The sequence below is a fragment of the Gorilla gorilla genome, chromosome 1 (assembly GCF_029281585.2).
Source record: "Gorilla gorilla gorilla isolate KB3781 chromosome 1, NHGRI_mGorGor1-v2.1_pri, whole genome shotgun sequence".
In the NCBI taxonomy this organism is placed as follows: Eukaryota; Metazoa; Chordata; class Mammalia; order Primates; family Hominidae; genus Gorilla; species Gorilla gorilla.
The window spans coordinates 51,717,581-52,005,938 of NC_073224.2; the positions used below are offsets into that span (position 1 = coordinate 51,717,581).

The 288,358-nt window shown below is 47.2% G+C and overlaps 1 protein-coding gene and 1 pseudogene across 36 annotated transcripts; both read right to left on the reverse strand.

The window, feature by feature from the left end:
• Nucleotides 1-19,267: 19,267 nt before the first annotated feature.
• NFASC (neurofascin) lies at nt 19,268-213,338 on the reverse strand. 36 transcript variants are annotated; one of them, XM_019029331.4, is made up of 33 exons: nt 213,204-213,338; nt 121,203-121,311; nt 97,567-97,747; nt 91,383-91,400; nt 89,839-89,944; nt 87,587-87,783; nt 87,020-87,142; nt 84,161-84,331; nt 79,837-79,887; nt 73,642-73,753; nt 73,016-73,200; nt 71,270-71,401; nt 68,602-68,745; nt 67,711-67,822; nt 67,178-67,344; nt 66,587-66,734; nt 65,209-65,333; nt 64,279-64,323; nt 62,926-63,027; nt 62,436-62,633; nt 61,554-61,624; nt 59,975-60,197; nt 57,852-57,967; nt 55,875-56,079; nt 54,451-54,573; nt 53,180-53,353; nt 50,685-50,699; nt 44,574-44,807; nt 40,709-40,825; nt 39,258-39,410; nt 32,409-32,540; nt 29,229-29,298; nt 19,268-25,782 (listed from the first exon to the last, which is right to left on the reverse strand). In XM_019029331.4, the coding sequence occupies exons 1-33, from the start codon at nt 213,308-213,310 to the stop codon at nt 25,551-25,553; spliced, it is 4,398 nt and encodes a 1,465-aa protein (XP_018884876.3). In that variant the 5' UTR covers nt 213,311-213,338; the 3' UTR covers nt 19,268-25,550. The 36 variants fall into 36 exon arrangements, with proteins under 36 accessions (XP_018884876.3, XP_055225186.2, XP_018884896.4 ...); XM_055369211.2 differs by lacking the exon at nt 213,204-213,338 and adding an exon at nt 171,748-171,811; XM_019029351.4 differs by lacking the exon at nt 213,204-213,338 and adding an exon at nt 170,816-171,434.
• LOC129528529 (large ribosomal subunit protein uL13-like) lies at nt 91,407-97,560 on the reverse strand (annotated as a pseudogene).
• Nucleotides 213,339-288,358: the final 75,020 nt, after the last annotated feature.

The following is a 288,358-nucleotide window of genomic DNA, read 5'->3' on the forward strand; positions in this document are numbered from 1 at the left end:
GTCAGGCTGTCACTGTTGTCTCACCCCCCTCTGATCTGCCTGCTGTCCAGCTTGCACAGGCAAGACCGGTGAGCAGTCCAGATGCTGCAACAGCTGGCAGGGCCAGGCCAGCCTCCCAGTTTTAAATGGCTATACCTGTCACGCCTGGATCATGGCTGCATGTCTCCCTGAGTGGAGGAGGTCCTGGGGACCTGGGCCAGAATGAGAGGGTCTGGAAAAGGAGAAGGAGTCGGGGAGGTTCTGCTGCTCAGCCTCCAAGGCTGGAATGTCTGCCCAGGTCCCACATGCGCTCCCCTCCCTTCCTTCTGAGCCCCTCCAAAGGGCTTGCCCAACTTGAGAGATAGTCTTCTTTGTTCCTGATGGGGAGGACTTGGATTTTGCTAATGATGTTTCTTAAATAATGTTGAATGCTGTTATGTAGACAGACACATCAACCCCTTGCCAGGATATCTTTCCCTTCCTTCACCTGCCCACACTGTCCTTGCCTATCTGTATGTCTGAGGGCTGGCACATTGGCTCTGAGCTCCTGAGGTGAACCTTGCTCTTTGGCACCATTCAAGTCAGCCTGGGCTCCAAAGAGAGGCTCTGCAAGTTCTCTCCTAGCAGAAAACGGCAGGAACAAGTCCTTGCCAAGAAAAGGATGCTATGTCTGCTGCAGGGGGCTGACGGGCCAGGAAATAGGCTGGCCCAGGAACCAACAGTCTGGAAATGCTTGCAAGGATTGCTTTAGATGGACACAGCTGTCTTTGTGACTCTATTTTAGGACAGCTGCTGCCCTGTGGTGGGAGCTGGGTCTCTGGGGAGGGTCATTAGCACAGGTGACTTGGGTCTCAAAGACTCTCAGATCTCAATGCAACCAGCATGCTCCATGTGGACTCTGGCAGACACAATAAGTGAAAACAAGAACATTTGCCAAGCCTAGACTTGGATGGGGAGACAGTTCCCAAAGTCTCATCTTCTCACTTGTCTGAAGCTCTCAGTGAAGTCTGGTATGAATGAGTTTGGGGAGATTAGGGGGATCTGCACTCCCAGTCTCTGAGATGCTCCTGTTCCTGAGGAGAGAGTGGGGTGGGCATTTGGGGGTGCAGGCTGAGTTTTGCTTGTGGGGCCCATTAGCTTGTTAATAACAGAAATAATATCTGTTTTGAATGCCTCCCATATGCCGGGAGCTGTGCTAAATGCTTTACCTAAATTACTTGCCCAAGAGGTCCATGTTGTTATTATCCCCACTTTTCAGATGTTGCTCAGTAAGAGTAAGGAACTTGCTCAAAAGAAATAGTAAACAAGTGGAACCCTGGGCAACGTGGCGAAACCCCGTCTCAACAAAAAACACACAAAAATTAGCCAGTGTGGCAGTGCATACCTGTAGTCCCAGCTACCTAGGAGGCTGAGGTAGAAAGATCACCTGAGCCTGGGAGGTTAAGCCTGCAGTGAGCTGTGATTGTGCCACTGCACTCCAGCCTAGATGACAGAGTGAGGCCTGGGATCGGCCTCCAGCATCCTGGCTTAGCCACCGTGCCGTGGACTCCAGCTACCTACTGTCTGTTCTTTTGAGGTGGGCAAAATAGGGGGCAGAACAGTTTCTTCTTCTTTGGTGACAGCCAGAGCCCACAATCTTCAGTGCAGCTGACCATAAGGGCCACCTCTCCTTTCTGTGGCTAATCAATATGACTCCATGTTGTCCAGAGCTGGGACCCCACATCTCAAAGTTGAGTCCCCACAGACTTTCAAACAGGGCAAGAAAGGGCCAGTGAAGATAATCAGGTGGCTAATCAAATGGCTTATAAATTTGTCCGCAAACATATGGTGCTCCCTTGGTGGTGGTGGGTGGGGGTCAGAAAGCATTTTGAGGGCCACCCAACCCTGCCCAGACCATCTGCTTCTTCCTACTGTAGCCACACAAGATTGATAGCAATGGAATCCAGTAGGTCTCTAACCAATCAAGAAGGGACCTCTAGGCCCCATCCCTGGGGATAAGTGGGGAGGAGATGAGACCCTGCCATGGCCCCAGGATGCTGCAGCTTTGCTGTCTCTTTCCTCACCACTCCCCCGCCCCACCTCTCCTCTCCTGGCCTCTCCCGCCACCAGCATCTTTGCCCAGACCCTTTTCCCAGGAGGCCATGTATTTATGGAGCAGCTCCTCTGCCTGGAATGTAGGGATCCAAGAGCCAGGGGATGCGGTCTTCAAAGTGCCAGTGACCTCTTTGGAAGCAGTGTGGCAGTGGTAACAGGACTGTCCATCCACAGCTCTGGGGAAAACTGATATAGCCATAAGGAAAAGCTCTGCAGACAGACCCGTTTGACACCCAGTCCTGCTACTGAGGAGCTGTGAGGCCACGGGCAAGCCACATACCTCTTCACCCAGAATATGGGGATGAAGACACATACCTCACTGAGTTGATGTGAGTGTTGAGTTACACGTGAAGTATCTAGCACAGCAGGTGCTCAATAAATGTCAGTATTTCCCTTTTGGGATTTAGCCTCCCTCATCTGTAAAACAAGGATATGAGGCAGAGCAGTAAGGGCTGCAAGTGGTTGGGGTGGCTCTGGATTTGTAGTCAAGAGAACTGGACTCTGTCCCAGCTCTGTCACTCCTACCTGGATGACTCTGGGCAAGTAACAGAATGACACTTAATTGCCCAGATAATCCATTTCTTCATCAGTAAAATAGGAATGATCCTACTCCTATCTAGGATGGTAGTGAGGATGTGTGAATTAAACATAATGGTTTTTAAAAGCACTTTGAATTGCAAAGTGCCATATCAAATACTGATGGCCATTCCCTCAGCTATGCAGTCCAAAAGGTAGGGATTACCTCATCAGTCCGTATTCTCCCAGTCCCCCACCCTCCTGTTTAGCACAGTGCCTGGTGCATGGTGGAGACTCAATAAATATTTGTTGACTGGGTGAATGAATGAAGGAGAGTAGCTATAGTAACCATTCAGAGGATGAGGAGAGAGGGAGGTAGGATGTGGGTGAAGGTTTCAGTGGGGGTGGGTGGGTGCATCTTGAATTGAGCCTGGATGGACAGAGAGGAGGTGGGGAATGTGTTTCTGGCATGGGGGCATGTGGTGTGGCAGGAGCCAAGATGTGGGGCCTGGGAAGGCCATGATTTGTGTAATGCCTGGAGGAGCCAAGTTGACCTAGCAGGGGTGCTGGAAGGAAGATCTCAATGCCCTGTCTGCATTTGCCTTCCTAATTTCATGTGAGGGCCCAGAGGGGTCTGTGGCCCAGAGGGGCCTAATTATTCTCTTTGCCATTTCAACCCAGGGCTCTTGCAGCTCCTTTTTCAGGCTTATAATAGACGATGCTAATGTCATTATTAATATTTAATAGTAATGATGCTAATAATGCCCTGCATTTATGTGGTCTCTCCAAAGAGCTCAAAGAACCCTGAGTTCTTTTTTTATGAAACAATTTGGCTAGTGTGGAAGGTGGGAGGGCGGGAGGGCAGGACAGTAGAGAGGGATTGAGTCACAAAGAAAGCAAAGCCAGAAAGGTGAAATGATTGGGCCAAGGTCACAGAGCAGTGGGGGTGGAGCTGGGCTAGGACTGGGTGCGTGGGTTCCCTGCCTGGAGCTCTGTCCTTGACTGCCCCAGGTCATCTGGGTTTAAGGAGGACGTTCCTGGTGGGGACATCTTTTGGTCCTGGTAAGAGCCATGCCATCCAGAGGATATGACAGAACAGTCTTGGGGGCAGCTGTGACCCTGGAAGTGGGCTGGGCTGAAGAGTCGATAACCTTTGGCTCTGTCTGCCCTTTACTAAGCCTGCCCGGGGTGGCTAATAGGCAGCCATGGAACATGGGAGTTGGAAGGGGCAGGTGGAGACATTGGAGTCCTTTGCTAGATTCTGCAGGCCTCCCTGAGCCTTAGGCCAGACCCCTGTTTTCCAGGATCTCTGGGTGTCTGATGTACAACCTCTTGGAAGCAGTTTCAATCAGCCCACGTCAGTGTGGAATCTCGGGGCTGCTGTGCAGCATTACACAGGGTGCTCCTTCATGAAGAACAATGTCAATGGTGCCCCCGGGAAGGAGACAGTGCAGAGTGGTTGGAAGGCCTTGGAGTCAGACAGGTCTTGATTCCAATTCCACCCACCTTATTGATTGGCTGTGTGACCATAGGCTTCTTAGACTCAATTTCACCATCTGTAAAGTGGAGGAGAGGCTCTGCTTCAGAGAGCTGCGTGGATCAGCCGAGGTGAGGTACACATACATGTTGGACAGTGGAGGAGGCAGCGGGCATTTCAAGGTTCTGGCATCAGTGGAGGGAGTGTCCAGTGTGGGTGATGCCAGTGGCGGCGTCCTGGCTGGACGTTGCCCAGATGTGACCTCAGCCTGTCTCTGCTGGCTGGCCTGTGTTGGCTCCTGCCCATTTCTCAGTCGACTTCTTTAGTCTTTCCATTGATTCTGTGATCGACTTGATAGCCTTCTGGTGAATTCCATTTCTGTTTACAATGGCCAAAGTCTATTTATGCTGCCTGCAACTGAGAACCTAGACTGATTCAGGACTGAAAGCTTCTAGCACAGTGTTTGGCACAAAAGATGTGTTCAATAAACAATAACCAGAAATGGTTAGAAAATATGGTATTCATTCATCCATTCACCTATACCTACATACATTCATTTAACAAGCAAATGCCAAGTACCTCTTGTATCAGGTATTGCACCAAGTGCTGGGATACAGAGGAGAATAAGGCACGGTGAGTGCTCGTGAGGAGCTCACAGTTTAATGGTGGGAATGATGTGTACAAATAATCAGAATCCAATCCTGCGAATGCTATAACCCAAGTTGGCATGAAGTATCATGGAGGGGCATCTGCCTTTGCCTGGTGAGGCTTGGGAATGAGAAAACATTTTAACTGTGTCTTGAAGGAAGACTCTGAGTTTACCAGCTAGACCAGGTGTTTGTGGTATGAGCTGGAGGAGGCAGGGAAGAGATGGTGCCAGGAAGAAGCAACAGCTTGTGCAAAGGTGACAGCATGGCAGATTTGAAAGGGAGTTGGTTAGCATGCCTGGAGTTGAGGGTGCAAGGAAGGGGTGAGGCTGGAGGCGTAGGCTGTGGCCAGTCCACGATGAGCATTATAAGCCCTTGGGGCCTTTATCAAGGGCAACGGGGGAACAGTTGGAAGTATCTGAGGATGTAAGCAACACCTGCAAGGCTGAGACTTGTGTTTTGAAGAGTCTACTATGGGGCGGCAGGGAGGGTGGAGTGCACAGAACAGACGCCTACCTGGAGGTGGGAAGGCTGACGAGTCAGGCATTGCAGCAGGTCGTAGATGAGGTGACACAGACCTGGAAGGGTCCTTCGACACGGAGCTCAGACCTGTGCTGGCCAGCCACAGGTCTTCACTTGGATGCCCATGGGCCTCTCATGTCACCACAGGATACTCAAACCCCCACCTGTGATGGTCAGTTTTATGGGTCAACATGGCAAGGCTATAGTACACAGTCATTTAATCAAACATGAATCTAGGTATTGCTGTGAAGGCATTTTGTAGACATGGTTAACATCTTCAGTCAGTTGGCTTTAAGTAAGATTATTCTCGATAATGGGGATAGTCTTCATCCAATCAGTTGCAAGGCCTAAGGAGCACAGAGGTTTCCCTGAGACATAAGCAGTTCTGCCCCCAGCCTGCAGCATCAGTTCATGCCTGAGAGTTTCCAGGCTGCTGGCTTGCCCTACAGAAAACCAACTTGCCAACCCCCAAATTGTAAGTCAATTTCTTGAAATAAACTTCATAAACCCAATCATAAAACCTGATTGATACATACTTTCACCCTCTCTATCTGCTTCTCCTCCTGGGTTCCTTGCTGTATTAGTAACTTGGGCTGCTAACAGAATACCACAGACTGGGTGGCTGAAACAATGGAATTGTATTGCTCACAGTTCTGGAGGCTGAAAAGTCCAGGATCAAGGCATCAGCAGACAGTGTCTGGTGAGGGCTCCCTTTCTGGTGTGCAGATGGCCATCTTCTCATTGGATCATCACATGGCAGAGAGCAACAGAGCAAGCTCTCTTGTCTCTTCTTATAAGGGCACTGATCCCATTCATAGGAGCTCCACCCTCATGACCTAATTACCTGCTAAAGGCTGTGCCTCCTAATGGTATCACATTGAGGGTTTAGGTTTTAACATATTATTTTGTGGGAGACACCTGCCTCCATGAATGGCACCCTCCAAACTTTTCCATCTTCTGTGGCTCCTCTCTCTCCTCAATCCCACCCCCAAGTCCTGCCAACCACTCAGGCCTGCTGACTCTGTTGCCCCCAAAAGGCCTCTTCTATGTATCCTCTGCCTTCCCAGCCTTCCTCCCAGTCTTAGCTCTGGCCCTCCCTAGTTTTCACCTGCATTCTTACATCCTCACCAGGCCTTCCAGTCTCACCCCTCCCATTCACTCTCCAGATCTGCAGTCAGAATGAGCTACCAAAAATGCAAATCAGATCCAGTTACTCTCCTGCTAAAAATTCTCCAGCATCTCTTGCCTCCAGGTAAGATTCCAGGCTCCTTTCCACGCCACACAGGGCTCATTGGGATAGTGTAGTCTGATCCTTCCTCAGTCTACCTTCTTCTCTTGCCTTCTCCTGACTTACTTCAGCCTGATTGACCCACTTGCCATTTCTGGAAGGGGTTGGACTCTCTCATTTCGCTCTCTTTGTGCTGTTCCTTGCTTGTAATAGCACTTTTCTCTCTTATGTATACCTGGTTAAATTCCCCTGGCTCTCAAGATGTAGGCCAGCAGTCTCTCTCTCCAGGCCCGCTCTGGGCTCTCCCTGTAGGTGGTAGGTGACCCTCTGCAGTGCCCTTATCCCTTTCTAGGCATCCTGCCTACTAATCTCTATGTGGACGGGGTGTCTCCACCACTGCATCTTGTGTCTTTGTACCCTGAGCATAGTGGCAAAGGCCCAATATATATTTGGGGTTTTTTGGTTTGTTTTTTGAGACAGGGTCTGGCTGTGTTGCCCAGGCTGGAGTGCAGTGGCTTGATCTCAGCTCACTGCAACCTCTGCCTCCTGGGCTCAAGCCATCCTCCTACCTCGGCCTCCCAAGTATCTGGGACTATTGGCATGCACTGCCATACCTGGCTGATTATTTTTGTTTTTTGTAAAGACAGGGTTTCACCATGTTGCCCAGGCTGGTCTCGAACTCCTGTGCTCGAGCGATCCACGCACCTCAGCCTCCCAAAGTGCTGGGATTATAGGCGTGAGCCACTGTACTCCACCCACTAATATATATTTGTTAAATGAATTGATGAGTGGGTCATTCTATTCCTCTCTGGGGGTTCACAATGGGGGTAGACAGGTGTTCAATAAACGATAACCAGAAATTGTTAGAAAATATTATATTCATCCATCCATTCACCTATACCTACATACATCCATTTAACAAGCAAATGCCAAGTACCTCTTGTATCAGGCATTACACCAAGTGCTGGGATACAGCCTCACCCCTTCCTTGCACCCTCAACTCCAGGCATGCTAACCAACTCCCTTTCAAATCTGCCATGCTGCCACCTTTGCACAAGCTGTTGCTTCTTCCTGGCACCATCTCTTCCCTGCCTCCTCCAGCTCATACCACAAACACCTGGTCTAGCTGGTAAACTCAGAGTCTTCCTTCAAGACACAGTTAAAATGTTTTCTCATTCCCAAGCCTCACCAGGCAAATAAACAACCAATTGTGTTGGGGCACAAGTGGCTACTTCTCTCTCCACCCTGGGTGCCCTGGAGGCAGGACCAGTACCAACCTAAGTTGAGCAAATTACCCCAAAAAGCAGACGCAGAATTGCACCAGGGCACACAGCATGGAGAGGGAGCATGAGCCAGGTTTAACTCTTTATTCACTTCCTCAGCCAGGTGTCATCATGCAGGGCCCCTGGGAGAAGCTGTCCACCAGGGTCAGAGGATGAGCCTGAGCTGGCAGAGGCTGTGAGGTGGGTGCAGACCTCTCTGGGAGGTAGACTGAGGTCCAGGGCCACCTTTCTGGATCCCCAGCCTGTGTGTAGAGTCTGTGCTCAGAAGGGCCCCATGCTTGGTTTAATGCTCTTCTGCTGCTGTCTTGGAATTTACAATCACTTTTAAACAAGGGGCCTAGTATTCTCATTTTGCATTGGGCACTGCAAGTTATGTGGCTGGTCCTGCTGAGGTCAGTGGGGTTGCCCCACTAAAAACAGTACCTGGAGTTACTGGGCCAAAGAATGATCTTCCTCCCTGTCCCAGAGGAGCAGGACTTCATTCACAACTTCAAACCCTGCCCTTGGCTTTGTTAATCTCCTAGGAGCCAGTCAACAGGGCCCCAGGTGTTTTGATCCCTCTGAGCTCCTGTAAGCCAGTGGCATACAGTGTGCTAAGAATGCATTTTACATTTTTAAATGGTTGAAAAAATCAGAAGATGTCGCGACACATAAAAATCATATGAAATTCAAATTTCAGTGTTCATAAATAAAGATTAATTGGAACACAGCCACGCTCATTCATTTATATATTGTCTGTGGCTGCTTTTATGCCACATCGGCAGTCGAGTAGTTGCAACAGAGGCTGTATGAAGATATTCATTCAACAAAGCTGAAGATATTTACTATCTGGCTCTCTACAGAAAATGTTTGCTGATCCCTGGTTTAAGCCATGCCTCTGTCACCTGCAGCCTAGGAATCAGAAACCAGGGGATGTCAGTCACTGACACTTAGGTGTTGGGTTTCTTTTCTGCCTTAGCTCAGTGGTTGTCAACTAGGCGGCCATTTGGCAAGGTCTGGCAGCATTTGTAGTTATCACAGTGGGAGTGTGTGTGGGGTAGAAGGTGTGTTGTTGGCATCTAGTGGGTAGAGGTGAGGACGCTGCTAAGCATCCTGCAGTGTACAGGTCAGCCCCCACCACGTAAGAATTTTCCGGCCCGAAGGAGCCCCGTGCTAAAGCTTAGAGCAGGGCCAGGCCAGACTCCCAGTGGGTCTTATGGGCTGGGGAACTAGCCAGAACTTCACTGCTTTGGAATCAATGGAGCATTCCAAAGACTGTATGTACCGAGGGAGGGGGCCCTGGAAAGGACCAAGCATGAGTCTTCTCCCTTCATTGGCAGCTTGTGGCTCCTATACCTGCTAGGGGCCCTGGGCAGGCCTCAAATGGAAAACAGCCACTTTCCCTGCATTTCCCTAAGAAAGAGGATAGGTGCCCATCTGCTTGGCCAGGTGAGCTGGACCCCGAGAGGGGAGATGGCTATCGAGGCTGCCAACCGTGGCCATAGGAAGAGGTGCCAGGGGCCAGGGATGCAGAGAGGGAATTGGAGGTGCCCCCAGGGGACCAGGTGAGCAGGGTGTCCAACTCAGGCGGAAGGAACGTTAGGCTGGGAGAGCCTTGGGGAAAAGCTGGCACGGCTCCCACCCAACCTTCTGGAGAGTGAGAAGAACAGATGCTGTGGCTGTCAGATGAGATGCTCCTGGCACTTTGGGAAATGGCAGAATTAACAAAAGGATGGTTGCTTTCAGGGAACACAAGCAGGGGCGCAGTGTGTACAGCTGGGCTGGCCTCTGAGGACTCCTTTTCCTTGAAGGGCAAGGAGCAGAGGTCCTCTTGCCTGGCCTCTGGGCTGGTTGTAGATTGGGGTGGTGGGGAGGGAGGATGGAGGCTGAGTCGTTGGACCTGGGGACAGAATGGGGTCAAGTTAGAGCCAGAGCCAGGGCCAAGGCTGTACATAGCTTGGAGTCTTGTAAATGGCAAGGCTGTCTGGAGGTCATCTCATCTATCCCTCTGCCTCTGGGTCCAGCCTCAGCAGATGGCATCTTGCCGGTGGAGGACCCAAGCAGAGGGGCCTTCAGCAGGAATGAGAATTCATCAGCTGTTACTTGCAAAGCCCCCAGAAGAAGCAGCCAGTTCTCTTTGGAAGCTGCATGGACAAAGAGGCACATGCCAGAGGGTCTGCAGGGAGCCTGCCTCTTCTCCTAGCAGAGAGTGGGCAATGGGAGTGATGGAGGCCGGGCACGGTGGCTCATGCCTATAATCCCAGCACTTTGGGAGGCCGAGGCGGGAAGATCATGAGGTCAGGAGATCAAGACCATCCTGGCTCACACGGTGAAACCCTGTCTGTAGTAAATAATACAAAAAATTAGCCGGTGTCGTGGCGGGTGCCTGTAGTCCCAGCTACTCGGGACGCTGAGGCAGAAGAATGGCGTGAACCCGGGAGGCGGAGCTTGCAGTGAGCTGAGATCGTGCCACTGCACCGCAGCCTGGGTGACAGAGTGAGACTCCGTCTCACAAAAAAAGCAGAGTGATGGGAGCGGGTGTGACCTCATCCTGGATGCTTACCTGACCTGGTGGAGAGGTGGGACATTGTGATTAGCATTGTTTGGCTAGAGAAACCCAGGAAGATTTGGCATAGACTAGGCTAGCTGGGTCCCACTTAGAGGCAGGAGGATTAGACTCCATGCTCCTAAAATCCATTAAAAGAATAGGAAAAGAGAAGGAGGATACGTGATTGCCCAAGTGTGGATGGTTTTAATTGCAATGCAGAACTCATACAGACCCAAAGAAAACTCTTTCTAATGCGGAGGTGTGGGATGACAGATAAGAGGCCGGGGGTTGTGGCATTTTTCCCAGGACCTGCCTGCCTGGTCTGGTGGCCGCGGGCTGGCTAAAGTTCCCCTGGCCAGGGAGGTTGGGGTCACAGCTTTGTCCTTTCTGGCAGACCCACGGCTTCCTTGCTCCTGGAGCTGCAGCAGCTGAAGTATAGGGTGGGAGATGGGGCGGGGGAGCCAGGACTACCCTGCCCTCTGGAGGCCCTGGACATTAGCCCAGAGAGCCTTCAGCTGAGGAGGCTGCCTGCCCATCTGTGAAGTGCACTGGCCATGGGTTAAGCCCATAACTGGAGGGGTGAGCAAGGCCAGAGGGCAAGGGACAGCAGACGGCTCGGAGGGGTCACAGCCTCATTTGCTGGAGTGTCATCCCTCTCCCTGTCACAGGTCTCTACGGGGCCAGCTGACAGATGCGCCCTGGAGGAGGGCGGGGGGCCTCCTCCCCATGGCCGGCCTCCCCTCTCTCCTTCCCCCTTTCCTGCTGGCTTTCCCCGAAGCCACTGCATTGTTAGCTGCAGGCCTCCGGGGACAGACTTCAGATGGAGGGGAGCGGGTGTGTGTTTTGTTTTGTAGGAGGGAGTCTCTGAACCAAGAACCTATTTGGCTAATGAAGTCGTAATTACTCCCCGGCTCACTAATAGGATGAAAGCTGGGGGCTCACTTAAAAGCCACTGATGGACCTGCGAGAATGGTCTGAGGGCTCTGAGGAGGGGCTGGGGAATGGTAAATGGAAGGAGGTGCACGTCGGGGTTAGGGAGAGGGAAGAAAGGGGGTGTAGAGGCCCTGGTCTGGAGTCTGTCTGCTTCTGGGAACCAAAGTCACACCCACAAATTCTTCAGCTTAGCACGGGATGAGCTGCCTGAGATTTACCGTCTTGCCTGTGCCTGCCTTCAGCTTTCCCAAACTGGCCACAGCCCTAGCTGCCAGCTTTCATAGGAGGATCGTGGGCTGTGGAGGGTCTGGGGCAGCCGAAAATCCCAGATGATTGCTATTTGGCTTTGGAATGAGTCTATTTCTAAGTTTGCGTATTTTTTCCTCCTGGAAAAGCCCTCAGCTCTTTCAGATGAGGTCTGGTGGCCGTCATTTGAAATGTGAGTCTGCTTTCTCTGAGGACGCATTAGCTCATGTGGAAGGTGGGGGGTACATTTGCTGTGCGGTATGGGAGCCAGTTTTGGATTTAGCGCTTGGTGTGTGGAATCTGTAAGACAAGGGGAGTGGACCTGGGCTTACTCCAGCCCTGACATTCCATGGGTCTGAACCACAGGCACATAATTGAGCAGGGACTAGGGGGTCTGCTGGGGTCCTGGGTGGGCCCTGTGCACGTTCCCCGCAGTCAGCCAGCGGCCTCACCCATGCCAGCCACACCAGGGCACGCCCCGCAGAAAACTTGGGAAGGAGGTTGATGCAGTAATTTGGAAGGAAAGATTTTCTGTGTGATTTTTGCTTTTCATGGAGATTGTTGCTGGGACTGGGTAGGGAGAAGGATGGAAGACGTGAGCTCCTCTGGGCCTTAGGGCTGACTGCATTGATGTCGGTCTGCGCCAGACCATCTTTCCCTGAGGAGGGGTGTTGTCAGTGTTGAGAAGGAAGGAACCCCGAATGCCTATGGCCCGGAAGAAGCTCTAAGCTTGGGAGTCAGGCTCCTATATCTTGGTGTAAAATGACCCCAGAGAGGTAACCGCATCCACATCCATGGGGACCAGTGCTGTGGGGCTTGTGGAAAGGACGTTGGCTGAGTCCTGTCCTGGGGTCATTCTCTCTTGGGGCAAACCCGTGCCTTTGGACATCCAGCCTTATCCTCTTCTGCCACATGGGTTGTTGGGTGAGTTGAGGGTCATGCTGTGTCCTAACAGCCAGGCTGGAGCTAGAAGGAGCAGGAGGGAGGGAAGTGAAGGATGGACTGTCCTTTCTGATGAATGACGGTGGGTTGCTGGCCTTTAACGGGAGGCAAGAGCACTTAGGGGACTTGGGGAAAGTTAATTAATGGGGCTGTAGAGTGAACCCCAGCTCTCAACACTCATCACTGGCCCTTACATCCAGCCACTTGGAACCTGGTAAACTTGCTTTTAGGAAGAGAAATATTGCCTGCCCCCTCCTCACCCCTAACCCCAATACACCATGGACTAAACCACTAGCTGGGCAATAAATACAGTAACGCAGACAGCTTGAATACAAATGGGATCTGGTTACCCTGCAGGGACTGCTGGGTCCCAAGGATCAGTCAACATGTATTTATGGACCCCCACACACTATGTGTGAGGCACAGGACTGGGGGCCACAAAGGTACAAGAGGCATAAAGTACTGGCCCTGCCCTCCACAGGTTTGCAGCCTGGCCAGATACAGGAGAAAGTCTCTGCAATGTCAGACAAGTCCCTGCTGGAGGAGCAAGAAGGTTGAGAAAAGCTCTCGAGAGAGACAGCCCTGTGGGCCAAGGGGATTATGAGAAATGGACTTGAGCCTGCTTTGAAGGATTGGGAGGGTTTTTGAAGGAGGGTGTCGAGTCTGGAAGAACATTTGGGTAGACAGCAGAGGGGAAAGTGTAAAGTGATTCATTCGTTTATTTAAATGTAATACATTATTATATAGTGCTTCCTATGCCTCAGACACTTTTCACATTTCAATTGATTTGATCCTTACAACAACCTACAAAGTAGCTACAATGACAACCCTTATTTTGTAGATGAGGAAACTCACGCAAAGAGAGGTTCAGTCAGTTGCCTGAGGTCACACAGCTAGTGCCTGACCTGTCTGCAGAGTCCTGGCTCTTACTTGGTACTTAGGGGACATTTGCAGAAAGCTGAGCACCTGTAATTTGCTGCCCCCTCATCATGTGACCACGAGCTGCATGGCACCCACAACCTTCTCCTGGGGTTTCCTGGGGCATTCAGGAGCCTGCACGTCCTGCTACCCAGAGCGGAGGAGGGGGGCGAACGGTTGCGGGGACATGTTGGAGAGTTGGCAGGGGCTGCTCTGGCATGATGCCTTTGAGGCACAGGCGCCAGGGCTGATTCTTCACAGGGAGGCCCATTCATACCCCCAGCACAGTAGTGAAAGTGGAGGTTTTTTAGTCAGACCAAACTGGCAGCTAGTTCTGGCTTTGTCATTTACCTTGGGCAAATTATTCTGCTATCTGGGCCGGGTGCAGTGGCTCACGCCTGTAATCCCAGCACTTTGGGAGGCTGAGACGGGCAGATCACCTGAGGTCACGAGTTCGAGACCAGCCTGGACAACATGGTGAAACCCCGTCTCTACTAAAAATACAAAAATTAGCCGGGCATGGTGGTGGGCACCTGTAATCCCAGCTACTTGGGAGGCTGAGGCAGGAGAATCGCTGCAAACAGCAAGGCGGAGGTTGGAGTGAGCTGAGATCATGCCACTGAATTCCAGCCTGGGCGACAGAGTGAGACTCTGTCTCAAAAAAAAAAAAAATTATTCTGCTATTTGGAGTCACAATTTCCTCATGCAAAACAGGATGTAAAGCTACCTACGTCAAAGAGCTGGTGTGCGGGCTAAAAGAGAGCATTGGCATGAAATGCACATCACTGTGCCTCACGCAGTTGGTTTCAACAACATTCATTCCCCTTCTCCTCTTAAGTCACTTAAATGTAAATGTGTTGTGACCCAAATACCATCTGGTGCCTTCTTGCCTCTTTGACAGTAATGTATAAACAGCTCAGTCCCCTGCCAATTCCATGGACTGTGAAAGTCCAAGCCCCCCTCACCATTTTTGCTAATTCCTGGGGGTTCATGCTCTGACCCCTCTATTCTTCTGCAGTCTCTGTGCCCTGCATCAATTTGGATGTAAAGTCCAGCAACTTTGCTAGTTTGCATAAAACATCCATTCACAAGAAGCAAATTCACAAATGTAGTAGGCTTGATTGCCAATTCGGGGGACATGAAGAAGGGCCACATCCAGGCATACACAGGTTTTTCAGTGTGTCCCTCTCATCTAGGGGCCTCAAACATGATGCCTGCATCAGCATCACCTGGAGGGTTTGTGCGAACACAAATCCCAGAGTTTCTGATATAGTAGATATAGGGTGAGGCCCAAGAATGTGTTTTTTAGTAGAGACGGGGTTTCACCATGTTGGACAAGCTGGGGTTGAATTCCTGGCCTCAAGTGATCCACCTGCCTCAGCCTCCCAAAGTGCTAGGATTACAGGCGTGAGCCACTGTGCCCAGCCAAGAATGTGAATTGCTGCAAGTTCCCAGGTGGTTCTGATACTGCTAACAAGTTCCCAGGTGGTTCTGATACTGCCGGTCTAGGGACCACCCTTTGAGAACCACTCCTCTAATCTCCTTTCTGCTGTTTCTTGCTCCTCAGTTACTGCCCCCTGGATTGCCCTGTAGGTCCAAAATCTCCCCCTCTCTATTATACCAAAGCTCTCCCCAGATGCTATCTGGCAACCTCTCTACCCAGATCAAGCCTGGACCCTTGGTTTACTAGGATTCAGCCTTTTGAGAGGGTATTTGGGGTTTTAAGCACAGGAGATGTCCTTGTGTGTGTTTGTTTCAGTGTGGAAGAATCCCGTCCTCTAGCTTCTCACCCTCTGCAGTGGTCTCTGCGCGAAGCTGAGCAGTCAGAACTCCTGTTTGGGTTCAGTGTGGGTGAGGTGAGTTTCCAGTGAGCCCCGGCCAGGGCTGAGGGTCTGTGTGCAGACCTTATCAGACTCAACCGAGTCCCAGGTCTACACAAAGCCATGCTTCTTGCTGGTGGTGGTGCGGGGTGGCGGGGCGGGGGGGGGTTGGGGTGTGTGTGTGGCTGGGGCTAATCAGCAGCAAATACTGGGGTGGGAGTAGGAGTGAGGGTTGGGGGCTGGGGGCTGGGCTGTCGGGCCGCAGCTGTGGCTCCAAATTGCTCTGAGGCCCACTGCCTGGTTGGTGCTGCAGCAGGAACTGACATCAAACAAATGGGCTCTGATGCGTTAAGTGGGGAGGGGGATGCTGAAATGGGTCCCCCTCCCCCACCTTTCTCCACCTAAAATAATGTTGGACAGGAGAGCCCTCCTTGATGAGAAAGGCTGTAATGAATTCCCAGATTCCAGCCCTTTGTGGGCAGCTGGGCAAGAGGGGGCAGAGCCTTCACTCTTAATAAAGATGGGAAGATGGCTTGTGCCCTCCCCACTGGGCCTGTTAATCCCACTGCAAGCTGGAGATTAGCATTTCTAATGGGCTGGGAGGTGCAGCCTTCAGGAGACTGAGGGATGACAGATATTCTGGTGGGTCCCTGGGGCTCTGAAGACAGGCAAGCGCTTTGTCTGGCCTCAGTTGCATTGAGGTTGGCTTTCTTCAAACAACACGCTCGCCTCATCTCTCCACTTCTGTTCCGTTGAGTGGAGGTGCCTATTCTAGAAACCGAGCCGGTGGGTTGCCCCCAAATGTCATATCCAAGAATCCAATATCCAAAGAGGATGATATGAAAAGCTCGATCGAATTCACCTGGCCACTGTTTTTCAAAAGAATGTTGTCTCATTCATTTATTCATATTAATTCATTTTGTCCCTTACTTGGCACTTGCTATGTGCCAAGCACTTAATCGTGGATGCAGGTGAAAAACTGGTCTTTTGTACTCAGGATGTTCATTCACAGTTTAGTGAAAGAAAGACAATGAGGCTGGGTGCAGTGACTCCCATCTGTAATCTCAGTGCTTTGGGAGGCTGAGGTGGCAGGATCGCTTGAGGCCAGGTGTTCAAGACCAGCCTGGGCAACATAGTGATACCCCATCTCTATAGAAAATAAAATAAATTAGCTGGGCATAAGTGGCAGTACCTGTAGTTCCAGCTACGTGGGAGGCTGAGATGGAAGGATTGCTTGAGCTGAGGAGTTTGAGGCTGCAGAGAGCTATAATAGCACCACTGCACTCCAGCCCTGGGTGACAGACTGAGACCTTATCTCTTAAAAAAAAAAAAAAGACAATGAATGTTGTATCCCAGACTCCATTAGACATAAAATAGGTGCTCTATGGGCACAGTGAAGGGGTCTAAACCAGACTGCAAATGTGCGTGTGTGCGCGCCCGTGTGCGTGTGTGTGCGTGTGCATGTGTGTGCATGTGTGCGTGTATGTGTGTGCGTGTGTGTGCATTCAGCATGTGTGTGCGTGTTTGCGCATGTGTGCGTGTGCATGTGTGTGTATGTGTGTGCGTGCGTGCGTGCGCGCGCGCGCGTGTGTGTGTGTGTGTGTGCAGGGCTGTTAGGGCAGACTGTGTTCCCTGAGCTGCCTTCAAGGAGTCGCGGAGGAATGGCCTATAAGGAGAAAAGGGGCTAGAGGGGCTTGGAATGGGAAACAGGAAGGAGAAGAAGAGGAGGAGGAACGCAGAAGGATTAGGGGGTGGTGTGGAAGCTCAAGAGAAGAGTGTGTCAGACAGACCCACCTTTGGGCCATAATTTATCCATTGAGCCCATATTTATTGAGCCCTTTGCCCAAGACACTCTAATGTCGCTTTTGTTTACTTGACTTTCTCTCATGACAGTCTGGGCTTTCTACTTATCTTATGCTGTTAATTGGCACAGAGTAGGTTGTTAATACATACTTTTGAATTGAATTGAAAACCCTGGGAAGTGTGAGAATTTTTTTGCTGTCAGGGAAAGCTGGAAATAGTTGGAATGGCTAGAGTTTGGGGTACGTGTGGGGAGTGGTGAAAAATGAGGATGGAGAGGTGAGGGTCGGATCACTAAAGGTCTAACCTGACAAACCATGGAGTTTAGATTTTATCTAATGTAGGGAATGAAGGTTTCAAGTAAAGGAATGACATGATCGGATTTGTATTTTAGAAGCTCCCTCTGGCTACAGTTTCATGAGGGAGTAGGCAACACAGGAGGCAGGAACACTTAATTCAGGCTGCGAGGGCTTGGACTAAGGGTGAGTGCATATGGATGTGAGGGACAAATTTCAAAGACAGCATGTGAACTTGAGAATGATGAGAAAGAATCTTCCTGCCAGGCGCGGTGGTTCAGGCCTGTAGTCCCAGCACTTTAGCAGGCTGAGGCAGGGTGAATCGCTTGAGCCCACGAGTTCGAGACCAGCCTAGGCAACATAGTGAGACCCTGTCTCTAGAAAAAATACCAAAAAAATTAGCTGGGCACGGTGGCGAGCGCCTGTAATCCCAGCTACTCGGGAGGCTGAGGTGGGAGGATAGCTTGAGCCTGGGAGGTCAAGGCTGCAGTGAGCCGTGATTGCACCACTGCACTCCAGCCTGGGTGACAGAGCAAGACCGTGTTTCAAAACAAACAAACGAAACCACTCAGAAACAAAAGAGAGAGAGAGAGAGAAAGGATCTTTCTCATATTCCAAGGAGTAAATAGGGAGGTTCAGAGGTGTGTGACTTCCCCAAGTTACCCAACATTTCAGGAGGAGCCAGGCCTGGAAATAAGGTCCCATTTTAGCCTAATGAAGCAATAATCCCTCAAGTCAATGATCTGTTCTGGGGACCTTTTTTTTTCTTTTTTGCACCCACCCTGTCTGTTCTGAGGACTTCGAAGGGAGAGTAAAGACAGGTGGGTTGGACAGTTACTCGGTGGTTCTTTGTCCAAGAGACTTGGTCTGCATTTTCAGGGGAATTCATTTGCCCTCATTCCCCATTGTAGCCTATGCCTAGAAACTATCCGTTAACTTTCTACAAGAGCAGAACCACCTCTCAGTGCTCACTCCAACCCTCACACCACCCCGAGGAAAGGGAGGGGGGTTACAGTGTCTGGGGGTCCCTCATGTCTTATCCTGCCTGGTTGAGGCTCTTTGGCCACTCCTCAGTGAGAACCAGCACAGCTACAGACATGTTGTGGCAGTATCCAGGGGACATGGTGAAAGCCGCGAGCACTGCCTCTCAACAATCAACACGGCCCCCTCTGTCTCTTTTCCCTTCCCTTTTTTTTTTTTTTTTTTTTTTTTTGAGACGGAATCTTGCTCTGTTGCCCAGGCTGGAGTGTAGTGTCACAATCTCGGCTCACTGCAACCTCCGCCTCTCGGGTTCAAGTGATTCTCCTGCCTCAGCCTCCAGAGTAGCTGGGACTACAGGCATGCACCACATCACCCAGCTAATTTTTTTTTTTTTTTTGTATTTTTAGTAGAGACAGGGTTTCACCATGTTGGTCAGGCTGGTCTCGCACTTCTGAGCTCAAATGATCCACCCACCTCGGCCTCCCAAATTGTTGGGATTACAAGCGTGAGCCACCGTGCCTGGCCCCTATTTGGTTGTTGATCAAGATTCCTTTGAGTCTACTGAGAGGGGTTTTTGGTTTGTAGTAAGCAGTTTTATTTATTCTTTCAACAATATGAAATGTCTACCTTGTGCCAGGCACAATGCTGGGCATACGCTGATGTTTGACCTAAGGGCAAGCGGTGCAGAAAGAGGAGGGGGCTAGGAGACGGGGCACCATGGCAGATTTCTCCCATTCTCCCGACTTCCCTAGCATGGCACTTTTTCAATGGTGGATGTGCACACACATCACGTTGAATCAGAGGGTGTCTCCACGACTGTACACATTACACATTCCTATACCAGTCACACTATGTTTAAAACACAAATTGTGCAAGTGAGTCTTCGAGAATAAGGACAACTTCTAGAGGGGGGATGGTATGGTAGACTTCTGGAAGAGTGTGCTGTCTGGCACCCATGAAAAACCCTTTGATCCACTTTTGCTGTCAGCCCTTTGACACCCCTCTCCTACCCACCAACAAGAACAAATCAAGAAAATGAGCAAATCACATGGCAAGAGTCCATTTTGAACAACTTTTATTATACGTTTAGTGTTCTCTATACAAAAGAAATCAGTTTTTTTACAGTGATTCAAAAAAAATTCAGAATAATTTGGCCTTTTCATTGCTCATGCAGTCAGTTTATAAGTCCATGTATTAGACGGCCCTCCATGGCCCAGAAGTCTTCCCTGCTGAAGGTCGTGTGTGACACCCTCAGATACGCATCTGTCACTGACAAAGTTGGTTAATGCAAAATAACTCGCAAAAAAGGAAAGAACATGATGTGAGAGGGGTTAAAACAAGGTCTGGCATGGAGTTAAATGTTTAACCAATGGAAAAAAGATCAGACCAATATGTGTGTGTGTGGATATGTAGGAAGGGATGGAGACGCTGGGAAAAAAAATTTCCCACGGGAAGGAACAAATTGGAATGGTGGGGGATATGGGTGTGTGGTGGGGGCGGGGCAGGAGGTCCTCCGGGGTCCAGCATGGGTCGGGAGTGGGAGCAGGACAGAAGGTGGCCACGTCACAGGCGACTGATGCTCAGCTCAAGGGGAGTGTGAAGAGGTTGGCAAAGAGCTGGGGAGCCGGGCAGAGGGACAACACTGACTGAGGACATTGCAGTTGGGAATCAGAAAAAAAGGGGCAGCTCAGGGGCATCTGATCCGCCTCATTTTTGAAAAAGAAACAGAGTAATGTACAAAATTCTGGATATCTTCTCCCAGAGTTTTGTGTTTATTGCTTCACCGAAGTCTTTACATCTGTTGAACTCCAGCCCAGCAAATCCCAGGGTGGCAGCTTGCATGGGCCCTGCTGCCTCTCTGCACCCTGTGGCCATGGGCAGAATAGACAGAGATGCCCTCACTTCTGAGGAATACAGCACACTGAAGGCCTGATGTGTTACAAAGCAAGAGACACCATTCTACGGGGTACGGTCTAGGGTTCACAGTAACAAACACCAATCAGCTATCCTATTCCACTGGCCCAGGTCTGCCCTTAATTGCATGACTGGGTGAACCACACACAGGCTGATCACAGACAGACTGATCTTGGTCTCAGAAACAATCCTGTTTGTCTTTCATTTTGGGAGGCATGTGGGGGATGTGGGAGAGGCAGTAAAGAGGTATGAGAGGGTGAACCAGAAGGACAGATCTTAATACCTCTGTTTCAAAGGAGGCAGCTGTGGTGAGATGAAAGAACACTGGACAAGGAGTCAGAAGGCCCAAGTTCAAGCCCTAACCTTACCTTAGTTTACCAGCTATGTGATCTTGATCAAAATTCCCTTCACTTCTGTGGATTTGCATATCCTTGTCTGTACGATAGATCATTTCAATGAGATCAGCTCTGGGATTCCTTCACATGCCGAAATCCGATTCTGTCCTAAGCTAGATGCCTTGTACCTATTTCCATTCTCCTCATTATGGAACACCCATTTAATACTAGTATGCTGATAGGAGGAACAGCAGCTTCAGGTGAGGCTTGAGACACTGTTTGGTGGACGCTTGTGGCTCTCCTGGATGGTTCTCCTTTCTCTCTGATCCTTCTCTGAATGTGTCTCAGAAAGGCCCATTATTAGTAACGAAGGGAAAGAAAGGACACTTCCCTGGGCTTGGGCTGTGCAGGCTGGGGACAGCCACAAAGTCTGGCTTGAACTCACATGGGGTAGCCCCTGTCTAGGTTAAGGAATGCTAGGAGATGGTCAAGGGAGGGCACTGGTCTGACTCTGCCCGGCTTGCCTATGCCTCCCAGGGCCTTGGTCTCCTCTTGACATATCAAGCTCTTTGTTTCATTGTTTTGAGGCCTCTCTATTTTTCCTTTTTAAAATCAGGGCCCTCCTCCATGCTACTCCTTGGCCACTACGCAGAGCTCAAGCAGGATCCTTTGCCAACTAACGGTGTAGATGCAACCGCAACCATGGGCTTTTGTGTGTTTGGCTGGGGCTGGCCGGAGTGGTGACTGGGCAGGAGGTCACTCTGCACCAAGGTGTCATGAGCGGGGAGCGGTGCCTTGTGCCGGCCTCCCAGGAACCTGCTGGCCACTGAGAAGGGATTCTCTGGCACTAGCCCCAGCCGACGGAAAGCCCAAGAGGCTTCCTCTCCTCAGAGAGTTAGCAAAGCAGCCTCACAAAGACAGACAAAAATGTGCTATGTCCCTGCTCCCTCCATCAAATGGGCTGTTTGTGATGCCCTAAGACTTGGCCCTGCTCCAGCACAGGGCGCCAGAAAGGGCCCGCTGCCCGTGCCATTGCTGGGGCAAAGTTTCCCACTCCTTCAGCTCAGATGCTCTCTCTAGGTGCTGCCAACAGGAATTACCTAAACAGGGCCCAACCCTGGTGGCCTTTCCCACTCCTCTAAGGTGCGTTCCTCATCCACACAGAGCCCTTTGCCTCTTATCTCACGCAACTTGGATGTGGACTAACCCTCTCCAAGACAATGTTGGAATCTGGATCACTATCCCTTGGAAGCACTGCTTGGCAACAGGGCTGTGGTCTGCTGTATGTATGCGAGCATGCGTGGGCACTGGGTGTGGCAGGGGAGCTTGTCCGTTAGCTGGGAAACCCACACATCCTCGGGGGTTTCCACCCTCTTCCCAAGGCTGTGGTCAGGGAAACTATGAATGCGCTATGTGGGCTCAGTTGCACCTTGCAGGGCAAGCAATGTTGGCACTGGCTGATTTTCAGACCTGTGGTCACTTCTCCCGACTTCAGGGCTTGCCAGGGGCAGGGGCAATGGGGTGGACCAGATGTCTCCAACCTCTCAGAGCACAAAGGAGGGTGCTGGTTTGGCTTTCCTGTTAGCTTAAATTCAACCATCTCCTCAAAAGCAAGGCAGGAAAAGATGAGTCCCATTCACCATCACCCAGGCAAGGTGGGAGGCAGCTGTCCCCTGACCGATGGCAGTGTACTTCCCAAACCCTGGCCTCGACAATCCTTCAGGGGAGCCCGTGCCTCTCTGTAGAAAGAGGTATTCAAGGAGGAACTGAATGGGAGACAGAGGCATAAAAATACAGACAGGTTAAGGAGCTTGCCCCAAGAGGCAGAGCAAAGAGGCTCAGGAAGCAGGACTGTTTCTCAAGCCACACCGTGGTTCTTGACTGCTCTGTCCTGCCCAGCCTTGGTGACCAGATGGACCAAGCTCTCCCTCAGAATCCCTCTCTTCAAGCTCGCAGCCATCAGTGGCTTAAGCGGTAGAGGGAAGAATGCTCCCAGCTCAATGGCCACTGTGTCCCAGCACTTGATTTTAGGACTGTCAGCCCCATGAGGGCAGGGACCACATCTAACTCACGGGCCATGGTATCCACAGCTCAGGCCTTAGTTCAGACTGGATTTCAGATTATTTGCTGAATGAATGAATGAATGAATGAATGAATGAATGAATGGACAAATGAGAGCACAGGAAACCACAGCTTTTAGGGCTGAGCACACAGGTGGGATTGCAGCCTAGTCAAAGGAACTTCTAGAGTTACTGTAAGATGCCCAGCACTTTCCTCCCAGCCAGACAGACTGGAGCGCCGATGGCATGGTGCTGTCCTGGCTTCACTGTTGGTATGTCTTGGGGTAGTTGCTTGGGAGACCCAGCTGGCAGGCAATACTGGGCAATTCCACTTTCCTGCTGAGCTGGGGTGGACTCTGACATGGGCTCCATGGAAAATGCATCCTCCTCTTCCCCAAAGGGGCTGCCTCCTGAATCCTGCAATCCCCACGCCTCAGCGTTTGATCTCTCTGACCACCTGCCTTCCTTGCTTGGGGAAAACTTAATTCTTCAGCCTCAGATTTGCTTCTGCTCAGAGGGGTGTGATTGCGTGGTGATGGGGGGCAGCTCTCAGCACCCACAGAACAGCAGCCTGAGAGAGGGCTAACAGCATTTTCTTCATACACAAAGGACAGTACAGAGCCTGGCAGGACACTGGAACGAGGTGCAGAGGCAGGCTGCGGGCTTACTTCTCCCCAAGACCCTTATGAGGGAAGCAGCCCTTCCCAGTCACCAGGTGGTGTGGCAGACTTGCTCACCGTCCCTTCCTGCCCTAACAGCCTGCTTTCGGTGCAATGGGTACACTGGCATGTACGGTGCAGTATGGAATGAGTGTCTGAGAAACTGACTACTCTGCTCAGATCCAAAGCGTTTTCTGGAAAGTCCAGTCCTTTAATTCAGCTCACAGGCACACTTCCCTGACATTCCCTTCAGGGACAGTGGGCCTAGTATCCAAGCAGGTGTTGGAGGAAATCCAGGGGAGGGGCCCTCCAAGCTCACACCCCACCCCCTGCTGTTTACCCTGTCCCCTTGCACTGTGATAAGCTGCCCCTCAGGCGTCCAGGCAGCAGCCCTAGCTGAGGCTTGGCCCAAATGACCATCACATACTCTCAGGTTCAAACAACCTTATTGGCTCAGTTCTGGGCTATGGTTTCTTACCAGCAGAGAGTGTGTGTCTATGGGCTTGACCTTCAACTGAATGATTATTAATGATGCAAGCATTGCTAATACCTTTGCGGCTTAAACATGTGGCAAATGTTGCTTTAATAAAGTCACTGAAGGACAGAGCCCTGGTCTGGCCCAGGCCCCCTGGCTAGCAGCTGGAGGCTCAAATCGGAGGCTGTGCCCATGGCAGCTGATCCATTCCTGGGGATCAGCTTCACCCTCCTGAAACTGACCTCAGCTGCAGAAACAGCTAAAGGGTTCCTCTTAGACTCAAGATCTCCCCCTCTCCTTCTCTGTCTCTGAGGCTAGGTACCTTTGGCTTCAAAAATGCATTAGGTGGGGAGGATGAAGGCAGCACCTTCGGTCTGAGAACTGCAGGTCTGCGAGTGTCTCCATTTGGGGTAACTGGTGAGGACGTGTGTTGAGTGGCCGCTTCTGGTCCTGCCGGAACACTTGCATAGGCTGCCCTGCTCTCCTGGAGATAGATGTCGCTGGAGGCTTCAAGGCTTGCAGGGAGGGGCTGGGAACCTGGGAACTCCAGGGACAGATCAGCGCTGCATAAGGCATACAAAGAGCATTGAGTCCTCCCCAGGTGCGGGCATCACAGCACTGAGTACGGTGCCACCTCAGGGTCCCCTGATATGTATACACCCCAATGAAAGGGCAGACCTGCTCAGTCTTGGGGCAAGTCCCCATCCACACACCATGTCAAACAAGAGCCTCAGTGTCCTACAGAATTGGCTGAGAAGATGATATCTGCTAGAGATGGAAGGGGAGCAGTGCCTTATGCCCCAAACATACCAGCAAAGCTTTTGCATCACAGGGTTCCATCTCCTCGAGGGTGGCAGCGTGGGCCCTGGCCACGTGGACAGGTGCCCTCTACTCTGGACAGAGTGGGTGTGGCCCTGTATCTACATCCTAGGTTTCACCAGTGAGGAGGCAGGAAGTCCAAACCCAGCCTTTTTCTTCTCTCTAGAGGTGAGCACAGTGCCCCCAAGACCAGACACCTGATTTTCTTCTGCTGGAGGTACAGAGTCACTGGCGTTGAAGTCCTTTCTATCAGTGCCCACTCCTGCTCCTCAAACGTCTTCAGAGTCAATGCAGCTCACATCTTAGATACTCCAGAGAAAAGGGCAGGGGAGGAATGAGGGGCAAGAGGTAAACACACCTCCCAAACAAACCAGAGAGCAGCAAGGAGGCCTGCACACCTTCTCCCTGCCAAAAATACTGTCATTTTCCAGAAAGGAGCCAAGCCCAGCTCAGCAACTGACAAGGCCGAGGCAGAGGGGTTGGGGGCCAGGGGAGGCATATGGCGAGAAAGGCATCCTTTGGAAATGCATTGGCCCAGAGGTGGTTTGAATATTACAGCCTGTCTACACGTTCTGGTATAGATTCAATCCTTTTTGCCTATCTTTGCGGTCTCCTGGGGGAGAATCCACTTATTCTTTCTTTTCCAGGGACTCTTTTTCAAAAGGAAAAGAAAACAGAGACATTGGGTCTGGAGGGGAAGATGCACAAAGCGAAATTAAGACAATGAGAAGTCCCGTAACCAACAGAAACGGTGAGCGTGTGCCGAGGCCAAGGGCGGACAGTGTGGTGGAACGCTCGGGGTGGCTGCGAGACCGGGCAAGGGGCCAGGCTCCCTCCAGCTGAGCTCAGCCATGGCTCCAGCTCTCCCACACTGGTGGCACCTGGGGCTGAAGGGGGGTCATTGGGAGGGGGCTTGTGGGTGGCTTGGTGGTTACTGGTCCTCACAGCTTGGCAGACCCCCATATCGTACCCTTGTTACTGAAGGTGGTGGTGGCTTTGTGGTAGGTCTGCAGTGGTTTTGTCTCCCCTTCTCCCCTCCTCCCACTTGCAAAGTGGTGGCTGTGCCTGGGTGGGCTCCGTTAGGCCAGAGAGTAGATAGCATTGACAGGTGACGTGGCCTCTGAGCTTTCGTTGCCCTCTGTTTCCTCCTTGTCCTTTTTGACCGTGTACTGGCCGATGAAGGAGCCGTCTTCATTGAACTGGCCCTCGCCACCCTCGCCATAGTCCACCAGGCTGTCGTCACTCTCCTGCTGCTTGATGGTGCCGTCCAGAGATGTCTGACTGCCCTGCAGGGGCTTGTTGTCCTCATCACTGGCCAAAGAAAGACAGAGAATCTCAGGTGGGGTGGGATGGGGCAGCCGGCCTCCTGCCAGCACATGCCCTACACAGCTCAGAGAGGATGGGACCCAGGAGACCACCCAGTCCAGCCCCTGCTTCACCCTCCCCTGTCCAGCCTGCTTTACAGAAGGGAAACGGAGGCCTAGAGAGGACAAGCACCTTCTCTAAGGTGAGGTTGCAAGTCAGGGCAGGGCAAGGAGTGGAGCCCATGCTTTTGGGCTCCTGTTCCGGGTCTTTTCCATGAGATTGGGTCCCTGTCTGTGGTGGAAGTGGACAGAGGATGGCCACCCCATGGTGAGGCAGAGCCACTGCTTGTGAGACCACATGGAATGGTTTTAGTCCCGAGTGTGTCACTGTGTGGTTTTGTGACCTGGGCCTCAGTCTGTCCATCAAGAGGGGCTGGCCCAGCTTTGATCTCCCAGGACCTGTGACTCTGTAGGGAAACACTCTCGCCTTGACAACAAGCAAGGCTTTTAAAGGAACAAACCTCTCCCTGACCTCTCTGCTTGTCTGTCTTGGTGTCTTTCGCTGAGCTATCTGGTTGATCTATAAAAAGATGTTATTGCTTTGGGCCTAGCAAGCACAGGTGCGCAAGAGTGGTGGTGGTGGTCAGGGGGGGCACACAGGTAAGCAGGTGATGCCAGCAAACGTGAGAAGACAGCAAGGCTCAGAGGATCATGCCCAGCCCCTTCTGAGGCCCACAGGCCCTGACCCTAAGCTCCCCTTGTGCAGGGAGAGCTGGGAGGCTGCCGAGTAAAGCTGCACGGGCCGCTGGGAACAGCCACCCAGTCGGGATGTCTGCCGCGCTCCTGAGGAGGCGCGGGGCTACTCTCTGAGCCAGCGTCTGTTCAGGCACCATGTCCCTTCCCTTGGCTGGAAAGGCTCAGAGTGGGGACCAGGTGGTGCTGGCTGCACTTCAGAGGTTAGCCCAGTTCCTGGGCAGGAGGCAGCTCAGGATGAGCAGTGGGAGTCTGGGTCTGAGCAGTGGGACCATAGTGGTGCCAGGCGGTCTGAGCAGACGCACACCACACCCTGCCTTGCCCCCAGCTCCCCACCCACCCCCAGTCCTTCCTGGACGTGGGGAAGACAACCAGCTGAGTTGCCATTATAGTGGGCAGTGCGTTCTCACTTCTAATAGCAGTGTCGGGCAAAGACAGCTGTCAGGTGAGGGCAGCGAGCCAGAGCCGGGGCTGTGTTAGAAGACTGAAAGCTATTAGCCCACTCCCCACAGTGCTGCCCCATGAATACAGCCTAACTGTATTCATGGGACAGCCGTGGGTTGGGAGATGGTGTGAGGGAGGCAGCTCTCTGGGGCTGTGCTGAGTTTGTGCAGGAAGCGGAAGTCACTGTTTGCCAACTGGAGGAGGGAAATCGCCAGGCTCCTCACCCCACTTGCAGGTCTTATTCGCATGCACTCCTTTCCAGGGCCCTCCATCCCATGTGCAGGGGCATGAGGACTGTGCTATGGGATTTGTGGGAATTCGTCCTCTGTTTCCAGGCAGCTAAGCTAAGTGCAGCCACTGGGCAGCAACAGCCCAGCCAGTGGAAGGGGCAGGGGAAGAGATCTGTAGCATGCCAGGCTGTTGAGGGGACGGGGGATCTAGGTCTGAAAAGAACAGACCGAACAGACCTCTCCTAAGGGAAGCTTGAAAGAAACTAGAATGACTAGGGGTGGCCCTGGTCTGGCCACCTGTCAGCCTCACTTCTGAGACATCTTCAAGGTCTAGGTGGATGGACATAGGGGAGAAAAACAGAGGGTGCCCCATGGGAAAGGTGGTCGGCCACTTAGCCACAGACTGGAGTGAGAGAACAACACTCCTCGCCCCTAGGCCTATCCTCTCTAGAAACTTAGTTCTTTCTCTGATGTATTAATTTCAGCCTTTTCCCAGGTTAGGGCTCTTAGACTCATCCAAGGGAGGGCTCTAGGATGGATGCTGCGGACCTTCCAGAGCCAAAGCAGAGGGGTGTGTGCGTGTAGGGGTGCAGGCCGAGGCATGCTCCTGTGCGTGTAGACCCAGCGTCAGTGTCTGCGGGGAGGAGGCAGGGGTTTTTGCCTGACAGCTTTGGTGTCTGGGGCAGGAGAGGTACATAAGGAAGCAACTCCTCGCAGTACAGGCTGCCCAGCCCTGTATTGGAGGAGGTCCAAGCTCCACCTCTCTGGCTGCACCAAGAGTCTGGGGGAGGAGAAGCCCTGTGGCTTTTGGAACAAAAAGCCAGGGAAGTCTCAGCCTACAGGGAAGCTGTGTCAGGGAAGCCCTGCCAGGGGAGATGGGAAGGGGGCTCTTGTGCCTGCCCTTTCAGGATGCTTTTGGGAATGTCGGGACTAGGTGGACAGTCATGGTCCATAAGCCTGCAGACAGGCTCCTGTGTGGGCAGTGGCTCCACCACACATTGATCTGATTGTGCTTGCCAGGCTGATGGGCAGAGTGGCAGAGGCCCAGGACAGGAAAAGGAGACTGTAGCAGAGGACAAGGGGACCTGGGCCCAGGCAGTAACTGGGTGGCATGAGGAGGGAGGGCTCTGATCAGACATTCCCTCCCATAGCACTTGGTCTGGGAATGACACTCCACAGCCCACTCTGCATCATCCTTCAGCTCAGAACACACTCGCCATCTCCATGGACCCACAACAAAGTTGTTAAGCCCACATACAAAGATGCATCCAGGTAGGACAGGAGCACGCGTATAGAAGTATAGAACAGCAGCACCAGCTGGAAATGTGGGACCTGGCCTTTCCAGCTTTGCCACTAACTCACTGGGTGGGGACCTTGGAAGAGTCTTAGACAATTCGCTTCCTGGTCTGGGCCTCAGTCCTCTCATCTGGGGCATAGGGCACTGGACCAGAAGCCTTTCCAAGGCCCCTGGACCAGAAGCCTTTCCAAGGCCCCTGGTCTAGAGCCCAAAGATATCGCCAAGTTCAAGAAGAAACAACCTGGAATCACCCGACCTTCATTCCTTGAGGCTTTAAGACATCACAGCCTCCCAGGGTCATTATCTTCAGGGTTAGGAATGGAGTGTGGGCGGAGAATCAGCATGAGAGCTGAGCTCATCTCACGGCAAGAGGGTCCTGGGGCTCATGTTCAGAGTGAAAAGGTGGAAAGATATAAATAGCAAGCTTGACACATTGGAGTTGTGCAGTTGAATGAATGAAATGCTGTTCGTCAAACTAATGCACGCATGTGTCGGGCAGTGACTCCTGGGGGAGCAGCCTCGTCTGGCACTCTCAGGATGAGAAGCCTCTGAGTAAACTCAGCAGCATGCACTCTCCACCACAGCGCCACCAGAGAGGCAGTGACAGCCCAATGGGCAAGGACAGCTACTCATGGCCTCTCAGCCAAGCGGAGCTACTCTGAGGTGAGGGTGGTGCCTCAGGGACAGGGAGGACAGCCTGCCTGAGAGAGGAGGAGGGAGATCACGCACCTATAGTCAAACGAGCCATCCTCTTCCTTGGGGTCTTCAGGACCAAGGGGAACATCCTTCTTTTCTCGTACTTGGTCAAAAGGAGAAGCAAAGACACAGACACGATGATTAAGTACATGCCCCTGCTCTCTAGGGCTCCACTGAATGCAGGGCCAGAAGGCACCGCCCTGGGCTCACGGACACTCTTTTTTAACAAGGCACCATCCACGCCTCCCTTGTTTTTGCTTCCTGTACTCAATCAGTTGCCAAGTTGACTCTGCCGCCTCCTTCTCAGCCCCAGGGGTCTCTTTACATCTCTACTGACAACTGAAATCTTCTCCTACCAAGCTCCCCCCACCACATCTCCATGAAGTCTCCCCAAAAGACCAAACAGATGTGATCATTTCCTTTGCCAAAGGCAAACACTCCACTGTTTGCACCTTTCTTACTCTGCTCTGTGATGTAACTATTTGTGGACGTTTCTCATGCCTATCACAGAAGGCTAGTTCTTTCCTCAAGGGTGGGGGTCTGCGTGCTTCTTCACAGTTCCTAGCAGAGTGCCCTGAGCAGAGAAGACACGCCGTACACACCTATGGGATGGAAAGTGTCTCTTCTCTGTGACCCCCTTGTTGGCGTGCCCCCTTTCCTCCACTTCCTCTGTGATGTGTGAGCATTCAGCCGAGGCTCTGCCTTGTTCTGTGCTCGTTCTTTCGGTGTCAGCTACGGTGCCCTTGAGGAGAGATCATTTTTCCTCCGGTATCGCTAGTGCACAGCACAGAGGCGGATGCACAGTGGGCACTTACACGAAAACCTCTTTATGTATCTTTTTTTGTTTGTTTTTTTGCAGTGGTGCTATCTTGGCTCACTGCAACCTCTGCCTCCTGGGTTCAAGCGATTCTCATGCCCCAGCCTCCCAAATAGCTGGGATTATAGGCGCCTGCCACCACGCCTGGCTCATTTTTGTATTTTTAGTAGAGACGAGGTTTTACCACATTGGCCAGGCTGGTCTTGAACTCCCGACCTCAGGTGATCCACCCATTCAGCCTCCCAAAGTGCTGGGATTACAGGCGTGAGGCACCGCGCCCGGCCTATGTGTCCTTTTTGAGATACAAGGTGGATAATCATCCCCATTTTAGATGAGGGAAACCGAACCCTTGAGAGGTGAAGAGCATGTCACGTAACTAATTAGTGACTGAATGAAGACTGGAGGGAAGGCTAGCGACCAGGCCTTGTAGCTCCTGGTTCACTCATCTTTTTAAGGGACCAGGGGCTTACTCTGTAGCTGGAGGGCAAGAGGTAAGTTTCGAAGAACTGTTTGGAATGAGATACTTTCTGAAAGGGCAAAGGGCAGCTCAGAGTTGATCTGCTGGGTTCTTCCAGTATTCCACTTCCACCTGGAATGGGCGTGAACTCAGTCCACCCAAGTCTGACTGTCAGACGGAGGAGGCAGCCTTTTCCCTAACTCAGGCTTTCTCTGTTACAGAACCAGACAGGCCCAGCACAGCAGAACAGAGTGAAAGAAAACATCGCTCACCAGTAAGGGACAATCATTTCCTGCCCTCCCTCACTTAAGGCACATCTCTTCAGAGTCCTAGTCTGTAGGTACTTGGGCATGGGGAATGAAAAAGAATCCAGTCTCCTCTCCCTTCTATTTCCTTTGTGTTGAGTTTTAGGGGGGGGTCCTGGGGGAGGACCTGTTCTAAGAGATGGGGAGAAGGAAGCATTTGGGGAGCATGGGTTGTGTTTGGTGATGGGGCTTTCTGGAGCAGGGAGAAATTGCATTCTGTGGTCCAGCTAGATCTTTGCTTTCAGGGTCATCCATTATCCTGTCTCCTGTCCCTACCCACCCCATCACAGACAGATGGCTCTCTTGCTCCTGTGTAAAAAACAATCAATATTTCCAGAAACAAGAATGCCAGAGGTCCTTGTCCTTGACCTTGGTATGTCTGGGCTGCAGGATCTTTTTTTTTTTTTTCCTTTTTTGAGACGGAGTCTTGCTCTGTCGCCCAGGCTGGAGTGCAGTGGCACGATTTCGGCTCACTGCAACCTCTGTCTCCCAGGTTCAAGTGATTCTCCTGCCTCAGCCTCCTGAGTAGCTGGGATTATAGGCACGTGCCAAAACACCCAGCTAATTTTTTGTATTTTTGGTAGAGATGGGGTTTCACCATGTTGGCCAGGCTGGTCTCGAACTCCTGACCTCAAGTGATCTGCCTGCCTCGGCCTCGCAAAGTGCTGGGATTACAGGTGTGAGCCACTGCGCCCGGCCTGGAGGATCTTTTAAAAAATTTTATTTATTTATTTGAGACAGGGTCTCTGTCACCCAGGCTGGAGTGCAGTGGCACAATCACGCCTCATGGCAGCCTTGACCTCTCTAGGCTCAGGTAATCCTCCCACCTCAGCCTCTTGAATAGCTGAGACCTCAGACACCTGCCACCACACCCAGCTAATTTTTGTATATTTAGTAGAGACGGAGTTTCGTCATGTTGGTTGGGCTGGTCTCAAACTCCTGACCTTAAGTGACCTGCTCACCTTGGCCTCCTGAAGTGCTGGGATTACAGGTGTGAGTCATTGTGCCTGGCTAGGGGCTGAAGGATCTTGAGGTATCCTTGGGATTTTAGGGAAGCCCAAAGTGCTTTAGGGCCATGGGGGTCCCTACCAGTGCCACCCATCTTCAGCCTCTCCCTGCTCCTCGCTTCTGACCCTTGCTAGTGGTATCGGCAGTTACACTGTTGTCCTGCTGAGCGCCCACCTCTGGAACTCTCTCATGTGGGTGCTGCTTCTGCCCAGGCCCCTCCTCTCCCCATTCTCTGGGACACGGTTAGGGAAAATGCCTCTCTTCCTTTCTCCTTCCCTGGGACAAAGGATCCTAATGAGATTCAGGCTGAAAAAAAGCCAATTTATAGAGCAGATGGGTGGTGAGTCAAGGGGAGGAAAGGTCATTCTTAATAGGAGCCAGGGTTCCTTCCATCCCCTCTCTGAGGCCGCCTGGACTGTGCCATCCGCCCAACTCAGGCGAACTTAATTAACTCAAGTGCTCGCTGGCAGTCTGAAGATGCACAGGCAAGAGGATTGTATTTCCAAGCTGGGCAAGGGCTGGCTTCACTGAGACAACACATTCCCCGGATCTGGCTGGAGACCTGGAGACTCACGGGAAAGTGGACGTGCCCCGCCCTGCAAGCCCACGCCTCTCGCACGTCTCACCTGGGTACTTGCCGCCGCGACTCCTCTTGATGAAACAGACGATGAGCAGGATCAGCACCAGGAGGGCGATGGCGCACATAAGCCCAATGAACCAGCCCTGGGTGGCGATGTCTGCTTGGTTGTTGGTGTAAGCTGGCGGGGAGGGCCGGAAGCAAACCCGTGAATGATTTCATGGGGGAGATGGTGAGGAGGGAGATGGAGGGAAGAACTTCAGCTATTTCACGTGGATGTTTCTCCTGGAGCCTAACACTACCACCTAGCAGCCCCCTGGCCCAAACTACCCCGCTAAAGGACAAAAAGAAAATAATTAAAGAGCCAAGGTCAAAAGATCAGAAAAGAGGCAAAGGAAAGGGGTACAAGGAGCAAATAAGAAGCAGAAGGTTGAACAGGTCCTTTAGGAAGGGGAAAGTGTCATAGGGACGAAGCACGGCATTCTTGGAAACCAGAGGGCTGGTCACAGCCTAATGGGGACTGAGGGATGGCCACGGATTGGCCATGGAAGTATGATTCCCCATGGATGAGTCCAGGGTGGAGAAATGGGAGCCGGCAAGCTACCCATCAGGGAGTGCAGGCCATGGCCACGTTGCAAAAACCTGCTATGAGAACACCTTCGCAGGCCTGCACAGGCACATGGCAGCATCCCTGCCCACCAGCATGGCTCCGAAGCCATCCAGGCTTCCTGAGGGTGGGGACTGGACCAAGTGGAGGCCCAGGATGCCCTATCTTTTCACATCTCTCTAGTGGATCCTGCGCTTCCTGACAGCAAAGGCAATCCTGGTGTGGGTACCCCTAGCCAGGCCAGCAGCGATGTGGGGCTGGGGCTGTGCCTTCTGCTCACTCCATGCCACTTCCAGGCTAGTCCACACAGGGTGACCCCCCGGTGGTCTGTGACAAGCCGATGTTCCCCCTCCAACCCCTGTGACAGTGAGTCCCTCTCTGTCCATGCCCTGCGTATGTGCAGACCTGTTTCAAAGTGGGCAGATCCCTTTGTGATTTAAAAGGCCTGCAGGACGGCCCGAAGAACAGGTGCTAAGGAGTCATCTGAGGGTGTCCTTGATGGCCCAATGGCTGGGTTTGGGTTTGGGAGGGGGGGTGTGGTCAGTACCAACTCACCCTTCTCCTTTCTACTGGCTGGAGAACAAAAGCGACCCCTCCTGAAATGCAGCCTGTCACAGAACGTGAGACTGTGACAGAAGGGAAGGATCAAAGGAACGGAATACACCCAGAGTAACCCTGGAACCAGCCAGCCCAGAGACACCTGGGGAGAGGCACACAACAGCAGGAGCCCCAAGAACCATGGAGCTGGCGCCAAGGCACTGAGCCTCCTTCCAGGAGCACAGGGAAAAGCATGAGGGCCACAGCACCTGCACCCCCAGGTCTTCAGCACATGCCATTTGTGGGGCAGTTATCTGGGTGCAAGCCCACCCTTTGCTCCTCCTGGGGGCAGAAACTGTTTTTACAGCCTTCCCAGTGCCCAGTCAAGGGCATTGCACCAAGAAAGTTCTCAGTACGGGGTGAAGACTGATGAACAAGTGTCCTCTGCACTCTGGTTGCCCAGGGCGCCCCGGGCTGAAAAGCAGGTGAGGCCTGTGAGAACAAGGCTTGTGAGTACCATGATCTAGGTAGGCTGCAGAGAAAAGTCCCATCCCTGCTTCCACTCCTGCTCCCAGCAGGCCCCCGCCACAGTGTCAGAGTGATCTTTCCAACCCCCCACGTAGGACTGAATCACTTCCTTGCTTTAACCCTCCAAAGCTTCTTATTGTTATTGAAGAAAACTCTTCATTCCTTATCCTGACCTGTCAGGCTCCATCAGAGCAGGCCCTGGCCATCTCTCTAGTCCTACCTCCCACCACCCTGTCCTCATGCTTTATGCTCCGGCCATGCTGGCCGCTCTCATTCCTACTGCAGGGCCTTTGCATCTGCTGCTTTTTCGTCTAATGGCTGCCTTGGCAACTGGCACCTCCTAGAGAGGTCTTCCTGAACCTTCCCAGCTTAAACAAAGCCCCTCTCCCCAACTCCCACCCAGCTGCTATCTCTATTTCATAGCATTTATAACCATTTAATATATACAGATCTATCATTATCTATTTAATCCTTCCTTCCTTCCCTCCCTCCCTCCCTTTTTCTCTTCCCCCCAATCCTCTCCCCTTCTCCTCCCATCCCACTCCCCTCCCCTACTCTCCCTTCCCCTTCCTTCTCTTCTCTTTCTGAGACAGAGTCTCTCTCTGTTGCCCAGGTTGGAGTGCAGTGGTGTTATCATAGCTCACTGCAACCCCAATCTCTTGGGCTTAAGCGATCCTCCTATCTCAGCCTCTCAAGTAGCTGGGACTACGAGTGCATGTCACCATGCCTAGCTAATTTTTTTTTATTTTTAGTAAAGACAGGGTCTTGCTATGTTGTGTAGGCTGGTCTCAAAGTCCTAAGTGTTCTTGTGTCTTAAAAAAAAAACCCTTGAGGAACTTGCCAGACTTTTCAGCTCCAGCTCACATGCTGCCCTCTTATTGGTACGCTCTATGCTCTTCCGCCCCCTCCAGTTCCCACCAACTCTTCTGTACCCCCAGCAAGCTGACTTCAAGCCCCTCTATTCTTAGCGCTTCAGCTGTTACCACTGAGTGGGCCTCTCCCAAGCTGACCTCCACCTCCTTAACTCTCATCAGCACCAGTGACCCTTTATTCATCCCCATCATCCCTCCAGCCACCTCCACAACCGTAAGCCCAGAGCCTCCTCCTACAGCTCTCCTTGGATGCATGCGCTTAAAATTCAACCTGCATCTTCCTGCCCCCTGCCTTGATTCTCCCAGCTCTCCTGCTGCTGCCACAGGCCACACCACTGTGCCCATCTCTAAGAGCTGCCACTTCTTCCAAAACACCTCCCATATTCCTCTCACTGTTCCATTCTATTCCAGGGGTCCCCTCACCTGTGCCTGCCACTTCCTGTGGATACAATGAGACATCCCGTTACCACCTTCCTAGGAGGCTTCCAATGGTGCCACCTTTCATTACTCTCCACTGTGTGGGCTCAGCTTCTGAGCCTGGCCTTCTGGGAGCTCCAGTCTCCTCTCCGTGCATCCTGCCCCTCCTGCCCAAGAAAGCCCAGGCTGTCGCCCTCCTAGCTCACTGCCACCTTTGCACACTCTACCCCTCCTCCCTGAATCTCCCCTTGCTCCAACTCACACCATCTCCAAACTCCGATTTCACCCCCAGCTGCTCCATGCAGTGGAACATTTAATTGTTCTATTTCCTGGGTCCTGGTTTCCAATCATACTATTAAAGTCTTGAGAACGGGGGATCTCTTTTAGCCTCGTAGTACTTGGCACAATGCTGGTCACGTAACAAGTAGTCAGTGACTACTTATTGATTAATAGGTGAATTTAATCTTACTATAATACAGTTAACCTGGCATACCGATTTAGGTTTTTCCCCTGATATCAGCTAGGGGTCATATGGATACTGGCTTGCCCATGTGCTAGAACTGGGCACTGGGATGAAGGAATTACTTCAACATGTGTTTGGATAGTTCTACCCACCTTTTGCAAGGAGATTGGTTTGTGTGTCTGCAACGACCTAGTCAACGGCCTAGTTGCACCACCATCTTCCTGGTGCTTGTTCTGATGCACCCTGACAGCTGTCTCCACAAGACTTCCTTCCTCTTGGGAAAGAAAGTCATCATTCCAGGGGAAAGGGGCCACATGGGCAATTAGGAAGCAAATGTGGCTTTTCATTCCTGACGTACCAGGTGAAGTTCAAATGTTACCTTCCGTCCTTACTGAAAAGGTGAAAGAATTTCCTGTGAAGTTTGGACACAGAAGGCTGTTCAAAACCAAGTGGGATCTGGGGTAAGATGGGCTCAACCACATCCCATCAAAGTGATTTAGTTTCTCAAGGACCAAAAGAAATTTAGGACATAATGATCACACTTATAATGGGACTCCATGACCTGGACTCTGAGAGGAAGGCATTTAGCAAGGCCCCAGAGCAATTATATTTGACTGTCAACACCATACTCAGTGGGTCTGTTAAACTTGTTTCAAGATTCCTAACGGATCCAGTAATATCTGTGTGCAAAGACCAGGGTGCGTTTACACTTGCCACTCTCAGCTGTAACTGACGGGAGCCAGAACAGCATCCTCTCATCCGGCCCCCACGCCTCTTACACTGGACTAGAAGACGTGTTTTGTGTGCCTTCCACACCTCTCCCTGCAACACCCACTCAGAAACGGGCAATACACCTGCAAAGCAGACAGCCCTCATGACTCCTAATTCTAACTGGGAGGAATTGGGTTTGGCCAGGGAAGAAAGGCCAGTCACTCAAAGTCTGCAGAAGAATTATGTTCTAGAAATAGGGATAGATTAACAAATATAACGGGGATGGATTTTCCCCAAATACAATTTGGCTTGGCTGTTCTCACTTAAGCACCATTTGACACCTCTCCACCCCTTGCCCCATCCTGGCCCACCAAAGAGATGCTTCTCCCAAACACAGCAGAAGCTGACTGCATTCAGGGCCCCTGAGGCCCTGCTCCCTGCTCTCCTGAGGTCCGAGGCAGGCTGCTATCTGACTGCTGGCCCACTCTAAGCTTCCACCATCCTCCTGCCTTACCCCATCCTGCCCCCAGCACAGAAGGGCTGATGGGCCTCTTGGAGTCCAGGGTTATGTGTTTGTAGCCCTTCAGGTCTCTTTGGCTTCAGACACTTCAAGGAGGTGATTAACTTCCCATTGGGATTTTTTCTGGTGAGGGTCAGAGAGGCTGTCAGCCTTCCCAGTGGTTTCCTTCAATTTCCTTCCTGAACTGCTATAGCGCATTCAAGTCTGCAGACTAAAGTGACTGCCTGTGGTTGTCTAAATGACCAGTGGTCAGGGCCCAGAGATGCTCATGAGTTCTTGCTTTAATGAAACACAGAGATCTGTGGATTGCATGGACTTGGCTCTGGAGTCCATCCATAGGAAAGAGAATGTGTATTTTTGAAGGATATCGACACACACTCACAGACTTCAGAAAGTGAAAATACTTCCTTTTCCTATGTGGTTTGCAGACAGTAATTTCCAGCCAGCCTGTGAGAGAAGTGGACAATATGTACTCAGAGCTGGGCTCATCAACCTGCCCACTCCAGCTCTCGCTGGGAGGAGTCTGGGAAGACTCGCCAGGGCTGAGTGCTTCATCACTGGAAAGCAAGCTATCAAGATGAGGCTTCCACCAAGAGCAAGAAAAGAGAAATGAGTATTTAGGTTCAGAAGCATACCCAGTATCAATTATTATTCTGTCGTGTGCTTAATATCCCAAATCAGATTAGGACATCCCTGAGGACAGGGCCTGAACCCTCACCCACAGCCCTAGGGCTTAGCACCTGGAGAAGTCAAACTCTGAAAGCAGGCTGCCCTGGTTTTGGCAGACTTCCCTAGGATGGAACTCTATTTTCAAATATCATCTTTGCTTTTTGCTGCTGTGCTGGACTCAAGTATGTAATGAAGCAAAATCAAATGCACATACCAGTGAGCAACAGCTTGGGACCTCATCTGAGCTAGACAGAGTCCAGCCACTTGCTCTGCTCGGTCCACTGTCCAGTTGCCTGGCCTTGCTCCCCTTGTTACAGGACAGGCTGGCCACTCAGACATCCTGCCTGAGTCGGCCTGGCTGGCCTCAATCAGGGAGCCCGACTCTCAGACCCTCTGAGCCTTGATGGCATGCAAATGTGCAGGACAGGCGGAGACACAGGGAGGAAGACAGGATGCTGGACCAGGAAGGACTAGGATAGAAGGGGTGGGGTGAGACGTTTACACAGATGGGCAGGGACTCCCAAGATGCAAGCTACCAGGATCAGCCTCGCCAGGCCAGGTGCAGGAGGAGTAATGAATATTTAAGTCAACAAACATTCAGAAGTTCATATAAATCACTGTGTGTTTTTTCCCCTCTGCTATGCTGTGTATCTAATGACCTGCATCTGATTAGGATATCCCCTGGGGGCAAGGTACTGATCCTTTTCTCTCAATCTCCTTCCCCACCCTTACCCTTAGCCCCAGGGCTTAGCATACCGGCCACTTGGCAGCCTGCTCGGCTGAGTTTAAAGCTACACACACTCAGACCAGCGAGTGCCCTGTAAGTATCCAGACTGCCAGCTACCCCTACCAGCACAGAGATTGCTGAACCTTGTACCCTTTGCTGAGCCCCAGTCGGCCTGTTCATTTGGCACAAGGAAGATGTTTCTTCATCCACAGCTAAAGCCGCTATAGAGCCAGAACCTTTCCGGTTCTGGAGAGCTTCTTCGCCTCTCCCTGCATGACAAAAAGTCACCTACTTTTAGGCCAAGACAAACTTGGGACAAAAACAAAGCCCCAAACAAGTTGTGTCACTCACTTCGAAATTTTTAACAATAGATGATGGTGGCAAGGGAGTAACAAATGCACTGATCTCCTGGAGCGATTTCTAGATCAAGGCCCCCGCCATGGCCCTATCCCCTGATCCTGCATGAAGGGAGCCGGCCCCTGTGCACACAGGCCAGGCTGCACTACTCTCCTGCAGCCCCCAGACCCACAGACAGTGACCAAATGTGCACACACACCAGGCAGAGCAGGGGGCTAAGTGTTCTCTGTTATCAAACATCCTTTGTTTCCTTCTGACCCCCACCGGGCCACAATCACTGTTTCCTCTCCACTACGCATGCACACTGGGCTCCTCTAGGCTTCCTGGGAGCCTTCAGCTGATGCATAATAAGAGCTGAGACACGCCATGCAAGGTGGGAAATGGGGTGGGGATGAGTCTTCTTTCCGAGGAGAGAGGCAAGCAGGAAGCTGAGGATGAGAATGAAATGCCCCATGCTTGCAGGGGATGGCCAGGCCAGGTCCCCTCTCACCTGTACTGGTCATAAAGGTGATGACGGTACTGCTGATGCCCTCGTTGTCCCGGGAATAAACCCGCAACGTGTATGTCATCCCGGGATAGAGGTCTGTCAGCTGTATAGGCTGAGCCTGGGCCTTAACTGGGACAGTTTTTTTCGTATGGTTGCCTGGGGAACAGAAACCTCAATCAGCCTAGAGCCAGGCACCAGGAGCTGGAGAGCCAGTGCTTAGGTCCTGGTCACCTGTCAAAGGTAGAAAGTGTGGGGGAAGGGACCAGGGAACCTCGGGTCCAGTCCACCATACAGACCAGGAGGTTTCCAGGCAGCTTCCCTATGCCTGTCCATGCAATACTAACGCTTTTAAACGACCCTTCAGCTGGGGACACCGTTCCCTCTCCTGAAGTTCTCTTTCCTCACCACAGTCTTCACACTAGACATATTATAACCTACTTCCTTAAACTCTCAGTTTGTCAGCAGATGCTCTGTTGCCCTGGAAGAGATTAACTTTTCACATGGATCTGGCCGGTGAGGGCCAAAAGCCAGTTAGCGTCCCTCATGAAAACTGGAGATGAGCTGGGACTCTGTCTCTTGGCTCTCATTCCTAGTTTCACCTCTCATTTCTCACCATGTGGTGAATTCTCACATCAGAAAAAGTGTGTGCCTGTGCATGTAGGCTGTAGGGTGAATAGGGGTAGTAGGAGCCTGAAAAAGTATGGACCAAACTATGGAGTCCAGGTGCTGTGGATGTGAACTCCTCCTCCAACCAAAGAGAACTAAGTCAGCTTTGCTCTCTCCTGAGAGCGTCTTTGGGTAGGCTATCCCAGGTGGATTTGCTGGCTGGGTTAGTTGGCTTAATTGCTTAGAGCACATACTAAAGATGCCAGGATGGTGGGTTTGACCCTGTAGGAACAGGGTCCTTCACTCAGGGGCCACACTCTGCAGTCCAACGAATCTGTACCCTTGGTCCCAAGCTCCAGCAAAGGGTGAGCAACTCAGCTCAAGCCACCAGCTGGGACAAATCGCTCTGGTCTGTGGCTGTGACTGGGGGCCGCTGGCATTCCTCTGGGAGCAAAGCAGAGTTATAGTCCAAGTCTGTGAACTGGCTCACCCAGTCTAGTGGAGCCTGAGTTAAGGAGATCAATGCAGAGGACAGATTTGGCTCATTTGGGGGCTATTCAGAACCCTCATCCTGGGCAGGAAATGAATGAAGGGCCCCTTTACACAGGTCCTCCACAGACATGCAATCCTAGACTTCCACTAATGGCTTGAGAAGCCCCCTTCCTTTTCCTTGAGCCTGTTCCTCCCACCTCACTGCCGCCTGAGTGCATATCGATTTCATTAAGCCAGGCTAAAAGGCCTCTCTGAGCCTGGGGGAGTTCACAGGATCTCTTTAATGGCATCTACCACTACCCGCCGCTGCTGCCGACGCCGCTGCCGCCACCACCACCCCGCACAGCAATGCTTACTGTCGATGTACTCAACCACAAAGTCAGTTCCGGGCCCGAAATTGTGCTTCCAGGTGATGTTGGCCCATTTACTGTTGGGGAGCACCGTGACGTTCCATATGGACTGCTCATCGGGGGCTGGTGGACGGGTTAGAAGAGGAGTTAGTGATGAGGAGGGAGTGGCACCAGAGACATGGAGACACACACATACACACAAGAGTGTGCATGCATGCACATGCCCACACTCGCGCACGCACACAAATACACACAGTCATCTAGGAAAGGGGAGAGTCAGAAATGGCTGTGCACAGGGCCTGACAGAGCTCCAAGCTGCAGCCTTGGTGGCCAGGCCAGAGGTCGCTGTCCAGGGACAAGCAGGTACAGTCGGGAGGACTTCTGAGGGAGAGCTGGAAACTGACTGTGTCCACATAGGTAGCGTTAGGAATGAAAGAGTTTTTTGTTTTTTTTTTTTCTGAGATGGAGTATTGTTCTGTTGCCCAAGCTGGAGTACAGTGGTGCGATCTCGACTCACTGTAACCTCCACCTCCCAGGTTCAAGCGATTCTCCTGCCTCAGCCTCCCAAGTAGCTGAGATTACAGGCCCCCACCACCATGCCCAGCAAATTTTTGTAGAGAGAGTGGGTTTTGATCTATGCCATTTGAGGCTTTAACCTGGACTTATTCCCTTTTCAGATCCCTTGTCAACAGTGTAAGGAAAGGGGCCAGGAAAAAGGCCGTGTGGCCAGGAGGAGGAGGCCACACAGAGAAGATGTGTGCCAGCCCCTTCCCCTTCAAGCATAGAAGTGCTGCAGGAAGGAGAGGGTTATCTTTAAGAGCTGCGAGTCTTGATGAGATTTGCAGGAAGGATGGACTTTTGAAGCTGGAGGAGAATGGTGATCCAGACAGGTGAGGCTGGTCTAAGGAGCCCCTTGGGTTGTTCTTGGTCAGAGAGAGGCCTGGCTGATATATCTAACAGCTTCAGATTGTCTAAAGCCTAGAATCTCAGGGGCCCAAGTAAAGACAATGTGAAGCCTTCCTCTCCCTCGCGTGGACTAGGTGCGACCAAGAGAAGATAACTCCTTGACAACCAGCCCTCAGTGGTCCAGATACCAGAAGAATCCTGTTCTGTTGGCTTCTCAGCACCACCGAGTTTTTGATGCCTGATCTCTATGCAACACAGAGGACATTAATTATCAAGTTCCTATGAGCTGGGAGCCACTTTATCAAAGCCATGGTGCTGTCTGAAACCATAGCCTGTGTAGAGGAGAATGGCACTAATCTTCAAACGTAATCATTTTGCAAGAGTCCCAGCAGTCTGGTTACCCCATTTTCCAGCAAAGATTTAATAGTGGAGTACTCGCATGAAGCCTTGTATTTCAAATACTTTACAAGTGTGGCTGCTGTATATTTTATTAGCATGCAAGGGGGCACTGTCACCAACTCACTTGTCAAAAATAAATGGATAGTGTGCATTGGCGATGCATTTATTCATTATCTATTTGACATGTGACTGAGCCTGCAGGGCTGGGGAAGTGATAAAAGATCTCCTGGTTTTCACTTCAAAGAGGTGCCTTCTGCACTACAACTTTGTCAGGCGTTGGTTGCCCCAGGTGAATATGATTCATATTAAGTGAGGGGCCAAGAAAGTGATTCCATTGATGGCACCGTGGGGAGGGCAGAAGGTAGGCTTCTTTGCCTGTCTGCCAGACGCTTCAATTGTACTGGCCACTTGAAGCCATCCCAAATTCCAGCTCCTTACAATTTCATGGCTCTTGCTGGCGAGAATGAATTGTGATTAGTCATTATTTGGGGACTTGAGTTTCTTCCTCCTCAGCTCTGAGCCCTGGAAATAGCTAGAGAATTTGTGTTTAAACAGTCTGGCCACCAATATGAAATTGACTCAAATCTGGCTGTTTTAAAGGCAATGAAGATTGGGGTTCTTTTAGAAAAGGCCAGGCAGTGGGAAGCCAAGATGATTTAGAGGTGGGAGCTGGAGGAAGGCATTGCCACAGAGAGATCAGGATGATGACCCGGAAGCACTAAAAAGTTCAAAGAGAAGGACCAAGCATGTGAAATATCAACACCGAGAAACACAAAAAGGGTCAGGGAGGGGAAGCATAGATCGTCTCACTGACTCCTGGAATGTAAGAATTAAGGAACCTCCCTTGAAATCTGAAAAAGACAGGCGAAGGATGAATAAAAAGGCCTATTTCACCCTGAGAAGAGTAAACTTATGAAACATCTTTTCCCAAGATGTAAGGCACGATAAAGGTGAACATTCATTTTTAAAGTCCTAGACAGCCATTCTGCTGAAGTGAGGTGAGGATGGTTGAGGGGTGTTCCCAAGGTCTAGATAAGATCAAGGCCATGTCCAGGTCCTCTGCAGCGTCTCACAGAACTTGAGGAGTGAGACTCTGGAGGGGCTGGTCCTATGTGGCAACAAGGCCTGTGTTTCAGAAGGCAAGTAACTCTTTGCTGGGGAAGCAAGAGCCACTTCCTTTCTTCATTTTTGGTTCATCTTTTCTCTGAACTCAAAGCACTTGTAGGACACAAAGCCCCACTTTAATGAAAAAGATGCCTCACCGTGGCCCCAAAGAACATCAATCACCAACCCGCTGGTGGCAGCTTCTAATACCCCAGCAGGTTCCTCCTCAGCCAACTTTTTCCGAAAGTGCCTGTTAAGTTCTAGATGGCACCTGTGAAGCAAACCAGCATTTTCAGGGTCTCAGGAGCTCACAGCAGCTATGCCTCTCGTCTTCCCTGACAGCTCACTTAACTCTATGTCATTGAACTAAAAACAAAATCCTCTCATGTCTATTAAGCCTCCATCCTCATTCAGGAGGCTGAGAAAAGTGGAGCAGGGTGGGAGAAAGGAGGCCTTGGAAGGTAAAGGGACTTGCCCAGGAGACAAAGGTGGTGCCCACTGGGTCCTACAATTCTACAACTGTGGCAGAAGAGTTCTGGGTGCTTCCTGGCTGCCTCACGCTGACTTTATAGCTGGCCTGTGAGCTCAGGAAGCTACAGACCTTCCCCTTGTTGGTAATAAAAGACTGATGCTCAGTGCTTGGAAGTATCGCTGAATTCCCCTGGGGTCTCCCCGAACTGGAAGAACAGAGCTTCCTGGCCTGGCTGAATGATATAGGAACAGTGCATTCTCGTGGTTCAGCATACCAGCCCTGGGATCGATTCTTACCAGGGGCTCTGAGAATGCCCGTAATTTTCCCTCCATGCCTGCATTTGAGGGCTTGGGGAATGTGCGTGGGCATTAAGGGACTCCTTGGCAATACAGTTTCCTGGAAGCTCTGACTTTGTAAAAGAAAAGTCTGTAAGTGTTCCTCGCGGAAGGAGAGGCAAGGAAGGAACAGGGGTTCTGGGAACAGAGCTGCCTCACACAGCCACTCCCTGCTGCTCAGCCTCTAGGCCGGATGCAGACGTGGCCAGGGCAGGAAACTCCCTCAGGCCAGTTGTACAGTATCTGGTCCTTTTCCCCTCCTCACACTGTCTTCCTTCTGGAGTGCTCGGCTCTGAGCTGACTGCCTGACATGTAGCTGGAGGCGGTCCTAACATCTGGAACCTGGGGGCCCTGCCCAAGGAGCTTGGCCGTCTGTTAAGGAACAGGGATCTGAAGCTAGAATTTGGGGTACTGAGTGGTGGAGGACCACCCAAGGAGTGTGTGTGTGTCAGGGCCAGGCTGGGGAGATCTGGGCCTCCAGGCTACGGGACTGAGCATCTAGTCACGGGTGAGTTTCCAAAGGAAACACAAAGGGAGGTGGTGGTAAACACCACCCCAGACCCCACCTCCTCACTGGGGGAGCCTGTGGGTTCGTCTGGAGGCCGCTGGGGAGGCGGGCCAGGAGGGGATGGGGAGCATGGGCGATGCGCAGTACCGGATTCGTGTATCTTAGTCCCGGAGGTGGTGGTGGGAGGACTCTCCGTGGTGGTGGTGGTGGCAGCAGTGGTTGTAGTAGTTGTGGCGACGGTGGTGGTGGCGATGGTGGTAGGTGCGACAGTTGGGATGATGGGGACTGTTGTGGCTTCGGTGGTGGCAGCAATGGCAGTAGCATCGGTACTGCTCACAGCGCCCGTCGCACCCACGGTAGTCGGGGGCAATGTGGGAGGAGCTGAGAGGGAAATGTAAAACAGCCGACTCTGGTTGGTTTGGCTGTGCCCAGCCTGGACACACGGCCCCCGCGTGCAAGGCAGGCAGCCCGGTGAGGAGACGGGGCTCAGTCATCAGTAGCCTCCCCAAGCATAACGGACTGGGTCAGACAGGTCGCAGCAACAGATGACACAACCATGGGAGAGGAAGAGAATGAAGCCCTGTGTGTGTTTCATTTTCTTCTCATGGTCTGCGTGGCTCGAAACACCCAGCATGCACCCAGCCAAGGATGCGTGAGGATGAGACGGGAAGGGGGCACGGGCTGAATCGCTCAGACCCCAGGGATGGCATGGAGCCCCAGGCCAAACACTGGCCAGATGCCACCCAGACACAGGCCCAAGCAGCACCAGCTGGGTCCAGCCCTGGAGCCCCAGCCTAGAGGTGGGCAGGCGGTGGGGCCCTGTCCAGCAGAGGCCTAGAGTGGCCTGCCATTCCCAACCAATCACTCCAAAATCACCCTTTGTCATGCCTGCGTGAGCCCAAACAGCCACCCAAACCCGATGACAGAGAGGGAACAATCTCCACTCTGCGAGGGCGAGCCTTGCACGGCATTCTGCCTGCCCTCACCCTCCTCCGGTCTTGGCTCTCCTCAGTCATTCCCCTGCCTCTCCTCCCTCTCTTTCCCTTCTCTGCTCAATGGTGGCCCTTCCTGCAACCACCCTAATCCAAAGTCACTTCTTATAACTGCCTTTCTCTCTAGGAACTTTGGGTCCAGGTACCCCAGGTGCTTTCTGTTCACACGAGAACATGGGAAGAGGGAGCTAATGGAATGACCCGCACTCAGCAGCACCACCTTCCCAGCCCACAGCAGACAGGAGTCCCAGGCAGAGTGAGGCGCATGCTGGGCTTCTTTTCTGCATAAATCTTCATGGGGCACAGAATTGTTCAGATCTGGGCTAACCCTCTCATGACACTCATCTCTCACCCAAAGCTACCCTTGGATGTTGGTCAGCTTGGGAGGGCTAAGCTTATGTATGTGACAACTTTTTCGCAGGTCTTCTTTCCTGAAATAGAAGGTCATGGAAAGGGCTGCCCTATCCTTACCCACAGATCTAATATTTGCTAAAGCTGAGAGTATGAGAATGAGGCCAAGCAGAGAGAGACAAAGCCACCTCTCCTCCTTGCACTCAATCTCCTGTGATCTGACAGCACTCCACTTTCTAGTGTTGATGCTAATGGGGCAGTAGGCAGGGACTTTAAAACAAAGGCAGCTAACTCTCACTCCCAAGGAATCCCACCCAGCCTCAAATCTCTCAGGAAAATAATATCCCCGAGAAAGGGGCTAGGGCAGGGAGGGATGCCAGAGAAAGAATTGCCAGAGAGCTTTTTTTAAGGGAGAGTGAAGTGATCCTAAGCCTTCTCAGCCAGAGCCTGCCCAGCAAAAGCCCTTTCATTCCCTTGGGTCTCCAATATTACAAGTCCCTCTTTGGAGAAGGAGGGAATACTCCTGCTTCCCTACTAATAAGATCAGAGGTACTACTGTGCCCCGAGGGTGCTGGCCACCGAAGTCACACTGGGCAGCTGACTATGCCCCATACGTTCCAGAGGTTCCTGGGCAGGCTCAAAGCTCACAATGCTATATTCCCCAAACCCTGGTCAACCCACAGACATCAGGGCGGCCTGCGGAGGGGTGAGCGGTGGGGCAACTTTCCCTCTCAGATTCTTTATTTAGGGCTGTGCTCAGTCCAGGATGGCCTCAGGCCTGGAATATAAGCTCAGCACTAAAAACACTCAACAAGAGGGAATTCACTTATCCCCACCCACCGACACACACACACACACACACACACACACACACACACACACACACACACACACACACACACACACACACAGTGCACACATACATGGGAAAGCCTGAGAGACCCATGGGGCAAAGGTCAGTTCTCTCCCAGGCCTGCTCCCTGCAGCTCTCATGGCCATAGACACACATGGGCTCTTTCTGCTGCTCTGTGCTGCTGGAACAGACCTGGAGAAATTATTTTGTCTACTTGGGCAGGACTGCTCTGATTTTTTTTATTTTAAATGAGACGGGATCTTGCTCTGTAACCCAGGCTGGAGTGTAGTGGTGTGATCATGGCTCACTGTAGCCTCGACCTCCCAGGCTCAAGCAATCCTCCCACCTCAGCCTCCTGAGTAGCTGGGACTATAGGTCCAGCTACAGGTCCACCATGCTTGGCTAATTTGTGTATTTTTTGTAGAGATGGGGTTTTGTCATGGAACCCAGGCTGGTCTTGAACTCCCAGGCTCAAGCAATTCTCTAGCCTCAGCCTCCCAAAGTGTGCACCTGCCGGAGTTCCTTATCAATAGTATATTTTCTAATAATTTCTGACAAATCAAATGCTCACAAGGTAGCCCTTCTCATGACTATCTAAAAGGCATCATTAGAAAACACTCCCTTTGGAGGAGGTTGCAGTGAGCCGAGATCAAGCCACTGCACTCTAGCCTGGGCGACAGAGCAAGACTCTGCCTCAAGTAAACAAAACAAAACAAAAAAGCAAACACTCCCTTTTAACCTGAATCATCACACTGCGTAGTGCAGGAGCTGGGCCTCCCTTCCTACAGGTGCAGTGGCGCTACATTTCCCAGGCCCCAGAATCCAAGTCAGTCTTCCCCAAAGCTTTACACTCTCTCATGTGGCCCTCAGACTGGCAGAGACACACACACACTCATACCCCAACAGGGCCATAGCTGGGGGCACACACTTCCCAGGATGTTCCAGTGAGTAGCTGGGGGACAGAGGTGTCAAGAGAGCCCAGGTGACAGCATTTTCCTCACCAGCCCTGCTGGGCAGAGGCAAGGATGAGAGATGGCTCTGAAGATGTTTCTACACTGCATTGTCCCCTCCCCTGATGGCCATTTCTGCCAAGTGTGGCAGAAACGAAGCATTTTTCTCTGATGATGGCTACCTAGCTGCTTCCTGTCTGGCTCAGGCTTAGTAAGAGGGAGCAAGAGATGAGAGAGAGGAAAGCGGTCACTTTCCGGCAGCCTCCCCGGGGCTCCCACCATTGAAGTTACCATAGAGGATACAACCTCAGCTGGCTAAGGTCACTGCTGGCACATCTCTGACCCACTCATTAGCTGTGTCTATTGTCCCAAGGCAAGACAGGGCCTCCAGAGAGCTAGGGAGGGTGGAGGAAAGAAGAAAAGCCTCCGAGGGAAGGTCCAGAAGAGTCAGGCAGTGAGCTGTCAGGGGGCTAGTACAGGTGGGAACGAGAGGAGGACAAGTGTTCCATGGGGAAAACCTTCCACTGCTCAGGTCCAAGGAGATTCAGATTATTTCATCCCCTGGGGCTGAGGTGGAGGAGAGGATAGAAGAGCAAAGAAGCTGAGAAGTAGGGCTTACCAACAGAGCAGCACCAGGCTGGGCAGACACATGACTGGGCTAGGATGTCATTTCCTGCCGCAATAGGAGCTACAGGTTTGGAAGCAATCCTGGCCAGTGCTCAGTGGAGACCATCAGCCTGGCGACCGAGGAGAGCGGGCAGAGACTCTCTGTTAGCTAAGTGGGGATCCTGAGTGGGCTTCGGCTGGAAGCACAAGGCCCTTCCTAGACGGCAGCGTCAACCTCACAGGTTTGTGACCTAATGCACACTGGAAGGCACCCTGGCCACAGCCAAGGGTTTTCCAGGTGGGTTTCAGGGAGCACCATGCATGAGATGGAGAACACTGAGGAGAGATGACATGTGTCATTCATCTTTCTGTCCCAGAACCTGCCACGGAACAGGGCACCTATCAAGAGCCCACCAAAGATTTGCAGACCTGAGCTGGGTCAAAGAAGAGAACAGCACTTCCTTACATTCCAAGGTGGAAGGTTTAGTCCAAAAATGTCCACATGGCATGTTGACTACCCCGGCCAAATCACAGATTGTCAGACAGATGGGCAGCAATCCTAAGAGACTGTAGATACAGGTGGATGAGAGGGATTATCTTCACTGGGTGAGAGATGAACAGGGCAGTTTGGGGAAATAGTGCCCAGGTTTGGAGAGGACGAGAGGGAAGATAGCAGTGGGCCAGATGCCAGGCCCACGTCAAAAACATGGAACCCGAGTTTTGTTGCTTGGCACCTGCTCATTGTGCAGAAGGTTCTTACGCATTTAAAGCTGAGAACAGCTGATGTTATCAGCACATCTCATTTCCAAAAAAGTGCAATCTGCCTCCACTGCCATGTCACGTGGAAGCTGGAGCCCAGGAAACATTTGATTGAGACCGTGAGCTCATGCTGGATGAGTGTAGATCTTTTCTAAATGGGAAGTAGGAAGTGGGGTGATTGCAAAGATACCTCTCACCCACTCAGTAGAGGGACAGCACAGGCCGGCACAGATGCCCACTGAACAAGACAGACTGCCTGCCACCAGGCCCACCTGCCTTGGGTCCCAGGGTGCCAGAACAGGGGAGGTGGACGGGGAGCTGCTTCCCCATTGAGCTTGCAGCTGATTCGCCTGGTGCCCTCCCTGCATTTCCTCTTCGTCACGGGAGAGACTTATGTAAACTTCAAGCAGGAAGTCAGGGAGGCCCCCAGTGTGGCAAGGATGGCTCTCACCCTGTTCCCCAGGCCTGGGATCACCTCTCTGCCTCACATCTTCACACGGGTGTTCAGACCTTGTGGGGAGGCACTGGGGTGGTGGGTGAATGTTGAGGACTGAGGGAGAGAGGGAAGGATGATGGCAGCTCACCATCCACAGATCTGGCTGCAACACATACACAAACTGAAGGAAGCAGGGTGTGCAACAGAAATAGAATCAACCTAGGATGGGGGTGGGGATGAATAAGCAAAGGCGAGGAGGAAATTAAATTGGGCAAGGTGGCATCCCCTTCATAAGCCAACCCTCAGATTCCTGGCCCGGTCCTCAGCCCTCCCTCCACTGCCTGGCATGTAAGGAGGCTCTGCTGAGCACTTGCTTGTAGCCTTTGCTCTGCCAGGGTGAATCCTGTTCTCATTTCCCATCTGATGTAATTCAGGCTCAGAGGAGGGCCTGGAAAGGAACCCTGGGGTCCCCTGCCTCGTTTCTCCAGCCTGGGGACAGGCCGACTGTGATGAAGAGCCCTTTGATGACCCTCAAACCCATGACATGAGGACTGGAGAGGAGTAACTTGATTAGCAGGTCCTAAGCCCAGAGCTGCCCAGCACCTTAGTCCACTGTAGATCTACCTCCCATACCCCGAGAGTGGAGACTGTTCTTAACGATAAAGACTTGGAAAAGCTGGGTTTCTGAAGGGTGAGGAGATAATCAGCCCACGGTGCCTGCTGAGACTCCAGGAACTGGAGCACCTGGCCCTATCCATGGACATGCTTGCTTGTTCTCACTGAGCAGAGCCCGTGGTGGCTGGCAGAGTCGGTGCTGGGCCCCCATGCAGCATGCGAAGCTGGCATGCACAGCGCGCTCACCCTTTCAGGAGTTGGCAGCCCCACCAGGAGGCAGCTGTCCCTGCTCCTGCTGCAGCGCGACTTCTAGGGCCACAGCTGGGGACACTGCTCTGAGCTGTCAAGCCCAGGCAAGGACTCAGGTGGTTAACGGGAAGTAATCTACTCAGTGTCAGAATCAAACTGCAGCTCCAGAGAGCAGGTCAGGGCCGGTGTGTGTGTGACCCCTGCTGAGCCATTCTCCTACTCAGCAGGGGGCAAATAGTTTGGGAAGGGGGGAAAGTGGGCTTGCTCTCCTCTGGTCCCATCCTCCACACACATCCCTCTTGACAGTCTGGCTTCCCAACCACTGAAAGGGTGAGTCTGGAGCATGCTTTCAGCCTGAGCCTCTCCCTCCTTGTCTGCCCTGGCTGGGCTGGGCTCCGCCTGCGCTGCCCCATGCCATGCCCATTACCTCCGCGGCTGGTACGGTACCTGCGGTTGGAGTAGCTTCAGAACACAGCGCCCAAGATGGCCAGACAGAGGGAGAAAGGATGGAAAAGGGAAGAGAAAACAGAGCACAAGTGAGACCACAGGACAAGCAAAGCAGGGAAGGTTCCAGCCCAAACCTTATGCAGACGGCATGGCCAGGTGCTGGCTGCTGGCCTGAGGATGCCAACTGGCATTCATGGTTCACGGTCAACTCCACCTGAGTCAGGCATGTTCCTACAGAAACCTTTCCACCTGGGCCTTGGAGACCTTTCTAACACACTGTTTCTACCTCGATTCAAGGACTGGACATCTAAAAGGTGGCTGCAGGGACAGTCCACTCAGAGCATTATGTTCCCAGCTCTGTCCTCAGTAGCATGTCCTGCTCTGGCTAGGTTGGCATGACCTTTGAGCAGGCTGGGTGACGTTCCATGATGCCAGGAATTGAGGGGATAAGGAGTAGGTGGTGTGGGAGGACACCAACTCCAGTCAAAAGGATGGTTCCTGTCTTTGGGGGAAGATGCTGAATAGTGGGATGGATAGGAGAGAGGGAGCATGTTCAGCTGCACCCGCTCCACACCATCGCAACCTTGGAAGGCGGGAACTTTGAAGGATGGAGCCTGGAGCCCCTCTCCTGGTATTCCGTCACTCCAATTCTTCCCCTCCAGTTGGACTTTATGAAGTTAGAAACCCAAGTTTGGACTGAGAGCCCTTTCTTTTTTCTTTCTTTCTTTTTCTTTTTTTTTTTTTGGACTGAGAGCCCTAAGTGAAATTCTTGAATTTTCTGCAAAGCCCTAAGTTAAGAAAAAAGCCTCTATTTGTCCTTTTGTCCCCTGGGGCTGCAGAACATTCTCTATGGTGGTTACTGGGGCTGGACAATAGGGCTTTGTTATCTGATGTTCTGTATTGGGGTGCACATAGGGAGGGAAGAAGGGGCTCTCTTTATCTACTTGCAGAATTGAGTAATCAAGAAAGTGCATCATGGCCTGGCCTGGCCTGGCCTTTGGTGACAGACACACATCAGCCACTAACCTAAGTCCCCCTGCCCTAATAAACTTCCCGAGTGCCCAGGGGCTTGGGAGAGTGCAGAAGAGCACAGCAGGAGGGAGAGCTGGTTGTGTGACTCACTCCTGGTTTCTGAGACCAGAGAGGGATGCAGAGCGGGCTGTCAGCCTTTCTCTGCTTCTGCCTGGCCCCTCTTCTCCTGCCTCAGCACTGGTCTACTGGCTAGAGTGGTGGGCTGGGGAAGGATGTGGGCAGCTAGTGAAGCTGCCTGGGATCTCGGGGTGACGCAGCGGGCCTGGTAGCCCCAGAGAAGGCAGCACTGATGCTCTCCTGGAATGCGGGTAGGGGTGGTATTCAGGAGACCCCATCTGGGCCTGGGCCAGGCCACGGGACCTGACCCTTCTGTGGAAAGCACCAGACACGATGACTTGTCAGCTTCCAGAGTGCCCACTCACATCACCTCTTCTCTGGAGTCTTCCCGTGAAGACTGAATCCCCTTCTCTGCCCAGCCACTGCGCCCCCTCATTTAGACATGCAATTAGATATTCTTATAGATGGCTCCCCCTCTAGATGGTGCGAGCTTCTTGTTACCTTTGTATATCCCTTGTGTGTGGCAGTGTCTGGCACCTCACATTGTGGGTACTCAAGAAATGGCTGTTGAATAGACCATTGTATCTCTGGAGACACACGGGGGTCGCCAGCCTTTCCCAGGGGGTGTGCCAGTATTGAGGCTTTTGCAGCCTTGTCTCCTCCAGAGGTCCCAGACTGCACATTCCCCTGATGCCAGTGCGTGTGCGGGTGAGCCTGGAGCCCCCTCTAGTGGAGTCCTCAGGCAGGTGCAGCTCTGGTGGGGCTGAAATGCTGCCAGATGACGCCTGGACCCAGGAGATGAACTCATTTGCTCTTTGTGAAGCTGGCTTGGCAAATGGCTGTTTCCTAACTCCTCCTCCTCTCTGCAGCCTGACAACGCATCCAATTCAGGCTGCAAGGAAGGACCACATTCTCTGCTCTACTCATGATGCCAGTAAGCAGCGTCATCATGACGGTTTCCCCTACTTCCTTGAACCCATGTGCCTTCGAAGAAAGAAGGTTGTCCCCAGAGCCCTCATGGGAGCACTCACAATCATATTCCTGCCTCCCTCAAGAGGTGAACACTCACTGTTCTTTGGAGTTCATTATGATTTCTCTCATTTCTCAACTCATGCTCTCTTCCTTATTCCTCTACAAGGAAAGATGATAGATGTCAAGTGACTGAGCAAGTCAGGGCAAGTGGGGACCCAGGTGTGACCACAGTGGTCCAAGGAGAGCTGAGCTCTAGATACAATGCCAGCACCTACCTCTCACACATAAGATGGGTTCTCACCTTCCGAGGGCTTGAGGATTTGCAAGTCTCATTTCCTCTCCATCCCAGGCAGCCAGCTACAGATCTCAGTGTTTCTCTAGGCCTCTGAATTAGCTGGGACCTTTTACCCCAGGGACTGCTGCCATGCACCTACCTTCATTCGGGGGTGCTGGTGACTCCTCTGTGACGGCTTCCCCAGAGCCCACCTGCGTCCTGGCGCTGAGGGTAAAGCGGTAGCGTGACACGGGGTCCGTTCTTTGCACCGTGAACTTGGTCTGATTGGGAGAGAAGTTTTCCACTATCTGCTTTCCTACTTTGGTCCCGTTAACTGGGGAGAGAGAGGTAAGTGGAATTAAACTTTAGCAACATTTATTGATGGGTTATATAATCTGCAAGCTGGAGGAAGAACACTTTCCTGACTTTGCTGGAAAGGGAAATGATGGCACCTGCCTGGTGATCTTAAAGGCTTGGTTCAAAGGCAGAGCACTCGGCAAGAACTCCCTCCGGGCTCTTTGATTACACCCAGGGTTAATCCTTCTTCACTGATCCTGTTGTCTCGAGCTCACTGCAGAGTTATGTGGCTGATTCAGAAAGATTCCGTTTATATTCTTAAGCCCTTTCAACAAGGACAAAACTCTTCACTTTCTTTCTTCCTTTCAAACAGAACTAGGACAACGCCACCAGGCCTTTTGATTCTTAATGCCTCCTTTGTAAAATGCCTATTCAATGGACCTCAAAGGGTGAAAGGGTCTGGTCCAGAGATCAATTCAGAACAGCATACAAGCACACAGTTGGCTATTAAAATTGCTAACAACACAACATTTGGCTCTTTGAGTTTCCTAACGAGGTATGTTACCTACTTTTGAAGGCCTAAAGTGTTTCAAATGTAATGGCACTCCTGTCCCTGCATGGTGATGCTGAGCTCTTGAGGTGGGGTCTTTCCAACCCAGGCTCCTGATTCGGGTCACCCCACAGTCACCGGGCAGCTCTACATGCAGCTGCCTTATCATAAATGACATCTTGTCAAGGGGTGTCCTGACTGTCTGTGGACTCCTGTGAGTATACTATCTACCCCATCAGGTGGAAGCTCCAGAGCTTGAGGAACTCTCTCTCCTAGACTCTGTATGTGTTGGAGACTACAAAAGATCCCTAAAGGCATGGCTGTCTCCTTCATTAGACTGGAGGTCCCTTTGTCTCATCAGTGAGACTAGAAGCTCCCTGAAGGCAGAACTATGAAAGGAGAGCAGGGATTGAGTCCCACCTGCCTCCCCTAATCCTATTGGGAACTGTTTCGTTGGCCCCTCCATCCCTCCACAATGCCATCTGCACCCACAGGCTTTCTACCTTGAGTCCTTAAGAAAAGTGGTGAGTGTGGGGTTTCTGGTTCCCAGATTTATCTAAGAGAAAGGGAAGAGCAGAACGTACAGGCCACATATTTGAGAGTGTATCCAATCATGATCCCATTTGGATGCTCTGGATGATCCCATTCCAAGTTGATTGTCTCCAGGTTGGGCTGCCGGACTCGGAAACGCCTAGGGGCACTGGGTACTTGGGGAAGGAGGAGAGAGCAGGGGAGATGAGGGGGAGGGGGCAGGGAGGATGAGGAAAACACAAAAAACAAAGCACAAGTATGAAGGCATTGACCTCTGGACAACCCCCATGCTGGACACTGCTAAACTGAAGCCTGGGAGAACCGTGAGACGACCGGAGCCCATTGCCCCATCCAGGATGCTATTTCCTCCAGGTCTGAGGACAAACAGCTCAGACTCTGCTATTTAAGAGAGGAAGAAGTAAATCAGGTTTTCTTCTAGCAACTACTCTGGATTCAGCACATGTTAGGCTCTGATTCTGCAAAGATACCTCTAAATTGGGCAGAGCCATTCCTAGGTAGAGAACCACTTACAGCTGTTTTGTACAGAGGCTGCAGTTCCCTATCCTCAGACAAGGATTCTCATCACTGGGTCCAGGCAGCAGGCCCAGGCTTCTGAGCTGAGAATGTTGGGTTCAGGGGTAAGGAGACAGAAAGCCAGGGTGGAACATCCGGAAGAGGTGGGAGGGTGGGAGTGTTGGGGAGAGGCCAATGATGAAAACCAAACCAAGGGGAGGGAAAGACAGGGATAAAGAGAACAAGAGGGAAGAACAGAGGACAAGAGGAAGAGAAGAGGAAAAGTGGGGAAAATAACAATTAAAGAGGGAGGGAGGAGAAACGGAGGAGGATGAAACAGATGCAAAGCAGATAAAAGAAGACTGGCAAGAACAAGGAGATGAACCAGGAACTTTACAGTCATCTGTTAATTCATGAACTTGAATTTATGTGAAACAAAAAATAGGGGTTTTGACCGCAGGGCCATGTGAAACCATAGGCCTACAGAAGGCAGGGCTATACTTGGGTATCCCTCTGCAGAGCCACCGCACACACAGGCCGACTATTTCAGTGACGGCTTCTTGAGAACGTGGCGGGAGAACAGTGAAGGTGTTGGGTGCTGGCAAACAAATCAGATGGTTCCAGGCAGTCAGGATGGATGTGCTGCCTTCTGCCTCGGAAGGTGGTGGGGCGGCCCAGGTGCTCGCCGTGCCCTCGGGGATCAGTCTGCATAACCCGTCTGGAATTATGTCAGCAGACCTCACAGGTCTTCTCTTGAGATACAACCTCCTTGCAGGGCAGGTCACCTTGGTGATGGTGGTCTGGGAATGGCTGTAGTGGCTCAGCTTGCAGGTCATCCGCTCCTGGAGGCCTCGCAGAAGTTGCCTTGTGCCATCCATGCTGAGCCACGCTGGAGTTTCTCCAGGCCCGAGGTGTGTGCCACCCTTCTCCTGCCCCACCCTGAAGAGCTGCAGGCCAGACCTACCTCCTTCCGGGGTGGTGAACTCCTTGGTCTCACTGCGAGGCCCATCACCTCTCCCATTGACCACAACCATCTCCAGCTTGTAGTTACTGTAGGGGAAGAGGCGGGACACCACGCCACGGAGGCGGTCACCAGGGAAGCTGGCTTGCTGTCTCTTCTGAGACACCCACAGGTTCTTCAGCAAGCTGCTCTCCCTCCAGTAGTAGGCCTTCGGGACAGAGGCAGGCTGGTGAGGGGTCAGGCAGGCAGGGCCGGGTTAGTTGTTAGTGGTGGTGGTAGTGACCGGTCTTTCCTTTGCTTGCTACAGCCTCCAAGTCCCAAATGACCTCATCAGTCCTATCCAGGCTGAGGAAGCAGCCTTTTAATCCCCGCTCATTAGCCACTCCTGAACATGAATTTATATTAAACAAGAAATAAGGGTTTTGGTTCCAATTATTTTCTGATCCATGCCACGTCTTTGGGGAATGAGCAAGTTGGCCAAACTTACATCTGAGCTGCTCCATCATGAGACTGATTTCCAAGGTGGGTACCAGGTTGCTCAGGGAGTCCGTGCCAGAACCAAAAATAGTGAGCCAAGGGTCCAGGCATGGAAAGCTCCACTCTGTGCTCAAAGACCACATCACCTTGAATTGGATTAGTATGGTTTAGATTGACGGCAGGCAGCAGTTGAAAGGTAGCAAGTTACCCCCGGAAGTCTGAATATGAGAAAGGGTTGATTTAATCCTTTGAAGTAAAATGATTTCTTTTCATATTGTTGGAAGACCTTTAGGGATGAGACAGTCACATGTCCAAGTCAGTGGGATGCCAGGCTGCATGGTAGCAGAGCTTGGATGGGAAGGGACAGCTATGGAAGATGGTGGTGTTGGAGGGGACAGTGGAATGAGTTTGGGCAACAAGAAGTCTCTAATTAGCAGTGAGTAAGAAGCCACAGGTCAGTTGGCCACGCCAGTGTCTCCCAGGCTGCCCGTGGCAAGGTAGGAAGGGGTCCAGACTTAGAGGGGGACCCATGGGGAAGCTTCAGCCAGAAAAATCTCTAAGCAAGTAGGTTAAGGGTGCAAGTCATCTGTGGGGAAGAGCTCATTCAAGTGTACACATCACGTTGCCTTCTTTCCCCTACTGGCCAAATTCATTTCCTGGGAAGAGACTAGCCTCTCTTGCTCTGCCTCCAACTGTCCATCAGCCAACTCCTGATGACCTCTGAGGCCACAGAACGTGCATTAATCAGTTACTGCCTCCCTCACTTTCCAGCCAACTTTTAATTAGCGCTACTCAGAAGGGAGCGCCGTGTATACCCTGGGTGCTCTCTCTCTTCTTCCCATCTGAGCTCACCCTTTTGAAGAGGATGGATGATAGAGCAGAAACTGCTCTCAGGCAGGGAGGACCAAGAGAAGCCAAGAGCCTTGATAGTCCATATACTGGGTTATCTGGAGTTGGCTGCGACAACAGGGAGGGCATTTGCATGCTTTCAGTGGCTTTGCCTGTTAGTTGTGGCTTAGGAGATAAGGAGCCCAGTAGGGGTCATTGGGAGAGGGGAGGGGAGGGGAGTAGCTCAGCGGTGCCTCAACACTGCTCTGAAGATACATGTGTGCCCACTCACGCATGTATTCCAAATGCAATGTGCTATGCAACACCAACCCAAACCCACCACCTTTCACGTGATTTTCTGCTGAGCAGAATCTCTCAGCATATCTGCTGGACACATCTGGGTGTATATATATATATATATATATATGCGTATATATATACACACACACACATATATATATACACACACACACACACACACACATATATATATATAATTTTTTTTTCTGGGTATATTTTTGAACATCTAACCCTAGACATTATCTTCTTGAGTCAACCCTGGATTTAATAAACAACCCTAGGGTTTCTTTCAAATATCTTATGCCCCGCATTTGCTACCCCTGGCCCTGGTTAGTGAGCTGGGTAGTTAGGTGAGTCCGGAGCTGGCTTCCTCACTCGGTACTCTCTGAGCTGGCCCTGGACCGTGTCGGAGTAGACGCGGTTCCACTGAAGGCTGATGGCTGTGCTGTTCATGACTCGGACTTTAACTTCAGTGGGCGCAGCCCTGGGATCTGAAATGTGTCGGGACAGAGAGCTGGTTATGCAGGCAGGACTCTACAGTTGCTTCTGACTTGTTCTCTGCTGGCCTGTACCTGCACTCCACTCAACACTGGGCATTCCATGAGGGCAGGGGCCATATCTCCTCCATGAGACAGTACTTGAAAAGGTGGTGGGGAAGGCTCAGGACAAAAGGGTGGCAGTCTAGGTGGAAGAGACTCTGCCTACATGTTCAGAGGGCACTCATTTGCCCCCTCCTGTGCTGGGTAGTTTCCATCTGCCCCTTCATTTTATCCTCCACCCTTCCTCACCTTGCTCCGTGTCCTGGGGGGCTGCCCTCGCTGGACCTTATCAGCGGGGTTCCCTTGTTCCCAGGCTTCCAGATGGGTTTAACCAATAGCAGGTGCCAACAAGAGGCCCCAGGGCAGGAGGAGAGGAAGGGTGGGTATCAATTCCCCTGGGTTCCTCTTTGCTGGGCTACAGGTTGACAGCCATGTACTCTTCTACCTAAGGCCATGGCTCCTGAGGGCGGTCCTTGCTTGCTGTGGACTCATCTATCCCCGTCCATGGAGGCTCAGAGTAGCATAATGGCTTCCTGCTGCTGCCAGCCTTTAAGGTGGATCACATATCTTGCCGTTTTCCCTCCAACTCTCTCCACACGTTATAAATAGTTCCTTTTGAGAGTGCATCTGTTTCCTGGCAGGAAACATTACCCACAGGTTGAAGATGCCCTAATCTAGTTCAGGAAGTGTTTCTGACCCTGCGACTACCTGGAAAGGGAAGGCCCCTCCCTCCCCCATAACTGATTGTTGTCCCTGTTTTCTCCACTCTGCCGCAAAAGCAGCTCTGCCTCATCCCTTCTAATCCATCAGAGCGTGGGCCGCAGGGTAGAAGCATGCAATGGAAACTGTGGGCTGGTCCATAAAATCCATGCCCAGATGCCACTCTTTCTGCGCTTACCATCCAGTAGTCCCATCGGGCTCCTGTCTGAAGTGCCCACCACCATGGAGGTGAGGAGTGGGATGGACAGAGGACCTGCTGACCCTCTCTGCTCATCTCCCTTGTGAGTCCAATCCATAATCACCTCTGGGAAAGTGGGGCCCAGGGCCCAGCCCTCCCTTCCTCCATCTCACTGTTAGGAACGCCACTGGCCCTACTCTTGACTGCTCCTTCTAAGTTCCCCCCACTCAAGACTGTCCCTCCTCCCTTCCTTCTGCCCACTCCATCCACCTACATGATCGCTTCTCCGATCAGACCCAGACCCAACAGGGCGCAAAGGCCCTCAACCAGGAGGGGACTCCCCGACACCCCTGCTTTGTTTAGCAGCCTACAGGATTGATGTGCTGGGGACAGAGAGGCCACCACCGTCTGGGAAGCCAGGCATATATGTCCATGTATATGACCAGAATCTTGTTGTTTTACCAGGGGCCAGCCCCCAAAGACCTTCTCTTTCTGTGCTCAGTTCCCAGGGCTGGGAGCCGCAGCGGGAGCACCAGGAGGGGCTGGTCTGGGGTGCTCCTGTCTCGTTGCTGAGGAGGCCTCCTGATCCCTCAAGGCTTCCCCGGGGGAACCTCTGGCCAGCTGCCCTGCTTCCTACGGAGGTGTCTAATTATAGCTCTTTAGGATGGGTAGTCCGGATGTTTTTTCTTGGTACTAGTATGGCTTAGCAGTAAGGCAGACTGCCAGGGGATCGGAAGACCTGGGCTCTGTTCTCAAGACTGATATTGATGACTATGGAACACTGCCAAGGGTTTTCCCTTTTTGGGCCTCAGTTTTCACATCTGTGAAATGAGAATTCTGGACTGGGTAATGACATTCAGTAATTCCAACTATGTTCGGATGATATTTCCACTCCTGACATTACTGGGTGCCTGTCTGCTCTAGGTCACTACAGGACATTTTTCCTTCCTGGGAACTGGCTGTCCTCCCATACCCACCCCAAGGTTCCTGGCCTGTGAGCGTGGCCTCGTGCGACCTAGCCACAAGGGTCCTGATGGGTGGACAGGGAGGAGACTACTCACAATCTTCTCCGGAGTAACCGATGACGGACTCTGGCTCAGGGCCCTTCCCGAAGTCATTTTCAGCCTGGACTCGGATCTCATAGGGCACGTAGACCGGGGTCTGCCCCACCACGTAGCGAGAGCCCCACACTGTGACGTTGTTCCAGGCCTCTCGAGTCTCTCTCCGCCTCCACTTGACAATGTAGCGCAGGTTGGGGCCAAAGGCTGAGGTGGCATTCATGGGCTGGGCAGAGGGACAGACAGGCTGGGGAGGCTGCCAGAGAGGGGCCCAGATCCACCCACAGCTTGCCCTCTCTTGCTGTGCCAGGCATCCCTTCCAGATGTGCCCAACACTGGCCTGCCCCCTTGCAGGGTAGGGAAGACCACATCCCCCACCCCAGTGAGTCCCCCAAAAGCCCAAGGTCCTGTGAACCTAGCAGCATGCAGATTTTCTGTGACAGAGGCTTCGCCTGAGACCCAGTTACTCTGACTCTGAGAGCCACCCACATTTGCAGGTGCAAAGGTTTTATTTTCAACAAAACTCTTTCCTGTGACAGGAGCAACAATAAAGCAAAATATAGACAAAAGGTAAACTTCTCCAAAGTCAGAAGAAATGAGTTGTGGTTAACCACAGCATGGCTCCTGCTAATGAACTCAAAATTCCAGAATGGACTTTAGTTCTACCGAATTTGTGTGTGTCTGTCCTGTCCTTCCCAAGAGGTCAGAGTTCTTTAAACATGGGTGTGATTCTGCTTTTTATTTTCTAACGGCCTGGCCCAGGAATCAGTCCTCTGGGAGCCTGCTATACAGAGCCACAGACCAGGGTCCTGAATCTGGGCTCAGCCCAGCTGCTATTGCCCTGTTTGGCCAAGGCTGCTGTGGGAGCAGCCTTCAGAAAGACAGGGAAGGTCATGATCCCAAACACTGCATCTTCCAGTTTCCATTACTTGTGGCAGAAGCTCAGAAATGTTAATATTTCAGTGGCTGCATTTGCATTCTCAGACTGGGAAGTGGTTTGGGAAAAAAGTCATTTTGAGACCACATACTCCAGTTTTGGTTTGGAAAATGTAGTCAGTGAGCCAGCATGAAGATGGGATTTTCTAAGACCAGAGGGAGTCTTTGGAATGACCTAGTCCATTCTCGGACCAAAAGAAAGCCTGTACTGGACGCATGTCAGATGTTGGTCTCTCCCCAGCTCCCACAAATCTCCAGTGAAAGGGCCCTAGAACACACCAGAACTTGGTTTGGTGTTGTGCTTAGATCTTTTCTAAAGTCTAACCCCAGTCCCTCCTCATTCAAGAGAAGTCTGCTTGATTTTGCTGCATCCTCTATGCGTTTTGCTAGACTGGCAGTCGGTGGACCCTGGTCCCCTCTGCTCCTGTCTCGTCTCTGAAATATTATGCTTAGACATTTGTCCTGTTTGGTTTCTGGATGCCCAACTCAGAGAGGAGCTTGGTTTCTCAAAGAAGAATGGCCACCAAGACCAGCCAGAGAGTCTGAACCACATCATGGCCTCGTAGTGTCGGGGCATCAAGGGAGAGGGGCTCCCGGTGCATGCGGCAAGGTGAGCTGCTCCACTGGGGCTGGGAGGGCCTCTTACCGTCCACGTGATCTCCATGTTGTTCTTTCTGGTCCCCTCTCCCTTCACATCACCAGGATTGGACTCGGGGGCTGGAACCCAAACAGACACAGGCTCAAGTCCAATTTGTGCCTTTCCAGGGCAAGGTAAGGAACCTTCCCTCTGTCCTACCTGATGGGTCTGTTCTATGCTCTGTCTTTCCTCGGCATCTATGTACACGCTGGGTCTGGCGTGTAAATGAACTTACTCTGTGCATGATGTGCCTTTTGAGCTGAGATTTAAACTCCCAGAGCAGGGCTAATTTCTTCTGAATTTTAATCCTTTACCAGACAGCATTTATCATAAGGCTTTCCACACTGTGGGTGGTCAGTAAGCCAACTCAATGTGGATTAGCTCCTTTGTGGATTATCCACTAAATGTGTTTCATACCAGACTGGCTTATCCCTGGCATTTAACATTTTTTTTGGGCAGCATCTCTACCCTCTATCAGCTGGTGTGATTTCAGAAATCCAAATATTACCCAAGAGTGTTAGGAAAAGAAATCTGATGTAATACCAATTTATATATTTCTCACACTGAATTATGTATTTCTGCTGTACCTCTTTGCCACAGCTCTCCCCTTTAAAGCAGATAATCAAGAATTACTAATAATAAAAATGGAAGTTAGCATTTATCATGTGCTTACTGCATGCCAGGCATCATAGTAAGTACCTGACACACATTCTCAAATGTTCACAACAGCTCTGTGATATAGGTGTTATTATTACTCCCTGCTTCACAGATGAGGCCAGGCCTTGGAGAAGTTAAGTAACCTAAGTTCACATGGCTGGGAATGGGGGGATCTCAGTGTGAGTTTGGGGTGCGGGGTTCCGGAGCCTTCTCTGGCAGCCCTCGGGTACTCACGTGCTCCACTGGTTCGGTAGCGCTCGGACGGGAGGCTGGGGTGGCTGCTCCCAACCTCGTTGATGGCAATGACACGGAATTGGTAGTTGACATACGGGGACAGCCGGAGGACGGCTGAGTTAACGCTGCCGGGGTACTTGGAATGGTCATGCCAGACCCCAGGTTGGAACTGGTCTTCTTCAAACTGGACGACGTAGTCTGAGTGGGCAAGGAAAACAGAGCTGTTTCGGGAGCTCAGTTAGCAGTGGTCTTCTTTAAAAGCACTTCCTTCTTGGCTTCCATTGATCTTTATAATCTCTCTCACACAAAGGCACAGGGAGAATTCTTCCCAAGGCACAGGAAGAGACACCAAGGCCTCTGTACATTCTGAGGTTAGCCCAGGACACACATCAAGCGAGGCAGAAGTGGGGATGGAAACCAGGAAAGGCCTTCGGTTTAAGGGTGTTGCCGTCCCTCTTTTCCAGCTTTGAGGTGCAAAGCCCTGAGCTACCTGTGATGGGGCTGTTGTTAGCATCCCCGGGGATCCAGGTCAGCCGCACGCTCCTCTCGGCCAGGTCGGTCAGCTCCAGGTCCCGGGGCCGGTCTGGCCGTCCTGGTGGCAGAAGACACCACGCAGGGCTCCTGAGTTAGAGCAGGTCCACCCTTGTGACGGCCCTAGCCCTGGACAGCTCTCTGACGGGCTGTCTTCGCTACCAGCTGGATCCAACCCCAGCCTGCCCTGAGGGGTGAGCACAGGGACCACTCCCTTCCCACAGGGGCCCAAGGGAAAACAAAGAGGAGACTCCTGAAATCCCAGCCCCCGCCCCCACCCCCCCCCAAAGAATATCAATGGGTGTGGAACAAGGAAATAAAGGGGCTTATGCAGACAGAACTGGGACCAACGCCATCCCGTCTTGGCGGATCTTCTGAGAGTGCAAGCATTCAGGAATGCCACCCGTCATCAGATCCATGCTCACGACACTTAGGAAGGCTGATGAGGGAGTGTGGGATTCTGTCCCATTTTCTCACATTAATTGTCCTCTACTCTGTGTGCCAAGGCTCTGAGGAGATGGGAGCCCAAAAGAGGGCTTGGCCTGCTGAACATGGCAGATAGGTTAGGGGAGTGGGGGCAACAAAGAGAGGGGATCAGACCAGGGAGGAGATGGAGACTTGGCTTAGGCATTTCATTGATGGACAGCAGGACAGAAGCCTAGCAGGCTTGCAAACAGGGGTGAGGGCAGCACTGTTTTAGGGCATGAATCTCACTGGGACTGCTTTAGTGGGTCTAAGTGCCATCCTGGCCTGGGATAAAGACATCGGCTACTGAGTGGTACGGGTAGGCAAGATTTTCTCTCCATCTTGACTCCCTGAACCAGGTATTTCCATCTTTCAGATGGTCACTAGAAGGACTTGGAAGGTGAGTCCTACAGGCCCACGTTCACGTATGTGTGGCATGTGTGTGTAGATTGTAAATGGATAGAAAGCAATAGATGTAGGGAGGCTGAACAATGAGTTTCCAGGTGATGTGAAGGGAGCAGGCTTTCGCATTCCCTGCAAACAGGACCTGAAGGACTGCTGGGAGGACAGGCCACCCTGAGGGAGCGGTGAGTGTGGATGGAGGCAAGGGATGGGGTAAAACAGCAGCCGAGAACGTCCGAGCTCACCCTGTAAGGAGCAGGAAGCCCAGCAAAGGGCCGTGGGGAGGTGGACGTGGGCAACTGAAAGGAGGTCCCATGTAGCCAGGAGTGCTGCCCACAAACCTACACACTGTCGCCCTTTCCCAAAGTGGCTTCCTTCTCCCAGACTCCACACCCTGGGTGCCAAGAGAGGGCACTGGCAGGGGACTGTGATTAGTGGGAATTACCTTTGGGCAGGGCAGCCAAACGGTTAGTTGGAGTGGCCTGATCAGCTGCAAAGGTAAGACGGGTTATCCAGGTTAGCAGGTTATCCAGCGTTAAAGGTGTTCTAGAAGGATGGGGGTAGGCAGCCGAGGCTTAAACAGCTGCCTCTGGGCTGAGGTGTTCTAGGCAGGGCTGTCCCCGTCCTTCCACGGGGAATCCCCTACCCTTATAGAGGCCATCTGTGTTTCCTCCACAGCTGGGGGTGGCGCCTCTGTTTCCTTCCCATCCCAATGTGACTATCGTGCCTGGGCCCACCCTCTCTGCAACTGTGCCTCTCCACTGCACCAACGCTAGTGGCAGTAGGGCACCCACGGGGAGGCAGAGGTGACAGAGGACCTGCTTCCCTGGAAGGGAGAGGCCTCCTTCCTCTTGGTTTGGGTTAGCTTAGTATTTACAGTCCAGCCTGGGTGCAGGACAGGAAGACACAGCGTCATCTTGCTTAGTGCATAGCACGTGATGAAATGCTACCAAAACCCAGGAATGGAGCGGGAGGGAAAGGAAGGCTGGCAGAGGTCATTGGAAGCACAAACGCAAACTCAGTCTTGCTTTAAGGATGGATTGTTTTAATTGACTTAGTGGTGGAGTTAGCTGTAAGAAAGGTAAAATGATCACAACCAGAAACCCCTCTCCACTTTCTCTATATCACTCAGGCCCCTTTCAGTTGAGATGTGGGGAAGTTAATGACTCCACTCAGGAGGTAACCTGTCCAGCACAGCTTGTTCTGTAACTGGCAGCTCCCTAACCCTGACATCACGAGGCAAGAAGAGATCACCACGCCTGACCTGGCCACTTGACTGCAGGCGCTGCCCTCGGAACTGCCCCGGGCCACTGCTTCCCTGGCTGCTGGGGAGGGGGTGGGGCTGGTCAGTGCCAGGGTGAGCAGCGGCAGTTACCTAGCACGGTGAGGTAGGCCTTGGCCAGGTCTTGGTCTAGCTCGGTGCTGGCGACACACGTGTAACTGCCCTGGTCCCGCTCTGCCACCCCAAAGATGGTCAGGGAGTCGTCTTCCTTCTTCATCCTGCAAAGGTACCGAAGAAGGGTTGGGAGGAGGGGGTAGGGGAGTGCTCAGTGCTGCCCATTGCTTTCTCCCCAGAGGGGGTTCTCGAGTCAGGAGGGCAAGGGAAACTCCTTCTGGGGGATATGAGGCTCCCTCTCAATGCTTTGAGAGAGGCGAGGTCTTCACAGTCACCTGGAGAATTCATCATACTTGATGGAGGGGAACAGAGAGTGGGCAGAGCTCAAGTGGCCGTGAAGCACGTTTGCCACCTTCAAATTCTGTACGTGTGCCTGCCTCTGTGCCTTTACTGTGCTGCGCACCCCTCCCAGATTAGGGCACCATGAGGCCCATGACCCCAAGGTAGGTTGGTATTCCTTCTCCTCTCATACTTGTAGCTTTGTCTGTCTTCAGCCCAGACTTGTCTCCTCTGCACCCATGCTCAGGCCAGCCTGACCCCAGGCTCCTGGGAACTGTCTCCTATAGAGAGGGGAGGCCACAGAGCAGGATGGGGCTGTAGAGCTGTCAGCACTGAGTGCCAGAAGGTTTGCAGAGGGGAACACCCTCTGCCAAAAGTCAAATGATGGCTAGAAACCGCTGGTACCATGTCCAACTGCAGGGCCCTGCACAACTTTGCTCCCTCGAGATGGAAGAAGGTAAAGCAAAGTAAGCCCTGGGGAGGGAGGCTCGGAACAGTGGTTCTCAACCCTGATGCACACTGGAACCCCCAGGGGGACTTTTAAACCCTGCCAGTGTCCTAAGTCCTACCCTACACCAATGAAATCAGGATCTGAGGAGCAGGGCAGGCGTGGGTGTGGTAAAAGCATGCCAGGTTCCGTCAGGGCTGAGAGCTGGCTCAGATCAACCCTGCCCTCTGCTGAAGATTAGGGGTACTGCAAATAGGGCTGAAAGGCTGGAGCCTGGGATGCAGCAGAGGAGGAAAAGAGAAGACAGGGGCAAAAACGAAAGGGAAAAGAGGCGAAGTGAGGGGAGACAGGGAGAGGAGAAGTGAAGAGATTGAGAAGAGGGAGAGAGAGGAGGTGTAGGAGAGAGAAGCAGGGAGCTGGTGGGAGAGAGGGAGGTTGTACAGGGTCGGTGGGGGGGTCTCCCCTGAAGCAGGGGAGTTGCCGAGGCCATCACCCCCTCTGCAGAAGCTCCTTGGTGACATGCATGACACGGGTTCCCTGTCCCTGTGTTCTTGCATGTGTCACCAACAGCAAGGGAAAAGAAAATGCACCTCAAACCAGCACTAGGAAGGGGGAAGGGGGAAAAGAAACCTGTTTCCAATATAGAGCGGCTCGTCATCCTTCAGCCAGGAGACGGTGAGTTTCAGGGAGGGGTCGTGCTTCACCCGACACTCCAGCTGCACCGTGGTGCCCCTTTTGGCCACCTGGTCCTCAGGCATCCGGTAGATCCTGGTGGGGTCTGTGGAGAAGCCCAGAGCACTCGCCACTGGCCTGTTCTCTGCCCAGCATCCCCATGTGGCCACAAAATGGCATATGTCTGCCCTCGAGGCCTTGGGCCAACTATGGAGCGGGGCACAAACAGTATGCTATGGTATGAATGGAGCAGAGTTCTGGGTGGGTAATCCCCAAAGCAGGTAATGCCCCAAATCCACTCCATCTGGCTCAGGAATATATGATGTAATTTCTGGGCTGGTAGTGGGGAGTTGGTGTGAGCAGAAGGTTTCCCTAATTCTCTTTGGACCACACTGATCCTAAAAGGACTCCACAGGTGCACACTGGGCAGCCCACTCCAGGTTAAAGATAGGTGTGGTGCATTTTCAGTGTGAATATTGTATGTGGATAACTGCCAGCATGGCCTCCTTGTCCATCTCCAAACTCCCACTGGCGAACCCTCTCCTTTACCTTTGACCTCCAGGCGGACTTGGTTTTCAGCTTTGCCCAGGATGTTGGTGGCGACACAGGTGTAGATGCCCTGGTCCTCTTTGCGGATCATCTTAATTTCCAGACTGCCATTCTCATAAACATGGTAGTTGCCACCATCCAGGTTGCTTCCTTGCCCATTCTTAAACCTCACAACAGAGCAGCAGAACACACAGCATCCTGAGACAGGACCAGCCCAAGGGCAGGGGCAGCAGCCAATCAAGAGAGACCATGGGGGCTGTGGAAGGAGCCCCATGCTAGGAGGCTGGAGCCCTGAGCCTCGGAGGGTCTGCCTCTAACCACCAGGTGGCCCTGGCAAGCCTCCATCCCTCTCAAGGTCTTGGTTTCCCATTCTGTACAATGAGGAGGTTGATCCAGATGATCTGCTAACTTCCTCCCAGCTTTGACCCTTTAAGATTCCCAGGTCTTGCTGAACACCTACTATGGGCCAGATGGGAAGGAGAAGATGAGACAGGTGACCCCTGCTGTGGAAGGCCTGATCTCCTGGAACTTACCATCGCAGTGTGGGGATGGGAGACCCAAAGAAAGGGCAGTCCAGCCGCGTCCGGTTGTAAAGAATCACTCGAATGAGCTGGTTCCGGGGCGACAGCATCCGAGGCGGCACATCTGAAATTCCCAGAGAAGCAGTCTCGAGTGCCGAGTCTAAACTCTTCCATCTCTTCCCCCTCGGTCTCACCTCTGCATGCCTTCTGCTTACAGCAGCTTCCCAGGCACTGAGACACCTTCCCAGGCACTGAGACACCTTCCCCTATCAACCTTCCCTCCTTCAGGAAGCCCCTAAGGATTAGGTGGGGAAGGAGAAGCTTACTACGTCCTCTGCCCTCAACCTATCCTACATCCAAATCCAGCTTTTGCAAAGGGTCTCCCCAAATTATCCAGCAGGTTCCATAGCTGCCCCACCACAGCCCTAAGGCATTTCCTAGCTACCCCTTTACCACCATCTCCCTGCCCAGCGGGTACAGCAAATATACTCAGAACCATTTCCCACCGTGAGATCCAGCTGCGAACCCAGGGGAAGTCAACATGGATACACCAAGGCGATGGGACAGTCCCACTCTATCTCATCAGGGGAGGGAGAAGACTAAGATTGACTGCTCTGATGGAATTAACTGTCTGCTCATCCAGCTTTGTGAATTTTAAGTCTTCCATCTGTACAATGAGGAGGTTGATCCAGATGATCTGCTAACTTCCTCCCAGCTTTGACCCTTCCATCCCTCTCACAAATTTTTTCCCATCTCCATGTTTCCCCTATCCAACATCCTCTTACCTCACCCAGCTTGGCCAATCCCCGGAGAAGAAAGTGTGCCCCATGACATAACCAAGCCCCAGGGCGACTGTGCAGTAGTGGAGAGGAGGGGGAAACAGGCTGCGAAGGGCACACTCACCCAGCACACTGACAAAGGCGTTGGCCAGCAGGTAGCCATGCTCGTTGGAGGTGTTGCACTGGTACACAGCCCTGCTGCTGATCTGGGTGTCCCGGAAGATGATGGTGTCTCCGGCCACCTCGCGGTTTGGGTTAGGTGGTGCCGCTACAGACAAGAAAGAGATGCTCCTCATGAGAGATGGGGAGGGCAGGGTGAAGGGCACTTGGGGCTCTGGCCAGGGCTCCCAGGAACAAGCGGGGTGCTGTGGGGAGCACCAGATGGGGGGCCAGATGACAGGGCTTCTGGCCTTGCCACTGCTGGGCTGTGTGTGACCTTCAGCCCTTCTCTGAACCTGTGGGGTTTATTTCTAATCTAGCCTAGAGTATGGAATATGAATTCCTGTTCGACCTGCCTACCCATTGGGCAGTTGTGGTTGAGAGCATTAGCTTTGGAAACAGAGAGGAGTTTTGGTTCTAACCACATCACTTCCTACCAGCATCATTCAATCTCTGTGAGCTTCAGTTTCCTTGTCTGCAGAATGGGAATAACAGATCACCTCACGGGGTTTTTGTGAAGATAACCTGAGATTTTATGCATGTACAAAATGATGAACAGAAGGTCTAACACATACTGTTATTATCATTTTAATCGAATGTACATATATTTAAGTGTGTTTTGAAAGGACAAAACAGTATACAATAGACAGAACCTACCACCTTCCCATCCTCCAAAGAGAGCATGCTCCAAACATTCACAAAGTTAAACCCATAAGCCAATGCCTCTTGAAAATGGAATGAGTCCTTATATTTGACAAAGCTCACAGCTCTTCCCCAAAAATGTGTCCTAAACTGAGAGAGGATATTCTTGCCCACAGTTCTAGTACTGCTGGCTTGGGATGCAGAGAGCAGAGGCTGGAGAGGGCTGGGGGTCCACACTTCACTCTGGGATCTGGGGTAAATCAACAAACCTTTCTGGGCCTCATTTCCTTCTTCTGTAAGATGGGGAAGAATCACTTCCACCTTTCCCCTACTCTAAGGAAGGCTAAGATAAGAGAACAATAATGAGCTGTAAAAACAAAAATTTTCTAGAAATGTAAAGAATTGCCACTTTTCTCATCTTTAACCACTAGAAAGTGACTTTCCTTCCTACGATTTCTGGACTAGGAAGCTGATGACTTAGCTTACAGAGTACATGAACGCATTCAAGATCACTCAGACCTACAGGGGAAGTCAGCGGAGGATGCAGGAGTCGCCCTGCAGGCGCCACTCCACAGATAGCCAGCCTGAGCCCAGAACCAGGGAATCAGATAGGAAAGGAAGACAAGGTTAGCACCCTTATCATCCACGTCCGGGTCCCCACTCAGCGAAAAGGGACCAAGGAAGGCAATGCCAGAAACTTGTACACCTCCTTGCCTGGCAAATTCTCATGCAACCAATATTCCCCCTGGTCACTCCCCTCACACGTTCCCTGGGGAGAGTGCCAGGTGACCTTTCCAGGGCTGAGGCTCAGCTGCAAGTCCTGGGCTGCTTTATTGAACAGTGCTGTAAAGTTTAGCGCAATTGCCTAGCTTACCCCCAAAGTCCTATTAAGACGGAGAGAACTGCAGAGGGCAGGCAGTGTCCATATCTCTGCTTGTAGCTGGGGAGTAACATTTACTGGGGATAACTAGGTTCAGTACTAGCTGGTGCAGTCGTATTGCAGACTCACAGCAACCCACAACTTCACCACTTCCTAGCCATGCAATTTTGGGCAACTCATTGCACTGAGGAGAACCTTATTTCCTTACCTTAAATGTTTGAAAGTAAAGCAACAATGGAGTGCAGCATCTAGCACAGAATGTGGCATGCAATAAATGTCTAAATAGGTAAATTCTTACCCTCTCCTCTACCTGTGTCCCCCCCTCTCCACCTGCTTCTACCAGCTGCTGCTCTTGAGTTAGATTGAGTTCTCGCCATCTACTTTTTCCCCATTTGGTTGATACCATTGTTTACATTTCCTCTGATCACTTAGAGAAAGTAAGGACAGGACATTTTGAAAAGTAATGCAACCAGAGAGTCTATGATGTGAAAACTTGACCAAGGCCACTGATTATAAGGGGTCTTGGAGTCATCTACTCCATCCACCTGGGCAGGACTAAATGTCCCCAAAGTCTAAGCATACTCGATAAAGTGCACCTGTACATCTGCTCTTCTGGGGGCAGTTCTTCCTCATATCTAATCATAATATTTCACATTATTGTACAACCCTGCTTCTTCTTTTGCCCTTAGCAGAGAGCGGAACTTGAGTAACTAACAATGGGTTACTGAATTCTCCTCTACCTTCCCAGCCCCAGCCATCACTCAAAGCCCAACCACCCAGAGATGCAGCCACAGTCCCCAGGCCATCAACTGGGCTCTGAAGTTGTTCAGAGGGAGAAAGCAGAGATTTAAAATACCCCAAGGGAGAAGAAATCCCTTAAGCATGGGAATATGACCACAGAGTTCCAGGCCTCCTGTTCTCTCACACAAAGAGAGGGTAGGTTTCCTGCCTCTTGAGATGTCTGAAGAGATGGGAAGCTGAGAAACAGCCACCAGTGGGCTTCTCTCTTCCTGAACTTCTAGTGTGACCAGCACTGGCTACAGTGATGGGGATCTGAAGCCTTTGACAGGAGAGAGATGAGAGTCAGATGGGACAACAGCTCGCTACTTACATTGCAAAGGTTCCCCATTCACCATCCACTGGACAGTGGGTTTGGGGTTTCCATTGGCTCGACACACCAGTCTCCCATCCTCGCCAGGAGCCAGGATAAGGTTCTTGGGTTCGTCCAGCCAGTAGGGAGCAGCTGGAAGACAAGACAGACACAGGCAGGGGAGTTAGATGGCATGGGACAGGCAGAAGAAACCAAGCAGTCTCCCTCTAGTATGGCAGGAGCCCCTGAGTCCCAGCACCACGTGCTCACCACCTGCCCCAGGGCTCATCCTCACAGGGATAACTTGGTCCAGCCTGTTTCTGGCTGGCTTGGCTGCACAGATGCTGATCTGTCTATTTTGAGTTCACAGAACAATAGTTCTAAACTGGGGCTGCTCACTAGAATCCCCTGAAGAGCTTTTTTTAAAAAAAGGGATGTTAGGGCCTGTCTCAGACCTACTAAATCAGAATCCGCACAGGAGGCCTGGGTGGCAGATGCTTTTAGAGGTCACCAGTGTTTGAGATGTGCATCCAATGGCTCCACTGCTAGGGAAGGTGGTAAAGCGGGCACTGAGTTGGTCCCTCTGGATCTCTGTTTTGCAAGATCAGACCATTTAGGAAAAGCCTAATGAACATTTCTTTAGGCACTGAATTTTGGTTAGAGTAGTTCTTTTTTTGAGACGGAGTCTTGCTCTGTCACCAGGCTGGGGCGCAGTGGCGCGATCTTGGCTCACTGCAACTTCCGCCTCCCAGGTTCAAGCAATTCTCCTGCCTCAGCTTCTTGAGTAGCTGAGATTACAGGCATGTCCCACCACACCCAGCTAATTTTTGTATTTTTAGTAGAGATGGGGTTTCATCATTTTGGCCAGGATGGTCTCAATCTTCTGACCTCATGATCTGCCCACCTTGGCCTCCCAAAGTGCTGGGATTACAGGCATGAGCCACCACGCCCAGCTAGAGCAGTTCTCAGCTGGCCACCTTGTTCAGTTGTTTAGACAATTTTGTGAATATGTGGAAATGTGGATTTTTCTGAGAAGTGAGCCTTTCAGATCAGATTATCAACAATTTTGATACTCACCCCCTACCCCTCAAAGTCTAAGAACTCCCCAGTTTGTGTATGGTGCTGAAGCCAAGGTCACAAGATCAACTGACTGCCTGCTAAGAAAGTTTCTATACTCTGGTCTCGAACATCATTATCTCAACCATCCATACAGCCCCAGGCCAAACAGTGACCAGTGCAGTCTGCCACACACGGCTGGGACCCATGACGACATGTGCTCTGGTGCCTGCAGTCACTTGGGTGGGCCCTCTTTGCTTTGGGGGGAAGGAAGTGATTTTAAAAAATAATTTTGGCCATGACCACTCCCCAGTTTTAAAAAGCAGCACAGCATCATGCATAGGTACACAGACAGCACGGGCTTACATGACACATCACAAACGGGAATGCAAAACGAAAGGAAAAAAGGCTCTGGGAATGATCCAAATGGGCCGTGGGAGGAAATTCACCTGCTGAGGGAGCGCTGGCACCAAGGAGAGTTGGATGATGGCCAGGGTGGATCTCCTTAACACCCCCTGCCCCATGCACGGGCATGCACACACCCTCTCATGTCCAGCGAGTGACACCATCCATAGCAGATCGCCATTGCCACTGAGCAGTGGGCTGGAAGTCTCTCCGACTCACTCTGCCCCCAACCACCCTCAGAGGGAAGGGTGGGCATGGTGTTCAGGGTTGGCAACATAATCATAATGATAAATACACACAACGTACCCTTTACTCTCACCGAGATCGTGTGCCGGATGCTGCCCATCTTGTTGGAGGCCAGGCAGAAATACTCCCCGGAGTCTTCCTCAGAGACATTTGTGATACGCAGGGCCTTATTAAAGTTCTCAAACTTGGCCTTATCAGATGGGAGGTCCCCACCTTTCTTGTACCATGCGATGTCTGGTGTTGGGCTAGGAGTGGTGCCAAGCAGGAAACAAAGAAGTTATCACTAAACGTGGCCTTTCTCCTCTTCTATACAGCTGGGGACACCCAGGTGGCCTAAAAGTATACTTGGGCCCAGGAGGATGCATGTCCTCTAAAAGCTGATCTTTCCTGTGCAGAGGAGGATGCTCAGCCACAGAGAGCCTGAAGGCTTAGCTAAGGTCCCACGAGATTCTAACGCATATACGGGATGCCTAATCACCTTCTTTCCTCATTATCCAAAACAGAGATGGCCAGGATAGGATGGAGATGACTATGGTTTGCAACACCCTGCTCACTAGGGGCTGTTTGCTTCTCTTTTTGCTGTGCTACTGGTATGCACTAAACGTGGCATTAACAAGAGCATGAACAAGCTCCCATCCCCATCCTCCTGGAGGGTGGCTAGAAGAGGGGCTGCAAACCGCACATACACCCCGGAGGCGATGCATTCCAGCAGGAGGTCCATGCCACGAAGCACCATCTGGCTGCTCGTGGTGCCCTGGGGATACATGAAGCTTGGTGTTCTTTCTGCAACTCCTCGGGCTGAAACAGGAGAGAACAAACTCCCATGAGCCTCCTTCCAGAAGGCAGACCCCACTAGGCCAACGCTGTCAGGCTAGAGAGAAATGGCATCACCGCCCCTGCCGGATCCTCCCAGCTGAAACCACCCCAAGGACTTGGGCATCATTAAGTGAGGTGTGTTAGGAAGCTCGGGGCTCCTCAGCCCCACCTACATGAGAGAGAGGAGCTCTAGGTTCTGAAAGGATCTGCCTGGAGGAGCCCAGCTTCCCTCAGGTTCAGGGAATCTCCCCTTCCCTGGAACGGGGAGGGGCTGTCTGAGCAGTGCGAGATCTACTCCAGAGCAGCTTGTGTTGGGATCCCAGAGGCCACTGTGTGGCCCCCAGGGCAGGCCATCTCAGCAGCGGTCCTTCTCCCCAGGCAGGGATCTGGAAGCAGAGAAGGCATGTACTGGGTCCACAGGACAGACAACCTGCTCTTTAGGACCCTGAAAACAAGGTGCTGGGATGGAGTCACAAAGCCCGCACAATCAATCAGAAATGCAGGGAGAGTTATTAATGGCTTAGCAAAGACATGGAGAGAGTTAATGAGCAGAGATGACAGGAAATCACTCCGGGGCCAAGACCATTCTGCCTCCTCACTAATGACTCGGGAAGACAGCTGGGGAGGAGAGTAGTAATTACATGTGAGCTGCTCGGGGAGGGGGTGGGAGAAAAGTGGCCGCCAAGTTGGAGGAGGTGATGATCTATAATGCAACTAGGCCGGAACAGTCATGGGTCTGAAATCAATGAGATTCATGCAGGTCTTGAAGGCCAGGTAGCTCAGAGATTGGCATTTTCAGGATGGCTGTTTCCCTGTAGAAGGGTTGTGCCAGCATGGGCCCACCCATGACAGAGTGAATTCCACCTTCCCCGAGCCTCACGTCTTCCCCCAGAGCTCTTTGTATAGCTCTAGGGGAATGGGTAAGATGGAAGGGAAAAGAACAAGAATTTTCCATCCAGAAACCCCAAGGCAAAAGGGAAACTGGAGGAAGTACCCCCTGGCCAAGGTGTACGATCGTACACAAGAGTGGCTAAAAACAAAAATAGAAGCTGAGCCCACCCATGGGTTTAATGGGGTCTTAGACTCAGCAGGACAAGGGAAAGGTGGAGGGGAGGCAGAGCTGCCAGGAGCTGGGAGGCCTCAGAGACACCTGGGGTGAGGATGAAGACACTTATCCAGGGTTTAATCGGTGCTGGTAGCATGAGGAGAGAGTGCGGGGGGACTTTATCCAGATGTAACTGGTGCTTCCTAAAGGAGCTTGCTGGGTTTGCTGGGGCCTGGCTGCACCAGCGGGGCTCCTGTTCTGGGGCACTCAACTCTCTCCCTCGGCACTGGTGGAGTGCAATTCATAGAGTTTGCTTCTATTTTATTTTTTTGTCAAAAGAAGAAAGGATGAAACATATGCAGAGGGTAACGAGGCTGATGATACAATACACGGCATACAGCAAATGCTCAATGAAGGTTTATAAGGTGAATGGATTGGAGTGGAAAAAGAGAACAAAAAATAAGGCAGCAGTTTAACCCATATTATTTCTCTTTCTGTAGATGCCTCATCTGTCCCACCAGCACACACATTACAACAATGACTACTGAAGGGGTTAATCCATTATGTGGTTAATTGGTTATCATCTATATCTATAACTCTTATAGCATCCAATTCTCAGCACCAAGGAAGCCTGACACCAACAGCTTCCTCCCACCCACCATCACGGAATCACCAAAACAACCAAGACACATGGGCACTATGAGGAAAGGAGATTCTAGGGCAGAAGGCTCTGTTGTCAGGTTGGTGAATCCGTCAAGAGCTGGGAACCCTGGGATTATGTGGAAGAGGTCCCAGCTAAGTCGTCATACTCCTTCCACACTGGGACGAAATCTGCAGAAACCAATCTGTGACCCTATGGACATTTAATTTACACCATAACGTGCGACACCACCAGCACACACAACCCAGCAAAGCAATAATGATGGGAAGGAGGAAAATTTAGCACAGAGTCCTGCTGTGGGTGCCTTGACACACTGTAGCTGTGACTATAAAGAGGTTACAGCAATATTGCATTTGTAGGATGTGGGCTAGCAACAACAGAATTATCCTAAAGAAGGAGAAGCTACTGGAAACAAGCCAAAGTTCAAAAAAAGAGAAGAGCATCCTAAAAGTCGGAGGTCATAATCAGGGCCACCATTCAGTGAACGTTTGCTAGGGACCATGCACTGTGCTGACAGCTCCAACCACACCGCCATTTATGCTTAATCCTCACAGCAAACCTGGAGGGTTGTATCCCCATTTTCAGCAGAGGCAACTGAGGCTCAGTGAAGTCAACAGACTTGCCCAAGGTTACAAGCTAGTTATGTTTTGGATTCTGTGCCATTTAGCACCAAAAACTTGTGCTTTCCACCCACTCTACATTGCCTCTCTGTCTAAAGATGGGCATCCCACTTGTTCCTACTTCTGACAGTCAGCTTCAGGAATATCTTTCTTATTCAAACCAAAGAAAATGCAAGGGCAAAAGAGGTAAAGGAGAAAGATATTTCTGTCTTAGTGAGCTGCTCTGGTGAAACTCTTCCACTATGTTTTACTATTCTCACTGTCTCAGCTAAGATCCCATCTCTCCTCAGTGGCTATTAAAAAAAACTCAGGCCCAAGGTGGAGAAAAAGAAGCTGAGGAGGGAATTCAGCAGCTCTAAAGGCACCTCAGTTGGATTTTTAAAGGCATGGAAAACTTGAAGAAGATTTGGGGGACATAATATCATTAAGGAATGAGATGGCTGGCCCTAAAGGAAAGGTTATGAAGAAATGCAGTCAATTGCAGCAGGAGGAACTCATATGAAAATCTAGGAAGGATGATAGAGCTGGTGGCTTTGAGAGCCACTGTTTTCAAAGAGGGTGCCTAATTTCCTTCCCTGGAGAAGTAGAGACAGGAAGACTCTAAGACAACAGTGATTACTAGATGAAACTCTAAATGGTGGCAGATGACTGTCTCATCTTATCATGGGACACCCTCTTTCATCATGGAGGCAGGGATCCCTGGAGAGTATTGGTTATTCGCCCTGATCTTCAGAGTGGGGTCTGACCTAATGCCTGATCAAACTCAGAGTCCATATGCTAAAGCTCATATCTGTGTGGATTCAGGAAGAGCTTCCCTCGCCAGCTCATCTGACTTCTTGCCCAGGGACAGTCAGTCCTCTCCTGCTCTCGTAAGCTGTGGCTCAGAGTGGGTTCATGGGTTTCTGGGGAAATATGGTCAGCTAGCAGACAACAGGAGATGACAATGCCTCAACCATGTTGGCCTTAAAGGTCCAACGATAAATGCCTCTTGATCATCTCTTTTGAGGAAACACCAAGACTGCTGACAACCTTAGTTGCCCCCTCTGTCAAGTGCTATGTGTTAGCAGGACAAGAAAGTTCAATGAATCAGACGTATCTGAGGACCTCTACCAAAAACAGCTTTTAGGGGCATCTGTATCCTACATCCAGACCACTTTGCTGCTTTCGATTCTCAGAATTGAGAACCAGAGACTCATGGGGCCAGATTCTTGGCATCTCATTCACCTCTCTTGCTCTAGGAATGGCTGACCAAACAACCCCAGAAGATAGGAAAAACTCTTTGTCTAGTAATATTTGATACCTTTCAGTACCAGGAAATTTATCCTGTAAGTTTAACCCAAATCTCATATGCAGTAGTTGGAGCTTTTCTTCTTATGCAGTTCTCAGCACAGCTGAGGATTTGAACAGCTTTTGTTTCTCTGGTCTGCCCTACAATTTCTCCCTCTATGGTACTTTCTTCCTGTAACTGCACCTGCTTTTTGCCCCTTGGCTTCTCTTTAAGTTCTCTCTGTCCTTCTTAATTTCAGAAGCATAGAAGAACTATCCAGGATACAGTCAACACTAAACCATTCCCTTTAAAACCAGTAATGGGTAACACTTGTTAAGTATCGAGAATGTGCCCAACACATACTAGGAACCATAAGCACATTCTCCTGTTTAATCTTCACAACAATCCTATGAGACAGGTAATACATCCATTTGGCAGATGAGAACATTAAAGTTCTGAGACACTAAATGACTTACTCAGCATCACTCAATGGTATGTCCCGGACCCTGGATTTAATTCAAGGCAGTCTACCTCAGAGCACACACTCTTAACCACTTGGTCTCCTCACCTGGCTGGATCCTAAGTGGCAAGTTACAATCTCAGACCAGATTCTCCTGCCACTCAGCAGGTCAGGGAGCACCTGGCAGTGTTCAGAGGATACCAATCCACTCTAGAAATCACTAAAACAAAATAGAAGTATGGGGTGGCCCTCCTGCTACAAAAGAGACGTGCCATATTTCAGAGCCAAACAGACAGATGCCCTGGGCACTTTTCATCAAGTCTCTCTGTCCAGATGCCTGCACTCCAGAAAGAAGTCATCCTCCTTCCTTCCATTTCCCTTTGATTTCTTGCTAGAAGCATCAGCCTAGTTGTCTTTTGTTCAAAATGTGTCTCCCTTTGACTTTATATCCTTTCCAGCAGCTTCATACTTGGGTCAGCTCCGTCCTACCCTGGAATGAGGACAAGGGGTCAATCTCCAGGTAAACTCTTGTAAGCTTTGCTTGTTTCATAGTCCTGGATGGATCTCCTAAGTCCCACTCATTCTCTTGCAATAATAGTTTTATCAATGGTCACAAACTGGTTTAAGTGACCGGAATCACTCAAACTTATTCCATTGATAAAACAACTCTATGTGTATGTTCCCCTGCATGGCTTATCTTACATAAAGTGAGGAACTTAGACCAGATGGTCTCTAAGGGACCTTCCGGCTCTGATGCACTCAGGCTTACAGAATACTTCCTATAACAGATTACCTGGAATCTGATTTAGAACAAGGCCCATTCCATACCAGGGCTCTGGGGCTCTTAACACAATAGTAGTTGGCCCCATTATCTTGAAAACAAACAATGCTTAGAATCCAACAAAGGTCCCCTGATTCCTTGGGTAGTAAATCTCTTTGGCAGAATCTCAGTGTGGTTCTAGCTGCTTGGTGCCAAGTTAGAACCTTTGCCTCTCTCCCTGGCTTGCGCTCCCTCATCCCATCCCCTTCTCCAGTCACTCATCATCCTTTATATTAGCACATCACAGTGCAGACACTTCCTATCTGTTTTAGCCCACAGTGAGGTCCCTTGAGGACCTGCAGCCTCAGCTTCTGAGGCATAATTAATGATGGGGGCCAGCTGCCTCACCAGAGCCAGCAAATGATGGTGCCTCTGGCTGCTCAGGGAAAATAAGACATTCTTGAGCCATGGTGAGGGGTAACTCAGGTGTGGAAATAGCCAATTACCCTATTAATCAGACTGAGCAACCAGCTGTGTGATGAGTTAAAACCATGCCTCATTGTAATTGTTCCATGTCTCCCAAGTGTGGACTGGTGGGCATTTGATTTGCATACACTACCAAAGGAGGAGAGAGGCCTAGGTGAGAGGGTACAGTGGATGGTTTTACCTCATTTATACTCATCTTGAAAGAGAACTCAGAGCTGGACTCTTACTCCTATTGCCCAGATGGATTTTAAAGAGACACAGGACCTCACTGTGAAATGGTACTCCCGGTAACTAAGGTGAGATTACAAAGCAGGCAATTCCTATCTAGAGTTAACTGAACATACTAACAAGCTTTCTGTGTTCTTTCAACTACCAATAGGAACCAGACTTCCTGTTTTCTCTTCACTATGGAACTCACCTATTTTAAGATAGTCTCCCTTCATCCATTCTTGATTCCTAAGCTTCTACTTTTTCAGTAAAAGTTCCTGCTTTTCAAGAAGTTCTTTTGAAGTCCTACCCTGGTTTGAACAACTTGTTGAGAATTCAGCAACTTGAGGCATGCCTGTTAGAGGAGACCACACCACCAGGTGAGCCACCTCAAACCCCCACACTGCCTCCTGGCAGGCAGCCTTCTGGAGGTGTCACCTTGGCACCCTGGCTGGGCCAGCTGCCACCCAGCAGGAGTTAATGACGTGGTATCAGTCAAGTTAGGCAAACTGGGGTTAGCACAGGCAAGGTTACTCCCAAGGTTACCGCTGCGACTCACCACTGTACATGTCAGGGTGGTTTCTTAAGGACGAGTCATTATAAGGGTGGTCTGTAATAAACAAAAGAGGGTGAGCAAACAGGAGGCCACGGAGAAGTCACAGAGGCATAAACGGGGAGAGAAAACAAATGCAAAGCCACAAAAACAACCGAGGAGGGCAGCAGTGGTCTTTTGCAAAGGAAACACACGGCATATTTGGAAAGGCAATACGCTCAGTGAAGAACAAGCAACACAAAACAGCCCACAAAAGGAGAAAAAAAGGTTAAATCCTGCAAAAGAAGGCAATAATAAAATAATGGTTTTTTTTAAATTAAAGAAATTAGGTTTGAACTTTAATTATTTGGTCCTGCTATATTTTCAAACAAATGAGAGAAGGATTAGTGGTGTCCTGTAGCCATCTTTTGAACAACTCCCTCTTATCAAAATCCTTAGTTCCCAGGACTCTGGGTCAGGCCAGCTCTTGGAGCAGCTAAAGAGAAAGGAGTGTTAGTGAGCTCCGGGGAAGAGCAAAGTGCTGCCTGGGCAGAAGCTAAGCTGCAGGGGGTTGGTGGTAAATGGGAGGAGGTCATTGACCAAAAGAGTTGGGCCAAGGGGCCCTGGCCACACCCAGCAACATGTGTCACTGGAGTCTGACCAGGTGGGCACCACTATGATCTTGGAGATGTCTCTGTTGGCAGAAAGCCCTCCTTGTGAGGATGCCGGGAGAGGTTCAGTGAGGTGGGGAGAACATCCCTGAGGTTTAGGCTTTAGAATTTAGAATTGGAGCTTGGGACAGGAGAAAGTGCAAGCTGTGAGTTCTACATTTCAGACTAGGAAAGCCCTGCTGAACGTTCTGGAGGTTCAAAGCTCTCTAGACTATGCAGGATTGAAGACATTCCTTATGGAGCAAGATCAGTGGCTTCAGTTCCAATGTTAAGTAATTCAAACTCATGGGCATTTACTCCTTAATGAGAAAGACATTTCAGAAGAGGACACATCATCACGCCAGCGTCCTGAAGGAGCTTTTCCCTCTCTACCTCCGGTCCCTTCCAGCAACTGGGTTCAAATTGTGACAGTACTAAAAGGGGGTGGGGTATACAGCTGACTGGAAGCCAAGCAGATGGCCCTGAGGAGGCAAGAACATGGTCCAACTGCTTGAGGGACGACAGGGGCTCTGCCAAAATATTTGCATATTTGACGACAGATCCAATCCCATTACAACTAGTTGCAAGAGGTATGAGAGTCCTTTTCTGGGACTGGCATTGCATTGCATCCCAAATCTGCTTGCCACCTGGTAGGAAGATTTTCATTATTCAGAACTCTCTCTTAAGATGGGGTTTGTTGTAAAGACCCAGCCTGTTTGGGAAGTCTGCTTGGGTCCATCTGGAGCTAAAGGCAGGAATAAATCCACAATGTAACGAAGAGATGGGGTGGCCAAGGGCAGGTGGGGGCTGCAGCTGGGCTTGGGAGGCAACTCTGTTCCTCTCCTGGGGGTGGATGGTGGCACATACAGATGACAGGGCCCTTCCTTCATGCTCCCATATCACCAGGTGAAATGTAACCTATCTCTCTCCAGAGAAGTAGCCCACGCCCAGAACTGACCTCGTGGTTTGTGAATTCTGGAGCACATGTGAGAAATTCAAGGAAACTTCTTTGACTGCTCCAAGAATGTCACTTAGACACTGGAGGAAGAAGGGGTGTGCCCTGGTGTCTGCCTTAGGGAGGACCCTCCTCGCTTACCACAGTTGCCTCTTATTGCATCAGGAGGCACCCAGCACCTGTTACAGCATAGGCGAAGTGGGACGGGCCCAGCTCTATAGCCCAACTCCACTGCTTATCTTTGACTGCATCCCAGGTTTTAAAAATGATTTCAGATTACCCAGTATTTTGCATTACATACCATTGTCAACTTCCTTCAATGCAGGTAATAAAAATGGGACATGATGAGATTTATTTCTTCCCAAATGGGCAAACTGTGACAGAAGTGCCTGGTGAGAATAGGGCCTTTGAAGCTGCCCCTGCCTGACTGCTTTGCCTCCCACCCCAGACCTGGTTCTGAAGGTACAAGAGAAAGCCTGTGTCCTCTCCAGACAGGAAAGTAGAGAGAGCACCACTGTGCTATTTTAAGCAAGTGTGCCCAATTCTGGGCTGGCTCAGATGCCCAGAACTTGCTCCCAGCCAGAGCTGCCCCTGGGAGAACTCCAGGAAGCTGATGGGACTCTGTTCCAATCACCTAGGGGGTTTCTCGCCATTCGGAGGAAAGAGTTTTCAGTGGAATAGAGGACCTAGAAATGAAGAATTAACAAACATCCCTTACTTCTTCTGGTAGAGAAGAGTGTTTCTGGAAAGTCCAAGTTCTACATGTTGTTTAAATCTCTAACTGCAGAGGAAGTTAGTTAATTCTACAGAGGAAGACTCTTCATCACCTCAGTCTCTTGGCCTCTGCTCTACTCTGTGTGACAGTGATGGGCTCTGCCCAGGATGGCAGAAGGTCAACTGACTCAGTTCCAAAAGCAGCAGGACGATTTATAGCGTCGTCTGGGCAAGGAGAGAGGGGCCCTGGTGGTGATGCTGATGGCTGTCCAGGCTCAGCTCAGCGAGCATGTTATCTTGTTCTTGACATCCCTGCTCCTCCCCCTGCCAATGCTGTTAGTCCTGTCCTGGCTGCTGAGGCCACTCCGAGGTCCTGGGCAGACTACACTGTCCTTCCCAGCCCAGCCAGCTGGCAGGCAGTCACCCTGATGTGGACTGAGGAGACACTGCAGACAAACCAACTTTCTCCTCCAAGGGGTCTCCCTGGGCTTGGGTCAGGAATGAGAAAGTCAGGGACGGGGGAGCAACCGGAGTGAAGCCAGGTCACCCTGCCAGGAACTCGAGGGGCTTGCTGCAGGTGTCAGGCAACCTGCCGGCTACCACCTTCGGCAGCCCAGCACCAACACAGATCAGTGCGTGGGGACACTGCAAGGCAGGAGGCGATGATTAGAGGAGGGCAGAATGGAGTTCCAAGACAGAACAGAGAGATGGAAAAGAAGAAAGAAAAAGAAAGAGGGAGGAGAAATAAGGAAGTGAAAAAGAAAAAGGAAGAAAATGAAAAGGTGAAAGAAAAAAAAAACATGAGAAGGGGAAGAGAAAAGGAAGCTGCTTCCTTTTGGATCCACCTCTGTGCCATGGTGGAAATGGAGCACGGGGCTGTGTTGGCTCTCAGGACCACCTGCCTCTGCCATCAGCAGGGATAGGGAGGAAGGAAGAGAACGATAACGGTCACAACCCCTACCTGTCCTGAATGAGAAGTGATCTCACCTGAACCTCTCCTGACCCACACCCACCCGGGGAGCCATGGTTCACCACCTCTGCAGGGGCTCCAGGAAGCCAGGGTCAGCCTATTTTTTCTGACCTTTGCAAACTGCCAGCACCCGCACGGTGCTCTCTACTGGCCTCCCCAACAATCCTCACTGTCCAGAGCATCGAAAACAACACTCACAGCATGAGTCAGACTAAGGTCTGTTTTTTGGGGGGCTCCTTTATGGAAGGCGTGTTACAAATCCATGGTGTACATCAACATAGACAACTTCCAACGTCCTGAGTGGGCTGAGACTTTGCAGCAAAAGCTCTAGGCTGCCTTGTCCTTGCCAAGAAGAACATTTCTGACTAAGCTTCTCTCTCTCCTCAAGGGAGAGCCACCAACACTATAATGGGTCGGGAAATGCTGATTTGCTTTTGTACCAGCCAAACAGAATCAGGGAATAGAAACGAAAACAAATAAAACTAAAACATAAGCCTGCAACTTACAAACATAGCGATTCCATATGGTTCAGCATATACATATTACAGAATCAAATAAAATTTATTTTGGTGTCTCCACTAATTTTCATATTTTCTGCTATGGGTTTCTTATAGAAAGAAAGATAACCAAGCAATGAGAAGAAATAAAAGAAATAATCAAGCTGTGTCCGGAGAGGGGTTCTAGATGACCACTGGAAGCAGTGGTTCTCAAACTCTGGGGTGCACTTGAATTACCTGGAGGGCTCATAAAGAACAAAGAGGCTCAGGGCTGTTGAGGTGCGATAGGCTGGTTCTCGGTACGCTGCCAGGTTCTAAGGTGATTCTGATTCCCACCAGAATTTGAGGAGGATTGACTTAGAGTACGACCAAGTTTAACTCAAGGTTTCACAATCAAGAGAGATCGTTTAAGAGCCACTGAAGTGGCTCAGGCACCATGAGCTGGAAGGATTTCTAGGTCAGCCTCAAGGACAAGTCTCCTCCTAGACTCAGGTACCTAGGGCTGGGTGGGATCAGTGGGCTTCTTTCTTTGGCCCCCAGCCCCGGGACAGGGGCCTTCACTTACTGGTGAGGACCTTGAGGGTGAAAGGGTTCTTCTGCTGGATGGTGTGGGTGAAGTGGAAGCGGGCGTTGCAACTGTAGTCGGTCTGCATGTCCTGCAGCATCACGTTGGAGAAGTATAGGTCTCCGTTATGGCCCTGAGAGACACGTTTGTCTTGGGTGATGGGCTCCATGGCTATAAGAAAGCAGAGGTACAGCAGCAGGTTAGTAGTAATAACAGTAATCATCACCACCGCAGTCCTGGTGATAGAACACTTTACAGAGGGTCAGGTGGCGACCAGGAGCTTGACATTACTTGGTCTAATCCTCTCAACTCTGAAGTATGGCTTATTCCCATTTTACAGATCAGAAAGCAGAGGATGTAATGTGTCCAGCATTGCAAAGGCAGAGAGGAGAGCAGGATTTTAGATGCAGACCTGCCTGCCCACCATGTCCATGTTCTATGACCACACTTTTCTCTTTCCTGTTCGCGCCACAAAAGATCTCACCGGCTGTGGGACCAGCAGAAGGAACACAAGCCTTCAGGTACTCCCCAAGGTTCAAATTCTCAAGCTAGCAGCGACAGCACTCAGAGGCCAGGGACCATAATCTGTTCATCTTATGCCCCAGCACCTGTCTTAGGACTCGGCATATAGGAGGCACTCAACAGTTTGCTGAATTAAATGAAATTGAACTTGGCTTTGCTGCATTTAATAAAAATGTAATCATCAATTATAATGTATACCTTTGTTTTTTATTCCTAAGAAGAAAGCACTACTGATTATAACTGTAAGATATATACCAATCAATGATGTACATCATCAGTTTTAAGAGATGTTAAATCTGATTTCAATTTTAGAGATGTTAAAATATGAAAATGTCTGATTAATGATATAACTGGAGTGGCTGAAAATGTTGACTATATTTTCTTTTCTTTTTTTTTTTCAAGTGCTATATCTGATGTAAACCCAAAAGACCAGGTTTCCAGGCTGTTAGGTTAGTTAGAATATACCTAAAGCTGACTACTCACAGCTGTCTCCTTCCTATCCCCACAATTGTTTTTTAAGTCACCATTTCTTAAAGCACAAGGTTAATGATGCCAACTTCCCCACAATGGGCTGGTCAGCTCTTCAAACCATTCCTGATTTACTGTAGGCCTACTATGTGCCAGGCACTGTGCTAGGTGCTGGTGAAAGGTGGGCAAGACTGTTACTGCCCTCAAATAACTCCCAGTTTAGTAGAAGAGGCAGCAGATAAATAAACAATTGCAATGCAGCGTGGCGAGCAGAACACACCAGTTAGAAGGGGATTAACTGCAAAAAAGAACCCAGTGCATTCTAGGGGGTCCTAAGCTGAGCCTTGAAGCCTGCATATCTTATACCAGCAGAAAAGACAGGGGAGCTGAGGTTTCTAAGGAGCTGGAAGAGTGTGTGATAAAGGCTAAGAGTACATAGTCCACTCAGTGGTGTAAGGGGATGAGGTGGGACAAGGGCTGGAGAGGCAGAGGGCCAGATCTGGAATGGGACTGGGTGCCAGGGAAAGGGATCTGGACCATTATTTTGAGGTGATGGAGGAGCCAGTGAAGGGCTTTAAGCAGATGAATGAAACTATCAATTAAGTATCACATTTTTAGAAAGACCAGGGAGGCCTGTTATGGATAATGCTTGTAACCCAGGGAAAAACTGATGGTGGCCGGGGCTGGGGAGATGTCAGTGAGGACAGAAAGAAGACAAGGGTCTAAGATCTACTTGGGAGGCAGAGTGAACACAACTTGGTGGTGAATGTGATGTGGGAGAGATGAGAGGGGAGAAGTTGAACTGTGAATTAACAAGTGAGGCCAGCAGCCTTCCCCACAAATGTGCACTGTGATGGGGGAAGAGAGAGACAGTGATTGAGCACAAAGCCATCCTCAACCTGCAAAATAACTTACAATGCTGCCTCATCAACAGGGCAGCCTCTTTTCAAAGTAGGCTGCTAAGAATTCAGGGATGGATAGAAGGATGGATGACTGGCAGGTAGGTAGGTGGAGATATAGGTTGATGGATGGCTGGATAGATGGGAAAGGAGGGATGGAAGGAGGGGGAGAGGAGGCAGACAGGTAGGCGGGAAGGGAGGGAGGACAGGAAGCCAGAAGGACACACAGAGAGATAGCAGTTTTCGATTTACCTCTATTAATGCTTCTCCTTTTATTTAAATCGAAAACATGGGAAGAAACTGAGGTCCGGAGAGGATGAATGAGCCTCAGTCCAAAATTGAGCCAGAACAACTGCTGAATGATGTTACTCTGTCCCTGCTGCAGATACCCTATCTCCCCATCACTCCTTTATGAAAGGTTGCAATTCCCCGTTCACCCTTCCTCCTACCAGAAGAGTGAATCAGAATAAATCCAGACTGGCCAATAATTGAAAGAGGTGGTTTGGTATCAACCACTTTCAATTGGCCAATTGGAAAAACCATTTCTCCTCTTCTCCCCTAATCCCTTCTGTCTTGCTCTTCATTTTCATTATCATGTTACCAAGTGCTTACTGTGTGTCTGGCCCTGTTCTAAGCACTTTGGACGTATTGACTCATTTATTCTTATAATAATCCTATTAGATAAGTACTATGATTAGCTCTGTTTTTTCCAGAAGAGGAAACTGAGGCCCAGAGATGTAAGCAATTTGCTCAAGATCACACTTGCTCAAGATCACACAGCAGCCAGGCTAGAAAATAAGCCCAAGCAGCCTCTCTCTGCAGAGCCTGTGTTCTCAGCCTGGTTGCCACATTGCATCTGCTTCTCACAAATCAAGGTCTTCTAGCTTGGGCAAGCCCCTCCCCACTTAACACACCCACCCCACTCCCTAAGGTTAAGATATAAACACAACACCAGGCCCCCAAGACTCACAGCTGCTCATCCAGAAGATGACCGGGGATGGAAGTCCAGGCGGGGGGTTGCACTGGAGCGTCAAAGGAGCACCCTCTTGGACCACGACAGGGTCTAGGTTTTCCTTGGGCCACAGAGGAGATTCTGGAGAGAAGTGGACAAAGAGGATAAAGTGAGGGTGATGGCTGGGCCCGGGGCAAGGAGCAGGGTCAGAGGCAGGCATGCAAGGAGGAGAAACAGAAGGGGCACCTGGAGAAGGAGGGAGCAAGAGAGAGGGACGGGGCACGTGAGCCTACTCAAGGGGCCGCCCTTGAGAGGCAGGAGAAGGGAGGCATCTTCAAGGCTCCCCTCCTTTCCCCTCTCCTGTGCCCGCAGTGGCCAGTGAAATTGTTGCAGACAACAACTTCAAAAGGAAGCTTTGGGAGCTTCCTTTCCAGGGAATCATTCTGAGTTGGGGAAGATGCATAGAGAACACCAAGGCATCTGCAGGCCAAGGGCAGGGGCAGCCCTTCTGGAATGGCCTTCCACACCCCCCACTCTCCATTTACCCAGGAGCAGGGCATTTCAGCCCTGCCCCACGCTACTCACTAGACACCTGCAGGCGGATCCTATTGGACAGGGCCGTGCCAAATTTGTTGCGGGCGAAGCACTGATATTCCCCCTCATATTCCTCCGGCCGCCCGCCACTGCGGAAGTCAATCACCAGGGTCCCAGACCTCCTCCTCATGGACACCCGGGGGTCCTTGGCGATGTTGAAGAATCTGCTGTTTCGTGTCCAGTGGAAGCTGTGGAGAGTGGGGAGCAGTGGCAACCAAGACGAATGGGGTGGGCTCTGGGCTCCAGGCAGATCTCAGATCCCTAGTCGCTGGCTCAGTACCAAAATTCCCTCTCTCAGTCCCATTGTGGCACCCCTATACCAACAGGTCTCAGCCTGGCTGAGCAGAAGAACCATCTGGAGAGCTCAATAAAATGCAAAGTCCCAGGTCCCACCCAAGTGACTGTCCAGGGCAGGGGCCTGACGTTAGTATTTCTACCCACCTAAGACTGGGACTCGTGGCTCTAAGTATTAGATACTCAAGTAGCTACTCGGGGGTTATGTTAAACACGTTATCGAGGAGAGATTTTCATTTCTAGAATTGAGAATCTGTGGCTTCTTCCACCCCAGGACATTTCCAACCTTCTACTAGGAATGCAAACTTGAATTCATGTTCCACCTAACCTAAATACATCAGGGAGCTGGCTCTGCTCCTCCTGCCGCCTTAATTTTACAATCCATTTTAAAGCCAAAGTGAAACGGCTTAGGTTACTTGTGCCCTGCTCAGTGAGTACAGATTATATAGCAGTGACCACACCCTGTAGCCCAAGAGTGGCAGCTTTTGGCCGGGCGCGGTGGCTCACGCCTGTAATCCCAGTACTTTGGGAGGCTGAGGTGGGTGGATCACGAGGTCAGGAGATCGAGACCATCCTGGCTAACTTGGTGAAACCCCGTCTCCACTAAAAATACGAAAAATTAGCCGGGTGTGGTGGCGGGTGCCTGTAGTCCCAGCTACTTGGGAGGCTGACGCAGGAGAATGGCATGAACCCAGGAAGTGGAGCTTGCAGTGAGCCAAGATTGCACCACTGCACTCCAGTCTGGGGGATAGAGCGAGACTCCATCTCAATTAAAAAAAAAAAAAAAAAGAGTGGCAGCTTTTAAAGAAATGGCAGCCTAGTAGAACTGAGCCACTGGTGAAGAGCACTAGAATGGCCCCCTCTGCTCCTGGGAGCTGCAGCCAAGGCCTCACATCCTCAGATGCCCATGATCTAACTTGTAAAAGAAGCAGGGAAAGCAGGAGCAGCTGGAATAGCAGGGGCTGCTCAGTGCCACAGGATTATTGTCTCTGCAAAGGAACCATGGGGGAAAGACCAAACCTCAGAAGCAAGCGAGGTTACCATTACCCTGACTAACCCTTCAGGGTGACTCCCACGGCCAGTGAGGGAGTCCCTGCTGGTTCCCAGGCTCAGAGCTCTGGGTTCAAGACTGTCTTGTGCGAACCCAGGGGGCCAGAATAAAGCTGCTGCATACCTGGCTGCCTCTGCTTGGCCTCATTTCTCCTGCTGACAGACACACCCTAGATGGGGTCCTGTCACATACGGGTCTGAATCTTGCATGAGGCTCCTGAAAGGCTCAGTCTGTAGATGCTACTTTGAGGATGGGGATGGGGGCAGATAATAATGTCTGCCATGTCTCCGATGCTTATCATTTGGTAGAAATGCATGAGTTTAAAACTGGGTTCTGCCCCTTTCAAGCTGGGTAACCTTGGACCTCTGTACCCGTTTCCCCTCCTCTTCATAAGGACATTGGTCCTTCCCCAGAGCACTGTTAGGTGGTCGAACAAAACGTGAGTAACAGAACCTAACACAGAGCCCGGATACACACAACAGGCTTTTAATTAATGTCTGTTGACATCTTATTTGGTCTTAATGAGCACATAAACAGGTAGAGGCAAGCTCAGAATGAAAGACTCAAGTTGGCTTGGAAGAGGAACTTCCTATAAGCTAAACGTGGGGCAGATGATGGGAACACAGGGTGGAAGAAAGAATGTTATACGGAAAGTCAGAAAACTGAACATCCAGTCCTGGCTTTTGGTGTGAACTTAAGCCACTTGTTTTCTGGTCTCCAGTTTGCTTATCGGCAAAATTTCCTGGTACCTCAATTATGCCTTCCACCTAGTAGGTGCCTAATGGAAATTTTTTGGAATGGATGAGTCTAATTTTCCAGCTGCCTCATTTGCCTTAGTTATCATCAGGCCCAGAGGCAAGCGGGTGGTTTCAATGCACTCTTTTTCCCCTCCACTCACCTGGGGGCAGGGTTCCCTTTTGCTTCACACTCAATCAGGATGTTATCACGGGGGTCCACGATGTGATCCTTCACTGACTGCTTAGTGATGGTTGGTGGCTGCGTCACTGCAACAGTGCACAGGGAGCATGGTCAGGGCTGCAGGGACCTCCCTGGGGTCCAGCTTGGGGAACAGCTGAGATGAAGAGCTTCAGGAGCCACACATGCAAGCAGGCAAGTGGGTGGGGTGTGGGGGGTGGTGAACAGGGCCCCATTCTAGAGACCCAGCTCCTTAAATGGTGCCGCAGGAAAGAAGGTGGGTGTCAAAGATTAAGCATAAGAAGAATCCCTTTAAAAAGATCCCATAGGCAGTCAGGCGTGGTGGCTCACGCTTGTAATCCTAGCACTTTGGGAGGCAGAAGCAGGCGGATCACGAGGTCAGGAGATCGAGACCATCCTGGCTAACACGGTGAAACCCCGTCTCTACTAAAAAATACAAAAAATTAGCCAGGCGTGGTGGAGGGTGCCTGTAGTCCCAGCTACTCGGGAGGCTGAGGCAGGAGAATGACATGAACCCAGGAAGCGGAGCTTGCAGTGAGCCGAGATCGCACCACCGCACTCCAGCCTGGGCGACAGAGCGAGACTCTGTTTCAAAAAAAAAAAAAAAAAAATCCCATAGGCCAGGCACGGTGGCTCACACCTGTAATCCCAGCACTTTGGGAGGCTGAGGCGGATGGATTTTCTGAGGTCAGGAGTTCAAGACCAGCCTGGCCAACATGGTAAAACCCCATCTCTCCTAAAAGTAAAAAAAAAAAAAAAATTAGCCGGGCATGGTGGTGAGCACCTATAACCCCAGCTACTCGGGAGGCTGAGGCAGCAGAATCACTTGAATCCAGGAGGCCGAGGCTGCAGTGAACCCGGATTGTGCCGCTGTACTCCAGCCTGGGCGATAGAGCGAGACTCCATAAAAAAAAAAAAAAAAAAAAAAATTCCCATAGCATCCCGAGGAGAAACTGAAGGCCAGACTTTTAGTTTACTCATCCTTACCTTACAATGCTTAGCACAACATACAGTGCACAATAGTTTTTGATAAATGTCTGTTGAATGAATAAAGGAAGAAAAAGCAGCTAGATTTTCAGAACTTAGGGGTCATGGTGGTTCTGAGCCCTGGAGGCTCAACAAACGGCCAAACTATGGTGAGGCTAGAGCAGAGAGGGCCTTCAGTCCCCAAGAACTTCCCAGATCCTCCCCTTCTAGGTCCCAAGTGCCAGTGTGCTACCCTGGGGTCCTGTGCCAGCCACTGGAGGATGGGGAAACAGCTGTGGTGCACATGAGCTTCGATCCAATGACCCTCTTCTTACCACGTGCCCTTCTGTCTTTCCCAGCAAGAGAATGCTGCAGGCAAGCCTCCTTCCTTCCCCCTCAGTAAGATACCTCACTACAGGGCTCTGGTGTGAAGAGGCCCTAGCAGAAGTCCCAGCAGGCCACTAATCCCCAGGTATCACCTCATGCCTCATTCCTCCCTCCCAACTCCCAGAGGCACAGAGAGGCACACAGGGCACTTACGCTCATTCTGAATGCTTGCTGTTAGTTCCGACGGGTTAGCATTGGAGAGGGAGAAAAGAAGAACATTGTTATGCACACAACCGCCCAGGCATCCTCACGCCCCAGCACACAGGGAGTGGGCAGGGTGTGCCTGGGGAGGGCGCCGAGCACAGGGCTCTCTCCTCCTGGCCGCAGAGCCCAGTGCAAGAACCAGGCAGGGTTGGGGAACGGACCCAGTGAGTGCCTTACGGAGAAGGTGACGCCTCCCCTGGGTGACCAAAACCACAGAGTTGGGCAGAAAGACTGGCTCTGATCAAAGGACAGTGTCACCAGGAAGTCCACATGTCCCAAAGTGACAATGCTGCTTGAAAGAGGCCCTGAAGGTATTTCCCTCCATCTGATGCCACTGAGAGAAGGGGGCTCCTCAGCCAACAGTGAACAGGAGAGGCTGAGGGCAAGACAGGTGCCAGGAAGGGAGTGGACTGGAACCATTGCTGCAGGGCAAAGCTCCAAGGCCTCATTTCTCCCACGACAAGTTCTCTCCTTGGCATCTCCTCCTTTCCCATCCTATGGAAGACTCTAGAGGCAAATGCCCCTTTCATGGTACATTGCTTCTATTCATGGTACATTGCCTTGTAGAAATCATGCTTCTCAATGGGAGGCTCCAGAGATGAAGCAGAGGCTACAGATCCTTTCTGTGCTTTTCACAAAGAAGGTAAGGAGGCAAGTGGCACAAATCTCCCCCAGCTCCTACCTGAAGTGTGCATGTGCTCGTATAGGTGTGCTCCTGTGCAGGTGGATGTATGTATCTGAGGTCTGGGCTTCTCAAATTTTAACATGCATCACCTGGGGGCTGGTTAAAATGCAGGTTCTGATTCAGTTGGGCTGGGGTGGGGCCTGGGACTCTGCCTTTCTGACAAGTGCTGGGGCAATGCCATGCTGGTGGTGTGTGAACCATACTCTGGATAGGAAGGTTTTAGATGGTGTGCTTTTTGTGGGGACAAGGTCTTGGTTAAAATGTGCAGAAAGGGGAACATGTGTTGCTGTGACTTTCAAATGTCTTTTCCTGATGAATATATCAGAAAGTAACATGGCATTCTCATTTCATGCAGGTGCAGACTACTGTACTGTTGTTGCAGGCTGACTTTTTCAGAGTGAGGGCTCCTTGTGGGGAGCTGCGAGCTGCCAGCATCAGGGCAAAGCCATGGTGACTTTGAAGCCTTCCTACTTGACTTGAGTGAGATGTGGCGAGGATTCTGGGGGCTTAGAGAGGGCAGCCTGGAGAAGCCAGAGTTAAGCTCAGAACAAGAGGTGCAGGAAGAGCCACAGCAGGGGAGGGAAGAGAGATCCTAGAGGAGGGGCAGAGTGTGGCAGGACAAGGGCCCTGCTGTACATGCTATGCATGAAGGAAAGTCTTGAGACTAAGACTCATGAAAAGATCCAAAATAATTATTTCGTGTGGCCCCTAGAAGACTGAAGAGACATTTGCTTCGCCATTTGCCCAGGGCTGGCTGGGCAGGAGACAAAGGAATGAAAAGTCCAGGGGGAAAGCAAAAATCTATGGCTTCTGAACACATGCTCCCTGGAGCTCGTCTCCACAGCATCTTCACCCATATGTGATATTCTTGCCAGGGCCCCAAGAAAGGTAACTCCAGAAAGATGAACGCCAGTTGGCTTGGGCTGGGAGAAGAGGCCATTCTTAGGAGAGGCGGGGCTGTCACTGGGACCCGCTCCCCTTGGCCCTTAGCCCAGGCCCTTAGCTTCTTCATTCAGGACATTTTTGGGGTCTCACCCTGCTTAGCAAGAATGACAAGGGACCTCCTTTACCTATTCAAGACTTCAAGCCTCTCTTTTATAGAATCGAAGGCTGACTCAATGGAAAGAGCCCTAGACATTGTCCACGGAATCTCCAGATCCAAGGAAGAAGTCTCTTGGTCAAGATCATACAGGAAGTTTGCTGCAGAGCTAGAAGGAGAACCAGCTCTCCCAGTGCCTGGTCCAGAGTTTTTTGTTTTGTTTTGTTTTGTTTTAACAAATCCATCCTTGGCCAGAGAGGTGAGCGAGCCAGCTGGGGCCTCAGGACTCTGCTCTCCTTGACATTCTGGAGAAGGGTGAGTGAGAGGGGAGACTGTGGGTGCTGGAGACTCTCAGGGCAGCAAGAGTTGGTTGGATGCTGTCCCTAGCCCCCATACTATCAGGCCAGGGGCCTCTGGAGAATCTACTTGACTATAGGGATGGCATCTGCAGCCACCACTGTGCTACTAAGGAATTTCTTACAGGGACAGAACCAACCCAGAAGACAAGCTGCCACAGGGAGAAGACAGTGGGGACAGCTTGTCTAGGGATGAGGGTGACCAAGCTCCCACCCAGTGTCACACCACTCACCTTCTATGGAGCAGTGGAAAGTGAATTCCACAGCTCTTCCAGCCCAGCTCTGCAGGGAGTGATGCAGACGCCTGCTCGGTCTGCGAGGTTTCTTTACTTGTGTGCCTCTTTTCTTTCCCTGGCTCTGATACCTACGACCTCTGGCACGCATCCCTCAGGAGATGGAGCACGTGAGTGTGTGTGATTGAGGTGTGTGAGTGGGAGTGAGTGTGCATACGTGTGAGCACATATGGGTATGTGAGGGCATGTGTGAATGTGCATGAGTGTGAGCATGTGAGGATATGTGAGGGTGTGAGTGTGAGTGGGTGTGAGTGTGCATGAGTGAGCAGGTGTGAGTGTGAGTGTATGTGTGAATGTGCATGTATGTGTGAGAGTGTGCATATGAGTTGAGGTCATCCTGCAGCGTTATTTGTGATGAAGGTGGGAAGGAATTGTTTCTGCCACTTCTGGGAGGAAAATGCTGTCCCCTGATGCAGGGCCAGGGACAAAACGGCCAGCAGACCCACTTTTTGGCAAACTCACTCTGGTTGATGAGGTGACCCTTGGCTTTTTTCAAAGGTCATACTGTTCTCCTTGGGGCTGGATAGGGAGGGAAGGAGGGAGGGAGGGAGGGGATGGGTGGGAGGGGTGCGTGTGACTTCGCTGGCACAGCAGTGGGAGCTGGAGGCTGGGCCTTCAATGAGGGATTGTGCAGCGGTCTGGGGCTCTGCTCCAGGAGGCCTGCGGCGCCCAGCCTCTCCAGAATAGAAGCAGTGCCCCTGCCCTCGAGACACAGATAATGTCCACTGAAGGGGCAAATGAGTAGAAAGAACACCTGGCAGGGCGAGAACGTTAAGAATGCCTGATCTTCCTTCAGCCCAGGGCTGGATGGAGGGTGGGCTCAGCTCAGCACACATGGGAGGTCTGTGGTGCTGGGCCCAGCGAGATGGAGAGACCTGCTGAGGACAGCCTCTTCCCAGGGCAGCCAGGGCCTCTCTGAAGGGCTGGCCTTCTGTCTTGCATTCAGCTTCTTTTTTCTGTTTGTTTGTTTGTTTTTGGGGAATAAACAGTCTTTATGGGCTCAGACCAGAAGCCCATGGGTCTTGAGGACCCCTGTGAACTTGCGATTTTCTTCTCCCTGTTCTTTTGGGCCTGTTTCTGCTGCTGTTTCTTTTGGTGGTGGATCTTGGCCTTTTCCCTCCTCTTTTCCTCCAGGGTGGCTATCACTGCCTGGTACTTCCAGTCAACCTTATGAGACAGGTGCCCCAGGCAAGCAAACTTTCTTGTGGGCTTCAGATGCTCAGCCTTGAGGGCAGCAGGGATCACCATCTGCTTTTTTGTGTCAGGGGCGGTGGGATCCCATCAAACACCATGAGGCGGTCCAGGGCGGCTGGCCTCGCTTGGTCTTGTGGGGTAGCATGCCCCGTAGGGTCTGCCAAAAAAGAAGGCTGGCAGCCTGGGAATGGTGGGGGCCTCGGGAAGGGTTGGTGTTCATCCACTTGCAGAGGAAGGCCAGATACTTTAACTTGTTTCTATAGAAATTGCCAGAAATGCCAATGCCCTCGCAGTGCATGACCACCACCTTCCAGCCCAGCAGTACAGGAGGCCCAGGAGATGGCCTCGGCCATAGAGTGCCAGGACCTGCCCCCTCATCCCCTGTCATCTTCGGTGGCCACTGGGAAAGTGTGTTCAGTTTCTGCAGACTCTTTTTGGACACGTTGCCAGGGCCACTGGACCTGCAGCAACCGGGGAGGTGCCATGTGTGTGGGGCATGCTCCGGGCAGCCTGGGTCTCCTGCCCCGACACAGCCAGAGCGTCTGGAATGGCGGTGCAGAAGGACTTCCCTCTCCATCAGAGAGGTGCTGTGGTCCTATCCCGGCTCTGTCGCTTCCTTGTCTCTAACCCGCAGGCTAAGGATAACACCTATGTTGAGGGTTAGCTGCCAGAACCACGTGCGATGAGGCACACGCAGCACTTAGCTCACTCCCTGGTGCATGACACCTGTGATTCCAGTGGTTTCTTTTTTGATTCCACCACCCATTTGCTGTGTGACTCTAAGCTAGCAAAGGCTTGAGTTTCCGCGAACACAGTGTGGGGTGGGGGTCGTCCCAGGGACACTGGAATGGGGAGATGGTGGGGAGATCAGGGCACTCTCAGCTCTACCCTACAGGTGGGGCTTTGGAGAGCCTGACTGCTTGGGGTGTCTGCTGTGTCTCCGTTTCCTGTAGAGCTTTAGAATTCCAGATTCTTAAGATAGACACCAAAGCCATCTATTTATAGGCTCACCTTGCAGGGACCCCTCACCCACTGGCCCTGGGGATCAAAGCAGCAGGTGAGTGAGAGAGGAGAAGTGGCAGAAGAGAAATGAGCCTTCACCACTTCCCTGATAACCCAATTTCCTCTGCACACCCTCCCTCCGGGGACTTGGCCTTACCAGGCTCCTTATTAGACTGTCTGCCTGGGACTGTTAATGAGAAACTCTCCTCGAGCCAGCCTCGCAGACAGTTACCATGGGAACAGGTCCTTTCACAACTCTCCTCTCCTCCCTCCCTCCCTCCCTGTGTACATGCACACGTGTGTGGGCATGCACACATATGCACACATACATTCAAGTCCATATGCCTGGGGGTATTGGGAGGGCAGCAGGGGCTTTGCCCATCTTACCTCTGGGTCTGACTTACAGTTACTACTGGTGTTCTATCATCCAAAAAGTCCCCTCCTCTGGGGCAGCTATTATGGGTGAAGTAGAGTGCCAGGAGGGCTGAGATACCTCCAACTCTTCTCCAAACTATGCTAACTCCAGGACCAGGGGTCTGGCCTTGGAGAGCTCAGGGAGGACTTTTTAGAGTTTGTATTACTCTCCTGCCCCCCTCCCCAGACATCTGTTAACTGGAGAGAGCCCAAGCCAATGTTGGTGTCGTGTGGGTCCCCTCTGTTCCTTGACACAAGGAACAGGGGTCAGAGATGGCATGCTCACATCCTAGCCTGGGGATGCTAAGACATTTTGCCAGAAGTGTCAGAGTTGTGGTAAAGGTGGCACACACCGAAAGGCAGGGCCGAGGAGCTTGGCTGCCAATACATGGGCCATTGATGAACGCAGCAACAGATATGGTCGGTGGAGACATGGCTGTTAGATTTGCATTTTAAGCCCCTTACTTTATGATTCTGATGGTCAAATAATGCCCCCTCTATGAGAAACAGAATGACAGCGATTTTACTTTTTATCTTTACTGCGGGAAAGTTGAAAACAATGAGAAGGAATCCATGCCTGGTTCTCCCATGCGGCATGATAATGGGGCTCTATTTTAATGTCTCATTTAGCCATGTCTTTTGCAAAGATAATTCTGCTCCCAGCCCTTCCCAGGCCTGTGTCCTCCTGATTACTCCGGCCAAGAGGGCCCGAAGGGTGTGGATTTGACTATATCAGACATTAGAAAGGCAAGTAAGAACTGCTCCACCACACTTGACCCTGGAAACTGCTTTCATGGGCAAGTCAAGACCACAGAGGACCTGGAGAGGTGAGCAGAGGGAAAAACCCAAGTGGCACTCAGAATCCCAAACTCCGCCACCTCTGGTCCCACTCAGCTGGCTCCAGGTGGCCCAAGCATCAGCTCAGCCACAGCCCTGAGAAACTGGCTCTGCAACATACAGTCTCAAACTTCCAAACATGAGCCCGTGTCAATTCTTTGGAGAGAAACCCAGCTCTGAATCTCAGAATCCACTGCGTCCCCTCTCCTCAACCTTCTTTGAATTATCTGAACTTTCCTCTGACCTTTCCTCCCCTCCCACCCCTCTGCCCAAAATCAGGAAAAAAAAGAGAAGAGAATGGGGCAGGACTCACGATCCATAGGAATTTCGATGGCTCCGCCAAGACTGAGGAGGCAGAGGAGGAAGGCTGCATGGACCCAGGGCGGCGGTGGCTGCCTGGCCATCCTCGGCACCTGGCCCCGCTCCCTGCTCCCCAGCACTCGGGGTCTTGTCACCTCGAGCTGCTTTAACTGGGCCTCCCGGACAGAGCTTAGCTGTGGAAAGAAACATAAGAGCAAGTGGGTTTTTCATGAACTTGTGGTTTGCTCTAGCAATCCTACAGGGCTTTGGAGGACCCAAGAGCCCCCTTGATCACAGAGTAATGTTCTAGATAGAGCAGAGTTTCTTAACCTCAACACTACTGACACGTGGGACTGAACAATTCTTGGCCTGGGGAACTGTCCTGGGTATTGTAAGATGTTTAGCAGCATCTCTGACCTCTACCCAATAGAAGCCAGTACAGCCCACCCCCCTTCACCACTACCAATCAGAAATGTCTCCAGACATTGGCAATTGTTCCCTGGAGGGCAAAACTCCCAGCTGAAAACCACTGTTAGAGAAGGAAGGGCAACTCTGCAAAGAACAGTCATGAAAACAAACATTGGCCTATTGGCCTGCAGGCCCAGCAACCAGAAGATGCCATGCACTGATCTGGTAAGAAATGCACCAATCTCACAGCCTCTCTGAACCACATGTGCTGAGTGTGCCTGGGGTTGAGCATATTTGCGGTAGAGGCACAGAGATGAGATCGCACTGATGTCCTTTGATCCCAGGATGAAGGGGGCAGGGTGACGTTGGCAGGACTGGGGATCACGGGTTAGATAAGTGAAGACTTGGCGCACAAAGGACTTTTTGTCATTTTTGTAGAAAAATGAATGATTTCTGCAAGTATTTTGTGCAGCTAAGGTACTGTAGTCCCTGATATTGTCCTTTTATAGATAACAGCAGTGGTGAGACGATGACCAGGAAGAAGTGGGCTTCAGGTGGTTGGTAGAGTAAACAACATGTATGATGATTCAGTGTTCATCCTCAAGCACAAGAAATCATTCCAGGGCTTACAGGGATGGTGTTAAAAATGGTTGTCCAAGGAACCTAGAATGGATCCTTAGAGGCAAACCTTTCTTCTCCTCCTCTAGAAAGAGAAGAGCAAGAATGGCCTACAGCTGAGACTCAAATAGAGTGCTTTAAGATTGCCTGAGGTTCTGAAACATACACTTTAAAAAATTGGTCCAGTTTGTTATTCTACTGTGGTGGCAAGTCAAAGAGGAAGGCAGGAGGTGGCTTCTCCAGAATTCCTCCAGTTTTCCTAGATTCATAGCTACCTATCAGATGGACACATCATTCTCCTGCTCCTATTTTATTCAGCAGCAAATTGAAGCCCACTCTCAATTGTGCACATGCACCATCTCCCATCCACCCTGACTGAGGGTGCAGAAGATAAGAACAGGACTCCAGTGCTTGCTCTCTGAGAGGGCGAGAGATCCTGGGAGACAAGGCCATCCTTCTGGAGACCTGGAGCAAAAAGCAGGTCACTGATTATTGCAATAGGACAAGGGACTTCCCTTGTGCCAGGATATGGGGCAAACTAAAGGATTCTTATTCACATTTTTGCAGTTTCTTTCCTAGAAGCTGGGCCCAGCACCAACCCTCAATTTTGTGTATATTTCTGGACTCCTCCACTTGCCTCCTTTCCCACTGCCACCACCGTGGTTTTGATCACCAACATTTCATGCCAGAGTTACTGCAACAGCTTCCTAAGTGGTCTCTCCAAGTCCACTTTTCTCCCCTGTGGTTTGTTTTTTACTTTATTATTTTTAATCGACACATAATAATTGTACACATTTATGGGATGCAGTGTGATATGCCCCTCTGATTTAGTCTCCACTCATAATCAAAGCTGTTATTTCTAAAGGCAAACAGAAATGTGCTACTCCCCTAGTGTAACTCTCAATAGCTCACTGCTGCTTGGGAGTTAAAGGTAGTGTCCTTGACATGGCTCAGAGGCCCTGCATAATGCATCTCCTCTGCTAGCTCACTGCTCATCTCTCCCTTGCATCCTGTGTTCCAGCCAAGACTGCTCTTCTACCAGCTCCCTCGGTACATCATGCTTGGTCTTGCTTACTGACTTTTGCACCATTAAGCTCTGGTCTAGAACACTCTGTGTCTGCCCTCTCTCGTTAGTATTTGCCAGGTATGACATATGTGTCCTTTATCTGTGCTCCTGCACACACTTTACTTCCCCCATTATGGCACATTTCACTTTGTATTCATTCCAAAAGCCATTTGTCTATCTCCCCTATGAAAATGAAAGCTTTTTTATAAGGGAAGGTACCCTGTCTTGTTTACTGTTCTATTCTTAGAATCAATCATAGTACCTAAAACATAGCAGATCCTCGAAACTGTGAGAGGGATCGATATATGGATGGATGAAAAAATGAACGAATGATTAAATGGATGAAATAAGAAGCCATTTGGACCATCATGTGCTTTTTAAAACCTCACGTTTCCCCCAGAAAACCACCAGGCGGCGCAGGAGAGCACATGCTGTGGACCTGGGTGGCATACTGTGAAGGCTACTCATTAGTGGAACAAAAAAATCCGCCCCTACACAGACGGTGCTCTCTGGAGAGGAAACCAACAAGCCGAAAGAGGGTTAAGAGAGTAGAAAATCTCCCAAGGAGGGACCCTCTGGCTAGAAGGCATCACAGGAGGTCTTTGGTTCACCTTCGCAACTCTCTAAGATGGTCCTTATACTGTCGCAGAAAGAATCCACTAATGCCTCTCCTTGGCTTATACATCTCCAAAGACCAGACTCAGATCAGGCAACTGAACCCTTAGTGCTGAGGGAACCTGCGCTAGAGGAAGGCGCAGCAGGGGCAGCGGGCATGGCTCCCATCCAGGCTCCACGACCACCATGTTTGGCTTAGGAGCTGCCAAGCAGAGGGAAGTGAAGGGAAAGAGACGGATATTTTATTTTGGGACTCTTGATAGAACTAGGAAGCCAGAAGCTATTCATTAAATCAGATACACATTGGCAAGAAAAAAAAGCCCAATTGTATGGGATATTTTAAATTCACTATTTAACAATAGAGTGGAAAAAGAATCTCAAGATAATCACATTTAGCTGTGTAGCAATTCTCTCCCTCTTTCCTCTCTGGAACCCAGTTTTTCCAACAAAATCTTACAAGAGGAAAAGAATTTAAAGAACACTAGTTTCATCCAATCCCCTTTCTTTTCAGATGAAGAAACAAAAGCCGAGAGAAGGGAAGTGACTGGTTTGAGTTTACCCAGCTGGTTAGTGGCAAAGGTAGAAAAAGAACCCAGGTTTCTTGACTCCCAGTCCAGGGATTTTCCACCCATTTTTCTCTTTGTATATACAGGAAAAGTACCAGAGTAAGGTTGCTATTTAAAAAAGAAATGTATAGTTTGGCAGTTCCTCAAAAAGTTAGACATAAAATTACCATATGACTCTGCAATTCTAAGGTATATGTGCGAAAGGATTAAAAACAGGCATCAAACAAGTACATGTACACAAAATGTTCACAGCAGCATCATGCACAACAGCCAAAGGGTGGACACAGCCCACATGTCCTCTAAGGAATGAATGGATAAACAAATTCCAGTATGTATATACCCTGGAATATGACTCAGCCATAGGAAGGAATTCAATACTGACATGCTCCAACGTGGATGAATCCTGAAAACACGCTCGGTGAAAGAACCATGCACAAAAGGTCACAGGGAATGATCCCATAGATATGACATGTCTAGGTCTTATCTGTAGAATAGACACATACATAGAGACAAAACACAGATTGTCTTTGGTGACCAGAGGCAGAGGGGAAGGGAGAAGGAGGGTAACTGGTTAATGGGCATGAGGTTTCCTTTTGAGATGCAAATGTTTTGGAACTGGATAGAGTTGTGGGTGCACACATTGTGAATGGACCAAACGCTACTGAATTGTGCACTTAATTTAATTAATTTATTTTTGAGACGGAATCTCACTCTGTTGCCCAGGCGGGAGTGCAGTGGCATGATCTCGGCTCACTGCAGCCTCCACCTCCTGGGTTGAAGTGATTCTCGTGCCTTAGCCTTCCAAGTAGCTGGGATTACAGGCATGTGCCACCACACCCAGCTAAATTTTGTATTTTTAGTAGAGACAGAGTTTGACCATGTTGCCCAGGCTGGTCTCAAACTCCTGACCTCAGGTGATCCACCCAGCTCGGCCTCCCAAAGTGTTGGGATTATAGGTGTGAGCCATCGCGCCTGGCTTTGAGTTGTGCACTTTAAAACGGTTTATGTTTCACCTCAACAAAAAAGAAAAGTATAATATTGGCCTCCATTATGTGCTCATAAAGATGGGACAGAGGATGAAGAGGACAGATTATTCGATGTGAGCATATAAGGGCCCTCAGCTCCCCAGGCTGGGTTCACTCAGCATGGAAGGCAGGCACATGGTTTGCAACCCTTGCCATCCATTCTGAGGAAATTTCCATCCAAGTCAAAGGAAGGAGTGAATCCACCATCTTTCTGAGTATGAGAGTTCTAGTACTGAGCTCAAAGAACCCAACATAGAGTGATAGCAGAGATGCCCTGCCTGAAGGTACCCCTCCATCAGCAAGGCTTACAGTTCCCCTGTCCTGATGACCAGGAAGAAAGGTGAAAGGGACAGGCTTGCTAGCCTACAGCAATCAAGTCCACATTTCCCATTCAACCTTAGTCATTGCACAGTCTTGCCCTATGGCCCAGTCATGCCACCTCTCGGGTTCCTCTCCCAGCCCTTCCAACCACACCAGAGGTGACTGCTTAGGTGCAGAGAAGTGCAACATCCAGATGTGGGGGTGGTTGGTTCTAGCGGGATCATCCCAGGGAGGACCAGGAAACTCCCACATCCTAGGAGGGAAAGTAGAGGAGAGGGGGTAGGTTGAGCCTGAAGAAGAGGGGCCACAGTGATTGTATTCACATGCTGGGAGAGAGTGTAGAATTTTTCTGTTTAGTTCCACAGGGGCAAAGCTAGGACCAAATAGGAGAATGTTTCAGAAAGGCAGGTGCTTCCTTGAGTCACAGGAAGAATTGTCTGATAAATGCAGCCGTGCCACAATACCATTAGTGAAAAAACATACTCTAAATATGATATGTTTGAAGGATCCTTTTATATATAATAACATAAGAGGCAAGCTGTAAGGATATAAAATACATGAGAGGAGGGCTCATTGCAGGGGGCAGGGGGAGAGTGCAGAAAAGAACAAAAATAAATACAACAAAGAAATAAATCCTATGTGGATGCATGGTATACTAAGTACTGGAGAACATGATTAATTCAGCTCATGTATATCTGAGGTCTCCCAATCCCCCTACACACACACACACACACACACACACACACACACACACACACACACACACATCCATCCATCCATCCAGGAAGAAAAGAGAATAGAACTACCTGAAGGTGACATGTTCTGCCATGTTAAGTACTGTTTCATAAAAACTCCAAATGGCATTGGTTAGGTGTGTTACTGACAACATTCCCACACAGGAGGAAGGCTGGATGCTTTTCAGAGTCACCTGGACACTCTTCAAACATGCAGATTCCCGGGCCCTCAATCTTCTAGGCAGGGGCCAAATCAGGTTGTAGATTGTTTTTAATGCTCTTAGAACCTGTTATCTCATACAGGGATGGGCCACACACATGGGCAACCTGCCTGAACACAAGGCCTTTAAATTTGCAAGGCTTGTGAGTGATTCAGATTCAAAATGTCCAAGATGTCACATGTGAGTTTGCTAATGATCCGCCTGGTAGAAGACCTCTGGACATGGTGGTGTCTTGTCTAGTTCGAGAGCATTGGCTGCATGGTTAGACTGCCTGGTTTGAGGCCACTTCCCACTTAAAAGTATGGGAGCCGGTGGCAGTGTGGGGGGCTTGGGCAAGCACTGAAGCTTGGAAGCTTTGTATTTATCATCTGAAAAATGGGGATAACAATAGCACCAATTCTAGAAGGCTGCTGTGAGGATTTATCACACAATTCCTATGTAAAACACTTGGTAAAGCATGGGGCACAGCGTAAACACTTAAAAAATGTCAGCTGCTGCCCCTGAGTGGGTTTGAGCTCAAAGGGATGAGGGAAGCATTCTGTCCACCTCCACGACATGACCAATATGAGTAGTAAGTGGCTGTAATAATGATACATTCATGGTCACAGGCTGCTTTTCTGTTTTTCCTTTTCTTCTGGGCCCTGGTTTCTTTCCCCACATTGGGGGCCCCTGGTGTTGATTCCACAAGCTGTCCCTGGCAGACGGATGAGATCCCGTGGCTCCCACGAGCTGTCGCCATGGGGAGCTCCTCACATTCCCGCAGCCACGTTCTAGGCAGGCTGTCCTGGTGGTCACAACACATCTGAAGTGACAGGGAGAGAAGACTGGCAGCGTCGAGACATGGCTCAGCTGGCAGCTCTTCGTCTCCTGGAGGGAAAGCCATCTCAGACTTTTGGGCTGCATGCAGTCGGCAGGGATTCATTCACATAGCCGACTGGACGGCAGTGATTATTCTAGAGAACACATGCATGGACAAGAGACAAAGCCCCTCTACTCTCATGGAGTTTCCATCCCAGCAGGGAGGACAGTAAATATATGTTGAACAAAAAATCCAGTAGCAATAAGTGCAACGGAGAAAACACAACCGACCTGCACGTGGATGTTTAACAGCTTTGTTGATAATTTTGCCAAAACCCAGACAGAAGCAACCAGGACGTTCTCCCATCAGCAGATGGAGAAACAGAGGTACACCCAATGGAATATTACTCAGTGCCCAAAAGAAGTGAGCTACCAAGCCATGGAAAGACATGGAGGAAAGGCACACTACTAAGTGAAGGAAGCCAGTCTGAAAAGGCTGCACACTGTGTGGTTACAACTGCATGACATTCTGGAAAAGGCAAAACTATAGAGATAGTAGAAAGATCTGTGATTGCTGGGGGTGCGGGTTGGGGGATGAATAGACAGAGCACAGAGGAGGGTGTTTAGGGCAGTGAAACTTCTCTGTATGATGCCCTAATAGTAGATACTTGTCATTATATAATACATTTGTCCAAACCCATAGAACTCCAAGAGTGAACCCTAACATCAACTGTGGACTGTGGGTGATAATGATGTGTCCATGTAGGTTCATCGACTGTAACGAACATGTTAGTATGGTGAGAAATGTTGATAATGGAGGGGGCTGAGTACGTGTGAAGATGGGGTGCATGGGAACTCTCTGTACCTTGAACCTAAAACTGCTTTAGAAGTATTTTTTTTAAAAGAAAGAAACCACAGTAGTGATTGATGTGATGTGATAAAGTGAAGTGAATGGTCAAGGAAGGCCTCTCTGTGAGAAGTTGACATCTGACCAAGACCTGAATGGTAAGAAGGCACTAACCTTGCAAAGACAGGTCAGAAAAGCATCCCAGGCAAGAAGAGCTGCTTGTGCAAAGGCCCTGTGGCAGGAATCACATTGACCCATGCAAGAAACTGAGAGAAGCCAGCATGGCTGGAGCTTGGAGGGCACAAGGACAAGAATGGAACAAGTCAGTCAGAGAGAGAGTCCAGGGCATGCTCACGGAGAGCTCTGAAGGCCAAAAGAAGGAGCCTGAAGCACATTCTAAGCATGATAGGAAGCGGCTGCAGGGTTTGAAGCCAGAGTGACATGGTGAGATTTGCTTGTAAAGACCACTCTGGCTGCCACATGGAGGGCAGAATGTCAATGGGCCAGGGTGGAAGTGGGGAGGCCAGGTAGGAGGCTCCACAGCCTCTGAGTGAGGCCAGCCCTCAGCCTGCACACCAGACACCCCACACTCTTTCAACAAGACCCCCACCCTGTGCAGCCAGCCTCATGGCCATCTCTGGGGTAAAACATAAAATACCCAGAGGGGTGAGGACAGAGCTAAAGATTTCTAAGAATCTGTTAGTGCTGGACATGGTGGCTCACACCTGTAATCCCAGCACTTTGGGAGGCCGAGGTGGACAGATCACTTGAGGCCAGGAGTTTGAGACCAGCCTTGCCAACATGGTGAAATCCCATCTCTACAAAAATATAAAAAATTAGCCAGGTGTGGGGGTGCACGCCTGTAATCCCAGCTACTCGGGAGGCTGAGGCAGGAGAATCACTTGAACCTGGGAGGTGGAGGTTGCAGTGAGCCAAGATTGTGCCACTGCACTCCAGCATGGGTTACAGAGCAAGACTCCATCTCAAAAAAAAAAAAAAAAAAAAAAAAAGAAAGAGAGAGAGAGAGAATCTGTTAGTGCTAGGTTTTCACACTGGGTCCAGAGGAGCTGGTGGGTTTTCCAAAAATGACTCAGGGGCCTTCTTCAAGGAGGATTGGGCAGGAGGAGAACAGGTGGGACTCAGGACCCCCCTCCCACTCTCCCCAGAGCTGCCAACAGTGACTGTTTTTATACTGGGGTTTCGTATAAGGTTTTATTTGAAGAAAAGACTGTTGAGTGAAGGAAGAACCACAGTAAAGGCAGATTGGGAAAGGAGAGTGACTGACATAAAGATAGTGTGGGAGGAAAGAACTGGAAACCCTGTGCAGCAGCCTGATGTTCCATATTCAAAAACCCTGTGCCCAGTGGCCATGATGCACGGGGGCAATGGCAAGACATGGGTGTGAGGAGGAACACGCCAGGCTAAGGCTGCAGTGCTGGCCTTGGAAAATCCCCCAGCCTTCCCATGCTAGCCTTTGCATTTGTGTTGAGGACTGGGGTGCCCAGTCTCATCTTCCTCTATCCCATTTCGGATCACTCCTACTTATACCCCATGCAGACTGAACAGATCAGACGCTGGCCAGACCCTAGATGACAGTACAGTCCTGACACACAAGCTCTGCAGCACCCAGCCCAGGACAGTCAGCCTTGCTCAGTGCTGTCAGCTCCCCTATTTCTTGCTGCCACTTTCTACTCAGAACTGACCAGGAAAGCTGAATACGTTCCCAAACCAATCACATAAGATGCCCACTTCTAGTTTGCCCATCTCCAGTTTCCCAGACACATCTGGAGCCTTCCTTTCACTCATGACAAAGCTTTCCCACTCCCCTGCCTGCCTCTGAGTCTCTGTCAAATGCAGGTGATGGTGGCTGACTCCCTTGCTGTAGCAAGCTCTGAATAAATAGCTTCCGCTTGTTCTCATGTGGGTGATCTTTGTTTACTTCCACACTGTCTTTACGGCAATCACTCTTCTTTCATAGTCTGCCTTTACTGCTCTCCTTCTTTCTCCTAATTCTTTGCCATCTTCCAGGCTCAGGTCAGGTGCTACCTCCTCTGGGAAGTCTCCCTTGCTTTCCTGGCACCATCCCTTCCCACCAAGGCTGGATTAGGTCCTCATCCTAAGTGCTCTTAGAGCATTTTGGAATATATTCACTATAATGAGTGCTAGATTTCAGTGTCAATTAATTGTCTGTTTCCCCAACTGCACCATGAATTCCTTGAGGCTAAGACAGTGTCTTGTTCAACCTGCACAACGTCCAGCACACAGAGAACTCTAGTGCATATTTACTGGCTGCATAGCCAGCACCCATACTATCCTCCTCCCATCCACAGTGCCCATATTTTTCTTTGGAGAATTCATCTCTATCCCTTTCTCAGAGCAATCCTACACCAATTCCAGGGCTGGGCCCTGATTAGTTTAAGCCAATTACCATCTCCTAGCCTGTCACCACCACGACTGGTTTAGGAATGGGCATCTATTCCAGCAAGCGGCAATGTGATTCATGAAGACTTCTGCTGAGACCTCTGGGAAAGAGGAGTTTCCCCTCTCTTCTGAAAAAGACCCTGTGGTCATCTTCAGTAAGAGGAGAGGCTGGAGCTGTTGGGGGTGGGAAAGGGGGTCTCCATGTCAAATCTGAGGATAACCCGGAAGGCAGAGAGAAGACATAGGAAGACTCAATCCTTCATGTCCTTGTTTGAGTTACTGATTGAACATTTTCTGAAACAAGTCTTACTGTGGGTTTTTAATTACATATACATTTACATTAACAATTCTCTTTAATTTGCAAGCCAATTAGAGTTGAATTTTCTATCACTTGCAACTGGCAGTGCTGTCAGAATCAGAAGTGTCCTTAGAATGCTGGTTGATGCCTACCTATGCTGCCACTTTCTGTATATAAAAAGTGTCCTTCCTCCTGCCCACCTCTACCTGGACCAGCCCCAGCTTCCGCATGGATCTGCCCTTGACCATGAAATGTTGCTCTCCCCAGAACTTCCAAACTCTTCTCAACTGGCTCTCTGCCTCAGCAGAGAAACATCTTCAAGTTTCTCTCATCTGTTTTTTTTTTTTTTTTGAAATGGAGTCTCACTCTGTCGCCTGGGGTGGAGTGCAATAGCGTGATCTCAGCTCATTGCAACCTCCACCTCTTGGGTTCAAGTGATTTTCCTACCTCAGCATCCCGAGGTAGGATGGGATTACAGGCACCTGCCACCACGCCCAGCTAATTTTTCTATTTTTAGTAGAGACAAGGTTTCACCATGTTGGCCAGGCTGGCCTCGAACTCCTGACCATAGATGATCCACCCATGTCGGCCTCCCCAAGTGCTGGGATTACAGGCGTGAGTCACCATGCCCAGCCTCTCTTATCTTATAACAAAAAGATCCTTCTCTGTATCCCACAGCCTCCCTATATATGCATACTAGAATTTTTTTCTCCATCTCTTCTCTTCTGAAAGCTTTTTTTTTTTTTTTTTTGGCTTCTTCCTTTCCCATTCACTCCTTATGCTCCTCTAACTCTCCTCTCCTGACCTCCCACTGGCTGAATCTAGTGTTCTCAGTCTTTATTTTGCCAAACCTCCTGGAGGTATTAAAAATTGTTAACCACTCCATTTATCCTAACATTCTTTCTTCCTTGGCCTCTGAGACATCACTTTGAGGCCTCATCTTGGGTCTGGCATTTATAGCCTCCATGGTGACACTGATCACATGGCCGGATTCTCTTCTTCTGCCTAAAATTCAGTGTCTCCATTGGGGTCATGTGCCCCATCTCCAGTCCCCATCTTTGTTGGTGGTACCCACCCAAGTCATTCAAGCCAGACACCTGGGAATTGCCCTTACAACCCACCCCTTTTCATAGCCCATACCCAGGCATCAAGGCCCTCAGACTGTCTACTTCCCAGTGTTGCTTATTCTCTATCTCCCTCGCATTCTCCCCATCTCACCTTTCACATACCTGTCTCATACTCTACGGCAATAACCTCCTAGTTGGTCTCCTCCATCCAATCCATTCTCCATGCTGCTATTCCAGTGACTTTTCTAAACGCCTGATCTGATCATGTCAGTGCTCCTCTGAAAACCCTTCCATATCATCCCATTAATCTATAAGATCAGACCCATACTTCTGAGTGCAGCACTCAAGGTTTTTGGAGATCAGGCTCCTGCAGGTCTCTCCAACTGCCCCCCCTACCCTCCCACCACCAACCCCAAATGCTTTTTAACTGCATGCTGTAGCACACCATCTGTGCCTCCATACCTTACACATGTGATCCCCTGTGCCTGGAAGGATCTTTCCTCCTTCCATGTGATCAATTCCTACTCAGTCTTCAAGACTCTGCTCAGACATCTGCCGAGTGAAGAATCCTGCACTCCTGCTGTGCCACTCAACCACAAATCTACCTCTCTGGGGCATGTGGCACACTGCGGTAAAACTATGTTTAAACTAAGGGTGGGAAACATCTGTAAACATCCAGATAGTGACTATCTTAGGCTTTGTGAGGCACGCACTTTCTGTCACGACTACTGAACTTTACCTTTGCAGTGTGAAAGCAGCCACAGACAGTGAGTGAACAGGCGTGTCTCAGTTCCAATAAGACTGTATTGACAAAAACAGGCAGATATTGGTCTGGACCTGGCCCAGAGGCTGTAGTTTGCTAACTTCTGACTTAATCTTTCTCTCCACTTTGTGAAATTCTTCTTTTTTTAAAAATGCCTTTTGCAAAAGCTGTCAATCTTTGTGAAATTCTTGAGGCTGACACCGTGTCCTGTTCATTCCTGTGTGCCCAGTGGCCAGCATAGTCCCTGGCAAAGAATATTTATGGAATGGAAGATCCAGGTAAAGGTTTCAATCCTGCCTCTTATCTTTTACAAATTACTTGTTTTCCAAGCCTTTAAAAAATCTCAAAAATGGAAATAAATATTACTGCATTACTGACTTTTTCAGATGGTTGTTATAAGAACTAAATAAAATACTGCACAGGAACATAAAGCTGTTTTTACTTTTTCTTAGTGCATTCCTTCCTGACAAACTCAAGTGAAGTCACTAAAAGCAAGACCTTTATGTTTTCTCTGAATATAGGGTAAACCTGACCCAATGGAGACCTATATTCTGCCTCCCAGGGGCTGGTCTGGGGCTTGGCTGCAGGCCACACTCTGCCTTATAGTATCCCCTTATTCTGGGAGTGAAGCCCAGAGTGAGGTTGCTCAGCCCATGTCTCCTCTCCCACTTCACTTCACTTGCCTTCTTCCAGATTCCACAGGTGGTACTGGTCAGAGTGAGAGAGAAAAGGGGAGATCATGATAGAAGGATGGTTTAATGTTCTCCAAAGCCTGTTGAGGACTGTTTTTGTGTTAGAATAGGATCTGATGACTGACCGGTAGTAGATGCAAGAAGAAGGATGGCATCAAGGTTTCTAGCTTGGGAAACTGGACTAGGATGACTCTAATAATTGACACCAAGAACACAGAAGGGAGAGTGAGTCTGGTAGTCACTGGGATGCAGGGAGATCACAAGCATGGAACAGAATATATTCAGTTTGAAATGTCTAAGAGCCATGAATGAAACAGTTCGTCAGGAATTCCAAGGTTGTGCACATGAATTAGTGCCTAAGGATACACCAACAGATTACTGCTACCAAGGCCACATGCCAGCAATTAGTTCTTAGAACAAACTAATCAAATGACTAGAACAGTACTGCAAGAACCAACTGAGAAATACATTCACACATCACTGCCACAGGAAATTGTTGGGGAACAAAGAGATAATAAAAGCCCAACAGAGCCAATGCAAAACTCAGCCATTCTGCATTGGGATAAAAAAATGTAGCAGGGCTTATTACTACAGCTGCCTGGAAACAACTTGTTCAGGACTGAGAGAGAGGAGCTGAAATAGGAGGAAATAGAAGTATACAAAATTAAGGAGTATGCATGTGGGTACACGGGAGATCTGAAAAGAGCTCAGATTTATCCTTCATTGGGATGGAGGGTTCCATGTGGACAGGCAGCAGCTCCTTTTAGTTGGAACTAATGATCATATGTATTTGTCAAGAAATTTGTTCCTAATACAAAGTAATAATGTTTGCAGAGCAGCTCAGGTTATTAACATTATAATAACTACATTCTCATTCATATTCTTTTTTTTTTCTTCTTCTTCTTAAAGAATAAGGAGCCAGTGTGTGTCCTGCCTGGGCCTAGCCTCTATTACATTTGTCATCCAGGACAACTCCAGGATTTGTCCAGAAAAAGTCATCCAGGAATCTGAGGGATAAAATCTGCCTTCTCAGAGCAGCCCTCAAGCCCTGGTATGACCCAGCTCCTGACCCCTGTGTGGCTTCTCCTCTCCCAGCATCTGCCCTCCTATATCCCCACACCAGCCTCCAGGCCTGTACAGGCCACGTGCTTTCTGCACCTCCTGCCATCTCTGCTCCCACTTTGCTGACGCCAGAAATGCTATTCTCTTCCTTCTCCACAGTGCAAATTCCCTTTTTGCCAAGGCCCTAAGTGGGCCACCCCTCCACAACAGGGTTGCTGCCTTCCCATTGAAAGTAGGTGGCAGTTTCTCTTGTGCTTCCTAGCATGCCCCATGCTCTGTTCCACTGGTCATTTCCTCCTGCCTCATGGGATGAGTTTATTCCCAAATCCATCTCCTGCATCAGACTCTGATGTTAATTAAGCTCAGAGTCCATGTCTTGTCTCTCCTGAGACAGTACAATAAACACGCGTGGGATGAGTGGACAGACATCCTATCAGATACTTCCTATTACTGGGAGATATTTTAATAGCTCATCAATGAATCAGTACAATAAATCCTTGGTTGCTATAACATGGGATAGATCTGTTGTACAGTATAAGCCTGAGTAATAACAACAAAAGCAATAACCTAACAATAACATCTAACCAGCATCCTGTCCCTGTAGCAGAGCCTGCCCCGGCTCTGCAGACATGCTCATCTTTCTTTCTCAAATCTCCTCCTGCTGACTCTCAGAGCTTTCTGTCTGACCTGTCAGGGCCACACTCAATGTCACCCTATTTGCTCCACTCTACAGACTCTCAGAATTGAGGGATTCAGACACCCCAGGCAGCAGCCTCAGAATCGCCAACACCTCCATTCTCAGTCTCTTCCTTTCTCTTTCATCCTGAGGCTCTGGCTTGGCTGCACTGGGTTCTGAAATCTGCCTTCAGCCCAGGGATCGGCTAGGCATGACTGAGGGCCACTGTCCCCCACTTCCCCTCCTGCCCTCTGATCCCCATGGCCACCTCCCTTCCATCTCTCCCATGCCAAGGAAGGAACGATGCAACAGATGGTGACCCAGCCGTGTTCCATTCCTTCCCGCTCACAGGCATCTGAAGGCCAGAACTATGAGTCTCCTAGGAAACTCAAACTGCCCCCTATTGATGCCTAGCCCATCCCAAAGAGACAGAACACCAAGCAAGCGGAGAAAGAGGGATCTCTGGAAGAAAATAAGATTAGAAGGGGAAGAGGCAGGGAGGGACTCCCCAGCTCCCATTCCCCAGGGAGCACCTGCCACAAAATTACATCTCACCATATCTCTTCTTTACCCTGGATGAAATGACCCCATGTCTCAGCAACTTCTAAGAAAGTCAGTCTGCCCACACAATCCTCCCACCTCCCCTTTTAGAAGAGGCAGTAACTATACCAAACTCTCCAGGGCAGGACTTGGCAGCAGAGGAAAGCACTCACCAGCCTGCTTCAGGACCTCGGCCTCCCCCACACTCAGGGAGAGAAACCCAGCTTCCTGGCTGGTGTGGGGTCAACCAGTCATCGTCTTCTAGAATTTTCACTTAGCCCAGGAAACCCTGTATATGGGATTTGACTCCCTGCTTCCCCCTCCTCCCTCCTCAGGGTTGGAGGGGGGTGGTCTCCATCTGCTCGGTGGCTGTGTTTCACGCTTGGCTCCCCTTCATTGTCAGGGGCAGAGATCTGGGAGGAGTGAGGGGCTGTGTGTTTAACCATTGATAGCACTCAGCAAGCCTAGCCTGTCTTTCCCTGCCTTGGCTAAGTTCACATGGGTCAGGGGAATGGGGGAGGGAAATGGTATCAGGTGGTCCTGATTCCCTCCTGGGGAGGGGGTGGAGGGGGACACCTGGTTTTAGGATTAGGGATTTGGCTGAAAAACAGCTGTTTCCTGCTCAACACTCGGAACTAATCTATAGGTTGAAACCTAAACCTCTTGGCTATTATTAAGCTGGGGAAGAGGGAAGGGCTGGGAAAGAAGAAAGGGACTTTTCCCTCTAGGTGACCACCATGAAGATCTAATGAATACCTCGTATTCACACCAGGCTCTCTAGGGCGAAAACTCTTTATGAGGCGCCATGTTATTCATAAGCCACCAGCAGGACCAGAGCCCCACAAAAAGCCTGAACCCGCCAATAAAGTGCAGCCACTTCTAGGGTGGGAGGTGCCTGCATCTCACTGCCACACCACAACTAGCTGGGTTATCAAGCCATAGAGCTTGGACACAGAGACGTCTGTGTTCTTTGTTGTAACTCCATTGTGTGGGACTGCCACAAATCTTTTAACCATCCACTTGTTATGGACCTTTAAATTGTTTTTCTTTATTTTCCCCCCTATTACAACAATGGTACAACTCACGTCATTGTATTTATATCCTTGTATATGGAGAAAACGTGGTTGCTGCTTTATGCTGTCTCTTTGACCCAAGGCCCACTAACTGGAGCTTGGCACATTGCAGCCTGGCACAGCAAGGAAGCCCAAAGTGCATAGGTGTCCCTGGTCTACAGCCCAGCTTTGTCGTTGACACCCACACCACACAGACTGGCAGTCAATGGGTACACTGGGGAGGACATCGCCGACTCTACAATCCAGCCAGCTTTCTATGGGTCTTTGGGGCTGTGGGGTTTTTCCTCATTACTGCTTACTCATTCATGCTCCTAGGGGCAGGACTAGGAAACATGCATGAAATGGAAAAGATGCTCAAATGTAGTCAGTATACCCTCCCGATTAGCTGACCCAACACCCTGTGAAGGGCTGGCTTAAATAAGATTTGTGGATTATCTGTGAGTGGATGTATTCAGGCCCTACTCCCTGGCCCTGCTAGTCACTGACAGCCTGACCAGTCTCCTGCCATACAAAGATTAGCAGGTAAAACAGGATGTAAAGAAAACAAAAGTTAAGGTGTTACCGCTAGGGTGAATTGCCTGCCTCCACCTGCTGAAAAGCAAGAAGCAAACTCCCTCCTCTGGGGAGGAATTCTGATCCCACCACCACGGAGAAGAGCCCCCACCTCTCTACAATTCAAGAACCCAGCTTCTCACTTGCCTTGGCTCCCTGTCTGCTCCCCTCAGGGAGGAAGTTTTCACAGCAATTAGACACACATCCTTCTTCACAGCTGGAGGGAGAGGCTTGTGAAGTTACCCCACCCCCTCCCGGCTCCAAGTGGGTGGAGAAGGCGTGGGGTATCAGGGTGTCAGGCAGCAGCTGTCTCCAGGGGCTCTGTCATTAAAGAAGAGTGGTCAGAGGGAGGGGGATGGTGAGGTGGGGAGTGATAATCTTGTGTGACAGGTCCCTAAGGGTGGGGACCCAAGATTTGGGAAGGATAAGGAGGAGGGACCCAGGTGGTAGAGAGTAAGGAGCTCAAGGTAGAAGTCCAGAAAGGGGCCTTGGAATTAGCATTAAAAGGTCTAGGGATCTTCAAAAGGTCAAACACAGAGCTACAGTATGACCCAGTAATTCCATCAGATGAATAAGCAAAATGCAGTATATCTACACAGAGGAATATCATTCAGCCATAAAAAGAAATGAATTACTGATGTGGGGAACTCTCAAAACATCTTGCTAAGGAAAAGAAGCCAGACACAAAGACCGCATATTGTATGATTCCATTTATATGAAATGTCCAGAATAGGCAAATCTCTAGAAAGTAGATCAGTGGTTGCCTAGGGCTGGGGGTGGAGGTGGGGAAGAGGAGTGACTAACAATGGCATAGATTCTTGCGGGGGCTGGGAGTGGTGATAAAAATGTCCTAAAATCCATTGTGATGATGGCTGCCCAAGTCTATGGGCACTAAATATCACTGAATTGTATCATCCATCTATCTATCTATCTATCATCTATCTATCTATCTATCTATCTATCTATCTATCTATCTATCTATCATCTATCTATTTTTGAGATGGAGTCTCCCTCTGTCGTCCAGGCCAGAGTGCAGTGGCGCCATCTCGGCTCACTGCAACCTCTGCCTCCAGGGTTCAAGCGATTCTCCTGCCTCAGTCTCCCGAGTAGCTGGGAATACAGGCACCTGCTGCCATGCCCAGCTAATTTTTGTATTTTTAGTAGAGACGGGGTTTCACCATGTTGACCGGGCTGGTCTCAAACACCTGACCTCAAGTGATCCACCCGCCTCAGCCTCCCAAAGTACTGGGATTACAGGTGTGAGCCACTGTGCCCAGCCTGAATTCTATAATTTATATAGTAAATATTATAACATGAATTGTATCTCAATAAAGCTGTCATTTAAAAATAGTAATAAGGCAAGGCACTGTGGCTCACGACTGTAATCCCAGCACTTTAGGAGGTGGAGGTGGGTGGATTGTTCTAGTCTAGGAGTTCAAGACCAGCCTGGGCAACATGGCAAAACTTCATCTCTATAAAAAACACAAAAATTAGCTGGGCATGGTGGCGCGCAACTGTGGTCCCAGCTACTCAAGAGGCTGAGGCGGGAGGATCACTTGAGCCCAGGAAGTTGAGGCTGCAGTGGGCTGAGATTGTGCCACTGCACTCCAGCCTGAACAACAGAGTGAGACCCTCTCTCAAAAAAAAAAAAAAAAATATATATATATATAATAAATGAAAAAAGAATTACATCAGGGCTTGGAACGCTTTGTTAGAAAAAAAACTGTGAAACTTTGAAAAGGAAAATGGATAAATTTACACACACAGTTTCAAATGTTCAAAGGAATTAAATTAACTAAGTTTATTAATGAAACCAAACAAGTGATTGCTAAAATCTATAAGATTCATGAAGAAAATTGTAAAATTTGTTGATTGAGGTAAAAAGTTTAAGGAATAATTAGGTTTGGGGATTTGTAATTTTAATACATTGAAGATTGGCTAATGAAAAAAAAAAAGACCTAGGGCTAAGATCTTGTATGTCACCTTGAGCAAGTCACAAACTGTCTGGTCTCTATCTCCACAGTAAATTATAAAATGCTGTACAAAAGGAAGGTGGCTCTAGAATGGCCAGAAACCTCTCCCTCCCTGAGCAGCTTTCCCAAGAGATATCTGTGCGACTCCACTAGCCATCCTTATTTCCAACCCCAGCTTCCTCACCCTGGGCCCTGCCAGGCTCCCTGAGTGGGCTGTCCATTTGAAATCCAGACCATTGTCCATCTGAGGACCCACCATCTGGACACATCTGCTCATGACATCACTCAAATCAAGCTGCTTATTCTGTCCTCTATTGGGTGGATTGCAAGCCTAGTTTCAACAGACCATAGTCCTAAAGCCATTTGAAAACCATAGGCTGAGCTTGAGCAGGGAAAGAAAGAGGGGCAAGACTGTAGCAGAAGAAACTTGGGTTGTGGAAAAGAGAGATGACTTTCAGTCCCTTAGCCAGATTATGAGCTTCTTGAGGGCAAAGGAAGAGCCTTTTACTTTTTCTTTGGCCCTTCACAGAAGTGAGTATTAACTCAAAGCAGAACAGGGCTGGGCTTAATAAACTGGTGAATGACAAACTAGCTAGGAAGCCATGCAGACCAGGGGAAACATACCAGACAAGATGCAGAGATTTAGTCTCACAAGGAAGCGTGTTTAATCCAGCTGGCACATGTGACTTGCAGCCACACACACCTGAGTTTCCCTCCCACCTAGCCATTTACCTGCTACATGGTCTTCCGCGGTTTATTCTCTCTCTCTGAGTCTGTTTTCTTATGTTTAAAAGTGGGATAAATGCACTTATTTATTACAAGGTTGCTGTGACAATTCCTAAATGAATTAATGAGCTAATGTACATGTATAGCATCTAATCCAAGGCCTGGCACATAGTTGGCATTCAAAAACTATTGGTCCTTTCTTCGCCTGTAATCCCAGCACTTTGGGAGGCTGAGGCAGGTGGATCATGAGGTTCAGGAGTTCAAGACCAGCCTGGTCAACACAGTGAAACCCTGTCTCTATTAAAAATACAAAAATTAGCCAGCCATGTGGCGGGCACCTGTAATCCCAGCTACACGCGAGGCTGAGGCCGGAGAATCACTTGAACCTGGGAGGCGAAGACTGCAGTGAGCCCAGATTGCACCACTGCACTCCAGCCTAGGTGACAGAGCAAAACTCCATCTCAAAACAAAACAAAACAAAGCAAACAAAATAAACGATTGGCCCTTTCTCCTCTCCCCCAAGTTACAGCTGGTATACTGATTTGCGATAAGGCTTTGGACAAGATGAGGTTTCACATCTACTTTGTAGATCTACAGTGTAGACGATGCCTGTGCAGACACCATACTCTAGCTCTATACCTAAGGAATTATTGTTTACTCTTAGAGCCAACAGATGGTTATCTGCACAGGCAGTCTACTTTAGACCAGAGAGAAAGGGAGGCTCCTATAAAATCCCAGGCCAGCCAAATCCCCTCTGGGCTCCCCTCTCTCCTGCCTTTGCCATGGTTTCTACAAGCAAAGCACTCTACCCCAGCTTCTTCCACCAATGTCCCACCAGCTCTGACATCAACCAAACAGCTGGAGTCAGCCCCAGAGAGGGAGCTGGGTCTTCTGAATTGACATCAATTCGGCTGCCAATATTGGTTTAGCTGCTGATATTTCAAGGATAGCACATCCCCGGTTGCATTTTTAAAATTCCTGTCTGATGTGATAAGCGGGAGCATAGAGAGGAAAGAACTAAGACAGCAGGAGGGAGCAGCACCTGTTCCTTCTCTCCCTCCCTGCAGCCTTCTGCATTTACATCCCATACAGACATCAGTCTGGATCCAACTGCTATCCTGGCAGGCTTCCACAGGCTGGAGGAGATGTGAAAATACTGGAGGCATGGGGGAGGGGAGGTGGGAGCAAAAAGGGGGAGGCAGCCGACAGAATGAGGATTTTCCTGAGTTATAAGATGCACCATTTGTCTAGAAGTCTGGTTGCAAAGCGCTGGCGGCTACAAGTGCTTATATCAAAGACTCTTAGCTCCAGTGGTGTGGAGGAAACCTTGCTGTCTTATGCCCTAGAAGGGCCTCCCTTTGCTAGAGCATATGGTCCTCTTATTAGAAACTCACAGGTGACATGCTGTTTCAAACAGCCCATCCTCTGGAGGAAAGGTGGGCTTGGCGAGGCAGCAGGAAAGGCTGACAGGGGTCTAGACATGATTGCATCACTGCAGCAGAAAGGAGGTAAACAGCACAAGCTATTAGGGCAGTAGCTTTCACCGTTGACACTCATGTACCCCACACTTACCCTACAGGTCTCAGTGCCCACAGGAAAATGGGGCTAAGCATGGGGGCTGCCTCAGGTGCCTGAAATCGGTTTGGGGGCAGCAGGTGGGGAAGACAGTTCCTAATGAAGCTCCATGGTCCCACCCTCAGTGATCGACAGTTGTGTGTCCTGGGCCCATGCTGTCCAAGGGGGCCTGTGTCAATGTTTCTGGAGAGAGGAGGCCCAGCTTCTCTCTGACAGGCAGAGGGACTTAGGAGTGTGAGTGCAATTAATCAAATAGATCCTTTTGGGAAATTGAAGGCCTGGGGAAGCTCAGTGGTTTCTCTGCCTTGCATCAGAGGGCCAGTGTCTGCTTCCCGTGATGGGAGGTGACAAGGAGCGGATGTACTGGGGATGGCGGGAGGGAAGGGGAGAGACGAAGCCTGAGCGTGGAGGGTGCTGCATGCTGGAGTGGGAGGAGGAGGGAGGGGCGGCTCAGGAGCAGACGCTTGGGGCAGCTCCATATGGCAGTGGCTTCCAACAAAGGGAGAAGACGCAGATAAACGGAAGGCTTCCTCCTTAGGCGGTTTCAGAGCTCACACCTGCAGCCCCAGGGAACACTTGCGCAGAAACAGCTACGCAGTGTTTCCAGTGAATCTTGGAATGAGCCACCCTAAATACACAGCCAGCCCCAAACCCAAATGGTTGCCACACAGGTGCCAGAGTTGGACCACAGGATTTGAATCCAGGCCCTTTCTTAGATGGGGGGCTTTGGGCAAGTTCCTTAACCTCTGTGTACTTTTATTCTGCCATCAGTAAAACATGGGTAATAATGGGCCCTACCTCATGGGGCCACTGTGGGAGGATGGAGCGTGGGGCACAGTGACTGGTGCATGGGGAGTGCTGAGGTGCTGATTATTATAATGATGACGATTATCATCATCTAAAGAAATCTGGGTCAGCTTCCCTTCTCTCAAAACTTACTGTACGCTCAACAGCCGTACGTCCTGCTGGCAAGTAGTCTCTGCAGTCTTATGTCTTTTTTAAGGTTCCTCTGTGTGTCTGAAAGTCCTTTGATAGGTACTCCCCCTTCATGATTTGTCGGTGCCTCAGACTGGAGGAGGCAGTGTGATGTCACAGCGAGAAAAACAGTCTACAATTCAGGGCATCCAAGCCTAGTAGGGGCTCTTTTGCTAATTAGTTTTGCGAAACCTTGGGGGAAATAACTTCTCAGAGAGCCTTAGTTTATTCACCAATCAAATGGGAATGATGACAGCAGCCTTGCTCATACCACTGAATTGTGTTGACAGTCAAATGATACAATTAATGTCAATGGAAACACTATTAAAAGGATTAAGCTCAGAACCGATATTCAATTTTGCTGGTTAGAATGGCGGTGTCCAGAAGTACGAGCCAGAACGAATTTATTCTGGTCAGGCAGGAGGTGGCAGGGCATGACTCCAGGGCAGCCACATCTGCTGTCATCAGAGAAGCCAGCCCCCGGGGTTCCTTAGGTGGGGATCTGGTCAGGTTACCTAGAGTGAATGTTCAGAGAGAGCTGTGGAGGGACAGGGATAGAGAGTGCGGAGGGTGCATGGGAAAGTGCCAAGAGCGGGGACATGGTGACAGAGCCGCATTAACTACCCGATTCTGTCCCCATCCAGTTTCATATATACTTCGTACCCGTTTAAATAAACGGGTACACCGCTTTTGCAATCATACTCCTCCACGTGTAGTAAAAGAATGGCATGCACCCCCTGCCCCCGCCACCCCTGCCAAAACACACACTATCAGTCAGTATGTTCAAGTTCAATGTTTAGTAACAATGACAGGGTGAAAAAGCCCTAAGGTCAGACGCATTTCCCAGGTGGTCTCTGAAACCTGACACTGTTCTGAGATAAGTGGTAGCCCTAAAAGGGCCCACACAAGAAACTACCTTGATAAAAAAAAAAAAGTGTATCTGAATTGCCATTGATATGAGAGATCATAATAACCCTCATTGATTAAATGAGCCAGGCACTCTGCAGGGCTCTTCATCTGTTTATATATTTACTCTTTAATCTTTACCACAAAATGTTGGTTATTATCCCTGTTGTACAAACTAGGAAACTGAGGCCTAGAGGGGTTCAGCGTTCCCAAGGTCACAAAGCAAGTGGATCTGGAATTCCAGCAGATGTGTCTGGATCCCAAGTCCATGTCATCGGCACTCTCAGCTTCCACTTTTCAACCCTCTCCATGCCCCTCCCCCCAGCTCCAACTCTTTCTGGGAGGACAAAAGACAACAAGAGAGGCAGGTGGAGTGAGAAAGACACCTTCGATGAGGTAGAGATGCCCAAACTCAAAGAATAAGGAAATTTTGCCCTGCTCAGGCCTCCAGCCCAGACCCTCTCAGCCCAGCAGCCTCCAGAGGCCAGTCTGTCACTACTGCCCGTTACTGCTCTGTTAAAATTGCAGCCCTCAGTTGTCACATGTCCTCCCTGGCTACCAGGGCCTGAGAGTAAAATAGGAGTTGCTGGGAGTGGCAGCAAAATCTAACCCGGAATGGAACAAGGCAGACCCTGGGTACAGGGCATGGCTAAGTGCTGTGGGCCTCGGCTGCTTACTGCGCCTGGATAACTGTCCATCTGCCAGGGCCCAGTGCCCCGCCCAGGGCAGGGGTTCTCGGACTGTCTCCCATATGCCAGGGCTGTCACTCAGGAGCTCCCAGGTTGTAGAGGCCGAGACTAAGTAGGGTGTGGGTCACAAACAAAGTTGTTTCCCAATTTTTCAATTAGGTGGACATTGGGACAATGCCAGCGCTAATGTTGGCTGACTGTCCCTGCCAGGGAAGGCTTAAACGCTACCCTCACCAGCCTCCTTGCAAGGAGAACCTTGGCATGCAGTTCTGTGGCAACTCAGGGCTTCTATCTCTGGGGAGAAGAAAGGAGATGCCTCTCAGAAGATTCCTGGGGCCAGGCAAACAGGCTTCCCTTATCAAAGAGAAGGGGCAGGAGGCAAGAATGTCCCCTCACTCTCACCCCTCCAATGACACATACCCCAGGCCCAAGTCCTACTTACCTTTTCTGCCTCATTCAGCCTCTTCCTTGCAACACCAGAGGAGGCTCTGTTGCAGGCTGCGGAGGGAAGGTAAACTCCAGCGTCCCAAATTGCACATAAGTCAATCAACCTGTCTCAAGCAAGCACAAAGGAGAACCCCAGGGTTACTCTAAGAAAGGAAGAAAAAAAAAAAAAGCCTTTGTGGTTTGCAGCTTGCTCATTCACTGGGGAAATTACATCTTTGTCCACATCCATTGGTAAAGTTTTGCGTAGCATAACAGCATCTTTGTTCAAAGAAGTTCAAAGCACTCTGGAAGAAAAAAAAAAAAAAAAAAGGACAGATCCTGCAAGGGTGATTGTCTCTCTCATCTGTAAGATCATTTCTTAGTGCCCTGACACCACAGTCTAATTGCTGATTCCCTATTCACCACAAGAAGTTCAGCCGTATCTCGAAGAATCTCTCCTCCACCAGGGGAGAATTTACCCATAATCATCTCATTAATTTTTTAGCTTCCTAGGAGAACTACATTTTTCTTCTCTGTCTACAGATAAACAAACCAAGCTCACCATAAATAAATCCATAACACATTAAAAGGGGATCCAATTTTAGGGTCAGGAGATGCAAATTTTAAATCCTAGCTTGTTATGTCATTTAGAGTAGGACACTTCTCTATGTGTGACTCAATTTCTTAATCTGTAACATGGGGAGAAGGCATGATAGACAGGATCAGATCATTAGTTAGCAGGGTTCAAGTCCAGTTCTGAACAATCATATAACCTTTCTTGGTAGCAATAACATATTCCATTTAGTCATTTGTTATAACATTAGAATGTGTCTGCAGGAGGCTGGGCATGTTGGATCACACCTGTAATCCCAGCACTTTGGGAGGCCAAGGAGGGCGGATCACTTAAGGTCAGGAGTTTGCGATCAGCATGGCCAACATGGTGAAACCCTGTGTCTACTAAAAATACAAAAATTAGCCGGGCACACCTGTAGTCCCAGCTAGTCGGGAGGCTGAGGCAGGAGAATGGCTTGAACCCGGGAGGCGGAGGTTATAGTGAGCCAAGATTGCGCAACTACACTCCAGCCTGGGCAACAGAGCAAGACTCCATCTGCCCCCCAAAAAAAGTGTCTGCAGGAAATGGTATAATCCACTCTTGTAGAGGGGAACGTGGCAATAGCTATCTAAATAAGTATGCATTTACTCTTTGACCCAACAATCCCAATTCCAGGAATCTATTCAAAATATATCCTATATACCTACAATCTCCAAGGTTCTTGTTAAGTGAAAAACACATGATAGAAAATAATGTTTAATATGCTACCATTTATTTAGGAAAGAGAGGAGGAATGCAAAAATATATATGCATTTGCTTGTATTTTTAAAAAAGACAATAAAATGATGAAGCATAAAATACATTTTAAAAGACCTACAGGGGCCAGGCGCGGTGGCTCACACCTGTAATCCTAGCACTTTGGGAGGCTGAGGCATGAAAATCACTTGAATTGGGGAGGCAGAGGTTGCAGTGAACCAAGATCATGCCATTGCACTCCAGCCTGGGTGACAGAGCAAGACTCTGTCTCAAAAACAAACAAACAAAAAACCCTACAAGGAGAGGGAGACAAGAAGTGCAGGGGACAGACAGAAGTTGGACTTTGAACAGACCTTGTTACATGGATTTGCTTTGGACTATGTAAATATTTGACATAATTACAAAACATAATTAAAAAATTTCAAAGAGGGTGGGCACGGTGGCTCATGCCTATAATCCCAGCACTTTGGGAGGCCAAGGTTGGCAGATCACTTGAGATCAGGAGTTCGAGACCAGCCTGACCAACATGGTGAAACCCTGTCTCTACTAAAAATACAAAAATTAGCCGGGCGTCATGGTGGGCACCTGTAATCCCAGCTGCTCGGGAGGCTGAGGCATGAGAATTGCTTGAAACTGGGAGGCGGGGGTTACAGTGAGCTGAGATTGTGCCACTGCACTCCAGCCTGGGTGACAGGGCAAGACCCTATCTCAAAAAAAAAAAAATTTCAAAGAATTATGTAAAAATGAAGATAAAATGAAACAAATGAACCTTTGAGTCCAGTTGGTTGGCATACTACACATAGATTAAAACAATAGTAATTTGACTGTGTATCCTTATCAGGGGTGTCCAATCTTTTGGCTTCCCTGTGCCACACTGGAAGAAGAAGAATTGTCTTGGGCCACACATAGAATACACTAACACTAAAAGGAGGTAAAATAAATTGCAAAAAAATCCACGTTTTGAGAAAGTTTATGAATTTGTGTTGAGCTGCATTTAAAGCCATCCTGGACTGCATGTGGCCTGTGGGCTGGACAAGCTTGCCTTAGATGGATGTACCACAAAGATAAAAAGAACTACCTTATGCCCCACAAGAAGTCCTAAACTGTTTTCAATAATCATATTATTGATGGCACCATAATATTATTATTGTGAGATTTTATATGTTCATTGGGAATGAATCAAATGAGTAATACTGTTGATCTTGCTTGGAAACAAGATTTGCTGCTTGAAAGGAGACACAAAAGTTAAGATTGATGAAATTGGGTAAAAATTCTGTAGTCTTGGCTGTGAACTGGGAGTATCAGTATGTCCTTCTTATGTTTTAGGTTAATCACACACACGTGTGCATGCACATTTCCTAGCTCTGTTCACTGTAAGGCCTAGAAACAATGACCATCCTAGTAGGAATGAGCACCTCTAGCAATCAGATTATGAATTCTAAATACCATTCCCCAAGAAGGAATTGGGCCTCCTTGGAGAAATGACTGACTCCAAATTTGATGCAGCAAACATACAAGATAAGCCTAGAACACACTGTCATACCAAAAAAGCAAACAGAGTGTCAAAGACTAGTAGAGTCGTGTCAAAGACTAGTAGAGTCATGTCAAAAGGACTCAGAAACCAAGAAGAATAAAGTTTCCCTGGTCAAGCTGAGCATCAATAAAGATAATAACTGCAATTGGGAGAAACATAACAAATGTGTTTAAATCTATGAATTCCTAATAATATTTTAAAATAATCCTAAATAAGCCATTAGTCACATCTGAAGGATGTCAGGGAAATGCCTCACTATTTTGAAAACTGTTTAACAAAAGAAAGGGGGAAGTGGGTAGGGGCATAGCTGAAACAAGATTGACCTTATATTGATAATTATTGACAAGGATGATGGTTACATAAGTTTCATTATATTATTCTCTCCTCTTCCATAAAACATTTTCAAAGTAAAAAAATATTTTAAGTGATAGAACAAGTCAAGAAACAGGAAATCATTGGAATATTAATTCTTGAAATTCTTCTGAATGATAGACATTATAGACATTTAATCCTAACAGTAATCCAGTATGACACGATGTAGATATTATTATTATTTTAGAGATGAAGCCTTGCTCTGACACTCTGGCTGGAGTAGAGTGGCACGATCACAGCTCACTGCAGCCTTGACCTCCAGGACTTAAGTGATCCTCCCACTTCAGCCTCCCAAGTAGCTGGGCCCATAGGTATGTGTCACCACGCTTGGCTAATTTTGTTTATTTTTTGTAGAGATGAGGTCTCACTATGTTGCCCAGGTTGGACTTGAACTCCTGAACTCAAGCAATTCTCCCACCTTGGCTCCCAAAGTACTGGGATTATAGGCATGTGCCACAGTGCCCAGCCTGATATAGATATTATTATTCCCATTTTACACCTGAGGAAATAGGTGTAAAGAATCCATGTGATGCTGGACACAGTGACTCACACCTGTAATCCCACCACCTTGGGAGGCTGAGACAGGTGGATGGCTTGAGCCCAGCGGTTCGAGACCAGCCTGGGCAACATGGCAAAACCTTGTCTCTACAAAAAATAAAAATAAAAAAACAAAAAACAAAAAACAAACAAAAAAAAACACGAAAAAGAATCCATGTGAGTCAAACCCACATGTTCTTATCTCAAAGGCCCACTATTCCACACAGTTGACACTCCAATACCCCTCATTGATATATCTGGGTTAATAAATCCTTCCTTACCTATATGAGAGTGTCAGGGGACAGCAATGAGATAACACAGAGGAAAGTACTTGGAAAACAAAATCTTCGTGCAAATATTTTACTGCCATTTAAAAATGAGAGATCAGATCTACCTATAGGATTGCTGTAGAGATCAAATGAGGGCTGTGATTTGAGGATAGATGGACAGATATATAGACAGACAGATAATCCTTAAAGATGAATGAAATCACAATTACCACCAGTGCTTTTATCATCAGTCATATGACTTTAGGGTTAGTTAAAAGTGAAACTTAGAATCCAGGAAATAGACTGTCCCTCTGACTCAGGCATAGGAAGGTTCCAGGAAGGATACCTGATACTCCAGGGAGGACTAGAGACCAACAAGGCACCTGATATCTTGCAATTTGCAAGAAGAGCAGCTCTGGGTCACAGCAAGGAGGAGACCATGGTCAGTTTGCTAGGCACTTGGGTGCTGTCCCTAGATTCCAGAAGGTCAGATGAAGCAGCCACGCTGCAGACACCTCAATCGTTCCTCTGAATGAGGTCTGGGCTGGAAGCAAGGAGAGTAGGTGTGGAAGACACTCCCCAGCAACAAAGGCAGGATGCAGCATGTCGGAATGATGACAGGGAGTGTCTGGGGTTGCTAACCAGCTCCAACACTTCTTTCTTTCAGCATTCATATCTTAATGCCTGTCTGGGGATTCTTTACAGATCATTCCTTAGCAAACGTTTATTCTCAGACTGTCCTTCTCTCTGCCACAAAGTATAAGCTGGTCCCGGGACCTCTTACACTTTCTCATCTTGGAATTCCCTAATTCCATAAGGGCGTATTTCTAAAGAAGCACACAATCAAAATTCTCCTGACTCGTGGTTCATGTGCCTCTACCCCTTGAATATTTAGTCTGTGCTCAGGGCACAAAGATCATTCTGTCTCTGTCTCTCAGGATTCTTACTTAAACATTTAAAAAATTATTTTACTTACTTTTTGAATAGTTAATCCCTTCACATGATATGAAACTCAAATGATACAAAACTATATACAGTATACTTTTGAGATGAGCCTAGAACATCGTCCTCTCAAACCTGTCCCACAGCTTCCCAAGCTCCACTCATCCCCTGTCCCTGGCCAACCAGTTACTAGTTTGTTGTGTACCCTCCCAGAGAGTCTATGTAAACACATATACATATACATGTATTTTTAAAAATTCTAGCATACTATACATATTTTCCCCTACCTTGCTTTTTGCCATTAACAAATATCTTAGATATCTTTCTATATTCATTCATATAAAACTGCCTTGTTATTATTATTTTTATTTTTATTTTTTTGAGACAGAGTCTCGCTCTGTTGTCCAGGCTGGAGTGCAGTGGTGCTATCTTGGCTCACTGCAAGCTCTGCCTCCTGGGTTCACACCCATTCTCCTGCCTCAGCCTCCTGAGTAGCTGGGACTACAGGCACCCACCACCACGCCTGGCTATTTTTTTTGTATTTTTAGTAGAGACGGGGTTTCACCATGTTAGCAAGGATGGTCTCGATCTCCTGACCTCGTGATCCGCCTGCCTCGGCCTCCCAAAGTGCTGGGATTACAGGCAAAAGAGCCACCGCGCCCAGCGTGCCTTGTTATTTTAACAGCTCCATGGTATTCCATTGTATAAACATATCATAATTTATTTACTTAATCCTTTACTGATAGACATTTAGGTTGCTTGTAATCATTTCATATAGAAAATTGCTGCAATACATATCTTTGGGTAAATGTGATTCTTATATTTGCAAGACTATTTTTCAAATAAATTATTGGATAGTAATTTATCCAAAGATAATGCAGCCAAGTTGCTCTCCATGAATGTAGTGACAATTTATACTACCACCAGCAATGTATGAGAGTTCCTGTTTCCCACTCCTTCTCCAGTATGTTGTGTTATTAATCTTTTTGATCTCTGACAATCTGATACACAGAAATTGGCATCTCCTTTGTGGTTCTCTTACTATAAGTAAGATTGAGTATTTTCGTTTTACTGTATTAGTCCATTCTCACACTGCCATAAAGAACTGCCCAAGACTGGGTAATTTCTAAAGGAAAGAGGTTTAGCTGTCTCACAGTTCAGCATGGCTGGGGAGGCCTTGAAAACTTACAATCATGGTGGAAAGGAAGCAAGCAAACATGTCCTTCTTCACATGGCGGCAGGAGAGACAAGAATGAGAGCTGAGTGAAGGGAGAAGCCCCTTATAAAACCATCAGATCTTGTGAGAACTTACCATTATGAGCATAGCATGGAGGAAACTGCCCCCATGATTCAATTACCTCCCACCAGGTCCCTCCCACCACATGTGGGGATTATGGGAACTACAATTCAAGATGAGATTTGGGTGGAGACACTGCCAAACCATATCAATTTCAATATTCCTATTATTTGCCCATTTCTCTACTGGGCAGTTGGTTGATTCTTATCAGTTTGAAGGAACTTTTACTAGGAAACTCCTTCTCTCTAAGAGGGGCTGCAAATCGACCACATCATTATTTTTTTTCCTGACTTTATTTGTGGTGTTTTTATTATGCATGAAATTTTTTTCATAGTTGATTGGATCTTTTCTATTTCACTATGTTTTGTGTCATATTTAGGCCTTCTTTTTTCAAGACTATTTTTATGTTTCCATGTTTTTCATTAACATTTCTGTGGTTTAATTTCTTTTTTCTTTTCTTTTTTTTTTTTTGAGACAGGGTCTTGCTGTGTTGCCCAGGCTGGAGTGCAGTGGCATGATCATGACTCGCTGCAGCCTTGACCTGCCAGTCTCAAGTGATCCTCCCACCTCCCACCTCAACCTCCCAAGTAGCTGGGACCACAAGCACTGGGCCCACAGGTGCATACCTGGCTAATTTTTAAATTTTTTGTAGAGACATGGTGTCACCATGTTACCCAGGCTGGTAATCGTGCTTCAATCTTAATCCATCTAGAACTTACTTTGAAATCATGTGAAGAAGGGATCTAACTGTATATAAGATGGTGAGGATCCTAACCTCATTTATTTAAAAATTTACCTTTTATTCTATGGTTTGAAATGTCATCTTCAATCATACACACTACTAAATTCTCCTATGTGTTTAGGTCTATTTCTGGACTTTATTTTCTACTCATCTGTTTATCCCTTCATGTGCTGGTATCATACCATATTAATTACTGTAGTTTTATAATCGAGTTTATAGTCTTTAAAAAAATTTTTCTGTTTACTCTTGCTTGTCAATTTTTTTACAGATTCCTCTAGAATCAGACTTTTTCTTTCTTAAAGAAAATCAAATGATATTTTTATTGGAGTCATATTAAAATTATAAATTAACTTAGAATTGACATTTATGATGTTGACTCTAAGAATGTGACATGAATTTTAATTTGTTCAAATTTTCTTTGGAATTCTTCAATTTCATTTTAAAATTTTGTTGTACAAATTATGAACATTTTTGTTATGTTTATTACTATGCATTTGATTGTTCATTAAGCTATTTTAAATAATTATTGCATACTAATTTTGAATCCCACCACATTGAAAGTTATTTTTCTATTTTTAAATTTAAAAAAATATTTTTGAGATGGGGTTTTGCTCTGTCATTCAGGTTGGAGTGCAGTAGCATGATCACAACTTACTGCAGCCTCAATCTCCAGGGCTCAAGTGACCCTTCCATCTCAGCTTTCTGAGTAGCTGGGATTATAGGCACGTGCCACCATGCTTAGCTAATTTTTAAATTATTATTTTTTTTTTTTAGAGACAGGATCTCTAGACTATGTTTCATAGGCTGGTCTCAAACTCCTGAGCTCAAGTGATCCTCCTGCCTCAGCCTCTCAAAGTGTTGGGATTACAGGCATGAGCCTTTGTGCCTAGACCACAATTTTTAAAAAATTTTAATTTTAATTTTTAGAGATGGAAGCTTGCTCTGTCATTCAGGCTGGAGTGCAGTGGTGTGAACATAGCTCACTGCTGCATCGAATTCCAGGGCTCAAAAAATCCTCCTGCCTCAGCCTCCTGAGCAGCTGGGACCACAGATGCATGCCACCACATCAACTAATTTATTATTATTTATAGTTTTAGAGATGGGGCGTCTTGCTATGTTGCCCAAGCTGGTCTTGAACTCTTGGCCTCAGGTAATCCGCCTGCCTCAGCCCCCTGAGTAGCTGGGATTACAGGCATGAGCCACAATGCCTGGCTTGAATGTGATTTCTAAATAATCCATAATTCAAAGAGAAAGTTTCAATTGAAATGAAAAAGTACATTGAACTGAATAAAAATGAAAATACAACATATCAAAATCCGAGGGACACAGCTAAAGCACTGCTCAGGGGGAAGTTTATAAATCCACACATTAGAAAACAGGAAACACCTCAAATCAGTCATCTAAGGTCCCACCTCGAGAAACTAGTAAAAGAAGAGCCAGCCTCCCACCCCAAAACCTAAAAGCAAGCAGAAGGAAGGAAATAATAAAGAGCAGAAATCAATAAAATAGAGAACAAACACAATAGGGAAAAAGCAATGAAACAACAAGCTGCTTCTTTGAAAAAATCACTTCAATTGACAGTCCTTTAGCAAAAATGAAAAACACAAAAAAATAGGAATGACTCAATTATCAATCTCAAGAATGAATGAGGGATGCCACTGTAGCCCCTGCAGACTTATAGCCCCTGCAGGGCTATAAGAAACTACCATGAAAACTCTACACACATAACTTTTAAAGCTTAGGTGAAATGAACCAAGTTCTCAAAAAACACAAACTGCCACATTTCCCAATATGTAACAGATAATCTGAATTGTTTTATAATTAAGAAAATGAAATTAATAATTTAAAAACGTTCAAAAAAGGAAACCTTCAGGCCAGATGGTTTCTCTAGAGAATTCTACCAAATTATTAAAGAATTAACACCAATTCAATAAAATTTCTTTTATAGAAGAGGGGAAACACTTTCTAATTAATTTTATGAGGTTAGTGTTACCCTTATACCAAAACCAGACATAGATAGTGCAACATTTAAAAAGAAGATGAAACAAAAGAAAAAGAAAACTATTAACCAATAAATCTCTCACAGGAATAGACACAAAAATCCTTAACAGACCAGGTGAGGTGGTGTCTGCCTGTAGTCACAGCTACTTAGGGGGCTGAGGCACGAGGATTGCTTTAGGCCAGGAGTTCAAGATCAGCCTGGGCAATATCTTGAGACCTCTATTTCTTAAATAAAAAGTTAAAATGTTAACATTCATTTAAAAAAAAGTCCTTAACAAAATATAAGCAAACAGAATTCAGCAATAAATAAAAAGAATTATACACCATGACCAAATGGGGTTCATTCCAGGGATGCAAGGCTGGTTCTATATTTTAAAACCCATCAGTATAATCTACCATACTAACAGGCTAATTAAGAAAAATTACACAATCGTGTCAATCAATGCAGAGAAAGCATCTGACAAAATTAGACACTCATTCATGATTTTTTTAAAACCCAGAAAAAGAGGAATTGAGAGAAATTTCTTCAGTGTGATTTTTTAAAAAACGTTTAGAAAATAGACAGATAACATTATACTTCACGGGGAAAGACCAAATGCTTTCTTTCTAAGATTAACAACAAGGCAAGGACATCTGCTTTCACTACACTTATTCAACACAGTGCTGAAAGTTCTAGCCAATAGAATAAGGCAAGAAAAGGAAATAAAATGCACATAGGCCAGAAAGGAAGAAATAAAATTGTCCCTATATGCAGATACTATGATGGTCTACATAGAAAATCCCAAGAACTGATTTTAAAAAAAATCTCTTGGAACTAATATATGAGGCCAGGCAAAGTGGCTCACACCTATAATCCCAGCACTTTGGGAGGCCGGAGGTAGGAGGATAACTTGAGGTCAGGTGTTCAAGACCAGCCTGGATAACATAGCAAGATCTTCTCTCTACAAAAAAAATTTAAAAAGATTTTAAAGTAGCTAGAACTGCAGGTGCAACTCAGCACATCCAGATGCAAGCCTGGATGTGGTGTCTTGCACCTGAAATTCTAGCTGCTCAGGAGTCTGGGGTGGAAGGATCCCTTGAGCCCAGGAGTTGAAGGCTGCAGTGAGCTAAGAAGATGCCAAAGAAGGTGCCGCTGCATTCCTGCCTGGACAGCAGAAAAAGCTCTTGCTTCTCAAATTAAAAAAAAATTAAACCTAATAAATGAATACACCAAAGTTGCAGGATACAAGACAAACATGAAAATTAATCAACTATCTCTATATGCACATAATAAAAATATGGAAACAGAAATTTTAAATAAATTACAATCTATAAAAATAGGCATAGAATGAACAAAACATGCATAGGACATGTATGCTAAAACTACACAAAACTGATTAAAGAAATCAAATATCTACATAAATGGAGAGGCCTACTTTGTTCATAAACTGGAATACTCCACACAGTAAAGATGCAAATTATCTCCATATTTATATACTGGTTTAATGCAATCCCAACAAAATTTTTAACAGCTAGACAAATTATTTTAAAATTTATATGGAAATAAAAAGGAAGAAGAATAGCTGAAACAAATTTGACAAAGAAGAAAAACATAGGAGGATCAGTCTACCCAATTTAAAGACTCATTATATAACTACAGTAACCAAACCTACATGGTGAAGGAAGAGACACATAGATCAATGGAACATAATTTAAAAAAAACCCAAAATAGAAACACACATATACTTAACTGATTTTTGATAAAGATGCAAAAGCAAGTCAATGGAGAAAAGACAGTCTTTTCGACAAATGATGCTGAAATAATTGGATATCCTTAGGCAAAAAGAAAGAAAGAAAGAAAAAAGGAATCTTAACCTAAGTCCTTATACAAAGACAAACTCAAATTGGATGGCCAACTTAAACATAAAATGTCGAACTATAAAACTTGTACAATAAAAATAGGAGAAAATTGTTGCAATCTGGAGCTAGGCAAACAATTCTTAGATTTGACACCAAAAGTATAATTCATAGAAGGAAAAATTTATGGATAAACTGAACTTCACTAAAATTAAGCTTTTATCTGTGAAAGAAGATGACGAGTGGGAGAAACCACACATATGACGAAGAACTAGTTCTAGAATATGTGAAGAACTTTCAAAATTCAGCAGTAGAGGCACAAATAATCCAACTAGAACATGGGCACAAGACATAAAAAGACATTTCATCAAAGTAGAAATACAGACAACAAATACGCACATGAAAAGGCATTCAACATCATCAGCCACTGGGGGAATGCAAATTAAAACCACAATGAGAAAAAAATAGTGAGATCACTATACACCTATTGGAATGACTAAATTAAAAAAAAATTGTGACAACACCAAAGGCTGGTGCAGATGTGGAGAAATGAGATCACTCATATGTTGCTGGTAGAAATGTAAAATGGTACAGCGTCTAGAATACGGTTTGGCAGTTTCTTAAATAACTAAACATGTAACTGTCTTATGACCCAGCAAATATACCTCTGTGCATTTATCCCAGAAAAATGAAGACTTACGTTCACACAAAGACCTGTACATAAATGTTTATAACAGCTTTATTCATAATAGGCAAAAACTAGAAAACAATCCAGGTGTCTTTCAATGAGTGAATGGTTAAACAAACTGTGGTAGATCCACACCATGGAACACTACTCAGCAATAAGAAGGAATGGACTATTTATACTATTGATATATGCAGTAACTTAGATGAATCTCCAGAGAATTATGCTGAATGAAAAAAGCCAGTCCCCAAAAGTTACATATTTTGTGACTTTTTATAGTGGAAATGATATATATGATGTAAATGATATATTTATATAGGAGAAATGATAACATTATGGAGAAGTGATTAATGGGTGCCAGGGGTAAAGGAAGGGGGAGGTGGTGGTAGGAAATGGGCACACACATAAAAGGGCAATATGAGGGATCCTTCTGGTGATCCTGATGGTATAATGTCAATATCCTGGTTGTGATATTGTACTATAGTTTTGCAAAATGTTACTATTGGGGGAACCTGGGCAAAGTAGTGTTATCTGCTACAACTGCATGTGAATCTATAATACTCTCAAAAAAAAAGTTTGATTAAAAAGAGTTTTTCAGTTGATTCTTTTTGTATTCTATGTAAATAATTATATAATCTGTAAATAATCATAATACATCTTCCTTTCCAATTTTTATACTTTATATTTTTCTCTTGGCAGAACCAATTTAATGTTAGTTAAAGCATAAACAAATTAGGAAAAAAAATCTACTACCACATAAAGTAATACAAACTGGACGAAAATATTGTAAAAATATATTCTCAGGCCAGGCATGGTAGCTCATGCCTGTAATTCCAGCACTTTGGGAGGCCAAGGTGGGCAGATTGTCTGAACCTAGGAGCTTGAGACTAGCCTAGACAACATGGTGAAACCCTGTCTCTACAAAAAATACAAAAATTAGCCAGGCATAGTGGTGCGTGCCTGTAGTCTCAGCTACTTGGGAGGCTGAAGCAGGAGAATCACTTGAGCCCAGGTGGTTGAGGCTGCAGTGAGCCATGGTTGCACCACTGCACTCTGGCTCTAGTGACAGAGCGAGACCCTCTCTCAAAAACAAACAAACAATAAAACTAAAACCCATACACACACACACACACACACACACACACACATTTATTCTCATTATGTGTTAGTATGTATTATAGATTCTAAAAACTAAAACACTTTCCCAGGTATATTTAAAAGCTATTTCTCCTCAGAATAAAATGCCAAGGCATCATGACCCAATAATGACATTTCCAAGAAAGGAGATGTGTTAACCTTCCTTGATAACTTCTTTTGCTAAATGAATCTCATATTCAGCTAAAACAGGGAACTTATTTTAGTATAACTGGACCTGCATTCTGAAGCCACTAGCAAGAGGAGAAGGTTTTTGAAATGCAAGGGAGTTGAGCCATTCTCTCTGGAAAGTTCAAAACAGATGTTAAGCACTCTCATCAATTAGACCAGTCCAAACAGGACAGTAAGCAATGCAGAGAGCCAATATCTTTGCAAGGTGCCAGAGTGATTGTTGGTGACACTGGGAAACCCAGGGTCGAGCATGCATCTGAAGGTATGTATGCCTGCCTCACAGTGAGGTGGCAGGGAGGGCTAGTCCAGACTAGGGGAGTCTAAGACAGCTGTTTGAGAGACATTACTAAGAGGATGAAAACACAAGCCCCAGATTGAAAGAAAATACTTGATAATCTGATAAAGGGCTTCCATAATATATTTAAAAATTCTCAGTGGAATAGTAAGAAAACAAACAACCTAATAAAAAATGAGCAAAAGATCATTTTGCTAAACAGACACTTCATTGAAGATGATATATGTATGGCAAACAAACACAAAATGATGCTCAATACAGAAATGCAAATTAAAGCCACATTGAGATACCATTATACACATGTTAGAATGGCTAAACAACAAACAAACAAACTTCTCATAATCCCACGTCCTAGTGAGGATGTACAGCCACTGGAACTCACATACATTGCTGGTGAGAATAAAAAATGGTACATCCACTTTGGAAAGCAGTTTGGCAGTTTCTTCAAAAGTTACACATACAGTTGCCATATGACCTGGGATTCCTACTTCTGGTATTTACTCCAGAGAAATGACAATCCCAGCACTTTGGGAGGCCAAGGCGGGCGGATCACAAGGTCAGGAGATCAAGACCATCCTGGCTAACACGGTGAAACCCTGTCTCTACTAAAAATACAAAAAATTAGCCGGGCATGGTGGCGGGCGCCTGTAGTCCCAGCTACTCGGGGAGGCTGAGGCAGGAGAATGGCATGAGCCCGGGAGGCGGAGCTTGCAGTGAGCCGAGATCACGCCACCGCACTCCAGCCTGGGCAACAGAGCGAGACTCCATCTCAAAAAAAAAAAAAAAAATGCATATATGTCCACACAAAAACCTGCATGAGAATATGTATAGCAGTTTATTTATAATTGTCAAAAGCTGGAAACAAGCCATATGTCTGTCAACAGATGAGTAAATAAACCATGGTATGCAATACAATGGAATACTATACAGCAATATAAAGCAATGTTCTACTGATACATGCAGCGAGTTAGAGGCATCTCAAATACATGAAGTAAAAGAAGCCAGTCTCAAAAGGTGACATACTGTAGGATCTCATTTATATGACATTCTAGAAAATGCGAACCCTAGAGACAGAATAAAGATGAGTGGTTATCCAGAGTTGGGATTAAGGGGAGAGAATTAACCCAAAAAAAGGGTACAAGAGAACTTCCTGGGATGATGGAAATGTTCTGTACCTTGCTTATGGTGGTGGTTACATAACTCTATGTGTTTGGCAAATTCATAGGACTATACACCTAGCAAGGGTGAATTTTGTTCTGTGTAACTTATAACTCAGTAAACCTCATTTGGAAGAAAAAAGCCTTAAGATATATGAGAAGTTAAAACCTAGAAAACAATGAAGATACACCTCACGATGGGTGACTATAAAAATATTTTTAAATATTTTATAAAGAAGATTCACAGATTAATAAGAGGATAAACAATCCAACAGACATCTAGGCAGGAACCAAAGAGGAATACATATGGCTAATAAACACATTGGTGGTCTGGGAAATGCAAATGAAGACCATTATCAGAAACCAATGTACACTCATTCAATTGGAAAACATTACTAAGTCTAATGATACCAAATGTTGGCAAAGGATTTCTTATCCGTTGCTTATATATTTCTTATACATTGCAACCACTTTGGGAAAAGTTTTGTATCACCTCTAATGTTGAACATTCACAAACTGATTCAGCAAATTTACTCCTAGATATATACCCATGAGACACTCTTGCACAGGTATAAAAATGTTCCTCACAGTCCTATTCACCACAGCAGAAACCTAGGAAAAACCTAAAAGTTCAACAGAGAAAAGGATAATGAAACTGTGGTAGAGTCAAACAATGAAATATTACATAGAAGTCAAAATGTGAATTAGAATGCTATACGATAAGATAATGTAAGCAAAGAGAAAAAAGAAAACAGGATTCAAGAGAATAATTACTACAACTCAACAACAAAAAAAGCGAAGGACTTGAATAGATACTTCTCCCAAGGAGATACACAAATGGCTAACATACATATAAAAAGACATTCAAAGTCACTAATCTTTAGGGAAATGCAAATCAAAACCACAACGAGACACCTTCTCATATCTATTAGAATGGCTACTATTAAAAAAAAAAACTGAAAATAACAAAAGCTGGAAAGGATGTGAAGTTGGAGCCTTGTGCACTGCTGGTGGGAATGTAAAACAGTGCAGCTTCTAAGGAAAACAGCAGGTCAGTTTCTCAAACAATTAAAAATAAGCCAGGTGTGCTAGTGCATACCTGCAGTCCCTGCTACTCAGGAGGCTGAGGCAGGAGGATGACTCGAGCCCAGGAGTTCCAGGCTATGATGCACTATGACTGCACCACTGCACTCCAGGCTGGGCAACATAGCAGGACCTCATCTCAAAAAAATAATAATTAATTAAAAATAAAATCAAAAGATAACAATTGCTTCTGGTAGTGGAGGAGGCAATGAGGATAGATTGGTGGTACTGGTGGTGGCGAGGGAATCATAAGATTAGACATTTGCTAATTATCAAGGTCCTAGCTTTTGTTGGGGGTGGTAGGTTTGTAGATACTTATTATATTATTATAAATAAGTAAGCAAACAGATGGGTGGATGGATGAATAGGAAGAAAAGGAAGGAAGGAGCAGAAATAAAAGAGAAAGAAAAAGAGTGGGACCTGCATGGACCAATGATGAGAGTGAGTCATGAACCAACAATTATGATTAACCCAGTGCTGTGCACCTGAGCTCTAAAAATAAAAGAAAAGCTGTTCCAATAAGTCAAAGGAAACCTAGATTATCTAAACTGAAAGGGATCTCAGAAATCTCTAATTGGATTCCATCGTTCAATGTCATGTGAAAAGTGGTGCAGAGATAGATAAGAAATGTGAATGAAGCTTAAAGAGGAATGATCTCTTTAAGGTCACAGAGATACCTACATTCTAATCCCTTCACAGCCATGCTTGTCAAAAAAGGCAACAACAGTGAGGGAAAGTTAAGAACAGACATCCATTTCTAGAGTAACCATCCCTTCCAACATTCCAACAAGGGAAACACTATTATGCTGACTTTACACATTAGAAATTTGAAGCCTAGGCCAGGCGTAGTGGCTCATGCCTGTATTCCCATCACTTTAGGAGACCAAGACGGGTGGATCACTTGAGCCCGGGAGTTCGAGACCAGCCTGGGCAACACGGCAAAACCCCGTTTCTACTAAAAATACAAAAATTAGACGGGCTTGGTTGCATGTGCCTGTAATCTCAGCTACCCAGGAGGCTGAGGCAGGAGGATCACCTGAGGCTGGGAGGCAGAGGCTGTAGTGAGCCAAAATTGTACCACTGCACTCCAGCTTGGGAAACAGAGGGAGACCCTGTCTCAAAACAAACAAACACACACACGAAAAACTCGAAGAAGAAGAAATCTGAAGCCTAGCGATGTTAAATAACTTTTCCAAGGTTTCTTAGCTAGTGAGTGGCAAAGCCAAAATCAAACCCAGGTTGGTGTTCTCAAGTCTACACTCCTTTTATGCCATGCTGAAACCTAGTTCATGGCAATATAGCAAAATTTCAACAAACACCCTACAACCCTGTGAAAGATAAAAAGATAAGCAAACGACACAGGGATTTCTTTAAAAAGTTCCCCTTATGATTATCTCAGAAAACTGCTATAATTCTCAAAAGAAAAATTGGAATAAAAACCATACTGGCTATACTCAGTTTACATGTTCAATATGTCTTTGTTTTAAAATATGCCATCAGTCAGAGACAAATTTGTACCAGTCAACATGACCTGGCCAGAGACATGTTCTGATTTATGAAACATCTCTCTCCAAGGAAGCTGGAACAGGTAAGTCACAGCAACTGGGCCCCCAGTCCTGCAAGTAGGACCTGGGAAGAAAAGAGCCAATGAGAGCCAAGCCCCTGCCTCAGATGGAATAGTCTTGGGAAAGATCACAAGCCGATGGACAGGAGGGGCTGAGGGGGACACCCCACAAAGGCCCAGCTATAATCAGGGATATGAGAGACACCTGGCCTCTGTAGGCAGTGCTTAGTTTCCCTACTGGACCTCAATGATTTCCTCCACAGACCAAGCTAACAAGTGAAAATGAGGATGCAAGGCAGGGAGGTCATCGTTCAAAAGAGGCATGACTGTCACTCCTGGCCCAGCCACAAACACACTGGGAGGGATCACTCAAACCAAGATGAGCACCCTTCACTTTGGAAAGAAGGGTAGAAAAATGAGAGACAAGGCAATTAGAGCCACTTCTACCCATCACCCTCCTTTTGTCTTGCTCATGCAACCAAATACATCATTTGTAAGTGCTGAGGACAGAGTATTAAAATTGGTCAAAACTTGTGGGGGTGTGGGGGACTTGGCAATCATCTAGTCAAATTAGCCCAATGTCACTGAAGCAAAGACATAATTCTGGTCCTCAGAGACGTCATCAGTATGATGGGAGAATGGTATTCTCAATGCTCATATTTTGTTGGCTAAACTCAGAACCCTGGTCAACTCTAACCTTCCACCTACTCTGTGCCTGCATGTGCCGCTGGACATGGCTAGGGAAATACATTCACACATACCTCCCTGCCGTCTGGCCTCACTTTTAATTTATGCTCTTGAATCTCAAGTGGGCCCTTCGTGGCATTTGACAGTCACATGCCTCTCCCCCTCATTGGCAGTCCCAGATGGCAATTCCAACTTTCCCTTTTCCTCTTAAGCACCCAGCATCTCCTTCCCTCTTCTTTTTTCCTTTGTTTTAATTTGTATCATGGAAGTAGAAAAAGCATAACGATGCTTGCACATTAGCCAACTTCAACAATTATTGACCCAAAGGCAATCACACTTCGTCTACACCCCACCTTTCCTTCTCCCCACCGCTCCACTGGATTATTTTGAAGTAAATCCATGTCATTGTCTAATTTCATCTACTGATATTTCAGCATCTATGTCTAAAAGACAATGACTCTGTTACAAAATGTAACCTTGATAACATTATTTCACCTCCAATATTAATCATTTTAATAGGATCAAATATCCACTGATGGTGCAAATTTCCAATTGTCTCATAAATGTCTTTTTGTTTTTACTGTTTGTTTGAGTCAGAATCCAAATAAGGCCAACGTATTAGTTGATATGTGTAATAGGCCTCTTTTATTCTATTATATAAGTTCTGCCTCCCTCTTTTTTTCTTTACACCCTTTTTTTTTTGAGACAGGGTCTCACTCTGACAGTGGTGCAATCACAGCTCACTGCAGTCTTGACCTCCTTGGCTCAAGCAATCCTCCCACCTCAGCCTCCTGAATAGCTGTGACTACAGGTGTGCATCACCATGCCCAACTAATTTTTAAAACTTGTTGTAGAGACGGGGTCTCACTATGTTACCCAGGCTGGTCTCAAATTCCTGGGCTCAGGCAATCCTCCCGCCTCGGCCTTCTAAAGTGTTGGGATTACACACTTTTTTTTTTTTAAAGAAACTGGGGTTCTCCCTTCATTTACTCTTGGGCAAGTGCCTTGTTTATTCTTTGATTGAGAAAACAAGCCACCAAAACAGAACCTCCACAGGTGCCGCCCCTTCACGCATCCATCTGCCTGCCTTTGCCCCTCTGTGCCACCTTCTCTCCATTACCGCGGGTGAGCTGTCTGCTCCAGGGACAGTGCTCTGGGGCAATGCTCCAGCAATCCTCCTCTACCTCCTGTCTCCTCAACTTTTCCTTGTTCACTGGCTCTTTCCTAGAAGCTTACAAACAGGCTGTGATTTATCCCAACCTGAGGAGCCTCCCTTGTCCCCACTCTCCCCTCGGGCTACTGCCTTATTTCTCTTTCCTTCACAAGGAAAGGCCTCAGAAGAGTTGCCCACATTTATGGCTTATAATTTCTCTTCTCCAAACCTCTTTTAAATCCATTCCAATCAAGATTTCCCCCACCACAACTCAATCAAATTTTGTCAAGGTCATCCATGACCTCAACGCGCTGAGTCCAATGGTAAATAAATAAACTCTAAGCTCTCATCATTCTTGATTTAACACAAGCGAGCACTCCATCCTCCTTGAAACACATCCTTCACTTAGCATCTGGAATACTGCCACCTCCCAGCTTTCCTCCTTTCTCTTTGCTGTTCCTCCGCTTCTCCCCAGCTTCTAAGGTTGGAGTGCCCCAGGCTCTCCCAGGATCTCTTCTCTTCTGCTTTGGTGATCTTATCTGGATTCACAGTATGAAATACAATCTCTATACTGGAAACTCCCAGTTTTAAGTCTCCAGCCCAGACCTCTCCCCTGAGCTTCACATATCCAACTGCCTACTTGACATGTCCAGTTGTATTTCTAACAGGCATCTCGGAGCTGCTAACTAAAACACAGCTCCTCCCCGCACTTCCCTGCCCCACCACACGCAGCCTTTCCCATTTTAGTTCATGACAGACCTCAAGAGTGCTCTTTGCCTCCTCTCTTTCTCTCTCACCTTACACCCAAGCCATCAGCAAATCCTAGTGCCTTCATCTTTAAAAGGAATCTGGGCCAGATGCAGTGACTGACATCTGTAATCCCAACACTTTGGGAGACCAAGAGGAGAGGACCGCTAGAAGCCAGAGGTTCAAGACCAGCCTGGACAACATAGCAAGACCCCATTTCCACTTTGAAAAAAAAACCTAATCTGTTTTCTTCTCACTTCCTCTACTACTACTCTCCTGGTCTAAGCTACCATTCTTGCCTGCTAGCCTATATTTCTCCCTCAGGTCTTCGTTCCAGTGTCCCCCTCTCAGTGAGGAATTCCCTGGCTGCCTGACCTGAAATTGCAAACCACCTTCCCCAGCGCTCCCTGTCTCCCCTGCCTGCTTAATTTACACCTCACTAGCACTTAGTACCACCTAATGTACACATATTTTACTTATTTTCCCTGTTATCTGTCTTTTCCCATAAAAATAAGTTCCTTGAGAGACAGCGATTCTATCTGTTTTGTTTACTGCTATATTCCCTGCATTTAGAATAGTGTTCAGTCTATAGAAGGAGGTCCAAAAATATTTGTTGAATAAATGAATACATTTATACATGCAGCTAGAATAAAAAGTGTTTGCTTCATTTGGCCTTTCCTGACACCTCCGAAGCTCCCAGCACTTGGAATTTGAAATGCAGCAGTTAATATTATGTATTACTGTTCCCATTCTTAGTTCTTATTTCTCTCGGTAGGCTGTGAATTCTTTGAACCTGAGATCTGGTTTTCCATTTATCCTTTATCCCCCTCAGCCCAAGCACAGTATTGACCATGAATTAACTGTTCCTACTGCTCAGGCTCTCAAACAGAGTATTTATTTTGGCTAGTCTTAATCTTATATTTTAATAAACTTTTCATTTTCATGTCTGATTCTTTTTTCAATATTATCAACATCACACCATGAGTGGAGGAAAGGGAAGGGTAGCCATCTCCTCCTCAACAATAACACTGGTTATTAAATGCTTTAAGATTTTCAAAGCATTTCAACACATCCACTATAATGGATCATCCTAACCACCTAGTACAGTACATATTATCATGACACCCACTTTACAGATGAGAAAATTGAAGCTCAAATGATTTTTAAAAATCCTTTATCTGAGGACAAATAGGATCCCCTTATTCAAGGTCATGTGGCTAGGAATAATAGAGCCAAGAGTTGAACCTGGGTCTCAGGATTTCAGATCATGTGACCTTTCTTCTCTGCCGTGCTTCCTTGGTTTAATACTGACGGGAAAATGGAGAACTTGCTCAAGGTGATGTGTAAGTCATTTGTGGGACAAAAGCAAGTGCCTCCTAATGAATCCAACATCCCTTTCAGTAGACCTCAAGTTCTCTTTCTTTCTTTCTTTCCCTAACATCAGCAGTCACGGCTGCCAGGGGAGCTGTTGAGAAGGAAGGGCAGGGAGACAGAAGGATTCCATTTCTGCCAAGGCCAGACAAATATACTGTATGCTAGACAGGGCTCTGGAACGTCTGCTGGAAAGCACAGCTGTTCTCTTGAGGCAGGAACCGGCAAATGTCTCGCCTACTGGTACCACCGGCCTTGGCTGTGCAGTGGAGTTGGCGCTTGGACTGGGGGAAAGGAGAGAGATGCCTGAGTGTTGCCCAGCTGCCGGCCTCAGCCCCAGGAGCTTCTCCTCTCTTGCCAGGGCTATGAGCAGAAACCTCAAATAAACCCTGGGCAGAGAAAACCAACTTAATGAAGAGGACGTTGCTGTCTCCACTGGCTTCTAATTTTGCAGATGCAATGAGCATTTATGGCTTTTGCAGTGGTTCAGGAAAAGGCAAGAAGAAGCAGGTTGTCATGTTCCAAAGCCCTCTGATGGCTGCATGGAGCCAGCGGTGCTGTGACTTTTTTAAATAGCTTCAGTACCTTTGATACGTATGTGCTTATTTACTCTCTATCTATGCTCTCTTCCTCCCATCAGCCTGGGAGCTCCCTGGGGCAGGTCTGTTTCTTCCCTCCAGTCTGGACTTCGCAGGAGCTGTGCCTCCCCCATCACACTTGGAGCTGTCTGAAGGCAGGGGCTGTGTCTCTGCCATTAGACTGGAAGCTCCCCAAGGTTAAAGGTCATATCCTCAAATAGCTTTAGAATAGCTTTAGAACCTGAGGGCTCCTATCTCCTCATTTAACCTCCTCCAACACCTAGGACTGGGATCTGCTTTCACTGCTCCTCCAAAATGACTGGGTCGGCCAATTAGTCCTTTTAGAAATCAATGAACTACACGGGACCTTGTGAGTCTCCTGAAAGGAGATCTGTGTGTCTGAGCTGGTGCCGATGCTCAACCCTTACATGTCTGGACTGAGATGTGGAGGACACGAGGCTGCACTGGGTCTCTGCTCCCCCGTCTCCCCGCCTGCCTTTTTGCCCGCTGGGAATAGACAGAAAGAAAGGATACAGGGCTCACTCAGCCCAGCAGCCCTAGAGAAAGAAGTGACCCCAGATCAGCCATAGAATGCTCTGCCCTCACAATCCTTTGCTTCATGCTTCCTCTTACACTTTAATGATAAGAAAAATAAAAAGTTCTTCCTCAGAGAGAGGTCTACTTCATTCTTTCAGATAAAAAGAGCGATCTATACAGAGGGTTTCCTTTTATACCATATTTCCTAAGAAACTCGAGGGAAAAATGTGTGCTCAAATGGAACTTACATTTCCTCCTGGGTTCTCATGGGTTTTATTATTTTATACTAAATTTGATCATCTTTTAAATTTAAGCCAGATTATTATAAGGTTCTTCAAATCCTAAATAATACAAAACTGCATTCAAAATTTTATCAGCTGTATATTTTGTCTTCTTAATGACCTTAATGCAGCGGTTCAGAAAATGGGCTTTAGGCCAGGCACAGGCTCAACACTTGTAATCCCAGCACTCTGGGTGACTCAGGTGGGAAGACTGCTTGAACCCAGGAGTTCAAGACCAGTCTGCGCAACACGGTGAGATGTCATCTCTACAAACAATTTTTAAAAATTAGCCAGGCGGCTTGGGGCGGTGGCTCACGCTTGTAATCCCAGCACTTTGGGAGGCCGAGGCAGGTGGATCACTTGAGATGAGGAGTTCGAGACCAGCCTGGCCAACATGGTGAAACCCTGTCTCTACGAAAAAAAATACACAAATTAGCCGGGCGTGGTGGCACGCACCTGTAATCCCAGCTACTTGGGAGGCTGAGGCAGGAGAATCACTTGAACCCGGGAGACAGAGGTTGCAGTGAGGTGAGACCATATCACTGCACTCCAGCCTGGGTGATAGAGTAAGACTCTGCCTCAAAAAAAAAAAAAAATAGCTGGGCATGGTGGCACACACCTGTAGTTCCAGCTACTCGGGAGGCTGAGGTGGAAGAATCACTTGAACCCAGGAGGTTGAGGCTTCAGTGAGCCATGACTGTGCCACTGCACTCCAGCCTGGGTGACAGAGTGAGACCCTATCTTAAAAAAAAAAAGGAAAAAGAAAATAAGCTTTAGAATTAGAGCACTGGATATAAATTCCAGCTCTTATTAGTTTACCAGTGAGTATTAGCTGTGTGACCTTGGGCAAATTTCTCAGCCCATCCTTGTCTATAAATTGGGAACAAGATTGCTCTCCAATCCTTTCTCCGTATCACTGGGTTTAAACTCTAGCCTGGTTTACAAGGCCTTGCTCCGGGGTTTCCTCCTCTGCTCTGCTATCACTATCACACAGGACCTCAAAGTCCCAGCCTGCCCACAGGCAGTTCTATTGCCTGGAACTCACCCCACCCTCCATCTGTCATTGTCTTGTCTAGCTAGTCTCTACTCATTTGTCACATCTCAGCTTAAAAGTCACTTCCTCAGAAAGGCCTTCCTTGATATCCTAGCCTAGACCAAGCTACATCCCAGGCTACTCACCAGTGCTTCCCAAACTTCAATGTACACATGAATGAATCACCCAGTGACCTTGTTAAAACGCACAGGTTCTGAATCAGCATGTCTGGGTTGGGGGGAAGGAGGGGACCTACAGTCAGTATTTCTAACAAGCTCCAGGTAATCTGATGCCGCTAGAAGGAGCGCCTTTGAGAATGGAAAGGCCCCTTTGCATACCTACCATTACTCTTGTAATTCCTGCCAGACTTGAGCCCCGGCTGCTTCTTGCCCTATCCCAGCCCCTAGCGCAGTGCCTAGATGAAAAGCATTCAAGAAATGTCTGATGATTAAACTGACCAATATCTATAATGTCTCTAGCTTTGTTTCTGATCAGAGTACAAGGAATTCAATAAATGGCATCGGCTGCCATTAATAATAATAATTTTTTATATGCCGATTATAGTTTCTTGGGTCAAAAACCATGTATTTACTTCTTTGCTGACACAAATAGTTCCTACAATGGCCTAGACACAAAACCAAGACCTGGAAAGTGTTTGATGAATGGATGACTAAACGAACAAATGAATGAGAGACCCTGGCTTGTGTCCCTTCCTGAGTGCACAACACACATGGAATGGCACAATTAATCCATCACCAGCCTTTCCTATGAACCTTCTTCCTTCTACCTTCTTCCTTCTACCAATTCCTACTTGTGGGTAGAAACACAGAGTTTAAACACAAATAACAGAGACCAAAGAGTTACTGGGCAGTCCCCGGAGCAAACAAACAAGTGACAGCCCAGGAAGGAGGGTTATTGTTTTAAAAATTATTTCCTTAGTCCTCAAAGAACTGGAACAAAGCAGGATTGTGCTGGCTGCCTCCCCTGCAAGAATTCACATTCTAGACCCGTCTAAATGCCAGTCTAAATGCTACTCAGAATACAATTACTAAACCCAACAAGCAGCAGCCACAGGCGGGGGCTGCAATGTTCCCCCTCCCACTGATTTTGCGGCAGCTTCAGGCGATGCACCTCAGTTCTCTGCATTCAGCTTTTCTGATTACTGCACCCCACTTCCTCTCCTCCAGCTTGTTCCTTTTGGCCTTCTCCATGCCATCTCTTCCAGGCCAGAGAGTGGGCAAAGCTGTTCACAGCTCAGAAGCTCCTAAACAAAATAATCTCAAGGAATCCATAGATTGGACACCAATCCCCTTTGCAGAACAAATTCCCTTCATTCTCAACCTCTTACAGATTGGGCAGGAAAGTAGAAACCTGAAGAAGGCACCCAAGACTGAGGACCCTATATCTCCAAGAAGGTGATTATGATGTTAGAGGAGTCACTTACATAAAGGGGGTTGGGAACATAGATGCTGAAATTCAAATATAGGGTCTTAAGTATTTAAAAAAATGAGGATATTTGTGAGTACTGGTTTGGAAATACAGCACTGAAAAGTAACAATGTGCTATTCAACTAATGCCTCAAGGTTACAATATCAGTGATATTACCAGGAAGTAAACATCTAAAAGTGAAATGAATAGTTCAGATGTTCCAGTTTATAGGCAATGCATTTCTGGAGATCACATCTTAAAGCCCATCTTTGTAAGCTGAAATCCTGACTGCCCACTATTGTGGTCAATCCAGCCACATGCATGGTCATCAGCAAAAATCAGGGGGTGAATGAGTAAAAGCTGTGAGAATGGATGCACATCCTCTATTAGGCAGTAGTAAAAAAGCAGGGTTGAATGACACAAAGGGGCAGACATGTTCAGAGCCAATCCCTGATGTACTACAGCAAAACTGAAGCAGGAGTTCAGAGAAGGAAGAAATTAAAAGAAGCTGGTGGTAGTGGGAAGGGGCTGGCAGGAAATGGGATGGGGCTGTTGGGTAAAGTGTAGACAGTCTGGGTCTTGAAAGCTTGAGTAGTGGAAGAAATTAGGTAAATCAGGAGGGACAGGCAGGGGTCATATGATATTGGGTTGTGGTGTGAGCAATAATAACTCAAGGCTGTTCTTATGGGCAGGAAGGATACCAGTTTGGATGGAGAGGAAAGTTGGTGTAAAAGAGTAGTAGGAGAGGAACTGGAAAAAACAGAACATTTGGAATGTTAGACTAGAGGTTTTCAGTTTTTTTAAACTATGCAAGCAACATAGAAGACATTCCAGCAGTAAAAAGACTCAAAGAATAAAGATTAAGTGAATAAACCCCTCAATGTTCCCTTCTCTCATCCAAGTCTCTTTTGGAGGCAACACTGTTAGTAATTAGGTAGATAACCTTCTGCCAGGCTAAAGACCTCATGTAACAGGCAATGGGGAATCACTAGAACTTTTGGAGCCAGGGATGGTGTCCAAATTGGGAATAGTCAGCAGAGGTGAGCAGATGCCTCCTGAGAATGGCATAATGAAAGGCATGACTCAGAAGACAGTGGATGGTGCAGGAAGAAAAACAGTAAGAAAACAAGCTTGAAGGTGACGCTGAGGTTGACTGATGGAAGGTGAGACTGAGGGAGACTGATTAAAAATCAAAAGGGGAATAGGTGGTAAAATGTTTTAAAGGGAGGAGCTGAAGGGGAGGCCAGGAGCGCAGAGGATTGGTTTAGCATCCCAACTAGAAAGAATTCCAAGGAATAACAGAGGGCCAACAAGAGGTGGTAGGCAGAAGGATCTACTCAGCATGTTAATATCTAGGCTCTTTGTAATTAATATTTGCCTCAATGGTAAAACAACGGTTCTTGATACACAGTAAGCACTCAATAAATGTTGAATTGAATGTTTTTGAAACTAAATTATGAGGAACCCCACCCCCTAAAAATGAGTATGGAAGACAAAATTCATTTCCTACCCAACAGCCATTCCCATCTTCTTCCCCAGCTCCAAGGGATAAGACATGATTTGGCTAAGCCAAGCATGATAATAACATTCCCCTTTGCCAGTAGTTGGTTTAAGGATGGGCATATGGCCAAGTTGGCCAATGAGGCATGAGGAAGTCAGCTGGGGAAACTTTTGACAAATATTTTTTTATCTCTGCCAAAGATACAGCAGAGGCCTGATATCTTATTCCTACCAAGAAGTTGACTATTTTAGGACATGATGCTTATAACTATGAGGTGATACATCCAGGGACAAAGAGTTGATAAGCTGAAGATTCCAAAGTGGCCAGGCAAAAAGAGCCTGGGTCCTTTATAACCTAAGTCCTGCCCCAAACCTGAAAGCACCTACATCCAGACTACTTGTTATGAGAGGTCATTAATGTCCTTTTCCTTCAGCCTCTGCTATCTGGGCGTTGTTAGCCATCTAAAGGCAGGCAAATGGGAACTGGTGAGATAATTCACACCAGCTTTTACTAAGTTCCTAAAATATTTAGTTGGGCAACAAAGCTTTACTGTATAATGGACTTAGTGAATAAGAGAGGGAAAGGGGGAGAAGCTTGACAGAGTGGGGGAAAGCCTAAAACTGCCAGAGCAGCCCAGGAGGCAGCAGAGCTTGAGTTAGCGCAATACAGTCCAGCGCAATACAATGCAACTTAATCTAATTCGACAAACATTAATTGTGCATCTTCTTTGTATAATGCCCTTTGGGGAACAAAAAGATGAACAACACATGGCTCACCATGGAATCTTGCTTCCTCTCTTTCTTTAGCAATTTTAGATCTGGTACTAGGCCCTGCTGCTAGATCACTTCTTGGTATTCTGCAGAGGTTTGTTTCCTTTCTCTGTACTTCAAACATGGGCATTTCCCAGGTGCCACTCTCAGAGATGCTCTTAGTCTCCACAATCTCCCTGGGAAATCTTATCTTCACCAATGGTTGCAATCACCTCCTGCTCAATAATGACTCCCATATTGATTTCTCATGTCCAAGCATCTCTCCTACCATTAAATCTATATTTTCAGCTGTTCAGTAACTATCTCCACTTGGATCTCCACTGGGACCTTAAAAACAACATATTTAAAACCAGACCCATGATCATCTCTACCAAATCTTCTCTTCCTCCTTACAGTCACATTATCAGTGAATAACACCATCTAGCATGTTCACCAGCTAGACTTGAAAAGCAGCTTCTTCTCCCTCTCCAAGTCTCCCACACCCAACTCCTATATTTTGCCTCCAGAGTATCTATTTACTCTATCCCTTACATTCTTGCTTCCTACAGATTCTTTAGTTCAAGTCTCATGGGATTACTATGAAACCTAGTCATTGTTTTTTTGTTTCCTAACAATATTCATCTTGAGTTTCTGCAAGACACATGGTACAGTTTTGCTTTGCTGTAGCCATGGATGATACAGACTTCCTTAGAACCTTAGAATATTTGGGTCAAATGCCAGGTGGGCGTGCTTTAGCACAACCCAGGAACTGTCCAATAGAGATATAATAGTGTAAGCCACAAATGGGATTTTTCCGAATTCTGTAATAGTCATATTAAAGAAGTAAAAAGAAACAGGTGAAATCAATTCAATTTTAATAATGTATTTTATTTAACCCAAGATTCAAAATATTATCAGCTTCTAATCAATACATAAGAACTATCAAGAACTACTAATGAAAACATGGAAAGTTTATACTTCCAGCTCATCTCAATTCAGGTCAGCCACATTTCAAGTGCTCAATAGTCACGTGGGCTAGTGGCTACCGTTTTGGACAGCACAGCCCTAGACCAACCAGCTGACAGCAGTGCATGTCAGCCATGTGAGGCCATCTGAGATCATCTAGCTATACTGGGGCCACCAGATGACTGTCGCTACATGAGTGACACCTGACATGGCCATCAGAAGAATCTCCCAACAGAGCCCAGCTTAACTTGTTGACTCACAGAATTGTGAATACCTAAAATGGTCGTTTTAAGCCACTAAGTTTTGGGGTGGCTTGTTATGCAACAATAGACAGTGGATACAATAGCAGACAGTGTTGCTACATTTGCTAAGGAACTGAAAGTCGTTAAGAGTTCAGGAAAGGAAGGCGTTAACTATTCAAGGTGGATAAAGAAGGGTTAAGCTAACCTAGCAAAAACAGTCCTCAAATGTGTAGTCAGCATCAGAGAACTCACTTTCCCTTAATATATTTCCTTTTTACCAACTCTGAGCCACCTTCCTGTGATTAAAATTGCTTGCTATGGGGCTTACTCATTTACTTAAAAAAATGCATGCCTACAGCATACAAGGCACATTCCTGATGCTCAGTAATAACAGAGGAGCCCATGGTATCTTCTTCCCTAGGCTAGGTACAGGGCTCCATGGAGGCTAGGGCTGGAGAAGATTATGGTACTAGGTTTCCTCATAGACTGGGTTAGTTTGGCCGTAAGTTTTGGCTGCAGCAGGTAAGTGGCAGCCATGCTTGTTGCCTGCCTGGGCAACGTGCCTCTTCATCTCTGTGTCCTTCCTCTGGACTTGCCAAGCATTTCATCAAGACTGCAAGGAGTCCCCCATAGGAAAACAATAATGTTTCCTGGACCAACCTACTCCAGCCCCACTCTGTGCCCCACACTCCTGGCAGTACTGAAAGAAAATCTATCCTGATGCCCATCCACAGTGCTATAGAGGTGTGTGGTCCAGTGCCATTTCAGATGCTCTCAGGCACATGTTTACAGGGCTCCAAACACCGCTGTAGTGACTATCTCTGCAAGAGCTACCCAATTCATACAGGCACCACCCCACAGTGCCACGACGTATGCCTAGCTTCCTGCACCTCTTGCTTCTAGCCCTAGGGCCTCTTATTGACAATGAGGGGTGAGATAAAGTAGGACCTATTCAGAGAGCCCAGGCATGTGCAACCCAGAAATTCAGGGGAATTAATGTCCCATGGTTTGAACCTTTGACCAGTGGGAAAGGGTGGCCCTTCTCCTGATGCACTGTCCCTAGGAACAGTCCATCTCTACACTTCCAATAGCCTGAGCCACTGGTTGGGTTTGAGACCAGGAATTGGGGGCATCCTCATATTGGCTCATCCTCTCCTCGCCCTTCTTGCCTTTTCCTTCACTTCTGTTCTCTGGGATTGCACTCCCTAATAAAGTTGTAACACATAAGCCTTGCCCGAGGTTCTGCTTTCTAGGGATTCCACGCCAAGATACCAAGTGACCTAGGACCCAATCAGGGAAGAGACCTTTACATTCTACTCTCAAGTATGACTTTAGGCACCTTATGTCTAGCTGCTTCAATGGAGACCCAAATTTCTGGCCCTGAATTGAAGTAATACCTTCTTGGCTCATCCCATTATCCTTGGGAGAAGGCCTGGCCCACTACCAGGGTGAGACCATTGGGTGAGCATCAGGGGATGCATGCCACTGTCACTCCCTCTACCACCCACTTCTTAGAAAAGTGCCTCCCTGGCCAGGCGTGGTGGCTCACACCTGTAATCCCAACACTTTGGGCAGCTGAGGTGGGTGGATCACCCGAGGTCAGAAGTTAGAAACCAGCCTGGCCAACATGGCAAAACCCTGTCTCTACTAAAAATACAAAAATTAGCCAGGTGTGGTGGTGGGCGCCTTTAATTCCAGCCACTCGGGAGGCTGAGGCAGGAGAATAGCTGGAACCTGGGAGGCAGAGGTTGCAGTGAGCAGAGATCATGCTATTATACTTTAGCCTGGGCGACAGAGTGAGACTCCATCTCAAAAAAAAAAAAAAAAAAAAAAAGTGCCTCCCTGCTTTCCAAAGACACCAGGCATCCTTTTTCTCAAGGACCTTTACTTAAGCTACTGAAAATGTTTCCCTTCTCCCCTTCTGATTTTTCTTCATACCAAGCCCAAGAGAAAAAGCTAAGTTTCCCATGCCCACTTTATTTACCTATAAAAGGATGGGGTTGGTTGGCCCCAGGTCTGCCCTGTATTGCTTCCTAGGTTTTCACATAGTGCAGTCTGGATCCCTCAATCACATGGGGGCTCTGGGCAGGCATGCAGCAGGTCTCACAGCTCTGCACTCTGGGCTGCTTCAGCATGAGCACATGTGCAGCCAACACGACCTGCGTGAATGGATGGATGCAGAAAGGGATGGGTGTCACCCAGGGGTCATCGCACAGCCTCCACCTCAGGGGATTTTAAATAAGAAACAACTCTTCCCCTACATCTTCTGTCAGGCAAGTCAACCGATTTGCCTGTGTGCTTAGCCTCACCCTAAGCAGATGTCACCAGGGCAGCTCTCAGAGATAGGGGAGGCCCACAAAGACCTTTTTGGTCTCATTTGATGACTTTGTTACAGCCCCGAGGAAATAAACATCCTCTCATTTTTACACACAGAACAGCAGGAAAGAGAAGTCGGCTGCCGGAGGGGAATTACCCTCTGAAGCAGTAGCATGGTGCTGTGATAAGGTGGAGTCTGGTTACAATTTGCTGCAAGCACTGATGTTAATGGATTCTATTAATACAAATTTGTACTCTGAAAACCTGATGACAGCTCCCAGCCGCCAGATAAATCTCACCAATTACCACCCAGTACATTGGCCTTCCCGGACTGTTTCTGGGATCTGGGATCTCTGAGAAGCCTCCATTCTAACTGAGGAAAGGAAACAAGGATATTGCACACTGGGGGCGGACGTCTAGACTACCTCCTTCAGGGAACATAGCCTGGAGGAAGGGAAACACAAAGTCCCCGGGGCTGAGAAGATATTCACCAATGTGTGGGTAAAAGTGAACACCGTAAGACTATTCAGAAAGGTGGTAGCTTCTGCTGTCACAAAATAACCTGCTATTCTGAGCCAACATGGATTTTGTGGATTAACTACCACACCTGCTTCACTTTTCCTGTTAACCTGTGTAATGAAGCACTTGTACTATCACCAAAAGGGTAATTTCTGATGACATCAATAATAGGCATCATGCTGCTTCAAAACATTTTCTTTAAAGTAACCTATCCACTCAGTTAACTGATCCTGGGAAAGTTGGGAAGGTGATGTGGAAACAAGCCTTATGGGGGCTCTATACTTGGCTGCTATTAGTTTAACTTCATTGACAGAAGGATTTTGTAAATCACCTAGGAAAAGAATATTGTATCATTTTAAGTTTCCTTAAATGTAAAAAATAATAGTTTTGGTTTTAGAGTTTCACAATATTCCCTGAAATCAGGTAAGAGAGATTCGAGGTTTTGCAGACTTAGGCAGAAACCTCGAATCAACAAAACCAAAGCCTGGTCGTTCTTGCCCTTGAGCTCCTGAAACACGGCTGACTCCTGGACTCACTGCCTGACAACCCACGGGAAGCATCCCAACCAGGGTGAACCCCAAGGAAGACTCATGCTTCAACTCTCAAGCTGGGATCATTCAGAAGCAGAAAGCATGAGGCTTCCCCATTGCCTCCTCTAACTCTAGGGCAGCGCAGGGTTCCCTAGAGGTGGTGGATCCCCAGACTGCTGGATTGTGGTGAAAACCAACCCATGTAATTGGCTGTTTCCTACAAAATGGCCAGCCCTATAGCTCTGCCTGACAGCATTCTTGCCATCTTGTCATACTCATTCATTTAATTCTGTAAGCATTTTAAAATCTCTACTATATGGGAGGTCTTCCCACCCCATGACCTGGCATACTGCCTCCTTAGATTACAATCCCATTTCATTACAGAATTTAAGGTGTTGTGTATTAAACAAAGTTTATGCGAGGTCACTTGTGCTCAGTGCCATGGAATCAAACCAAACTTTGAAATGGGCCAGTTTTCAAAAATCCAGAAGATTCCAGTCAACCTGAGTCAGCATAAGGAAGTCCCCTCTGTTTTAACCCTAGAAGGACAGTTAGTTTGAAATGACCAATCTGCTTTTTGTTCTCTGTGACTGTTTTCTTCAGCTTTTTTCTGCTTATAAAGCCAACCTCCTCTGCTCAGGTCATGGGAACACTCATTCCATTTTAAAGAATGAGGTATTGCCCAATTCTAGGATCACAAATAAAAGCTAATTCGATCTTTAACTAAATTTGTTGTAATTTTGTCTTTTGGCAAGTGTAATGAGGTTGACCCATTGGTTCCAGACTTGGTTCTGCAGTACAGTGGGAGTGCTTTGGGGTTGGCTAGATTTGGTAGACAGAAATACAAGCAGATAACTGCCCAAAGGCAAAGAGGGAGACAAATATGAATGGAAACTGGTGACACGGAAATCAGAGAGAGCCAAGAGGGAGAAGAGAGAAAACCCTAGAGACCATTTGCAGCCTCTGGCCATGAACTGTGAATAACAGGGTCTGTTTTATCACAAGGCCTCAGGGGAGCACCAAGAGTAGCACCAGATGGGTAAGAGCCAGGGACTGTTCAGGCTCTGTTTACCCACCAATTTGTTAAGAACAGAGCTGTATTTCCAGCCTCAAACTCCCAGAATTAACAGCCAATCAGGGGCCAGTTATGGTGGCTCATGCCTGTAATCCCAGCACTTTCAGAGGCCAAGGCGGGCTGATTGCTTGGGCCCAGGAATTTGAGACCAGCCTGGCCAACATGGCAAAACCCTGTCTCTACAAAAAATATAAAAAATTAGCTGAGCGTTGTGGTACACACCTGTGGTCCTAGCTACTTGGGAGGCTGAGGTGGGAGGACTGTTTGAGCCTGGGAGTTCGAGGCTACAGTGAGCCATGATCTTACCCCAGCCTGGATGATAGCAACAAAGTGAGACCCTGTCTCAAAAAAAAAAAAAAAAAAAAAGCCCATCAGGCTCCTCAAAAAAATTAAACATGGAATTACCATATAATCCAGCAATTCCACATCATATCCAGGTACAGATATGCCAAAGAATTGGAAGCAGGCACTTGAAGAGCTGTTTGTACACCCATGTTCATAGCAACATGATTTGCAAAAGCTAAAAGGTGGAAACAACCCAAATGTCCATTGACAATGGATAAACAAAATGTGGTATATCCATGCAAATAAAGGTCTATTATTCAGTATTTGGAAGAAGGAAATTTTGACTCGTGCTACAACCTGGATGAACCTTGAAGACATTCATGCTAAGTGAAATAAGCCACTCACAAAAGGACGAATACTGTATGATTTTACTCATATGACCTACCTAGAGAGGTCAAATTCATAGAGACAGAAAGCAGAATGACGGTTCCCAGGCGCTTGGGGGAGGAGGGAATAGGGAGTTATTGTTTAATGAGTAGAGTTTTAGTTTTGGGAAGATGAGAAAGTTCTGGAGATGGATGGTGGCAATGTAGATGCACACAGCAACATACATGTACTTAATATCACAGAACCATACAACTGAAATGATTAAAATGGTACATTTTATATTATGAATATTTTATCACAATTTTTTTTAATGAGGCAAATTAAACACAGGCTCTTCCTGTGATGAAATAAAAATCATGACACAGTTGTACTAAAAAGGATAACAGGCTGGAATATTTGAATTCGATAGGGTCCTGCAAAATGGTAAGAACCTACAGTCATGTTAAGAAGTCTTCAACCAAGAAATGATCATTTTAGAGCACCAGAATGGGCATACAGAATCCCTGGGCTCCAGTTCCATCTTTGTCAGTAACTAGTTCTATAACACTAGGCAAGGGAGTTGTGTCTCCCTGGGCCTCAGTTTACTGATTTGTACAAGGGGGTTGAACTAGATGACCAAAGCACCTCAGCTGGACCAGGGGTTTTCAACTTGTGGTCCTGCAGCAGAATCTGGGAACATATGAAAAATGCAAATTATTGGGCCCCTCCCAGACTTCCCGAATCAGGAACTCTGCGTGTGGGCCCAGCAATCTAGGTTTGAACAAGCTGAGATAGGTTTGAGAACCACTGAGCTAGGACATTTTATGTTTTTATAGCTAATAGTGATCTGAGTAAGCCACATTTTTATGGAAATAAAAAGCATAAACAGCCAGACACATAAAAACACATTAGCAAATGAATAGGAATAAAGAGGATAATTACTTTTTACAAAAATGAGATGTAAATATAAAGTAGCAAATTAATTTTTTAAAAAAATCATAATTTTTAAAAGTCCAAATGAGTGCTGTCCTTAAAAGTTATAATAGCCTACCACCTGCTGCTTTAATGATGCAGTTCTTGCTTAAAGCATTTTTGAAACTTTATTTGGAACTGACTGCTGAGTCAGTTTAGAAGCTGAACGAAATCAGCTTCATTTGTTTGGAACTAAAAGTATCTTCATTTAGCTTGAGCCTAGACTTATTGTCCTGATTAGGCGGCTTGCAGAAATCAAATTCCCTCTAAAAGGAAGAAGACTGCCCATCCCTGAGGATATTCAAAGAATGTGCTGCAGCCTCGAAAGCGATTTCCAAAGCATAGCTCAGACGTGTTTCGGATAATGACAGAATTACATGTTTGACATCACAGAGTGCCCATCTGGAAAGGGGCAACACTCATTTCATGCAAGCTCAGACCTGAGAGCTGGAAATGGAACAAGACGTCATTCTTGGGGAACAAGAACTCACCCTTCGACAGGAGTGGAATAGTCTCACCATTTCACAGATGAGCAGTGAATGCCAAAGGGGGTGAAGAATGTGTCTAAGGTCATGGAACTCACAAATGGAACCAGAACTTAGCTTTCCTAAAGAATCTTCACTAGGCTGAGGAACTTTGAACCAGGGAGTGGGGACAGGATCAGTAGAAGGCCCCACCCACCAGGCTGTGATGTCAAATCAGAAGACGAGGCTCCCAGCCCAGTCACTTTCTTCATAAAACAAAAGACTCTTTTGAATGTACTGAATATTTTGGCACCAGCCCTGGTCAATTCTTTCTCTGACGGTGGGTTGCAAAATATTTCTAGCATCCCACAAAGTCCAGTGAGGGCAAAGAGGGTGGAAAATTCTTTCTCCATTTAGCCACACAGACTTTCTGGACTTTGGCAAGGAGGTGCCCAGTGTACCAGGCTTCCCCCAACCGCAGGGCAAAGGGGAGGGTGAAGGTGAAGGGTTCTATTCCCCGGGCTCCTGGCCACTCAGGACTTCTGCTGGCCCACGGCTGGAACAATTTCCTCCTTGTTCCACACTGTGTTATTCTAAAATGTTCACTTTAGGGGTGAGGGGTGGGTGGGAGGAGATACTAAAAGTGAAATATTATTTTGAATATTTATCAAGTTGTTCCCACCCTGGGCTCCTCAAAAGGTCTTTAAAATCATCTTTTTCAAGTTTATTTTATTTTACATATTAAAAAAAAAGATGGGGGTCTCATTATGTTGCCCAAACTCTTGGCCTCAAGTGATCCTCCTGTCTCAAACTCTTGGTCTCACGTGATTCTCCTGCCTCAGCCTCTTAAAGTACTGGGATTATAGGTGTGAGCCACTGTGCCCGGCTACTTCTTTATGGATCTCTCCCAATATCCCATAATCTAAATCTCTCAATCTTAGTTTGGCACATCCTCTCTTTCCTGTGTGATTCTCTATCTAGTAAGACCGTGCGCCCTATGGCTGAAGTGTGGCACTCTCTTTATTTCCCATAGCACCCAGCATGCTGGTGGGTGCAGTGCAGGCACCCAGCCAACACGTGGTGATGGTGATGTGATGTTATCACATGATCATATATGCCTACTGTGTGCTGGGCACTCAAACAAGTACTCTGCTGATATGCACAACCTCAGCTAATCCTCAGAACAGTACTATGTGCGAGGGGCTATTAACTCCATTTTTCAAGCTGAGGCTCACAAAGGCTAAGTAAGTAGCCTATTCAAGGTCAGGGGAGGGGCTCAGGTACAAATCTAGGTGTCCTGGACTCCAAAAGCAGAGGTCTTAACATCCAGACATCACTCCCTGCCAAGTTAAGAAGTTAGAACACACCCTCAACCTATCTTCTACCGCAGGTGGTTCTCTCTACCTCAGCTCCATTCCCTCGCCTGCCTTCCTAAACTCCAGGGCCAGGGAAGAAGAGGCTCTCAATACCCAAGGGTATTGACTTCAGGGACCACCAATGAGATTGCTGACCATTGAAGAACCAGGGGGAGGTGGAAAAAGCAGCTGACAGAGAAAAGGTAGCACCTTGAGTGGCATAGACCTCCTTCTCCCCAGGGCCAGCAGCCTTTCTGTACAAGCTGCCCTACATATAGATGCTACCCTGAGGCTTGAAAGTCCCTGAATCACACCTTCCACACACACCCCTCACTCCTGAAAGCACCCAAGGCCCTGACAGGGTTAGAGAGCCACATTATAGCTACATGTCCAAGGAGAATCACTGTCACTCCAACAGAGAGTGGGATGCATTTATTTCAGCCTCCCAACATCACCTTAATACTTCTGTGTGAGACGCAGGGGAGGGAAAAACCAAGATGTCGAGGCACTGTTATGCTGGGTTCCCCACTGGGTTACCCACCTGGGTTCCCTGTCCTGATCAGGAGATGGCAGAGGGAGCACCACGCTAGGTGTCAGGACATCCGGGTTCAGGTCTCAGATCTTCCAGTAACTCTCTGGGACTCAGGCACCACTCATCCCTGCAGCATGGAGGTCACTCTGTGGCTTGTAAAGGGCCTTCCAGTGGCTCAGGCCTGTGGTTCTATGGCCAGACTATGGAAGCTGCCCTGCCAATCCCATGCTGCTGGCACCAGCCAGACTGCAGACAGTGCAGAGCTAAGCAGTGATAGGACCTTATGCTGGCCCACTCCCTGGGAATCTGACCCTGCTCCTCTTCAGCTACAGGCATGCTTTGACAGTCTTCCAAGAAAAATGCTGACCTCTGGCCTGCTAGGTTCCTGGTTAAACAAAGGACTGCAAGCTGGTGAGCTGGGGACCATCCTCTGGAGGGCTGGGTCATCTTCCACCTGCCAGCTGACTCCTGAGCACATACACTCCACACCCCAGCTGCACAGGCCACAGAGCGGGGTCGATGCTCCCTGGTGGGGCCTTCATGCTGACATGACTTCAATGGGATGTAAGTGATGGGGAAGGGGCTAGAAAGCAGAGTTTATGGGTCGCTGCTCCAGTGCCGTCCCAGCCCTGCACAGCTGTCACTCAAATTTCGACTTTTGGGGTATGAAGTGCCCTCAACTCTGCACCTTGTTCTATCCAAGTTGAAACTCCTATTCAGTCAGGCTGCTGTGTTTCAGCCAAGCCCCTTATGGCCTATAGTGCTTGCCACATATAGCTTCTCTGCATTCACATAAGCTGGGCTCCCAGTGCAAGCCATCCAGTGCCATTCTATCCTGTGTTGAGGCTCACCCCTTCCTTGTAACTACTGTTTAAGATCGGCTTTCTAGAAAGTTCTCTGGAGACACCTCCAACACACCCTACCTCTAGCCCTTATGCTTGACCTTCAGCCCTTATCCATGGCCTCCAGCAGCTATACACGGGTTTTCCCAAACTTGACTCATATGTAGGCATATTCCAAAGGAAAGAATACCTCCCAGACTCTCATGAGCATACCTGAGAACCCCGGGGGTCTATATACCCCAGTGTGAGAGACACTATCCTAAGAAACCAAAATCCACTTTTATGAAAAACATCTTTCAATTTCAAATTAGAATTGCAAAAGAGAAGTTTTGTCTTTTAACTGGTAAAATAATAGAAAAGCACATGGTAAACATTCTCCCAGAATTCAGTGAGAAACACTGAGCTACAGTTTTCACTTATTCATCAAATATTTATCGAGGGCCTCACAGGTGCCAGGCAATGCTCTTGGCAATGGGATTCAGGGGTAAACAAGACATTGTCCCAGCACTCACAGAGCCTACCTTCCAGTGGGGGAGACGGGCCATGAAACAATAAACAGAGACGTAAGTGCAGGTAGTGGGGAAGTGCTATGAAGAAATACACAGTGGGGAAAGAAAGGGCAGATTTTACATAGGGTGGTCAGGAAGTGATATCAAAGAGAGACTTAAATAAAATAAAGGAGCGAACTGGGAGGTGAGGGGGGGAATAGCTTAAGGCAGAGGGAAGAAAAAGGAAAGGCCCCAAGGCTAGAGCTGGCTGGAACATTGAGGAAAAGCCCAAAGACAGCCTGGCAGAGCAGGGGGAACTGTGGGGCAGGGTAGGGAGGGCCAGATCATGCAGTGCCTTGTATACCATGGAGATGAGTTTGACTTTAGGGGAAGCATGAAGGGAGGCATGGCCAGGGGTTGGGGTGGGTTGAAATGTTAAAGAAAAAAATTATCCAATGCCACTTGTTAAAGCATGGTAAGGCAGACTTTATTCAGGACCATCCAGATAGGTGCAGGGAGCACTGCAATAGGGTCTTTCAGTCGGGGAGAGAGATTGGGCTCAACTCGGAATACAGCATGGGTGAGTGGGAATTTATAGCCAAGAAGCAGGGTGGGGGTTGGTGGATGGAAAATTACTAAGAGGAAACATCAGGAGTAAGGGGGATTCTGGCTAAACAGACCGAACAGGATTCCTGCTGCAAACAGGCCAGGGTGATCAGACATCACCTGGGGAGTGGTGGAGGATGAGGAACCTAGTCAGATATCAAGGGTGATCAGATATCCAAGGTGGGGGGTTCTTGTCAAACTGACTTAGCAGGGTTCTTGCTAAAACTGGATTTTATAACGAAGTGCCGAGGTAGGCCTAGCGGAAGGTTCAGGAACCTGGCTAAAGTTTGGTCAAGCAAAGAATCTTTGTCAAGCAAAGAATCTTTGTCAGAAACAAGGGACTGATGGGTTTTTCCTTCTGTCTTTTGTCTACTATCCCGTGTTCTTCAGGAACCCGTGGTTCCCCCATCAGACTGAAGCTCATTGAGGGCAGGGCGTGTGTCTCCCCTCTCATACCAGAAGCTCTTCCCTACCTTCTGCTGCTGCCTTCTGTCTTCAGGACAAGTCCCCACTCATAGTAAAGCTCAACTGGGTAGTGACTCCAACCCAGAAATGAGCTCCAGGGAGCAGAGGAACTACTAGCATTAGCCTAGCAGGCTCTATTTGGTTGGTGCAAATGTAATTGCAATTTTTGCCATTACTTTTAATACAATCAGAAAAAAGAGGAGGGAGCTATGCATCTGTCACCAATAGAGAGGCCTCCCCAACCTGAACTGTGCCCTACCTGCCACTTAATACCCAGCGGCTCTGCACAGGTGTCACCTACTTCAGGTGCACACACCCCCAGGGGTGGCTCAACAGATGCATCTGCTGGTCAACCTGGGGTCCAGTCCCTAGGGCCAAGGTGGAAGCTCAAGCAAAGCTGGTCCCTGCCTGCCATGCTGAGGCACCATTGTGGGGAACACAGTGACACTACCCTGCATCACTGCCACAAACAGCCTCCACCTCTGCCCCTGCCCCAGGGGAGCCTCAGTTGCCCGTATCCATAGCAACTGACATTTGTGAGTTGCAGTCCCAGGAGGGAGGGCAGGAGGGCTGCTACACTCTTCGCTTATTCTGAAAAGAGACAGGCATTTCTCTGGTTAGCTTGGGAGGCCTGAAACTCCTGAAAGACGTGTCCTCATCCACTTTCATCTGTCTCCTGTCTCAGTCAGCAAGGTGCAAATGGACATGATACATCCATTCAAAGACAGGACTTTCTTTTGGGTTCTCTCTGAAGCTGATCATGCATAAAATTTTGCTTTTAAAACACCTGGGAACTCAGGGTGGGGTCATCTAGGAAAAAATCAAAAACCCCAAATCCTACAGCTGGAAGGAACTTGAGAGGTTTCATTCCCCTACCTCTGAACCAGATGAAACCTCTTCCCATCTCACAGTGAAAAACTCAAGGCCAAGTGGGATCACGTCTGTAATCCCAGCACTTTGGGAGGCCGAGGCGGGTGCAGCACGTCAGGAGATCGAGACCATCCTGGTTAACACAGTGAAACCCTGTCTCTACTAAAAATACAAAAAATTAGCTAGGTGTGGTGGTGGGTGCCTGTAGTCCCAGCTACTTGGGAGGCTGAGGCAGGAGAATGGTGTGAACCTGAGAGGCGGAGCTTGCAGTGAGCTGAGATCGCCCCACTGCACTCCAGCCTGGGCAACAGAGTGAGACTGTCTCAAAAAAAAAAAAAAAAAAAAAAAAAAAAAAAAAAAAAAAAAAGAAATTAAACATTACAATGAGAAAAAAAATTACATTAAAATACCAATTGCTACACTTCTTTTTTCTTCATTCCTAAGAGATTTCAGCCATACTGGGCCTCACTTCAGTGTTTCAACTCCCTCTTAGCTCACGCAGGTAGAGCTGTCTAAGTCTAACCTAAAGCCTGTAGGTGATGGCTTAAACATGGACAGGGATGAGGGGCTTCCTGGGATGAGAAGAAAAGAGGTTCTCAGGTTTTCTTTTAAAATAAATTGTGCACTCCCCCTGCTACTGAGATAACTAGCTGAGTCAATGTTCTGGCTCTAGAAAATGTGTTCACACTCACAAGGTAGGCCTCCGTGCAGAGAATAAGCCTGCCAAGCCACTTCACCCCAGAATGAGAGGGCCAGCACCACCAGCTGTGCCCACAGCCGAGAGCCCACAGCATGAGAACCCCAAACCATCTGATCACTGAGCAAGGTCAAACCAGATCAGAAATTGCCCTTTATACCTCACACTATCCCTTCTATTCCCACAGCTCTTCTCCCTTGAAAGATGCTAAATCTTCTTTTAAATAAAAGCAGAACAAACAAACCCAGCTGAATTCCTTTCTCTCCATCCTTTTCTGCAGTCTCAGGATAGAACACTTTCTCAAGTTCCAGTCTTCACTCCTTCCCATTTCCAAAAGAACTGCCCTGTTTTCGAAATAAAAATAAATCCCACAGTCCTCTATAATGTCAAGAGAAAAATGTACCATTTGGCTGCCCCCAGATCCTATGAGAAAGCACATCTGGTGAGATTTTTACATAACCACATTTCTGCAGCCTAAGAGACGGTTCCCGTTATCTCTCCTCTCTCCCACCCCTTGGTCCTCCCTGTCCTACATTCACCCTGCACAGACAGCAGCAGAAGCAAAGTCCATGGGTTCCACCTCTGCTAGCTGTGTGGGTTCAGTGAGTGCCCCCAAGCCCTGGTTTGTCTATAAAACAGAGATCACTGTACCCTATCCTACAGATGACTGTTTTGCGGGGGAGACAAGTAGTAATATGAGACAATGTACACATTTCCATAAAGTACTTTGGCACATAACAAATGTTAGTTATTTGCTATTATTTTTTTGTCCCACAAACTTTTTGAGAGTAGATTAACCAATCTGTTGTAGCTGCATTCAAAGCACCTAGTGTCTGGCACGCTGCAGATATTTTAAATTTCATTTACAAAATAAAAATGTTCATTAAATCTAGTTGAAGAGGCCACAGACTTGTTTTGCACTGGTTGGTCCCTACTTCTGTCCTCAGATTAGCTTGGCTCAGTGCTATTCCCCTAAGGGGAAGGTTATCCTCAAATAACCTTCTTTTTTTCCACTCAGAAGAATCTCCAATAAAAATCAAACTGTAGGAAGAAATTGCTCTTCAAAAGGGAAGCCTCTCTGCATCCCACCCCACCAGTTCTGGCCAGGCCTCTCCAAAGATCTGTCCCCCTGCCTCCTGGATGGTGTTCAGTAACCAGATGAATAATGAACCATCAGAGGGGATTCAACCGGTGGCAATTAACAGTCTTCCAGCTGGGAAGGATTTAGCTCCACGGTGCCCAGATCTGCCGACTCTCCTACCCTCTTCCAAAACACACCAACTGCTACCACATGAATTGGGAGGATCCCGCAGATCAAAGAGAAGAAAGAATCCACTGGATGAAACAAGACTGGCCAAGTGTTGATCATGGCTGAAGCTGAGTTGATGGGTATGTGGGGATTAATTATACTACACTCTTTACTTTTGTATATTTTGAAAAACACAACAAAACTTTAATTATAATTCCATATTTTACCAGAACTAGGGCAAGAAAGCCCAAGAGGTTTCCTTTCCAAATTATCAGGGGAACTCCAGGCCTGATTTCCATTGTAAAAGAAAACGTCCAGGAAATTTCTCTAGCACATTTGCATTTACAAGACCAGGGAGTTATTAAGTTAGTGCAAAAGTAATTGCGGTTTTTGCCATTATGTTTTTTTAATTGCGAAAACTGCATTTACTAATATTTAGTTGGTGTAGAGAAAGAGTGTTGGCTTTTGTGATCTTGGACAAGTGACTTAACCTCTCTGAGACTCTCCTCAGTTTCTTTCCCAAAAAACAAATTTTGACCCTATCGCACAGAGCTGCCGTATAAAAGAAGGTGAAGTTTTTAGTGCTGTGCTGACACCTTGAACCAGTACCTAGTAGATGTTTGATAAAATTTAGTCTTTTTTCCTTGAGGAAACAAAGATGTTCTGTTGTATTCTTGCATTAAGAAGCTTAATGGAATCAAACTCCAGAAGTCAGCTGCTGGCCAGGAGAAACCTAGACACACTGAAAAGAAAGCTTCTGGGGAAAGGAACTCCAAACTCTATTGCCTGGGAAGCCTGGGTCTGGAAGTACCCATCAAGGGCTGCAGTATTTGAAACATCATTTGCCACAGGCACTGAGTCAGAGGAGACAGGGCAGCAGATGAGGAGCAGAAATGTATTCCACTCCGGGTCCTGGTGCGAGGGCAGGTTGAACCAGGAGAAGTTGCTAGGAGGAGCTGCTGAGCACTCAAATACCATAATGACCCGAATAGATATTTGCACACCAATGTTTATGACAGCGTTACTCACAATAGCCAAAAGGTGGAAACAACCCAAATGTCCACCAATGGATAAATGGATAAACAAAATGTAGTATATATTGATAAATAAAAACAAAAGTCTAAGTCCCCCGATCGACTGCATGGAACCCCTCTTGGCCAAGGGGACCCCCATAGAAACCTTAAAAATTGAGTTCCAGGCCATGATGGGATGGGAGGTCAGACATGCCTCATTATACCTCCCACCTCAGTAACTACTATCAGAGTTTCCTTCCTAAAGGTTAAATAGAAACTTGCCCTTTCCAAAGACTTGATCCACCCCCGATTTCAACCAACTGTGCCTGCCTGTTCCATTTTGCAGTTTTGATACAAGTGACCAGCACGGCTTCCCAACAGGAGACCACTGACCATGCACTGGTTCTGGCCGTTTCACAGACGCTGTGTATAGGATGCCTCTGTGCCTTCCGTTTCACCATTGGGTGTGCAGAGCCTAATTTTAATGCGTTTAAATGTTAAGTCTCCATTCCAAAGTGAATATGAGATGTATGTAACATGCATGTTTGCTTACTGTGCATGTGTGCATCCCCTGCTTTGTGAATATTCACAGTTCCTCCTATAATCTATTAAATATATATTTATATATTATTTAATATTTTAACATTTAATATTATTTATATATAAATATATAAATAAATATATTATATATAAAAATATATTATATATATAAAAATATATTATATATATAATATATTATATATATATAAATATATTATATATATAATATATTATATATATAAAAATATATTATATATAATATATTTATATATAAAAATATATTATATATAAATATATTATATATATATAAATATATTATATATATATATATTTAGCCAACTCATTTGGCATAAATTCCTGTTCTATCCTTCCCTCCATCAAAGTGCCTGCTTTTGGTTTCTACCAGAGGCTATGCTTCCGAGCCTACAAGCTGCTGCAACTCTTTATAAAAAACAAAGCTCTCCTCTCCACATTTATGAGTCCCATGATTCTTCAGTTGACAACACATACAATAGAATATTATTCAGCCTGGAAAAGGAATAAAATTCTGATACTTGCTGCAATATAATGAGCCTTGACAACATTACGTTAAGTGAGATAAGCCAGACACAAAAGCACAAATACTGTATGATTCCACTTATCGAGGTTCCTAGCGTAGTTAAGTTCAAAGAGAGAGAAAGTAGAAGGGCGGTTGCCAGGGGCTGGAAGGAGGGGAGAATGAGGAGGTAGTGTTTACTGGTCAGTTCTAGTTGGGGAGGATGAAAGGGTTTTGAAGATGGGTGTAGTGATGATGGTTATATAATAAGTGAATGTACTTAATGCCACCAAACTGTACATTTAAAAATAGTTAAAATAGTAAGTTGTATGTTATTTCATATTTTACCATGATGAAATAAGAAAATAATGACAAAAGAAAGAAAAGAAAGATATACCATAATGGCAACATTTTGGCTTCAGTTTATATCCTTTTTTCCCTAGAGCTGAAAGTATCCTTAAAATATGCAGGGGCTGTGGGGTGGGGGTGGACTGTAAACTGGATGAGGAGATTTTTAGGGGGCAATAGAAATATACTCCGTCTTGATTGGAGTGGTGGTTACATGGGGCATATACATTTGTCAAAACGCATCTGTACTCTAAAATGAGTACATTTTATTGAGTGTAAATTATACCTTGATACAGTTGATATTCAAAGTTGAGAAAAAACCAAAAATGAACAACAAAAAATCTCTAAGAAATAAAGCAAGAGCACCCCATGCCTCACTAGTAATTTAGGAGGCCTATCTTAAAGGCTCAGGAAGGAAGACAATACATCCCAAATGACTGTGTATTACCAGGCAATTCTAGGCTGAGTCTAAGAGGGTTGCAGACCCCTCCTCCTTCCACTTTTCCCCACCAACCCTGGAATTTCAGAGTCAGTCAAACAAAGACCCTATCAGACCTCTCCTCAGGCTGATAGAAGTTAGAGTTCCAAATGTTCCCTCAAAAACTAGTTAGTAACATCCTGTCTTGGTTGGAGATTTGTGGGAGTGGGGAGGAACAGGGTGGCTGGTATCTACCGTTGGCTTCTGGTGTGTGCTTAGGGCCATTACCATGTCACTTACATCTTCTCCTACAAAGAACCCACAGCAGGGGACCTGAGGGGCGTGGTGGGGGGAAAGGGCAGGGGAACACTCAGAAGAGAACCCGGGCCTGGAGATCCAAGCAATCTCATTGGACTGCACCTCTCCAGCCCTCGAGGCCTCCCGACAATCTGCAATCATTTTGCAGAATGTTCCCTCCTAGACTGTTTTTAGGGAAAAGAAGCACCTTAACTTTCTAATCCCGTATGACTCAGGCACCTCCAGATTCCCTACTCTGTTCTTCTTTCCACTTCCTCCAGGAAAATATAGTCACCTCTTAGGCACATGTGACTTCTGGGAGGCAGACAGCCTCAGTAGTGTTGCCAGGCTCCTGGTCTAACCTGGAGGTTAGACCAGTAGAAAACAGTGGAAGGCTGGGGTCTCCCATCTTCCCTTCAGTGCCTCCCAGGCCTCTTTATGACAGAAGGGCCCATAGCCAAGGGATGGGGAGTGAGGAAGATGCAATGTGAACAGGAGATTTGGATTTGTTCACAGTCAGAAATCCAGCTTAAGGGTAATCAAAATGCAGATGTGTCTACATCAATATGAGCACCTTATCCAACCCACTTTCTTCTAGAGGCTGAATGATTCAAAAACAACAACAACAACAACAACAACAAAGCAGACCCACACTCAAATCTTGACTTTTCTACCTAATTGCTGTGTAACCTTAGGCAAGTCACTTAACCTGTTTCCCCATCTATAAAATGGGCATTGTGGTATTTGCCTCCATTAGGTTACTGAGGGACTAAATAAAGACATATCAAAGAATGGAGCAGTGACTGAGGGTAGCCAGAAAGCATGATGCCACCTGCCCCCACCACCCACCCCTCTCATTTTGACCTTATTCAGTCTACAGCAAAGTGGAAAGTTACCTCTCCTTTTCCGAAGTGATTATAAATGTGGGGCTGACTCTATCACCGGGCCCTCCTTTAAATGTCAAGAGAAGTTTGCTTTAGGCATGCAAAGTGTGCTTGAATCCCTGAGAAGTATAAACCAAGATGACATTCAGACCAGGCCCCAGGCCTAGGTGGGAAGGGTAGAACAGCACCGGCAGAGGCGGGAAGGATCTGGGGCAGATGCCATCAGGACCCAGGGCCCAGCGGTGGAGGGAAGTAGATTCAGGATGGTGGGTTGGAAGTGCAGGAATGGGAACCGGGGGCAGGGCCCTGGAGAGCCTGTCACAGGGCAGAGCGGGTGGAATAAAGCCATGTGATTCCACTCCCAGGCCCCCAAGCAGCCAGATACTACCGAGCTGTGAGGAAGAACAGGAAGTCAGAAGCCTGGCATACACCAGAAGACGATGCTCACCTCCAGAGACCCAAAATGGGGCCAAAGGCAGCCCAGGGGGCAGAAGAACTGGAATTTAGCATGTGGCCTTGCACTGGCTCCTACGACAAAAGGGAGTGGCAGCAGGAGGCAACATGGAGACCATGGGTTATTTAACCTGAGCCAAGCCGAGCGGCAGGAGACACAGTGAGGACACCTCCAACATGGGCCTGTTCCCCAGCGGAGGAAGATTTCGGCTGGGTAGGAACGAAGGGGAACAAAGGCTGCATAGGACTGGACAGAGAGAGCCTCCTCCTTCCTACTCCTGTGCTAATGATTTCATGGATTAGTTCGTTTATCTTCTCAAAATCCAAGAGGCAGGTGCTATTAATATCACACTTGACAGATGATGAAACCAGAGGTCACCCAGCTAGGGGCTGAACTGGGACTGTTCCCCCGCAGTCTGGCTCCACCCCCACCTGTCCACCCACTGTGCCACGCTACTTGCAGGGTGTTAGCTGCCCTGCTCCCCACTGCAGCTCCTGGAGGGAGAAGACACAGCCCCTACCCCACCCCCAGAACATTCTCCTGAGACTGCTGCCATGGTACAGATCAGGGTGACAGAGGGGAAGTAAAAGCTACAGCAGCCCAGCTGGTTGGCAAAGAAGAGTCCCCCATCCCCATCCAGATGGCTCACCAAGCCCACTGAGGGGCTCTTTTCTCTGGCTTCTTCATTGCCTCAGATTGGAAGGCCCCCAGCAGCTGTCCCTAGCACACATGACCCGCAGATGCTTGTGTCCTAGGTAAAGAACGAAGCCTTCCCCGGGATCTGTCCAGCTCCTTGTGTGCTCTGTGGTGGGAGGCCCAGGAACAGAGGCCCCAGCAGAAGCCTTTCTGGGTGAACAGGCATATCTGACTCAAAGGCAGAAATGAAATGTCTGCTAAACCACGGGAGTGGTTTCTCTCTCTCGGGCTTCTTCTCTAAGCCTGGGGGATTCTCTGGCCTCCCTGGCTTTTTCCTAGGACTCCAAATCCCAGCCAGGTACTTGGTGTACCCAGAGCTGCTGGCTGGTTGCTCCCTGTTCTTACTGACACATGGTCCAGCATCTTTCATGGCAGACCACTGCTGGCCCAGGGTCCAGAAAACAGAGCTGCCAAAATCCCAAGAGAGAAAATCTCTTGAGTGGTCATTAATCCAGAGTCCAGCCTGCAAGAGAGCTCCCTTCTGAAATGCAAGGTGCCTCTCAAAGATCTGGAAGGAAGAACATTTCACATGGCCCCCCTCACTGTCAGGAAGTATTTCCTTGCATCTGACCTCAGTCCTTCTTATGGACACCAGAATAACCCACTTTATTGCCTTCTACTGAGAGGCAACATGGCAGCAAGCTCCAAGAGACTCCAAGCATAGGGGCTCTAAAAGAACAGGTTCTTGGGCCTGGCTCAGTCACCGACAGTGTGACACCAGGCAACATGCTTAACTTCTCTGGGTTTCAGGATCCTTGATTTTAAAATGAAGATAGCATAGGTTGTTGAAAGGTTTATATGAGGACAAACATCCAATGCTCAGAGAACTGCCTACCATGGAGAAGGCTCTCAGTGAAGAGCCATTGTGATTATAGTTGTTGATGGTGTTGCCATCACTGGGGGAGGCCATCTCACCAATTCCTCCTGTTGCACCCTGAGCACATCAGCCTCAGAGAGAGGGTTGTCCAAGGATGACTCAGCCTACCCAACTCTATGATGAAGGCCCTCATCTTCCAGGAAGCCTCCCACAGCAAATGACAATGTTACAACAGAGCCAGTAGGAGCCCCCAAAAAGCTTGGTGGAGGACACTGGGTCATTCCTCCAGGCCAGTGCCCAGCCGGCTGACTGCAGTTGAGTTGACCACACACAAGCCTGCGCTCCCCAGCCCCAGCTGTCTCACCAGCTCCTGTGCATTCAGCCCAGCAATAAACCACAGAAACAATGCTCCCAGGAGCATGCAGATGCTTCTAAAAATAGTCACTGCTCCTTCAGACCGTGGGAGGGAGATGGGAAGCAAGTGTCCACAGTGCCTGTGGGAGCCAAGGAGAGTCCAGGAAGGAGCTGCAATTCTCTGTAGAGCCTCCTCATCATCCTGCGGCACTCAGGCCTGGGATGCATGATGCTCGGGGAAAACTGTACCGTTTGCTTTGTGCATAGGGTTGAGGGAGCACTCTGCAATGCTCCTGACACTCTGTTCTGGGGTGAGGTCTGGCTGCCTCTGGGAAGGTTGAATTGGTCTGAGCCAGGGAGGCAATACTCCAATAACCTGGGATCATCAGTTTGTTCTGGCCCTAATGCAGCCTCGAACCTTCCTGGGTTAAGTACGGTCACTGAATCTTCAACCCAAACAAAACTTTAAAGTCACTGGATCCAAACCCCTGCTTCAGGAAGCCCTGTACCCAAAGGACAAGACAGACTGTCCCTTCCATCAGCCTCCTTTTTCCCTCCCAACCAACAACAAACCAGTACACATCTCTGTAGACAGAGTGTCTTGACATGAAAGAGTTTCTAACTCAGGGTAGCTCTGGACCAAAGCCACCTCCAAAGGTCAAAGTGAACATCATCAGCCAGGCCAGGTGACATAAGCCTGTGTGGGCTCTGTCTTCACTCTTGTTTTGGTTTAGCATGAAGTGACAGGAAACCAAGGCTCTACTGACCCAGAAACTGCTCTCCATCCCTAGAAGCCAGCTGAGAGCAAAAGGGACTATTCTCACTTCCTCCCAACCAGCAGCTTCCGCATTCCTGGCCTGAGATCCTGAGATCCAGAAATGCCAAGACTCAGGAGGGAGACAGCTGGTTTGAGATGGTGGAGCCCAGAGCAAATGGCCAAACGAGGGAACAGGAGAAGACTAACGTAGGACAGAGACACGCCACAGAGTTCACACAGGCTTCACAATTAGATGCACAACACTGATTCTCCCTCCTCCAAAATGCTCTCCGGCATCTCACTTTTCCAGACACCCTCATTCCTCAAATCAAAGCTCCCCTGCCCACCCATACAGGGGCTTTGGAGCCTTGTCCTTGGCCTCTCTTCCTCCTAAAATTTCAGCTCATTTAGGACAGGAGACCAGTACCACCACCTCTTTCCCCTTCAAGCCTGCCTACTTCATATTTCAGATCTTAACCCCAACCAATCCACTCCCTGGGCTGGGAAGATTCTTGCAGCCCTTGTGCACAACCACAGTCTTAGCTTTGTTGGGAAAGTATGCACAATCCTAGCACACACCGCTTCAGAGTCTTCGAAGGCCAAAGCAGGAGGAATGGGGTGAGGATGAGAGGCCAAGAGGGAGGGCAGAGTTGGCCATCCTACCTCTCTCCTGAAGGAGCCATGGTCTGGTTCATCCAGCGTCTTCTCAGTCTCCCTCCATGGGGACAGGTAGGGAGGGAAGCTAGGCATTTCTTAGGCCCCAGGCCATCCCAGCTGGCAGACTTAGGCCTGAGCAAAATCCCAGCAAGATCCTTCTTTTCCCTGAAAGTTGGCCTCAGAGAAAACACAGCAGCCCTGCCCTGGGTGGAATCAAAATAATTCCTGGCTTCCCTGCTCCTTGTCACCCCCATTGGCCACCTCCCCAGTCCTCCGTGGCATAAACAGGGCTTTATTATCTCAAGCCCACCACGTCCTCTGAGAGTGCCGTGAATGGAACGCCACACAATACACTTGTTTATTAATAACCACTCACCCCTCCCTCGGCCGGCTTGCTCACTCGCTCACCGCTGGGTCCCCCTCATGCATAATGGAAGAGTTGTGTGGCCCATGACACAAGCCAGGCTGTGCTCCTGAGGGGATAGACAGAGAGACGTACCAGGCTGGGCCAGGCTCCCCAAGGCGAGGGTGGGGTGGGGAGCAGACCCCCCTGTTAAGATTCAGAGACGTCATGTTTTGTAGGGGAGCACAGTGTGGCGGGGGTGGTCCTGGCCCTCCCCCATGCACACGTCCTCCATGAACCCAAGCCAGAGGTGACAGCTGGTCATGTAACCTTTATGTAATACCCACCCTGTTCCATCCAGGGCTGTGTGCTGGCCCCACACAGGACAATGGCTCCCACACAGAACAATGGCTCTCCGCAACTTTGGTCCCCTGGTCCACTTCTGCTCGAGAGCCTCAGGACAAACCTCTCTCTTTCACTTGACAGCCCATTACACATTTGATTACAGCCATGCGTGTGGCCCTTGTCCCTATCTTCTGCAGGCTAAATATCTCCAGTCCCTTCAACCTCCCCTCATGAAACTATTTCCACTCACCATATTGTCCTGCTTCCTCTGAGATGGACAAACTTCACTGGGTCAGAGATTCTCCTAGAGTGTAAGGCTCAGCTCTCCCACCCTCCTGGAGGAGGCGTCCCCTGATATCAGCCTTCCCAGAAGGGAGTTTGGAAAAACATGAAAACATCTTAAAAATGTTTATACCCTTCATTGCATAAATTCCATTCCTGGGAATGGATCTTAAATAATCAAAGATAATTAAAATATTTAAGTCACACAAATATTCAGCAGAATATTGTTTATAATGATAAGAAAAAGTTAGAAACAACCTAAACAACCATCACTACAGGAAATGATAAACAAACTATGGCACGCCCATGGTTTGAAAGTCAGTATAGTGTGGAGATTATAAGAGTTCTGGAGCAGGCGACCTGGGTTCAAAATTTGGCTCTGCCATTTATTGGCCGTGTTGACTTGGGCAAGTTACTTAGTGCAGGCGAGCCTCGGGAAACTGTGCCTCAGTTTCCTTACTTGTATAACTGGGATCACAGTATCAACTTGAGTTACAAAGATTCTCTAAATGACAGTACCTAATACATATGGTAAATGCTAAGAAACTGGCCTGTACTCTTAATACTCTCATAAGCAATGAAATATGATATATTTTATCAAAATGATAAAATAATATAATAAGATATTTTAATCAAATGGAAGACTGAGTAAAAAACAGATTATAAATATAGGAGAAGAATGACTATCTTTGAGCAGTGAAATTATGGATAATTTGCTTTTTTTCCCTTTGTGTTTATTTATCTTTTCTAAGTGTTCTGCAATGTAAACATAAATCACTTTTGTTAACAAGATAAAGTACTTGTTGTGGTATGGTGCCCAGGGCAGGGCATAATTTCCCCACACAGGGTGCAGGGGGCAGCCCTTTGGGACAGGCTCATGTTGTGATGCCTCTTCAACCACCACATCCCACTATTGGCTCATACTGAGCTTCAAGTCAACAACCCGCACTCCCACCCTGGCTCCCTCCAGCCCCACATCTAGTCCTCATCCGGCCTTTTCACAGGGGCTCCTGTTGAGCCATTTCTCTTGCCTATAATGAATACAGGGCTAATGGAGTTTGTAAGGGAATGGGAAGGATAGAGGGGAAAGGCACAACCAGGATGGAAGGCGTTGGCCCTAAGACTCAGAGCCAGAACAGAGTGAGCAGCTCAGGTCAGGGGCAAAGTTCTGCCCCGGAAGAGGCAGCCCTTTTCCATATCAGCAAGGTACAGAGGGGTTAATGGAGAGATCAGATTGATCCCACATTGAAGCGGAACAAAAGGGGATAAAATGCTGAGAAAATCAGGCGGCATCCAGATGACCCCCTGCTGGGTGGCCTGGGGGTTGGAGGGGTGGGCAGACCCAGAGGGTAGCTGCCCCCATGCTCCTGCCTCCTGTTCTCTGCCTGCTCTGAGCTCAGCTCAGTGTTGGAAGCCATCGCTTTGCAGTTCCTGCGGCTTTTCTCCTCATAGAGGCAGCCACACCTGCCCAGCCCATCTCCCAAAGCCACCTGTGGACAGCAGCCCCTTTCTCAACCCAGGGAGCCTAATGCTGAAAGGGAACAGGAAGCCAGGAGGGGTTGGCAGCCAGAAAGAGGAATGTGGTGGGGGAAGACAGCTGCTGGGCAGGCCTGAATGTGGGTCACATTCACAGAGGACAGCCCGCGCCAACGCAGAGTGGCTCTAGTAACAGCTGGCCTGCCTGGGGGAGAGCGCCAGCATGTCCTAGGCATCCTAGGCAGGGCAGCCAGGTCGTGCTCCCCCGATTCCCCAAGGCTTACTCCCCTGCCAGCCACAGCTCCCTCCAAAGAGGTCTGGTGTGCCACATCCAGCCCACCTGCTCTCCCACACTAGAAGAGATCAGCAATACAATGACTTAGGGGAACTGTTGATCCTGTGGCCAAGTGCAGCCCACAGGGACTTGGGGACAGGGTGGACTGAGCAGGCCAGAGGCCATCCAGCTGGATTTGCTCACTGACTGTAACTATTGCAGTGAAGGGTCCAGTCTCATCCCTGGGTGCGTAATCCCCACTTCCCAGCATGGAAAGTGAACGCTATTACAATGGGAAACTTGCCACCACAAAGTATTTTGTCAGAAATATTTAAGCAGAAGCTGGGTAACCCTGTCAGAGGAGCTTAGAAATCTCAGCACTGAGTGGGAGGTAGGATGCGACTGCCTCGAGGGCCTGTCCAGGGCTGAGACCCCAGGATGACCCAGGGCTGGAAGCCAAGAGACAAGTCATTTAGAAGACAGCCTTGGAGGAGGGTGTGAGGTGCCACCGGGCAGCCATGGGCTGAGTCGGTACCCGCCAGGGCCTGTCTCTGTCTCTGCTTGGAGTGGCTGCTATGTGGGTCTGCCTGTGGCTGTGCCTATGCATGAGCGTGTGACCATGAGTGTGTAGATAGCATGTGTGTCTCTGGGGAGGGGCTTCAGTGAGTGTGAGCATGTTCTGGCCGTGTGTGTGTGTGTAAGCGTCTTGGTGTATGTATAAGTCTAAATGTGCATGTATACCTGCCAGGCTTGGTGGGCATTTGTGTATATCAGGCACAGGGGATCTATCTGACTTGTATGTGTGTGCCTTAGTGTGACTCAGTACATGTGGGCACCTGTCAGCCTTCATGTGTCTATAGGTATTCAGGACATGTGTGTGGTATTGAATGTGTGTTTTCTTGGGTTTACGGATTGTGTAGTGTGTGTGTGTGTGTGTGCGTGTGTGTGTGTGTGTGTGTGGTGAGTTCTGATAGTATGGCTATGTGTTTTGATATGTGGGTCTCTAGGTCTCAGTGTGTTTGTTTGTCCTAGTTCCTGTATGTGTGTTTGTGGGCACATATGCCTATCTGGATATGGGTATTGTATTTCTGTTTCTGTGTGGGTGGAGCAGTCCCATGGTCTCCCTGTTGCTCCTAATTGGAGAGCATTCTGGTAACAACACTAAATAAATCTTCCATGTGCAAATCCTACAGGGACTCCCTGTTTCTGCAAAATCAAATCTAGCTCCTCCAGGCTGACATCTAGGGGTCCCCCCTTGTCAGCATTCAGTAATCCGACTGCACCTGTTTTTCTCCAAATGTCCAGGATAGTAACATCTACACTGCTGCTTTTTTTGTTTCTTTGCCTAGAATTCCTTTACTCCATCTCTGGAGTAAAATTTGCCTAACAAATCCTATTCATCCTCTAAGGCCCAGTACCAATGCCACCTCCTCCAGGAAGCGAATCCAACCCTTCATGTCCATGCACTAACCATGGATATGGTGCACCAGATCTCTCAAGGTGGGACATGAACTCTCCTGCCCTGGCTTCCAAAGGACATTATGTATCTCCATCACTAAGCAAAGATTCATTGTAATGATATGTGCAGATATTTCCTCCTCTACCAGATGATGAAAAACTTATAGTCAGGGAGTTCATATTATGTCCTTTGCAGCTTCCAAGGTGCCTAGTTTGATGTATTGCACACACAGGCTTGCAGTGAATGTTTACTAAACTTGAGTTCACCTATGCAGCAAGCTGTGAGTGGAAAGAGTGCTCACTGCCTCAGGGCCTTTAGAGCTGAGCAAGTATAAGGCACAGGCCTGAGAGTTTCCAGCCCCAGGGTGCTGTAGGGCTGGGAAAAGCCTTTTACCCTTTCTGGACTCAGGATCGGTAGCTGAAAGAGCCTTTTCAAGGTCAAATGAGACAGGTCTGCCAGCTTCTTAATTCTTGGAAGCATGGTTACCTAAGAACTGACCTCTCAAGGGCTCGGCATAGCTCCAAAAGCCCCATCCACACTGGAATCATATCCAACTCCTGCAGCCAAGACGGCATCCAGTTACCATTTTTCCTTTAGCAGCCCTTGATCATCCTCTCTGCCCCCACTACGCACACACTCCAAATCCCAAGGTTCTCTCAGGTGGGCTGAGGTTTGGCAGTGTGAGGATACAGCTTATTCTGCCTCTTCCGCCAGCCAGAGCTGCAGCCTCCGGAGCTGAGCTAGTCCCTGATTGCTGCTGATGGGGAAGGGAGCAAGAAGCAATCTCCAAGACCCAGTGCTAGGAGAAAGTCCACTTGAGCAAAGTTGTGGATGACTGCACTTTGGCTGCCCCTTGAAGGAGATAGCAATGTTTGACTCATAATTTTAGGGCAGTCTACCAGAAAGGTTAAATTTTACAAAAGTTTTGGCATATCAAATATTGATAAGGGTGTGGTACAAATGGAACTCCCATACACTGCTGGCAGAAGGGTAAATTGGCACAATCACTTTGTAAAACTGCTGGTGTGTACTAAGGCTGAACATACTTCTATCCTGTGGCCCCACAGTTCTACCTCTGGGTATTCAGCCAACAGAAACCAGCACTATGCTCAAGAATGATTATACTCAAATTCATATGAAATTGCAAGAGGCCTCAACTAGGCAAAACAATCTTGAAGAAGAAGAATAAAGTCAGGGACTCACATTTCCTGATTTCAAAACATACTACAAAGCTATGGTAATCAAATCAGTGTTGTAGTGGGATAAGGAAAAACTTTCATACCAATGGAATAGAATTGAGAGTCCACAAATAAACCCATATTTCTATGGTCAACTGATTTTTGACAAGAGTACCAAGTCCACTCAATGGGGAAAGAACAGTTTCTTCAACAAATGGTGCTAGGAAAACTGTATTTCCACATCAAAAGAATTAAGTTATACCCCAAACTACAAACCTCACACTACAGTAGTCCCCCCTGCCTTATTCAAAGTTTTGATTTCTGAGGTCTCTGCTACCCAAGGTCAACTGTGGTCTGAAAATAGGTGAATACAGTACATTAAGATATTTGAGAGAGAGAGACTACATTCACATGACTTTTATTACAGTACAACTTTTCTATTTTATTATTAGTTATTGCTGTCAATCTGTTACTGTGCCTAATTTATAAATTAAACTTTAACATAGCTATGTATGCATAAGAAAAAACATAGTATATATGGGGTTCAGTACTACCCATGGTTTCAGGCAACCACTGGGGATCTTGAAATGTATCCCTCATGGATAAAGGGGCACTACTATATATAAAAACTGAGTCAAAATGGGTCAATGACCCAAATATGAGTGCTAAAACCATAAAACTCTTAGAAGAAAACTAGAAGTAAAACTTCATAACCTTGGGTTTGTTAATGGACTTTTAGATGTAACACCAATGCACCAGCAACAAGGATGAGATAAATTGGGCTTCATCAAAATGTAAATCTTTTATGTATTGAAGGATGTTATCAATAAAGTGAAAAGACAACCTACAGAAAGGGAGAAAACAGATGCAAATCCCAAGGTTCTCTAGGGTAGGCTGAGGGTTTGTGCTGTGAAGATACAGCTTATTCCACTTAATAAGGGTTTAATATCCAGGCTATATCAGGAACTCCTAAAACCCAACAACAATAACCGCAACAAAAGACCAAAAGCCAATTTAAAAACAGCAAGGAACTTTGAACAGACATTTCTCCAAAGAAGACACAAAAATGGCCAAGAAGCACATGAAAAGATGTTCAATATCATTAATCATTATAGGGAAATGCAAATCAAAACAATGAGATACCACTTCACACCTACTATAGGAACTGTAGAGGATGGCTATAATCAATAAAATGAAAAATAACAAGTGTTGGTGAGGATGTGGAGAAATTGGAACACTTGTACACTGCTGGATGGGAATGTAAAATAGTGCAGCCACTTTGGAAAACAGTCTGGTAGTTTCTCAAAAAGTTAAACATAAGAGTTAATATACGACCCTGCAATTTCACTCCTGGGCATATACCCAAAAGAACTGAAAACAGGAATTCAGACAGGTACTTATATACAATATTCATTGCAGCATTGTTCACAACAGCCAAAAGATGGAGACAATGCAAGTGTCCTCAACAGATGAGTGGATAAACAAAATGGTGTGCATTCATACCATGGAATATTATTCAGCAATAAAAAAGAATGAAGTTCTGATACATTTCAACCTTGAAAATATTATGCTAAGTGAAATAAACCAGACACAAAAGAACAAATACTGTATGATTCCATTTATGTGAAATATATGTAATGTAATGGACAAATTCATAGAGACAGAGAGTAGATTCAAGATTACCAAAGGTTGGGAGGAGTAGATAACAGGAAGTTAATGCTTAATGGTTATAGAGTTTCTTTCTTTTTCTTTCTTTCTTTCTTTTCTTTCTCTTTCTTTCTCTCTTTCTTCCTCCTTTCCTTTCCTTTCCCTTTCTTCTTTCCATCCTTCCTTCCTTCCTTTTCTTTCTTTCTTTCTTTTTTTTTTTTTTTGAGACAGAGTCTTGCTTTTTCACCTAGGCTGGAGTAAAGTGGCGCGATCTTGGCTCACTGCAACCTCTGCCCCCTGGGTTCAAGCAATTCTTCTGGCTCAGGCTCCCGAGTAGTGGGACTACAGGTGCCCGCCACCACGCCTGACTAATTTTTGTATTTTTAGTAGAGACGGGGTTCACCATGTTGGCTAGACTGGTCTCGAACCCCTGACCTCAGTTGATCCACCCCCCTCGGCCTTCCAAAGTGCTAGGATTACAGACCTGAGCCACTGCGCCTGGCTGGTTACAGAGTTTCTGTCTGGGGTGAAAACGTTCTGGAAACAGAAAAGTAGTGATGGTTACACAACATTGTGAATATACTAAATGTAACTGAGTTGTATGTCTACAAAATGGTTGAAATAGCAAGTTTTCTATTATATAGACAACTGTGTTTTATCACAATAAAAATGTTTTTAAAAATCACTGCAACATCCTTCCCTGCTTTGCTGTCAAATCCATCAATATCTGACCCCAAACAAATGATTGCTGGGATAAATGAGACAAAGACATGAAACAGTTTTCAGAAGCGCTATTTCCCCAGAGGGCGATATTCTTCAAACCCCGGAGTGAGTTACTGTGGTGATGGCATGGAGCTGGGGATCTATTCTTGGCTCTGAAATTCCGCTGACCTTGTCATTCACTTCCCAGGCCTGGTTGTCAAATGCGGACAGTGTCACCAGTCTCCAGTGTACCTCTGAAATCTCGAAAGAACCAGACTAAACTCTGACCCATCACTTCCCTCCAGTCTACTCTCCAGATGACTTGACTTCTACCCCATTCTCTGCTAACTTTAGTTTTTGAACGAGGAGGAAAAGTACCACATCCAGTAGGTCAAACATACCCAGCACATTGGCCTAAGTGCTTGGTCCAAAGCTTCTCTGCCAGGCTTCCAAAGCTAGCTAAAATATTTAAAGTTTACAGGGAAGCCTTGAGTAGTCTAGGCTATAGCAAGAGATGTGCTATTTAAAAAATTTAAAAACTTAACTCACCAAGGTTCCAGTTCACCTGTACTTCTCACCAGCCTCCCTCCTCACACTGCCCTCCAAAGACAGAGAATAATAAAAATAGCAACGTCCCCTTCCTACTTCCTAGCCAGACTACCTAAGTGACCTCCTAACCCTTATGAAGATGAGATGCTTGTTCTAAGCCTTTGGTCTCCCCACTGACCCTTCTCCTCTCTAGCAGCTGGGTAATACTATTTTGTGTTAACCATCCCACCAAACTGCCAGGTTATATTTTAAACTTGATCTCTCTAAAACTCCTAAAGTAAAAACTCTTTCTTTGATTTCCTGGAGGTGTACATAATTCAATAACCATTCACATCGACTTTTTATTATATGCCTATAAAGCCTTCCAGCTGATCTTTTAAACGAACACACCTGAATTTATACATTTAAATTAGTGCTGTCTCCTTCAAAGAAGTCCCCTTGGGAAGCTATATACATATTCCAACAATGCACCCGCCAGTGCTTAGAACATTTCAGAAGCTTTTCTTTTGAGCCTACAGTATATTCTTTTGATGGGACCCCATGGTGACAAATCTTTATCCTATGAGGGTAGATGGCAATTTTTTTTCTTAAGTTGAAAGATAGAGCCAAGAATGGGAAAGATGGTGGGTGATGCAGTTGGGAATACTGTTTAGTGTCAAAAGCAAAGAATGATTATCAAGGCAAGAACTCTGAAGGCTATTCCTACACAGGATGAAACAAGGTTTTGAGCACTGGCTTCATTATAGGAACAAATATGCAGCCCGCAACATGGTACAGTTTCAGAGGACAGCACATGTATGAGTAAATAAGATCTGGTAACACCACTAAAAATAATTAGAAATCACCCCATTGTTAATGCTAGATCCCCATGTTGTGTCCACCAACGTCACTGCGTCTTGACCAGAGGCTAAGAACCAGAAACCAACCAAAAGTGGCTGCCAAAGTTCATGAGTCTGGAGTGGGTACAGGGAGGCTGTCCACTCGCTCAAAAGAAGACACAGACTGGCATGTGTCAAGAAGTGAGAAGAGGCCGGGTGTGGTGGCTCACGCCTGTAATCCCAGCACTTTGGGAGGCCGAGGTGGGCAGATCACGAGGTCAGGAGATCGAGACCATCCTGGCTAACACGGTGAAACCCCGTCTCTACTAAAAATACAAAAAATTAGCCGGGCGTGGTGGCAGGAGCCTGTAGTCCCAGCTGCTTGGGAGGCTGATGCAGGAGAATGGCGTGAACCCTGAAGGCAGAGCTTGCAGTGAGCTGAGATCACACCACTGCACTCCAGCTTGGGCAACAGAGCGAGACTCCGTCTCAAAAAAAAAGAAGTGAGATGAGTCTGGCAGTTCCTCAATAAGCCAAATGTTGAATTACCATATGACCCAGCAATTCCACTCCTAGGTATATACCCAAAAGAATGGAAAGAAAGTGCTCAGGTCAGGTGGAGTGGCTCATACCTATAATCCCAGCACTTTGGGAGGCCAAGGCAGGTGGATCAGTTGAGCTCAGGAGTTGCAGGCCAAACTGGGCAACATGGAGAAACCTCGTCTCTACAAAAAATACAAAAATTAGCTGGGTGTGGTGGTGCATGCCTGTAGTCCCAGTTACTCAGGAGGTTGAGGTGGGAGGGGTGGTGCATGCCTGTAGTCCCAGTTACTCAGGAGGTTGAGGTGGGAGGATCGCTTGTGCCCAGGAGGTCAAAGCTGCAATGACAGATGATTGCACCACTGCACTCCAGCCTGGATGACAGAATGAGACCTTGTCTCCAAAAAAAAAAAAAGGAAAGCAGGTATTCAAACTAAAACTTGTACACAAAAATGTTCATAGCAACACTATTCACAATAGCTCAAAGGTAGGAAAAAAAACCCAAATGGTCCATCAATGGATGAATGGAGAAACAAAAATGTGCCATATACAGATAACTGAGTATTATTCAGCCACAAAAAGGAATGAAGGACTGATCCATGCTACAATGTGGATAAACCTTGAAGACATGATACTAAGTCCACAAAAGGCCATATATTGTATGATTCCACTGATATGAAGTCTCCAGAATAGGCAAGTCTATAGAGAAAAAACTGATTAATGGTTGCCAGGGGCTGAGGGGAAGGAAGAATGGGGAGTGACCACTTCATTGGTAGAGGCTTTCCTTTTGGGGTAATAAAAGTCTTAAGGAATTAGATAGTGGTGGTGGTTGCACAGTATTGTAAATGTACTAAATGCCACTGAATTGCATACTTTCAAATGGTTATAATGGTAAATTTTAACCAATTTTATGTTAAGTGTATTTTATCTTTTTCCCCAAAGAAAAAAGAAGTAGGCAGAATTTCTGTGCTAAATTCTGCTAGGAGAGCTCTGGTATGGGAGAGCAGCAGCTGATGGCTCTGGTTGGCAGCTCTCACAGGCAGCAGTGTTGAGACCCTCACAGGTGTCAGACAAGTGAGGGTGGCACAGGGGACACTGGCCCACACTCCAGTGACAGTCAGCCCATGTGCCCTGACCTTTCACCACACCAAAACTTATCAGGCCTTTCAAAAATGCTTTTTGATGAGGACTAGAGAGAGGCATGTTGGAAAATGATCCCCTGCAGGCAGAAGCAGAAACAGTTCCTGAGATAAGCCAGAGGAAGACATTTCCAATACAGCTAGTTTTCTTGGTGACTCTAATCTCTGCCTGCAGTATCATGGCCATCTGATTACAACATCACTGCTATCTCTCCTGGGCCATCAGGGTGTGAGCCTGTAGGCTGGGAAGGAGCTGTCCCTTCCCTGAAGATAAGGCTCTTTTCTCCACTGGCAGCTGCTTGTCATGAGGGCAGCCCACGCCACACTCTTCTGCCGGGTAACCCCTCCCTTTCTTCCCTGATCCCCAAGGATGCTCACAGATGCTCCACAGCTATATCTGCACCCCCAGCTCAAGGCTTTATTAGGAAACCAACACACCAGGAAGGCAGCTGAGTTTGGTCTCCAACTGCCCAGCCCCCTTGGCGGCCTCCAGCTTAGGGGTATGTTTTCCTAATCTTTGTGCATGAGGATTTACAAACTCAGAGAAAAGACAAGACCCTTAGCAGCAATTACAAGACTAATAACATTAAGTCTTAAATGGTTATTTTAGGCCCAGATCCCTTACTAGTTGTGACAGCCAGTAAATTAGGGGAGCAGTGAATTTTAATGTGCATAAAAAACAACTTTAAATATTCAATGGATTCCTTCAGTGCAGCTGCGGGATCCAAGACCCAGCCTCTGGGAAATATTGGTTTAGAGACCCAAGACCCAGTTGTTGTCTCAGACATCCTTCAGACCTGTCTCACGTTTTCCACGATGTAGCACAGATAATTTACTGGGCACCCATTATGTGGCACTAAGGACAGAATCCCTGCCATGGAGCTTACAGTATAGTGAGGTACACAGACTTTCTGGTTGGCCATATGCTCCTGGCATCTTCCCATCCACTGAGGCCAGGAGGAAGAGATGAAGGACCAACTGCTGTGGCCAATGATGAGCAGTCCCAAGGATGGTCCCATCTAGGGGCTAAGGTGGGGGAAGACCCTGCCCGGCTGCCTGGCTTGGGGGATCTCTCTGAGGACAGAAGCACCTGGCACAGTGAGCAGAGCATGGTTAGAAGTCAGTGCATTCGCCGAGGTGGGTGGATCACCTGAGGTCAGGAGTTCAAGATCAGCCTGGCCAACATGGTGAAACCCCGTCTCTACTAAAAATACAAAAATTAGCTGGGTGTGGTGGCATGCGCCTGTAATCCCAGCTACCCAAGAGGCTGAGGTAGGAGAATCGTTGGCACCCGGGAGGCAGAGGCTGCAGTGAGCCGAGACTGCGTCACTGCACTCCAGCCTGGGCGACACAGCAAGACGCTGTCTCAAAAAAAAAAAAAAAAAAAAAAAGTCAATGCATTCAACTGAATAGCAGAGGGCAAGAGACGGGTGGTAAAACTGGCTGTGAGATAAAGGAGTGCCCCGTGTGCTTCCACTAAAGCAAGATGCCTGGCAGTGGGGAATCAGTGAGATGGCCCCTCACTGGGGTCTTTCCAGAAAGAAGAGTCAGGGTTACGACCCTGGTGGGGAAGGAGCTGCTATGGCTGTTGGGAGCCCCAGAGCTCCTACACGAAGCAGGTGCAGGCAGTCTCCACTCCGTAAAAAGGCTCCTGAGACAGTCAAGGAAAATGATGAGGAAGGGAAGTGGCAAGAGAAAGCAGGGAAGGCAGGAGGGAGAGCGGAGGGAGTGAGGAGAGGGGACTCCAGAGGAGTCCCTGCTGGAGCCGCCTGTTGCCATGACAACGCCCTCCTGCCTAGTATCCAGGAATAAATTATTGATCATGGACACTGCTTCTCCCGCCTCCCCAAAGCCCCCAGCGCCCTCTTCGTTGCCATCATGACTCTCTTCCCCTCCACCTGTTCTGTATTTGCTTGGATGAGTCACTCAGACCAAAACAGGAGCCCAGAGGAACCACAAGGCCTCTCCCAGATGCCCTTTCCCCTCCCTTATTATTACGCACATTTGGTGTTCTATCCCGGTACAGGTGCAGAATATGACTGAGCAGTATTTGGAGACAGGACCTTTAAAGAGGTAATTAAGGTAAAAGGAGCTCACATGGGTAGGCCTTAATCCAATATGACTGGCATCCTTATAAGAAGAGGAGATTAGGCCAGCTGCGATGGCTCACACCTATAATCCCAGCACTTTGGGAGGCTGAGGCAGGTGGATCACCTGAGGTCAGGAGTTCAAAACCAGCCTGGCCAGCATGGTGAAACCCCATCTCTACTAAAAATACAAAAATTAGCTGGGGGTTACGGCAGGCGCCTGTAATCCTAGCTACTTGGGAGGCTGAGACAGAAGAATTGCTTGAACCCTGGAGGTGGAGGCCGTAGTGAGCTGAGATCGCGCCACTGCACTCCAGCCTGGGTGACAAGAGTGAAACTCCATCTCAAAAAAAAAAAAAAAAAAAGAAGAAGGAGACTAGGACACAGACATTTGCAGAGGGAGGACCACATGGAGACACAGGGAGAAGTGGCCATCTGCAGCCAAGTAGAGGACCCTGCAAAAGAAACCAATCCTGTCAACACTTTGATGTCAGGCTTCCAGCTTCCAGAATTGTGGGGAAATAAGTTTCGTTGTTGAAGCCACCAGGGTTGTGGTACTTTGTTTTGTTAGCCCTAGCAAACAAAAACACCACCCTACTAGCAGTGTACATCCCTTCAAGCCAGCTGACATTTTGGGGCACCCAAGCAGGACTGAAAACATCCCAGCAGCAGGGTCAGCAGACTTTGAGATCCCACGTGGTCACACAATGGGATTCTGGGGGCTGCGACAGGGGAGACAGAGGGCACTCGAGGGGCAGGCAGGACAGCCCAGCCCAGAAACCAGCCAACTGACCTATTGCTAGGCAGGCAGGGGCATGCCGTGCAGGAAACTGCATATATTTTGGGTTTCTCTGCTCCGATCACCATCACAGCAGGATATTCCAACTTCTAGAAGTCCAGTCTCCCAACCTAAGAGCAGACAGGGTTGGCGATGCCAGAGCGAGTATGGGAAGCAGAATCGAGAAGCAGCCAAGGCTCCTGGCCCAAGCTGGGTGGGATTTTGGGCCCACTTTGAGGAAAAGGTGGCACCTGCTGTGCTGAGTTCAGTGTGTAAAATTGTAAGGGGTCATCTTCAAGTCAAAAGACAAGCACTAGCAAGGAAGAGGAGGGGAAACTGGAGCCCTCGTGCACTGCTGGTGGGAACGTAACATGGTGCAGCCTCTGGAAAACAGCTTAGCATTTCCTCCACAAGCTAAACACAGAATTACCACATGACCCTGCAATTCCATTCCTAGGTATATAAATGCCCCAAAGAATTGAAAGCAGGTACTCAAACAAGCACATGTACTTACATGTTCATAGCAGCACTATGCATAATAGCAGAAAGGTGGAAACAGTCCAAAAATCTATTTGCAGGTGAATGGAGAAACAAATTCTGGTATATACATATGGTGGAATATTATTCAACCATAAAAAGGGATGTAGTACTGATGCATGCTGCAATGTGGATGAACCTTGAAAACATTAGTGAAAACTAAGTGAAAGAAGCCAGCTATAAAAGACTACATATTGTATGATTTCTTTAATATGAAATATCCAGAAGAGGCAAATTTATACTGACAGAGAGCAGATTAGTGATGGCCAGGGGATAGGGAGAGGGAGAATGGGGAATGACTTTTCAATGGGTATGGGGTGATCTTCTGGGATGATGAAAAAGTTTTGAAACTAGAGAGAGGAGATAGTTGCACAATATTGTGAATCTGCTAAATGTCACTGAATCGTTCACTTGAAAATTATTAATTTTATGTCATGCAAATTTTACCTCAATAACTTATTTTTAAAATTTAGACATTAGGTACATGGGGGATCGTTCTAGTTTCTTTTTTACATATGTTTGGCAGACGTTTCTTCACACAATCACACACACACACACACACACACACACACACACACACACACACACCTGTTCTGCATCTCTCCTTGGCACTTTTGTGACCAACTCCATCAGAACTGGCCTTCTCCCTGTCCACCACCCTCACTGATGTCCCGAAGTGTAGCTTCATTTGGGAAGCTTTGTCTGCAGCAGCTCACAATGGCTCTCCCATCTGTCTGTATATTCACTTTCCCCACCCTGTTGCCCAGTACTCTTAGGGGTCTTCTTGGCCTTTTGAGCCTGTTCTTCCAATTGGACTGCAAGGTCTCGAGGGCAAAGACCATACCTTTTCAGTCTTTTTACAAGCAGGGAGGCAGGAGGGAACAGCAATTATGAGTCAAAAGGCCCTAGCCGTGGACTGGTGGTGTCACCAAGAGCAAGTTACTCTAATCTCTCTGAGCTTCAGCTTCCTCTAGTGTGAACTGGGGATAATGATAATAGTTGCTTCATAGGATCATTTTAAGAGTTAATGAAACATATATAAAAGGTCCAACAGGATGCTCTTTCATAAATACTTTTCTTGTGCTTCTCCTCCCTGAAAGCTTTTCCTGCCCAATCCCAGTTACATGGTTTCCACTTTAGAGACCTCATTCAGTGGGTCTCAAAATATCTGCTGGATCTCTAGCTATGTCAACAAGCAGGGATTCTGGGTCTAAAACTCCTGCTTCTAGGAGCATGGAGGGCAGGTGGGACCATAGCAGCAAGGGTTGGAGGGTGAGGTCCAAGGCAATGCTTTAGAATTGTGTCCCTGTTCTAAGGGTCCTTGTGTGAGGCAGCCCTGGCCTCTTCTCCTCCAGCCTCTTGGGTCCAACTGGGTTTGACTTGACCTTGGAATTCAGCCCTCGCTCAGTGCCCTCCTGTTCAATAATACACCTTGCCCTGTGCTCAGAGGTCTCTTTACTATTCCTCCTCCCCATATCTCACCCACCCCATTCCCACCACAGTCTTTCCTAGGTCCTAATTTCTAAAGTCTTTTTTCGTTTTTTCACCATGTATCAAAATATTATTGATCTTTTAAGGTCTAGCTTAAAGTCTGCCTTTTCCACAAAGCCTTCCCCAATGACTCCAGTCAACAATGGCCTTTCTCCTTCTCAATCCCATTGCTGTCTCTTGGTTCCCAGTTATACAGTTGTGTTTCAGCATGGAATACTATTCTTGAGTCTTTTTCTGCATGGGTAAACCTTGCTTCCAAATTAAGATAATGCCCTTGAGGTAAGAGGCTAAGTCTCATTATACATATGCTCTATCTACACTAATGCAGCAGCTCTGATAGTGCGAAGAGCACTGTTGCTGGAGTCAGGTGGACTGACAGCAGATAGATCCTGGCTCTATCCCTCACTCACTGATGGAGCCTGAGTCTCAGGAGTCCTTGTGAGGGCTCCCAAGAGTACCTTGCAGTGCTGTCAGGAAGCTCAAAGGAGGCTCTCCAATGCAAGTAAAAGAGCACTGTGACAATGTAAGACACTATTAGCAAAGCACACACTCAATCACTGTGTGATGAGCTGGGTGAAGATACCTTGTATACCGCTCCCAAGTATCTCAGCTTCTCTGATGGTATTGGGTCTGGAGAAGCAGCTATTAGCCCAGAGTGAGGCCAGGAGAGGGCTCAGAGGAAAACTACTTCTTACCAAGGACTTGCCAGGGGACTGAACAGGGAACCCTGAAGAAGCAAAGATTAGGGCTTCTGGCTAAATAGACCCATCTACTGATGATCAGTGCCAAGTGAAAGGAGCAGAAAGTCCCCCAAGTCAGTGCTAAGTTGGCACTAAGTTGATGCTTTGTGTCCCAGAGATGAATGCCCTGGAGAGGGCTAACCAGCTTGAGAGAACTCCAGAGTTGTTCATTCCCACAAGGATGGCAAAGTGAAAGGAGATGCTGTCCTAAGGAGGCAGCAGCCAAAGGGTTAATCCCAGAGTCATGCACACACCCACCTATCCCAGGGTCCCCTCCCTTCTCAAACTGCAGCATCTGCTGGGAATCCATATGCTTTCCCTACTGCAGGTAATTAGGTCAGCTTAGAGGATTTCCCAGGTCAGGAGGGTGGGGGAAGGCAACGCAACCGGGGTCTACTGTCTCATGCCAAGTTCCCAGGTGCCAGCTCCCTTACCGGCAAGACAGGCATTCACCTACTGGGTTAGGCATCAACCAAAAATGAAGGGGCCTGACGTGACAGAGATGGAAGTAGGTGAGGCTACTCCCACGCAGCCCCCAACTCGTGCATCCCCTTGATGAGCCCACTACCCAAGGAACAGAGCAAACAAGAGACATTGATAACTGGCCAAGAGTTTTGGCTCTTGCTGAGAGTCTATGAATAGGTCAGGCAAAAAGGCTGGTGGGTGGGGGTGGAGAATGGGCAGCCTAGTGGCAGTCAGTGAACAATTTAGCTATGAGATTATGCTAATGGCTACGTCTAGGTTTGTGAGACAGGCAGGAGGCTTTCTTGGAGCCCTTCCCAAGGAAGAGCAGAAAAGAAGTCAAGCAGAAGCCCCACAATCAGCTCTCTTGTGGCCTGTCTCTTTCCTCCCCCTCTCTCCCCTACGGATGGGTTCCCCCTTGCCAGGAGAGACCCAGGGGTGTGCTTAGCTGGCCCCGATGGGTAGGAATAGCAGGCAGAAAGGGGGTGTTTTGAGAAACCCAGCTGAGAAACTCATTCACACCTTCATCATGGGGACTCCCTTCTCTCTCTCCAAGTGGGACAAGCTAAGAGCATCAGAGTCTTCTCTCAGTTCAGTGCGATATAGGGGGCTGGAATGGGTTTGGCACAATACCAAGAGATAGCAGCTGTGTGAACAGCTGTGTTTAGGACACATGCACATATACCCAACAAAGGTCTCCCCAGATAGGAATAGAACACAAAGCACTGGCTCCAGGTTATAAACCCTATGCTTCAGTTGGCTTCCGCTTAACTACACCTCAAAGTACTACAGGAGCCAGTGACTAAGACCTAGGTAAAAAGAGATGCAGAAAGAAGGCTCTAGGCCGCGGCTCTGGGAAGCCAGTCTAGTCTAAATGGGGGACATGGGGGACATACATACACACAGAGGAAATAACCAAAGTTGAAGAGGATTAACATACAAAAATACGAGCTAATGTGATTACGGGGAACTAAAAGCAATCCTCAATTATCTGCAGCAAATGTTCAGGTCTGGGACAGCTTATTTCTGAGCCTGAACACATTCTAGGCTAGCCACTTCTAATATGGACTCCAAGTATATTAAAACATTTTTTTCAGCCTTGACTAAATAAAAATTAGGAAGGATAATCTATGTTTTAGAAATGACATCCAGTAGATCATTCCTAAACCAAATGTGGGTTGTAGATTATCTGGGGTTTGGGCTTTCCACAGCATTGCTTCCCATCTGTTAGTGGGGTCATAAAAATATCAAGCCAGGCTGGGAGGAGGTGGCATGTGAACACTGTCTATTGAAAAGGCAGTAGATGCTGTGAGCTACGCAAGGCCCCAGGTGTGTCTTGAATTCAAGTCCATGGGACTTGCCCCCAGACCAGACCATCAGCCTCTCTTTCAAAGGTCACTGCTCCCGTCCCCAAAACATGTACTTAAAATTCTCATGTCACTGAAGACACACAAGCCAGCTCACCCAGATGAGGCAAGCCCTGGAGGTTAGTGAGAGCTCCATGGTGCCACAGCAGTACCCCCGGAGTCCCAGGACCAGGCCCTGAGCTCACCCATCTATGGACTGAACTTTGCCAAAGAAAACTCTTAGCTGGTAGGAGAGGATGGAAGGGAATACTGCCCATGTGGCCATGCTCATTTCTGAGCTTCAGGCAGGCTCCAGCCATGAAGGCCCAAACAGAGGCCATTGTCCCAGGCATGGGTCAACCAGCCTCTGCTTAAACACATCCTAAGATGCAGCACTTACTTCTCACAAGGGTTCTCACTCCACTTTCTGTTTTGTTTTGTTTTTTTTTTTCAGACGGAGTTTCACTCTGTCACCCAGGTTGGAGTGCAGTGGCGTGATCTCAGCTCACTGCCACCTCTGTCTCCCAGGTTCCAGAGATTCTCCTGCCTCAGCTTCTCAAGTAGCTGGGACTACAGGCACGTGCCACCACGCTCAGCTAATTTTTTCTATTTTTAGTAGAGATGGGGTTTTGCCATTTTGGCCAGGCTGGTCTTGAACTCCTGACCTCAGATGATCCACCCATCTCAGCCTCCCAAAGTGCTGAGATTACAGGCATGAGCTACCACGCCAAGCCTTACTCCACTTTCTATTTGGGGGCAGCTCTAATGGGATCAGATGATCGCTAATGCTCCTTCCAATTCTAATATCCAGTGATTCCCATGATTAGAAAGTTCTTGGATAAACTAGACAGAAAGCTGCTCTCTGGTTTTAGTTCTGCTACCTAGACTCTTAAAGACTGTGTCTAATCCTGTTTCTAACAACAATCCTAGGGCATGGGGGGCACGTTACATCCCTCACTCCTAGCAAACCACTATACTCGCCTGTTCTTCATGATTTTCAGACCCTGTACCATCTTAGAATTCCAGAGTATCAAAGCCAGAATCCTGGAGATTGTTCTTTCTAATCCTTTCATCTTTTTTATCTTGTGATCACCCCAAGGGAATTTTAGAATATTTGGTTAATGTTGATTATTTTAAGTTTTAAAATATGTAATTTTAGATCAGCTTACTATGAAAATTTTTACAAAGTGTAGTTTTAACACAATATTTAATGTTGATTGTTATATGCATAAAGGCAAATTTCAACCTTTTCCCCATTTAGCAATGGCACATACCGTTCAATTTATTTCAGATTAACTAGATAATAAAAGCATGATTTGACCTGGTGTGGTGGCTCATGACTCTAATTCCAGTGCTTTGGGAGGCCGAGGTGGGCAGATCACTTGAGGTCAGGAGTTTGAGAACAGCCTGGCCAATATGGTGAAACTCCATCTCCACCAAAAACACAAAAATTGGCCAGGCATGGTGGCATGCACCTGTAGTCCCAGCTACTCCGGAGGCTGAGGCATGAGAATCACTTGAACCTGGGAGGCGGAGGTTGCAGTGAGTCAGGATCATGCCACTGCACTGCAGCCTGGGTGACAAAGTGAGACTCCATCTCAAAAAAAGAAAAAAAAAAAAAAAAGAAAAGCATGATTTGTTAACACATTTTTAGATGTTATATCAGTCTTGGGGGTCAAATCATATTACAATAATTTCATCAAATGTTAAGGTTTAAAAATAGTCGAAAGCTGCTCTCACATGCTGAAGTTGGAAATTCATACACTTGGTGCTTTGTCAGTTTTAAATTTTGCTTCTAAAAAAGAGAAGCTTTCTGACTGATTTACATGCACTTCTTTGTTGTAGATAGTGTTTATTCCCAGTAAATGAAAATCCACTTCAGATATAATTATCACTTTTTTTTAGTACTGAAACATCTTGATGTGTCACGTAAAAATTCTGGTGAAATGAATACAATCTGGTAGCCATCATCTTCAGACAAATTTGTAGAATTATTATTATTATTGTGCTCCTCATTAACTCTATGAAGTTCCATATGTTTCCTGGTTCATTATGGATAAAATAAACAATAGACTAAGAAGAAAAACAAATTAAAACTATGAGGGCAAAACCACTGTATGAGTCCATTCTCACACCGCTATAAAGAACTATCTGAGACTAGGTGATCTATGAAGAAAGAGGTTTAATTGACTCACAGCTCCACAGGCTGTACAGAAGCATGGCTGGGAGGCCTCAGGAAACTTACAGTCATGGCGGAAGGTGAACAGGAAGCAAGCGCGTCTTACCATGGCGGAGCAGGAGACAGAGCGCACAAAGGGGAAGTGCCATACACTTTTAAACCATCAGATCTCGTGAGAACTCACTCACTATCACAAGAATAGCAAGGGGGACGTCTGTGCCCATGATTCAATCACTTCCCACCAGGCCCCTCCTCTGACACGTGGGGATCACAATTTGAGATGAGATTTAGATGGGGACACAGAGCCAAGCTGTATCAACCACCACTGCAGTTGGCAGTGTTCAGCAGATAACAAGATACCCGAGAGGGGGAAGCATGAGAGGCATCTTGTCTCCTCTAGCTCCTCACACCTTATACACCAGGAGAGTCCAGTCTGTTCCATATTAAGGAAGAAAACATGGGACAAGGTACTAAGTAAATGATTAAAAATTGAAACCAAGACAGCTGCCATTACAAGCTATTTGAAAGCCCCCAGAGTTGTAAAATCTCAGGCTGGGAAAGGAGTTCTGTTCACCATCACTTCACTCATTGCCTCACAGAATTTTCTAATGAAGAAACTGAGGCCTAGAGAGGTCACCTGGGGCCACCCATTAAGTCAGAGCAGAGCAAGGATTAGTATCCAGTCTCCTTACTCCAAGTCTTCTCTTCTCACTGTGTGCCCCTCGGGAGAAGGTTCCAGAGCCCACTGCAGGAAACGGCAGCGCCATGGGATTGAACAGGAAGAGATGTTCCTACGTCCTGTTTGTCTAAGTACCCTCACAGTGCCAGACACAGCTCTTTTCCCACAGAAGGTAATTAATCAGTAAATGCATCTTGGATACATACATGGATGAATGACCCAACATCATAAAAGAGAGACCACAGCAGGGTTAGGATTGGGACTCCTGGCCCTCAGAGGCCTGCTGTGCCTGCTCTTGCTTGCTTTCCAGAGTTGAAACTATTTCATTCTTGGGAAGGCAGTCCCTTACCACCCAACTGCGGGCACTTCCAGGGGGATGGATGGCCAGAACATCATGTGGTTAAAGCACTGGGCTGCAGACCTGGGTTTGGTTCTAGCTCTGAAACCAAATAGTATTAAGCTCCCTGCTGAGTTCTTTCCCTCAGGCCCCCACTTGCAAAATGAGGGAATTGGACTATGGCTCTCCAAGTGTGGTCCCTGGACCAGCAGCATCAGCAGAACCTGTGAACCTGTCAGAAACACACATTCTTGGCCCCCACCCCATACCTATTGCCTCAGAAACTGTGTGGGCAGGGCCCAGCAATCCATGTTCTAACAAGCCCTCCCAGTGCCTCAGATGCAGGCTAAAGCATGAGAACCACAGAAGAGACTGTTTTTAACGTTTCTTGAAGTTCTGACAGTTTCTATCCCAGCCTGGATAAGGAGATGATGGTGACCTTGATGGTGATGGTATTCGCTAACACAAGGTTCTCAAAATGTGCCGAGCACTCTTGTGAGCACTTCACATAAAATAACTCAAGGCCCCAGCAGAAGCCAGTTTCGGTAGGGAGGCTCAGACACACATGGTTGAGGCTGCTAAGTCCACGAATGGGGTCACATCTTCCCATTCAGGGCTCCCACCCTCTGGCTTTGATCACAAGCCCCAAAGGAAGGCCTAAGAAGCAGACTGAAGGTAGACACCAATCTATTAACAGAGGTGTGTGAGCACACAGAATTCACTTAGGCCAACTGGTGTCCCCAGGGACAGGCCTGCCTCCAAGCCCTAGGAATCTCATTCCACATGTCAAACTTGACTTTTGTATTTTGAACAAAGCAGGCTGTTCAATAAATAATGGCCTCTGTGGTATTATCGCAGATTATTTAACTTATTAACAGCTGGGGTAGGGGTGATAATGAACGCTTTGCTTCTAAGCTGCAGGTGAAGATCAGAAGCTGGGTTGTAGCCGGGAAACATCCTGAGAAGAGGGCAACGAGCCCTCCATGACCCCGTCCTTATTTGCTCTGTTCCCAACAGCCAGATTCTAGCAACAACTCTCAAACTAGAAGACCAACAGAAAAAGTACACATAAAATATTAATGGTTGTTATTCCCAAGCAACTGGGGTTTTTTGATTGTCACTTTTCAAAGTTTATGATTTTTACCTTTATAATCAGACAAATAACATTTAAAAAGTAGAAAGTATAAATCTGTGTACTTTACTGTATGTCTCACTTTAATAAAATTTGCACTGGGTGTGGTGGCTCATGCCTGTAATCACAACATTTTGGGAAGCCAAGGCAGGAGGTTCGCTTGAACCCAGGAGTTTGAGACCAGCCTGAGCAATATAGGGAGATCCCGTCTCTTAAAAAAAATAATTAGCTAAACATGGTGGCACATGCCTGTGGTCCTAGCTACTTAGGAGGCTGAGGTGAGAGAATCACTTAACTGGGGAGGTTGAGGCCTCAGTGAGCTGTAATTGCACCACTGCACTCCAGCCTGGGTGACAGAGCAAGATCCTGTTTCAAAAAATACAAAATTGCCAAAAGTGATGAAAAAGGGGACTATATCTAACTCACTGGGCCTGACCAACTGAGCACCTGCTAAGAGGCAGTGTCAGCTCCTGGACAGAGAATGGATGAGAGGGAAAGGACGAGTTCTCCAGGCTTCCCTCCTGGGGCCCTTCTAAGTCTCAGTGTTTCCTGCTGGGAAATGGGGGAATTATCACTGTTTCCAGTACAAAGGGGTAATGGGAAGACAAAAGCAGAGCCAGAGGTGAGTTCCCTACTGCCACCCCATACTGCCCTCCACCCTCTCTTTGTATCCATCTTCTTATCAACACCATTAACTGTGACTAATGTCCTTGAACTCCCCTGACCTGGAGGGATCCTGTGAGCTTTCACTTCAGAATGGGACAGAGGAACTGAACGATATTCCCCTCACCACCCATGCCCACCGCTCATGGGAAAAGAAGTAAAATATAAAGTGGCCTGCCTCCAAACAGAGATGGCAGTGGATCAAACACAGGGCCAAGGAGGAGCCACTTTTAACCCACTGCGTTTGTGGAATTTTCTGGAGAAAAAAGGTAGAGGAGGGGGAATGGCAGGAGAGAGTCAAGTCCTCTGCAACCCCCTGACTTCCCAAATGCATAGCCAATGAGTGAGCAGACATAAAGGAAAAGAGGCTGGTAGCCTTGGGAAAGAGCCAGGAGGAGTCTCTGTAGCCAGAGCAAGTCGGCAGCCCCAAGGTAAGAAGAGAAGTAGACCTGGCCTTCCTTCCTCACTCTGTCTCACATAGGCAGCCTAGGTAGGCAGGTGGAGGGGCATGGGGAAGCAAAGGTATCCTACAAATAGATCAGGGCTACAGAACCCTGGGCTACCAGATGGGAAGGCAGCCCTGTGCTTCACTTTCTTGCCTGGAAAACAGGGCAGCTGAAAAAATGTCGTAAGTAGAATGTGGAGTGAGATAGTATCTATTTAAAGCACTTAGGACATTGTCTAGCACATAGTAAGCTTTGAATATCTGGTAGCTGCCATTATTTTAACTTAACTATTATTATTACTACTGTTGCTGCTGCTATGACAATAGCCAGGATGGGGTAGTCACAGGCCACTCACACTTAGACCCCATGACCACCCATGTGTCCTCCCACTGGTGGTTAAGGCAAATAACCAAGGTCAATTTATACACATCTGAGTTCTCTCAACCCAAAACCAGGCCCCCAGTGGAGACAGAAATCTCCTACCTTTTCAGGAGGCTTAACACCTTCTTTTCTCCCTCTTCTCCTACACACCACACACACACACACACACGGACACACACACACGCGTACACACACAGGCAGCAGTCTTCCATTAGCACCACTGAGATTCTAGGGTAGACTGGGGCAAAAGTTGAGCAAGTGCCAGCTGCCCAGCTGTGGCTGAATATAGGACTCAGGGCAGCCTCCACAAAACAAATAATGAACAAGCAAGCTAGCCAGCAGCCACACAGCCAGTGGTGATGCAAGAAGACAATGGGCTCTTCCCAGGCTTGGCCACCAAGTCCCATGGCAGTTGAGACCAGGGCTTGGAACCCTGCCACAGCCGGGAGGGTGCAGTGATGGTCACGTGGTTCTCTGTGCCAGGGCTGCTTGATCTGGAAGAGGTCTTACATTGGGTGGATTACCCTCCATCCCCCACCTAGGAATCCAGAGCTTACCTCAGGCTAGATACCAGCTGAGACCTGGGTCACGGAGGCCCAGGAGAGAACTAGGCTAGAAATCCACAGGCCAAAGTCAGGAGATGGCTACCGTGGCATGGCCCCACCCTAATTCATGCCGCACTCTCAAATGGCCACCAAGCTCTCTGTGCATTAGTTTCCCCATCTTTATGGAGGAAATAATATATTGGCTTAGTGTATTAACCTGGTGGAACAAGGGTATAAGGACACAATTAGATCACAGGAAAATGGCTTACTATGAGAAATGGATTCCAATTCCCTACTCTGAAACATAACACCTCACTTCTACCTGTTTTGTTGACTAACCTTCTTGTGTCAGTCTCCTTACCCTCCCTGGCCCTCTTTTTTTTTTTTTTTTTTTTTTTTTGTATAGACAGGATCTCACTTCTCACTGTCTTGCTCTGGCTGGCCTCAAACTCCTGGGCTCAAGCAATCCTCCCACCTCAGCCTCCCAAAATGCTGGGATTACAGGTGTGAGCCACGGCGCCCAGCCATGGGCCTCATTTTTAAATCAGAAGTCATCCCTTCCTCCTTCCATCCTTTGTCCCTGTAGGTGTGGCCAGCATGAAGGCAATTAGGGCTTGAGGATAACTGGACTGTCCATTTCTTCTGAATTCCAGCCCCTTCCCCCGTGGAGACATAACCTCATGAGCTTATTGGGAGCAAGAGTCAGAGGTCTCAGCCTACCACACATGCGGTGTGCAATGGTGCAATCATAGCTCACTGTGACCTGAAACTTCTGGGCTCAAGCAATCCTCCTGCCTCAGCCTCCCAAGTAACTAGGGCTATAGGTGTGCCACCACGCCTAGCTGATTTTTAAAAAATTTTTTTAGAAATGGCATTTTGCTATGCTGCCCAGGTTGGTCTCAAATTCCTGGCCTCAAGGGATCCTCCTGACTGGTCCTCCCAAAGTGCTGGGATTATAGGTGTGAACCACCATGCCTGGCCAGAGTTCCATCTTTCAAGGTTCCACCCCAAATCTCCTCCTTTAAGTCTTTCTAGGTACCACAGATTAAAATGTCCTCTCCCTTTCCTAGACTCCAGGAGCTCCTGTGGTCTCAACCAGCCACTTGCAGTTGTCCTTTATTTTATTATTATTATTTTTTTTTTGAGATGGAGTCTCACTCTGTCACCCAGGCTGGAGTGCAGTGGCGCAATTTCAGCTCACTGCAACCTCCGCCTCCCCGGTTCAAGCAATTCTCCTGCCTCAGCCTCCCAAGTAGCTGGGATTACAAGTGCTCACCATCACGCCCAGCTATTTTTTTTTTTTTTTTGTATTTTAGTAGAGACAGGGTTTTACCATGTTGGCCAGGCTGGTTTTGAATTCCTGACTGACAGAGCAGGAGCACCATCATCTCAGACATATACCGCCACTTTAAGTTCCAGCTCCCTTTCTAGCCTCATGCATTTCAAGGAAAACATTTCTCTTCTAACTACAAGCAGCCAGAAAGAGCAGACAGTAAAACACAGATAAGACAGCTCGAGCACAGAGGGAAGTAGGGGGAAAGTCCCTTGGGTAACTACCAAACTTCACCCTCATACAATGGGCCCCAGTAAAACAGTGGGCCTTAATAAGCACATTCCTTTCTCTTCAGGTGCACTAAGATAGGGAAGCTAAAAGCAGACTTGGGGGGATATGCCTGCAGCTACAGAAAGATGTATGGGAACAGACACACAACTCTCCCTCCCAGATAAGCACAACAAAGAGACACAGAAGCAGTCCAAGCCTCTGATAAACTCTCCCACCCAGCATCCTTAAAAACTCTCAGTCTGTAAGAGAGTGTGGCTCTGACCTAACTCAGCCAGCTGCCCCTCTCAAGTTTATTTAAAATAAACCTGTCCCTGTTGACTGAGAAGCCACCATTCGTGTTTCTCTCCTCTTTCTTTAATTCTTACATTGAGCCCAAGTGATCTGCTTGCCTCAGCCTCCCAAAGTGCTGGGATTACAGGCATGAGCCACCACCGCGCCCGGCCTGCAGTTGCCCTTTAGTACCTGTGTAGTTATCTTTACCATGCATGGATGCCTGGTATACTTTCTCTACTGGAATACAAGGGCTTTTTAGGCAAAAACTGCCTCTTTGTCTCCACTGTAATACCCACAGTATCTAGTATACAATTGAGCACTTATTTGAGGCTCAAAAACATTTTATGGTTGCTCACCAAAGCCATCAGGTGTACTTGAATAAGGCAGAGCATGAAGCTACCCTCAGGAAGGGAAGTGGGGCAAGAATACAACAGCTAACTTTCACAGGGCACTTCTACTTTGCCAGGTACTAGGCAAAGGGGTTCATGTGCATTACTTATTTTAATCCTAACAACCCATGAAGGGTAAGCCCTACTTAACTCTCCACTTTACAAATGAAAATTAGGGAAGATGTAAGTCATTTGCCGAAATCACACAACTGGTGAACAGAGAGCCAAATGGAAACCCAGGCAGTGTGGTTCTGGGCCCTGGCTCTTGCTCCATATTCTATTTCCAAGACCAGATGCATGCACTCTGGCATTGCACAATGTAGCCTTAGAGAAACAAACCTGGGGCTGGGCACGGTGGCTCGTGCCTGTAATCCCAGCACTTTGGGAGGCCAAAGCAAGCGGATCACCTGAGATCAGGAGTTCAAGACCAGCCCGACCAACGTGGAGAAACCCCGTCTGTACTAAAAACCCCTGTCTCTACTAATTTTGTAAAAATACAGAATTAGCTGGGCATAGTGGTGCATGCCTGTAATCCCAGCTACTCGGGAGGCTAAGGCAGGAGAATCGCTTGAACCCAGGAGGCAGGGTTGCAGTGAGGTGAGCCGAGATCATCCCTTTGCACTTCAGCCTGGACAACAAGAGTGAAACTCCGTGAAAGAAAGAGAGAAAGAGAGAGAAAGAGAGAAAGGGAGAAAGGAAGGGAGGAAGGGAGGAAGGAAGGAAGGGAGGGAGGGAGGGAGGGAGGGAAGGAGGGAAAGAGGGAAGGAGGGAGGGAGGGAGGGAGGGAGGAAGGAAGGAAGGAAGGAAGAAGGAAAGAAGGAAGGAAAGAAGGGAGAGAGACAGACCTGGAGAGGGAAGAAAGGGGAGAAGGCAGACAAATGATTTGGAGCAAAAACAGTCTGAGTGACACACAGAGAAATTAGTATAAGTAAAACTAGAAAAGTCAAAATAAGATCGCTGGATTGTATCAACATCAATATCCTGGTTGTAAGAGTGTACTATGATTTTGCAAGATGTTACCATTGGGAGAAACTGCATAAAGGCACATAGGATCTCTCTGTATTATTTCTTAAGTGGATTAACCATCTCAATAACATGTTCAATTAAAAAAGGAAATAGTCCCAGCAAGCACAATATCTTTAGCCACTGCTGAGTAGTCCTTGGCCTATATTGGTCTGTCCCCAACACACCAGCATCTGGGTAGGCCCTGGATGATGTCACCAGCCTGCTGAGAAACAAAGGATTCTTGCTCTCAGAAGCCCCAGCTGCAACTTTTTATGGTGCCATATAAAAGCTCTCTCTTTATTTGTCAAGGTTTCAGGAACACAGAGGAATCATGGGATGTGTTCAGAGAGGATTTTCCTAGTCTGACTCAGAATGGAGCCAGCACCTGACCCAGCCCTGACCCACTCCCACATCAGCCTTCCAGGAGGGCCCGGCATACAGCATTCATTCCTTTAAGCCTCAGCTTCCCTCCACACCAGTGGCAGACAACTCCCATCCCAGGTGTCTGAGCAAGGCAACACACTGATGGCCCCACTGCTGAGGGCAGCCAGATGGAGGAGGAAAGGAGGCAGGAATCTGGGGGCCCACCAGTCAAACCCATCCAAGCCCCAGTAGTTCACGAAGCCCATCCATGTCCCAGGAGCCCACTAGGCTTCATGCTGATTCCTAAAATAAAAGGACAGGTTGTGCTGGAATAACCACAGGTCAGTGGGAATAAAAAGATTAAGCATTAAAACCCCAGGCCTCTGTGGTCAGATGGAGCATTTAATGGTGTTACACAGAAAGGGCCAGGCTTCTGGGTGACAGGGGATTTGTTTTGGGCCCAGGCCTAACTGGAAGTTTCTATTACAACCAGAGGAGCAACATACTGACCATGTACACTCAAAAATGGGACAAAGAGTTTTCAGACAGAGAAAGCTCTAGGGACACTCAAAGAGAAAGAAGGAGGAGAAAGCAACAATGTAAAAGCGGGGACTTAGCAGAGAACAAATTGAAGCAATACAGTGCTTAAACACTCTGTACTTTAAGTAAACTTTGAACAATTCATAAGCAAAGCTTAAGAAAGTTCTGGGTGGTGTAAAACTGGCCCTGAAGAATTTCATGAAATACATAAGAGAAGAATCAGCCAAATTAGAAGATATCAAGAGAACAAATGTGGACCAGATATGCTTAGTCAGACCTCAGGGAGAAGCATTAGAAATGTATATTGGAAGCCCATTGCATGTCTGCAGTTCCTAGGTAGTCAGGCTTGAGTTTCCAGACTGGTAAGCTATATATTGTTCTCTTTTCAGTGTGGGTTCAGTTAGCCTCAGCAAATACCTAATAAGGTCTTGAGATAAAGATCTACTCCAGGTATAGATGTATAAGCACCTGGACTGGGGCTCCACCCGCTAACTGGTCAGACCATGCAAATCAACCCTTCCTGTTTCTTTTTACTGAAGAGCTTAGCTCGGGTGACTTCTGCCAGGAAGTGCCCTTGCAATAGCATCACAGCTGAAGCCAAAGGGGTGGACAGGAGGAGAGCAGACATCAGACCTCCTCTCAGTGCTAAACCTACTGGAGGAGAGGAGTCACCGACCCCTCAGGATGGGGGGACTGGCACCAGGTGATATAAACATTCTGTTGACAACACACCTGGAAGTAAGATGGTTAGGGAAGGCTCATGGGGTTGTCCCCCTTGTATGTTCCCATTTTCTTTTAATACCACAATCAAAAGTAAACCTGTAAGTGAAACAGACCAATGCTGGGTTCAATGGCTCTGTCAAGCAGAGAGGGGACAGTGGTGGCAGGTGGTGATTCTTCTCTGGGGAAGATGTCACAGCCTCAGCCTCAGGGCCTCAAGAGCACTGAACAGTGGCTTTATGGTATGGTGTTGGCCAAGACTCACAAAGCTCCCATGCTGTCAGATCCTAACATTCCCTAACAGAAGATTGGAATCTCTGTGATACTCAGACTTTTATCTCACTAACTAATACAAGCAAGAGCCAAACAAGGAGGCTTCTCAAACAAAGGGATCATCAACTCGTGCTGGAACCCAGAGTTTCCCGATGGGTAATGAGCTGGGTTTAGGAGACTTTGGAATCAGACACACCCATGTGCTATGTGGGGCAAGGTGGTTCCCCTTCTGAGCTTCCATTTTCTCAGTGTAATGGGAATAATAACGTTTAATCAGGGTTGTGATGAGTCAATGAGATGACAAAGTCAAGCATCCAGGACAGTCACTGATACAGAGTAGGTGTCCAGTCAATTGCATGTCCCATAGCCTTCTTGTTATTCTGTAGATGCAGGCACACATAGTGAGACCCCAAAGGGTCGTTAGGACGTGAGTCAGAGGGTTAACATTATAGCTTAGTCCTGCCACTTTGGAAATGAATTCTTATACAATCATTTATCTGTAAAACACTAGCATCTACAGGACCACTTCTCTACGATTACTTAAATCACCCTATTAAGTGGGCATTAGTATCCTCATTTTACAACTGAGAAAATGAAAGCAAAGGAAGGCTGAACAGTTTGTGCTAGTCACTTTAGCCCCAGTCTTCTGATCCCTAATTCAGTCTCTGCCCTCCCCACCACCAGAATAATCATCCATTTGGTATATATTTACTGAAAGTTGATTCAGTTCCAGGCACTGGACACCCACTTAGAGTCACTATTCCAAGAGTAGAGCTAGCCTGCTCTAAGCCAGCTGCATTCTTTGATCCCTCATGGGTGATGGTGGATCTACGGGAGTGGTGGCCAGGGCAGTGGTAGTTGTGCAAGTGGTAGTTGTGGCACCAAGTGACAGAGCCCTTGGCATCATGTTGTAATCAACCGAACTAACCACCCACACATCAGAGAACTACTACTACTGTGGTGCAGGTGTTAGTAATATGCTGTAAGACATTCTCTGACCTCAAGCCACTTATAGTCTCTTGTTGTAAAGAAGATATAGCCACGTGAAAAGCCAGCAGAAGGAGGAGAAAAACTGTCCAGTGGTTCTCAGATTGGGCTATATAGTAGAATTACCTGGAAGGCCTTTACAACATCCCAGTACCTAGACCCAACCCTCAGAGATTGCAATTTATTTGGTACAGGTTGGGTCTCAGGTATCAGCATATTGTAAGATCTCCCCAAGTGATGTTACCATGTTGGCAGGGTTGAGAACCCATGCGTAGGGCCTTGTCCATCAAAGCGCAGTTTGCAGACGGGCAGTACTGGCATTACCTGGGACCTTGTTGGAAAAGCAGAATCTCAAACCCAGTCCAGACCTGCTGATACTGAACCTGCATTTTAACAAGATCCCAGGTGATCTGTGTGCATGTGGAGGACTGAGGAGCACTATGTGGAGGACTGAGGAGCACTATGTGGAGGATGGTGAAGGGCAGACTCCTCCCTGCAAGGCAGCCAGAAAAGTCCTTCCCCAACCCCAACTGGGATATGCAGCCCACTCACTCCCCACCAGGCAGGGCACACTCCAAGACAGTAGAGCCAGGGGCCTGGGTGATCATGGGGAGCCACATCACCAAGCTCTGCTTCTCTTGCTCCTCCAGAGCTGCACCTGGGCCTGCATCATGGGGCTCCATGTGCCAGAGCTGATGGAGACCCAACAAATCTCTTCTGTGACTAAAAGGAAGTCCGAGAGCAAGGCTCTGTCACCATTTAAGTGACAAAAAGAAAAAAGAGTTTATTCCCTTTCCACAGCCCTCTTCCCCAATGTCCCTACCCTCTTCTAAGTGCTCTTCACCATGGAAGAGGAGAGGCGAGCTCAGGACAGCCCTACCTTGGTACAGCCCAGTGAGAGAGCAAGCTGCCTGACTAACCATAAAGGCAGCTCTGTCACTGCAGGCATGGAGGTGGCTGGTACCAGCTAAGCCATTCCCTCATGAAGGAGGGAATCCCTGAGAGGCCAGACAGGGACACGCATGTAATCTGGCCCCTCCAGCACCCTGCACCCCACCTGCAGCTCTGGATCCCCGCTACCGCCTTTGTCTTTGTTTTTGCCTATCGTGTGTGTGTGTGTGTGTGTGTGTGTGTGTATGTGTGTGTTTCATACGTGCCTGCCTTTCCTCTCCCTTTAGACTGGGAGCAACCACCTTCAGCTCCTCCTTTGTCAATGCCCGCAGTACTGAGCACAGAGACTTATGCCCAGCAGGGGCTCAATAAATATTATTTGTATTCATGTGCACACATTTTCTAGGGGTCAAACCCACTGCTCCATGCTAACAAAGAGTGACTCACAAGCAGGCCTTTATGAGGGATTACTATGAGCACATTGAGATTCTACTGGAAAAAACAAGAAGACAATAGGAAATACCTTCAAAAAGCATGCATCCTGGTTTAGGAAATCAGACTTATACATAGCAAGCCTAAGACCAGAGACACAGGAAATCAAGCATGTTCATGGTAAGGTTAGGCAGGCCAATGGAGGCTGACATGTGCCAACACCATGGAAATTTTCTGCTCCAGTCTTTTGACAGATTATTATTACTTACCTCTTACTTGGCATTTGTAAGCATTTATCACCCTTTGATACTTCTAACACTCACTCTTCCTTGGGGCAAAAATGGCTCAGAAAAACAAAAACAAAACAGAAAAAGGCTCACCTGTACCCCCACCCTGGGCCATGTCCACTATACCAGATAAACGGGATGACTGTAAAGATACATAGAGTTGCAGTGGGAGATGGATCAGGACCGGGAACCTTTCTCTGCTGAGATGCCTGCAAACATCTGACACCACAGCACATTATTTGTACCCCACCCCACCTCACCCCACAGCCAGCTTTTCAGGGCCATAAACACTGCATCGCTTTCCTGTTCCAGGCTCCGAAAAGTCTTAGATCAGGTCCCTGAGACTCCACACAGAATCCAAGGAGCCTTCCCTCGGCTTTTGAATGGAAAACTTGCAGGGCATCATGGATGGTTTTTCTCATTATGAAAACAAGAAAGTCAGGGCAAAACTCACAGCCAGACACAGACTTCAGTTTGGATTCAGCATGGGGCTTTCTCCAACAATTTGTCAAACTTACCCCCACTCAAAAGTCCACTTTACTCTAAGTCAGAGAGGCTTAGGTTTGAGGATCAATAAGGAGAGGTAAGTGGCAAAGGTCAAAGATTCTGACTATAGAGCTGTGCAGTCTAATATAAGTTACATAAATAAATTTAATGTAATTCAAAATTCAATTCTTCAGTCATATTAGCCACATTTCAAGTGCTCATGTAATTGGTGGCTTAATTATGTTAGACTGTGCAGATACAGAACATTTCCATCATCAGAGAAAGTTCTATTGGACAGCACTAATATAAAGCATTTAGATGTTTCATTTGAAGTAATGAGTAGGGTGTTCTGGGAAGTTCTGCTGCTCTCCCCTGGTTTGTTGGGGAGGCTTTAGGTGTTCTGTGGAATGCTGAATAGAGGGTGTGCATTTTCATAATGAAAGAAGCAACGTGCTGGAATTCTCATGTAAACACAAAAGTTCTAAGGCAAAACTTACAAGGCTACAAAGTGGGCCATCTTAGCCTGTATACGTGGACACACAGTCTCTCCACACTTTTGCTTTCGTCACAAGGACTATAAAGTCAGATACCGTAACTATTTTACTGACAAAAAGCCCACATGCTGCCTAGTCCTAGGCAGACTCATTCTCCAGATCCCCTTGGCTGGTTGTAAGCATTCCCCGGCGTTACTTTCCAGTGCAGCATCACTGAAGAGAAAAATCTCTCAGGTCAGGTCAGCACTCTGGACAGCGACAAGCTCCTTCCCAGTGTATTTCAGCACTCCCCTCTGCCCCAAACACCCTTCAGAAGGAACTATCCCCTCGGAAACCACCAGGTGCCTGGGAAGGGACTTCCCACCCACTTCTTCTAACACCACAATCTTGTTGTCTTCAGAACAAGAGAGTGTTCAGCTATGAAGCTTCAAATACTCCTCACCAACTCCAAAAAAATTCACTCCTCAGTTAGCAAGCCAAGGTTCACTACAGTCTGGCCCCATACCGCTTCGTCCACTGCTGCGGCCTGGCCAATTCACCATGCCTGACCACACTAGCTGTTTCCCTCTTCTAGCCCTTTGAGTGGGCACTCCTTTCCCCACCAGAAATGCCATTTTCTTATCTTTGCCTATTCGGGTCCTACCCATCTCTAGAGGCCCAAGCCAACCCCCACTTCTCTTCAGAACCTTCCCCAAAGACTTTAATCTACAGTGATTTCCTCTGTTCTCTGACATCCCAAAACACTTCTAGTTTAGATCATGCTTTAGAAACTTAATTACCTATCAATCATCTTGTATCATTACCAGGTTCATATGTGGGTTTTGCCAGAACTAGCTTTTGCCAGCAACCAGCCATGCAGTCACAAGTCAGTCATGCCACACTTCTGAGTCTTCATTTCTTGATTAGTAAAATAACTATCTCAAACTAAAACATTTCTAACATTGTTTGAGTTGAGGTTTCTCTCAGAACAAGTTTCCACCTAGAAGAGTGCAATGCACATAGCAGGGTCTTCAAATAATAACTGCAGATGCAATGAATATCTTACTAAAACAAAACCAGGGCATATCCCAGGGCTGAGGCCAGCCACAGAATCCTAGTTTAGCTCCCAATGTGGATGACAAAGGCTTCAATTCCACTCAGTGTGTGATGATAATCGGAAAGATATCTAGTTTCTGCCCTGACCTACGTCAGCGTAGAAATATCATCTATGGCCTTGGAGGCATTTTCCTCCATAAAGACATTCACCTCCAACATGTGGAAAAATACCACACAATAGGTACTATAACAATGGCAGTGACAACAATGTCTTGCATATAAATTTATCTTATATAGGTCAGCCAACAGCTGAGAGCAATGTACTAACTTCATTTACTAATTATACACAAGCCCAGACAGACTAGGAAAAGTAACAAGAAGCATAAACATTGGTGGTGCCCCCAAATAAAACTCTGGCTGGTCTCACGAGTCAAGATGTTCCAAGAATTGGGTGGCAGGGAGACAGACTTAAAATTTTACCTCAATATTACACCTTCTGTCAAAATCATAGATAGCTATAATACCTCCTCATAATTAACATCCTGTTATTCTCAAATAATTTGGCTTATGGTCAACACACAGTAAGATATAGGAGAGATTCTTCCACCTTTGAACAACAAAAAAGGCCTAGAAATATTTAATGACTTTTACCCTGCAAATAAAGATAAAACTAGAACCAGACTTAGTTGGAATAATTCTACTAACATAGGCACCACACACACACACACGCACACACAGACATACACGCACACACATATCCCAATACACAACTCAGAGAATTCTTAGTAATATAAAGAAAAGAGTGATGAAATTCTCTGACCCTGAAATTGGACCTTTCACCAAATAGTTGTTTAAAATGCTACTGCCAAAGCAAATTGGCCAGCATCAGTAAAGAAAAAGAGAATTTTCATCACTGGGAAAAGTTCTTGGAATCGCTCTGCCAGCCATTCACTCTCATCCCAGAAAATCACAAGATCTGAGAACAAAACTTAGCATCTGGTCAATCCACCCCAGTTGGCCTAAACTGGATCCAGGAAAGCTAGCTCAGCATGAAGGCCAGAAGTCTCCAAACCTAGAAGGCCTTTCCCAGAGCTGGGCATCGTATGTGCTCAGAGAAGCAAATCAGGGAGACGGCAGTGCAACCAGGTTAGAAGAGTAAAGACTAGCACTCAGGGTTCTCTATGATTTTTGTCTCCATATACTGCTCCAGACACACCCCTCACTACTGAATTACATGCACCCACCACCCAAACCATGCCATTTACCTTCATGAATCAAAGATCCTCTGCATAGTCCTGCTTTTGCACATGATTTTTCTCCAGTAGTCTTGGAGAAAGTCTTCAAGCCTTGATATCTCAAGACCCACCAGCCGGGCGCAGTGGCTCACGCCTGTAATCCCAACACTTTGGGAGGCTGAGGTGGGTGGATCACTTGAGGTCAGGAGTTCAAGACCAGCCTGGCCAACATGGTGAAACCCCCATCTCTACAAAAAATACAAAAATTAGTGGGGTGTGGTGGTGGATGCCTGTAGTCCCAGCTACTTGGGAGGCTGAGGCAGGAGAACTGCTTGACCTGGGAGGTGGAGGTTGCAAGGTTGCAGTGAGTCAAGATCGTGCCACTGCACTCCAGCCTGGGTGACAGAGCAAGACTCCATCTCAAAAAAAAAAAAAAAAAAAAAAAAAAAGACCCACCTGAAGTACTTCCTCTTGCAAGAGGCTGTTCCAGATCACCCAAGCCCAATGTCATCTTCCATCAGCTTTCTAGAACTTACATTCTGGAATTAGCAAATATTACTTATATTTGGACACATATCTCTTACCACCTGTAAGGCAGAAGACAGGGTCTCATAAGCCTCCATGTTGCTCCAGAAGATGATGTGGTAACCCTGACCCAAATAGCAGGTGCTTGGTGATGATGATGAGAATAATTAGACCTTCTTAGGAGGTTCATTTGCCACCTAGAGTCAGAACTAGGTATGAAGCTAAGTACGAGGGGCTGGGTGGGGCAGGCAGAAACAGGCCAGAAGGGAACCCACTTGGAGGACCACTATTCATGCAGCCTTCCTCCAACTCTGGGTGCCAAGAACTTTTTTATTCTAGGACTGACCGGGAAATCCTTCTTTCCAACCCCTGAGTGGCTGATCTCAGGCTGTTTATCTTGTTAACTCTGTTTATTGTGATCCCGGTAAGAGGTTCTGAAGCTCTCCAAGCCCCTCTCTAATTAAATTCATTAGAACAGATTGGGGCCTTCTTTCTGGATCTCAAAAAAAATAACAACATGATTAGCATCACAATAACGGGGAGAGGGGCTGCCAGGGAGGCCTTTCAGGAGGGGCTGGGCCAGCCTGGGAGGGGAGGAGTGAGGAGGAGCAGGTGAAGGAGGAGAAGGCAGATGCTAAGACAGCTGCTTTCTGGAGAAGAGAGCAGCAGGAGCCGGGAGGGGATGATAGGGGAGTGAGGGCATGACCCTACCATGCCCCAGGCACTCCAACTTTTTCATGGCACCGCATGTGGGAGAGGAAAGCCAGGACAAGAAATTAATCAATGACATAAATCCCAGAAACACAGGCTGTGGGACAGGAACTTGCAGCAATCTTGTAATTTTACAGAGAAAGAAATCTATTTAAGTTAACAATGGGGCCAGAAGTTGAAGGCCCCTCATGCCTTTTAGGATGATGTCCTTTTCCTGTAAGACTTTGCGGCATGGACCAGGGAGAAGGTGGGGTGAGGGTGGGGGAGAATACGCAGGATGAGGCAGGTCACTTCTTTCCCAGAGAATCTGAACCCAAGTTTTTGCTTATACACCTGATGGTTCCTTCATCTAGAATACCCTCTGCTTCTCTTGCATATCCAAATTCTGCCAATTCTTCGAGGCTCAGTTCCATTCCCAACACCTCTGTGTGCAGCAGTTAGCATCTGATGAATATTTACTACCAGCTAGGTGTTACATTGGGCCTTTCACTATCCTCTCACATTTAATCTCTGTAACAGCCCTGCAAGGTTCATATTAATATCCCCATTTTGCAGATGAGCTGCAGCTATGCAGCTAGCAAGTAGTAGAAGCAGGGTCTGAACGCAGATCTGTCTGGTTGCAAAGGCTGAATGGTTTCTACTGTGCCATGTCACCTCCATGGCTCCAACAACCTAATCCAACTAACAAATCATGCTTTCCTTTGAAATTTTACCATCCGGGGTCTGAGGCACCAATGAAGATTTAATCAGACCCTGTATTGTCTTGTTCTCAAGGTATTTTACCTGTCTCAGTCTTATTTCTTCTATTTGAAAGCAGGAACCACATTTCTATCTTTCAGAAGAAAGTAAGGCATTCAAAAATGCCTTCTAACTGAATCCTTCTAACAGATTTTCCTAGAAAGCCTTGTGCATGTGGATAAAACATCCTAGCTTTTTATTTTTCTACCTGGGGTTGGAGGCGGGGAGGGGGTGGGAGGTGGGGCTCAGTACGACATATGGGAGAGGAGCACAGGCTTTGAAGTCAAACAAATAAAGGTTTAGATTCTAGCTCTGCAACTCACCTGTTCTGTAATCTTCAACAAGTAACAGCTTCTCTGAATCTGTCATTTTTCTGTAAAACCAGCAACTTAACAATATCTCATTTGTAGGGTTAACCCTTTGAGGATGAAATGAAATGATTCATATAAAGCACAGAGTAGGGTGCCTAGCACACAGAAAGAACTCGATAATGGTGACTATTGTTATTACGCCACTTTTATTTTTTTCTGGCTTGCCTCAAGACCTAATGAAAAAAGGGTGGCCTGAGAGTTCTCAAGCTGGCACAATCTAACCAATGTCCTGGGTCAGCAAAGCTGTGGAAGTGCCTACTCAAGCACCCCGCACAGCCATTAACTCCCAGGCCCTCTTCTGCAGTCCAGGGACCAGGCCATATGCATCCAACATCTGCCCTTACAGTTAGGCCTGAGCCCTTGCAGCTAGGCCTGGGCCTTAGCTGGGCATTGTAAGTGCCCAAAGGTTTGTCATCAACTTGCTCAAGCCAAGGCAGGGGTCTCTCCAGACAGTTTGGTGCAATCACTCCAGATCCTACTGCTCACTATGACCCCTCAGCCATGCTCCTACAACACCAGGAATTCATCTAACCTCAATTATAGCAGTTCTTGTGCTGAGTCTTAATTTGGTTTCATTTCTGTGTCTCCAATTTGACTTACATGCCCAATAGCTTGCACAGTTCCTGACAGATTCAAAGGCTCAGGACACATTGATGAAATGAACAAAAATGGGTGTGTGGGGGAAAAGAGGGGCTACTCAGACAGATGAAACTGACAGTCTCTCTCCTTAGGCTATTTTCCCACTTCGGCTATGGATATTTGCGGGAATCTGTGGTCAAGTGTATAGCTTCTAAGGACCTCTCCTGCTTACCAACAACTTGCCCTCCCCATCAATGACTCCCACCTGACTCTGACCTCCCCATAATGCCAAATCCTTTCACACACCTTGCAGGTGTGTGAACCTTGCAGGGCTCACAATATTTTTCCTCGCCTTGCTTCTCAGCACATCCCTGTGCATCTTGCCTACACATGAGTAGCTCCCAGAGCCTCTTTCCTCTGACTCACTGACATTCTAAGCATATCCAGCCACACTTTACCCCTAAAATACAAGAGCTTAGAAGATGGGATTGGGAGAGTTAAGCAGCCTCGACCTCATCACAGAGCTCCCTTTGGGTATTCCCCTATCAGGTTCTAGCCACATCTAGCCGGGTTCACCTACACACAGAACATTACCCCTCTAGCCCTTCAAGCTGGGGATCTGACAACACCTTGAACCTCATCTTGTCCCCTACCCTTTTCCTGACAGTCAACTTCAGGGTCAGCCCTGAGCTACCATTCCGGATAGCATCAGCCAAGCCCTCTTCATAGCTGTGGAGAGCAGTGTGCTGATACCACTGGAATTAAAGATCCCGCTGTGTAACATCCCTATCCGGATGCTCTTGCTCAAGCTTATCTGTTATTTGTCTGATCACCTGTCTTCCTCTTCCATTGCCCAGGAGCTCGGAGAGATTGGACCCTAGCTTACTTTTCATCTCTATGGTCTCAGCACCTAGCAGAGCAGCACACCGTAGGGCTTAATGGATCTTTGTTAAATGAGTAAGTATGAAACCGGCCTTACGTTCCTCTCACTTCTCCCCTCCCCAGCCCAAACATCACCCCAGGCAAACAGACTGAGAACTGAATTTTTCTGCTTCCCCCTCTCTGATTTCCTAAGAATTTCTTTTTCTAAAGACAAAGGGATGATTCTCACACTCCAGCTCCTGCACAGTCTTGAAGATCTCAGGGTGCCGCTGGCCTCCAAAAAAGCCTGAGGGAGAAGAGTGGAGCCAGAGGTAGGAAACAAGTTGCAATAGACTGATCAGAGCCTTGGCATCCCGCCTCTCACTCACCACAGAAATCAGACCCTCCTCTGGCCCACCCACCCCAGAAATGCAAAGCCAGAACCCCACCCCCAGCTCTCAGCCACCTCTTCAATGTGTGCCTTAAAGAACCAGCCCTTGTGAGCGCAGCCAGTTCAGCCCACAGGGAGCTGGCTAGGTACAATTGGAAGGTCTTGCTCCAGCTCTCTGGGGAGCTGGCTTCTCCCTCCGTGTGCCTTGGTTTATTTCTCCGTACTCTTTCTGATGCCAAACAAGGGGGTGAGGGGTGAAATTCATTGCACAAAACTGGGAAATATGTACATTGTTATTAGAATCCCCCACTTCACCTGAGCTCCAATCAAGCATTTCAACATCAGGACCTTAATCCAATCAGCTCTCAACAACGGTTGCAGGTAATGCTTTCTCCCTGTACCAGGAAAAGCTGGCAGCCCTTAGGCACTGATGCCAGGGAAAGCTTCCAGCCCCACCCCCTCTCACGCTGGAGAGGCGACGGAGAAGGGTGACAAAGCAAGGTGCAGCCAGTGCCCCCAGCAGCACATCCCCTTGCCAGGCACTGCCTGAGGCCCATTCAGAGTTTACTGCACAGGAGCTGAAGGAGTCCAGACACTTGGATTCCTAAAGTGAGGAAGCCTTGCAGAGAAGGGACAGAGTCTGTCTGCAATTCGCTCTTAACGCCTCAATTTAAGCCTCTGGGTTTCGTCTAAGCCCCTAAGGCAGGGCTGCCATTCCCTGTTCCACAGTGGCAACCACAATTTCTGGGGCTAAGTGGGAGTGAGTCTCTTTCCTTATTGGCATAATTCTCTCTCTCTCTCTCTCTCTCTCTCTCTACACACATCACACAACACACACACACATCACAACACACATCACAACACACACACATCACAACACACACACACATCACAACACACACACACACCCCTTCAGTTGAATCCAAAGACAAGGGGAGAAATTACTCCCTCCGAAGTGCCAGCTCAGTCAAGACAAAAGGTGAAATGTATTAGCTGCGTAGCAGGCCCCTCATCTCCTTCAATTCTTCCTGCAGTGTAATTCCACCACATCCAATCATCCCCAAACCAGAAGGAGGATAGATCTCTGCCTGCCATCCTCCACTGCCCCCACCCCACAGCTGGTATGGCCCCTATCCCCAGAGGCTTCCACTCTTCACACACATTTTCCCTGGGCTATTCTCCTATTGCTTTAAGTTCTGTGGGCTCTGAGGCTGGTTTTGGCTCCACACAAACAATTAAACTCCTGTCCAACCAGGTCTCAAAGCCCTGTGGCTTGCCCTTGCCTTGCTGGAGATTTGACTGAGGCCCAGCAGGGCCCAGCACATTTCCAAGGGTAGATGAGACACACTAGGCCCTCATGCCAGGGACACAGGCAGGCAGAAAAGGGGTATTGTTGTCCTCTCCCCCACACTGAGGGATGAGGCATCTCTGCTCAACACACACACACACACACACACACACACACCCCATGCCAAAATGCCAAGGAAGGAGTCAGAAGCAGAACCTGGCTCAGGACAGGATGGGGGCTGCCATGGGGCCCAGATTCTAGGTGATTCAGCACTCTGCCCACTCTTGGCCCAGCCCATGGGCCACACTCATGACAGCTCCAGATGACAAAGTGCTGACTTGGAGGCTGAAGCAGAATCTTTTCTAAAATCCAAAATTCTCCAGCCCTCCAGCAGGGCTCCTCATCCAGGCCTTTACATCAGGGCTCAGGCCAAGCCCCAGGAGGAGTCTGCTCAGTCATTCCCCTGGACCCTGCCCCTTCCCCATCCTAGTTTCCCAATGCCTAGCACCCCCTCCCCCAATCCATCTAGGAAACAAACCTGAACAGCTAGAGGAGTAGAGTGGCTGCATGGCTGGAGAGGAACGTAAGAGAGAGGCCTACTAACCCCCAGCATTCTTCCCCAAGCCACAAATAGGATCGAACATGCAGAAAGGGGTTATATTCCACAACCAAGATCCCCACCCAGGGAAGGGGGGTCCAGAGGCCACTGAGGGAGGGCTGGGTACAGGCTGTATGGCTCCACACGGCACCAGGAAGGGCAGCGAGGGAAGGTGACGGGTGTCAGGCCAGCTAACAGCCAAAGGGGGGAGAAGGCGGGGTTCTTGAGAGGGACTGTGATGCAGGAGGACACCAAGAGGCAGCTGGGAAGGGGCTGGGACAGGGCGTGCAAGGGGGAACCAGGGGAGGACAGAAACTGAGGAAGCAAATGGAGAGACAGGACACCAACTGGTAGGGGCATGAGATGGGGAAGAGAATAGGGGAGGCAAGAAGGGGCTGATGTGTGCGGTAGGAAATACAGGAGCCATGGGGTCATCCAAAGTGGGGTGTCGAGGTAAACAGAAGTACAAGGGCAGGCAGGGCTCACGGATGAGGCGGGGACAGAGAGGAAAGGGAAAGGGTTGAGGATGCGGGAAGGGGGAGGGGACGCGGCCAACGAGATAGAAAGGGTGTTGGGGTGGGCAGGGGGCTGGGAGCTGGACGGGGATGGGGTGAGCATACAACAGAATCGGATGGATTCGGGGCAGGTGATAGTGTGGAGAGGGGAAGGGATGGGAATGTGGACGGAGGGGGAGGGGGGCAGGTCAGGGGATGGAGACAGAGGAGGGCGGGAACAAGGGGGTGTCGCTAGGTGGGTTTCCATGACTCTCTACCCCCATCTCTCCGGTGTTCGCGCTCGCCTACCTCCAAGGGCTCGGGCTCCGGCCCTGGGCGCTGTCGGAGCTGTCCGCTGCCGGCGCCGCCACTTCCCCCGCGTCCCCTGCAGCGCCTCTCGCCGCCAGCCGCCGCATTAGGGCAGAGACCAGCCCGTGCGCGTCCCCGGGCGGCCGGCGCGCCCCCGACACCCTGCGTGCGCGCCCCCGTGCCCCTCCCTTCGCGCTCCTAGCGGCCGCTGAGCGGGGACCAGGACAGAGGCGGAGGGAAGGATGCTCCGGACGCAGCCCCGCCTGGCGCGCTGGGGAGCGGTGCGCAGAGCCAGGGCCGGAAAAAAAATCCTCCTTTCTCTTTTCACCTGAGGCCTCTTTGCGGGCTCGCCTTGAGAGTGATAACTAGTCTCCCCGTTTCCGTTTGCTGAGCACCTACTACGTGCAAAGCACACAGGAGGAAGTACGCTGAAGCCCCAACAGGATCGCGTGTTTGCACCTCCACCATAGACTGTGACTTTAGGGAGCAGGAAGTTGCCGGACAGCTTGTGTTCTCAGGGCCTAGCACAGAGACTTGTTTGTGGTAAACTCTCCAGCAACATTTGTTGATTGGCAAGTCGTTGGATCCTGATTCAGGGATGTGAGAGAGGTTGTGACTGCTATGAACAGTGCGGGGCTTTCTTTTAGAAATGGGAGATTTCCTCTGCCCTAGGGGGACTCAGGCCTCAGTCGTGGCTGGAGAACTATCTGACATGATAGCAAGACATTTCTCTGTGGACATCAGTTTCCACAACTGAACCATGAAAAGTTGATTGGGTGGTCGCCCAAGGTCTCTTCTAGCTCTGACGTGAAGACTGCCTTAGGTCCTGTGCACAGGACCTGAGCTCGGAATTATCACCTGAAACAGTGGAAAGATCCCAGTTAGGGAAGCATAGAATCTTAGTCTTGGAAGAGCACTTGGAAGCTTCTAGTTCAGCTCCTCATCCAAAACTACAGTCCCCTGCAGCACCCCTCTGTGGCCCCATTCAAGGGCTACTTTCTCTGTGCTCATAGCTCCTACCCTGGCACCACTGTCTTTTATTCTGGATGAGAACACCAAAGTTCAAGGAACCTGCCCAAGTAATAATTCAAAGCCCAGATGCATCTGACAGTGCCTAGTTAAAACTACTTTGCTATTTTAAGATGGGCCCTACAAGTTTTAGATTTCACCAATACTAGAATCTTCTAATATGGTCAAGTTGAAGGATCACAGGATTTGCCAAGAAAGTCCTGGCTTACCAGCAGGGTGAACTTGGGCAGTTCACTTAACCTCTCTAAGTCTTCTTTTTCCCATCTGTAAAATGGGCATAGAGTGAGCATCAATGAGATAAGGTACTGAACGAAACTGTTCTTTGCAAATGTTAATTATTGTTCAGCCTTCCCTCCCCTTTCTTCATTATTTTTAAACAGCAAATACACGAAAATCTAGAGAGATGGACCCCACACAGTGGTTTGGTGGTTGAAACTGAATTGGGACTCAAGTTTCATGGCCTTAGTATAAAGAAATTAAGTCTGGACCTGAAGGGAGCATGGTGACCCCCAGAGGCCCTGAGGGTGAAGGTGTTTCCTTGGCCTCGGTGGTGTCCCAGAGCTGCAGGCAAGTCCTGGTGGAGGGAGAGGCACCCCCTGCTGGTGATGGACTCTGGGGACTAAGAAGAGCCTATGCACCTTGCAGGCTGTTCTGCTGCTGTGTCAGGAACAGACTCACTCAGGACCGAGGGCAGAAAGTGGTTGCTTTTTTTCTTTCCTGACATTTATCTGGCCTTCCTGCTTCTTTTTCTTCCCTGGGTTTGCACCTCTAGTTCTGGCTGGAACCCTCAGCAAGCATGGACTTTCAACCCAGACCTGAAACCTCACTCACTGTGTCCTCTGTCATGGTGAATGGCAAGTCACAGGATTTTCACATTCCCTAGTGTTTCATTCCTCCCAACGAAATTCCATAAGCCCTGCCTCATCCTGGGCTCAGACCAAGAGAAAGCCCCAGGCATGAGTCTCAGGCACTTGAAGCCATCCTCTTCCACACTGGTCCCTAGGAAGTGTGGGGAAACCGGCAGATTCGTGCATCATTGGTGGAGGTTTAACTTGGTATGGCCTTTTTGGGAGAGCAATACAGCAGTACCATCAAGACTTTAACAATACCCTTGACCCATCAGTGCCACCTCGAAGTATCCAGCCTGCAGAATCACTGGCCTAATCCACAAAGATGTGTATGCACAAGGATATTCAGTGCGGCTCAAGAGGACAATGATTACATCCATTGTAATAATCCATGCAATAGCACAGTTTTAAAAATTATAACAATGATGACACACACACATTTGTTTTTTAAAAAGCAAGTTAATAATGACATACAGGGAAGAAAGGTATTATCCTTTTCTGGGGGAAAAGGGAAAGCAAATTGGGAGACAGGGTGGGAAGAAGAGGAGAGAGGGAATAATGCCCTGGGCTAGTTTAGAAGATAAGAGCAAAGGCCCTTAAGCTTACTAGGAGGGACCTAATTTTTGTTGAAGCCTTTCACATACTAGGCCTTTTGCATATATTATGTCACTCAATCCTCAGAAACCCCAATGAGGTGGGGATCATTGTCCCCAATTTACTGATGAGGAAATAGATGCCCAGTGAGGTTAATAAGAGTACAGCATCACACAGATGGGGTGTGGTACAGTGTTAGCTTTGCCCCAAGAGAGATCTGACTTTTGTCCTTGGCTCCTGGGAGGTCATCTCTGAGTCCTTGGATTATCTCACCTGATAAGAGTGCCTTTATCTACCTGGGGGTCTTGGGCCAAACCAGGTAGTCTATGCCAACAATGATGGATGGTGGGGTCTTTGGGCATGTATCGGCTCAACCTCCAGAGGGGCTAGAAACTAAGGTCAACCACTTGGATGGTCAGCCATGACTATGTGACTGAGCCCCAATAAAATCCCTGGACACTAAGTATTGGAAGAACTTCCCTGATTAGCAATATTTTGCATGCAGTGTCACACATTGTTCCTGGGAGACTTTAGCTCTGTCCCCAGCTTCATCAAGAGATAACAACGGTGATCTCCGCACATGCAACTCTCCTGGACTCTGCTTGACCTGTCTCTTCTTTTGGCTAATTCTAATCTGTATCCTTTTTTTGTAATAAACCACCATTATGAGCCTATGAGCTCTCAGTTCTATGAGTTCTTCTAGTAAATTACTGACCTAAGAGGGGTCTTGGGAATGCTTGAGCTTGCAATTGGTCAGAAGTAAGGATGGTCTCGGGGACTGCTTCCTAACTCTGTAGATGGTAAGTAGTGGAATTGGGAGTTGGACAAAGATCTTAGAGTCTCCAGGGTGTACCCTCTCCCACTGCACAACACTCCCTTATGCCGACCTATTGTATAACAAGTGCCAAAGGACAGAAACTCTGCCACTGATACAAGAGGGCTGGGCTTCCGGCTAAACCCCACCCTTAAGCCTGGAACTGTGGCCGTAAGTGGATATAGCTGACCCCACTTTTCCTCCCAAATGTTGCCTTTTTGGCCTGCCTTGCCCCTATCCCGTGCCCATAAAAGACTTTAGCTGGCAGAGAAACACAAGTGGCTGAGTGGCAAGGATACAAGTGGCTGAGTGGTGAGCAGAGAAGCAACTGAACATCAGAGACTATGGATAGACATGGCTAACTTCAGACAGTGCTGCTTCAGAGAGGGGCCCAGATGGAGAAGGCCAGGCTTCAGAGAAAGATTACCTTCCCATCCCCTTTCCAGGCTCCCTTTCTGCTGAGAGCCAACCACCACTCAATAAAGTCTTCCGCACTTATTACCTTTCAAACAGTTCGTGTGACCTGATTCTTCCTGGGCACTGGACAAGAACCCGGGTGCTGAGAGGGCAGGGGCTGCCACCCTGACCTTCCACTGAGCTGACTGACACTTGGCCATCTCTGGACAGCAGAGCTGAAAGAGCATTCGTTGCAACACACTTGGATGCTGCTGCAGGGCCCACACAGAGCTTGCTCCCACCAGAGACGAGTGACCAGCTAGTTCTAGCATTTGTTCACTCTGGTTCCCGCACTCACTCGCACACTGCCTTCTGCCAGGAGTGGCCATCAGCAGGCTGAGTGAAATGAGCCACTCCACTTCCTGCCCACAAAGGTGGTCAAGGGAACAATCCTGTGTCACTATCATGAGGAAGAACAAGAGCAGAATGATAGTCATGCTGAGCAAAGCAGGTGGATGAGGATGCAGAAAAGCAAGCAGAGTAGCATGTTCAGAAGGAATGTAGAGAGGCAAATTGTAGAAAGTTCCAGGAATACAGGCCCCCCCTCCATAATGCAGGAGGGCAGGAAGGCTGGTACAGTGAAAGCCAATGGGAAAAGCCACTAGGAATTTCCCATAGGTCCCCCAAGAAGCTACTAGACTCTTTGATCTCTTCTCTCATCTCTCCCTCAGCATCTTCTAGTGTCTCCCTAGGCCAAGAGGGAAGGTTGTATCCCAATTTGCACACAGCGTTAAGGGAAGGAGGGAGGGATCCAGGAGTGGGGCTTCGGTCCTTCTCCCATTTGGCCAGTGCACTCATGCTGGTGATCCAAAGCAGTAGCAGATGTGGAGACCCCATGCTGTCTGCAGGTCCTCATCACCCCCTGTCACATTCTTAAGTGCCTAGAATTTTCTTCCCCCCATGCTGGGAAGTAGCCAAAGGAAAGGAAGCACTGAGCCCAGCTCCAAGCTGGAGAGCATCTTTCCATCTGCTCTCTTACTTCCCGCTTTGAAATTAAAAAATAAAAATCTCCTTGGGAGTTGCCTCTTGCCCACCACTGCTGAGGGCCAGCCATAGAGCTCAGTTTATGAGGTCACTTGGAAATGTGCATATGTTAGAGCTTTTACCTTCCAGATGCAGAGACCTCCCCAAGGTACATAGAATTAGTCTTCCACTGTATGTAGGTGAGATTCCATTCCTGGTTGAGATGGGGCAGTGAATGGGGAAGTTGGAGAGGAGGAGAGAGAAGCTTTGGAAGAGCCATTAACCAGCCTTGACTCTAGGCCTGGGTATCAGACCTGTCCCTGCTCCAAGAGTGAGGGAGGCAAAGGGTGGAACTGCCCCGCCGCCTGCTTTTATACAGAGCATGTTTCCACCTTTAAAGACTACGTTTGAATTTCACCTGCATAAATATATTAGAAAGAGTAGAATTTTTGGAGTCTTTCTCTACCATGATGAAAGGCCTTGTATTAGTCTGTTCTGTCATTGCTATAAAGAAATACCTGAGACTGGGTAATTTACAAAGAAAAGAGGTTTAGTTGGCTCATGGTTCTTCAGGTGGTATAGGAAGCATGGCAGCATCAGCTTCTGGGGAGGCCTCAGGGAGTTTTACTCATGGCAGAAGGGCAGGCATCTTCACATGGCCAGAGCAGGAGGAAGAGAGGCGAAGGGGAGGTGCCACATACTTTTGAACAACCAGATCTCACTATCGCGATGACAGCACCAAGGAGGATGATGTTAAACCATGAGAAACCACTCTCATGATCTAATCCTCTCCCAACAGGCCCCACCTAAAACATTGAGGATTACAATTTGACATGAGATTTGGGTGGGAACACAGACCCAAACCATATCAGGCCTATACCTGTTTATTAACAATAGTAGTAAAAGAAACTATTTCTCTCTCTCTTACTTCTAATGAGCCAACCAGCAAGAAAAGCCCAACTGCAAACTCTCTCTCTAAACATATGAAACCTTGTCTTTCTGGAGGACTTTGAGGACTGATCTTCTAGGTGGGTTGCTTCATAATCCTGTCCCTAGACAGGGAAATATGGTCCCTCCCCAGGTGGGAACCCTGGAATTTAGAAAACCTTTATCAAAAGAGGTTTTCCTTTTGCAGTTGTCTTGCAAACATATTTGTGTTAGTAGTCTCGAGAGTGATTGTGCCCGGCTAACCACAAAGGCATTCATTTCATCTTAATCAAATGGTTAAAACATATTAAAAGCCTGGTGCAGTGGCGCATGCCTACAGTCCCAGCTACTTGAGAGGGTGAGGTGGGAGGATTGCTTGACCCCAGGTATTGGAGGCTTCATTGTGCAATGACCATTTTTGTGAATAGCTACTGCACTCCAGCCTGGGCAACATAGTGAGACATTCTGGTCCCTAAAAAAAAAAAAACCCAAAACAAAATATATTAAAACAATCTCTTTTCTGGAAAGCCCTTACTCACTTTGCCTTTGTGATGTACTCCTTTCTGAAGACTCAGCTTAAACATCTCTGGTGTGAAAAACAAAACAAAACAAAACAAAAAACTCTTCCTCTGCCAGACTCAGCCTCTCATCTGTGCAGCAGCGTACACAGTAAGGGCTTCCCTCATAGCACTTACTGCACTGCGTTTCCAACTGGAAGTTTCCTAGAACAGGGACCATCTTCCCCTCAGTGTATCTACAGGGTCCAGCACTATACACTGCTCATAGCTGAAGCTATGGATGAGTGCATGATAAATAAAAGTATGAATAAAAGCAGAGCTGCTATGAATATAGACAGTGCTATCCAATGACAGTAGCCACTAGCCACATATGACTATTTAAATTTAACTAAAATTAAAAATTCAGCTCTTCAGTCACACTAACCACATTATAAGTGTACAAGAGCTGCATGTGCCTAGCGGCCACTGTATTGAATGACACAGATTAAAGAACATTGCTATAATTGCAGAAAGTTCTATTGAACAGCACTGGACTACATTATGATGGGCCCAGCTGAAGTTATGCAGTGCGTGACCTGCACAACTGCACAGAGTGGGCCTGTATGAATGAAGTACCTCCCTGTGTGCGGTACTGTGACCGCTGCTGTGCTAGCTGCTGATCAAAGAATTACACAGACATTTATAGTCTAAGACAGGCATGTGAACATCTGAAAACACATTGTAAAGAATGGCCTCTCGATGAGTAAATACAGGCCAAATGAAGTAAACAGACTATGGGTAGGTATCATCAAATATAGAGAGAATGAACAGACCGAGGAAGGGAAACACAAAGAGGTTTGACGTCCTCACAGCCTAAAAACTAGTGTCTGTTTCCCTTCTTGAAATGGACATTACTTGGCTAGAATTATTTCCTGGAGAAATAAACATATTAGACAGAAATAACCATGCTGGCTATTGAAATGTAGCCAAAGAAAATATTTGTCTTCACGTAGCAACCACAGAAGGTCTCCATCATGGCAACCACTGATTTTTCTGGATAAGGTAAGATTTATGATGGTGTTTCTGTTGTTTTCAATAAACCATGGAAATGTCCCATCCATCCGCAGCATTTCAGCCTCTAAATTGTCTTTCTGACACTGCTTCTTGCACATAGCAAATGTCTGAAAATCTTTTGTCATAGAAAGTGTCTCAGTTTTCTTTTTTTAAGCTGTTACCTACCAGAAGTACCTCAGCTTTCTATCAGGAAAATGTGGTCCCTGTACCTTGAGGGTCTTTTTCACTTCCTGTGGGTTATTATTTTATTCTGCTAAAGAAACTGTAAGTCCAAATGGTTAAGGATGTCTCCTGCACTGGGCCAGACCCACCCAGCTGGGGAAAAGGAAAGGAGATTTCGCCTTCACTTTGTAGCAAGTCAGGGGTACTGTGCTCCAGTCTCTAGACCCTAGACCCCAGACGCCAGACTCCTCTGTTTCTATCCTGTCCTGCCCCTGCCTCCACCCCCAACACAATTTCTGCTGGCTGGCAGGATCAGCAGGAGTAGGGCATGGAGCCAGGAGGTCGCAGCTGAGAACCCAGCCTGTGGGCCTGGCCACCGCCAATTAGTTTATCTTATTAATGCCAATTTATTAGCACAGAAGCCCTGGGAAGTGGGCAGGAAGAGTTGTCTGTTTAAAATAAGCTTTTATATTTCAGGTCTGCAAACTGCACACCTGAGAGGCCAGGCCCGAGGTGGGTGGCCTTGCTGCCTCCCACCTCCTCTGGGTAGACCTGGGAGAGTGGATCTGACAGTGGCAGATGGGATGGTGTATGCTTCTAAATACAAGATTTGTCACAGTTTTACATGTAATTGTGCAGGCTTCCTTTTAAGGGTCCTCTACGACTTCATTAGCAACAAAGAATTTCTCTATTAAGCTTTATAAATGACATAGCCTTAATAATTAAATCTTGTTCCTTCTCAGGGCCCCAAATGGACTCACTCCTTCAGTTCTTAGGTGTTAGGAGCTGCAGTAAATGATATTTTCCTTATATTTCCTAAGGGACTTTCTGACTTGTAATAAGTCCTCATCATTCACCCCCTCATTGAAGCTGGGACTGAAATAAGTGGTGCCACATCCTCTCAGACACAAGAGAGCATTTTAAACAAATTGATGAACAGTCATCATTTAAGGAAAATATTAAAAGTACCTGAGACATTTTCATGGGCCATAAGTTCCCTCTGCTACATCATATGAACCAAGTGCTATGACCAGGTGAATCCTACCTGAAAAGACGTGAGAGTGAGAGAAATGAAACCCCTTTTCTTATTCAGACTCAGCTTTAAAAAACTTCAAGAGCAAACAAAAGCTGCTCATCCATCCTTGCCCAGGAAGAACCTCTCCATGGATAAGCATTCAGCTATTGTGTGTGTTGGTGCATATTAGGGGGCGAATGAGTCCATCTGAATCAGTGGTGCACTGGTAAATAGTTAACAACTGGTTCACTGGAAAGAAAAAAACTCCTGAGGTATAGCATTTTCTGATTTCTGTGATGTAAATTCCCCTGCCATGGTCAATCTCAAGATGACAACACGATGTCACTCAATGTGATGAAGGAGAGACCATTATATTACATTTCCACCATACAGCTACTATGAACGTAAATAACCTCAAGATCATAGATAATAGTAAAACACAGGAAAATCATTAGAAAATGATGGGTTTCGAGTTATTTCTACTTTTCCATTTAATGTAATTATTTAATTGTAAGTTTATATAATTTAATGTTTCCTGATGGCTGTCTCTCACAGCTGGCTTGCAAAGTTCCTGGAAATTTAACAATCAGCTCCTGTGAGCTGGCATAAGCTGGTTCCGGCACATTATTGCCCTGGAGCCACTCAGTCACATGTCTGTGTCCCTGTTGTTATTGCCACTTCCAGCTTAGAATTTCTGTGTCATACAGGAAGGGGAATATCACACTCTGGGGACTGTTGTGGGGTGGGGGGAGGGGGGAGGGATAGCATTGGGAGATATACCTAATGCTAGATGACGATTTAGTGGGTGCAGCGCACCAGCATGGCACATGTATACATATGTAACTAACCTGCACAATGTGCACATGTACCCTAAAACTTAAAGTATAATAAAAAAAAATAAAAAATAAAATAAAAAATAAAGAATTTCTGTGTCATAGCTTCCACGGCAACCTCATGATGCATGATGCGTTCTTAAAAAGTGGAAATCAGACATAGACACTGCTAGTGACCCAGCCATATCCACTTTAGAGCTGGTGCTGCCATCCCCCAGCTGCAGCTAATGGGGAAGGGGTCACACCTGTGTCCCTCCCTGAAGCCCTGATCCCACTTCAGGACCCGCCTCTCCCTGAGATGCGTGGAGGTTGCGGTTGCCAGTGATGACTTACAAGGGGCAAAAATCCCTTCCCCTTGCCTCAAGGATGACTATTCTTCGGAGGAGTTACACTCAGAGTATCTGTGAATCAGGCCAAAGTATGATGTGCCTTTACATGGACACATCCTGGCTTGGCAACTTCCTTTATCCTGCTTTCCACATTCCCTTCTTCAGTAAATATGCACCAAATTGAACTCAACATGAGCAAAGACAGTACCAAGGCTGACAAACAGGCCTGCGTTCAGGAGCAGTAAGATGGAAACCTGCAGTCACACAAGGTTGGGCTGGGCTTTGGCACCAGTCAAAAGGGTTTTAGCATTGGTCCGGTTGGCATCAAACACCCTGCTACAGGGACTTTGGCTGGGATTGCTCTGGGGCCAACTTTTCTCTATTTCCATGCACTTCAACATGGGGTATCAGTGCTATAACAAGGGTTCTAGAACATGAAATATCTTCATGGATCATCATTTTGGCTCAGATTTAATGAGAACATGGGTAGAATGGGGAAAGTTTTGTAATCTAGCTAGAAGGTAATTTTATGTATTTGTATACTGAAATAATAATAGCTAAGGCAAGTAGTGATTACCATATGCATGTCTCTAAGAACTTGATAACAGATAAAACACATTGAATCATTACTACAATGTCAGGAGAAAACCTAGGCTAAAGGCAGGTTAAATATGTTACCCAAGGTCTCCTAGCTAGCAAACTGAAGAGCTGGATTTGAACCTATGTGGTATGGTTCCAAGTCTGTACTTTTTTTTTTTTTTTTTTTTGAGCTGGAGTCTTGCTCTGCTGCCCAGGCTGGAGTGCGGTGGTGTGATCTCGGTTTGCTGCAACCTCTGCCTCCTGGGTTCAAGCAATTCTTCTGCTTCAGTCTCCTGAGTAGCTGGAATTGCATGCATGTGCCACCACACCCAGCTAATTTTTGTACTTTTAGTAGAGACAGGGTTTCACCATGTTGGCCAGGCTTGTCTCTAACTGCTGACCTCAAGTGATCCATCTCCCTCCGTCTCCCAAAGTGCTGGGATTCCAGGTGTGAGCCATTGCGCCCGGCCTCAGAGTCTGTGCTTTTAACCAAAAACTACCAGGCATACCTCCGAGATACTGCAGGTTTGGCTCCAGACCACCACAATAAAGGGAATATTTCAATAAAGCAAGTCACACAAATTTATCAGTTTCCCACTGCCTATAAAAGTTACTTTTATACTATAATGTAGTCTATCAAGTGTGCAATAGCACATCTTTAAAAACAATGTGCATACGTTAATTTAAAAATACTTTATTGCTAAAAAATGCTAACAATCATCAGAGGCTTCAGCGAGTCGTAATCTTTTTGCTGGTGGAGGATGTTGCCTCATGTTGATGGCTGCTCACTGATCAGAGTGGTGGTTGCTGAAAGTTGGGGTGGCCGTGGCAATTTCTTAAAATAACAATGAAGTTTGCCTTATCAGTTGACTCTTCCTTTTACTAAAGTAGCGTGCAATGCTGTTTGATAGCATTTTACCCACGGTAGAGCTTCTTTCAAAATTGGAGTCAGTCCTCTCAAAAGCTGCCACTGCTTTATCAACTAAGTTTATGTAATATCCGAAATCCTTTATTGTCATTTCAACAATGTTCACAGCATCTTCACCAGGAGTGGATTTCATCTCAAGAAACCACTTTTCACCAGGCGTGATGGCTCACACCTGGAATCCCAGCACTTTGGGAGGTCGAGGTGGGCAGATCACTTGAGGTCAAGGGTTTGAGACCAGCCTGGCCAACATGGTGAAACCCTGTCTCTATTAAAAATATAAAAATTAGCCAGCTGTGGTGGCAGGTGCCTGTGGTCCCTGCCACTTGGGAGGCTGAGGTATGAGAATTGCTTGAACCCGGGAGGCAAGAGGTTGCAGTGAACTGAAATTGTGCCACTGCACTCCAGCCTCGGTGACAGAGCTAAAACTCTGTCACAAAACAAAACAAAACATTTTCTTTGCTCATTCATAAGAAGCAGCTCCTCATTCGTTTAAGTTTGATCATGAGATTGCAGCAACGCAGTCACATCTTCAGGCTCCATTTCTAACTCTGGTTCTCTTACTGTTTCCACCACATCTGCAATTACTTCCTCCATTGAAGTCTTCAACCCCTCAAAGTCATCCATGAGGGTTGGAACCAACTTCTTCCCTCTTCCCATAAATCATGAGTGTTCTTAATGGCATCTAGAATGGTGAATCCTTTCCAGAATGTTTTCAATTTTCTTTACCCAAATCCATTAGAAGAATCATTATCTTTGGCAGCTATAGCCTTAGAAGACGTATTTCTTAAATAGTAAGACTCAGAAGTCAAAATTACTCCTTGTTCCATGAGCTATTGAATGGATGTTGAGCTAGTAGACATGAAAACAACATTCATCTCCTTGTACATCTCCATCAGAGCTCTTGGGTGACCAGTTTTATTGTCAATAAACAATAATATTTTGAAAGGATTTTTTTTCTCAGCTGTTGGTCTCAACAACGGGCTTAAAATAATCAGTAAACTCCAGCCTGGGCAACACAGTAAGACCTTGTCTCTACAAACAAACAAACAAACAAAATTTGCCAGGTGTTGTGGTGTGTGTCTAGTTCTAGCTACTCAGGAGGCTGAGGTAGGAGGATCACTTGAGCCCAGGAGGTCAAGGCTGAAGTGAGCTGAGATTGTGCCACTGCACTCCAGCCTGGGTTACAGAGTGAGACCCTGTCTCTCTCTCTCTCTCTCTCTCTCCCCTCCCACCCCCACACACGCACACACACACACACAGGCACACGTATATAATATATTCAGTAAACCATGCTTTAAACAGATATGCTGTCATCCAGGCTTTGCTGTTCTATTGACAGAGCACAGGCAAAGTAGATTTCGCATCATTATTAAGGGTCCTAGGATTTTCAAAACGGTAAATGAGTGTTGGGTTTAACTTCAAGTCACCAGCTGCCTTAGCTCATAACAAGAGAGTCAGTCTTTGAAGCTTTGAAGCCAAGCATTGACTTTTCCTCTGTAGCTATGAAAGTCCTAGATGGCATCTTCCCAGTATCTGGGAAGTAAAATAAAATGAAGCAGAATAAAATGAGATATGGCTGTTCAGCTGACCCTTGAATAACAAGGGTTTGAACTGTGTGAGTCCACTTATATGTGAATTTTCTCTCACCTCTGCCACCCCTGAGACAGCAAGGCCAACCCCTCCTTATCCTCCTCCTCAACCTACTCGACATGAAGAAAACAAGAGAATAAAGGCCTTTACGATGATCCACTTCCACTTAATGAATAGTAAATAAGTATATTTTCTCTTCTTTAAGATTTTCATTTTTTGGGGGGGGAGGTGGAGTCTCACTGTTGTCGCCCAGGCTGGAGGGCAGTGGCGTGATCTCCGCTCACTGTAACCTCCGCCTCCCAGGTTCAAGTGATTCCCCCACCTCAGCCTCTGGAGTAGCTAGGATTACAGGTGCCCGCCACCACACCTGGCTTATTTTTGTATTTTTAGTAGAGATGGGGTTTCACCACGTTGGCCAGGCTGGTCTTGAACTCCTGCCCTCACGTGATCTGCCCACCTCAGCTTCCCAAAGTGCTGGGATTATCAGCATGAGCCACCGCGCCTGGCCAGATTTTCTTAATAACATTTCCTTTTCTCTAGCTTACTTTATTGTAACTATACAGTACATAATATACATAACATATAATATATATAAAATGTACATATAATATATTAACACATAAAATGTGTGTTAATTGCCTACTTACATTATTGGTAAGGCTTTCGGTCAACGATAGGCTATTAGTAATTGAGTTTTTAGAGAGTCAAAAGATACACAAATGTTTGACTGTGCAGGGGTCTCTAACCCTGCATTGCTCAAGGACCAACTGCATATGTCTTAAGCAAATGTAGACACATTTTAAAGTAGAAAGCAAAGTTTGCATGACTGTTTGGGCTAAAACTTCAGATTTTTAGCTTTTTGTGAATTGCTTCTTTTCCTTGGGGGGTTGGTGGTGAAAAGCCTTTTTCATCCTGCTGGTCTCTATTGATTCTTCTGGGTGAGAGCAACGTGGGGAAAAAATGGAAGAGGGAGCAAGGATGTCTTAGGAAGAAGAGATGAGGACAGATCCCAGTCTCAGGACATGGCACCTGCATATTCATGAGGTTATTTTTCCTGTCTTCCAGCTCATTAGAGAAGTTGAGAGGGATCAGGCTGTGGCACCTGAGGGAGCCCACAGGGTAATAACGCCTATCTCACCACCTGGGCTGTGGTTGCTCTGGAAAAACACTTCACCAATGATAATGCTGTGTCTGTGCCATGCAGGGATCAGCTGGGACAACCAAGGGAAGGGACCAGCGGGCAGGAAACCCCCAGAATTATGGGGATCGGGGCAAGGATCACAGTGAAAGTGAAATCACGACGAAGGTTGACTTCCCTTGGTGGAAAGAAGGGGTTTAGGTGAAAATGTGAAGGGAGGAGAGCCTTTTTCTATGTTATAGGCAATTAAAATTATGCTTATAAAGAAATAGGGGCGGGGAACTCACAAAGCATAAGCGAATGTACTCTCCTGCTCTACATCCTATTTTTAAAATTTTCTTGAAGGTTGTTATTTTAGTTTCCTGGTAATAAAATATTTTTCTAAGGAAAATGGAGACGTAGGAGACATAGACAAAAGTTTTGGCTTTTACCCAAAGCTAGTCAGGGCAGAACCCTCTGTGCTCCCTCTGAAAATGTCCTTTCCTGAAGTTTGCATATCACAAAGCACTTACAGACACTAGGTTATAATTAGTCTTCATGAGCTATAGAGTCGGCGGGGCAGGTATTAGTTTATAGGGAGGAAGCTGAAGCCTGGAGATGAGAAGGGACTTGCTGGAGATCTCACTGTGATCAGGCAGCTCCTCCACTGAGTGGGGAGGGGGGGGTTAAGGGTGAGTTATTTATATAGGAACTCATAAAATCATTGCTAATATACAATGTCCAAGTCACATTTTAGTTCCATAATTGGACTTCTTGTTGGAAAGTGGCCTGGAAGCCAGAAATAGACACGGAACTCTGTGACCGGGTGCAGATGGAACACTCACATAGCTGCACTGTCTCCCCCTGGCCCCAGTCGTGGGGATGAAGAGACTGGCTGCCATGGCACACTGATCTGCAGAGGGATTCAGCAGGTCATTGAGGCACTTGAGATGGTGGAGAGCCTGGAGGAATAAGAAAGACACGAAAAGGCCTGGCATTCAGGGTCCATCTGGGGTCTGTTTTAGGGAGGAAAATGGGACTGCCCCATTTGGGAGTTTGGGAGGTCCCCAAGACCGCCTACAGTTTCAGTGATTTACTAGAAGGACCTGGAGAACTCAGAAAAACCGTTACACACATAAGGCCGGGCCAGGAGAGAACAGGTGTGAGTGTCCAGTTGTCCTTTCCCAGGAAAGACTTGTGGACAGTTCCTACTTCTCTCAGCAGTGATATGGGGCAACACACGGAGAGTACTGCCAGCTAGAGGAGCTCACCCAAGCCTTGGGGTCCAGGGCTTTTTACTGGGAGTTAATCATGTAGGTGTGACTGATCGCACACATGGCTCATCTTAGTCTCCAGCCCCTCCAGAAACCAAACTGACAGTGGGTGGTTTAACACCTTCTTCCTGCCCCCAATTCCATATACTGCATTGTTAGCATTCAAACTACCCGGCATGGCCATAGACCTGCAGGTAAACAAACACACCCTTATCAGGCAGGATATTCTATGGGCTTAGGGGTTACCTCCCAGCATCTGGGCAAGGGTCAAACCTTTCTGTGGGGAAGGTCATTCTCTACTGCACAGGGACCAAATCAAGTCACTATGGTGCCTAGGACTGGAGGGATTCCTAATCTCTCTTCTCTGTGGACCTTTGGTCTCTGGTGCCAGGCCCTGCCTGCAGAGGGAAACTTCCTTGAATCTGGTCCATGCTCAGTCTCAGGGGTCGAACTAGACCTTAGTAGGGAAAGACTTAGCTCTCTAGAGTGCAACTCAGATCCAGGCAGCCTTGATACTGAGCAGGGCCAGTCTCGTACCTGAGGCCCAGTCCCTGCTTTAATCTCAGGAAGGTAACTGGTTGTCTGTACTGTCCCCACTGACTGAGCTCTTGCCTTGGCAGCTTCTCAGACTGAGTCCTTGCTTGCCTTTACCTGTCCTCTTCTCTGGGACCGAAGCCCTGTCCTGAGTCCCTTGTCTAGGGTTGCACCTTGCTGCCTACCTCTCACCCTGGACTCTCCATGTCTTCATGCCTGGATTTCCCATTGCTGAGTTGCACATAGCTGCTGGGGAAATTGTTCCCTCCTGTCAGACCCCAACCTGACTAGTGCACTGACTGCTGGACAGAGGCTTAGAGTCACTGCCCAGCACCTGCAGAGGGGTCTGCCCTGGCTTTGTGGGGTCAGTACAGTTCCAGTTGTTTCTTTGGCCCTTTGCCAAAGTTGGTGAGACCATCTCCAAGGTTATGGCATGATGCTGTAGAAGAGTCACCAGCCAAATTTAGTCCAGTGCTCTGTAGCAATAGAAGATAAAGGGCTGTAGCCTGGCTGACCCACATAGAAATGCTGAAGCTCTTACATGTGTATCTCAGTTGTCATTCAGAGTTGTCATTCAGAGTTGTCTTTCTGGAAGTTCTGCCTTATACCATGGCCATGAACTTCAAAGCTCTGGATTTCCTCCTGAACCAAAAGGAACTTAAAAAATACAGATACACAATCCCTTATCTGAAATCCTTGAGCCAGATGTATTTTAGAATTCATAATTTTTCAGATTTTAGAAAGATTATTTGGTTCAGATACTATTCGTTACGTCACAACTCTAGTGAGGTCTGAGGCATAATTTTGTAAATCAAACACATTAATATGTATGCAGTAAAAGGTATGAATATTCACACTAAGTGAGATGAATAAAGCTATAATTCATTTCCTTAACTTATGTCAGTTCAGCTCAGGTTTTCGCACCAAATATTTTCAGGTTTAATCAGATGTTGCTACCACATAAGTTATTATAAAAAAATCTGTTTACAAAACTTTTTGAGTAGGTTAAATATTTACCATGTATTCTTTACTTCATTGTTCTTCATAAACATCTTGAGAACAGGAGTTGCATCTCATTCATCTTTTTATTTACAATGCCTGCCCTAACTCCTGGCATATACTAGACACTTAATAAATGATGAATGAGTGGGTGGATTGTTCTTTAGTTTATGATATTAGCTCCTCATAGGTAACAAAGGGGAGTAAGCCTTTCTTGGAATGACTCATCCAGGTCCTTGTTGGTCACCATGGAAAAGGTTGTACAAGGTCTCCAACTTTCCCCTCAAATCCATGAAGGCACAATAATCTACAAGGCACTTGATTCCCCTCCTAATCCATTTTACCTCTTTGAGAAGCTGGCAGGAGCCAAAAGCAGGAAACTGACAGAGAGGTCATAGGGCAGTCACATGGGGAAGCAGCAGGGCATGCGGGGAAGAGTACGGGTTGGGAGCTGGAAGGCCTGGGCTCTGGGCACAGGCTGGTCATGCCCTGGGAGTATGGCTGGTACTACATCTCAGCCTCAGTTTCCTCACCTTCTAGAAAAGAGATCCCCAAACTTGTCAATCATCAGAATCACCCGGGAGCTTTAAAAATATATAGATTCTGATTCTGTAGGTCTAGGGTGGAGTCCAGAAAACTGTATGTTTAAAAAGCTCCTCAGCCAGATGCTGTGACTCACATCTGTAATCCCAGCACTTTGGGAAGCCAAGGCAGGTGGATCACTTGAACCCAGGAGTTTGAGACCAGCCTGGGCAACATAGTAAGACCCCTACTTCTACAAAAATTTAAAAGTTATATAAATGTTATGGCCAAGTAGTTGGGACCTGTAGTCCCAGCAACTTGGGAGGCTGAGGCAGGGTGATTGCTTGAGTCCAGGAGTTCAAGGCTGCAGTGAGCCATGATCATGCCACTGCACTCCAGCCTAGGCAACAGATTGAGACCCTGTCTCTCAAAAAGAAAAAAAAAAGACACCTGATTTAATAATAATACCACAGAAGAGGGAGGAGAGGGAATAGAACTATATATAAGAAACATTTCTATGTATCACTGGAATTAAGCTAGTGTAAACCTAAAGCTAATTCTGATGACTTAAGATGTGTATGGGTCAGGCGTGGTGGCTCACGCCTGTAATCCCAGCACTTTGGGAGGCTGAGGCGGGCAGATCAAGAGGTCAGGAGATCGAGACCATCCTGGCTAATATGGTGAAACCCCGTCTCTACTAAAAATACAAAAAATTAGCTGGGCGTGGTGGCGGGTGCCTGTAGTCCCAGCTACTCGGGAGGCTGAGGCAGGAGAATCGCTTGAACCCAGGAGGCAGAGATTGCAGTGAGCTGAAATTGCGCCACTGCACTCCAGCCTGGTGACAGAAGCGAGACTCCGTCTCAAAAAAAAAAAAAAGAACACTAACACTAAAAATAGCTAATGAGCTAAAAAAAAAATTGCAAAAAAAAAAATCTCATAATGTTTTAAGAAAATTTGTGAATTTGTGTAGGGCCACATTCAAAACCGTCCTGGGCCGTATGTGGCCTGGGGGTCGCAGGTTGGACAAACTTGGTATAAGCGTTCCTTTTTCTCTGCAACCTTGCCGGCAACTTTTTAATGTATCCATTCTGACTGGTGTGAGATGGTATCTCATTGTGGCTTTGACTTACATTTCTCTAATGATCAAGTATGTTGAGCTTTTTTCATATGCTTGTTGGCAGCATGATGTCTTCTTTTGAAAAGTGAAAAAGTGTCTGTTCATGTTTTGCCCACTTTGTAATGGGGCAACAAAAAAGACATGAGACATAGAAAACAAAAAGTAAAATGGCAGATGTAAATCCAACCATATCAATATATGTGAATAGATTAAACAATTCAATCAAAAGACAGATTATCTGACTGGGAAAAAAACACATCATCTAACTCTATATGCTATCTACAGTAGACTTGCTTTTTTTTTTTTTTTTACTTTTAAGTTCAGGGCTACATGTGCATGACCTAGAGAATCCCTTTACACAATGAGAGCATCTATAAGGAACTTGTATATAGATGCTGGATATTAGACAAAGGTCAAATTTAACTTCCTTATAGACACTGGATATTAGATCTTTGATGCATAGTTTGCAAAAATTTTCTCCCATTCTGTAGGTTGTCTGTTTAATTTGTTGACAGTTTCTTTTGCTGCGCTGAAGTACTTTAGTAATTAGATCCCATTTGTCAATTTTTGCTTTTGTTGCAATTGCGTTTGGTGTCTTCATCATGAAATCTTTTCCTGTTCCTAGAGACAGAGATTATCTGACATGCTTTTTATTTAAAGATACAAATAGAAAGTAGAAAAGTGGAAAAAATATGTATTATGCAAACAGCAACCACAAGAAAGCTGGGGCAGCTATACTGATTGATATAAAACAAAACACACTTCAAAATAAAAAATGTTCCTAGACACAAACAAGGGCATTTTATAATGACAAAAAGTTCAATTCATCAGAAAGATGTAACAATTATAAACATATATGCACCTAATATCAGAGCACCAAAATACATGAAGCAAAACCTGACAGAAATTAAATAGACAATTCAACAGTAATAGTTGGAGACTTCAACATCCCACTTTCAAAAATAGACAGAACCACTGGACAGAAGATCAACAAGGAAATAGAAAACTGTAACAACACTATAAACCAACTGAACCTAACAGCCATCTATGAAACACTCTATCCAACAACAGAATATATATCCTCCTCAAGTGCACATGGAACATCAGGGATAGGCCATATGCTAGGCCATAAAACAAGCCTTAATTGCACTCTTGGGCATTTATGTCTAAGAAATAAAAACTTACGTTCACACCAAGACCTGTACACCAAGTGTTCATGGCAGCTTTATTTGTAATAGGTGAAAATTCAAAATAGCCCAGATGTCCTTCAACAGGTAGATGATTAAACAAACTATTTTTATCATGATTATTCTAAGTATCATTATTGTCATTATTATTATTGAAAAACACTTGAAAATCTCACCACTCAGAGAAGACTGATGCTGTCATTCTGGGAAGCATCCCACTACCGTCTCACATGCATGTACACACAAATGGTTATGTGTACACCTCCAGCAGTTCTCTATCCTTTTCCCTTCCTGAAATGATTCTCAAATGTAACCATATCTCCCAAAGGGGCATATCACACTTTCCTGGGGTGAGTGGTTGGGGAAGACTGTGGTTTATAAAATCTCCCCAGGTGATTCTGAATGATGACTCCATTCTTCAGAGAGGCACCCCACCTTCACCCCAGTACCTAGAGAATCCCTGGGCACTTTACACAGATGGGAGCATACTACACATAGTATTTTGTAAACTGCTTTCCACATTCTACATCATCCTACCTACTGGCTGCATAGTATTACATTTTTGGTTTTGGTGTACACAAGATTTAAAACTAATTCCACGTAGATATTATTTAGCTCTTTCTGTCAAAAAAATATCAAATGTTGTGGTGACCAACTTTGTATGTATAAAATTAGCACTTTATATATTCCTTTTAGTGGAATTTCTGGATCAGTGGGTTTGAACATTTAAAAAATTTAAAATAAAATTCATATACTCTCGAGGAAGATTACGGATTTATTTTTTTATCAACATTCCTGCAACAAACAGTGCATCAGGTATTGTTTAGACTAGAGTATTCCCAACACCCTTTAGCCTTTATTTATTTTGAGACAGGGTCTTGCTCTGTCACCCAGGCTAGAGTGCAGTGGTATGATTACAGCTCACTGCAACCTCAACCTCCTGGGATCAAGGGATCCTCGTGCCTCAGCCTCTTAAGAAGCTGGAACCACAGATGTGCACCACCACACCCAGCTAATTTTTTGATTTTTATTTGTAGAGACAAGATCTCGCTATGTTTTCAGGCTGGTCTCAAACTCCTGGACTCAAGGAATCTCCCTGTCTCAGCCTCCCAAAGTGCTGGGATTACAGGTGTGAGCCACCATGCCTGGCCCTCCTTAACTTTTAAAATTAAGTTCCAAAGGTCTTTGACAAAATACTGCCCTTTGGCTTTTGCTCTCAAGCAAAACGCTAACGCTCCTCATTTACTTATTAGGTTACCGGAACTGCCCAGAGCCTACTTTCTCCTTTTCCCTTCCAACGATCAAGGCCATTTGCTTCTCTTTGCTGCCGCCTTGTGCTAGAACAGGAGAAGTTCATTATAAGAGAAACAGCAATTGACAACCCCTTACTTCCAGGGCACAAAGGGGCCTGCAGTCAGATCCTGACAGTCTGTCCTATATAGATCTGGGCCACAGAGAGAGACAGAGCTCTGTGCTTCAGTGCAAAAGGAACTTGGTACAGAGCCCAGAGGAGGCCTTGAAGTGATGAGACTGGGCATCAGAGACCTGGATTCTAGATCCTAGATCTGAATCTGCCCCTAATTTGCTATTGGGCAAATTTGTTCTTTGTCCTGTTTCTTCTCAGTGAACTGAGGGCTAGATTATTGTTTTGTAAACTGTAGGTGGTGACCCATTAATGAACTGTGAATTCAGTTATTAAGTTGTGGCAAGTTTTTTTTTTTTTTTAGAATCAAAAGTAATGGAAGTGTCAAAATACGCTATGCATACTAAGGGTAAGTATTGCTTCCTGAGTTCTTTCAACGCAGGGGTGTCCTGGACTGTTGCGTTGTAAAATGCACTGCTTACTGATGGGCTTGGTCAATACCGTTTGAAGGCCACAGGCTCAGGGGAGCTCCAGGGTCCTCCCAGCTGGAGCTTTTAGTTGTTAGTTGGACTATTCACCATTCGTGGGGAGAAGGCCCCACCAAGTGGAGGAAGGTCTGGTGCTGTGCTGCTGAGGTCTTTTCTTTCCCTCCTCTTCTTACCTGCTCTACAGTGACAGGAAGCCCCAGGCTGTAATGCAGGTGACTGGTGAGAGTTTCCCAGTGAGCCCCAAAGCAAAAACAACACACAACGAACTACAGTTCTTGAGTCGGAATTCTCAGGGACGCCCAGCAGGGGGCTGGCAGTGCAGGTGCAGGTGCCACTGACCCAGAAGAGGCACTAGGTGGCGCCACAGTGCCGGGTTCATCACTTAGCCGCGGCACTGCAGAGGGCAGTGGGAAACCACGATTCTGGGATGGACAAGGGGCAGCGGGGCTTGAGGTCCTGGGTACTCTGACCCGGCCGTCCTTGGGTTCCAAAAGTCTGGAGTGGAGGGGAAGATTGTTTAACCTGCTCAGGGGTCTCTGATCCTGGCGCGGAGCTGGTGGACTTTGCGGTGGATCTAGCTCCCGGACAGCCGCAGGTGGCAGAAGCTGCCATTAGGGGGCTGCAGAACACTGGTGTTGGGAGAGCGGGACCGGGCTTCACGGGGAGGAACGCGGGTAACGGGGTCAAAGGCCTCAGGGGCACGGAGCCTCCAGAACAGAGCAGCCTCGCTTGCTCTCTCCGAGGGCTCCAAGAGGAGGACAGAGTCCAGCTTCCAAAACAGGAACCCTCCCAGTGGTGTCCTGGAGCTGGCTTATACCAGACCTGATGGTTAAATTTTCACAAAATTTGTTTAAAGCCATCGTTTAAGACTTACAATTCTTTGAGTTCCGTGTGTGTCCTGGATATTAACCCCTTGTCAGATGCGAAGTATATGAATGTTTTCTCCCATTCTGTAGGTCGTCACTTCACTCTGCTGATCATTTCCTTTGTTGTGCAGAAGCTTGTTAGTTTAATGGAATCCTATTTGCCTGTTTTTGCTTTTGTTGCGTGTGCTTTTTTGGTCTTATTCAAAAAATCCTTGCCCAGACCAATGTCATGAAGGGGTTCCCCAATTTTCTTCCAGTAGTTTCATAGTTTTGGGCCTTACATTGGTTTTTAATCCTTCTCTATTTGATTTTTGGACATGGTGAGAGATAGGGAGTCTGGTTTCATTTTTCTGCATATGAATATCCAGTTTTCTCAGCACCCTTTATTGGATAGATTGGCCTTTGCCCAATGTGTGTTCTTGATGTCTTTGTTGGAAATCAGTTGGCTGTAAGAGCATAGATTTATTCTTGGTCTCTCTATTCTGTTCTGTTGTTTTGTGTGTCTGTTTTTCTGCCAGTAAGTACCATGCTGTTTTGATTGCTATTGCTTTGTAGTGCATTTTACGTTTGTAGTATAGTCAGATAGTGTGATGCTTCCAGCCTTATTCCCCTTTTATTTTAAACAGGTGGGGTCTCACTCTGTTGCTCAGGTTGGAGCACAGTGGCACGATCATAAGTCACTGAAAAACTCCTGGGCTCAGGTGATCCTCCTACCTCAGTCTCCTGAGTAGCTGGGACTACAGGCATGTGCCACCACTCCTGGCTAATTTATTTTTTATTTTTTTTTTAGAGATAGGGGTCTTAATGTTGCCTAGGCTGACCTCAGACTCCTAGCCTCAAGTGATCCTCCCTAAATGCTGAGATTACAGTCATGAGTTACCACACTTAATGAATTATAGTAAGTCCATGTGATAGAGTAACTATTAACACAGTGAAAAAGAATGAGATGACTTTCATAAAATGGTAAGGATGAAATCCAAGACACATTGTAACTTAAAAAAGCAGAATCATTCCTAAAATTGAAACCACTTCTAAATATGTGCAACTACTATGTATCCATAATAATTAAAAATAAATTTAGGATTAAATAAAAAATTGAAACAAGCAAAAGTCAAAAAGAAAAACTAGTACTAGATCACTAATCAAATATTTTAAAATAAAATTGAACCTATACAAGTATCAAAAGAAAATCTGGGAGCATATTTTTATAATCTTGAAGTGTGCACAATCTGATGGTTCAAACCCTGAAGTCATAAAAGAAAAAACTGATAAGCTCAGATCATACATTTCTACTATGGTAGCAAAAACCACCATAAAAAAGTAAAAGCATGAATGACAGAGTGAGAAAATATTTGCAACATCATGAACAAAAGGTTCCTTTAATGAGTAAAAGCTCCTACCAATCAGTAAGGAAAAGATCAACAAGCTGGGTGTTGTGGCACATACTTGTAGTCCAAGCTACTGGGGAGGCCAAGATGGGAGGATTGCTTGAGGCCAAGTGCTAGAGGCCACAGTGTCCTATGACTGCACTTGTGAATAGCCACTGCACTCCAGTCTGAGCAACATAGCAAGACCCCATCTCTTTAAAAAAACCAACAAGATATAGAACACTATGTGTAGTATGTGGCTATTTGCGTTAAAATATAAGCTTTTATATCCCTAGAAATATCTGGAAAGATAACCCATGAGACAGGTACCAGCTTAACATGAGAAGGGAACTGTGGGCCAAGAGTCAGGCTGGGAGGGAGCTTAGATTTTCAATCAATACTAGTTTTACACTGTTTTAATTCTTTATGGTGTGCATGCATTAACTTCAAACTCTTCAAAAAAATTCATTGACAGGGAGGCAAGTCTCTAGGCACAGACCAAGCACCCACATTCCCATCTCTTCAGTGACCTGTGTATCTTTGGATCTGCCCTGCTGCTTCTGCATTTCTCTCCCTAATTAAATACTTTCTTTTCTTCAAGGCTCATTCAAGCTTCTGACTCCTTCTCTCAAGCCCATAGAGGTGGCCTCTCCCTGCTGTCAACATGTAACTTGTGGAATTTTCCTTCCCACCCTCCCTCCCTCCCTCCTTCCCTCTATTCCTTCCTTCCTTCTTTCCGTTTCTTTTTCTTTTTTTTTCCTTTTCTTTCTTCCTGCTTCCTGCCTTTTTTCCTTTTTCTTCCTTCCTTTCTTCTTTTCTTTTTTTGCTGCTCTGTGCGTTGGTTGCTTCTCTACATCTACCATGAGAATTGTGTTGTACTCCTTTCTATCACCAAGAATGCCATCTGCCTTTGGTAGAGTCATTCATGTCTTCCCTGACCTCCCAGAACACTCATGGTCACACCACACAATGCATTCTGTAATTATACCCTGGCAAATTTCCTATCAGAGCACTAGGAGTCTCACCGGGAGCTCCTAGAAGGTAGGGGCCTGGATTTTGCTCATCTCTGTGGTGGCTCAGTGCTGAGAGCAGAATGGGAACCCCAGAGAGATATCTTGAGTTCCCAGGTGATGGATGGAAGGTCACTCAACACAGAAAAACATCACTACTGCTTTTATTGGTCACCCAGTGGATACTAACACTTGGTCCTGGAGGTCTAGTTGCTTTCTATGCCACAGGACTATGGTCCTCTCCCACTGTGGAAATAACACACAGGCAGAGGGAGTGGCCTGTAGCTGGTCGTGTGCCCAGGAGTTCAGAACCCCGCACCTTCTTCCATCATTGCAGCCCCAGTTCCTCAGCTTCATCCTACCAGCCCCCTAGAAAATGTAAAAATGTAGGCAGGTCTCTCCTTTCTCACCGCACTTTAATCCCACCCCTACCTTAACCGTGAATATGTGTATACTGAGGCTTAAATTTTCCTTTGTGAACTTCTCAAGTTCAGGGAAACTTTCACTATATATTTATGAATAGTTATGTGTTGAACCCTGGCAGCACTCTGAGTTCAAAGATAGACAAACAGTGTGCAGATGCTGCTCTTAAGGAGCTTACAGTCTTTTGGAGAAAACAGTCACATGAACAAAATTAATGCAATGTTGTTAGCAGTGATTGATTGGGAGCTGGCCAGGGTGCTAGGGGAACAGAGGGTGGGGAAATTGCACTGGTTTTGTGGGTGGGGGAATGAGGGACTTTCTGGCGGAGATGGTTCTCTGGCTCAGGTTTAATGGTGAATGAGAGCCTGGGGCTCCCAGTCCAGCTCACACAGCTGGTCTTTTTCAGCCTGGATACTCTGCTCTCTCCCTTTTCTCAGCCTAGCTGTCCAGGGTGGGAGAAAGGAGACCGGTTTCATCAAAGGGGCAAAAGGAATGAGTTTAGATCCTGGTAAAATAGATGTGCAGAGTGTAAGACCCTGAAGGGAGAGGTAGCAGTTCAGCGTGCAGGTTTGGAGAGGATTGGAAGTGGGGCTCTGGGGTGGCTAAATCCTGCCTCATCAAGAGTCCAGCTGGAAGCCATTCTCCTCCCTTCCAGGGAGCACTCTCCTCTCCAGTTCCCTCTCCAGTTCAGGCTGGGCACAGGCTCCAATGGCCAGGCTAGCCCGAGCTCTACCCTGCTGATGCTCCCCAGAAAAGATCCCACTGGGCAGGTGCACCCTCATGCCCAAGCCTGACTGCTCTCCAGGGAGTCCAGCTCTCTCACTCCTTTGCCCACCACTCCTCACCCCCAGCCCCACCCCCAAGTCTAGAGGATGATACAGCCACACGGTGGGCACTGACCAGCCAGCCACGGGAGGAGCTGACCCTATGTGTGGATGAACCCTGAGCTACACTATTTGAAGTCTTTGTAATATTTGCAGTTCCTGGTGTGTGGGCTATGTGCTGGGGTGACTTTACCAGGGGCCCTTTTGAGGGTTAGAGGCAGTTATCTAAGACTTCCTCCTGGCAATCAGCTCTGGAGGAAATCTAGAAGCCAGTGAGGGTGAGTGTAAGTGCCCTCTGCTCTACCCTCTCAAAGGGCTCCGCCTCAAGGAGGCCAGGGTGAGAAGCACTTTAGTCCCTCTGACTGGGGATCCATCCTCCTGAGGCCTGGTCCTGCAGAGCCCAGGAGGGGCTTCTTGAGTGAAAGCTTCCGAAGGCTGGCTGATTCTCAGTGCTCAGAGCCCACAGTGGCAGCTGCCAGCTAACCTTCCTTGCAAATTCAGACACTTGGGCTGCTGCAGTGAAGGGCAGGCTTCCAGAACACTCAGAGAAGCCAAGAGGAGCATCTCTGAGCCTGCATCTGCTGCTCCCCCATCCAGAACCCCTCCCCAGATAAAGGGCTTCTTGTGCAAAAAGCTCCCATCTGAAGCTCTGGGAATCCTATAAGCCGACTGCATTAGCTACATGTCATAAATATTTATGCTTCTACTGACGTGTGTCAGAGTGTATGTGAGTATGCAGGGGAAGGCCTGCTGATGGACACAGAGAAAGGAAAAACTTTCTAACCCTGAGTGCTGTCTGGGTCTCCAAGATGTAGCCAACTTCAACCTCTAGACTTAATCAAGCAGAGACAAGGTGGCCACCATCAGGGATACTGTAAAAGGAGTTCTTAATAGGGTGGGAAGAAGAAATCTACAACCCCTTCAGCCCACCTCAATGCCCAGATTCTGTGACTCTGTGACTCGGTGGGATGTAAATGTCACCATGGATTATAGTTAACGAAACATGAAGACCCAGAACTCAAGCTCTACGTACCCAGCACCAAGCAGATGCTTTCATAGATGCCATCTCATTCTGCCCTCCACAATGTCCAGGGGTTAATACCACCCATTTCCTCAAGTCCCACAGGAGGAGAATGAGGCTTAGAATAGTGACCTGCCTTATCCATAGTTCCAGAGCCATAAGCAGCAGAACTGGGATTCAAATTCAAGTTCTTGGCTCCAAGACCAACTCTCTTTTCTTTATGAGGCAACTGCCTGTCCAATCAACCCACATACCGCAAACATTGTCAAGGTCACAAATGCTGTCTGCAGGGACATCTCACTCACCCTGGCCACCTGCTGCAGAGTGTTTTGAAGATGCATGAGAGGCACTGTGCTGTGTGTGGACAGTACGGGGGCCTGGAAGGAACCTCACCAGATCTGACACCCTGATTGGGAGCACGGGTTCTGGAGAGTACCAAGGCTGGGACTCCGTGCTCATCTGCAGGGGTCAGCAGGTGACCTACAGCACAGTCCCCAAACATGGCCCAGGGAGGAGGCCAGGCTCAATCCTTTCTGTGTCTCCAGAGTAGGATAGCCCAGAGGCAGCACTAAGGAGAAGCTTGGGGGTGCTTTAGAGCCCCATAATCTCCATGAATCCCTTCAAAGCCCCCCACCCCAATAAGCATAATTCAGTGGTGTGCCAGAGCTGATTTTGTGCATCTGTTCTCAATGCTGCTTTCAGATTTCACATTGGTAGCATGAAATTGGCCATGGAGGGAGCCTCCACACTAAGGAAATTGGCACACACTACAAATCATTCTCCCCATCCTCCAGCAGGTTGCTCAACATTTACCAGCACACCACTGTATATGAGAACAAAGTGCTTGCTATGCAATAAATCTTTAAGAAAAGATCCCTAGCCCCCTCCAAGGATCATCCTTAAGTACCTTCTATAGAGAACTCTGAACCCACTGGTATACGTTACTTGCTGTCATAGAACCCTGTGCTTTTTGTTCAAAGTTATATATATATATATATGTCTTATTTTTAAAACGAGGTTTATGTTTACAAAAAATACATATTTAAATTACATCCATATAAATATTTTTATAATTCTTGAAATCTGAAGCCCGCCTCCTTGCTAGACTGCAGGCACCATGCAGGCAGCACTGTGCCTGTCTTACTCACTGGCATAGCCCCAGCACCCAGCTATTAGGTGTTCAAGAAATACTTGTTGAATGAATGCATGAATGTCCAGCTCCTGTTCTACCACTGCCATCATCCATTGAGCATCGTGCAGTGCAGTGAATGTTCGTGTCTCTCATAAAGTGAATGAAGAAATCCTAACCCCCAATGTAAGGGTATTAGGAGGTGGGGTCTTTGGCAGGTGATTCGGTCATGAGGGCAGAGTCCTTATGGATAGGATTAGTGCCCTTATGTAAGAGACCCTGGAAAGCTCCCTCACCCCTTCCACCAAGTGAGGTTACAGTAGGAAGATGGCCATCTGTGAACCAGGGAAGCAGGCCTCCCCAGACATCAAATCCACCACCACCTTCATCCTGGACTTCCCAGCCTGCAGAAGAGTGAGAACTACATTTCTGTGGTTGAGAAGCCACCAGATCTATGGTAGCTTGTTATAGTAGCCTGAATGGAGTAATGCAGCCCAGTACCACAAAACCAGAAGGGCTTGGTTTAGATTTTGACTTTGTACCTTTGTCTTTCGACCTTGAATAGTTTGCTGAACTGCTCAGAGCTTCAACATCCCCTGCTATCTACCTGCTCTGCCTTCCCCCATAGATCTGCTCTCAGGAGCAGGCGAGAGCCTGTATGTGAAGCGCCTCAATTAGTGTGCAGCACATAGTAGGTGCTTGACATGCAAGGACTAAACAGGAATCTACCTTACATCCTCTCCCACCTCTCTCCAGAGCTGAGCCTGACCTGGCCAGACTAGTCACTTCCATTTACCCTGCCCTGACTGTGCCCTCTCCTTTCCACCTCTTCACTGATCCAACTTCCCACATTCTTCAGGATTCCACCTTTTCCTCAATGCCTTCTCTAATAACTTCTGTCCTCACTGATCTCTTCCTTCTGCAAGACTAAATAATATTTTTTAGATTACTGTACAAGCCCTTCCTGATGGTAATAGGAGGGTCTTGATGTGTAGTCCATAAGCCTCAAAGGCAGAGACCAGTCTTCTGGTTCCTCCCTCTTCTAGTGCCAAGAAGTCTCTTCTAGTCCCAAGCCCAGAGCAGGCAGTTCATAACACCAGTGGACAGAAGCAAACAGAGGCACTGGGGTCTCCCAAGGGTTCTTTGTATGGGACCCTTACTCTTCCAGGCATTGGGCCAGGGCAGAGCTATGAGCTCAGAGGCTGGAGGAGACAGACAATAAGTTGCAATTATAGCACCAGATGATAAGGCCATGATAAAGCATGCACTGGGTTCTTGAGAGCAAAAGGGAAGTTGATAACTAAGTCTGTATTGGAGAGGGGGGTTAAGATATGGATGGAAGAGAAAAAATGAAGAAAGGAAGAGATAGAGAGGTGGGAGAAGGAGGGAATCTCCCATCCTAGCCTAGAAAAGAAGTTAGATGGAAAGAAAAGAGCATTTTCTCACCTTTGGGCTCTTGCAGACTCAAAAGGAGAAAGTAGCCTTGTCCCTGATTGATGGGTTAGCAAAATTCACCTGCTATAGCCACAGCCCAGGCTGATGCAAGGCTGATAGGAGATTGCTTAGACCCTGGGCCAGTGCCCCTGTTGTCCTTCTCTCTCTTCACTAGAAGATGTCAGAAGAAGATGTCCGCAGGACCTGACCATCTATCTGCACAGCATTAGTTGGGGTGGGCCTTAGCCAGAAGGCTACGTGCCAAAGGGCAGGCCCTCAGGGGTATTGCTCTCCTGAAGGGGCCCCCATCTCTTAAACTGACTGGCTCAAAGGCACTTGAGAGCCTAGAGAGTCCTGATAGATTAGATGCTGAAAAGCAGCAGCTCCCACTTTAACTTTACCATTTCCCATGGGACCAAGGAGTCAGATTAGGGACCAGATCCTGCAGCAGGGTGGAGCTGGGGTTGGGGAGCAGAGTGTTGTCTCTGTACAGTGAGATGCATATGGTATAATGGGAAGCTCTCTGGGTTTAGAGCCCAATGTCCTGGGTTCAAATCCTTGCTCTTCCATTTGCTGGCTGTGTGACCCTGGGAAAGTCACTTTCCTCTCTAAGATCAGTGTCTTTATCCATGAAGGGCTGTATGATTACCCAACTCACCAAGGAGTTGCGGGGTTAAGTGAGATGCTGTCTGTTAAGGTGCCTGGCACAATGAAAGGAGTGGTTGGCAGGGGACCCACCAAATGTTTGCTTACTCATTCCCAGCATGGATCACTGCTCACTGCTGGTGGCCCAGTTACCCATTCTTCAATCTCTACTGGCGTTCTAAAATGAGGTTGCTGGGGTCCAGCCCTGAAGGTCTATCAGAGCAGAAGAGATGCCTGCAAGTCTGAGATGGCTGGATGCAACACTGCCTCAAGGCAGGGGAGACCATTTGCCTCTGGCAGGCCCTGCTGGCTGGTAGCATCCAGAAAGCTTTGTGTATATGGTTGCCTAAGTTGCTTGGGCCTGCCAGCTGGCACCGGCAAGGCCACATTGGGCGTGCTGAGGGGACCAGGGACTGCCTTCCCTGCACCCTTGCAGCTTCCGGGCCTGCAGTACCTGGACCTAGAAAAACAGACAGAGGCCTGAGAGAAAGGAGTGGTTGGCATGGCAGGGGTGAGGGAGTCAGGGATACACAGAGGACCCAGAGGAGCTTGCCCTACCTCTGTACCCCAGAAGGTAAGCAGGGGCCTTAGCTCCGACAGCAAACAGCAGGACCTGGAAATCTCAGCCTTCTCTCACCCTCACCAGGGCTTCTTCTGGAATGTTTAGGATGTATACAACTGGCACACAATGCCTGCTTCTGCTGCCCCCAACACAGGATTTGGGCACAACTCAGACCAGGAAATTCTCATTCCAAATACAAGAAATCTGCAAATCGGTTTTCTAGTGCAGTCACTCACCTTGGAAACAAGAAAAATGAAAACCAAAGAGGCCAAGTGGCTTGCTCAAGGGTGCAGAGCTGGCTGGTGGCAGAGCCGTGAAAGTCAGGGCTGTGGCCTGCTGCCTGCTGCCCTGGGCCCATCACCTCTGCATGCTGCCCAGCTGGCCTATGAGCAGCCCTCACTCAGGCCATACACTCTTCAGGCATGGAGCTGAGGCAGGCACAGTGACACTGTCCAACCAGAAGCGAGGCAGACTCAGGCGCTACTCTGTGCTGTCTAGAAGGTGAGGGGACAGTGAACAGGGAGGTTTATTTTGTTTATCTGTGTAGCCAAAGCACCTAAAACAGTGTCTAAACACACAGGAGGCATTCAATGAACATTTGATAAACAAATGAATGAATGTCTGTCATCTAAGATCCCTGAAGGAAACAGATGGCACACTCAAATTAGGAGAATTTGAGGAAAGTTTAATAAAGGGACTATTTACGAGGTATAGGCAGGTGTGATGGTTAATTTTATGTGTCAATTTGACTGGATCATGGGATGCCCAGCTATCTAGTTAAGCATGATTTCTGGGTGTGTCTATGAGGTTGTTTCCAGGAGAGATTAGCATTTGAATTGGTGGACTGAGTGTAGCAGATGGTCCTCCCTCATGTGGGTGGGCCCATCCAGTCCATGGAGGACCTGAACGGAATACTAACGTGGAGGAAGGTTGAAATCATTTTTTGCCTTACAGCTTGAGCTGGGACATTGATCTTCTACTGCCCTTGGCACTTCTGGTTCTCAAGTCTTCATACTTGGACTGGAATCTACATCATCAGGCCCTCCACTTCCCAGGCCTTCAAACTACATCAGGCTTTCCTGGGTCTCCAGCTTGCACACAGCAGACAGTGGAGCTTCTCAGCCCCCATAATTGTGTGAGCCAATATTTATCTATATATTATCTATCTATCTATCTATCATCTATCTATCTATCTATGTATCTATCTATCTATCATCTATCTATCTATCTATCATCTATCTATCTATCTATCTATCTATCTATCTATCTATCTATCTATCTATCTATCATCTATCTATCTATCTATCTGGATTAGTCCATTTTCATACTGCTATGAAGAAATACCTGACACTGGGTAATTTATAAAGAAAAAGAGATTTAATGGACTCATGGTTCCACATGGCTGGGGAGGCCTCAAATCATAGTGGAAGGCAAAGGAGGAGCAAAGGCACATCTTACATGGTGGCAGGCAAAAGAGAGTGTGCAAGGGAACTACCCTTTATAAACCATCAGATCTCATGAGGCTGATTAACTATAACAAGAACAGCTTGAGAAAAACTCACTCCCATGATTCAATTACCTCCCACTGGGTCCCTCCCATGATATGTGGGGATTATGGGAGCTACAATTCAAGATGAGATTTGGGTGGGGACACAGTCAAACTATATCACTATCTATTATCTATCTATCTATCTATCTCATCTATTTATCATCTATGTAATCTATTTATCTTTCTATCATCTATCTACCTGTCTAGTATCTGTGTAATCTATCTGTCCATCTGTGTATCTATCATCTCTCTACCTAATTATATATCTATCTATATCATCTATCTAATAATATATCATATATCTATCTAATTATTATCTATCTATCTATCTATCTATCTATCTATCTATCTATCTATCTGTCTGTCTCCTCTTGGTTCTGTTTCTCTGGAGAATCCTAATACAGCAGGCTATGGGGAAACCATGAGACATGGCATAATATGCCAGCACTAGTCAAATGGGGGGCTGTGACCATCCCTAACCTAGAAGGATGAAAGAAGATGACATTAAGTCATCGCCAGAGTCTGTAAGGAAATATTATTATGGAGAGGGACCCTTAGAGAGGAGCTGTGACTTCAGTGGAGGAACTCAGCTGACCTGAGGCAGCCCCATGGAGAAGGGCCAGGAAATCAATGCCCCTTCTTCAGTTTTCTTTGCCTTCTTATCCTCTGCTGGGGCTGAACAAAACTGGAAGCTTCTTGAGGCAGAGATCTCAGTGGAGGAGGAGCAGGGGCAACTAGAAGACATCTGCTGCTGAGGTCAAGTGCAGCAGCTCACACCTTCATCCCAGCACTTTGGGGAGCCAAGGCAGGAGAATCGCTTCAGCCCAGGAGTTCAAGACTAGCCTGGGCAACATAGGAAAACCCTCATCTCTACAAAAACAAATAAATAAATAAGCCATGCCTGGCGGTGCACACTTGTGCTCTCAGCTACTCAGGAGGCTGAGGTAGGAGGATCCCTTGGGCCCCAGAGAGATTAGCATTTGAATTGGTGGACTGAGTGTAGCAGATGGTCCTCAGAGGTTGAGGCTGCAGTAAGCCTACATTGTACCATTGCACTCCAGCCTGGATGACAGAGTGAGACCCTATCTTAAAAAAAAAAAAAAAAGCTATCTTGTGTCAGATGAAAGGCTCCCCCTTCCTAGACAACAAAAGCCTCACTCCTCCTGGACACCTGAGGAATCTGTTTCATTCATGAGTTGTTCTTGTTTCTCTCATGGCCCAATAAGAGATTCTGGGTTCTCCTAGTAACTGAGCAGCTGGGGCCCTCTCCGCTGTTTCCTCTTCCTGGCCCGGTTCAGGAAGGCTGCCCTGAGGGTTCCCAGAGCAGCCTTGGTACCTGCAAGCCTCTGCTCCTTCTTCCTTCTAGAACTCATCTACCTTGAAGTCAGGGTTTCTCAGCTTCATCACTATTGATGTTTTAGCCCGGGTGCCTCTTGGTTGTGGGGCCTGTCCTGTGCATTGTAGAATGTTTAGCAGCATCCCTGGCCTCTACGTGCTAGATGCCAGTAGCAATGCCGGATGCCTGCCCTCTAAGTTGTGATAACCAAAAATGCCTCCAAAGATTGCCAAAAGCCCCCCCTGGGAGTGAAAACTGGCCCCAGTTGAGAACCATTGCCTTAAACTGACTGTTCCTAAGGCAGACACCTGGGCCCAACCCTCCCTTTTATACTGAAAATGAAAACACCCTGTTTCCTTGCTTCCTGGGTACTCATCAAAGCTCTCAGTTTTAAATCCAGTCAGTTACACAATTAGCACACGCAAACACAGCCATTTGCAGGCATCAGCAGGCAGTAATTTTTAGAAAAGAGATACACAAGAATATATACATATACAATGGAAAGCTGTTTAAATACAGTTAGGATGTATTTATCTATTCCCCACCTTGTTCCAAAATGGATTTAAGGCAGCGTAAAGTACATTAAAACAAGTGAGAGGAAATGAGACAAACAGAAAATAACAGCAGGAATTGTAGATGGAAGTTTCCACACCAAATGTATGAAGTGAAGTATTATGTGCTTGCTAAAAATGGGCTGTAAATTTAGCTCTAGGCTCCTTAGCATCCAATTCAAAAAGGGAAGCAGGACCAGTGATAGTGTTGGTGGGGAGTTTTTCATTACCAAGACCCTCAGGGCTCAGCTGCCCTGACATCCACCTTCCCATGGTGACTTGTCTCTGGGCTTGTGGCACCTGCTCTGGGGAATGTGTGGCTGGGATTAGGAGACTCCCTGTGGTCCAGCAGGTTGGGTTCAACCTTGAACTTCTCTTGGGAGGGGCCTGGCTGAAACACCCAGACTATGCCCAGAATTCCTTTAGGAGACAGAGAGATGTGTAGATAGTACTGTCTTCCTGGTGGCTTCCAGCAGTGGAATGGGACACTGTGCTTGATTTTTTTCTCCTTCCTTCTAGGTACTATCATCTCTTTAGCATATAATTTGTCTCACTTTGGGACTGAGGACAATGATACTTAATTTACAGGTAAACACAGTAAGTAATGTTTATTGAGCACTTATTATGGCGGAGGTCCTGTGTTAAAAGCCATATGCACATTTTCTCATTTAATCTTCACAATAACCCAGCCAGGCAGGTGCAGATTAGACAACTGAGGTTTAAGGCCGAGCGCGGTGGCTCACGCCTGTAATCCCAGCACTTTGGCAGGCCAAGGCGGGTGGATCACCTGAGGTCAGGAGTTTGAGACAAGCCTAGCCAACATGGTGAAACCCTGTCTCTGCTAAAAATACAAAAAACTAGCCATGCGTGGTGGCACGCACCTGTAATCCCAGCTACTGAGGAGGCTGAGGCAGGAGAATCACTCGAACCCGGGAGGCGGAGGTCGCAGTGAGCAGAGGTCACGCCATTGCACTCCAGCGTGGGTGACAGAGCCAGGCTCCATCTCAAAAAAAAAAAAAAAAAAAAAAAAAAAAGAAAGAAAACTGAGGTTTACAGGATGTTAAGCCACTATTCCAAGCTACTATCCAAAGGTCCCCTAACTAATAAGTAATGGAACAGGGATTAACATCCAGCCTTACCTTATTCCAGAGCCTAAGGGCAGATTGCTTGGCTCTCCTGCCTCTGGTGGGAAAGCTGGAGGTCAGAGAAAAAAAGGAGTCACCCCCGGAACTGAGAGGCCAAGATGAATAAAACCCCAATATGGAGTCCCACGCAGTATTTCCTCCATCCCAGGGCATTCCTGCCTCTGTGCTCAGGCAGAAGAGACAGCTTGTGTTATGAGATAAGGATTGATCTTATCTTTATTTAAAAATTAGATATTTTGTTCATTATGGATTTTTTGCACTGATTTTGATTTTTAAAAATATCACATTAAGATATTATTTATCTTGATTACTGAGTTTTTTGGCACCCCCTTACACTTTGCATGCCTGAGGCAAGTGCCTCACTCCCCTACTCCCAGCTCTATGAGGAGGGATAAAGCCAGAGGACCACAGGAGCTCCCAGAGAGCCCGGCGCTGCCCATCACCCACGACTGACTCCTGGCATTCCTCTCACTCCCCAAGCGAGCTGGAGTTTATCGCTGAGCCATAATTTCCTTACTATGTGAGAGGAAATCGTCACCTCTCTTCTTCCTGGCAATCAGGGCTGATATGAGGACCCAGGGAGAGGAGGCTGAAAAAGCCTACTCTATGGGGCTGTTTCCTCTTCTTCTTCTTCTCCTTCTTTTTCTTTTTTGTGAGACTGGGTCTCACCCCGTCGCCTGGGCTGGAATGCAGTGGAGCCATCTTGGCTCCCTGCAATCTCTGCCTCCCAGGTTCAAGCGATTCTCCTGCCTCAGCCTACTCTGGGATTACAGGTGCGCACCGCCACACCCAGCTAGTTTTTGTAGTTTTAGTAGAGACAGGATTTCGCCATGTTGGCCAGGCTGGTCTTGAACTCCTGACCTCAAGTGATCCACCCACCTCAGCCTCTCAAAATGCTGGGATTACAGGCGTGAGCCACTGTGCCTGGCCTGTTTCTTCTAATAACCAAACCAAACACTCCCAGACTTAGTTTCCACTCTGCCACACCAGCAAGAATTATCATCCTATTTTACAGGTAGGGAAACAGATTCAGGGTCAAGGTGCCTCATCTGAGGTCACGCAGCCAGTGTGGGATTCTCCTTCAGGGCTTTCCCCACCACCGGCCCTGCTCTGAATCCTGGGCTCCTTGGGTGTTGCTGGAGAGCATGGGCCACGTGGCTGTTGTCCTGATCAGGCTCCTGCAGCCTCCTCTCTCCAGGAGTCTGAAAGCTGCCTCCTTGCATTGCCTCTGCAGCCTGTGAAATCCAATCCAATGCAGTTTGTCGGGAAAGCAAATGGACTCTGCGGAGAAAACATAAGATGTTGTCTGAGTTAATAAGATAATAATTTAATATGTTTCTCACCCCCTCCCCCAGCCTCTGTCTTAAACAAGCTAGCAAGCGTTCACAGTTTGCCTTTAAGTAATTTAGGGAAGGCATTGGAAATTCTCACGTGCCCTACTCCCTAACCGGTGATGTTTCTTGTCACCGACTAACAGCTTTTAAAATATTTACAGCCCTTTCTTTGCCCTGGGGGTGTATCAGAATAAATCATTGTTACCACCAATAAATCAAAAATTAATCTCCAGAAAGCTCGATGCCCGTCCTATCCCTCAAATAACAAGTAGCAGAATCTATCCAAGTGACTTGACATCAGCGGAGGCTGTTTCCCCAGCACCCTCAGGGAGAAGGTGGTGAATTACTTACCGCCAAAGAGCAAGAGCGCCACACTGCCCCCTAGCGGAACTGGTCCAGCCCTGGGATAGGACCCATGCCAGCACAGCCCTCACCCACATCCACCCCAGGCTCGGCAGCCCTAATTATCATACTAAATGCTCCCAGACTTCACAGTCCCCTTTCATCCTGAGAAGGGCTGTTTTCCCTCGGAAAGGTAGCTCCTCCTTCGACATTTTTTTCTTCCCATTTTCTTTACCTCCATTTAGACATCCCTCCTCTAATCTTCTTTCTCCCTCTTGTCCAACTCTTTCCTCAAACTCTATTGATCTTTTTCTCTTGTTTTCTTCTCCTCTTCCTTCAAAAGCTTCCTCTCTCCACCTCTTTCCACCTTTTTCTTGTGCCTTGGTCCAAGTACCTTGCTAGGCAATTTGCACATCTCAGTTAATCCTCCAACAGCCCCACAATATTATCCCCATTTTGCAGACAAGAAACTGAGGCTCAGAGAAGTTAAGTCGCTGGTTGGTTACATAAGCTGGTAGGTGGTACACTCCAGAGCCCACATGCTTATTGACCAAAATACTTCCACAGGTGGTCCGGAAAGACAGGTTAAGGAGCTTAGAAGTTATATTGAGTGCAATTTAGAGCCACTGAAACTTTTTTTATTATACTTTAAGTTTTAGGGTACACGTGCACAACGTGCAGGTTAGTTACATATGTATACATGTGCCATGTTGGTGTGCTGCACCCATTAATTCGTCATTTAACATTAGGTATATCTCCTAATGCGATCCCTCACCCGTCCCCCCACCCCACAACAGGCCCCGGTGTGTGATGTTCCCCTTCCTGTGTCCACGTGTTCTCATTGTTCAATTCCCACCTATGAGTGAGAATATGCGGTGTTTGGTTTTTTGTCCTTGCGATAGTTTGCTGAGAATGATGGCTTCCAGCTTCATCCATGTCCCTACAAAGGACATGAACTCATCATTTTTTATGGCTGCATAGTATTCCGTGGTGTATATGTGAGCCACTGAAACTTTTAATTAGCAGAGTGTGGTGGCATGTTCCTGTAGTCCCAGTTACTTGGGAGGCAGAGGCATGAGGAGTGCTTGAGCCCAGGAGGTTGAGGCTGCAGTGAACCATGATTGTGCCACTGCATTCTAGCCTGGGTGACAGAGCAATACCTTGTCTCTAAAAAAAAAAAAAAGAGAGAGAGAGAGAAAAGGAAGGAAGGAAGGAACAGAAAGAAAGGAAGGAAAGAAAAAAGAAAGAAAGAAAGAAATAATTCATAGTTTTAAAGTCAGAGAAACATAGGAACATACATTCTTGGATATGTGTGAAAAATGGAGAGACTTGAGGGTCTGAAAATGAATTCAGGGACTGTTATAGAAATTCACACAAGAGATGATGTGCCTTGAATAGATGCCATGGCAGTGGGGATGAAGGGAACTAGGTGCTTTCAAAAGATCTTAAAGAAATATAAGGAACAGACTTGGTAATCAGTGGAGGAGAGCGATGAAGATTGAGGATAACACCTGGGTTTCTTTGGGGTTGGATAAAATGGTGGTGAGCTAGGCTTACGGGTAGGAAGGAGGGAGGGAGGTGGTGGAATTCCACTGTGTTGCCGCTGAGGCAGTTTTCCATCTGGACTTGTTGCTAAGCTGGAGGACAGACGTGTGGTGACGTTGGCATGATGAGACCCCTTCAGAAGACAGTGTGAGAAGAGAAGAGACCTCAGATGGATTCTTGAGGAACCAAGAATATGACAGAGAAAAAGCAGCCTGTGGCCAGAGGGGTAGAAGGATAATTAGGAATTTGTGTTCTCACAGAAGCCAAGGGAGTAGTAAATTTTAGGAAGGAAGTGGGAGGGACAGGAACTGTGTGTTCCATCTGTAAAGCCCCACCGGCGTTCCCCTTTCCAACACCTGGTTCTCATTTCTCCATCTTCTGGTCCCCCCATCTCTCTCTGTCAACTTCATGTGTACTTTCAGCCTCCCTAAACTATGTGAAGGAAAACACAAAGGAAGCTAAAAGAAAACCTTCCTCCCTGCCACCCACCAGCAGCAACAAGGCATGTCATGGGGTGGAGTCATGTTTTGGGCTTGGGGGCTGGAGAGTAAGAATCCAGGAGAGGCAGGGACTGGGAGCTTTGCATTGTTGTGTCCCTACTCTTTGTCTTTACAGGACTAGGTCCTCAATACATGTGGAACTGAATTGCTCTCTTGCCTTTTCCTGTGTTTTTTTTTTCTACCCTTAAATCTACTACTTGAATAGATATCTATATGCGTCCATTAATGAGATTCTTTGTTAACTCTGTAACTTTCTTAACTCTGTAAATTTAGAGAACTTACATTTGTCATGACTGTAAACAATACTGCTCATTGTAGCAAATTTGGAAAAGGAAGAAAACTGGAAAGAAAATAAAATCCACCCATAATTTCACCACCCACAGACAACCATCATTACTAACATTTTGGTATATTTCACTCAATTTTTAAATATATACATATATATATATTTATTTTTATAAAGTTTTCACAAATGCACCATAATCAGAATGTATTAGATAGGGTAGGTTATACTGAAACAACAAAAATGACTTAAAACTTTCCATGCTTAACACATTAGAAGTTTCATTGTTCATGTAACAATATTGGCCAGTTGTTCAGGTTTGCAATGAAGCTCTGCTCCACAAAGTCATTCGGGAATCTGAACTGTTCTCATTTTCTGGCTCCACCGTCTCCTTAGGGCCTTGTTTTTGTCTCTATCCAGTTCTCAAATGTGAAAGAGAGCAAGAAGGAGGCACACTCACTCTCTTAAAAAGCCCTGGCTCAGAAGTGACACATACCACTTTTGCTTTCAACCCATTGATGATAAGATAGCCATGTGTCTCCACCTAATAGCAAGGGAGGCTGGGGAATAGTCCAGTAGTCCAGCCATCTCTAGGCTGGATTAGATTTTGGTGGATAGATAGGCACTTCTGCAATACAAAGGCAGTGCTATTCTTAACATCCTGTGCCACTTCCCACCAGTTCCCTAAGCCCCACCCATCAGAACTGTTTTCTGTAGATGCCTTGCTCTCTCATACTTGATTTATTTTACACTTGCATTCACACACCTTTGAAGGTGCTGTTCCCAGTGCTTGGAGCTCCCGTAATGCCTTAATGCCCTTAAACTGACTTGGGTGCTACTCCTCTGCACCCTTGTATATCATACTATGGTGAAAGATGGCTCACCAACTAGGACATGAGCTTCCTGAGAGCAGGATCTGTGTCTCTCATCATCAGATACATAATCTGGTGAATATTTTTTGTCATTGAGCTATTGCACAATAGGTACTCAATATGTGTTTCTAGGCAAGAAGGAGGAGGTGACAGAGAATAAGAGAGTAGTTGACACTGACCAGCACTGTAGGGAAGACAGGAAAGATGAGACCTGAAGTCTACTTGATGGAGTGGGTGGGAATAGAGTGGTGGGCTTGTGAAGCCAAAGGGCTGGGAGGAAGCAGTGGAAGCAGGGAAAGATCATCCTCATCAAGTGCATCTCCATAGGTAACTCCTCATCTTTTTTTTTTTTAGATTTGGGACCTTGCTGTGTTTCCCAGGAAGATCTTGAATTTCTCACGTCAGGTGATCCTCCTGCCTTGGTCTGTCAAACAACACCCAGCCTTCATCAATCATTTTTAAGGTAATGAGATGATTATATAGACAGCAACAAAGATATGAGAAGAAACCAAGAGAAAGCAAGACTCTGAAACATGAAGAGAAAGTAGTCAAAGGGCTTCTCCAGTCCCCACCACCCAACTGCACAAGCCCCACCTCTGTCCAGCCTTGCTCTCAGCCCTGCCCTTGCAAACCAAGGGTGGTAATATTTGTATACACTTGCTTCCCTAGATGTTAGAACATGGCTATACTTCTGAGTCTAAAAAGACTGCCAATGTTGCAGTGGAGTGGTGAGAGTGGGTTCAAGATGGAATGAGGTTTTAGAAGATGTCCAGACAGTAAAAGGTGACTTTTCCTTTGAGCTGTTTGGCTGTGAAAGGAGGAAAGAGGACATGCCAGTAGCTAGAAACAGATATGAGTTCAATAAAGGGCTTTTGGAGGAGGTGGTTATCTTGTTTTTGTTTGGCTTAGTTTTGTTAGTTATTGGACAAGACTGGAATGTGTTTCTATGCTGAAGGGAAGGAACCAGCAAAAGTTAAAATATAAGCGAGACAAATTAGACTTCATAAAAATTAAATTGTGCTCTGTATTAATCTATTCTAATTGCTGCTATAAAGAAATACCTGGCTGGGCGTGGTGGCTCACACCTGTAATCTCAGCACTTTGGGAAGCTGAGGCAGGTGGATCCCATGAGGTCAGGAGTTCGAGACCAGCCCTGGCCAACATGATGAAACCCTGTCTCTACTAAAAATACAAAAATTGGCTGGGTGTGGTGGCCCATGCCTGTAATCCCAGCTACTCAGGAGGCTGAGGCAGGAGAATCGCTTGAACCTGCGAGGTCAAGGTTGCAGTGAGCTAAGATCATGCCACTGCACTCCAGCCTAGGTGGCAGAGTGAGACCCTGTCAAAAAAAAAAAAAAGAAATACCTAAATACCTGAAACTGGGTAATTTCCAAAGAAAAGAGCTTTCATTGGCTTACAGTTCTGCAGGCTGTGTAGGAAGCATGGCTGGGGAAGCCTCAGGAAACTTACAATTATGGTGGAAGGGGAAGGGGAAGCAGGAACATCTTCACATGGCAGGAGAAGGAGGAAGAGAGAAAAGGGGGAGGTGCTACACACTTTTAAACAACCACATCTCAGGAGAACTCACTATCACAAGAACAGCAAGGAGGAACTCTGCCCCCATGATCCAATCACCTCCCACCAGGCCCCTCCTCCAACATTGGGATCGCAATTTGACGTGAGATTTGGGCAGGGACACAGATCCAAACCATATCATGCCCTTTGAAAGATACTGTTAAGAAAATGAAAACAAACATAAATGAAGACATATGTATATAATACAAATACTGAAAATATTTATATATTTTCATATAAATATATTGTCATATTTATACGTACTCTCAAATACGTATCACAAAACACTAATGCAACTCCATCATAGGAGAACAAAAAAATGGGCAAAAGATTTGAATAAAGAGGATACAAATGGTCAAGAGCACATGAAAAGATGCACAACATCTTTAGTTATTAGGGAAATGAAAATTAAAACCGCAAGAGATACTGCTACAGATCTATAAGATGGCAAAAGTTAAAAAGACTGATAATACTGAGTGTTGGTTAGGATGTGAAGCACTGGAACTCTCAATATTGCTGGCATAGTGTAAAATGGTATATCCACTTTGGACAACAATTTGTCAGGTTCTGTCTCTCTCTCGGTCTCTCTCTCTTTTTGTTTGAGACAGGATCTCACTCTTTCTCCCAGGCTGGAGTGCAGTAGCATGATTACAGCTCATTGCAACCACAAACTCCTGGCACAAGCGACTCAAGCCACTTGAGTCGCAGGGACTACAGGTATGCGCCACCATGCCTGGCTAATTTTTAAATTTTTTGTAGTGACAGGGTCTCACTTTTTTGTCCAAGCTGGTCTCAAACTCCTGGGCTCAAGTAATTCTCCCACCTTGGCCCTCCTAAAGTGCTGAGATTATAGGCACAAACCACCATGCCCAGCCAGGTTCTTACAAAGTAAATATACACTTACCATATGATTCAAAATTCCACTTCTAGGTATTTCTACAAGAGAAACGTAAACGTGGTCACACAAAGATTGTATATGCTGAAAACAACCCAAATATCCATCAACAGATACATAGATAAGTAAATTGTGACATATCGATCCAGCAATCCCACTAGTTGGGTATATATTCAAAGGAAAGGGGAATACCTTGGGCACAGGTTGTCAGGACTTCCTGAGGCTGTGTCCTTTAAAAAGAAAAAAAAAATGAAGAAAAAGAAAACAAAGGAAAGGAAACCAGTACGTTAAAAGATGTTTGCACTCCCCTGGTTATTGCAGCACTATTCACAATAGCTAAGATATGGAATCAACTTGTGTCCATTAGCAGATGAATGGATGAAGAAAATGTGGTATATAAAAATTGACAAACGGGATCTAATTAAACTAAAGAGCTTCTGCACAGCAAAAGAAACTAGGATCAGAGTGAACAGGCAACCTACAGAATGGGAGAAAATTTTTGCAATCTACCCATCTAACAAAGGTCATCTAAAAAAGGTCTAATATCCAGAATCTACGAGGAACTTAAATAAATTTACAAGAAAAAAACAAACAACCCCATCAAAAAGTGGGCAAAGGACATGAACAGACACTTCTCAAAAGAAGACATTTATGCGGCCAACAAACATAGGAAAAAAGCTCATCATCATTGATCATTAGAGAAATGCAAATCAAAACCACAATGAGATACCATCTCATGCCAATCAGAACGGCGATTATTAAAAAGTCAAGAAACAATAGATGCTGGCGAGGCTGTGAAGAAACAGGAACACTTTTACACTGTTGGTGGGAATGTAAATTAGTTCAACCATTGTGGAAGACAGTGTGGTGATTCCTGAGGGATATAACACCAGAAATGCTATTTGACCTAGCAATTCCATTACTGAGTACATACCCAAAGGAATATAAATCATTCTACTATAAAGACACATGCACATGTATGTTTATTACACCACTATTTACAATAGCAAAGACATGGAACCAACCCAAATGCCCATCAAAGATAGACTGGATAAAGAAAATGTGGTATATATACACCATGGAATAGTATGCAGCTATAAAAAAGAATGAGATCATGTCCTTTGCAGAGACATGAGTGAAGCTGGAAACCATCATCCTCAGCAAATTAACACAGGAACAGAAAACCAAATGTCGCATGTTCTCACTCATAAGTGGGAGTTGAACAATAAGAACACATGGACACAGGGAGGGGAGCAACACACACTGGGGCCTGTCAGTGGGGGCAAGGGGAGGGAGAGCATTAGGACAGATACCTAATGCATGCGGGGCTTAAAACCTAGATGATGGGTTGATAGGTGCAACAAAGAACCATGGCACGTGTATACCTATGTAACAAACCTGCACGTTCTGCACATGTATCCCAGAACTTAAAGTAATATAAAATAAAAGAAAATAAAAAATAAAATGGGGTATATATACCCAATGGAATACTATTTAGCCATAGAAAAGAATGAAATGCTGTCATTTCACAGCAACATGGATAAGCTTGTAGTACATTATGTTAAGTGAAATAAGTCAGGCACAGAAAGATAAATAGCACATGTTCTCACTTATATGTGGAAGCTAAAAAAGTTGATCTCATAGAAGTAGAGTGGTTACCAGAGGTAAAGGAAAAGTAGGGGTGGGTGAGGGGAATAGCCAAAGGTTGGTTAACAGTTATAGCATGACAGCTATCTAGGAGGAGTATGTTACAGTGTTCTAGAGTACTGTAGAATGACTATTTAATCACAACTAATTGTATATTTTCAGATAGCTAGAAGAGAAGATTTTAAATGTTCCTAACACAAAGAAATGATAAATGTTTAAGGTGATGGATATGCTAATTACCCTGATTTGATCTTTACACATCGTATACATGTATTAAAATATCACACTGTAGGCCGGGCGCGGTGGCTCACGCGAGTAATCCCAGCACTTTGGGAGACCAAGGTGGGCGGATCATGAGGTCAGGAGATCGAGACCATCCTGGCTAACACGGTGAAACCCCGTCTCTACTAAAAATGCAAAAAATCAGCCAGGCGTGGTGGCGGGCGCCTGTAGTCCCAGCTACTTGGGAGGCTGAGGCAGGAGAATGGCGTGAACCTGGGAGGTGGAGCCTGTAGTGAGCCAAGATAGAGCCACTGCATTCTGGCCTGGGCGAAAGAGCGAGACTCTGTCTCAAAAAAAAAAAAAACACACTGTACCCTGTAAATATGCAGAGTTAAAAATAAATAAATTGTAGCATATCTATACAATGGAATACCACTCGGCAATAAAAAGGGTGAACTACTGACATACACAATATGATGCATTTCAAAAGCACTATGCTGAGCAAAAGAAGTCAAACATAAAAAACTACATATTGTATTATTCCATTTATGTGACATTCTCTTAAAGCACAAACTAATCTATAATGATGGAGGACAGATCTCTAACACCCCAGCAGTGGTTACTGAGAAGTGGGGGGCAGATTTGAAGGAGAATTGATTGCATGAGGCAGCTTTTTGGGGTGATGGAACTGTTCTATATCTTGATTGTGGTGCTAAGTGTTAGACAGATGTATTCATTTGCCAAAACTCACCCATTTGTTAAAATGGTTGCATTTTGCTGTATGTAAATTATACTTCCATAAAGCTGATTAAATACTTTGTTTTAAAAATTAGAGAAAATGAGTAACTGAAGACCAAGTCCTCAGTGTAAAATGGGATCAAAACTACAAATAGAAGGGCAAATTTGGCATAAGACAAGATACACTTTTTTCTGGAAGATATACTTTTGTGCCTAGAAGAAAGAAACCGAGAGTGCAGGAGAATATAGCTATTTTGGGGAGTATTTTTGCACGGAGGGGAATAGGGTGGGAAGTGGGGTGGAGCAGGAAGTCTTTGAGGGCTACAGTGAAACGTTAATAAGTTCAGTAGCCCAATGGCTCTGTCTTCCATGAGGAAGATTCTGATGGCCTCTATATTTTCTAGGTGTGAATATGGACCAGGTAGATTTTGGAGGCTCTCCAAGGGCACTAAATTATGAATCTGGGAGTTTAGGCTGTCAGTGTGGGTTCATACTGTTAGCCCACATTTTATTTGTGCAAAGCTATTTTGCAGTTGCAGGGAAAACATCAGGTCCTATAAACCATCCAGGAATGTTAGAGGTCTCAGGAAGCCTCTGACCAAACGTTATTATGCAGCTGGAACCGCAGACTTTTGTTGTTGTTTTTTGCTTTGGGTTTCATGGAAAAAGAGACAGCCCAGCGAAGTCTTACACATGTTATTTGGAAGTATTGTGACAGGCACGAAATTGGGCTGGTGTCAAAAGAAACCACAGTGGCTGCTTCTTTTTATTATTTTTTAAAAAGCAATCTTGATCTTTCAAGCCCTGTGAGAAAAAAAGTTTACTAAATATACCTCTGTGGAGGAGTGTGTTGATTCAAGCGTTTATCTTGTCTCTCATCCCAGGGGATATATTCCTCTTCTCCGGGGCGTCTCACCCTCTGCATCACATAGGTTTCTTCCATCTTGGGACTCACTCCTCAGGCTTCTAGAATCTGTGGGATAAAGGGAAATATTGGAGCACTTTCTGGAGAAGGTGGGGCCAGCTGCTCACCTTGCCACATTTGCCTTATGATTACAAAAGGCAAAAAACTGTCATAAGCAAAAAAACTGACAAAAAGTCCAGGGATCTGCCAGGCTGTGGCTACGGCTGGATGAAGGCTCAAGCCTGTTATAGGGATGTGACATGGGTCATGTCTCAGTTCTCCTTTCTTCTGTGTTGGCTTCAGTCTTGGCTTCATCTGTAGAAATCTGGCAGTAAAAGCCATACCCCAAATTCTTTTCAGATGATTATTACTCTGATGAAGTTCTAGGAATTGACTTTTCTTGGCTCCTTTTGGCCTGACTTGAGTCATATGCCCATCGTATTTATTTATTTATTTATTTACTGAGACAGGGTCTTGCTATTTTCTCCAGGCTGGTCTTGAATTCCTGGGCTCAACCAGTCCTCCTGCCTCAGCCTCCTGAGGAGCTTGGATCCATCTTTGGGCCAATCATTGTCACCGAGGAAAATGCAATATGCTGACTTGCTTAGGACCTCAACCCAAAACTCATGACCCAAGAGGAATGGTGGAGGCTCCCCCAGAGTAATATGATAGCATACTTACTCCATAAAAGGATATGGATAACGGGGAGCACAAACAGCCAACATCTTCCACACTCAGGAGCACAAGGCAGGTTCTTCAAGGCTGACTCTCTGGCCCAGGTTACTAAGAAGCAGCAGCAAAGGTGAATAAATTTCCTAATTCCTGCAGGGCTTGATTAAGCACTGCAGAACAGTTGTGGTACCTGCCTACAACTTGGAGAGAAAGCTACAGAATTCCTTAGAGCAGATTTCAAGTCTTCCATGCTTTGGCCCCAAATGTCTTCACTTCTCCTCTAGTGGAACCCTCTACTCTAGCCTAACTCATCTCATTCAGCATGATACAAAAACTAAAGTTCAAATTGCCCAGGTCAAGTTGCAGCCCCACCATTGACTATTTGTATAATCTTGAGCAAGCTATTCTCTGAGCGTATGTCCTCATCTGTAAAATGGGGATAATAATAGTTTATGCCTTATTAATATTAGGTTAGAAGGATTAAGGGAGATGGTTCATGTATAGTGCCATACCCGGAGAGCTGGAGAGCTTTTGCCCTCCTACCTGAAATGCATTCTCAGTCCTTCTTTATGCTGCTTGTGGCCCAGGATACTCGCCCTTTTTCTGGATCGCACTGCCTAGGCTCCTTTGTCTTCCAGCTTCCGATTGTCTTTGGCAGTGAGGTTGGAGTAGTTCTTCCCTGCATGTGTATTACATCTCTGGCGGTGGCTGTGACCCTCCATGGACTGCAACTCCTGCCCTGTGTCCCTTCCTCCATGACTCTACATCTGACTTCTTCCTTTGGTGACATTATTTGCTTCTGCTCTCAGCCCTTGAAGTAGTGATGGCTTCACACAGTTGCTAAGCCATTAGTTCCTTAACATCCCACGTTTGCTCCCTTAACCTTGCTCATGCCTCTGTGATAGCTCTTCATTAAGATATCTTTATCTAAACCATCTGGTGTAGATGCTGCTTCCTGCTGAGACCCTGACTAATGCAATAGTTGGTAACTGAAGTGGTCCTAGGAATAACCTTGAAAATGAGATTTGGGAACTAGGTTTCTCACTTACCTAATGAAGGCATAAATGACCTTATGGTGGATGGAAATGGGACATGGTGTGGCATGAAGTAGTATTAAGATGACTCACATTATTACTGATGGTGATGTAGGATGGAGAGCTAGTGGAAGGTGCAGTTTTATGTGACCACTGTTATGGCAACAGTCAGTGGTGATTACAGTAATTACAGGATGGGTTGGCTAGTTCTGACTGTGCTGGAGAGTTTGAAAGAGAGAGAGAGAGAGAAAGAGAGAGAAGCTTTGAACCTTGAACTTGCAACTCAAGACATGGGTGTAGAACCGGAAAGTTTCTACTGAGGCCTTATAGGAATTCCTTTTCTCATGAAGCCTCAGGGAAGACAAAGCTGTGGGTCAGGCCTAAGATATAATTGTGGGGGTTGAAGATTTGTAATGCCTCTTAAATGTACAACCTTATCTAACATTAGTCTGTGCTAGAATTGGGCCCTGAGATTGGGAAGAGGACATTTGGAATGACACAAATGAAACTGAAATTCCTGGCTGGGAGCAGTGGCTCAAGCTTGTAACTCCAGCACTTTCGGAAGCTGAGTCGGGTGGATGGCTTGAGGCCAGGTGTTCGAGACCAGCTTGGCCAACATGGTGAAACTCCATCTCTACTAAAAATACAAAAATTAGCTGAGCATGATGGCACGCACCTGTGATCCCAGCTACTCAGGAGGCTGAGACACAAGAATTGCTTGCACCTGGGAGGCAGAGGTTGCAGTGAGCTGAGATCTCACCACTGCACTCCAGCCTGGGTGACAGAGTGAGACTCTGTCACAAACAAACAAACTGAGATAATTGGCCCCCTAAGTGCCCCTGAATTACCCTTACTGGAGAAAGTAGTCTCTTGCATAGACTTTTCTATTTCACATAGGGTAGTTGCCTTGCAAGAGGCAGTCTATTGTCCTAAAGACCTAGCCCCACCTTATCTCATTGCCTCCAGGGCCAGGAGAAATCTCATGGCCTAGAGGAAAAAAATGAAAGATCTTCTCCAGAAGGAGATAGTTATACTCCAAAAGAATTACAATGTCTTTTTGTTATATTAGCAGAAACCTGGTGAACACATTTGGGAATAGATTCCAAGAGTAGTAGACCAAGCAGGATGAAATCTAGTTGGATTGGATCAAATTTGGCCATATAGGTGAATTCACCTGGGATTCAAGATGTAGCTTAAGCAGCTGGGAATGGCCCTAATAATTTGCCTGGTTAAGTAATTCACTCTTTGATATAACAATGCCCTACATCTAATGAGGCTGAGTGTGCCAGAACTTCCCTAGCATATTGTAGAAAGAATCAAAGAATCGGAAGTTTGGTGAGGTGGGAAATTGAAATGTATCTATTATATATTATATAATCTGCTGAATCCATCCCCTAAGGCACAGAGGACACTTCCCTTACAAAATATTTAAAAATTCATCAGTAAGAACACCAGCATCTTTGAAAAGTTCTGTGGTAGCTTCTAAAGACTAGGGATGACAGTGAGATGTTGCCATTACATTACAGTCTGTAATACTAACTGTAGTAATAGGAACTCACAGTGACAATCAGAAACAGTGATTGACTATCAGAGACAAGGTGGGCCCAGTTACTCCAACAAGTCAGAAGGATAGAACAGTAATCAGACTGTTTGTCCCACATGGATTTCTGGTTGCAGCACATTGATCATAGGTAGTAGCAAACTGATCTTTATCAGCATAGCCCAAAAGAAATGTAATGTGAGCCACATTTGTAAATTTTAATTTTCTAGTAGACACATTAACAAAGTTAAAAAAGGAGATGCTAATTTTAATAATGTATTTTAACTCGTATCTAAAGAGTTATCATTTCAACATGTAATCAATATAAAACATTTGTTATTATTATTATTTATAGATGGGGTCTTTCTCTGCTGCCCAGGCAGATCATGAATGCAATGGTACGATCCTGGCTCACTGCAGCCTCAACCTCCCAGTCTCAAGTGATCCTCCCACCTCAGCCTCCCAAGTAGCTGGGACTACAGGTGTGCACTACCACACCCAGCTAATTTTTTTTTCCTTTTTTTTTTTTTTTTTGAGACAGAGTCTCACTCCGTCACCCAGGCTGGAGTGCAGTGGCACAGTCGGCTCACTGCAACCTCTGCCTTCTAGGTGCAAGCGATTCCTGTGCCTCAGCCTCTTGAGTACTGGAATTACAGGCATGTGCCACTATGCCTGGCTAATTTTTGTATTTTTAGTAGAGATGGGGTTTCACCATGTTGGCCAAGGTAGTCTTGAACTCCTGACCTCAAGTGATTCACCTGCCTCAGCCTCCCAAAGTGCTGGGATCATAGGCACGAGCCACCACACCCAGCCCTGGCTGATTTTAAATTATTTGTTGAGACAGGGTATCCCTGTGTTGCCCAGACTGGTTTCTAACTCCTGGGCTCAAGCGATGCTCCCACCTTGGCCTCCCAAAGTGCTGGGATTACAGGCATAAGCCATGCCTGGCCAATATAAAACATTATTAATGAGATGTTTTATATTATTTATTTGTAGTAGGTCTTTGAAATCCAATGTGTATTTCCCATGTAAGCACATCTCAATTTGGGCTAGCCACATTTCAAGTGCTCAATGACCACACGTGACTAGCAGCTACCACATTAGATAGTATAGATCCATATAATTGGGAAAATTATAGTTATGGTGGACAGAAACCTGACTCAGGCAGACATAAAGCCAAAAACTTTTCGCCTAGTTCACAAAGATAAGGTGGTTCACAAGCTTAGAATCCTTTGACTTAGAGAGAGGTCAGGTCTCTGTAAGAAAGAGCCCTGAAATATGACCACAGGGGACTCTGTAAATTTCCTCCACGCCTTCCCCAGAGATACCTGACAGGCGATTTGCTAGGGTGACTGGGCACAAGACAAGGGAAATGTGCAGACCTTGCTGAGGTTATTGGATACTAACTCTGAAGCGATGCTAATCTCTGGAGATCCTAAAAATCACCATGGTCCATCAGCCAGAGTGGCAAGGGTCTGGTGATAAATGAAATCTTGTCTTGAGCTGTCTTACAGTGACTCTAGCAAGCCCGGAGACTGAGTCCGTGGTTATTTCTCCAGTACCTGAAGGTGTAACTGGAATAGACATAAATGGCAACTGGGAGAATCCCACACTGGTTCCCTGTGCCGTGGAATGAAAACTATTAAGGTGAGAAAGGCCAAGAGGAAGCCTCTGGGAAGCTGACATTATTTATCTTCCCACCCGCTAAAAATAAACTAAAAGCGATGCCACATTCCTGAGGGTATTTGGAGGTTAGAGTCACCATCAAAACCTTAAAAGATGAAGGGATGGGCTGGGTGCGGTGGCTCACGCTTGTAATCTCAGCATTTTGGGAGGCCATAGCAAGCGGGTCACTTGAGGTCAGGAGTTCGAGACCAGCCTGGCCAACATGGTGAAACCATGTTGGTAAAAATACGAAAATTAGCCGGCATGGTGGCACACGCCTGTAATCCCAGCTACTCAGGAGGCTGAGACATGAGAATTCCTTGAACTGGGGAGGTGGAGGTTGTGGTGAGCCAAGATCCTGCCACTGCACTCTAGCCTGAGTGACAGAGTGAGACTGTATCAAAAAAAAAAAAAAAAAAAAAGAGAGAGAGGATGGTGGCTCCAATCACATCCATATCCCTGTTTAATACCTACTTGGTTAGGGGAAACATCATATGGGTTGTGGATAATTACTATGGATTGTCTGAGCTCGATTAGGTCACTGTTGCTGACTACAGCTCCTGTTCTGGTTGTATCTTTACTAGAGCAATGCCACCTGGTATATAGCTATTGACTTGGAAAATGATTTTTTCCCTCCATCTTAATTAGCAAGAACAATCAGAAGCAGTCTATGCAGTATATACTCATGATCTTCACGGTTATGCAACTTTGTTGCTTTCTATCCTAATATAATCCAGAGTAGCCTTTATACTTCACAGTACTTCATGCTGTTCCAGTACATTGATGGCATTATGTCAATTGCAATGGGTGAGCCAGGATGCCCCAAGAACCTTTGAAGCCTTTGTGAGATATAGGCATGACAGAGGGAGGAAGAGAAACCCCACAACATGTAGGAGCCTGATGCTGACACATGAATGAAATTCCTGGGGATTCAGCAGTCTAGACGGCCTTGGGGTAGCCCTTACAAAATTAAAGTTAAATTCCTCCATTTTGTACTGTGCATCACAAAGAAAAAGGCCCAGTACTTGGTGGATCTCTCTGAATTTTCAAAGAAACATGTGGGTCTTCTACTCTGGCCCATTTACTCAGTAACCATGAGGTTGCCATTTTAGGGCTGGTCCCAGAGCAACAGAGGACGATGTACAAGTTGCTGTACCACTTAGGTCTTATGACCCAGCAGATCCAATGGTACCTAAAGTATTCAGATACTTTGACTAAAGAATACCAAGTGATCCTGCACATTTGACTGAATGATACCGAGTGATTATGTGACCTGAGCTGTTCATTATGAATTCAGTGTTGTCTCATTCTCTAAATCATAAAATTAGCTATGTGCAGCAGCATTCCATTGTTAAGTAGAGTTTGTCTATGCGAAACCAGGCCTGAGTAGGTCTGGGATGCACAGGATACATTGACTGAGACTCCCATTGCATCCGCATCCACTATTTCACCATCTCTTCCTCAACCCACGTAAATGGCCACATGGGAAATTCTCTCTGACCAGTTAACAGAAGAAGGAAAAATTGTAGGCCTGCTTCATAGATAAGTCTATTTGTATCCTGGCACCAGCCGGAAGTGAATGGCTGATGCTGTATAACCTTACTCAGGGATGACCCTGAAAGGCAGTGATAAAGAAAACTTTCCCAGTGGGCAGAAATTTGGGCAAAATATCTGATTTGCTTGGAAGGAAAGGTGGATTGAAGTAGGAATCTATCTAGTCTCATGGGCAGTGGCTAACAGGTTAGATTGACTGGTTAGGGGCTTGGAAAGACTAGGAGTTGGAGATTGCTATGACAAAGAGATCTGGGAAAAAGTATGTGGATAAAACTCTTGGAGTAGGTGAAGGTGGTGAAGACATTTATGACCCTGGGAAACGTTAAGCCGAGAGCACTCACTGCAGAGGAAGCTTCCAAAAACAAGTTAGATCAGATGACAGTCCTTGTAGCTGTGGTTGACTTCTTTTCCCAGCCACTTTGCTGCTTGCTCCACAGCCCATATGTATAGTGGCCATTGTGCAGAAATGTTCACTCACTTCCCTTCACAGGGCTTCCCTGTCAATCACCACTGTTGAGTCCCCAGCTTGCCAGTAGCAGAGCAAAACACTGAGCTCTGCTCACACAGAATCCCTGTGGGAACAAGCCTATCACCTCACTTTACGAATTCCTTCCACCTTGGAGGGGCAGGGCTTTGTCTTCACGGGAATAGATACACATTCTGTATGCAGATTTACCTTTGTTCAAAACTCTTCTGCCAACACTATCATCAGGGGACCTACAGAATCTCATCATTATGGTATCTTATGCAACATTGCCTCTGACAAAGGGACTCATTTTAATACAAAAATAGAACAGTAATAGGTTCATGCCCATAGAATTCAGATTTTGCCATGTACCCATCACCTGGAGGCAGCTGATCTGATAGACAAGGAAAATGGTCAGTAGAGGCTCACTTATGACCTGAGTTGGGTGACAATACGCTGAGAGATTGGGCTGTCATCCTATAGGATACCATATATGCTTTAAACCTGTGACCAAAAGATAGTGCCATTTTCCTCAAAGCCAAAATATAAGGGTCTGAAACCCAAGAGGAAGAGGTGGGAGTGACGCCTCTCACAATGACACCTAATCATACACTTACTGCATTTTTCCTTGATGGGCACATTCTCCTGCTCTTGGCAGGTTTGGAGGTCCTAGTTCCTAAGGGAGGAATACTTCCCCAAGGATACACACTGTATTAATCCTTTGTTGCACTGCTATAAAGACATAAATGGGACTGGGTAATTTATAAAGAAAAGAAGTTTAATTGGCTCACGGTTCTGCAGGCTTTATAGGAAGCATAACAGCTTCTAGGGAGGCCTCAGGAAACTTACAATCATGGCGGAAGGGGAAGGGGAAGCAGGCACACCTTACATGGCCGGAGCAGGAGAATGAGAGAATGGGGCAGCAGAGGGGAAATGACACACACTTTTAAAACAATCAGATCTCCTGAGAACTCTATCAGGAGAACAGCATCAAAGGGTGAAATCCACCCTCATGATTCAATCACCTCCCACCAGGCTCCACCTCCAACATTGGGGATTATAGCTTGACATGAGATTTGAGCAGGGACACAAATCCAAACCATTTCATATACACAGCCATATTTTCATTAAATTGGAAGTTGACACTCCTCCCGGCCATTTGGGCTCCTCTTGTCACTGAACCAATAGGGTCCAATAAGGGCCTCCCATATCTGGCTAGGTGACTGGTTCTAGTTGCCAACAGGACACTGGGATGCTGTTATGCCTTGGGATTACTGGCTGTTTCAGGGCCTCATGGGAGGTGGCTCTAGAGTACTGTCTACTGAGACCTTGCCAATGGGAGAAGCACAGGCTGGAGGGCCCTGGCAGGGCTCCATTCTTCATTCTTCTCCAGCCCCAGTGAGTGACAAGAGAAGGTTTGTGGAGTTCCTTTCAATTCAACAAACATTTATTGGAAAACCTTTGGAGGTAACAATGCAGCACAACTAACTGGAATGTTCACGAAATGAATTGTTCTGGTAAATTGAGCTTTCTAAGTAACTAAGTTTTATTCTGCAAACTCTCGTTACATATCTCTCTGAAACGTCTGACTCTGCTTTCTTCCCACCATAAGCACAGCCTAGTGAGCATGGTTGATGCTTTCTTTGATGAGCGGGGATCTTAAAAGCCCTCAAGGTGATTATTTCCAGAAGACCAAGTCTCAAGGTGATAATGTAGATAAAGACAGGGAAGGTGATGGGGCTGAAGGAACTGCACAAGACAGAAGTTACTTTATCAAAAGATAAATTCCCAATATCAGCTTGATTCAAAATCATTTGCCTGCTAAAAGAGGAGCCCTGAAGGAATTCTGGTTAGTAGAAATTTTCTAGGAGCTGAGGATTGATTGTTGTCATGACAATGGCTGTGAACCACTGATGCCTGTGTTTATATGGTGCTCATGTTTTCACGCCTTTTTCCTACTTATGCTCTCATTTCAGTCTCACATCAGCCTTTGAAATGGCAAAGGCATATTTTGCTTTTCCCCCGAACATTCAGAACAACTAAGGCACACAGGGTCTAAGTGACTTTCCCCACGTCTGGGTGGCAGCTAACTAGAACACAAACCCCTTGAATTGCTGCTCTCCATTTATTTGGTTTCTGTTCTGGGGTATTTTCTTAGGTCTAGAAAATGGGAAGAAGACAGACTGTTTTCATGGATCTTGAGAAAGAAAAAAATAGAGGAAGAAAAAACTCAGTATAGTGGTCACATTGTAAGGGGAAAGCTGGGCTGCAGAAAGAGTGGACAGAAGCCAGGGGATTTCCCCCAGACTCCTGTGTGTAGAATTAGAAGTGATATGTCCCTGCCCCATGGTCCAGAGCCCCGGGCTACATGGTGCAAGTAACATTCTCCTCTTACAGTGGCAATCTCCTGCCATTACCCTGACATTTTTGGCCAGGTCACTGATCAAAGGAACAAAATCAGGAGACAAAGTCAGCCATGAGAACAAAGTCAGAGATACCTCCACCTTGGGAGAAAGACACTGGCCAATGGGATGTGTTTTTTGCAGCCTGCTTCTTCCCCAAAGGGAAGGAAACTGTCTTTCTGGGCTGTCAAAGTGGCTCTTCACAGTGGAATAGCCAGGGATGCAAAGGACAAGGACCTGGTAGTCAGAGACCTGGGTTCAAAGTCCTGGCAATATAACCATGGGCAGATGAAATGAATTTTCTGGGGCTCAGCTGATTTCTCACGCATGCAGAAGGGAAGAATTATCTTTGACCCTCTTGAATTCCAAGACTACTCTGGAAATAAATGAGATCATGTGAAAAGAAAGACATTTTGTGCTTTTTAGAAACAGGAGGCTAACGACAACCAAGTCACTCTTAGAGATTCAGCGGATAATTTATCTGCAGATTTCTGAGGCCTCCTTCTCTTCAAATGTTTGCCTGTTATTTGCATCTGTTACATTATCTTACACATTTTTGCCTTGGGTTTAACTGACATTGAGGATGAGGGATACACTAATGTTTGATTGTGAACTGAATAAACACAAGGAGTTACTTTTTTCTGTGCATATCAATTTTCACATCTGTAAAATGGAGAGGAGAAGGTTGAGGCAGGGTAGTTAGTTCTGTTAGATGATTTCTAAAACTTCTTAAAATACAACAGCCAATGGATTGAAAGTTCTGTCTTTCTAAAGAGAAACTAATCTGTTGTGGGCCATATCTATAAAAAGCTAAGGACCAGGTAGGCATAGATGAGTGGGCAAGAAATTTAGGAAGAACAAAACATGAGAAGGAGATAAAAAATTTGGGCTCCCAAGCAGCTGGCAAAGCCCAAGAAGAAGAATGGACTGCAAAACTGCCCTGAGCTACCCTCTGTACACTGCCTGTGGGGTAGTTCCACGCGGCAGGAGTAGTCACAGAGTTGTAACACCTCTTCAATAAAGCTATTTTTTTCTACCACCAGCTGGCCCTTGAATTCTTTTCTGGACAAAGCCAAGAACCCTCATGGACTAAGCCCCACTTTGGGGCTTGCCTGCCTGGCATCAGTGTCTCTGCAAACAGGTTAAATCTGTCACACATGCGTATATGTGGTCCAGTGGGCTTTCTTGTACTTAGAAAGCCTAGCTTCAACCTCTCTCTCTAGTTCAGTGAAACCAAGCAGAATCACTGATCTCCTCTGAGGATAGTAAAGGCAGGACATCAGAACTCATAGCTGGAGACATTATATCTGAGCAGGGGGAACAGCAGCGGGGACAAGAATATCAGAGTCCATTAGTAAAGCAGCCAAACAGGCTCAAAGAAAAAGCATGTGGCTGATGGCCCCGTAGAAAGTCTTAGAGCCCATTCATTGCAAACACACCTACACCCAGAGCTGTGATTTCCTCTGTGGAGGAAGGTGGGAGAGGAAGGAGGCCCACATTCCTGAGAATGAGGCCACCAGACACCACACCTTCTCTCTCGGCTCTGCAGTCTCCACAGAAAGCCTGAGCAGAATGAAGGCTTTGGTGGCACAGGGAATAAATGGTGAGCCACTCTGAGCCTGTGGAAGAACTAGGCCAATGTGTCTCAAAGTGTGAGTCAAGAATCGCTCATATCGGAATAACCTGGCATGCTAATTTAAAAATGTGTGTTCCTGGACTCTACCACTGAATCTGAATCTTTCGGGGAATTCGCATTTTTTTTAGCAAGGTATTCAGTGTGATTCTTATGTCTAGCGCTGTTGAAAACCATGTGAGCTTTTTGAGTGCTTGACAAATAGTAGATACTCAGCAAAAATACATTGAAAGAGTGAATGCATAAATCAATGTGTATGAGGAAGTTCATTCCTAGTGAACCAGGAGGTAGGAGGAGTGACTAGGAGGAGACCCGGGGGCTTATTGGACCTGAAAAATGGGTTCTAAGGCTTCCAACAGGGCCAACATTCTCCCATACCATGTCTTCCTGACCTAACTAACCTAACCTGACTTTAGGTTGTTATCTCAGATCTAGTCTTTTAAAAACGTAGCTCATTCTCTCTCTGGCCTTGAAAAGGCTGCTATTCATCCTTCCATTGAATTTTTAGGTTTTCACTATTGGATTTTTACTTCCAGAATTTTTATATGTTCTTTTTGACAATTACATATTTTGTTGTATGGTCTTATTCATATCATCTTAATGCTTCTTTCTTCCTTAATAGTTTAACATTTTAAAGGTACTTACTAAAATTTCTTTCAAATGGTTTTATTATGTCCAGATATTGGGGTATAAATTCTTGGATTTGATGTATCTGCTGACAATTCCTTTCGGTGGTTTGTTTTCTTCTGTGATTATAATATTTGATGGTGAGTAGCTCTTCAGTGGAGATTACCTCCTATGGGATTCCCATGTGCCCTGGGCTTTGGAAGTGTCCAGAAGTGTCCACTTCTCACAAGGCATCTGTAGGGCCCCACAAGGTTCAACTGCTTCTGGCTGGTTTAAATTTTGATTTCTCAGCTGAGGTTCCTGACCATGTAAGTAGTAGGAACTTAGAACTCAAGCCCATCACTTGGTTCATGATGCCAATTTATTCATAATGGCTATCATTACCTGATACAGTTTGGATTTGCGTCCCCACCCAAATCTCATGTCAAATTGTAACCCCCAGTGTTGGAGGAGAGGCCTGGTGGAAGGTGATTGGATCATAGGGGCAGGTTTGTTGTTCTCATGATAGTGAGTGAGTTCTCATGAGATCTGGTTGTTTAGAAGTGTGTAGCACCTTTCCATTCTCTGTTTCTCCTGCTCCGTCCATGTGAAGACATGCCTGCTTCCTTTTCCCTTTCTGCCGTGATTGAAAGTTTCCTGAGTCTTCTCCAGCTAGGCTACCTGCACAGCCTGCAGAACTGTGAGCCAATTAAACCTCTTTTCTTTATAACTTACCCAGTTTCAGGTATTTCTTTATAGCTGTGCAAGAATGGACTGATAGAGACCTGTTATATACCCATGGCCACAGTGAACATCAAACTTTCCTCATCAACTTCCAAGATGGCCTGTGGGGTTTTTCTTATTCTTGTTTCATGGGTACACCAGTTCTCATGATCTTTACCTTTATGACCATTCAACTCCACCACATGGGGCCTGCAGCCAAGACTCCGCTCCCCAGTCAGGTATTGGAACTCTAGCCCCAGTTGATTTGATCATTCCATGAGTCATTTTGGATTCAGCAACCTCTGACTACCCTGACTTTGAGTTTTCGCTCTCTTTCTCAAGCACTGGGGACTTCTCTCTCTTAATTTTGAGTTTGGCTGTGTCTTCAAATTCTCTTTAGTTCTGTTTTATCCGTGATCCCATGTGTTTGGGAGGGGTGGGGGCTGGGGAGGTAAAGTTCTTTTCTATTTGCTCCGTGCACCCTGTTAACCAAGAAGCCTCAGCTCTTGCTCTTACAGCACACAGCTCCTTCTTTGAGTGGGAAGAGGCTCGTTTAATTCATGTTCTGTTTTGTTTGATGGCTATTCAGAAGGAAGAAAGGCCTGATTCCCTCAGAAGTCAGATGATAAAATGAAGATTTCTCTTACTGAAAGGAAAGAACCTGAGTGGGCAAGGGAGAAAGAGCCGAGGGAAGACACTGGCAGGAGTACCTCTTTTAGAAAGAAGTTCAGAGCTACTTGGGGCAAGTTGGAAATGGGGCCAACCTCTGAGACTTGGAGTTCTGAAGAAAGAGGCAGAGGTGCTGAGGAGATAATTAACATCAGTAATCTAAGCAGAAACTGCATACGAGCTTCATTAGACCTTCGAAAAAGCCCAAGGCTGCCTGGAGGTGGGGAGAAGAGATAAACAAGCAACTGTTCAGAGAAAGGAAATTTATAAGTTTTGTTAATGACAGAGCATTCATTTTGTGCGATGGAGGTGTATTTCTTTTAACTCTTCTCTAACTGAAGTATTTCATATCTTCTAAGAAGAAGAGTTTTCCATGCCATTCGCTAATTAAATGTTTTAAAATGGAAAATGAGAATGTATCCAGTGTTATATCCTGTTTTTTTTTTCTTCCACCGATGCCTGAAGTAGTCCAACTACTGCTCTCATGCTGACCTTAATCGGGCCACATGGATCACTTGGAGATGTCTCCAGAAACCTGTAAGAATTAAAGAGCATCCACTGACCTTTAAAAGATGCTCAGCCCCCATGAATAGTGGGAGTATCACAGATTCCACAATGGAGACTCTAAATCAGTAGAGGCCAGGCGCAGTGGCTCACGCCTGTGATCCCAGCACTTTGGGAGGCCAAGGTGCGGGGATCGCTTGAGCTCAGGAGTTCAAGAACAGCCAGGGCAACATGGTGAAACCCCATCTGTACCAAAAATACAAAAAATTAGCCAGGCATGGTGGCATGTGCCTGTAATCCTAGCTACTCAGGAGGCTGAAGTGGGAGGATAACTTGAGCCTGGGAAACAGAGGTTGCAGTGAACTGACATCTCACCACTGCACTCCAGCCTGGGAGACAGAGTGAGAGCCCATCTCAAAAAGAAAGAAAGAAAGGAAAGGAAAGGAAAGGAAAGGAAAGGAAAGGAAAGGAAAGAAAAGGAAAGGAAAGGAAGAAAGAAGAAAGAAAGAAAGAAAGAAAGAAAGAAAGAAAGAAAGAAAGAAAGAAAGAAAGAAAGAAAGAAAAGAAAGAAAGAAAGAAAGGAAGGAAGGAAGAAAGAAAGACCAGCTGGTAGGAGCGGAGTCTATCTGGTATAAAGGGCAAAGGAGGCAGTTTTCTGAGTACTTAATGCCAAGGGGGGTAAACTACGTCAGCGGATGCTGGAAGAATTCAGGAGAGGGGTGAACCCCACCCCCTTATCCCCCACCCTCCCTACGCCAGGCTGTGAGCAGTAGTAGTGAGTAAGGTCTTCAAGGAAGCTAATGACTGAATTCTATTCTTACTCAGTGTGTATGACTCCAATCATCACAGCACAAGCAGTTTGATTATGGGAGCTAAATAAATATCAGGGACACAAATACCCTCGGGGGAAGGGGTGAGGGGAGGAGAGAAGCGTGGAGAGAGAGGGTACCCTACCCACCGGCTTAAAGCAGGCAGGAAAGAAGAAGAGGCTTTCTTGGCGGGAGATGGAAAGGAAAATGGAAGAAGCTTTTGAATCCTGCTCTGCATAGGAGGGCATGGGAGCTCAGATGCTGTCAAAGCAAGAAGGAGGGTCCACTTACTCTTTATGCTAGAACGCCTTGAGTTGAGCAATTAACATGATGCCTGGACCCCAAGGCAGCTGAAGGCCAGGGGATTCTGGGACTCTGTCCTGGTCCTGGTGATAATGTTGATGTTAATGATGATGGTGATGATAGCAAACACTTTCACAGTGCTTACTGTTTGCCAGGTACTTTTCAAAGCACTTTATATACAATAACTCATTTAATCTTCATAACAACCTTACAAGTTAGATAAACAGAGGTGCAGACTGAGTAAGAAATTTCCCCAAGTTCACACAATCAATAAGTGGTGGGTTTCAAACCTTGGCAGACTGGCTCAGTTGCCCATGCTTTTAACCACAGAGCTCTGCTGTGTTTATATATGGAGAAATATATATCAATATGTAATGATAATAATAATAACCACTACAACTGCTATGGAGTTCTTGCTCTATGCCAGACACAGTACTGAGCATTTTAGGTACGTGCATGATCACTCTTAACTGTTGGGACAACTCAATGAGGAAAGTAGCAATATTACTCCAACTTTGAAAATGAGACAAGACAGAATCTTAATGGTTGAACAACTTAGGAAAGGTCACCCAGTTAATAAGTGGCAATGCTGGGCACCAACTTTTGTGTCTAGAATACATAAGCCCATCAGGGAAGAAGGGTACGGGAGACCTATTCGTGGGCCAGGGAAAGAGCTTATTTGACCTGTGAAGGGAAGTTCCCCCTCTAAATTTAAGCACATACCCATGACCATGTAAGGCTAAATAACCCTTCCCCTGTTACTTTTGGGAGAGAATGGAAGACACTGAGGATGACTTCATTTCCCAAAATTATTTTCTTCTGCTAACAACAGTTTTGAGATAAGCAGTACTATAGAGCAGGGGTCTGCAAACGGGGCCAAATCCCATTCATACCTGTTTTGTTTGTTTGTTTTTGTGTTTGTTTGTTTGAGACAATGTCCCGCCCTGTCAAATCAGGCTGGAGTGCAGTGGCACAATCATGGCTCACTACAACCTCGACCTCCTGGGTTCAAGTAATTCTCCCACCTCAGCCTTCTGAGTAGCTGGGACTACAGGTTCACACAACCACATCCGGCTAATTTTTGCTTTTTTGTTTTGTTTTGTTTTGCTTTGTTTATTTTTGTTTTGTTTTGTTTTGTTTTTGTAATGACAGCATTTCACCGTGTTGCTCAGGCTGGTTTCAAACTCCTGAGTTCAAGCCATCCACCTGCCTCAGCCTCCTGAGTAGCTGGGACTACAGGCATGAGCCACTGCGCCGGACCTCATACCTGTTTTTGTAAATAGAGCTTTATTGGAACACAGCCATGTCCATTCATTGATACGTTGTCTGTGGCTGCTTTCATACCATAATGGTAGGGCTGAGTAGTTGCAATGGAGACCATGTTCCACATGCCTATAAGAAAAAGTGTGCTGATCCTGCATAGAGATAAAAAGTGAATGGATCTGCTCATGGATTGGATGTGAGAAGAGCAGGAAAGGAAGGAATCCAGAGTGACTTGTAGGGTTTGGGGACACTCAAAAATTCGTCTCTCTTTCACAGAGCCCCCACCTATGTATGTGTCAAGCATTGTACTGCTACATGCCGAGGATCCAGACATACAGAGCACAGCCTTGTGGGAGAAGCACACACAAACACAGTGACAGATGAAATAAAGCTTGAGTGAGCCTGGAAAGGCGAGCTGAGTACAGCATCCATAAATGATGAAGACAGCACTGAGTCCATTTTTATTTATTATCTCGGATACTGAAGTCAACGTGCTACGGTCTTCCCTCCTCTCCTCCCGAAGATCATAAACAATTGAGTGACCTGATAAGTCATGCCATATTATTAGCGGATGCCATATTGTTCATTCATCAATTTTGAGAGCCCTCTAAGTGCCAGGCACTGGGCTAGGTATTGAAGATAACACAGACATGGTCCCTGCCCTCATGGCACTTTCTTGATTGTAACAGAAAGGCAAGAGAAAGCGAAGAGTGGAGAAAAGGGACAAGGTTTGAGAAAGATGAGACAGTGCATGTCAGATGGCTTCTTTTGTTCCAGGAGAGTAAGCAGTGAAGGAACAGAGGTGAGAAGCTTGGAGTGAGAAGAAAAGGTATCAAATAGTCATCTCCTACAGTGCTAAACTTTTCCCCAGAAAACAAACATAATGCAATTGCCAGGCAGTATTGGATGCCAATCTGAGGGCTGCGGTCAAGAATTTACAGTAAAAGCAGGTTCCCTGGTAAAGTTTTCTTCCAATCTCATTGCACTACTCAGTTGTAGGCACCAAGATGGCCATGCAGGTCCAGAGGGATGCAGCCTCACAGCAGGCAAAGCCATCAGGAGTCCAGAGTGTGAAGTCTATTACCAAGCATAAGCATTTGTTAATTGGAGGAAGGTCGTGGGTCATGATATTGGATGTATTGATTAAGTCTAGGTCTGCTGAGTAAAAAAGTCTGTTTCCTTGCAGAAATCTTAAACTCTTATCTTTTGCTGACAGGCTCTAATGATTCTAGTGCAGCTAGGACACTTTAGTTAAAAGAGATGATTAGCGTTGTCAGTTAGGGCTGGATGCATTGATTTTCTAATTAGACTTTGGGGTTGCCGTGGCCTCTTCCCTCGTTAGGCTCTGTAAGCACAGGCTGCCATCTACATATGCAAAAAATATTGCCTACCTTAAACATTGCCTTGAAAATTATAAATGGGCATTTGCTAATTTCTTGATGTCAGACCGTGACCTTTTTGTTAGTATAGATGCACTTTCCTTCCCCTCATCTTTCTTTCATAAACTGTACCCATAATACATCAGCTGAGATTCATTTCTATTCTACCCAGCAACTTGAAAACGCTTGTGTAGGGAGGGATAGCATTAGGAGATACACCTAATGTAAATGACGAGTTAATGGGTGCAGCACACCAACATGGCACATGTATACATATGTAACAAACCTGCACGTTGTGCACATGTACCCTAGAACTTAAAGTATTATATATATATATAAAAGAAAGAAAACACTTGTGTAGCAACCTGAATGCAGAGTCCTTGGGATTTTTATAATTCCCCTCCCCCACTGCTACTCCCGCTAATCTTTTACAGACAATTCAACCACACCTCAATAGAAAACGTTTTACTCTTTTTTTAAAAGATAAATTGCCTGTAGAGGCTCTTTCCAAAGTATTCAGACTAATTTTATAGACCCAATTCTTGTCAGTAATTATTTAATTGTATATTTTTAAATAACTAAAAGAGTATAACTGGATTGCCTGTGATATAAAGGATAAATGCTTGAGGGGATGGATACCCAATTTTATGTGATGCAATTATTCCACATTGCATGCCTGTATCGAAACATCTCACGTACCCATAAATATATACACCTACTATGTAGCCACAAAAATTAAAATAAAAAAAATTTTAAAGAAACAATTCTTTTTACTTGTATTTCATCAAGTTATATAGTATTTAATTAAAAATATGTGATTACAAAAGAGTACAACTGGCACAAACAGAGATCAGACTAAACGCAGCTGGCTCCTGGAACCCCAGGCAATGTGAGAGGTGGGAGAAGGCACACCCCCAGCCCCCATGGGCATCAGCTATGTGACTTCTCAGAGGGGCTGCAGAACTGGGTGGGGTAAGGGACCTTCTGCTAAACTCCCTCAGAGCAGGAGAGCCTGAGCTGTGTCAGACAGAGGCCACACTGCCAGCTGACTCTACGGTGGGATTTGAGCAGCACATAGGACTCCTGCCCCAATGCCACCCACACTCATGCCTAAATGTAACATAATGGGGTCCTTTCTTTAGGCTTGAAATTGCCTCTTTTTTGTGGTCATCTTTCAGATTACAGGTCAGCCTTGGGTCGGTGAGGGACTCATTAAGTCTCCAGCGTATAGGAAAAGTTGATCCTATTAGCTCCTTTCTCATGGAGAATGCTGGCAGTGCGAGATGTCTAGAAACACAGGCTTTTCTAAATTACTGGGTTTTGTCCAGGTGCGCCCGTTTAGAGGCTGGTTTAGGTGTGAAGCTGCCCCAGCTGCCCTGCTGCAGGCTGAGCCGGCTTCCTAGCTTTGGAGCCTAGGGCTCTGCGCCCACCGCTGGAGGGCGCCAGGCCCGGGAAGAAGGACTTGCTGCCGCCCTGGCAGCCACTGCTCAGCGGGAGGGGCGAGAGCGGAGAGCGTGGGCAGTGGCATTTAGGTGGATGAGTAAGAGCTAACCCAGCCCCCGTTGTTCTTGACCTTGGCTGCAGCTGCTGCCAGAACTGGAGGCCGAGCTGACCGTGCTATGCATGACCCAGCACCCTAGCATTAATTAAAGGGGTTGGTGACATTGGAACTCAGGGTAAACAGAGGGAGGCAGATTTCTAGCTCTGGTTTCCAGGATTCTGAAAATGAGAATCTGCTGAGAGAGTGGGGGCAGTGGGCCTGGACGTTGCTTCTTCCTGCACAGGAACATCAGCCCTCTGGCTTCTGCATCTTGGAGAACTCCAGCTTTTGGGGAGGAAATTGAGATGTCCAGGTTCCATGGAGCCATGGAGGGAGTAGAACAGATGTAATTCTAGGAGCCAGGACATTTGGAAGGTGGGAGCATCTAGGGATTAAGAACATTAGCTTTGTAGTCAGTCAGTCTGCCTTAGAATCACAGCCTTACACATTAGTGCCTGAATAATCTTGGGCTACTTATACCTGTTATACCTGTGCCTCAGTTTCCTCATCAGTAAAATGGGGGATTCTATACCTACCGTAGTGGGTGGTTAGGAGAATAAAATGACATAAAAGCACTCAGCACACTCTGGGCATATTGGAAGTTTCCCACAAATGCTAGCTTCTCAGAGCATCAGGAGAGAGATACTGTGGTTTGGAGAGATGGGGTATAGAGGTCAGTGGTTAGACTGCCTGACTCAGGACCCTCCCCACCACTGCCTGTGGCTCAATAGAGGACTAGAAGTCAAATTGCTTAACCTCTCCAGGCTTTAGTTTCCCTTTCCACCCAGAAGAAGCCACCTTCTAGTAAGAAAGCAATAGATCTTGACAGCAATACCAATTTGTAATTTGGGGGCTTTGGAGCATTAGCATTAACTAAATAGAGGCCTTACTGAGACAACATCAGAGCCACCTGGCATGTGGAAATTTCTGTATTAGATCACAGGATCCTCCAGTGACAACTCAACCCAACATAATTTTCCACCATTGTCTTTAAAGTCCTAGAGGCTTGAGGGTGAAGTTTGTAAGTCTCCCTTCTGATTCTACCTCTGGCCTGCTTCATCTCAGGCTTCCCAAGGTCCAATCCCTATATTATGGTTTTTACATTTTTCTGCAAACTTTTAAAATACGTTTTTCTTTAAAAGGTGCAGCCTAGGCCGGGCGTGGTGGCTCACGCCTGTAATCCCAGCACTTTGGGAGGCCGAGACGGGCAGATCACGAGGTCAGGAGATCGAGACCATCCTGGCTAACATGGTGAAACCCCGTCTCTACTAAAAATACAAAAAAAAAAAAAAAAATTAAAAAAAAAAGGTGCAGCCTATTCTCCTCCCCTTGAATGTGAGCCAGACTTCTCTCTAAAGAATAGAATGTGGTGGAAGTGAAGCCATGTGACTTCTGTGGCTAGATCATAAAAAGGATAGCCTCTGCCTGAATCTCTTTCTCCTGGGTCTCTCACCCTGGGGGAAGCCAGCGACCATGTCATGAGGACACTCAAGCATCCTCCAAAGAGGTCCATGAGGAGAGGAACTGGGTCTCCTTGCCAACAGCCAGCACCATCACGCCCATTATATAAGTAAGCCACCTTGGAGGTGGCTCCTGCAGCCCCAATCAAGCCTTCAGATGACTGCAGCCCAGCCTACACCTGGAGTGCAATCTCCTGAGACAACACAAGCCCGAACTGCCCTGCCAAGCCTCTCCTAGATTCCTGACCCACACACACTGTGTTTTTTTTTTTTATTATGTATGTTCTTTATTATTATCTTAAGCTACTCAATTTGGGGGTAAATAGATATGCGGCAATAGACAATGAATACACTCCATCTCCTTGATGTATCTCCATCTCCCTGAAGTTAAATGTAGCTTGGATACCCTGCTTGCATCATCCTGGCTAGTCTGTCTGCTGTCCTGGGTGAAGGCAGCAGGTGATGCCAGGTCAGGAGCAGTGCTCTGAGGACAAAGAATTTCAGCTCCTGGAGAAAAGTTGACCTGACCTTTTATCCTACAAAGGGCTCAGCAGAGAAGCTGCCAGTGGTGTCAGTAAGTGATTGCTACTTCTCAAAGAATGGGGAGGGTCCTAGGACCCTGAGCATAAAAGTAGAGCATCAAATGCAGGCCTGGTTTCCAGAGGGTCTCCAACTGGATGACCACTCTGCCATCAACCACAGCTAGGATGAACGTGGGCATACCTGGCCCATTCCACCCCCATGCTTAGCAAACTTGTACAGAATACAGGTGTTTTCTGTAAACATAACCTGTAAACTGAGTGCTCAGAGTCCTAACCACATGCATTAACCCCTCTTTTTCCTCTCCTCTAGATGCTGGTGTTCTCCAAGCTTCTGTCTTCATTGCGAGTGAGGGAAGTGCAAGAGAGAACATTCCTGAAAAGTAGCACCTTTCATTTTTTAAAGTAATATATTGCATGTCAATATTAAGACTGATGAAAATCTGTTAAAAGATTTCACAATTGTTGCAAGAGAAAAAAAAGCAGCAGCAGTACTGTAAGATGTGGGGAGATGGTTTTCAAAGGATGGCACCTTTTTCACATACTTGCCCTTCACCAATCAGAAATTGAATCCCTGCCCCTAGGCAGGCACTCTGTGATGTTAGAACCTGAATACACCTCTTTCCTCATCTCTCTTCTCACTCCTGCCTGTGATACTTAAGGGATCTTCAACTCCCCCATTGCTCCAAATGCTACCTGTATTCTGATGACTTGCCAGAAAATAGCTCCAAGCTCAGTTCCCTACTGAGGTTGAGATCCCTCGCATCTCCGATATGGCAGACAAGGCTAGCCACAATTTTGTCTGAGCCTCATCTCCTGCGACCTCACCCTAAACCCCTAAGGTGGAGCCCAACTATTAGAGCTTATCTATTATTTCCTGTGGCAGTGACTGCAAATTGCCAGTCAAAATCCATCTCCATTCTTTCTTTCTAAGAGAATCTAGCTAAAAGACCATGATTCCAAGCCTTTGTGCAACAGGAGGCCATGCAATTAAGTTCTGGCAGTGATGTCTATACAGAAGTGAAATGTGAGACTTCTGAAAAGCTGTTTAAAGGAAACTGACTCAGCTGAAGGGAGGGGCCTTTGTCCTTCTCTCCCTTTCTTATTTCTGCTGCCCAGAACTGGGATGTGATGGCTGGAGCTCCTGCAGCCATTCTGGACCGTGAGATGACCTTGAGAATGAAAGCCATGTGCTAAGGATGTGGAGCAGAAAAGCGGAATATTAAAATATATATGGCACCATTTTGCACCAGGTTCTGTTCAAAACGCATTTCCTTTATTAAATCATTTAATCCTCAGAGCAGTCCTCAAAGATAGATACTTTTATTATCCTCATTTTACAGATGAGGAAGCAGAGAGGAAAGGTAACTTCCTCAAAATCTCATGGCCTGAGAAAGAACTAAAACTCAGGCCAGTGTGACTCTGGAGTCCGTGCTCTAAGCAGTCATCTTGCATTGCCTGGGTTCCTCCTGACTCAGGAACTACCTACCACACCAGCCCCGGGCTGCCTAGCTCTGCACTTCTCTTGTGTATGAAAGAAATAAACCTCTAGCTTACTTAAGTCACTGCTATTTTGAGTTTTCTATTGTTGGTTGCCAAGCCTATGCCTACCTGATACATTCTCCAATTGATTTTCCTGCCTCCAGGCACTTGTTCAAACTCTTCCTTCTGCCTGGAATGCCCTTTCCATTGTACACTCCTCTGTTAGCACACATCATATGCAGAATAACATCACAGCTATTTCTTTACCCATCTGTCTTCCAAGCTAGATGTTCACCATCCAGAATGGAGGGACACTGTCTTATAGTCTGTTCCCATAAAATTTAACCTGGTCTGGCACATAATAAGTGCTCTATAAATGTTCCCTGAATTTAATTAAATTGGGAGAAAATCCCAGTCTTATACAAAAGCAGGATAAAATGGTTTGACATCACATATGTTGGGGTGTTACTCCCCTTCCCCTTTCTCCCAACCAGGGCTACCCCAAATCCTCTTACTTGTTTCTCAATCCTTCCACTAAGTTTGCTTTTTGTTCCACAGTGAAATGAAACTTACTTTTAATGAGCACTCCGTGTATCGTGGATATTTCACATGCTATTTCATTCTCTACAACACTGAGAGGTTTTCTAGAGATGAGAAAACTGAGGCTCTCAGAGAGATCAGGTGATTCTCCCAAGATCACACACCTGGTAAGGGGCAGATTTAGGTGAACGCAGAACTATCTTATGGCATACACCCACATTACGATAGCTATTGTTTTAAAATATATTGTATAGCATCAAGGGTACTAGTCTGGGATTCCATAACCCTAGTTTCTAGTCAAGCCTCTTAACTCTGGTTTGATCTTAGTTTTCTCAGCTGTAAATTATGGGATGATCTCTGAGGACCCTTCCAGCTCTGGCAGTGCATGATTCTATGACTTGAATACACACTAAGTTTAAGTAATTGAGAGTCTTTTTTTTTTTTTTTTTTTTTTTTTGAGACAGTCTCACTCTGTCACCCAGGCTGAAGTACAGTGGCATGATCTTGGCTCATTGCAACCTCCGCCTCCTGGGTTCAAGTAATTCTCCTGCCTCAGCCTCCAGAGTAGCTGGGATTACAGGCATATGCCACCACACCCAGCTAGGTTTTTATTTTCTTGTTTTTTTTTTTTTTTTTTGTTTGTTTTGTTTTTTAGTAGAGATGGGGTTTCACCATGTTTGCCAGGCTGGTCTCAAACTCCTGACCTCAAGTGATCAAGTGATCTGCCTGTGTTGGCCTCCCAAAGTGGGGATTACAGGCATGAGCTACCATACCTGGCCAGAAGTCTTTTTTACATAGGAAAGTCTTTTTTATATAGGAAATTCCAGAGGGCAAAAGATAAACAAAGGTTGCAACTAAGGGGCTCTGAATATAGAAGCAAGCTTGGTGTTGATTCTGCTAGACACTGACTCTGCTTGGCTGCCAGGATCTCAGAAGTCCATCAAGCACAACCCCTCTCCTCATATCATATCTGACATAGTCACCCATCTGAGCCAAGAAAAGGACAGCAAGAAGGGCATTTTCTGGGAGAAGCCCAAGTCTGCAAACAGATCTCTTTCACCAGAATCCCTAGGTATGGAGAGGTTTGTCTAGAAGTTGTGGGCTCCTGTGGACCTGTGCATATTGACATTCACCTGTGGAGCTCCTGCTGCATCAAGAATTCCAGGGAGGCTGTCACCTTGGGAGTCTGGGAGAGGTGGAGTGAGTGTGAACAAATATAGTGTGTGCTCTTGGAGGAAATAGAGTGATGGAAAAATCCCGAGGGTGTTCCAAGAGCCATAGAATGCTAAATGCAAACAGGCAGGCAGACAAGCAGGCCACTGCCTCTTTGCAATCCATGACTCTCCACAGGACATCCCTGTGCTCCTCCCCTGGCGTGGGGACCCACTCAAACCCATGGCCCTTCTGCTGCAAGAGTCCTGAGTTCAAATCCACTTTGATGACACTGTCATGTGAATCTAAAATTTAAAGTTGTCTCTCCAGATTGCTATTTATTATACAAACTGAACTAAATGAAATGATTCTTCTGCTCAAATACATCATCTCTAGTTTGCCACACATATTTGATAATAATCAATAGTGACATTGTACAGCCCTTTACAGCTCATAAATCACTCTCATATCCATTACCTCACTTGGGCCTCCCTTCAGCTCTAAGCTGGAAGAATTATATTGAATCACATGAAATTGCTGATGTTCAGTTGGTTTTGACCAGCAAAAATGACACTTTCATATGGTTCAGTGTAATATTTGTGCTTTCGCTGTCTTTTTGCCAATGGGGAAACTGAGGCTTTTAATCGTGTATAACTTGTCCAAGGTTTTTAGTGAGTGATAGAACTGGGACTGTACCCCTGATTCTGATTCCAGATGTCATTTGTTCATCCCGTAAGAACTTATTGAGAGCCTGCTATGTGCCAGGCACTTGCTGGGAACTAAAAACACCAAGGGGGAAGAGTGCCTTTACCCTGTCTGCCTGGGCATGTGCATAAAATTTGGGGGCTGTGTAGGGAAAACAGCACTCACTGGCAGCAATGACATATAGTGAGCAGTCACTTTAGGCCAGGCCCACTTCTGCTTTTATATTTCTGCTTATGTATTATTTACTTAAAATACATATTTTTATATGTAAAATAAATAATAAATATAGAGATATACATTTTTGAGATGGAGTATATTTATATATACATATATTTTGAGATGGAATATATATATGTGTATATATATGTGTATACATATGTGTATACATATGTGTGTGTATATATATGTGTGTGTATATATATATATTTTTGATTTTTGAGATGGAATCTTGTCCAGGCTGGAGTGCAGTGGCGTGATCTTGGCCCACTGCAATCTCTGCCTCCCAGGTTTAAGCAATTCTCCTGCCCCAGCCTCCCAAGTACCTGGGATTACAGGCGAGCACCACCATGCCTGGGTAATTTTTGTATTTTTAGTAGAGACAGGGTTTTGTCATGTTGCTCAGGCTGGTCTCAAACTCCTGACCTCAGGTGATCCACCCACCTCAGACTCCCAAAGTGCTGGGATTACAGGCGTGAGCCACCCTGCCTGGTCCTACTTAAATATTTATGTTGTATTATTTTAAAACCTAATTATTATTTTATTACTAATAATATTTATATACTAATTAATCCTCACACCAACCTTGCCTGGTCTACAAGTGAGGAAATTGAGGCACAGTAAGGTTACATAATATGTCCATGGTCACATGATTAGTAAGTAACCAAGCCAGGATTGAAGCAGTCTGGCTTTGGAGTCTACTACAGTAACCATCCTGCATCTGCCTGGGCAAATCTGGGAAGAATTCTGGGAGGAGGTGACCTCTGAGTTGAGACCTGGAGGATGAATAGGGCAGAGTCCATCTGGGCAGAGGAAAAAACAAGACAAAGGTTCAGAAACCTGAAGAAAAAAAGGCATGCTTTTGGGAATCAGCCTGGAGCACAAAGTATTAGGGAAGGAAGTGGTAAGAGATGAGGTTGGCTAGATAGACAAGGGGCAGGTTTTGCAAAGGGTTTGTATTTTATCCCATAAGCAATGAGGAGCCATTAAAATTCTTGTCAGGGGAGTGACATGATTAGATTAGCCTGCTAGCAAGATCGCTTGGAGGGCAGAGTGGGAGATGTATCAGAGGTGGAAGAAAGACTATAAGTTATTGTAATTTGGGGGTATGAGTTCATCCACAGACCACTTCTCTAAACCACCTTGCCTCTAATTTTCCTATCATGATTTCTCCAAGTCCCTGGCCATCTGCTAAATCACTAGCTATTGCTCATGAATCACATTAGATGCTTACCTCGGGCCATCTCTTCTTTTGAGAATAGTGGTCACGCTGTACTGCTGGAAGGATGTGCCTCTGTGCTGTCCTTTGAGGCTGGTCCTGAGGGCAGGTCTAATGCCACAGCAGTCCTGTGTGATGCCAGCACATTGTGCAGAGCCACCTGTAAATCAGGCTGCAGTTGTTCCTCCATAGTCAACAGGTCACAGGGAACTCCCCGTGAAGCTACAGGTATGTGCGTGGGGTGGCAGTGTGACAGGAGCAGGGGTGTTGGGAGAGTGAAGCACATGTGACTCGCTGGTGCTGTCAGGACCTGCTTGACCCAGTTCCAAATAAACTGTTCCCACCTGATGATGTGGTGGTGCTTGGCATGCCCTTCTTGGCTTGTTGATGAGATCATACCCAATTCTGGATAAGCCACTTGGGTTGCATGGTCACCAGGTATACTGTGTTCAGTCTGTGAGGCCTAGTAGAAAGTCAAGAGCTGTTTCTTACATGCATAGTTACAGCAAAGAGATGATGTCCCTGTCCCAAAACTCCAGGGGTCCCCACTGTGATTCTCCCATTGGTACTTTCCAATGGCTCCATATGGAAGCCTGATCTGCCACAGCATTGATCATCATTGCATCTGCTGGGTCATGAGAGGCATGGGACAGAGCAGCTTGCATGGCAACCTGGACATGCAACAGAACCTTTTCTTGCTCTGGGCTCCTCTCAAAGCAGAAGCCATTAATCTCGGCTATTCCCTATGGCCGTGGAAGCATTAATCTCAGCTATTCCCCATGGCTGTGGAAGCATTAATCTCAGCTAATAGCATTAATCTCGGCTATTCCCCATGGCTGTGGAAGGGCTCCAGAGACTCCTACTTTGTCCTTCCTGTGGAAATAGCCCTTACTTCATGGGTCAGAAGCCAGGGTAGGGAGTCTGCCAGTTGAGGTTATTTATTCCAATAGTTTGGTCAGGAACTGAGAAAATAGCTATGGGATGGTGTAAGTGCTCTACTGGGTCTACCATGACACAGACTCAGGTAGAAATCCATTTATCACCTGGCCTTCAAAAGCCTCATGCTAACCCATGGATAAAGGGTTCTGGGTCCCCAGGATTGATGTTATACCAGATCCAGTGTCAATAATCCTTGAAAGGTCTGGGTCATTCAGTTACCTTGATCAATACATAGTTACCCTGATAAATGGCCACAGACCCCTTTAGGGGAGCTGGAAGAAGACTCACAATGCATTACTGTGCTGTTATTGTGGCACCTTCCCTCCAGAGTACCTGGCCTTCCCATTGCTAAAAACTCCATGTCCGTGAACTGAATCAGGGATGGAAAGAAGTGAGGAGCCATGATCCTCCATCATAGCTCAAATCAGGTCTCTATTTGCCAGTCCTGGAGTTTGGGGATATTAAATAATTAGGTGAAGAGGAACAAGAAGGAAAAAGGCAGACATCTCCCTTGTTCACTGGGTGAGGTTGAAGTCTTCTTTTGGTCTACTGTTGCAGCTTCTCTGGCCAGTCTTCAAGCCCCTTGTGGGCAGGCATCAAATGCTGGGCGTCTGCTCTGTATGTGAGCTCTTGGTGGACCCTATGGAGACCCTGCACTGCTCATTTCCCTGACCCTGGAGATTTGACTTGGGCTCGCCTCATTTCTCCACCACCCCTCAGCCCCCACTTGATGTCATCAACTCTGGGCTCCAGCTGCCGGGACCCCTTGGTGGGCTGCAGTCCTCCTGTGTGGTGTCACTGACCACTGAAGACCAGCTCCCTCACCCTTCTGCTTTGTCCACCCAGCTATGGGGAAACGCCTGGATTGCTACCATGCCAAGTGGTGGGAGGAGGCTGCTTTACTGCCCCTTCCCCCCACAACGCACACACCTTACCTCATCATCTTTCTCCATGTCTCCTTTCCTTCGCTCAGGTCAGCTAAGCAGACATCCAGCCAGGACAGGAAACGGCCATCTTCTCTGCTTCTGTCTCTACAACGGATCCTCTTGAAGTACCCCTCCTCCTTTCCTCTCCCACAAGGGTGTGAAGAGAGGGAATGGCTTCTTCTTGTGTACACCACACTCCGCACAGGCTAACATTGTGGGGATGGGGGTGGGGGGGTGGTGCCCTGCAGTATGCCCTTTATAGAGGCTGTGGACTCTAAATTCAAAATGTGTGGCCAGGCACAGTGGCTCACACCTGTAATCCCAACACTTTGGGAAGCCAAGGCAGGTGGATCACTTAAGGCCAGGAGTTCAAGACCAGCCTGCCAACATGGTGAAACCCCGTCTCTACTAAAAAAAAAAAATACAAAAAAAAAAAATTAGCTGGGCATGGTGGTGTGCGCCTGTAGTCCCAGTTACTTGGGAGGCTGAGGGAGAAGAATTGCCTGAACCTGGCAGGCAGAGGTTGCAATGAGCCAAGACTGCACCACTGCACTCCAGCCTGGGTGGCAGAGCGAGACTCCATCTAAAAAAAAAAAAAAAAATTAGCCTGGTCTGTTGGTGAGTTCCTGTAATCCCAGCTACTTGGGAGGCCGAGGCACGAGAATTGCTTGAACCCAGGAGGCTGAGGTTGCTGTGAGCTGAAAGATGCCACTGCACTCCAGCCTGGGTGATGGAGTGAGACTCTGTCTCAAAAAAAAAAAAAAAATTAGAATGTGTGTACTTAGCATCTGCTATTCTAAGCATTGACTTTAACTATAATTCCGACAGCAGGACGTGTCCTATTAGACATCCTGATGAACATGGGGAAAGTAAACTCTTCTGAGTTTTCTCACAGGGAATAGGTGGGTTTCACATAAATCCATTTCTATCTTCTAAATTCTATGCATTTCTTCCCTACATCCAAGGGATTTCTGGCTTCTCAACTCCATTTAGTGGGAATCAATGTGGAGCCTATGTTTCAGCTAACCAAACAGAATTAAAACCACTCCTAACAACTTAGAACAGAACATTCAATGTAGAATTTCTAGCAAATGTCCCTAAATCTTCAAATCCAGGTACTTCGATACTCTATTGTTCTCTCCTTGGTTTTATTTTTTTAATAATCCATTCCTACATGAATTTTCCAGATCTTTAATGATTCAAATTAATAATGTCATACAACACTTGTGGTGTGTATGTTTTCTTCTCCAGAGTTTA

Excerpts from the sequence above, each read along its gene's own strand:
- NFASC (XM_019029351.4), bottom strand. The coding sequence starts at position 171,063 with ATGGGGGTGACAAGGAGCAGGGAAGCCAGGAATTATTTTGATTCCACC. Across the intron at positions 71,402-73,015 it reads GATCTCGGTGAGAGTAAAGG|CTGCTCCCTACTGGCTGGAC; the intron begins GTACGTTGTGTG and ends CTTGTCTTCCAG. Across the intron at positions 29,299-32,408 it reads TCGCGGCGGCAAGTACCCAG|TACGAGAAAAGAAGGATGTT; the intron begins GTGAGACGTGCG and ends CTTTTGACCAAG.